Genomic DNA, 243,793 nt, shown 5'->3' with positions numbered 1-243,793 from the left:
GGATGGGGTGCATCCTCACATCTTATGGGAAGCTCTGGAAGAAATTACGGAGGCCCTTGCTGAGATATTTATATCATTTTTGGCCTTGGGTGTAGTTCAGAGGTCTGGAGGGTGGTTGACGTGTAAATATTGAAAAAAGGCAGCAAGAACAATCCAGGAAACTACAGGTCAGTGAGTTTGATGTCAGTGGTCAGAAATTCCTGGAGAGGATTCTGAGAGACAGGGTCTACCAGCATTCAGTGGGTCAGGGACTAACTTGAGATGGTCAATATGTGTGGGAGATGGTGTCTCACAGATCTGATGGAGATTTTTGAAGAGGTGATGCATCGGAATAATAAAGGGATTAGTGGTGGAAGTTGCATCTATGGATTTTGGCAAGGGCTTTGACAAGGTTCCAGTGGCAAGTTAGTCTGGAAGGTTAGATTACTTGGGTTGGAGTAGGCGGCTTGGATTCAAAATGGCCTTGGTGAAGGTGTCTAAGGGCAGTGGTGGAGGGATGTTTTTTTCTGATTGGAAGCTATTCACCAGTGGGGAGTCACAGGTGTCAGTTCAGGGCCCATGGTTTGTAATCTACATTAATGATTAACAGTGTAGTTATCGAGACCAGTAAATTTGCAGATGACACCAACGTTGTGTAGTGGACAGTGAGGAAGGACACCAAAGTTTACCACAGGATCCAGTTTAGTTGGGAAGGTGGCCAAGGAGTGGCAAATGAAACTTAACTTTGATAAGTGTGAGGTATTGCACTTTAGTAAGTCAAACTGGGACATGGTTTGCCAAGATAGGGAGAGCCCTGGAGAGTGATGCAGAGCAGAGAGACCGAGGTGTCCCGAGGCATAATTCCCTGAACATGGCAATGCAGGTCAACAAGGTGGTGAGGAAGGTGTTTGGCATGCTTGCCTTCTTTGGTCAGGGTATTGGAGGACAAATGATACAACTTTACAAGGCATTGATGGGACCACACTGAGCTCTGTGCACAGTTCTGGTCAGCCAGCTAGAGAAAATATATAAATGAATTAGGGAGCAGAGGAGATTCATTAGGATGTTGCTGGGATTCAATGAGGGCATGAATAAAGTAAATGCTTGACATCTTTTCCCCAGGGCACATGAGAGAGGATTGGTTTGATTAGAAAGATTTAGGAGGGACCTGAGGACCAACATTTTCATTCAGAGAATGGTCTGTACCTGGCATGAGATGCCAGAGAAAGTAATAGAAGTAGTTACAACTTTAATGGTCCAATTCTATTGGAGTTCAGAAGGATATGGACCCAGTACAGGCAAATGAGACTTGCTCAGAATGCCAACTTGGCCCGTGTAGATGCATTTGGCTGAACAGCTTGTTTTGTGTTGTATGGGAGTTCCTGAGAGTTGTCAAAACAGCACTCATCTGATCGAGTGGAAGGACTTCTGTCATGCTCTTGGTGTGCCTTGCAGAGGGTGGAAAGGGTTTGGGGGATTCAAGTTGTGAGTCATTCACCACAGGTTACTGAGTGATTGAGCTATTCTGCTGACTGATGCATGTGGCTGGTCTACCGACATTTCGGATCCAGACGCTGGTGGGGTTTAGTGATAGTAACGCTGCTCAATGACAAGGAGAGGCCAGATGGCATGTGCTTCAGATCCTGCTTCCCCTCCATCAAGCTGTTCAGACCAGCAACAGGACTGGCACCTTGCCTCAGAGTGGAGAACTGTCCAAGTACATCCTGTTCACAAAGAGCAGGAGGAGTCAGGTATGGGTTTACAAGTTACAAATGATATTTGTATCAGACAAATTCCTGTCTGTAGGACATGGCAGACTGCAAATGTTGGAATCTGGAGCACAAACAATTTGCTGCAGGAGCTCAGTGGGTCGAGTGGAGTCGGTGGGAGAAAAAGAACAAGATGAAGGTGTGAAGTTTGAGATGAGGAGGAATTTCTTTACCCAGAGGGTGGTGAATCTGTGGAATTCATTGCCACAGAGGGCAGTAGAGGCAGGTTCATTAAATATATTTAAGAGGGAATTAGATATATTTCTTCAATATAAGGGTATTAAAGGTTACGGAGAGAAGGCGGGGACGGGGTACTGAACTTTAAGATCAGCCATGATCTCGTTGAATGGTGGAGCAGGCTCGAAGGGTCGAATGACCTACTCCTGCTCCTATCTTCTAAGTTTAGGGTTGAAAGGTTCAGACCCCAAAAGTTGACTATTCTTTTCCTCCCACTGATGCTGCTTGACCCACTGAGTTCCACCAGCAGACTGTGTATGGCTCCAGCTGCCTGGCCATGGTCAGATTACACAAGTGTTGAGGGAATCAGACCTTTGAAACTGCTCACTGAGAGGTGAGGGGGTTTCGCATCATTTAAGCAAGTACTGAGGCAGGAAGAGGATCGGAAAGGATAAAAGAGGACATTCACATAGTGATTCTCCGAATCCTTGTGTGGGGGTAGTCTTCCAACCCTGCTCTCTTCATGGATCTTCAAACTTGTTTTACACAAACGCACACACATACAGACCCACGGCCACACACACATCCCCTCACACCCACCCCCATCTACAAACCTTCACCTCACACCCACCACCCCACACGCCTCTCGAGTGGCAATGTTATTTCAGACCTCACTCAAACTTCAGCTGGAGAAAACGAGTTCTATATTTAAGATAGCGTGCAGAGGGATGATTAAACTGTAAGCTTTAGTTCTATTATTTAATACACAGCATCAGGGAATTGCCCACATTGTAAGAATTGGTTTGATAATTTATGAGTGTGTTTATTTTTTTCATGGATGATTCTCAATACATAGATGGTTTTCTTACTATCAAACACTGGGGCCAAGAAACATCATGGATCATCAATGCAAAACCTTTGCTGCCAAAAAAAATCCCAAGGTGCTTCACAAAGAGAGAGAAATACCGTCAGTGAATGGGAGCAAATTAAAAATCTAAAATGATCAGATAGGTTTCAAGAAGATGGTTATTGGAGTTAGAGGGGACAGTTCTGAGGATAGACATGAAAAATGTTTGTTGAGGCTGGTGTGACAGACTGCTGAGAAGCCAGAGATGCAGCACTGAGGTGGAGAAGCACATAGGTCAGAGAAGGGAGCTGATGGGAAATCTGCAAGATCAAGATTTATAAAATCAAAAACACAGAGAATATTGATTTCAATGCCTTTAACTTTGGTGAAGTGTTAGATGTAATTCTGACTTTTTTTTTAAAAAATCCCTCAAATTATGCTGTTATTTTTAGAGAAACTGAAGATGCTGTGTACAAAAACTTCACACACCTTTGTGTTGTAAAATATTAAGAGATGCTTCCTTCAATGTAGTTTTACACTATGCTAAGGATACGAGATCAAACTATTGGTTAGAGGTAGGTTTTAAAAAGCAGCTTCAAGAAAGAGGGGAATATGGGGAAAACAACAGCACAATGTTGACAAAAACATTTACTCTGTGTTCAAACACTACTCTAAAAACAGTGCTTAATTTTAAAAACAGCTCAAAATGATGGAGATACTTTCAACAACATTATTTAGAGTACCCCTTCCCCTTCAGCTCCCAAGGATTTATTAAAGGTAGGTACCAAAGCACAGAGACACAAGTGAATGAACTATTGTGCAAGACTTCCAGTTCAAACTATTGGCGATCAAACTCTTCAAAAAGTGGTAACTTCATTAGGAGGCTCCATATTCTGTTCAGATGAGGGAAGAGAGAAGGTTGTGATGTCCGCCTGTGGTTTTGGGATTGTCCAAAGCTGCAAACAAGCATGTGTAGGGTTAGGAAGTGCAGTCTGTCAGTGTCACATGCAACTTGCCCAGAGTTTCTTCAACCAGTGGAACCAGGAGCATCCAGTCCGCAAAGCAAGGAGGTAGTTTCAGAGGCACTTCAAGTTATTCCAGGTCAGACACCATACACAATCTTCCCTTTCCTCTCCTTGATTCCCCAGTGCTTAATAAATCTTGCCCTGCAGATTCCAGCTCTGAGTCATCTCTGGTGGTTTTGTGAGTATGTGTGTAGTGTGTATGAAACCAAGTGATGATCTTCACAACTCACTTGTTCATCTGCCCTCAGTCCCAACAGATTGCAGTTCCTACATGTGTTAGGGAAGAAAGGATGGTTAAGAGGCGGAGGAGGGAACTGGGAAACATGATAAATGTACAGGGTTTCTCCTTTGTAGAAGAGGCCGCGTTGGGAGCACTGAATGGCATACACACAGTTGCAGGAGGTGCAATTGAATTTCTGCTTCACCCAGAAGGGCTATTTAGGTCTTTGGATAGTTTGAAGGGAAGAGGTTAAATGACAGGTACAGCATTGTCTGCAATGGCATGGGCAAGTCCCACTAGGTGGGAAGTAGTTGGTGGGAAGAAATTAGGGAGCAGGCCTTTCGAAGAGGTGAAAGGAGGGGAGGGGAAAATGTGCCTGGGGCCTTGCATCCTCTGACTTGATATTCAATCCATCAACATTCGATTGCTCGCTTTCTTTTAGTTTGTATGAGTACTGGTCATTTTGTTCCTGCTCCCAATGTTCTCCATTTTTCCACATGGTCAAACCATACAACATTACACAGTCCTTACAACATGAGTAGCACTTTGCACTAACAAAGATGCCTGACATGTCATTTCACCTGGAGACATGAGTCTGTAGATGCTGGAATCCAGGGGAGAAGATTAACTGCTGTAAGGACCTCTTACCAGCACTTCTCATCTTTCTCGCACATTTTCTTCCAGCACTCCTTTTCCCCTTTCCTTTGCCGATCTCCAGCTGCCCACGTACCCACACACTCGCCTTCTTCCTCAAGTTTCCCATCTGTTTAACATCCCTTCCTTGTACGGTTCCACCTACAGTGGCATTCTCCACTTACATCCTTGTCTCCCCCTCCTTTATGTCTGCTTGCACCCATCACATTCCTGCCTATGTCTCCTGCTCCCTTACCTAGCCATGACTGTGAATCATCCCTCATCCCTCCTCGGTCCACCCATCACCTCTTGACCCTTCCCTGGTCCACCTATCACCTACTGACCACTCCCCCATTCTTTCAACCTGCCTGCCTTCCCTCTCTTTCCACAGTGTTGAAGCCGAAACATAGACTGTCCATTTCCCTCCACAGATGCAGCCTAACTTGCTGACATTGCTCTGCAAGCTCAGTCAGATGTACTCTGCACCTTTTTCCAGGGATAGCAATAGTAAATATACAGAATACGCAAGGTATATATGCTCTGGAAGGTTAGATCACATGGGATCCAATGTGAGATAGCCGAAAGGATAGAACATTGGCTTCATTGTAGAAAGCAGAGGGTCATGGTGGAAGGTGGTTTTCCGGACTGGAGGCTTGTGACTGGGTTGTGCAACAGGGTTCAGTGCAGAGCCTGTTGCTGTTTGTCATCTCTTATCAATTAGTTAGCTGAAAACATACATGGCATAATTAGCAAGTTTCCAAATAACACTTAAAAGTCTGGTATTTTAGATAGTGAAGACAGTTGCCAAAGATTGAGGCAGGATTTTGATCAGTGGGGCAGGTGGGCAGAGGAATGATTGATGGAATTTAATACAGAGAAATGTGAGGTGTTAAGACCTACACAGTGAATAGTAGGTATCTGGGGAGTGTTGTAGAACAGAGGGATCTGGCAGTATAAGTACATTGTACCTTGAAAATGAAGTCACAGGTAGTTAAGGAGGCTTTTAGTACATTGCCTTCATCAGTCATAGTTTTGATTGTTGAAGTTGAAAGGTCATGTTGCAGTTGTACAAGACACTGGTGAGGGCCTGTATGATGTCCCTATGATGTTCAGTTTTGGTCATTGTGCTGCAGGAAAGATAATATCAAGGTGGAGAGGGTGTGGAGAAGATTTACGAGGATGTTGCCATGACTCAGGGACCAGAGCTATAGGGAGAGGTTGATCACATGAAAACTACAGCAGAGTACAAGCTCTTCAGCCTTGATGTTGCACTGACCCATATATTTATTTTAAAAAGTACTAAACCCACTGTAACCCTCTATTTTTCCTTCCATTCATGTGCCTGTCTACGACTCTTAAATGTCCCTAATGTTTCAACATCCCTGGCAAAGCATTCCAGGTACTCACAGCTCTCTGCATTAAAAAAAAACTTCACTCTGATGTCTCCCCTAAACTTACCTCCCTTCATTTTGTACACGAGCCCCCTGGTGTTTGCTGATCCTGCCCTGGGAAAGAGGTGCAGGCTGTCCTCCATATCTATGTCTCTCATAATCTTGTAGACCTCAATGAAATCTCCTCTCATCCTTCTATGCTCCAAATAGAAAAGTCCCAGCTCTGCTAACCTTGCCTCATAAGACTTATTTTCCAATCCAGGTGACATCCTGGTAAATCTCCTCTGCACCCTCTCCATAGCTTCCACATCCTTCCTATAATGAGGTGACCAGAAAGGAATACAATTCTCTAAGTGTGGTCTAACCAGAGATTTGTAGAGGTGCCATATGACCCCTTTTGAACTCAATCCTCCTAATAATGAATCCCAGCATCCCATAGGCCTTCTTAACTATCCTATCAACCTGTGCAGCGGCCTTGAGGGATATATGGATTTGGACCCCAAGGTCCCTCTGTTCATCCATACTCTTAAGCAACCGACCATTAACCCTGTACTCAGCCTTCTAGGTTGGCCTTCCAAAATGCATCACCTCCCACTTATCTGATAGAACTGCATCTGCCAATTCTCTGCCAAACTCTGCATCCTGTCTATACCCTCTTGTAACCTTCAACAAACCTCTGCTCCGTCCACAACTCCTCCAACCTTCATATCATCCGCAAACTTACTGACTCATCCTTCCTCCCCTTCCTCCAGGTCATTTATAAAAATCACAAAAAGTAGGAGTTCCTAGAACAGATCCTTGTGGCACTCCACTAGTCACTGACCTTCAGGCAGAATACTTTCCTTCCACTACTACTGCAAGCCAATTCTTTTATCCGCATAGCCAAGGTTCCATGGAACCTATGCCTTAGACTTTCTGAATGAGTCTCTCATGGAGGACCTTGTCAAATGCCTTACTAAAATCCATATGAACCACATTTACCACCCTACCCTCATCCATTTCTTTTGTTTCCTCAAAAAAATTCAATTAGGCTCGTGAGGCATGACCTTCCCTTTACAAAGCCATGCTGACTATCCTTGAGTAGACTGTACTTTTCCAAATACTCATAGAACCTATCCTTAAGAATCTTCTCCAATAGTTTGCACACCACTGATATAAGACTCACCAGTCTATAATTCTCAGGATTCTCCCTATTAATTTTTTAAACAAGGGTTACATTTGCCATTCTCCAATCCTCTGGCACCTCCCCTGTTGCCAAAAAGGACTCAAAGATCATAGTAACTGCTCCAGCTCTCTCTTCTCTCACTTCCCACAGCAGCCTGGGGTATATCATGTTCAGCTTCGGGGACTTATCAATCTTGATGCTTTTAAGAAGATCCAACACTTCCTCTTCCTTAATTTACACATTGATCACCACACCTCACCCTGATTAAGGTCCTTGTCTCTTGTGAATGATGAAGCAAAGTATTCATTTAGGTCCTCCCTAACCTCCTCTGCCTCCAGGCACATGTTGCCTCCTTCATCCTTCAGCAGCCACACCTTCTGTTCTTCATATATGCATAGAATGTCTTGGGTTTCTCTTTAATTCTATATGCCAAGGCTTTCTCATGTCCCCTTCAAGCTCTCTTTCTTAAACTCCTTCCTCTACCATTTACTTCTCATGAGCCCTTCCTGTTTCCTGCTTGCTATAGCCAATGAATGCTTCCTTCTTCCTCTTGACTAGCTGCCTCACCTGCTTCATGAACCACGGTTCCCTTTTCCTACCATCTTTTCCCTGTCCCATGTGTTTGTTAGGGACAAACCTACCCTGAACTCAGCACAAGTGGCCCCTAAACTTCCTCCACATTAGTTCTGTGCTTTCACCCTTGTTTCCAATTTATTCTTGCTAGTTCCTGCCTCATCCCATCATAATTAGTCCTTCCCCAATTAAACACTTTCCCATTTTGTCTGCTTTTATCCTTATCTATACCCATGTTAAAGCTTAGGGAGTTGTGGTCACTCTCACCAAAATGTTCACCCAAGGAGAGGTCTGCCATTACCCAGAATTAGATCCAGTATGGCCTCTCCTCTCATCAGTTGGACCACATGTTGTGTCAGGAATACTTCTTGAACATACCAGACAAATTCAGCCCCATCCATCCCTCTTGCAGTCAGGAAGTGCCAGTCAATGTTAGGGAAGTTGAAGTCACCCATAACTACAACCCTATATTTCCCAGACCATTCGAAAATCTGCCTGCTTATCTGCTCCTTGGTGTCCTGAAGGCTATTTGAGGGCCTATAGACTACTCACAGCACACTGATTGCTCCCTTCCTGACTTCCAGGCACAAGGTTTCAGTAGACACCCCTCTGCATCATCATCTCTTTCTATACCCGTGATATTATCCCTGATCAGTAATGCTAGCCCTTCACTCTCTTATCTCCCATCCTGTTCCTTTTAAAACACCTAAACCCTGTTATTGGCATCAGCCAATCTTGACCTTCCTCCAGCCAAGCTTCTGTAATGGCCTCAACATTGTTGTTCCATGTACTGATCCATGCTCTAAGTTCATCCCCTTTATTCCTAATACTCCTAGCATTGAAATAGACATATTTCAACCACTCTAACTGGCTTCCTTTATGTTTTGTCCCCTGCCTATCCTTCTTCACCAACTCAGAACACATAGCATCATGCTTTTGTCCTTCTACCCTAATCTCTGCACTCACATTGTGATTACCACCCCCTTGCCAAACTAGTTTAAACCTTCCCCAACAGCTCCAGAAAACTTGCCTGCCAGGATATTGATCCCTTTCCAGTTCAGGTGCAGCCCATCCTTTTTGTACAGATCAGACCTTCCCCAGAAGAGATCCCAATGATCCACAAATCTGAATCCCTGCTCCTTGCACTAATTCTTCAGCCACGCATTCATCTGCCACAACTTCCTGTTCCTACCCCCCCCCCCCCCACCCCCGGCGTGTTGTACAGGCAGCAATGCCGAGTTTACCATTCTTGAGGTCTTGCTTTTTGACTTCTTTCCAAACTCCCTATATTTCCTCTTCAGGACCTTGTCCCTTCCCCCGTCTATGTCATTGAACCATCATATCTGGCTGTTCCCCCTCCCACTCTTAAACTCGATCAGAGACATCCCTGACCCTGCATCTGGGAGGCAACTTACCACCCAGAACCCTCAATCTTGTTTACAGAACTTCTTAACTGCTTGCCTAACCAACGAGTCCCAATCACCATCACAAGGTTTTAATCCTTGGAGTGCAGGAGGATGATGGGTGATTTCAGAGAGGTGTACAAAATCATGAGGAATAGATTGGATGAACACAGAGTCTTTTGCCCAAAATAGGGGAATCGGTAGCCAGAGGACATAGCTTTCGGGTAAAAGTGGGAGGGGGGGGGGGGTGTATGGAATGAGCGTCCAGAAGAATTGATTGAGGCAGATAGTACAGCAATGTTTAAGAAAGAAGTGGATGGACATATGGATAGAATGAGTTTAGTGGAATATGGGCCAAACACAGGCAGGTGGTATTAGTGTGGGTGGGATATTTTGGTCAGCATGGGCAAGTTGGCCATAGGGTATGTTTCTGTGTTGTATGGCTCTATGGCCCTGTGGTGGTGAGTTTGGGCAGGATGAGATTGATTTGGTTTACATAGGTTGACACCACTTCATGGGCCAAAGGGCCTAGACTATGCTGTAATATTTTGCATTCTAAACATCAGGTCCAAAATATTAAACCATTTCTCCTCTCTGGATGCTGCCTGAGATGTTGAATGTTACCAGAATTTTCTTTATTTTTGCATCAGTTTTCTAATATCTTGATTTATTTTTCCTGATTTTCCTTTTATATACGAGATGAACTTGGCCTATCTAAAAGTTTTCAGCACTCACCTCTGTGGGCTGTGAACGCTGCTCCCCCTGTGTAGATTTGGATACTAGCTGGCCGGTCCTGATCTTGTAGGCACCTCCTGTGGCCTGAATGAATAAAACAAGAATCACAGCTTCAATGTGCAGTTAGCAGGGTCTGAGTTCTGCATCTCACAGAGGATTCTAGAAAATTAATCAGATCCATTTTAACACCTGGTTGTATAAACAATGTTTCAACAGGAATTATGAATTGAAGCAATACTGCACATGTACAGTGAGCTGAAACCAACAATTCTTCAGTTCATAGTCCAGTCAAAGTGTCAGATTAAAAGGATGACTTGGTAGATAAGGCATTGATTTCACCATCCAGTCTGCCCAGGAGGCTGGGATTCCCTCTGGGTACACAATGTTACTTACCAGATGGACCAGACTGTGATTGCTCACTATGTTTCCATCACACAGGCAGGAAACACAGAAGCTCAGCAGTTCAACGTTGGAGCCATCCTCCTTCAATAAGGTGTCTTGACTGCTGCCTTTGCTGGGAATGTGAAAATGCAACGAGCAACTCATCCAGAGCACTCAGAAAGTAAGGGACTGAATTGGAAGGTAAACAGCCCCTGTGGCCTTGCTCACCATCAAGTTGATCAGGCTTAGTCCTGCTTCTCTATAATAACAGTATTCCAGCTGGTGAACTGCTTCCGGGCAGAAGACCTGGCTATTAGGAGTCAGGCTGGAATAATACACATGGCTTGTCATCATTCCCATGTAATGGATTAAAAAACAGTCTGATGAAAACAGCCAACAGGTAGCTGGAGACGACCCTAGAATGTGCAGAGAAAACTATCTTGCCTCCAACACCCTCATCCCAGCCTGAACTTTCAAGTTCTTCCTTCATCAACAACATACGGGAATCCTGGAATCCCTGATTGCACCACATTGAAGATCCCAGTCCACCAGAGTGACTGGTTTAGTGAGAGGTTGACAGCTGCTGGGTAGTGAGTCCTGTAGACCTTTTACTTCACCTTCTTTAGGACAACTGTTAAATACGACCATATTCCTCGGAAGTCCTCTTGCAAGATTCCCTGAAGGTTAAATTGCAGGTAGAGTTGGTGCTAAGGAAGGTTGATGCAATACTAGCATTCATTTCGAGAGAAATGGAATATAGAAGCAGGGATGTAATGTTGGTCAGGCTGGATGTGGAGAATTGTGAGCAATTTTGGGCTCCAAGGAAGGATGTGTTGGCATTGGAGAGGGTCCAGCAGAATGATCCCTGTAAGAGGAGCATTTGATGGCTCTAGGACTGTACTAGCTAGAGTGAAACACAAAAGTCTGCAGATGCTGTGAATGTAGTAAAACACAGAAATGCTGGAGGAACCCAGCAGGTCTCACAGTGTCCATAGGAGATAAAGACCAGCTGAGTTCCTCCAGCAATTCTGTGTTTTTACTGTTCTTGCTAGAGTTTAGAAAAATAAAGAGGGATCTCGCTGAAACCTATCAACTACTGAAAGGCTGGACAGAATGGACATTGAGTGAATATTTGCTATGGTGGGGGAGTCTGGGACCAGAGGGTACAAAAACATCCCTTTAGAACAAAGATGAGGAGGAATTTCTTTCCCTAGAGGGTGGTGAATTTGTGGAAGTCATTGCCACAGATGGCAGTGGAGGCCAAGTCATTGAGTATTTTTAAGATGGGTTCTTGATTAAGCAGGGAATCAAGGATTATGGGGAGAAGGCAAGAGAATGCAGGTGAGAAGCAAAGTAATTTAGTCAGGATGGAATGGTGGGGCAAAATCAATGGGCTGAATGGACTAATTCTGCTCTTATGTTTTCCCAGCTGCCCCGCTCACAAAGCGGACGTCACAGCAGAAGAGTCATGTTCCACCTCAGTTACCACATGGTGTATGGGTGCAGACCCTCACTTGTCACAATGTTGCTCAAATGTCACTCAAAGCTAATGAAATATATTATAATTCTGGGTTTCTTTGTGCACATTTCAGACTCTGTCAGTTATGAAAATAGTGGAGAAGAGACTGTAACGTTACCTTAGGTATTGAGTCCTAAAGTGCAGTTTTACATTTGTCATGGTGTGCCCATTGTAGCATTCCACCTCAGCAGTGGTCTGAACATGGGAGGGCATGGACAAGAGTGTCAGTCGATAACACACGTTTCCAACAAGGTTCCTCAGATCAAGATGCTCCATTCCCTTTTCCAGCTGGTTCGTCTCCCTTCCACAGTCTGTTGGTGGTTCTGATTCATTTTTTCATTGTACAAGTGTTGCTAGATGCAATCTGATCATACACATCCTCTCAGAATGAGCCAAGTCCAACTGGGGTAATAGTGGAGGCTCCCCCACAGGGAGCGCATCTCCCTCTATCTCTCTCTCTCTCCTATCACCTCCTTGCTTCCTATTCCACCCCCACTCTCCCCATCCCCCCAACATCCCACAACCCCCACCCCATCTGTATTCACCATCATCTGCTAAGCCATGCTCCTTCATCTCCCCTCCCTCTCCCAACCATTTATATGGGCATCTGCTCATTCCTTGCTAATCCTGAAGGGTTTCGGCCTAAAGCCTTGATCATCTTTCCCCTTTCATGAACTCTGAATCCCACCAGTATTTTGTGTTGCTCCAATTTTCCAACCACTGCATCCTCTCTTGTTTACAGTCATCACCTCAAGGCAATTTCCTGTTTAACCAATGTCATCTTCACTCCACAACTAAGGTCACACCATACGGTCACTGAGCTTCTCTATGTAGACTGTGTGTTGGGTTTATGTGGGGAGTGTATGTATTGAATGTGTGTGTACATGTGGTGTGTAAGGGTACGGGTATGTGTGTGTATGGGGGTGTGCATGTATGGAGGGTGTGTGTGTGTATGGTAGTGTGTATGTATGGGATCTGTGTGATTGGGTGTATTTGTGTATATATGGTGTGTTTATGTGGATGTGTGCATGTATGGTGTGGGTGTGCAGGGAGTGTGTATGTATATGGTCTGTTTTGTGGGTTGTGTGTATGGTACATGTGTGGACATGTCTGTGTATGTATATATATGATGTGTGCATGCAAATATGTGTGTGTATGGAGTGTGTGTACATGGGGTGTGTGCATGAGAAGTGTGTGTGTGTATATATGGAACATGTGTGGGTGTGTGTGTTTGTGTATGGGGTGTAGTATGATGTGTGGGAGCATGCATGTGTCTGTGTATATAATATATACAGTGTGAGTGTGTTTATGTATGTACTGAATAAAGGTAAAGGTTCCATTGTCATTAAAATGTAACATACATGAAATTCTTGAACGTGGTCTACTGTAAGGAAGACAGTCACCATTCCTTGCTAATCCTGATGAAGATGCACGTATGTATGTGTATATATTTAAACACACACATGTATGGCTTGTGTGTGTATGAGAGACTATCACATGCATCAGGTCTGTCTACACTGCCCTCTAACAAAAGACGTCTACGGTGTGTTTGCTCCCATTCTCCTGGGAAACATGTCTTGTTGAAGGCAGATGTCCTTGGTGAAATTTAGCGTCAATGAACCAGCACAACTTTAAAATGTTAAGGGAAAGAGTGTTTGAAGATCATGACTTCAAATCCCACAAAAAGTTCATAGTCTGCAAGCCAACATTTGTCTCCTGTGTGTCTGTGAATGCCTACTGAAGAAACCATCTACATTGCAGAGATACCACCAATCACATCTCCACAGGTTCACCAGCAGGATAAGTTGCTCAATGTTAGTGTTCTTACTCAAGTTGAGAAATGAGAGTTTGATCACACACAGCCACCTGGCCCACAAGCCTGATGGACTCTTGAAATAAGCTCACTACTCTGAACTCTATCACAGAAAGAGATTTCTGAGAGGCCAGAGAAAGCTCTTGGAGGCAAGTCTCATTGAAAAGTGATTACATCCTCATCGACCCATGGAAATGACTGATCTTGGACCACTCAAAGTTGAAGAGAAGCACCCGGGACCATCTCTGTTGCAGCAGGCAGAGACCAATCACAGTGGAGGGAGAGCCCAACATCCCAAACTACCTTTCTACCCATCCTGTCTGTGGAGCTCATGCTGGCCTCAGAACCCACAGGTCTGAAGTGGTAACAAGACACTTCAATTTAAGCAATTTCTTTAGAAAAAGAAGGCAGGCATGGCCAAGATGTTTTAGTCACTAATCCTTTGCACATTGTTACCCATTCTAACAATAATCAAAAATAACCATATTAAATAAAAATATTGGAAAAAATAAGCAGCAGGACATGAGATGGAGAGATCTGGTCAAAGCAGAAAAGAAAAAAAAGCTGTCCATTTTAAACAAAAGGTATGGTGCAGTTACCTCGTAGCTAAATCTTAGTTTTTCAAGCCTTCTCTTTAACTCCTGTGGGGGCGTTGTAGCAGTGGTATTGATGCGCCCTTGTCCCTGGGAACCATTTGGGTGACAGTGGCCAACATTCAATGGTTCATCCTGTTCAAAAGCTGGGTTAAAATTCGCCTTGCTCTCGAGGTCAGGGAAATGTCTAAGTTACAGAACAGATTGCGAATTCCTCAAACATTAACAAGAACAATCTCTCAGGGGGAAAAAAATTGTATTAAGATTCAAGAAAAAAAAACCTTTGAAGGAAAATATTGGAGAAGGTTTAAAAAAGAAAGCAGGCTTACAGAAAGTGATCGCTCTTGTTTATCACCAATTTGTGGAATATCTTTGGCAGGATGAGGGTCAGGATTGAAGCAAGGAGCAGCAAACCAAAAACAGACAGAGCGGTAGCCAGGGTAACCAGTGGCTCGGACTCGAGCTCGGTGCAGCGCTGACCTCCATACAACCTGTCAGAACCTAGGTGGCATCTGGAATTTAAAGCACATGAGTTATCTGTACAAATTCTTTTGACACAAGATAGGCCCTTGAAAGAAGAATCATGTGGGCACAAGGACCATGTAACTTCTTGCACTGGCATTATGGTTGTGGTCCAGTATTAGAACCGTATTTGTCTCACGAGCAAAATGTGGGTGAGCATTCCATAGGAATACAACATTTCAAAGAGGTTGTCAACACTGGGACATACTTCGAACCTCAGCTTGCCTCAAATGATTGTTCTTAACATCGGTACCTTTCAATTTGCCCTATCACTTTCTGTCAGTGCTAACATTTGTTTACGGCAGCATCCCAAGATTGTGATGTGCCATTAGTTGGCAATGGAGTTCTCTTTAGCCTCAATTTGCAAACTTCACATCTTATGTGGAGTCCCAGGTGAGGCTGGGGGCCTGGGAGCAGGGTTAATTCTGAAAGAGATAAAAAAGGAGAGGGAAAGAGGAAACGATGAAGGAAGATAGAAGATGAGAAAAGATTCCGCAGTCTGAGGTCCCATGAAGGGCTGAATCAGAGAAGATGGCAGTGCTATGATATTAGGCTTTGGCACTCAGCATGCGGGTCTGCAATGGGGAAAATTGAAGAGGTAAGCAGTTCTCCCCTGAATCCTGAGAACAAGAAGAGCCCTCTGTCTGGAATAGAGATCTCTTGGATGGATAGAAGAAATTAAGTAGTGGAATCAAGGAGGAAATTGTGTTTGAGGCATTACAATGAAATCAAGCTGCAGTGATAGTGAAGAGGTGGTTGCTGGAGATTAGCTCTGGCACTAAGGACAGCTTGCTGGGGTAAAGTGAAACAAAGATTCTTACTGGCCTATGTCACCATTAAACCATCCAACTAGAAAACTCGATTTTCTGAGTTCAGGGCAAGTGGTCTGAGATACCCTCAAATAAGCATATGGAGTCATGGAGTTCAACAGCATGGAAATGAAGCCCTTTGGCCCAACTCATCCACGCTGGTCGTTAGCGTGATCCAATTGTCTGCATTTTGAACATATCCTTTTGCTGTCTACGAAACTGATTAAAGGTCTTTGAAATATTATAATGCCCCTACTTCTACCACTTCCTTTGGTGGCTCAGTCCACACACCCACCATTTGTACGGACAAGCTGCACAGGTGAAGAAATAGGCCATCAGCCAAGGAGTTCTACTTGCTTCGAGTCTCTTCCCATTGTATCCCATCTAAATCCAGCAGTATGCATCTCCATTCCATTCTATCTTTCATAAACCATTCAATTAGACCATGCTCCATTAGGAGGTTGGGGAGGGATTCCAAATTCTCACCGCTCTTTGGATAAAGACATTTCTTTTGACATCCTTGTTGGGTTTCCTGATAACTATCTTACACTGATAGCTCCAGGTTCTGTTATTCCACAGAAGTACAAATGTTTCCTGTGGCCAGAGTCTATCAAGTTTAAGAATCTCCACTGGCCACACTCAGCCAAGGAAAGAGAGAGCAATTCTGTTCATCTTTACCAAATATATACTCCGAGTTTTGTGTGTCATCCTCGTAAATCTTGGCTGTATTCTCTTAATATCTTTATATCCTTTTCATACCAATGGAGGTGGGGAAGTATTGAGCTCATTACAAAGTAATAAATCTCTGAGAGAAGATGGTTTCCCATCTGAATTTTATAAAGAATTGAAAGATTTTCTGGTTCCTCCTTTTATGGAAGTATTAAGTCAGGTGGTGGAAACACACATTTTCCCAGAATCTTTTTCTACTGTGATAATAATGGTAATACAAAAAAAGACAGAGACCCTTTAAAGCCATCGTCATATAGACCTATTTCACTATTAAATGTAGATTATAAGATAATTTCAAAAATTTTAACTAATAGATTGATAAAATTTTTACCAAAGTTGATAAATCTGTGGATGATGTAACTAGATTACTTAGTAAAATACATTTAGCACAAAAGAGGGAGATCTAAATATGGCAGTGACTTTGGATGCAGAAAAAATGTTTGATAGATTTGAATGGGACTTTTTGTTTCAGGTGTTTGAAAAATTTGTGATGAGATAGGTATTTGCAAATTGAATTAGGTCCTTATAGAATGAACTTAAGGCTAAAGTTATGCAAATGGGAAGGTTTCAGTACCATTTGCATTTACTAGATCTTGTAGACAAGGATGTCCATTAACATCTGCTTTATTTATTTTAGCAATTGAACCTCTTGCAGAATTGATTCAATCTGATCCTGATATTAAAAGATTTAAAGTAAACACGAGGAATATAAAATTAATTTATTTGTTGATGATGTTTTGATTTACTTGACAGAACTAATAGGTTGGCTACGTAAGTTATATTTAAGATTGAAGGAATATGGGAAAGTATTGGGCTTTAAAGCAAATGGGATAAAAGTGAAATGTTCCCTCTTACTATAGGGTAATATACTCAGTGTTAACAAGATACCCAATTTAAATGGAATAAAATATTTAGGGATACAGGTAGATAATAAATTAGATAATGTATATTACTTAAGAAAATTGGAGAAGATGTGAACAAGTGGAAGATATTGCCAATAACATTATTGGGTAGGGTTAATTGTGTTAAAATGAATATATTTCCTACAGTATAATACTTATTTCAAACACTACCAATAATGATACCAGAAGTTTTTTCTCATGAATTAAATAAATATACAAGAAATTTTCTTTAGAAGGGTAAGATGACGAGAGTTTCTTCAGACAAATTGACATGGAAGTTTGTGTTAGGAGGTTTATAGATACCATATTTAAAAAACAAAAATACTATAAGGCAGTTCAAATGAGGTTTTTTTGTTTCATTTTTGTTGAAGAGGGAGAAAACACAACAAAGATTAAAATAGAAATTGATAAAATAGGAGAATATCAGAAGACATTATATATAAATGGGAATCAAAATTAATATCTGGGGAGAGAGAAGCCACATTTGATTACTATTTGGAATAAAGTAAACAATGAAATTGGAATGAGAAGCATTGTTCTGCCTAAAATGATCTTGATACAAAATCAACTTATTCCATTTTCAATGGATAATCAATTTTTAAACATTTGGTGTCAGAAAGGAATTAGGTATATAGAAGATTGTTATGAAGGAGGAATTTAATGTTATTTGACCAATTAAAAAATAAATATGGGAGACAAATTAACACTCTTTTTTGTTATTATCAATTAAGGGCTTATTTAAGAGATAAATTGGTCTAACAATGTTATTACCAAAATGTGGTGATGTAGAAATGTTGATGCATAATAGATATATAAAGAAATTTATCTCAGCTATGTACACTTTATTGCAGAAGGGGACTTCCAACCAGGGGATACATAGGTTCAGATAGTGAGGGGAGGTGGATCTAAATATTAACATTGATAAACAAAATTGGACAGATTTATGTCAAGATAGTATGACAAATACTATAAATGTTAGATATAGATTAATTCAATATAATTTTTTACATCAATTATATGTCACGCCACAGAAGTTAAATAGATTGAAATCAGACCAGTGTTTTAGATATGGATAGGAGATGGGTACCTTTTTTACATTCTACGTGGTCCTGTCCTAAAGTGAGATCTTTTTGGTTCAACCTGGCAATTTTTTTCAAACAAGTCACAGGAATTATATTTTCACAAAACCCAATGTTATTTTTGTTAGGAAATATTGAAGGGATAATACCAAAATTGAAATGATCTATCATATAAAAAAGAATTTGTAAAGATTGCCTTGGCAGCAGCAATAAAATGTAGAGCAGTGACGTGGAAATCAGACACCCATTTAGTTATGGAGCAATGGAATGCAGAAATCTTGAGAAGATTACTTATAATTTGAGAAATAAATATGATGCATTTTTGAGAAATTGGCACCCGTATTTACAAATTGAGGGAATTAATTTATAGATTTTTCACCTGAGCTTCAAACCTCGTTAACCTCCTTGGAAGTATTAAAAAATACAAATGATTAGAGCTATTGGTGAGGGGTGTCCTCCAGCAACCAGGTTTCTATTCTTGTTTTCTTACTTATCTTTACCTTTTTTTATGCTTTTACCTATTTCAATTCTTTTCTTGGGGTTTTGTTTATGGGGAAGGGGGTAAGGGTTTTATACCATCATGTGTACTGGATTTGATACTAATGTTTGACTATTTTGCATTTGGCTATGATTTCATGTATGGAAAAATTTTTAAATAAAATTTTCAAAAACAAATACAGTGATCAACTCTGCTCCCAGCATAATGATCGTCATCCAACCAGGATTTAGTACAGGTTTAGAGCAACCTCCGTACATTTTTCTCCCTGCCTTTAGAAATAAACCAGAGGGCAGTATGTAAGATCACCTCCTCCTCACTGACCATCAACATAGCAGCACCTCAAGACTCTGCACTTGCTCTTCTGCTCTGTGGCTTCTATACACACAATTTTGTAGCCACTGTGGCTCTAACACAATCTATAAATTAGCCGATGACACCATTGTTTATGTCCAAACAATGGGAAATCATGTCAGAATATCAGATGGAGATCAATGACCTGGTTAGGTAGTGCCAGAACAATCTTGGTCTCAATGACACCAAGACCATCAGGCTTCTTGTGTACTTTAGGAAGGAGGGGCTGATGGACCACACACCTGCCTTTATGGATGGGACAGAAATGGAGAGGGTTAATGTCTTCAAGTTCCTGGCAATCCACATATTAGAGGAAGGCACACCAATACTTGTACTTTCTAAAGAAGTCTGAGGGGATTTGGCATGTCGTTGAATACTCTATCAAACTTCTACAGATGTATTGTGGAAAGTATAGTGACTGATTACATAATGGTTTGGTTTGGAAACTCAAATGCCCAGGAATGCAGAAGGCTGCAGAATGCGGCAAGCTTAACCAAGTCCAACACAGGCACCAATCTATACCAAGACATCTCTATGATGCATGGTCTCAAGAAGGCAGCAAACAACAAAGGATCTCCATCACCCTGGCCACAATTTCTTCTCACTGCTCCCTTCAGGCAAAAGGTACAAAAGTACAGCACCTCCAGGTTCAACAAAAATTTCTTTCTACCAGCTCTTGAACCTCCTTGCACCACCCAAAACCTAATGATAAATTACTCCAGGACCACCAAATTATCTTTTTGCACTATTGAAATGTTTTGTTTTCTTGCACTAACTGCAATTGTTAATATATATGATGTATCCTTGGATATTCATTATCTTTCTGTCTGGGCATACTGTGGTAATTTATATTACTATATTTGCTGTACCTTGCGTCCCTGTTTGTCTGAAGCACACAAGAACTTTGGTGCATTTGTACATTATACTTAGGTACATGACAATATATTCTCATCTCCTCTCACCTCATCTCATTTCAAAGGAGTAACATGCTTGGCAGGCCATCCTGTTACATATCTTTCAGTCATCAGTTGATTTGCATTTGGATATTCCGCTATTTCTCTCATCAACTGGATGGACAACTTAATTTTCCCAACCTCACATTTATCACTGTTGAATCTCAGCAGATGATTATTTGTTCATTTTCAAGGTTATTGAAGTCCTCCTGTCTTTTTTTCAAAAAAAAAAACATCACCTTTGTTGACCTCACCAAAGCCTTCGACACCGTGAGCAGGAAAGGGCTTTGGCAAATACTAGAGCGCATCGGATGTCCCCCAAAGTTCCTCAACATGATTATCCAACTGCACGAAAACCAACAAGGTCGGGTCAGATACAGCAATGAGCTCTCTGAACCCTTCTCCATTAACAATGGCGTGAAGCAAGGCTGTGTTCTCGCACCAACCCTCTTTTCAATCTTCTTCAGCATGATGCTGAACCAAGCCATGAAAGACCCCAACAATGAAGACGCTGTTTACATCCGGTACCGCACGGATGGCAGTCTCTTCAATCTGAGGCGCCTGCAAGCTCACACCAAGACACAAGAGAAACTTGTCCGTGAACTACTCTTTGCAGATGATGCCGCTTTAGTTGCCCATTCAGAGCCAGCTCTTCAGCGCTTGACGTCCTGCTTTGCGGAAACTGCCAAAATGTTTGGCCTGGAAGTCAGCCTGAAGAAAACTGAGGTCCTCCATCAGCCAGCTCCCCACCATGACTACCAGCCCCCCCACATCTCCATCGGGCACACAAAACTCAAAACGGTCAACCAGTTTACCTATCTCGGCTGCACCATTTCATCAGATGCAAGGATCGACAATGAGATAGACAACAGACTCGCCAAGGCAAATAGCGCCTTTGGAAGACTACACAAAAGAGTCTGGAAAAACAACCAACTGAAAAACCTCACAAAGATAAGCGTATACAGAGCCGTTGTCATACCCACACTCCTGTTCGGCTCCGAATCATGGGTCCTCTACCGGCATCACCTACGGCTCCTAGAACGCTTCCACCAGCGTTGTCTCCGCTCCATCCTCAACATCCATTGGAGCGCTTACACCCCAAACGTCGAAGTACTCGAGATGGCAGAGGTCGACAGCATCGAGTCCACGCTGCTGAAGATCCAGCTGCGCTGGATGGGTCACGTCTCCAGAATGGAGGACCATCGCCTTCCCAAGATCGTATTATATGGCGAGCTCTCCACTGGCCACCGTGACAGAGGTGCACCAAAGAAAAGGTACAAGGACTGCCTAAAGAAATCTCTTGGTGCCTGCCACATTGACCACCGCCAGTGGGCTGATAACGCCTCAAACCGTGCATCTTGGCGCCTCACAGTTTGGCGGGCAGCAACCTCCTTTGAAGAAGACCGCAGAGCCCACCTCACTGACAAAAGGCAAAGGAGGAAAAACCCAACACCCAACCCCAACCAACCAATTTTCCCTTGCAACCGCTGCAATCGTGTCTGCCTGTCCCGCATCGGACTTGTCAGCCACAAACGAGCCTGCAGCTGACGTGGACTTTTTACCCCCTCCATAAATCTTCGTCCGCGAAGCCAAGCCAAAGAAAAAAGAAGTCCTCCTGTGGTGGCACAGTTTGTACAGCGGTTAGTACAATTCTATACAGGTTCAAATGTGTCGCTGCCTATAAGGAATTTGTACATTCTCTCTGTGACCTGCGTAGGTTTTCTCCGGGTGCTCCACTTTCCTCCCACCCTCCAAACATATGGGGTGGTTAGGTTAATCGGGCAGCACGGGTTTTATGAACTGAAACAGCCTTCTCCAAAGCTGCATCACTATAATTCAATTTTTTAAAATTAAAAATTAAATTTGTGGGTCTCCTCCTTGACATTGATCCCAAGTTCCTTTTATACACAAATTTAGAAATTGTGTTTTGATTTCAAGGTTCAAATCATTAATGTAAGTGCTTTACAGCACTTTCCCCAGCTCTGCTCCCTGTGGAACACCATTACTAACCTTCCAAAGGTACACAAACCACCCTTTATTCCCACTCTGACACAAAGCCAATGAACAACACATGATGCTCCATTCCCTGATTCCAGGTTCTCTAATATTATGGGGTTGCATATTGGATGCCCTGATAAATTATATCAACCACACTACCGTTATCTATTACCACCCCCAAAAATTCAACAAGGTTGAGAAATCAAGATCTTTCCTTTCTAACTCTATGCTGTCAATTTATGATGAGACTTTACAACTCTAGCCCTCCTCCCTTTCAGCCAGGATTCCATTTACTTGTCATCCCACTTGTTCTAATTCCTTGGGCACTCTGTCCCTCCTCCTAAGTACTAGTGCTACAGTATCTGTTCCCCCGTCCTCTGAAATTTATCCCCTATTTCTCATTAACATGGGGCAATACCTCTGTTAATCCTTCCTTTAATTCTTATAAAATATGCAGACTCATTGTATATTATGTCTTGGTGGTCACCAACCAGATCCCATCAATTTTTGTTAGCTCCCACCCTCCCTGGTGTGGAAAAAAAAATTATGAAGAAAGGATTGATACTGTCACTAACATAATTGGCAGACAACCCGTTTTTATGCAGCACCAATCCGTGGAAGAAAGTTCATGAAGAAAACTGACATTGACACTAACATAGTTTGCCAGCAGCCCATTTTAACGCAGCATCTGTTTAGTGAGATGCTATTTTAGAAGCTAAGTTGTAGCTTTAACCATAGTCAAGGACACTAACAATGGTTATTGATGCATTCTTCTTCATAGTACATAAAACTAAGATTTTAATTTACAAAAATTGTAATAAATGCTATGATGTATTTTTCAACAGGGTTATCCTATAATGTAATCCTATTTTCCATAAAAGCATATTTGATTCTCTGTATAAATATACATGCATGTAGAAGTAGATTTTAGATTCAGTAAACAGTGGAGATGGCCGCCTGCTCTCCATGACATATCATGTGAAATAAAGTCTGTGAAACTATACTCGAGGTCTCAGATGGGTTAACTTCATTGACACCTGGTCTCTCTCTTTCCCCATGCCTCTGTCTCCTTTCCTCCAACTCCCCACCCTTCCTCCTCCTGTCAGAGAGCTAACCTTCTTCGTCTTCTGCCCTGTCCCCCAGCACTTTTCAGCTTCTTTCTACCTTCCCTCGCCTATATATAATCCCTCTATTACCTTTTACAGGTTAGCCTGCACTCCTCCAACTTCCCTTTCCCCACCCCACCATTTGAGTGTCTACATGATTTTTCATACTTCTGAAGAAGGCCTCAGGCCCAAAATCTCAAATGAATTTTACTTTCTATGGATGGTACATGCCCTGCTGAGTTTCTCCAGTGCTTCTATGTTCAGGAACAGAGCAGAATAGATGAGAAAGTCATGGGACCTCCAGAATGATTAAGAAACAAAGATCAACATAAGCACAGATGTGGTAAGTTGAGATGATAGTAGATAGATGTGGAGGGAGAGCAGGAAGCCTGATCTGCCAGTTGGAGATAATGGCTGATTTGACCTTGTCCTCCACTTGGCTGGGTTCAACATCCCTCCACGTCAGTCTCAAACTCACCCCTCAACTCCTTGTGAGATAGAATCAGCTGGTGTTCCACAATTCACTACCATTTAAAGAAGGAATTATTTCTCAACTTTGGGTAGCACATCGCTATTACAGTGCCAGCAACCCGGGTTTGAATTGGTGCTGTCTGTACATTCTCTCCATGTCTGCATGGGTGACCTCCCACATTCCAAAGGTTCACTGGGTTAATTGGTCACATGGGAATAAGTGGGTAGCACAGCCTTGTGGGCTAGGAGAGCCTTGTACTGTGCTAAATTTAAAAAAACCTCTCCTGATAGGTCTAGCCCTTGTTTTAAAGTTGTGTCACCTCATCCAGGACTTCATCATCAGTGGGAAAACATTTCTTCTGCCTATCCTACCAATTCCTTATAATCTCCTGAAAATATCAAACTCTCCCTTCCTTTTCGATAAATTGACAGGATCAATCATGGTTGATGTCACCTTCTCCCTTGTGTAACCAGGAGATCTCAGCTAACTCTAATTGATCTGCGCTGCTCTCCTCCCCATGCACTCTGTACTTGAGCTGCAGAGCCCACAACTAAATACACAATTCCAAATGCAACCTGTCTGAGCTGTTGTGCTCTTGTAAAACCTCCCTCTTGCTGTTACAAAAAATGACCAGCCTTCCAATAGGCTTATTGAATTTGTTTTGGTGTCTGAGCAGTGAGTTGTTGAGATCAATGTGCAAGGATCTCTAAATCTCCTCGCTCTACCATTGTTTCGAGCATTACATTATGTAATTCATACTCAATTCCCTTTTGACCAAAATGGATCACCCTACAATTGCCTGATGTGAAAACTATCCACTAGTAAGGTGCCAATGAAATCTATCGTTGCTTCTTCTCTTTTTATATTCATGTTATTTTTAATTAGCAATAGAATCATAGATAGTCATCATGTCTGTGTTGGGTGCAAGAGAGCTCTATTGTCTAACTTCACCTTCCAGCACAGATCCCTCGCTCTGCAGCTCTATCAACCCCTAGCCCATATCTGTTATTGTGTGGTGATAGGATGTGCCTCTGCACTCCCTTCCAAGAGGGAGATCTAACCTCCCACCACCCTCTGGGATGAAATCTCCCCTCTATTTCTTCTATTATGTACTTAAATCTCAGTTCGTTGAACTCTTCATAAAGTGAAAATAGGCCTTTCCTAATTGCTATGTCTAGGTCCCTCTCTACTTGATACATCTCAGCTTCAACCTCCCAATCTTTCCTTACAGGTAAAATTTCGCTGCTTATCCTATCAATTCCTTATAATCTTCTTGCAATGGACAAACAAATGCTGAATGTCTGCAGTGATTTCAGATTTTCTCCTTCACTATCACATGTGCATCCCTCATAATGGGCATTAGATCAACACATTTCCTATTTCCTAAATCTCTCTCTTTGAATATTTATATTTTCTCCCTTTTCACTATCTATCTTGCCTCTCTCATATAACAGAGATATATTTTCAGAATTTTCCATGGGGTTATGGATTCTCCACAGTAATCTAAGTGATGGTGCAGTAAATTCTGATCACTGACTTGAATTAAATATTCAGATTTACTTTAGCATTTCTAACTTCTTGGGTCTGTAAACCTGCAGGAATCTGTACATTTAAAGCTGAGGAGGAAGTGAATGCAGTATAGGTGCTCAGTGTATCAAAGGGAAGTTCAATGCCTCAACTCAGGGAATGATCTGCCCTTGGTGTTGGTATGTTCCAGTCTTGGTACATTTTGGCTGCTGGGCATTCAGACCAGAATAGACTTGTACTTGATGAATGGACATTGCTGGCAGGGGAAAATGACAAAAAGAAAATTGAGGAACATGCTTCAGCTATTTATAATTCTTCAAAGTGAGTGAGTTACTCAGATATGTTCAGTAGCTATATGGGAATAGGTAGGTTCAAGCAATCCTCATCAGTCATGGATGAGTAGACTTCAGATTGCCGGAGAAACCATTTCTTGTTTCAAGAGTAATCAGAAAGTATTTAACTTATCTTGTGTAAATCTTTTGATTGAATGAAAAGAGACAGTGCAGATGGATATTAGATGACATGAAGTTATATTTTTTTAGGATTGAATGCTCTTAGAACTCGTCCCTATATGTGCATGTCTTTCAATTAAGGCACAAACCTGCAAACAGCTCCCTTCCCTGGATCAATCTCACATTTGCCATTGTTGAGGCAATGGTTTTGTCTGAGGCTGCAGATGCTCTGGCAGGGCAGTCCATCCACACTGATGTATCCGGGGTAGCACACACATTCGGCCTCCTTGGTCACTGTGTTGATTTGACACGTCGAGTGTTCATTGCATGCCTGGAACTTGCACGTATCAGCTTGATCGGCTGAAACAGAATTTTAGATTAGTCAAACTGATTTAAACATTAAATTTGCATATCACTCATTGACCTCTCACAATACCATAGATCTCACAGAACAGTGCCACACAGAATAGGGGCACTAACTCTGATTGGATATATCTCTGAAAATTCCATCAAGTGACCACCCACCTCCAATATCCCCACAGCCATTCTGGTCACCTGACATGTCCAGTTTCATGAAAGGACGAACCTTAAATGAATTAATTATTTTTTTAAAAATAACCTTTGGTTCAATTTATGCCCGAATGGGTTGCCTTTTTTTTGGGTTGTCCTGGTGAATGATTGTAATTTCATTTAGACTCTGTATCAATTTTATAAAGTTGTTGGGAAGTTGAAACTTTATTTACTTTGATTTTGAGATTTGATAATAGCTTGAAATGAGCCCGAGTTCACAATTGAATACATGGCTTCTCTAAAACTATGTTCAATTGGGCTCCTGATTTTCTTTGAGAACTGCTATTAAATTAATTGTTACTTTCACTTTGAAGGTTGAAGTAACTGAGGGCATCAGAGTTCATTTACTTAGTCCCCATCATTTCAGATAGTCATGAAATTCATTAATGATAACATAAGGAAACAGCTGGCTTTACCATTCAATTTCAGGATGCCAATACAGCTAAGTCAACATCCCTTGTTATTCATGTACCTGGCTCCACATCGAGAGAGTATCTGTCGATTTCCAGGTTATTCTTTGGTGCTGCTGCATTACAAAAGTCTTCCAGGACACAATAGACTGCCTGGGTAACGTTGTACGGAACTGACTTGGCAAACTTCATTTTACTGTTCACAATGACACTACCGTTTCGGAAATTCAGAATCTCCAGCTGTCTAAATCCAGTCAGGTTGGTCTGCAGGTATGGAAGCAACTGAAAAGATGAAGGAAAATTGTTACCTTCAAATATTTCCACCCTGCTACATCCACACCCTTTCCCCCTCTCATTTACCTAACTGGGACAGGTGAAGTTGGGTCTCAAGCTTGGATTAGTGCTCACAATTGTCCCTTGGAGATGGTGGTCATGGGCTCAAGGAATAATTCAGTGCCTTGTCTCACAATGCACTGATTTGGAGTTTCTGCCTCATGGGTAAGAAGTTAAATCTGTCATCATGGATGGCTAAATGTATACTCTAGACCAGTAGCTCTCGACTTTTTCTCACCCACAACCCGGGCTATCTATTCCATTACTGACCTCAGACCATGTCTAATCAACTGAGGGACTACTAATAAAGCAGGAGCAAGGCTGAGATTCCTCCCCGACCACTAATATAATTTTGAAATAAAGGAGATGAACTTAAAGCATGGAATATAAATGTGGAATTATGATGATGTGGCCATTACAGAAACTTGACTGACATAAGGACAGGATTGGCTGATGTAGGTACTGGGGTTTAGATGTTTTAAAAGGGATAGGATGGAGGTAAAATTGGGAGGGGGAAAGTATCACAGTTGCAGAAAGGGAGGACATGGTGAAGGGATTATCTACTGAGTCAGTGTGGGTGGAAGTCAGAAATAGGAAGGGAATGATCATTGTACTGGGAATATTCTATTCCCACCCCCCCCCACCCGACAATAAGTAGACAGATTTTAGAATGGTGCAGAAGTTACATGGTTGTTGTTATGGGTGACTTCAGCTTCTCAAATATTGACTGGAACTCTACTACAAGATACATAGATGGGGCAGAATTTGTCAGGTGTGTCCAAGAAGGATTCGTGCCACAGTATGTGGACAAGCTGACTAGAGGAGAGGCCATACTGGATCTGGTACTGGGTAATGAACCTGGTCAGATGACAGGCCTCTCAGTGGGGGAGCAATTCAATGATAGTGACCACAACTCTCTGAGCTTTAGCATAGCTATGGACGAGGATATGAGTAGACAAAAGGGTCAAGTGTTTAATTGGGGAAGAGCTAATTGCAATGGGATTAGGCAGGAACTGGGAGAGGGAACTGGGAGAGTAAACTGGCAACAGATGTTCTCAGAAAAATCACAGAAGTAATGTGCAGGTTATTTGGGGAACACTTGTGTGGGGTTCTTAATAGGTTTGTCTCACTGAGACGAGGAAAAAATGGTAGGATAAGGGAACCATGGTTGATAAACGAGGCACCTAGTTAAGAGGAAGAAGGAAGCATATTAAAGTTACAGGAAGCAAAAGACAGGAATGGCTCATGAGAATTGTATGGTACCCAGGAAGGAACTTAAGAAAGGACTTAGGAGGGCTAGAAGGGGCACGAGAAAGCCATAGAAAGTAGGATTAAGGAAAGCCCTAAGGCATTCTATGCATATGTGAAGAACTTTGGTCAATGAGAGGTCAGTATAGAAGAAGCTTATGTGCTGGAGCATGTTGAGGTTAAGAAAGAGGAAGCACTAGACTTAATGAGATATACTCCAGGTTCCTATGAGGAGTGAAGGAGATGCTGGAGGATTGGAGAATGGCAAATGTGGTCCTCTTGTTTAAATATGCTTAAAAGGAAAATCATGGGAGTTAGAGACCACTAAGTCTTACGTCTATGGTGGGAAAACTATTGGAGAAGATTCTAAGGGATAGGATTTACAAGCATTTAGAGAAGTATAGTCTTCTCAGAGATAGTCAGCATGGTTTTGTGAGGGGTGGGTCATGCTTCAGAAGCCTAATTGAGTTTTTTGAGGAAGTAACGAGATATTGATGAAGGTAGGATGGTAGATATAGTGCATATAGATTTTAGTAAGACATTAGTCAAAGATCCCCATGAGGAAAGTCATGAGGCATGGCATCAGTGTAGATTCAGAAATGACTTGCTTACAGAAAGCAGATGGAAAGTACTCTGTCTGGAGGTCAGTGACTAGTGGAGTTCTGGCACTCCTGCCCTTTGTGATTTTTGTAAATGACATGGACAAAAATTGGAAAAATAGTAAGTTTACAGATGACATGAAAATTGGAGGTGTAGAAGTTTGTCATAGGTTACAACAAGTTATAGGCAGGATGCAGAGTTGGGCAGAGAAATAGCAGATGGAGTTTAATATGGATAAGTGTGAAGTGATGCATTTTGAAAGTCAAACATGGGTAATGTGGAAGAAGATAGGGACCTTGGGGTCCAAATCCATAGTTCTCTCAAGGCTGCCATGCAGGTCGAAAGGGTAGTTAAGAAGTTTATAGTATGCTGGCCTTCATTAATCAGGGGATTGATTCAGGAGTCATGTTGCAGCTCTTTTAAACTCTGGTTTGACAGCACTTGGAATATTGTGTTCATTTCTGGTTGCCTTGCACAGGAAGGAAATAGTAGCTTTGGAGAGGGTGAAGAGGAAATTGACCAGTATGTTGTCTGCATTGGAGAACGTGTCTTATGAAGCAAGGTTAATAGATCTGGGGCTTTCCTTTTTGGATGGAAGAAGGATGAGAGGTGACTTAATCAAGGTCTACGAGATTATGAGAGGCATAGATAATAAGGTAGATAACAGCACCTTTTTCCTGGGGAAGAGTAGCTAACACTGGAGAACATCTGTACAAGGTGAGGGAACAAAAGTTCAAGGGGGCCATCAAGGGTAAATTTTTTTTTATACACACACAGAGTAGTGGGTGCCTTGAATGCATTGCCATGGGTGGTGATGGAGGATGGCACAATAGGGACATTTTAAAGTCTCTTAGACAGGCATGTGGATGCAGGAAAATAGAGGATTTTCGGTGTGAGATGGGTAAGATTTGGTTTGTTGAGTAGGTTTATTTACTGTCAGTTGACACCATGTCATGGGCCGCTGGTCCTGTACTGTGCTGTAACATTCTATGTTCTATGTTTTGTCTTGTTGGGTAAAGGTTTTGAGAATTTCTTTTATTTGTCATTAAATTTGTAACCTTGCCCGTTATATTATTAATACTTGTCTTTGCTACTTCACCACGGGTCACCTATAACAAATTCATGAACCATTGGAACAGGATGTGTGACTTTGTTGGGTTGTTGTATTGTGAATGGGGTTAACCAAGGCAGGCAAGTTAGGGAATGGATGATCAGCTTGCATAGCTCGTCTGTAAACAAGTTGACGACTTGGAAGTTTGGCAAAATTCACTGAGTTTCTGAGAAGTTGTTCATGTTAAATGTAATCAGGATGTAATGAATCATCCAGGACAATAAGCTTGTCCGCAGGTTTACAAAGGATCAATGAAGATCAACCCATGGGAATGATGTGATACAGTAACATTATTTTTCTCCAAGTTTCTACAGCTGAGGTTCATCAGAGAATTGATCAAACACACTGAAAGCTTTAAGCTGTCAATCATTTTTGATTATCAGATTCAATTTGGGTTGCACTCATTGTATTGAAGCCTCACTTATTCCACCTTCCATTCTGTTGTTGAGCCACAATTTAAATAACTTAATTAGATTTAAATTCTCCACATCTGTCTCCCAACCCTTCTTCTTCCCCTCTGTAGAATTCCAGCCTTTAATTCATGAATATTATGTCCTTGATGGGCAATTAATCTTTTGGTTAGGTTTCTTAAACTTGCCAATAATACTGGTATTTTAAAATGACCTTTGCAAAAAAACCCCAGCTTTGACAGATTTATAATCCGTGTAATTTTAAATCAAACCCCTTTGATCTGCCCTTGATTACAATTTACTTACAATGGTTATTTATATTAAAAGACAGCAGCAATAACCACTTTTGTTTTACATATTCTACATTAAATATTATTTTCTAAACTTCCTTCACCTTTCAAAATCGCCCCACCTTTGTACTGTTTTAAAACACAGCTAATTTCACAGGCTCCATTTTAAATTCTGCTGGTGATGCGGAAATCCATCCTGAATAGGGCAGAGGGAGAGCAATAGGCTGCGCACTTGGATCTGAATGATTTCAGATCATCACCCACTGACTCACATGGACAAAGACACAAATTAATGTCCCATACATCTCCCACTGCTATAGTGGAGTGAGGAGTGATGGACAGACAGTGGGGTAGTTGGTACAGGAACATTGTTTGCTTCTCCATGGATTACTGTCCCACTTTGAGCAGGTGCTGAGGCAGCCACAGAGATGTAATAAACACAATTGATGAGCTGAGGCAGGTAAGGCAGAGTGTGAAAAATGGCACGATGAAAAATAAAGAGGGGAAAATTAGGACAGGAACTTCTGACCAAGCCCCTGGTTGTTCAAAGGAAGGGTTTTCATTAGTGGAGTGAAGGGGGAGGGAAGGATCTTAAAAGTGGAGTGAAGGGGAAAGGTGTACCTTTCAATTGTGGAGAGAAGAGGGAAGGAGTGAACTTCAATGGGGGAGTGAAGGAGGGACCTTCAATAGTAGAATGAAGGGGAGGTATGGCCTTAAAAGGTGGAGTGAAAGGAGGAAGGGGGGACCTTCAATGGACGAGTGAACGAGGATGGGGAGATCTTTAATGGCAGAGTGAAGTGGGAAGGCTAAACTTTCAATGGGGGACCTTCAATAGAGGAGTAAAACCAGGGGGGGGGGAGAAGGGGGGGAAAGGGAGAGGAAACAATCAATGGGAGAGTGAAGTGCGAAGGAGAGGCCTTATTGTTGGAGTGAATGAGATATCTTCACTGGGGGAGAGAAGGGGACCTCAATTAAGGGATGAAGTGAGAAGCAAGGATTAAGGATGGAGAGAAGGAGGAAAGATGGACCAATTGTGGAGTGAAGTGGGAAGGACCTTCAACAGGTGAGTGAAGAGTGAAGGATGGACCTTCAATGGCAGGTTAAAGGAGAGGGAATAACCTGTAATGGCAGAAAGAAGTGGTAAGGAGTATTTTCATTTGTCGAGTAAAGGGGGAAGGGGAGACACAAGAACATAAGAAATAGGAGCAAGAATTGGTCATCCGGCCCATTGAACCTGCTCCACCATTCAATTATCTGATAAGAGGCTAATCTCCATCTAATGGCTTTTTCTCCATATCCCTTAATTCCTCTACTTTGTAAAAATCTTTCCAACCTTGTCTTGAATGCATTTACTGAGGTCACCTCCACTGCTTCAATGGGCAGTGAGTTCCACAGATTCACCACCTTCTGGGAAAAGCAGTTCATCCTCATCTCTGTCCTGAATCTACTACCCTGAATCTTGAGGCTATGTCCTCAAGTTCTAGTCTCCCCCACCAATGTAAACAATTTACCAACCTCTTTCTTAATTTTACATTTTTCTATAGGATCCCCTCTCATTCTTCTAAATTCCAATGAGTACAGCTCCAGAGGACCCAATCCCTCCTCATAGGCTAACCCCCTCATCCCTGGAATCAACCTTGTGATCCTTCAAAGCCAGTACATGATTCCTCAAATAAGGAGACCAGAAATGAACACATGACTCCAGATGCAGCCTCACCAGTACTTTGTGCAGTAGCAGCATAACCTCCTTGTTTCTAAACTCAATCCCTTCCAGTAAATTTGTCAAATATGACCTGCTATTACTGAATCCATGCTGCGTCTGCCTGATGGATCCATTTGCACTACAATGTTGCCACAAAACAACAAATTTCATGACTTGTTCATGACAATAAATTCTGATTATCATTGTTTCTTCTTTAATGATAGCTTCAAGAATTTTCCAAACAACAGATGTTGAACTACCATGTCTATATTTCCCTGCCTTTTCCCTACATCCTTTTTAAATAATGGCATGGCATTCATCACCTTCCAATCCACTGGGTCCAGCCCAGAGTCAATGACAGCACAAAGTGGGAAGGAGAGATCTTGAATTGTGGAGTTAAGAGGGGAGGAGTGGCCTTTAATGGTGGAGGAAGGACTGACCAATGGGGAGTGAAGGGGAAGGAAGGACCAATGGTGGAAGGGGGAAAGGATGGACTAATGGGGAAGTGAAAGGGGAAGGATGGACCAATGGGGGAGTGAAGTGGGAAGGATGGATCGATGGGGGAGTGAAGTGGGACGTCTATTGCATGAAATCTCAAGCTGCATTGCTGCCCATTTCATTTTGTCATGGGAGAGTTTGGATCCAGCTGACCCAGGGATCTAATGCTGCAGTAAACAACAGGATAGATTGGAGGCTCTTAGTGCAATGAACCTTCCTTCCAAAGTAACTTGGAGTTTGTTGTATAGAACCTGTTGGCCCTTCAATGTGGAGAGGTCCGCGAGGCAAGAATCTATTGTGCTCCATCACAAGGAACGTGGTCTCTCCATACTGTTTCAGATGATTTAAAAGATGTTGACTTGATATAAACAGAAAGATGATCAATTTTAACTTCTGATGTTGGGTATCAAACAAAGTGAGTTGACTCAATGTTTGCTTTTTATGTGATTTTCAATTTCAATTGTTACCTGTTGGTCAATCCCAGATGTTTGTCTATCCCCAAATGTTTTGCGGTAATGTGATTCCCTCTGTAGCCTGAATGGGGAACAAATGATTCCAAATCATGCAACTCACCAGTTGAAGGAATTGCTGCTCCAGTGTCCTATATTCCGAGGAACTCTTGTTGAAGAGGTCATCAGAAAACATCATATTCGTGACTCTTAAACTGAAGAACACCACCAAATCTTTGGAGGGAGTAGGAGTTAACCTGGAAGTTAAATACTTCAGAGGTGAAGGAGGCGTGGTGGAGGAGATCTCAGACAGACGCCCCTGTGCTGCTCCCATGGGGAGCATGTGCACCGTGCCTGTAGCAGCAAGCTTAATCTCAGCATCCTCCTCTCCTATTTCCCAGTCTGTGGTCCCAGTGTCTGGGTGAGGAAGAGGAGCAGTGGTGTGTCGCATGCCAGAAATGGTGCCAGCCTCCTGGTCAGAGGAGCTGGGGTCAAAATCTGGCTCCACCGATGGAGCTGGTGGATTACCAGGTCGAATGGGCAGTGCCGAGGCAGTGAAGAAGCTGGCTGGCAGTGGTGGTGTGGTGGCAATCCCACCTTCACTGTCAATCTCTTTGGGGCGAGTTGAGGGTGGATGGTGCAGACCTGAACCTTGAGTGATGTTCTCGATGGGTGTTGTGAATGATTTCAGTGGATTGGTCACGTCACTGGGGCCTTCAGGAACATCAGTTCTCTCAGCATCTGTTGGGGAATAAAAGGGGTTGCTGTTTTATATGACATGTACATCATTTTAAGCTTCTTTGTTATTTTAATAATCTTCCGAGGATAGTCAGAGTGTATCTGATAACAACTAGTTTGATTTTTTTGAAAACTATATATTAACAACATGGGCACCTTTTTAAAAAAAGATAAGGCGGCACTGTTAATAGAACAGTCAGAGCTCCAGAGACCCGTGTTTGAATCCAGCACTGTCTGTAAGGAGTTTGTGCATTCTCCCCATGTCTGCGTAGGTTTTCTCCAGGTGCTCCAGTTTCTCAATGGTGTCACCCCTCCTAAACCCACGGACCGAGCACATGAGTGTACCAAGCATAGAAGAAACAGGTGTCTATTACTTGTATGTCCGGGGCGGCAGCAGCGGCAGTGCTGAGCAGGTGGGGGAGGTGGGGGGGGGGGGGGGGGGGGAGGTGGGCTCTGACTGGAATGCATTAAAAGATTCAAAAAGTAAATTGGATTAGAGTTTTAGCCTTGTAGGTATATTGATGCAAGTTGGGTTACAAAAAAATGTTTTGGTTGTTATAACTAGGATATTTTTATAAAACCTAAAACATTTCTGCTGAAACACTGTGCAAAAACTTTATAGATAGTCATTTTGGTGTCATCCCCTCAGATGGTGACACCTGGTGTGATCTGCACCCCTCTCTTGACGGAAGTGCGGTTTCCTCCCACCCTTCAAAAATGTATGGTGGTTGTAGGCTAATTAGGGTAGTTTGGTATTTAAAACCTGGAGATGCAAAACACAAAAGTGCTGGAGAAACTCAGCAGGTCATGTAACATCCATCGAAGTAAAGGATAACCAATATTTTGGGCCTGGTGTTCATCAGGTTTAAGCAAAAATAGGCAGGTGACTAAATTAAAAGGTGGGATGAGGGAGGAAGGGCTAACAGGTAAGAGGTGATAGGTGGATACAGGTGGGAGGGTAGAAGGGAAAGAAGCTGAGAAGTGATAGAAGTAAAGGGTCAAGTGTAGATAGAAAGAAGGTCAGGGATTAGGGAGCTGGAGGAAAGGAGTCAGAGGAATAGGGAAAGAGTGAAACTCAGGGGAGGAGATTAACAGAAATTGGATGTCAATTATAATGCTGTCTGGATTGAAAGTGCCCAGACAAAATATAAAGTGCTGTTCCTCCAATTTGTGACTGGCCTTGGTTTGGAGGTGCATGAGATGCACAGGCACGTTGGTGCGGGAATGGGATGTGGAATTCAGATAGTTGGCCACTGGGAGGTCCTTGCTGTTATAACTGTCAGAGCAAAGGTGCTCAACAAAACATTCTCCCAGTCTGTGACCAGTCACCCCAATGTAAAGGAGATCACATCAGGAACACCAGATGGAGTAGATGACTCCAGCAGATTCACCACCTTTTTGTTCAGATGTCTGCTTGCTTTTGCTCATTCTTGGCCAAGGCCTCGGCCCAAAACCTTGGTTACCCTTTAACTTCCCATGGATGTTGCAAGACCTGCTGAGTTCCTTCAACATTTTTGTGTATTGAGCACAGGAACCTCACTATAAGTGGGGATTGAAGTGACTGCAAGGCTTTTGTACCTATCAGCCCAGCTTCTCCAACTGTTCTTCTCTTGAGGGACTTAAGTCTGAGAACTACTCTATGCTTGTGATATCTTAACTGATATTTAACCCTTTAGACTCTGTGTCCCAGTTTTAAGGGACTGCCAACAAGTGCATATACTCCAGTTCTGATTTTCTGGGACTGATTTTATACCCAACCAGATGGTTCGTATTGTAGGTTACTCAGGGGCCTAGTCTGGACTATATATTATGAAAGGTTAAAAATGGCTGGAGTTAAAGGGTTAAGTCTGACAATGCACCTGTGCTATCACTGAAACCATCGTCAGTAATTATTTAAAAATTAATTTTAATTTGGATAAACAGCATGGTAACTGGCCCTTCTGGCCCATGAGCTCATTTCACCCAAAAATACTCATTGACCAATTAACCTACCAACCCCATCATCTTTGGCATGTGAGACAAAACAGGAGGAAACCTATGCAGATACAGGGAGAACGTACAAACTCCTCACAGACAGCGGCAGATTCAAACCAATGTCACTGGCGCTGTCATATTGTTGCACTAACTGGTATGCTAACCTTGCCACCCATGGGACCAAGTGCTAGTGGCTAGGGGAGCACTTACTGTCTCTTCCCCCCCCTCGCCCTTCCCCTCGCCCTCAGGAAGCTGGTGGTAAGCTTCCTTTTTGGATCGCATTTCACAGAACTCACTTCAATCAGGCATGCAGAGCCCAGCTGTACTGAGGTGAAGGTCTGCCCTTTGGCAACGCTGAGACTGCCCAGGCTGAAGCAAAGCTCTCTCAACAGGTCAGGGCAGAATGGCTTCAGCTGTTACATCAGAACAGCTGTAGCCTCTCAAAACCCCATGCTTTCTGCTCACCCTGGGGCAGGTGCGGTGCGTTGAAGAGGACAAAGGCCCCCCTCCACTGGAGACATCAGCAAGACCTCTCACTACGCTGCTCCCAATTACACAGGCTGGGTGACCAGGATGTTGTGTGCTGACACTAGGTTAGGTCGTCAGCTGCAGCTGATGCCAGCAGCTGCTTGTCCAGGTTGCTCTAATAACGCCTCCCATTCCTGCTACCCAGACGGGCAAAGGCAGCAGGTGTACGGGAACACCAGCCAGCCCTGACTTGGATCGGCACAGGGTCCGAATGGTGGGATTCCATCCTCCACGGCATCTTCCCCAGGAGGAGGCCCGACACCTTCTCGAGGGCATTTAGATTTGCGTGATTCAACACTTTCCTACCCAGTGATGTGCAAATCCCATAGAATGAAAAAACAAACAAACAAAAATTGCTGGGTCAACACCCCAACAGGTCAGCTGGAACGCTCCTCCAATAGAGAGTGGTGGGTACCTGAAATGCATTGCTGGAGGTGGTGGAGGAGGCTGGTATAATAGGGACATTCAAAAGACTGAGATGTCAATGTAATCTTGAAGAAGGCTCACCAGTGGCTATACTTTGTGAGGTGTTTGAGGAGATTCGGAATGTTATCAAAAACTCTCGAAACATCCACAAGTGTTCCGTGGAGAACATTCTGGCTGGTGGCATCACTGTCAGGTACGGAGGTCCCAATGTTCAGGACAAGAAAAAACTCTAGATGGTTGTTAACCTGACCTGCAACATCATTGGCATCAGACTTCACTCCCTTGAGGACATTGAGGGAGGTGTCTTAAAAAAGCAGCCTCTATGCTCAAAGACCCCCACCACCCAGGCCATGCCCTCTTCACTCTGCTACCATTGGGAAAAAGGTGCATGAGCCTGAAGACAAGCACTCAGCGGCACAAGGACTGCTTCTTCCCTGCTGCCACCAGATTCCTAAATGAACAATGAACCAAAGACGCTGCCTAACTTTGATGTTTTGTGCATTATTTCTATATTTTTTGAATGTGTGTTTATATGAATGTTTGCACCATGAGGCTGCTGTAAAACAATGAATTTTGTGACTGGTTCATGACAATAAACTCTGATTCTGATAGCTCCTGGATGTAAGAATAATAAAGTATTATGGGTTTGAGGGAGGAAAGGATTAGATTGTTGTGGAGTAGTTTAGATAGGTCAGAACAACATCATGGGCTGATGGGCCTGTACCACGCTGTAATTTCTACGTTAACTGCATGGGTTTCACTCCACCTTTGCGAAGCTGCTCTACAACCTGCAGAGATTGAGAATCTCCAAATGCCCTGAGATGACCTTCCCTCTGATCAAACTGCTTGCGAGTTGGATGAGGACTGTGGTGCCTGGACTGATTTCTGGAGTGGTGTGACGTGCTAGGTCTGGGTGACATGACCCAAGTGGAATGTGGGTGACAACCCCAAGGAGGAAGGAGCTGTGGGATCCCCATGTCTGAATGTCTGAACTTTGTAATGTTCAGAATCGGGGGCGAGGTCACCTCTCAGGGTAATGCACTTCAGAGATGAGGAGATATTTCTTCATTTGAAATCGGTGCAATTCCCTATCCTGTACTGGGCGTGGCCCTGTGCTAGGGTCTAGTCCTGTATCAGAATGTGGACCTATAATGGGCTGATGGTCAGTGAGTGAATTGATAATGTACATGCATGAGGAATGTAGACATGATAGATTTTGTGAGTGGTTGACTTGCACTAACCTCCCTCCTCTCTGCTGACTGTTGGTGGGGACGTCCACACTGTCATCGTGCTGGGATCATCTTCTTCTGAAGGACCCACCACCCGATTGTCACCAGCAAATGCCTGTGAGGGAGTGATGAGCTGTGCACCCAGTTCCTCCTCCACAGTCCCTCCAGCTACAGTGCTGTCTCCAGCTTCACCCTCACCGGCAGTCGGTTTGAGTGTAGTTCTCACAACCCTGTTGGAATGCTCCACGTTTCCACTGACAGTGGGCTCCAAGCCTTCCTCACCCTCGTGTGGAACAGTGCCTTGTCCGTGTAGCTGCATGGGTTGGGTCTCCTGCCCTTTCACTGACGGCCATGTGTCTTCATCCACATGGAGTGTCTGACTGACAGACCGCATAGTCGGAGACTCTGTGACACTGTCCGCTGCGGAGTTACCCTCACTCCTGTTTGTGTTGCCTGCTTCACCTAGTTCAGGCAGCATAGCAGAATCAGTGATCATCGCAACTTCCTCAGCCATACTGACCTCCTCTGATCCTTCCATGGGATCAGGCTGTGCATCTGCAGAGGACACAGTTCTCCCCACACCCTCATCAACAGCAATGTCCTCGTCCATCTCTTCAAGAAGATGTGTATCAATGTCCTGTACATATCCAGGTCGAACACCGGGAGAATTTGTGCTGCTGACAATTTCCTCATCTATCGGGTCTTTGGTCTCTGCCACGTGTTCGTATTGTGCTGTGGAAGAGGTGGTGTCTAGGCCAAGGAATGTTGGTGTGGCCATTGTTTCCTCCTCATCTGCCACATTATGTCCAGCAGTGACTGATGGGATGGCTGTAAATGCAGCACTGCTGTGTCGCATGCCTTCACTCACCTGTCCCATAGTACCAGTCTCCACCACAGACAACCTGGTCTCTGGCTGGAATGAAAGGTGCTCTGGGACAGTGAAGGGAGGATCTGTCACAAACAGGTCACTTGACAAATCCACAGGGTCATTGCTTCGTACAGGGGGCATTGATGTTGCCTGAAATGGAAAATCTGTTGCAGTTGCATTGATGGGTCCAACAAGTTTCCCTTCAGGAGTGAAACTGCCTTCAGAATTGTCTTTTGTGGCAAATGTTTTCTAAAATAAATGGGAAACAGATCTAGTTTTAGGAAATACATTATTATTTGACAATTTCCTACTGAAACCTAAACTTCCCCTGGGCTTTACCAATATCCTTGAATGCTTCTTCAACATCCTCCCCCGATCCAACTGCTGTGCACCTGTGAACACATTGAGTGGGAAGGTGGCTGGGCGCAGTGGTTGCTGGTACACTGGTATTCAGTGAGTACAGGCAACCTTGTTCAAAAGCACTCTCAAGTGTCTTCCATTGGGGGGGGGGGGGAGCCTGAAATCAACAGTGCTGTCTATTAACTGGTCCCCCCTCCCTGCTCTGGGCATTTCCATCCTTTCCTCCAGTTTTCCATTTTTCTGACCTTGAAGTGACAGCTCCAGTTCTTCATTGTCCAATGTAGGCTAACAACTTTATATCCCTGTGTGTACCTCACGTGGATGAGTTGGATGTCACGTCTGTAGCTTCTGTCAGGGTTTCCTGCATCTCCCTCCTCACTCTGCATTGCCCTAGCAATGACAAGACTAGTTAATTGGAGCTGGGAGAGAATAGACTGGGGAATGCAATGGAAAATTTCCCATCTGCCCTGACAACTAATTCAGCCCTGGGAGGAACGTGACATTCACAAGGTGATCCTCACTAGATGCAACATAATCAAATTACAGTCAACCATTGATCTCTCTGTTGCAAGATTCAGTACCTGGGCAGGGGCAGAAGAAGCAGAGTTGGGAAGTAGTTCATTGGAATCTTCGGAGTATGGAGAAAGTTCCTTGGTATCTGTGGGATAAAGTAAATATACTGTGTTATAATGCTTAGATGACATCGCTCAGGAGAAGCAAGTCTGGAAACCACATTGATGCAGCCTTGCGTACTGCCAGGATGAGGACACCCATAAATTGGAGGAACACCTTATATTCCTTTTCAGCAGTCTCCAACTGGACAGCATCAATATTGACCTTCCATTTCCTTTAAACCCCTTCCCTGGTCACTCTCTTTCCCTACCCCTCTGTCTCCCTTCCTCCAGCTCCCCACCCCTTTCCCTATCAGAGAGCTACCCTTCTTAGCCCTCTGCCCTCTCCCCATCACTTTTTAGCTTCTACACTCCCACCTATATATTCACCTATAACCTCTTGCCTGTTAGCCTGTAGTCCTCCCCCTGCCCCTTCCTCTCCTCCCCACCTTTTTAAATTCAAGGGCTGGCAGATGATAGGTAGATCTAAATGAGAAGGGAGATGATGGGCAGGTGTGGGAGGGGTGGAGCTGGAAGCTAACTCCAATCAGAAACCTTCCTTTGTTGGCCAAGACAAGGAATACCAGAACAGAGAGGTCATGCTGGAGCTGAGCAAAACACACGTTAGACCACAACTGGAGTGCTCACCCCACTGCCATGGAGGGATTTCCACAGGGAAATTGCAAGGATGTTCCATATAGATGGAGAACTTTGTCCGAGAATAGCCTAGCTACATTTACAGGAATGGTCTCGTTCCCTTAGCAGAGAGATCAACAATAGGGACCAAAGATTAAAGGAAGGAAAACAGAAATCTTAAGGAAATAAAACATGCAAAGAATAGTAGGGGTCTGGAATCATTTACCTGATGTAACTGAGACAGAATCTCATTACAATGACAAGTTCCCCAGAGGAGAACTTAAAGACCATGCCTGGAGAGCTGGGAAGTGGGTTGGGTTCAATTATTTCCTGAAGGATTCCATGGACCAAGTGTCCTTCCAGTGTGCTGTAGATTTCTCAGATTTTAGATATTTAAATATAACCCACAAAGTACACAACTGAAACAATGGTTACCTTTTACTTCCTATAGATGCAGCATTACCTGCTGAGTTTCTCCAGCACATTTGTGTAATACATTTGACCCCAGCATCTGAAAAATTGGGCCAACTTAATCTAAAGTGGATTGGTTGCTTCTCCTCACAATAGATGCAAGGTTAAAAACAATTGTGATGTGGGATGTGTGGTCATGGATATGCTGGAATTAATGGTTGTCAAAGGGGGTGGTCTTATTGATTCCTCGTACTGAGTAAAGCGGTTTCCAGCATGTTATTGAGAATAGGGGGCATACATAGAATTAGATTGCATTCACAGGGGCTTGCTAAATGCTCATGTGCTCAAGAATGCTCCTGTTCTCTGGTGTGCTCTGATTATTTGGGGAGGGTACACTTTTCTCCATTTGGGTACAGTGGTTAGTTCTGTTAATTTACAGGCTGCTGGTCGGACGTGTTGAAGTCTGCTTCTATTCACAACTCCTCAGCAGATGAAGTAGCACATGACTGCACACAGCAAGACCCTATAGCACCATAACCACTCCAACCAGAGAGGTTCCAATCATCTACCCTCAACATTCAATGGAATTATCACCAGCATTACCTTACAGGAATAATAGAGGCACAGCACAGAAACAGGCCCTTTAGCCCTCTAAATCCATACCAACCATCATCCACCCATTTCCTCAAATCAATCCCATTTTATTCTCCTCACATTCCCACAGAATCCCAAGGATTCTCTGCTCACCTACACTCCAGAGGGTCATTTCCAACAGCTATTTGACCTACCAACCACTCACCTTTTGGATGAGAAGTGAAATTGGAGTATCTGGGCTGGGGGTTGGGGTGGGGGTGGTGAGGAATCAATGTGGTCACAGAGAGAAGGTACAAACTCTAGACAGACAGCGTTCAAGGTCAAGATTGAATCTGGTTCATTCTCCTCACCTCTGTCTTCTGTAGGGACTGCTCCCTCCATGACTCCCTCGTGCACTCATCTGGCACCTTCCTTTGTGGCTATAGGAGATGCAACACTTGCACCCACACCTCCTCCCTCACTACAGTCTGGGGCCCCAAATTGGCCTTTCAAGTGAAGCAGCACTTCACTTGTGTGTCCACAGGACTGATTTACTGTATCAGATGCTCCCTTTGTGGCCTCCTCTACATCGGAGAGGCTGGACACAGACTGGAAGATCACTTTGCCGAGCATTTTTACTCATTCTGCAGCAGAGATATGGACCTCCCAGTGGCCAACCATGACAGTTCTGCATCCCACTTCCATACTCATATGCCTATCCATGGCTTCATCTACTATAAATTGGAGGAATATCACTTCATTTTCTGTCTGGGCATTCTCCAGCCAGATGGCATTAACAATGACTTTTCTGGTTTCTACTAACCTGCTCTCCCTTCCACCCACCCCCCTTCCCTATCCCCTCCAACACCTTTCTTCTAGTCAACTAACCACCCCTCCTCCCCTTGCTTGCTGCTGTGCCCTCCCTCCCTTCTCCACCCATCACTGATGTTGGGGCAAGAGCCCTAATGACTTGACCATTGCATTGTGACATTGTTGGAAAGGAATCAACAACAAAGGAATGGGGAGATTCACTGACATCAGGCGATGGAGGGAAAGAAGCTCAGATCAGCCATTCAAGGAGAAAGCAGGCAGGCACTTCACCCATGCACTGGCATATTTACCCCCTCTACCACTGGTGTACAGTGGCTAGTGGGCCTATAAATGCACAGCATTTACTTGCTCAAGTTACTCGCACCACACCACTAAGAAAGACAAAGGTAGCAGGGGCAACGGGAGACCTCCAGGTTCCCTGCCAAGTTCTGCATCATCCTGACTTGGAAGCATATGGTCACCAGTCCAAATCCAGAAACTCCCTCCTCAGCACCAGTGTTTTCACTGGAAGTACTGCAGCAGTTCAAGGTGGCAGCTCACCACCATCTCCTCAAGAGGCAATAATGCTGACTTTGTAATGCCCACATTCTTGTGATATTGTGATATTAAAAGAACGTTGTCAGTTCCTCAGCCTCCATTAATTTTCAATCTGCTCTCTGTTGGGTGCAGCAAATTATCTCAGGCAGAACTCCTTGATTAGTATTGTCCGATTCCTCAGGCTTCCTGGCTGTGTTTTGGAGTGAACCTGAGATATAATGCTATCTAGCATTCCTATTAACTGACCTGCGCTATTTGTTCACATGAGCAGTGAGGCTTGGAACTTTATCTTGGAGACAAGGGGATGAAGCAGGGTAAACATCTGTCACACCATGACAGACGACAGGACTTCAGGTATACTTGGTGCACTTTTGGTCTTACCTCACTATGGATGTTTCTGCTGGGTGGAAGGTTTGTGGGGTGGGGGGGGGGGGGTGGGGTGGTGGAATTTGTGATTGGGAAGTCGGGAAATATATCCAGGTTTGAAGTCATTAACCAGGACTGTTGCTTAAAAAGAGCTCAAAGAATTATCGAGGACCCTTTCCATCCAGCACACAGTATCTCTGACTCACTAACAGTGAGGAATGCAGAGGAACAGAGAAATCTTGGACTAATGGTTCAGCATTCCTTGAAGGTAGATTCCCTTGTCGATAGGGTCACGAAGAAGCTTTTGATATGCTGGCCTTTATAAATCATAGCATAGAATATAGGAGCTGAGAGGTGATATTGGGAATGTTTAAGGCATTGGTGAGGCCAAGTTTGGAGTATTGTGTGCAGTTCTGGTCTCCAAATTATAGGAAGGATATAAATAAGGTTGAGATGGTGCAAATAAGGTTTACAAAAATGTTGCCTGGATTACAGTATCTTGAATATGGAGAAAGAATGAGTAGGCTGGGACTTTATTCATTGGAGCGCAGAAGGTTGAGAGGGGATTTGATGGAGGTATTTAAAATTATGAAGGGAATAGATAGAGTAGATGTGAATAGGCTCTTTTCCCTGAGGGTAGGGAAGATTGGAACAAGGGGTCATATGTTAAGGGTTAGAGGGCAAAACTTTAGGAGTAATAGAAGAGGATGCTTCTTCACTCAGAGAGTGGTGGTCGAGTGGAATGATCTTCTGGAAGAGGTAGTTGCGGCAGGGTCAATTCTGTCATTTAAGAGGAGGTTAGATGAGTACATGGATGTGAGGAAGTTGGAGGGTTATGGGCAAGGGAGTAGGTAGGTGGGACAAGTAGATTTTTCACATAAATCAGTGCAGACTAGAAGGGCCGATATGGCCTGTTTCCGTACTGTAAAATGTTATATGGTTATTTTAGGAAGGAGGTACAGGAGCATCAAAATCAGGACTGCCAGGCTAGGAAATAGATTTTTCCTGTAGGGTGTGAGATTAATTAATCTGTAGCTGAGTAAATTATTCCAAAAATAATTTACTACATGTACTTCTCCGTATACTCCCACACCCCAAGGTCAGAGGCTAATTGGGCATTCAATGGTCCCTTGTGTGTGGGAGAGTGTCAAAACCTGGGGAGAACGAGGAAAATAAAATGGGTCAGCAGAGCCTGTGGATTGAAGCATTTGTCTCTGTACTGTATGTCTCCGAGACTTTTCCCACTGAATGTTGCAGCAGGGTCATGGACTCCTGCTCCTGTTTCTAATGTTCTCATGTAATTAATTGTTGTAAAGTAATCGCTAGCCAAATAACTGGAAATGTGAGTCATAATGCAGGATGGAGATGGAGAACCTGGTTGGGTGATGCCACAACAACAATCTTGCTCTCACCATCAGTAAGGCCAAGGGGCTTATTGTTGACTTTAGGAAGGGGAGGCCAAGGGACCACACATTGATAGGACAGGGGTGGAGAGAGTTAGTATCTTCAAGTTCCGTGGAGTCCAAATTTCAAAAGATCTGGAGCCAACACATCAAGGCAACCGTAAAGAAGGCACACCAACAGCTTCTTCAGGCCCCTTAGACTGCCGAGCCATGCAGAAGATAATAAACATAGCCTGGTCAATTAAAGGCTCTGACCTCCCATCCATTGCAGATATCTATGTGAGGCATTGCCTCAGAAGGCACCCATCACCCTGGTCACAATTTATTCTCACCTACCTTTGGGGAGAGGGTACAGAAGCCTGAACACCAGCACCTCTACATTCAAGACTAGCTTCTTTCTAATGGGCTTCAGAGTCTTGAACCTCTTCTTGCTACACTAATCAAAGACAATTTGCACAATTGCCAGTCACTTTTGTTTTGCATCAGGATGACTGTGAATATTTATATATGATTTATATGTGATTGTCTCTTTTAATTTAATTCACTTACTTGACTCTTACAGTTTTTCTTTACAATTACCTGTTCGGCTGCTACAGGTATGAATTTCAGTGTGCACGTACATTGTAAAATGTGTATGACGAGAAACATCATCATCAATCTCAGACCTATCAGAGGTACACACATCATTAGATATTGATCAGGATAGCCACAAACTATTATAAGAGATCGTGGCAGCCACGAATGGTGACTGACCAGAGCTGAACATCAACTTACCTTCAGCAAACTGAAGTGAATTCGGATCCATTGAAAGCGAGGTGTCATTGAAGAGCGCCATGGCAACCATGTCTTGCAACCTGGTCATCTCCATGGTTGCCAGGAGCTTCTCGGAGATCTCCTCCTGTGGTTCAAACAGCATATCTCCATTCTCCACTTTGTTAGAACCAATGTTGAGGATGGCACTGAGAACGTCACTGGGAGCTGCAGCCCTTCTATCAAAGATTGCGGCAAAGTGAACCAAACGACTGTCCATGCTGAAAGGAAAGGAATTCACAGCTCAAGTGCTTGACATTTCATTACGGAAGAGAGATTGACAGCTTGAGGAGGCATGGTTAATGCAGTGGCTAGTTCAATGCTATTACAGTACCAGCAACCCGGGTTTGAATCTGGTGCTGTCTTTAATGGGTTTGTACGTCTCCCCATGGCTTGTGGGGATTTTCTCCAGGAGCTCTAATTTCCTCCCACCCTCCAAAACATATGGGGTTGGCAGATTAATTGGGTGTAATTGGGCAGCACGTGTTTCATGGGCCGTAAGAGCTTTCTATCCTGTATTGCTAAAATTAACAAACATTTAAATTAAACCTCACTCCGTCTCCCCTACTTTTTTCTCTCTGCCTCTTCCTACCTCTGTCTCTCCCTACCTTCTCTCTCTATACTTTTAATTTCATCTCATCCCCTCTCTCCATCTCCATTCCCCTCTCTCCATCTATATCCCTCTCTCTACCTCTACTTCTCTCTCAACCTCTCTCTCTATACTCGACCCTTCCCTTCTCTCTTTCCCCTTTATCATGCCCTTCCTCCTTTCTCCATCTCTCCTCTACCTCTCTCTTTCTCTTCCTCAAATTTTGCCCTTTGTTCCTGTAAGAACCAAAGACCAAGATCCAAACCAAGGCTTTTAATAACTAAAAGACTGGAGCATACCACAAGTAGGTGGACCAGTCCAGAATGACCTGGTCTGGCTAGGAGCAATCCTTTAAGGCCTGCCAGTAGGTGTGACTACACTCTCAGCCAATCGCAGTCATCCTACACTACCATCTGTACATATGTACATATACACATTGTTGATAGAATCTGTACTATTCACAGTTCCCACCTATTTCATCCTAACCCCAACATCCATCAGTTCTCCTTCCCCCCCCCACCCCCCCCCCCCCCACTGCATCCACCTTCTGCACCTGGTCCTGGAGCTTCCCTTCATCCCCATTCTTAGTTTTTTGACCCTGAATCTTATGGGGAGATTATGAATAATATGGGTTCTTCCAGCTCCTATTGAGTGCTGATTTCCACTCATCAGGAATGTGAGGGGTTGCCCTTCTCAAGTTGAAGTTTATCATCACCTGACTGTACATATGAAACCAAACGAAACAGCGTTTCTCTGATCCACAATGCACACATATACACACAAAACACAGCATGTCATAATAGCATATTTTTTACATTAAGGTGCAATATAAAATAAATACATATAAATAATTTGGGGATGTTTTACTCAGTTACAGGATACTGTTCATCATCCCCATAGCCTATAGGAAGGAACTATTTCCCAGCCTGGAAATTTGATTTTGATGCTCCTGTATCTCTTTCTTGATGGTAGTGGGTCAGAGATACTTTGTGCTGGATAAAAAGGGTCCTCAATAATTCTTTGAGCCCTATTTAAGCAAAGTTCCCAGTGAATGTCATCAATAGAAGAAAGGGTGCCTGCAGTTGTGTAATGGAGGATTAAAACCATGTACTCAGATGCTTTTTGCTTATGTGGAACTGACGACACTGGGTCCACACGCAGGTCACCTTACTTTCAGAACTAGCAGATGTAATTAAACTCAGCCATGGGGACTTATCTGAAGATACACTTTGAAATGGAATTCCACCGTGAGGCCCAGGGAAAGCAGTTGTCAAATACGACACTCTGAAATTGACGTATTGGTCACAACCTGTCTTGCTCAAGAAGTTTTAATGAGTCCTTGTATCTACGAGATAAACCAGGATATCATAGCATCCTGCTCCATAATAATTAATCTTCTAAATTGTAGAATAGTATGCTCAGCTTTGATTTTGACTGACAAATGTTAGAGGGAGTGGGTGCATGATTAATTGTTTTTGGGGTATAAAAGTCTGTGGTCCTGCTGCTGAAGTTTAGACTCTCCGAGGGGTGGGAACACCCCTTGTCAAGAAGGAAGAACAGCCAGAGTCCGAGCAACGTCCCGGTCGGGGGAGGTGGAGAAGCTGCTACCAGCGCCCTGACAACCTACTACAAGTGTGCAGTTGTTGCCTCGCTTCGGCAGTTGGGACCAGTCCAAGCGTTGATAAGTATAGTTGGGAAGGGCTTGCATATTGTAGTGTGAAATCAGCTTTTGAATTAGTAATAAACATTTGTATAAACTGAACTGCTCTCGGTGTGTGTGTCTATTTTCTTTCGGTAGCTAAAACACTGTGACCAATCTAAAATGAACAAAATGAGAGGTATAAGTTTACCCAAGACAATTGGCGCTGCGAGCAGGGTTGGTCTCAAGATGTTTCGCCGAAAGAAAGAGGTGAGCCCTGAGCAGTTCTTGATTCCTGGATGGACTTCCAAAGACGATGGGTTTGGCATGTTGGCCAATACCCTGTCTTTGTTGGGACCACCCATTAGTTGGGATGAGAAGTTAGACTCATCAAGTGCACCTCTGGGAGAGCGGGTTGCCACTCTCCTTCGAGAAAGTAAATTTCCTGATAAAAAGGGAATGCTGACGAATGGTTTTTGGTTGCTGGCCACAGCATTACGCCACTCCGTTCAGCGTGAAGCAGAATTAATTCAAAGAGAAGTAGAATCTCAGTGCAAAAGAAAGCAATTAGAGGAGGAGCTAGAAGTCCTGCGACAATGCTGTTCCATGATGAGCGAGATTGTTCGTACCAGTCAGGACAGAGCCAAAGAATGGGAAGATAAGCATGTCCAAATGATTTGCCGTAATATTAAACTCCGGCAGCAGCTCTGTGCAGATAAGGAAAGGCATGGAGTAGAACCCGATCCATATCGTATTCATGCCATGATAAGGAATGGTGACGATCCTGATGTAATTGAGGATTGGGATGGGAATATCTGGAATGACAATGGTAATAATGCAGATACTCCTCAGCATGTGTCTAACATACTACCCTCTCCATCTGCTGTTCATGCCCGCCCTATAAGGCAGCAGATTTCCCAAACAGACAGAAGGGGGGATGATGTAAGGGTAGAGATGGAAGGGATAGATACCCCGGTTTCCCATGTGGACCCAGGGGAAAATACCCAAACCCCTGCTTATGCTCTATGGCCTACTCCCTCTGTTGGATGGCCTCCACCTCCTCCCCTAGACTGGGTGGAGGACCCTGTGAGCCAAAGTGGGAACAGGGGTCGGAAGGAGTCAATGATCCGTGATTTCTCTGTAAAAGAGCTGGCTGCCATTGGAGATCGATTTAGGCAAAAAGCAGGGGAACATCATCCCCAGCTGCTGAGTCCTCCTGGCCCAGCTGTGCTTTCTGCTCCCACTGCTGCTTCTATCGAGCTGGCTTCTCCTGCTCCAGTTACTCATGATGAGGTAAAACAATGGGTTAAACAGGCTCTTAAAGATAACAATAGCATGTGGTCCTGGAAGCCCCCGAACCCTTCTGAAGCCTGAAGGTGTGGGCAGGATTCCCGTGTCTACTCCATCGAGACACGGCGCACACACGGGGATCCGCGGCCCTACATACCGTTAACAATCCACTGGGGTGGGGGTAATGATCGCCAATACTTGGCTTTGGTCGACACCGGTGCAGAGCACTCGGTGATTCCTGGTAATCCAGACCTCTGGACTGGACCGGCCTTTCGAATAGAGGGGTTGGGAGGAGCGGTCACCCTGGCAAAGGAAATAAAAGTCTGTGCCATGGTGGGTGATAGCCCTTCCCCTGTCTGGTTACATGCCTTGGTGGCTGCTACTGACGAGTGTATCCTGGGTATTAATATGTTGGCCGGTATGGCCCTTAATACTAGCCAAGGGGGATTTGAATTTGGAATTCGAACTATTACAAAAAAACTAGTAGTGGGTCAGGCTAAGTGGGATCCTGTGATGGTGCCAGCCCCCATGAAACCAGTGTGCATTCCACAATATCATCTCCCTGGGGGGCAGGAAGAGATTACTGCCACCATCGATGCTCTGCAAGAAGAAGGGGTAGTGAGGCCCGCAACGTCGCCCTTTAATAGCCCTGTTTGGCCGGTCCAGAAGCCGGACGGCTCCTGGAGAATGACAGTTGATTATCGTTTTTTGAACAAACATGCCCCACCACTTGCTTCAGCAGTTCCGGACATTGTCACTCTTATTGAAAACATTGCTACTGGGAACTCAGGAACATGGTATGCTGTCATTGATCTCGCTAAGGCCTTCTTCAGTATTCTTATAGCTGAGGACTCACAGGATCAGTTCGCCTTTACCTGGAAGGGGCGCCAGTATACCTTCACCCACCTTCCAGTATCGCCTTCCCTCTCAATTCACCATTATATTGATGATGTGGCCTCCTGGAGCCTCTGGCAGAAACAAGAGGGTCGCCGAGTCCCACTAGGATTCTGGTCACGTACCATGCCTGAGGCTGCCACTCGTTATTCTGTTTTTGAACAACAGTTACTAGCCTGTTACTGGGCCCTGCTAGAGACTGAAAGAATGACAGGTGATGCAGATGTTCAATTGCGACCTGCACTTCCTATAATGAATTGGGTCCTGGCTAATGATGCTAATCTAAAGATCCGGCGGGCTCAGCAGTCTTCTATTGTTAAATGGAAGTGGTATATTCAGAGTCGTGCGACCAGAGGGCCTGAAGGGGTGGGCCGCATACACGAACAGGTGGCTTACCATCCTAGGTCAGGAACTCAGTTATCGGAGGAGGGGGATGGTGGCTCCAGTCAGTATGCTGAGTTGAAGGCAGTCACTTTACCACTAGATCCCCATGATCACCCTCTTCGCCTGTTTACTGATTCCTGGGCTTTGGCTAATGGACTTGTGGTATGGATGCCTGATTTGCAAAAGAACAACTGGATGATACATGACCGCCCAGTATGGGGCAAAGAGTTGTGGCAGCTGTTGTGGGATGCTTCCCACCATCGTGAGATAACCGTTTATCACGTTGATGCCCATACCAATATGGCGACTAACATGGCTCAACATAATGCAGTAGCAGATCAGCTTGCCACTATCAGCTGTGCTGATACCGTCCCCCTGGCTCGATGGGCACATGAACAGAGTGGTCATTTGGGGGAGAAGGGATCAGCTATGTGGTCCCGTACACATGCTTTATCCATCCATAAGGATGATGTCCGCATGGTCATATGTACATGCCCAGAATGTCAGCTTGTGAAGTTCCATACCGTTCCACCTGGTCCGCATGGCCGAATAAAACGGGGTGCTCACTCAGCTGCGATCTGGCAAATTGATTACATAGGCCCCATGCTAGACTGCATGGGTAAATATTACGTCCTAGTAATGGTTGACACCTTTTCGGGCCTGGTTTTTACTTTTCCCACCAAGACGGCTGACCAAGCTAGCACTATCCAAGGACAAAACCATTTGATTTATCGTTATGATGTTCCAGAGGAGATTCACTCTGATAATGGCTCGCACTTCTCCGGGAAAGCAATCTGTGATTGGGCAAATGACAACGGTATTTTATGGGTCCACCATATTCCTTATTACCCGCAGGCTGCCGGGTTAGTTGAACAAATGAACGGCTTACTGAAGGAACAAATTCATTTGTTATCATCACTGGGGACCCTGAAGGGGTGGTGCCATGTGCTGCAGCAGGCAGTCGACAATTTGAATCATCGCCCTTTAAAAGGAGGTACACCTTTCCACCAACTTCTTCACGCTCCTGAATTACAGCCTATTCCAGAGGAAAAACAGTCATTGCCCCCCATCCCCGAACTAGAGAATGTTGGACAAAAGGTATGGGTGGCACCACCAGGTCATGGCCCTCCTGTAAAAGGGGAAATAGTGACACCTGCCCAGGGTAACACTCGGTGGGTAGCTATTGAGGGACAGGATGATTTAGTCTGTTTAAACACTGAACGCTTATGGTATCGTGAGTGACATGTGTCAGGCTTCTTTGTTCCAGGTTCTCCATTTTACACTCCTGGTGATCTGGCTTAACAGCTGCTTTGATGCCAGCAATTGGATTTGTAATGTCGAGGACGTTCCAAGGGAGTTCCCCGTGGGAAACACGGTCCGATGCATTACACCAAGGAAGTCCTCGGTCACCAGCCTCAAGTGCAGCTTATATAAATATGTTATTGTTCAGCATGTTTCAAAATCTGTTCGTGAGCTCCAGTATCTGGGTATTGTGGCCAACAAGGATAATTTGAGCCTTGGTTGGAATCCTTTCTCATGGCTAACTGCTACATTTGGGGGAGTGGGCCACACTATCCTCCGTTGGTTGCTCGCGTCATTGCTTATCTTTGTAATTGTTGTTTTGATTTCTCTTTTTTCGCTCCCTCTGTACTCAAATACTGGTTAGGCCTCGCAAATGACAGATTGTGACCAAGGGGTGGAATGTAATGGAGGATTAAAACCATGTACTCAGATGCTTTTTGCTTATGTGGAACTGACGACACTGGGTCCACACGCAGGTCACCTTACTTTCAGAACTAGCAGATGTAATTAAACTCAGCCATGGGGACTTATCTGAAGATACACTTTGAAATGGAATTCCACCGTGAGGCCCAGGGAAAGCAGTTGTCAAATACGACACTCTGAAATTGACGTATTGGTCACAACCTGTCTTGCTCAAGAAGTTTTAATGAGTCCTTGTATCTACGAGATAAACCAGGATATCATAGCATCCTGCTCCATAATAATTAATCTTCTAAATTGTAGAATAGTATGCTCAGCTTTGATTTTGACTGACAAATGTTAGAGGGAGTGGGTGCATGATTAATTGTTTTTGGGGTATAAAAGTCTGTGGTCCTGCTGCTGAAGTTTAGACTCTCCGAGGGGTGGGAACACCCCTTGTCAAGAAGGAAGAACAGCCAGAGTCCGAGCAACGTCCCGGTCGGGGGAGGTGGAGAAGCTGCTACCAGCGCCCTGACAACCTACTACAAGTGTGCAGTTGTTGCCTCGCTTCGGCAGTTGGGACCAGTCCAAGCGTTGATAAGTATAGTTGGGAAGGGCTTGCATATTGTAGTGTGAAATCAGCTTTTGAATTAGTAATAAACATTTGTATAAACTGAACTGCTCTCGGTGTGTGTGTCTATTTTCTTTCGGTAGCTAAAACACTGTGACCAATCTAAAATGAACAAAATGAGAGGTATAAGTTTACCCAAAACAAGTTGTCTCTCATCATGGAACTGATGATGTATCATTGAGAGATACATCTCAGAAACTGGCTATTTAGCGCCATAACAGTAGCACTGCTGCAGCTGTAGTCATGGACCTGGGAGGAGTGGAGAGCATCTTTCAGCACTCCTCTGCCCTTTGTCCTATTGCCCAGTCATTACACTGATGTGCCCCTCTCAGGTTTAAGCAGCCTGTAAAATAGGGCAGGCTGTATTTTTTTTTATAAAACATCAACAAGCCCACAGAGGTCCATGCCCAAGATAGTGGTGCATGCTTGGCAGCCCAGTCCATGAGGGTTGTGGGCTTAGGGGAAACAGGGTTCTAGTGTCAGCAGTGACAAAGAGAAGACTGAGATAAGGAGACCCTTGCAGTGGACCAGCAAGGGGCTTGGTGGTTACAGGACTCACTCCAGGCTGTAGGTTGCTGGACACTGGCAGATGGGAACCAGGCATCAGGATTAGGTTTTGTGAGGGTGAGCTGGAGGGCCTCAGGCATTAACAGATTCAATTTGGAACTATGGGGTGGGAAGAGTGACTTAGATGCTTGGAGCTCAGTTCATTGGTGGACCAGACAGGAGGCCATGTGGCTGCAGAGGTTACTGGAGCACAGGAGGCAGTGGGGGAAGTGGTGGAATCTACGAACACCATTAATTTTGCATTAATACTGTTATATCCTCCACACATTTCCATCAACCCCGCCAGATTCTACTACTCACTTTCATGCTAGGAGCCAATTAGCCTCCTATCCTACACATCTTCGATATGTGGGAGATAGCCGGAGGTCAGGATTGAACTCAGAACATTGACACTGTGAGGCTGTGCCATAGCCTAGAGAACCTTCAGGAGGGAAGTGGGAGAAGCCATTATGTCCACATTGTCTATTACTACTGCAACAAGAACAATTCTTTGGTCTACCTGAATCCTACCACTCGAACTCCTTTGAATCCTGGGAGGATTTCAAACAGACTCTGCATCTGAAAAGGAAATAATACTTTGTGAACTTTCAAGAGATAACTTTGGTCTTGTGACTGGGTCAAAGGTTGTTGGTTCAAGGCCCTCCCCAGAGACTTGAGTACAAGGATCATTGAGTAATTGTGCAGTGTTTCTTGGGTGAAAATGTCATCTTTAGGATGAGCCATTGAAATCAGACCCTTTCTACTCACTCAATGAGCACATGGAAATTCTGTAAAGAGATGGGGGATCTCAGACAGTTGTAGAGTTATTCAGTGCTGCCTGCAAGGAATTTTACAATATCCCTTGTCTGGATGGGTCTCCTCTGGGTGCTCCAGTTTTTTCCCACCTTCCAAAAACGTATGGGGTTTGTAGGTTAATTGGTGTATTTGGATGCCACAGGCTCATCGGAGTGAAGTGCCTGTAACAGGGCTGTATCTCTAAACTTAAATCAGGCATAGAATTTGGCCCTTTGGCCCTTCACATCATGCTCACCCTTTTCCCATTAACACCAATCCCATTTTTCCATGTTAGAATGGTATTTTTCTTTTTTTTTTGAAAATTTTATTTTTCATTTGCATCAATAACAAACATAACATACTTATCCATAATCATACAAAGTCATAAAATTATGCAAAATGATATATAATTTTATATTTTCTCCCCCCTCCCTCCCCAAAAAAGTTGGAAAAAAAGAAAAACATTCTACCTGAATTTATCATATATCATTCAAGTTCAAATTTACAAATATTATCTTGAACCTCTAAGTTAGCTAGGGTGAGTTGGAATGGGAATGGTGGACACTGTGGATGAATTTTTACCAGTGAAATCCATATAGGGTTTCCAAATCTTATAAAATTTTTCTGGTTGATTCTGCAAATTATACATTATTTTCTCTAATGGTATACAATTTTGTAATTCCACTTGCCATCTATTCAACCTGACATTATTATCTAATTTCTATGTTACCGCCATACATTTCTTTGCTATTGCTACACTTAAAATGTCCTCTGACAGATATCTAACTTCAAATTACATATATATCACCTAATAAAAGTATTCTTGGATCTTTTGGTACTTGTATCTTCATAATTTGTCCCATCATCTTCCGAAAATTTTCCAACTTTTTCACATTCCCATACTGCATGTAAGAAAGTTTCTACATCTTTATTACATCTAAAACATTGATCAGAACAATTTGAATTAAGTCCATGTAACTTATGTAGATTATAATATAACTGATGTAAAAAATTGAATTGTACCTTTTGATATGACATTAATTGTATTAGTTCCACTCTCATAGCATAATTTTGACCATACATCTCCTTGAATTTGTATATTTAAATCTCTTTCCCATCTCAATTTGGATTTAAATAGGTATTTTTTCTGCACTCTTGCAATTTTATATACATGTCAGTAATAAATCTTTTAATAAACATATCAGTTATTAAATATTTAAATTGACTTTGTTCAAGTAATCTAAAATTCAATCCTAACTTTCTTTTTAAATATGATTTAAGTTGATAACAAGAAAAAATAGTATTTCTTGGTATATTGTACTTGTCTTTCAATGGCTCAAAGGTAAAAAAAAACTCAAAAAACAATTCTTTATCCTTTTTATTCCACAGTTATGCTAAATATCAAAAAATGAATTATTTACTGTAAAATGAATAAGAGGGTTTAGCTTTAATAACATTTTGGCTATTTGATAATTCTTAATTCCTCTTTCCATATGGATTTCATTCCATACTTTAAGTATATGTTTCAAAATTGGTGTCTCTAATTTCCCTTTTAACAGTTCTTCATGTCATTTATGCAAAATATGTTCAGAATTATTTTCTCCTATTTTACTCATTTCAATCTGTACCTACGCTGTCTTTTCACCAGTCTGGTAATAGGAAGACAAGAATCTAAATTGAGCTGCTTTATAATAATTTTTAAAATTAAGCAATCTTAGTCCCCTGATCATATTTCCAGGACAGTACTTTTCGATGACTTTCCTATTCATGTCTGTCCCAATGGCTCTTAAACATTAAATGCTCCTTCACAGGTATGTTCTAGATAACTTGAGTATTGTGTTCAGTTCTGATCACCTCATTACAGGAAGGATGTTGATGCTTTGGAGATAGTGCATAGGAGATGTACAAGGATGTTGCCTGGATTGGAGAACTTGTTTTATAACGCAAGGTTGACGGATCTTTGGAGCAACAGACAATGAGAGGTGACTTAATAGAGGTATGTAAGATTATGAGCAGATTAGATAGGATGGACAGCCAGCACCCTTTTCCTGGAATGATAGTAGCAAATACCAGAAAACATCTGTTTAAGGTGAGTGGAGGAAAGTTATTGGAGATGTCAGAGGTGAGTTTTTTTTTTACTCAGAGAGTAGTTGGCGCCTTGAATGCATTGCTGGGATGGTGGTGAAGGCTGGTGCAACAGGAATATGCCGATGGGTATGCGGATGTAAGACAAATAGAGGGTTATGGGTGTGAGGGAGGAAAAAAACTAGATTGTTGTGGAATAGGTTTCTACAGACCATTCCAACACTGTGGGCCAAAGGGCCCCTACTGTTTTATTTTCTGTGTTCCATAACCGTTCCCCTAAAATCCCCTTTAAAACTTCCACTTCTGGCTTGTTTAACTCTAGATATGCTATAGAGGATTCAAATGTTAATTTCCAAAAGACATGGGGCTCATTTATGGACTATTATCATAATCTTGAGATTTAAGGTTATTCTGGAATTTTGGCACCATGTTGTCCCTCTCCAGGTTGGTGTCACTTGATTAACACTTTCAACCTTGCTTAGAGGAAGGGGTTTGGAAATTATTCTTTTTGGGGTTTTTTTTGGTGTTAAACCATTTCATCAGATGCAGGGATCGACAATGAGATAGACAACAGACTCGCCAAGGCAAATAGCGCCTTTGAAAGACTACACAAAAGAGTCTGGAAAAACAACCAACTGAAAAACCTCACAAAGATAAGCGTATACAGAGCCGTTGTCATACCCACACTCCTGTTCGGCTCCGAATCATGGGTCCTCTACCGGCATTACCTATGGCTCCTAGAACGCTTCCACCAGCGTTGTCTCCGCTCCATCCTCAACATCCATTGGAGCGCTTTCATCCCTAACGTCGAAGTACTCGAGATGGCAGAGGTCGACAGCATCGAGTCCACGCTGCTGAAGATCCAGCTGTGCTGGGTGGGTCACGTCTCCAGAATGGAGGACCATCGCCTTCCCAAGATCGTGTTATATGGCGAGCTCTCCACTGGCCACCGTGACAGAGGTGCACCAAAGAAAAGGTACAAGGACTGCCTAAAGAAATCTCTTGGTGCCTGCCACATTGACCACCGCCAGTGGGCTGATATTGCCTCAAACCGTGCATCTTGGCGCCTCACAGTTTGGCGGGCAGCAACCTCCTTTGAAGAAGACCGCAGAGCCCACCTCACTGACAAAAGGCAAAGGAGGAAAAACCCAACACCCAACCCCAACCAACCAATTTTCCCCTGCAGCCGCTGCAACCGTGTCTGCCTGTCCCGCATCGGACTTGTCAGCCACAAACGAGCCTGCAGCTGACGTGGACTTTTACCCCCTCCATAAATCTTCGTCCGCGAAGCCAAGCCAAAGAAGAAGAAAATCTTATTTTATTGTTATGATTGTGTTCTGGATTCTTATGAGAATATTGTATAAATTTTAATTTTTTTTTTTCAAAATTTTGTAGCACCTTATATAATTGTTCTGTTCAATTGTTTAAAATATGTTTATTGATGTTTTACAATATAAACAGAAAAGGAAAAATCCCACCTCTAAACTATGCCCTAATTGCCAGTAGGTTGCCATACCTAACATGGGAAAAAATGGAGTATCTTCTCTATCTCTGCCTCTAATAATCTTACATGTTGGCATCAGGTCACCTCCAGTCTCCTTCACTCCAGGGAAATCAAGTCCATACCATCCAATCTCTCCCCATGACTGAAGTCCTCCAATCCAGGCAACCTCCTGGTGGGTAAATGTGAAACCAAATAAAACATTCCTTGTTGAAGGATGAAAGCCTGAAATGTTGGTTCTGTAATTTTGCTACATAAAGTACACTGTTTGACCATCTGAATTTCTCCAACCTTGTGTTTTTACTATACCCTCCTGGTAGGTCTCCTTTGTACTCTCTCCATCACAATCACATCCTTCCTAGAGGGTTAAACCAGAAAGTCTGCAGTGTAATACATAAAAGTGTTGGAGAACCTCAGCAGGTCACACAACATCTATGGGAGGTAAAGGGCAACTGTCATTTTGGGCCTGGGCCTTTTGTCAAGATGGTACCCAGAATTACACACAATCTCCCTAACATTCTGTCCAATATTGATCCCTCGGTGCCCATCATGGGAAAAGATTATCTCTTTATTTCTCACAATGACACTAGATAATCAGAGAGTTGGAGTAGCTCCTCAGCCAGTCCTGCCCTTCACTATAATCACAACTGACCTGTTCCAGGCATCTCAGCTCCCTGATCTTTCAGATATTTATCCACATCCTCTTTAATAACCCACAATTCTCCTGGGTAGAGATTTCCAGAGTGTAATGTGCGTCGAAAGAACTAAAGACTTGTTGATCTAAACCAAGGCTTTTATTAATTAAGACTGGAGCATATCACAAGTAGGTCGACCAGTCCAGAATGACCTGGTCTGGCTAGGAGCAATCCTTTGAGACCGGCCAGTAGGTGTGGCTACACTCTCAGCCAATCGCAGTCATCCTACACTACCATCTGTACATATGTACATATAGACATTGGTGATAGAATCTGTACTATCACACAGAGATTCACCACATTCTATGCACCTTAGATTTAAATGACTGTTTCCTCATCTCAAACATTTGACTGAGATGCTCTCACTAGTGGAAATATCTCCAGACATACCCTATCATTTTGTGAACTCCAGTGGTGGCTGGTGAGGGAGCCTGCAACACATGAAATGCACCCTTAATAACAACAATAGTGTAACAGAGATCTATAGGACGTTCATTGCTTTAGAACCTAGGTTTACAGACTGCGTGAAATATGCATGGTCACCCCGAGATTCTGCCTGTTGGGTTATTTGCACTGCCTCTAAAATCTGATAAAATTGGGAGTTATCCCCCCTTCTAATATTTAAATCTCCCAGAGGGTGGGAGAAAGGTAAGGAGAAATCCAGAAAACATTTGTGATCGTTTATTTCAGTGAATGAATGAATCCCAGTTGGGTGAATCCAGGATAAGAGGGCACGGTCTTAGAATTAGAAGGTACCCATTTAAAACTGAAGTGAGGAGAATTTCTTTAGCCAGAAGGTCATGGATTTGTGGAATTCGTTGCCACATATAGCCATGGAGGCCTGATTATTTGGGGAGTTTAAGGAGAAATTGATAGGTATCTAATTAGTCAAGGTATCAAGGGATATGGGGAAAAGGCAAGACATTGGAACTAGAAATGAGAACAGTTTAGCTCAGGCTGCATTTACAGAGAAGACTTGATGGGCCAAATGGCCTAATTCTGTTCCTTTATCTTGTGATCTTGTGTACCAGGTTGAAAAACAAGAAGTTTATATTTTGTCAGAAAGCCAGACATTCCAGCAGATGTTTGCACTGTACTTGCCTGAATCTCTAACAGCCGGGAAATACCCTGGTACTCCAGTGAGTTGGGGTCACTGAGGTCTGTGCTATAGTTAGCACTGGTGATTTTAACGCTGAACTTCACAACTTGTTCTGATGGTTGCTCTGGGATGATGTTAGTTACGTGCACATCCTGTAACACAAAGAAAGGGATGTTATCTTCATTCACATTGAATGGGTTGCTCACAAAACACAGCTGCACTTAATCAAATGACTATATTAGTGCCTGTAATAAATCACTTCGTTTATGTTTTTTTTCACAGCCACAGCATTCTAGGAAATTATTCCCAATTTCGCAGAATGCAGTCTGAGTATAAAGATCAGAAGGGATTAAGGACTCATTCCCGTTCTGACATTCTACTTCCTCGACTAGTCATTTTCATGGATTGCCTGCAGTCTGAAATGAACTACAGGTGATCCGTGAACAACTGGCTAAGGAGTAGGATGTCCACCCTCCTTAAGTACTGCACTTCAGGTATTCCGTCTAAACTCGCAGTGTGATTATGGATATTTGGAATTTTAGTCATTCCTGTATGAACAGCCTTTCCGGGAAGATAGGGAGACACTTCAGAATGGAAAAAACCATGAAAGTTCTATGTAATAAAACATGCTTGTTTCTTTGCAGAATGCCTACAAGTTCACCTAAACCAGATCAAAGAATGTTAAAGCAGCCAAACAGTTTACAGCAAATTTCAAATATTAACTATTGGTGATTCTAAAAGACCAGTTCCTCTTAATGTACCTTCAAGCAAATGTGCCAGGAGTGAAGCATCTGATTGGTTAGAGGATCCATTCTGATTGATGCAATTTAATCAAATATCCTTAACCATAGAATGCTACAGTACAGAAAACAGGACATTCAGTCCTTCTAGTCAGTTTTGAAATATTATTCCGCTAGTCCCATTGACCTGCATCCAGTCCATAACCCTCCAAACCTCTCCCATCCACGTATCTATCCAATTAATTCTTAAAACTTAAGATTAAGCCCACATTTACCATGACAGATGGCAGCTTGCTCTGCATTTTCACCACTCTCTGAGTGAAGAAGTTCCCCCTAATGTTCCCCTTCACCCTAAAGCCATGTCCTCTTGTATTTATCTCTCCTAATCCAAGTGGAAAGAGCCTACTCACATTTATTCTGTCTATTCCCCTCACAATTTTGCAAACTTCTATCAAATCTCCTCTCATTCTTCTATGCTCCAAGGAATAAAGTCCTAACCTGTTTAATCTTTTCCCTGTAACTCATCTCCTGAAGACCTGGCAACATCCTAGTAAATCTTTTCTGCAATCTTTCAATCTTACTGACATCCTTCCAGTAGTTAGGCGAACAGACTGCACACAATACTTCATATTTGGCGTCACCGATGTCTTATACAACCTCACCATAGCATCCAAACTCCTATATTCAATACTTTGATTTACAAAGGTCAAGATGGCAAAAGCTTTCTTTACAATCCTGTCTACCTGTGACACCACTTTAAGAAAATTATGTATCTGTATTCCCAGATCCTTTTGTTCCTCCGCACTCCTCAGTGCCCTATCATTTACATGCATGTCCTACCTTGGTTTATCCTTCCAAAATACAACACTTCACACTTGTCTGCATTAATTTCCATTGCCATTTTTCAGCCCATTTTTCCAGCTGGTCTAGATCCCTCTGCAAGCTTTGAAAGCCTTCCTCGCTGTTCACAATGCTTCCAATTTTAGTGTAATCTGCAAACTTGCTAATCCAATTTACCACATTATTATCCAGATCATTGATATGGACACAAACCACAATGGTCCCAGCACTGATCCCTGAGGCACACCACTAATCATGGGTCTTCAGTTTGAGAAGCAATCTTCCACTACCACTCTCTGTGGTCTCCCATTCAGCCACTTTCAAATCCATTTTACAACATCTCCATGGATATCTAATGTTTGAACCTTCTGAACAAACTTCCAATATGGGACTTTTTCAAAGGCCTTACTAAAGTCCATATAGACAACATTCACAGTCTTTCCTTCACCTACCTTCTTGGTAACTTCGTTGAAAAACTATAAGATTTGTTAAACATGACCTACCATGCACAAATCCATGCTGACTATCTTTAATCAGCAATTGGCTGTTCTAATACTTGTATATCTGATCTCACAGAACACCCTCCAATAATTTACCTGCTACTGATGTCAGGCTCACTGGCCTGTAATTTCCTGGTTTACTTTTGGAGCCTTTTTTAAACAATGGAGCAATATGAGCTACTCTCCAATCCACCTGTGGCGAAGGACATTTTAAATATTTCTATCAGGGTCCCTGCAATTTCTACGCTAGTCTCCCTCAAGGTCCATGGAAATATCATGTCAGGCCCAGGGAAATTTATCTACCTTTATTTATTGTAAGGCAAAAAGCACATTGAGGGCCGAAGGGCCTGAACTCTGCTGTATTGTTCTATGTTCTAAGTCATGAGTATGACAGCAAATGCTGTTCAGATAATGTCTGAACAAGTGGATCCAGTTACCCAGTTAATCTATTACTTCTCAACCTGGAATCATTTAAAAAAGGCAACAGCCTTTCTTCAATCTCTATATGTTCCATGCCACTACTGCTTGTTTCCCTTCCTTCCTTATACACTATGCAATTTCCTGAATAAATACTGATGCAAAAAAACTGTTCAAGATCTCCCCCTTCTTATGAGGCTCCTCTCATAGACAGCCTCTTTGAACTTCTAGGGTATCAATTTTTCCCTTACTATCCTTTTACCCTTAACATACTGTAGAAACCCTTCGGGGTTTACCTTCATGTCATCTGCCAAAGCAATCTCATGCCTTCTTTTTGCCTTACTTATTTCCTTCTTAAGTACTTTCTTACATTTTCTGTACTCTTCTAGTACCTAATTTGTTTCTTGTTGTCTATAATTGTTGCCCACCTCTCTTCTTAACCAGATCCCTAATATCCCTTGAAAACCAAGGTTCCCTTTGCCTGTTAATTTTGCCTTTAATCCTGTCAGGAATATGCAAAATCTGCACTCTCAAAATTTTGCCTTTGTAGGCCTTCCACTTACTGAACACATCCTTGCCAGAAAACAACTTATCCCAATCCTTTCCCATTTCCACAAAATTAGTCTTTCTCCAATTTAGAACCTCAACTTGAAGACCAGATCTATCCCTGTCCATAAGTAACTTGAAATTAATGACATTATGGTCACTGTTTGCCTACATATACTTCTATCACCTGACTTGTCTGGTTCCCTAATAGGAGATAAGAACTGCATTCTCTCTTGTTGGTACCTCTATATATTGATTTCAAAAACTTTACTGAACACATTTAACCTGCCGATCCAACTGATCTTATTGAACTGGTGAAAAATAATTTTTTAAAACTACAATATAACCTTTATGCTAATGGAACCAGCAGTCATAGCTCTACATCACTGATTATAAAACATAAGTTCAAATCCCACCACAGGATTTGGAGTTTACATTCAAATAATAAATCTGGAACTCTGAAAAAAAAGCTGGTCTTGTTGGTGGAATAAGGAAACTACTGAATCATTGTAAAAACATAATTGGTTCACCTTTATAGCAGGAGATCTATCCTCCTTCCCCAGGCTGGGCAAAATGTAGCTCCAGACCCATTGTAGCGACTACTTTCCATTAGAGTCACTTGGATGCTAAAAGAATCCTAATTTTTATGTTTAAAAATAATAATTACCATCATAAAGAAAAAAACAAAGTACATAGTAATATATAATTGGGTAAAATCCAAAAAAAATAAAAGTAAATTATCAAAACTTTCTGTCTCTTGTAAAAGACAGATGATGGTAATCGGTCTGTTCAGAAAGCCAATTTTAGTCTTGATCTGAACTTGACATACAAGTCCCCTTTTGTCCTGAATGGTATCAACAATCTTCCCCAGATTGTCTCCTATTCAGCATTAACCAGTTCTTCAACTATGAGACCACTGTTTTTTTTGAGTCTCAAGATTTCTTGTCTCCTTTTGTGATAGATTTCTTTGATGGATGGTATCTGATTCAGATTAAGCAAGAACATCGCTTGCTTGTTTTCTCTTTCTTCCAAGATACAGAAGCAGTCTTTTAAGTCTGAGCATCCATGCTGTTGCCTTTTTCAAATGATTCCAGGTTGAGAAGTAATAGATTAAGTGGGTAACTGGATCCACTTGTTCAGACATTATCTGAACAGCATTTGCTGTCATACTCATGATTTAGAACATAGAACATAGTTCAGGCCCTTCGGCCCTCGATGTTGCATCAACCCATATATTCTTTCTTTAAAAAAAGTGTACTAAACCTTCCCTATCCCATAACCCTCCATTTTTATTTTATCCATGTGCCTGTCTATGAGTCTCCAATGTTTCAGCCTCTGCCACCATCCCTGGCAATGCATTTCCAGGCATCCACTATTTTCCGTGTAAAAAAAAATGTACCCCTGATATTTTCCCTAAACTTCCCTCCCTTAACTTTGTACATATATCCTCTGGTGTTTACTATTCCTTTCCTGGGAAACAGGTGCTGGCTGTCCACCCTATCTATGCCTCTCATAACCTTGTAGACCTCTAACAAGTCTCCTCGCATCCTTCTACACTCCAAAGAGAAAACTCCCTGCTCCGCTAACCTTGCCTCATAGACTTGTTTCCCAATCCAGACAACATCCTGGTAAATCTCCTCTGCACCCTCTTCATAGCTTCCACATCCTTCCTATAATGAGGTGACTAGAATGGAACACAATGCTTTAAGTGTGGTCTTACCAGAGATTTGTAGATTTGCAACATGACCTCTCTACTCCTGAATTCAGTCCCCCTATTAATGAAGCCCAGCATCCCATAGGCCCTCTTAACTATCCTATCAACTTGTGCAGTGACCTTGAGGGATGTAGAATTTGAACCCCAAGGTCCCTCTGTTCATCCACACTCTTAAGTAACTAACCATTAACCCTGTACTCAGCCTTCTGATTTGTCCTTCCAAAATGCATCACCTCACATTTCTCTGGATTGAAATCCACTTGCCACTTTTCTGCCCAACTCTGCATTATGTCTATTTTCTCTCGTAACCTTTGACAACCTTCAGCTCTATCCACAACTCTTTGTGTCAACCGCAAACTTACTGACCCATCCTTCAATCTATTCATCCAGATCATTTATAAAATCACAAAGAGTAGTGGGGGGGGGGGGGGGTCCCAGAACAGATCCCTGCACCACTAAACTAGTCACCAACCTCCAGGTAGAATTCTTTCCTTCCACCACTATTCTCTGTTATCTTCTTACAAGCCAATTTTTTATCCATACAGCTAATTTTCCACTGATACCATGCCTAATGACTTTCTGAATGAGTCTCTCATGTCAAATTCCTTGCTAAAATCCATGTAGACCACATCTACTGCCCTATCCTCATCAATTACTTTTGTTACCTCCTCAAAAAACCTAATTAGACTCATGAGGCATGACTTTCCCTTCACAAAACCATGCTGACTATCCTTGAGTGGACTGTACTTCTCCAAATGCTCATAGATCCTATCCTTAAGAATCCTCTCCATAAGTTTTCACATCTAGCATCGTGCTTTTGTCCTTCTACCCTAATCTCTGCACTCACATTCTGATTCCCATCCTCTGCCAAACTAGTTTAAAGCCTTCCCAACAGCTCTAGCAAACCAGCCCAATATGATATTGATCCCCCTCCAGTTCAGGTGCAGCCTGTCCTTTCTGTACAGGTCAGACCTTCCACAGAAGAGATCCACAAATCTGAATCCCTGCCCCCACTCTTCAGCCACGCATTCATTTGCCACAATATCCTGTTCCTACCTTCTCTGGTGCATGGCACAGGCAGCAATCCTGAGATTACCACCCTTGAGGTTCTGCTTTTTAACTTCTTTCCTAACTCCCTATGTTCCCTCTTCAAGAGCTCATCCCTTCTCCTATCTATGTCATTGGTCCCAACATGGGCCACGACATCTGGCTGTTCACCCTCCCCCTCCAGAATGCTACGATCAGAGACATCCCTGAACCTGGAAGGCAACATCCCATCCTGGAGCCTCAATCTTGTTCACAGAACCTCCTACCTATGTCTAACCAAAGAGTCCCTACTCACCACCACTCTCCTCTTCTCCCCCCTCCTCTTCTGAGCTGGGTGTGGGGGGTAGCCTCTGTGCCAGAGAAGTGACCACCACAACTTGTCCCTGGTAGATTGTCTAACAATAGTTTCTAAAACAGTGTACTTGCTGATGGGGATGGCCACAGGGTTGCTCTGCTCTTTCCATCTCTTCTCATTCCCTCTCCTGATAGTCATTTCAGGGTCTTCTCGTAAGATTTCCTCTAATTTATCAGAATTTTGAAGCCACTCTGCCTGCGCCTGTAGAAGATACCGAGGTCCAGACACCTTCAGAAAAGACTAGATTTTCAAACCTCGGGAAGCCAGGTTTGCTGGATTGTTAACTGTGTTGACCTTTCTCCACTGTATTGGATGTGAAGACGTTATCAATTTAAGCGACTCTGTTAGCCATGAAAGTTCTAAACCTTGTGGTTTTATTTTTTGATGTATTTGAGTACAAAGGGGCCATCAGTCCAAAATATGGAGCATTTTAGTTCCATCTCCAACTCTCTTTTCAACATTGTGTCCATACTGCTCACCATAGAAGCAGCCATCAATTCCTTTCGAGGGATAGTGACTGGGTTTAATGGAGCCACTCTGGCCTTGCCCATTGCAAATTCACCATATACTTGATCCTGGTTAACATGTAGTAACAGGTAACTAACAGTTCTGTAACCGTCTTCACATGTATCAACAAAATGATGCAGTTGAACAGATGTCACTGTTCCAAAGTTCGTGGGTTTGAAGCATCTGTCAACCTTGAAGTCTTCCAGCTTATGAAGATCCTGAATCCAACATGTCCATTCCTGTACAATGGAGTCTGGTATCTTATCATCCCAATCACTCCTTTTACTTCACAAATCTTGAAGGATCTTATTGGCAGTCTGGACTACTGGTGCCAATATTCCTAGGGGATCATGTATCGGACTTATTGTTGAAAGAATTCCACTTGTTGTGAGAGGTTGGTCCTTCAAAATAATTTTGAACTTAAAAATGTCACACCGAACACCCTATTGCACACCAAACACCCTCTCCACATGAAAGCTGTCATGGTCCAAGTCTAGATTTTTCATTTCTTTTGCCCTTCCTGTTTTAGGTATGGCAGCCAACACATGACGACTGTCACTTATCCATTTGATTAGTAGAAAGCCTCCCTTGAAGCAAGTCATGATAAAGAGCTATTGCAACTTTTTCTGAAGATGCAGAAGTGAAACAGTCATCTTCATAGAAATTATTCATGATGCTTATAGCTTGAGAGCTAAACTGATCCATATTTTCCTCAACACACTTTCTAAGGACAAAGTTTGCACAACTTGGAGATGAAGTTGCTCCAAATAGATGCACTGTCATTCTGTATTCTACCATGTTCTAACTGTAATCTCTATCCGGCCACCAGAGGAATCATAACAAGTCACGATAATTCATTTGGTGCTTTCATCTGGTGGAACATTGCTTCAGTGTCTGCAGTGATGACAACAGGTTCTTTACAGAATCTGTCATCAACATACTGGTCAAATCTGGACCTTGTAAGTGCTTAGTATTTAGTGATATTCCCTGTCACAGTCAAACACCACTCAGTTTTTTTCTTTTGTGGATGCAAAACCCCATAGTGTGGTAAATACATTTTTTTTGCCATCTCTACGTTCTGAGATGTCATCTGCTACTTTCTCTGCATAACCTTTAAATATGATGTCAGACATGCAGTTAGTGTAATCTGAATGAAAGAAAGATTCTTTCTTGAATCTTCTCTTTAAATTTAGTGTACATTATTCGACAACGCTTCTATTTATCAGACATGCAAAATTCCCTTTTCTTTAAAGGTAATACAAGATCATTAACTAGCTTGGCAGATTTGTTGGTCTTCCTTTGAAGGTTCTTGGACTTTCCTGAGGTACTCAGGAAAGTCAGTCTTGAACTGTTGCTCCCACAGCTCTTCATGTTTACCAATTGATATCTTGTAGTCGACTGATCCTGAACCTCATTTCTTCCTCCTAATGGTCCATTAATTGTCCAACCAACATAGTTTTGACAGCGTAAGGTGCACCTCCCATACTCATTATATCTAGTGGTTCCAGAGCTTTTGGTACATATGAACCAATAAGCAACTCTATCTCAGAGTTGATTTTGCATAAATGAACATTTTACAAATGCGTCCTCAGTTCAATGTTATTTTGATGTGGGATGTTTCCTTTATGGACAGGCATAGTTTTCAGAGTGTATATGCCTGGGAGGTCACAAAAACCGTTACTATCCAGCTTAGTGCCGTCTAAGCCCAAAACAATGCTAGTTTCAATGATTTTAACTTTACCTAAAGTTCTCAATAGAATTTTTGACCTTCTTCCTTGAAGATTAATCTTATTCATTAGCCCCATAGTGAAAATGACACAGTGCTACTTAGGTCAAGAAATGTACAAGTATGCACTATTGCACTCCCTTCCTTGGCCTTGACTTGCATAGGTACCATCAAAAGTTTCCAGCCCCAGTAAGACCATTTGTCTGTACCAAGGCTACAGCACCTTTTTGAGCTGCTTCTTTTGTTGCTGTTTGTTCCTTTTCTGTATTCTTCTTTTCCTAGAAGATGTGTAGCATTTTGAGATGCTACACATGTTGCAGCCGAGTTGCTTTTTGTAGTTTTTGCTGATGTGCCCTTTACACGGACAACCAAAGCGTACTCCATTTTCCTTCAGAAAATTGATTTTCTCACTATGCGTCTTCTTTTCCAACTGTACACACATTTCCAAAGCATGTATATCTTTACAGAACAAACATTTCTTCACAGCAGGAAAACTCTCCTTTTCCTTGATCCTTATCTGCAACTATAACAGTGGCAGCAAATACTGTATACTTTTTTTCAATTTTGGACGAGGTTGTGATTTGGACCTCATGACATCTTTCCTCTCTGTCTGAGTGTCTTTGATATTTCCATACACTGGATCTGAAACACTGTCCACTTGCCCTTCAATGAAATCCACCAAATCTTAAGTAACATTTGATCATATTTTTTTTCTGGTATTCAACAACGAAACTTCTCCATATTTCTCTCATCTGGTTGGGTAATTTATATAAAATGATTCACATATTAGTAGACATGTTAAGCCCTTGTAGATAGTTGACCTCAGCCATGGCATTGCAACATCCTCTTAGAAAGATGTTGTAAGCTTGTACATGTAGAACTTTTGTGTCATCCTGTTTGATTGAGGACTAAGAAAGAACCTTCTGTATATAAGATGTAGCAATTTTATGCTTGTGGCCAAAATGCTTCTTTAGTAAAGATTTAGCCCTCTCGATTCCTTCATTCGGGGGAAACTCCTTACAAGTTCTTCTGGTTGTGGCTTGTGAACTGTTGCAAACAATATAGACAATTCTCCAAGTTTTGGCTCTTACTCTCAATACTACGTTCAAAGTGTTCATGAAGGCTTGGAACTGAAGTGGGTCACCATTAAAAACTTGAATCTCTCTCGGGTAGAGAAGAGAGAGAATGTAACTGGATTAACGATGCAGCCATTTCATCTTGCTTTCTCGTGCCTGAGTGTATGTTGCTTTGTTCACCCGGATTTCTGAAACCCGACTGGAGCATCAAGTAATCTGTAGTGAGAGATTGGATTTGGCTCACATTTCTGTCTGCTGTGGATATTGTTGGGGTTTGAGGACTGGCATCACTGTGCCTTAACATAGTTTGTTCAGGTACATGCACATCTTGTAGCTGTGGCAGAAAAGGTTCTGCCTTAGTATTAATTTTTTTCTTCCTGTTGTGCTTCCTAAAAACATGACTCCATAACATTAGACGTTTTAGATAAATTACTTCGAACATCAAATCCCTTTGAGGATGTTAGTATCTTAATTTTATCCTTAGCAACAGCAAAGTTTTTTTTCCATCTCCATTTCCTCTCTTTTCCTCTTTAGCTGCTCCTCCTGCAGCTCCCATCTCTGTTCCTCTTCCCTCCGAAGCTGCTCCCTTTTCCTCCTTAGCTGCTCCTCCAGCTCTTCTAAGGCAAATTTATTTTGAAGCAATTCTTGTTCTGCAAAAAGAGTCGCAATGCCAGCCTGAACCTTTATACGTGCAGATGCAGTACTCGAAGTACTGGAAACACTGGAATTTGCTCTAGAAGAATTTTATTTGCTTCTCCTGCTTCCAGCATTTGATGCACTATCTTCTGGTCATACTTCATCCTGTATGCCAAATGTTGCCTTAATATCTGACTTTATCTCCATTTTGAACTTCCCATCCCCCACATCATCATCTTGTGACACGCCTTCAGAAATTTCCAAGTGGCTCTCAGCAACCAAACCCTTCTCTGCTTCTCTTGTTTGTTTCAGTCTTGTAAAGAGAACAGTGCTGCTGTTGCAATTCTTCTCTAAGTTCTGTGACCTTCATCTTCTCGATCCATTGCTCCTCAGAGGCAACAGCTTCAGCAGCAGTTGCCATTTCATCCTTATTCATCTAGCCGACTGCTGTTCTCAGGCACCAACCAAAACTAAAAACAGTTCTCAAAGGACAAGGGGCAGCAACTCTAAACTGTGTTCAAACTTGCAATAAAAACATAGCAGGAATCCTTATGTAAGGTTTACAGCTTCCGATGGCCTTGATGCTGCTGTTGACAATCATGCTTCCATGCATTCAAAATGGTCTAAACAAAGCCCAATCGATCCAACCAAAATTCCAAATCCAAATTTCAACTTTCTATTGATTTAAATTGTAGTGATTACTTTCCATTATAGTTGCTTGGATGCTCAAAGCTTGTTGTTATCTTTGACTCATTCAAACAAATTCATACTAGAGTTGAGTTTTCAGTAAGTTTAGTAAATGCTATTAAACATTGTTAACGTTATTATAAGTTGTTAAACGTTGTTACAAATTGTTAAAAACTCCATAGAAAATGTTGGAAATAGCTTTTACAATGATTTATCAAATGTAATATCCAGCCAGATAAAACATATAAAATGTTATGTTTCTCACCTTAACAAGAACTTTAGTTTCGTTCACAATGTCATTTGAGATCTTGATACTAGGAGTTGATGATGCTGATGGCAAGAAGATCTCTGAAAATAAAGTTAGTTTTAAGAAGTAAGTTCATGGGATGATTTAATGAGAACCCTCGGTGGCAACATCAAGGGAGCAACTTTTTGAATGAATGAATGAACAAGGGTTTATTGTCATGTACACGAGTACAATATATTTATGAAATGAAAGTCTTGCTTGCTGCATCTCCCCAGTTAAACACACATTACTACACATTAAAAATTAAATATCACTACAATGAAGATAAAAAAATAAAATAAAGAAAATAAAGTAAAATTAATAATACATATTAAATTAATAATACTTTTCTTTCTTTGTTTACATTTCTCTCTTCTGTATCTTTTCTTGAGTAGTTTTTGCACTACTGATAAGCAGGAAGAAGAATCTCAGGGTTGCATATGATGTCATGTATGTATTCTGAAAATAATTCTGAACTTTGAACAAATCATTGTTGTTTAGTTTCAATCTACCAGACAACAGTTACTACCTCCTCTTCTCCCTACTCCTCTCCTTCATCAGAAATCTGCATGAGTCCTGATAGAAACATAGAAATAGGTGTAGGAGTAGGCCAGTTGGTCCTTCAAGCCTACACTGCCATTCATTTTGGTCATGGCTGATCATCTTCTAAGTACCCAGTACCTGCCTTCTCCCGATACCCCCTAATTCGCTTAGTCACGCGGGCCAAATATAACTCCTTCTTAAGTATAGATAAGGAACTGGCTTCAACTACTTCTTGTGGCAAAGAATTCCACAGAATTACCACTCTCTGAGCGAAAATTATTTTTCTCATCTGAATCCTAACAGACTTCCCCCTTATCCTTAAACTGTGACCCCCCTGGTTCTGGTTTTCCCCAACATCGGGAACAACTTTCCTGCATCTAGCCTGTCCAATCCCTTAAGAATTTTGCACATTTCTATAAGATCCCCCTCAATCTTCTAAATTCCAGCGAGTATAAGTAAAATTATTTTTCTCATCGGAGTCCTAACAGACTTCCCCCTTATCCTTAAACTGTGACCCCCGGTTCTGGTTTTCCCCAACATCGGGAACAATCTTCCTGCATCTAGCCTATCTAATCCCTTAAGAATTTTATACATTTCTATAAGATCCCCCCTCAATCTTTTAAATTCCAGCAAGTATAAGTCTTGTCGATCCAGCCTTTCTTCATATGCAAGTCCTGCCATCCCTGGTATCAATCTAGTGAACCTTCGTTGCACTCCCTCTATGGCAAGGACACCTTGCCTCAGACAAGGAGACCAAAACTGTACACAATACTCCAGGTGTAGTCTCACCAAGGCCCTGTACAACTGCAGTAGAATCTCTCTGCTTCTGTACTCGAATCCTCTTGCTATGAATACCAACATACCATTCACTTTCCTCACTGCCTATGCCATTTGCATGCCCACTTTCAATGACTGCTGCACAGTGACACCCAGGTCTCATTGCATTGCTCCTTTTCCTAATTGGACACCATTTAGATAATGATCTTCTCTCCAGTTCTTGCCTCTAAAGTGGATAACCTCACATTTATCCACAGTATATTGTATCTGCCATGCATTGGCCCACTCACCTAACTTGTCCAAGTCACCCTGCATCCTCTTAGCATCCTCTACTCAGCTAACCCTGCCACCCAGCTTGGTGTCATCTGCAAACTTGGAGATACTGCTTTCTATTCCCTCATCTAAGTCATTGATATATATTGTAAATAACTGGGGTCCTAGCACTGAGCCTTGCGGTTCCCCACTAGTCACTGTCTGCCATTCTGAAAAGAACCCATTTATTCCTACTCTTTGCTTCCTGTCTGTCAACCAATTCTTTATCCACCTCAATACCATACCTCCTATACTGTGTGCTTTAAGTTTGTACACTAATCTCCTGTGCAAGACCTTATCAAAAGCCTTCTGAAAGTCCAGATCTATCACTTCCACTGGTTCTCCCTTATCCATTCTACTAGTTACATCCTCAAAAAATTCTATAAGATTTGTCAGTCATGATTTTCTCAACCCGAAATATTGACAACTTATTTCCCTCCATAGATGCTGCTTGACCCGCAGAGTTTCTCCAGCAGCTGATCTTTTGTTCCAGATTCCAGCAACTGCAGAGCCTCTCCTGTCACTTTCTTCCAGTCTGGTTTTGTGTGTTCACAGAAGGCTGATGAGACTAATTTGGGAAGTGTATATTTTAACAGCTTCTATTGGTAAGAGCCTACATATAATTATTAAAACCTCTTTCCTTGTTGAATTACCTGGATCAAATTCTACTTCCCCTCAGGAGGTTCTGACCTAAAATTTTGACCAAACATGGAATCACTGCCAACATTTTTATCCTTGATGAAATGAATCAGTGAGCAGTTGTATACCCAGTCTACCATTGAGTGCAGGCAGAGCTTCTGGATTCAGAGCTGCACTTCCACAGATGACCTGCTGGCATTGGGGCTCTGTTATCATGGGCTAGTATTAAATGAGCAATATAATCACAAAGGGAGACTCATCTAAACCTAGAAAGAGACTTTCCACTTTGCTTGCTCCTATATTTCAAGTTCAAGTTGATCATCATTGATATACAACCAAATATAACAGCATTTCTCTGGACCACAGTCCACAGTCATTCACATAAAGATATAATTTGCAATAAATATATAAAAATATTTTGGAGTAATTTACTCAGTTACAGGATACCATTCATCAATCTCATTGCTTATGCAAAGAAGCTATTTCCCAGCCTGGCAGTCCTGATTTTGATGCTCCTGTATCTTTACCTTGATGGTAGTGAGGCAAAGATACTATGTGGTGAATGGAAAGGGTCCTTAATAATTCTTTGAGCCCCATTTAAGCAATGCTCCTGGTGAATGTTGTCAATGGAGGAAAGGAGGAAAGCCAGTGATCTTCTTGGCTGTTTTGATGATTCTATATAGTTCTAAACTTCTCGAGTTTGTTTCCTATACCTTGTATATTTTTCAAATGGCTCTGAAACACTTCACACTTATGTATGTCTTATTAGTTTACATTTACCTCCCATGCCACTTTCCCTCTTTTATATCTCTCACAGTTTTATCAGTCACTTGAATGAACCCCTCCTTGGTAAAAGATGCCCCTCCAATGTTTAACTGTACTTTTCTCTACATCCCACTTACCGAAACACAGAATCCTGCCCCTTTCTTTTTATGAAGTATGCACTTAATTATAGGTTGGCTTGCCTGGATAGCATGCAAACAAAACTTTCTATAGAACTCTGATACACATAATAATAAACAATTCAATTTATGCAATTCACTTGGGTTATGACAAAGTACCAGCTGTGAAAAAGCATGGCTTTGGAAGATAAGGCATCTAGTTTATGCCTTTCTGCTGGCTGAAGTTCAGCCCTATGTTTTGCAGAAGTCATGTCACAGATTAGATATCAAAGACCGAAGTGAAATCGTACCTGTAGTTGGCACAGAGATCGTAGTAGGTTGATTATCCACTGGGATACTTTCTCGGCAAAGAGAAAAAGAAGCATATATAATCATTTATCATTAAATTTATTCAATTTACGGGCTCATTAGAGGAGAGAGGAAATATGCATCAAACTTATTAACAATACAAACATAACCAATCCTGTCTGTACTCATGCACAGAATGAGAGGCTGGTGGGACTCCATTGGTCAGGCAGCATCCAAGGATAGAAATGGCCATCCAACAGTTCAGGCTGGGACTCCTTATAGAAATGAAGCAGAAAGGAATGAAATCAAGGGAGGGGGTAAGAAACTGGGGAATGGCCAAGAAGTGATGGGATATTGGACAGAAGCTGGTAAGTCGGGTAGAGGGAGAGACCACTGGGAGTGGTAAAACTACATAAAGAAGGGGTGGAAACAGTGGAACAAGATAGAGGGGAGGTTACCTCAAACTTGAAAAATCAATATTCATGCCATTAGGTTTAAGACTGTCCAGGAGGAATATAATGTGTTGTTCCTCAAGTTTAGGTTTGGCTTCACCTGGCAATGATGAGGCTGAGGACAGCCATGTGAATGGTGAGGGGAATTAGAATATTTGGCAACCAGGAGTTTCAGCTTGGTGATTGGTGAAGCTGTCAATCAATCAAGATAAGACCTTAGTTAATATTATGTTCACTTCCGATACCTCCTCACTGGAAAGATGTGGATGCTATAGAGAGGGTGCAGAAGAGATTTACAAGGATGTTGCCTAGATTGGAGAGCATGCCTTATGAGGATAGGTTGAGTGAACTTGGTCTTTTCTTCTTGGAGTGACAAAGGATGTGGGGTGGCCTGATGGAGTTGTACAAGATGATGAGAGGCATTGATTGTGCAGATGGCCAGTAGTTTTTTCTCAGGGCTGAAATGGCTAACATGAACATAGACATCACAGCAAAGTATAGGCCCTTCAGCCCACGATGCTGTGGCAAACTATATAAACATACTCAATAAATGAAATTTTCCCTACCTCATAACCCTTTATTTTTCTTACATCCATGTGCCTGTCTAAGAGTCTTTTAAATGTACCTGTTGTACCAGCCTCCACCCACACCCCTGACAATGCATTGCTGGCATGCACTACTCTGTGTGTAAAAAAAAACTTACCCTTTGCATCTCCCCTAAACTTTCTTCCATTCACATTATGTTTGCTTCTCTTGCCCTGGGAAAAAATGTGCTGGTTGTCTCCCCTATCTATGACTCTTATAATCTTGTGGACCTCTATTAACTCACCTCTTATAGTTTTAAGGTTCTTGGGTGTAGATACAGGGGGCTGGGGGGCGGGGGGAGTGGTGAGAGACAGGTTTTTCCACGCAAAGAGTGGTGGGTGCATGGAATGCACTGCTGACATTGTGGTGGAGACAGATACAATGGGATCTTTTAAGAAACTATTAGGTAGATACATGGAACTAGAAAATTGGAGGGTTATACAGTAGGGCAATTCTTGGCAGTTATTATAGTAGATGACTGTGGGCTGAAGGGCTTGGACTGTGCTGTAGATTTCTATATTCTATGTTCAATCTGCGTTTAATTTTAACTAACCCACATCTCTACCATGGTCTTCTGCTTTCATTTCTTCTTTCTGACCTTCCCTCCTTCCCAATGGTCTCTCCCTCTACCTACCTCTCTTTACCCATTATCCTATCACCTCTTAGCTCCTCCCAGCTTCTCCCTTCCCCATTGATGCACTTGATTTCACCCCTTCTTACATTAATATCCATAAAGGGTCTTGACCTGAAATACTGATTGACCATTTCTACCCAAGTTTGTTTCTTGACTCACTTTCCATTGTTTACTCATTTCCAGCATTTGTAGTTTTTGTGTTTCTCTTCTGTGTTGTTCTGCTCTGTTCATGCTAAAATCCAGAAACAATACCTGTTTGCCCTCCTCAGGAATTTACATGTCTTCTCTCTATATTCATTGAACATTACCAGTTTTAATGTGCGGGACTACATTTGCTAAAGAAGGCCTGGTGATTTAGTTAAACAGGAAAGTCTGCAAACTCTGGGAATTATAGTGCAATGCACAAAAGGGCTGAAGAAACTCAGCAGGTTATACAATGTCTATTGGAAGCAAAGAGATATAACCAAGGTTTTGGGCCTGAAACCTTTGTCAAGGTATGAACCATAATAAAAAGGTGTCTGCCTGCTTTTTGCATATACCTTGACAAAAAGCTCAGGTCCGGAACATTGGTTATATCCCTTTGCTTCCTATAGACTCTGTTGACCTGTTGAGTTTCTCCGGCACTTTAGTGTATTGCACTAGTGGTTTAGTACAGCTTTTCAATATGTTTGGCTACTTTTCAACATGTGAATCACAGTGTTCATGCACTAACACATTGTAAGGTGCTCTGAGGTGAAATCATTACCTTGGTTGAAGATCGCCACCTTGTAAACCGAGTTTCTGGAAACAAAATAAAACAGGTATTTTCCTTAATTTAAAAAAAATGTAGGACTGATAATAGAAAGAATTTTCAAAACATTTCAAATGTTTATGTTTCAATTATTTGCATTTCATGGTAGCTGAATATAAAGACTTTTTAACTTTGTATATTGAACCCCAAGATATAACAAACTATGTCTAAGTTCAAGTTCATTGCTTCTTTGAATGAGGTAATTCCTTACCCTTTGAATCACGGTGAGATGTTCCTGGGAGTTACTGAAATTCTGGCCAATCTGGAATAGGTAGTGAGACTTCTCCTGACACAGATTGACCCATTGATGGTATTCCTTGTGGTTGGGAATTCTGTCCAAGAAAATCCGGAATGCTTCCCACACGGCTTCCTGACAAACTAAAAAGGGACAAGGTGTCAGTCCAAATAAGCCTACATCTCTGTAGCAAGCATTTCAGATCTGGAATGAATTGTGGCATGTGATCACTGATACCAGCACTCCTGTCCTAGTTGGACCTTTCTTTCCTTCAACTCACTCTCAACAAATGCATACCATGACAGTTAAATGATAAAAATGCTTAAACGTCTTATATTTAATCAGCAATGCATGTCCTAAATCCTCCACAAGCTCTTGTTCAACAAATTAGAGATGACATTTAAATATAAAGAACAAATACAGTGATTCCTGCACCAAAAGTAACAAAATTAGACTCATTGAAACCAAATACTAAAAATGAAAGATTACAAAACATTTATTGTTTATAGCAGCTATGATACAGAGCATATATTCTGCCTCATCCAGTCTATTTGTATACATACCTTATCTGAGCTGTAGTCCCAACCTTATGGACATATCATGTTCTCATTTTTTAATTTAACATAACATTCTTTAATCTCCTATATACCTAAAGTAGTATTCAGAGAATGCGTTCCTGTTCCAATAATTAAGTGTAGCAGTGAACTCTACAGTCTCAGAATTCCTAAAGTAAAATGCCCTTCCTCTCGGTCCTAATTCTAGAATACCCATGCCAGGTTTTTCATTGATATTAGCTTGACATTTAACACCATCATACCAGCAATATTTGTAATCAAACCAGAGAATCTGGGAGTCTGTTCCTCCCCCTGCTTCTGAATTCTCGATTTCCTCATCAGCACACCCCAATCATTGGAATAATCAACTTCACCTCCTCTTCGCTGACCATCAACACAATAAGTCGCCTGCTCTATTCTCACCACATACACAATTGTGTAGCCAAGTTAGGCTCCTATGCAATCTATAAATCTGCAGAAAATACTATCATTTTTGGCTGAAGATATCAGGATATAGGATGGAGATAGAGAATATGGTTGGCTGGTGTCAGAACAACAATCTAGCTCTCACCATCACTAAGATCAAGGTTATTAATGTGGACTTGAGGAAGGAGAGGCTGAAGGACCATACCCCTGTCCACATTTACAGGACGGAGGTGAAGAGGGTTAGAACCCTCCACATTTCTCATGATCTCTCCTGGAGCCAACTGTGAAGAAGTCAGACAAACACTTCTACTTTCTGAGAAGATTTGGCATGTTGCCAGATACTCTATCAAATATTTATAGGTGCACTGTATGCATCACAACCAGGTTTGGAAACTTGAGCACCTAGGAATGCAGAAGGCTGGAGTAAGTGGCACACCTTGCCATGTCTACCAAGGGCACTTACCTCCTGTTCATTGAAGACATCTTTGTGAAGTGCTAATTCAAGAATGCAGAAATCATAAAGGAACCCCATCACCCTGTTCACAATCTCTTCTTACTGTTCCTTTCAGGCAGAAGGTACAGAACCCTGAAGTCCTGTATCAAGAACAGTTTCTTACAACCGGTATCAGGCTCTTAAATCTCCAGATATTACCTTAATCCTAACCATAAACTACTCCAGGACTACCAAAATGTCTGTCTTCTGCATTGAAGTACCACTTCTGTTTGCACTAACAGTAACTGAATATTTATTTCTTTATGCTTTTATATTTATTATCACTTTTCTGTGGCATGGCATACTATGGTAATTTAATTTCTATTATTGTTTTTTGCGTATCTGATGTTTTTGTAGCTGTAGCAAGTAAGTATTTCAGTTTATCTGCACATTGTATTTATGAATATGACAATAAACATTCATATTCATGTTTATACTCAATCCTTTTACATGTAAACTTAGACCACATTTTTAAATAAATGGTAAATTGTTTATATTCACCACAAACATCAAATGTACTGTCATTTTATTTAAGACAAACATTACCTCCTGTTCATTGAAGACATCTTTGTGAAGTGCTAATTCAAGAATGCAGAAATCATATCATTCAAAATACAATTTATTTGGAACCCAGTATGAATTGATTAAAAGATTTCTATTGTTCATGTTAATAGAAGCTTTTCATGAGATTGAGTCAAACATTTGGCATAAATATAAGACTTTGCAAACATCTCACTACATTCAACAGAGAGAAAATGGTACACCAATATAATTGTTTTGCAATACTGTACTTAGTTGTGGAGAAGGAATGCAAATAAAATTGGTCTTGGAAAGCAAAAGATTACATTGGTAAATCCCTCTACTCATTGGGACAGTGTTAGCATGCTCAGCCTAGAGGCAGGCTATTACTCAGAGAATCCAATGATTAACTCTGCAGATGCAAAATGTAAACATTCCATCTAATTTCTGTCTTAATTCTCTTACACAAAAACTTATAACATATTATTTTGTAAAATTGTCTATTTTCACCATAAACATCCTGATGTCTAGGACTAAGGGCCAAGGGTCTAGACCACACGTCAAACTCTGACCCGCGGGCCAAATTTGGCCTGCGATATAATATTTGGCCCGCAAGATCATATCAAAAATGTATTAGAGGTGGCCCGCTGGCCGCTGCGCCAGTATAGCGCATGCACAGTAACCGCTGTGTCCCAGGGTGAGAGAGAGAGAGAAAAATCCTGGTCCTTGAAAAGTAGTGGTGGGTGGTTTTATAAACACGCTGTCGTGTCCTCCCGCCCACCCCCCCACCGCAGCGCGGCCTGGCCGGTGTCAGGGGAAGCCAAGGCCGCTTCCCAGCGCCTGGAACCCCAGTAGCACAGCATTTCTTGGAGCTGCAGATGGAGTCGGGACGCCAGAGGGAAGATTGGGGCTCCCTGCCGGGCGATGGGGGCGCTGGCCGCCCGCCGCCCTGCGCCTTCCCACCGGACCAGCGGCGGGTGCACGGAGTACACGTGGAGAGCGAGGCTGGTCGGGCAGGTAGGTTGGAACCCCCCGCCAATCTCGGGAGTGGCATGGGCTGGATCGGGATTAGCTGCGCTCACCTGCTCCTCCACCGCTGACCGGGATCCCAGCGCAGTCCTGAGCGCGGAGACTGCCCTGGAAAGGTCCTGGGACACCGGCACTGAAAGAAGAGCAGGGTCCGTAGAACATTACAGATCAGAAACAGGCCCTTCGGCCCTTTGACTCTACCTCGTGAAAACCCAACACTGGAGAAACTCAGCGGGTTAAACCGTATCCTTTATCCAGCAGAGAGGTACCTGACAATGTTTGGCCCTTGATCCCCCTCATCAATGTATGAGCGAAAGTCTGTGGTTCTCGTAAAAACACCAGAAGGGAGAAACTCAGCAGGTCAAAGGGGGTCCGGGAGAAACTCAGCAGGTCAAAGGGGGATTCGGGAGAAACTCAGCAGGTCAAAGAGGGGTCTGGGAGAAACTCAGCAGGTCAAGGGAGGTCCGGGAGAAACTCAGCAGGTCAAGGGAGGTCCGGGAGAAACTCAGCAGGTCAAGGGGGGTCCGGCAGAAACTCAGCAGGTCAAGGGGGTCCCGGCAGAAACTCAGGGGGGCCTGACCTCGCCAGAACCGTTGCCCACTCCCCCTCCCTGCCGCAGGCCGACCCGTGACTCACGGTGATGGGGCCACTGATCCGCCGAGATGCCGCCCTGCAGCGAGAGCCGATGCCCCCGCAGTGTCGTTGTCCAACCTGATCGCCCGCAAACCCCGCCCTCCCGCACACAGGCCTGAGTAAGTGTTATGAACTTTAATCTCAGGATAAAACGATCTTCCAATAGTTTTATGTCACAGTGATAAATATATTCCTGGTTAAAAATGGTCCTGCACCTGGATACAAGCTCATTAGGCATAAAACTTGAAAAGTGTGTAAATCAAAGGATATCTGTACCATTGGAAAAAGGGTATGGCAAATAAACCTGCTAGAGTTCATGCCCACAATCAGTCACCCATTTGATTGTTTCAGGAATCATGTTATTCTCCCACATTCTCAATTGCCCTCAGATTTTACTATTCGACAGCACACTAGCAACATTTGACAAGTCCTCTATAGAGAAATATTATTTATTGAATATTTTATTTCTCATTTGTTAATGCTTCTGGAAAGAGTTTATCCAAAACTATTATTAAACATTTATTTTAATAAGAAAAAGTTTAACATTACATATGTTGAAAGAAGAGAAAACATGCAGATGTTGTTGAAAATTTTCAATAAATATTTAGTTCGGACCTCGACTTAGTCCAAGTTTTTAATTTTGGCCCTCAGTTAATTTGAGTTTGACACCCCTGGTCTAGACTAATCAAATTCAAGTGTTCAGCCTGTTGAAGCATTTTTAAAAAAATCAATATTTCTCCAAATGTATTGCTTCTGATTCCTCTGGCCCAGAGTTATGCATCACAGAAAGAGGCCCTTCAGTCCACATTACATATAGCAACCCTTGAACCTGATTTTACTAACTCCATTTATGTCCATTATGCTCAGTCTTCTGTGCCTTGCTGATTCAGTGCCTATCTAAGTACTTGTTAAATCTGAGAACCTCTGCTTCCACCACCTCTGCAGATAATGTGTTCCAAATTCCACCCATCCTCTGTGCAAAACATTGCCCCTCAGATCCCCTCTAAACCTTCTACCTTTCACTTAAACAATCCCCCTGTCTAAGAGACCCCCACAAGGAAACCAATATTTATCATTTACCCCATCTCTGCCTCATCATTTTATACACTTCTATCAGGTCTCCCCTCAGTCACCTTTGCTCAGGGAGAAAAAGCCCAGTATTTCTTATCTCTCCCGACCAATTCAAGCAACATCCTGATGAACCTTCTCTGCACTCTCTATAGGGTGGTGACCAGAGCTGCATACAATATGCTAGGTGAGGTCTAACTAATATTTTATAAAGTTGTCACTTAAGATCCCAGCTTTATGTTCTATTGTCCAACCGACTTAGACAAGCATCCTGTTAGCCTTCTTCACAATTAACTTGTACTCCAAGATCGCTCTGTTTCTCAATACTCACAAAGTAATGAAATGCATTACTTACCATTTTTCAGGATTAAGTTCCATCTGCATACACTCTGCCCAACTTTCTAAGTCATGTTGTAGATCTGCCATTCTCAATTGTTTTTTACTTTGGCTATGACACTCTTAGGACACTGCTGAAAGTTTATGGGCCCCCTTCTCTATGAAGTAGTCAAGTTTTGATTTCTTCCATACTTTTCTCCTACTGACTACATTAAAAAAACATAAAACATATGTGTGGAATGAGAGGTGAAAGAAAAACCAGCCTTTTACTTAAATGTGCTGTGGCCTTTGGGGACCACCATTAATATTGGCTGCTGTAGACTTAGACAACCTTCCTCACAAGTCTAATTATGGATTTAGCTTATTTACATATTTCATCTTCTTAAATGAGTAGACCTATGGCACTGGACAACAAAGATTTTTCTTCCTGAGCACTTTTGGATGTATTTTATGGATTTTGGGCAGCTAATCATGAAGATCACCTTAAAAATTTCCTATCTCTTTATTTTAATACATTTCAGACATATAGAACAGAAAAATTTGGGGAGTGAACTAAACAAAGATATTATGCATTAGGAGAGAAAGCTTATAAAGTCTTAGCTTGGCAGTTAAAAACAGAGCAAGCATTTAGAATAATTAATGCTGTTAGGAAATCAAAGACAATTATTTGTAATTCTCTATAAGTTAATGATTCATTTAAGGAATTTTATTCTGATTTATATTCTGATTTCTACTAGAAATGAAGTGAAGATTGATAACTTTTTTTTAATCTCAGATAAATTTGTCTAATTTGACATATCAAGATCAAATAAAATTAGATGCTCCTTTTACTGCAAGAGAAGTTATAGAAGTGTATAGTTCATTACCAAATGGTAAGTCACCAGGAGAAGATGGTTTTCTGTCAGAGTTTTATAAGAAGTTTAAGGATCTCTTAATTCCTCCTTTTATTGGAGGTATTAAAACAAGCAAGAGAATCACATTCTTTACAAGAATCATTTTCAACTGCAATAATATAGTTATACTAAAGAAATATAAAGATTTGTTGAACCTGGTTTCTTATTGTCCAATTTCTTAATTGAATGTGGATTATAACATTGTTGCAAAAATTTTAGTAAATAGATTAAGTATTTAATTTAATTCATATGGATCAAACAGGATTTATTAAAATTGGTACGCTGCTGATAATATTGCAGAGTTAATTAGTTTAATTCATTTTGTTCAAAAAAGAGTTGATTTGAGTGCAACAGTATCTTTGGACACAGAAAAAGCTTTTGATAGATTTTAAAAAATTGTTTAAAGTGTTGGAGAAATTTGGTTTTGGTTTTACATTTATAAATTGGGGTAAAACATATAAAAATCCTTTAGCGAAAGTGATTACTAATTGACAAATATCTGCTTCTTTTGATTATTTAGGTTGAGTCGTCAAGGATGTCCCTTATCACCAGCTTTGTTTATTTTACCTGGTCTTATTAAACAAGATTCTAAGATTAAAGGAATAAAGGTTAATCATGAAGAATAAGAATTTAAAGTTAGTTTATTTGCTAATGATATTTTGGTTTATTTGATATAAATTCTCCCAATTACATGGCAGGTTGGAAGAATATGGGGAAATCTCTGGATATAAAATTAATTGGGAGAAAAATGAGATTATGTCTTTAGTTAAGAGTGATTATATTAATTGTAAAAATGATTATTAAATTTCGGTGGCCTTATGCTGGTATTAAATATTTAGGTATTCAAGTTGATAAGGATTTAAAATTATTTGCCTTTGTTTAATAAAATTATTGAAGATTTAAAGAAGTGAAATACCCCATCAATTTTGTTAGTTGGTAGGCTAAATCATGTTAAAATGAATATTTTTCATAGAATTCAGTATTTATTTCAGTCGATCCCTATTCCAATTCCTCAAAATTTTTTAAGGATTTAAATGTGGCTGTTGGAAGTTTTTGTGGAAAGATAAAATATTGAGCATTTCTATGAAACAATTGACTTGGAAATTTGAAATAGGGGGCTTACAACTCCCTCATTTTAAGAATTATTATAAATCAGCTCAATTGAATTTATAAATGTATTGTTTAATTTAGATAAAATTCCTGCTTGGGTTGGTATAGAGCTCAATAAGATATGAGAAATGGATTTGCTGGATTTAAATTCTAAATTGTTAGTTAGAAATAGGGAATCACCTATTTTGAAACATTTAGTTGAATTGTGGAATAGTATTAATAATAAAATGGGTATGAAAGGTTTAATAGCTCAAAAATGCCTCTGTCAAAATAAACATATTCCATTTTCAATTGATAGTTTTTGAAGATTTGGAGACAGAGAGGCATAAAGAAGATTGAGGATTTTTTTGAGAATGAGAAATTTATAATGTTTGAATGAATGAAGGTCAAATTTAATGTACCTAGTAATACTATATTTTGTTATTATCAGGTTAAATATTTTTTGTCTCATAAAATAGGTTAGAGCTTGATATTACCCAGTTAAAGAAAACTAGAAGTACTGATTTGTAATAGAAATGTAAATAAATTTATTTCTGTAATGGATAAATTACTTCAAAGGAAAGCCCCTAAAATTGGGGTCCAAAAATTGAGATTGAGATGGGAAGCAGGTTTAAATACACAAATAAATGAGAAAGAATGGATGGAATTATGTAGGAATAATATGACCAAAATTGTAAATGTAGATATAGGTTAGTCCAATAAAATTTTATACATCAATTATTTTTGACTCCACAAAAATTCATTAGATTAAATTCAGCTATTTCAGATTTATATTTTAGGTGTAGATGTAAGATTGGAACTTTTTTGCATTCTACTTGGCAATCCCCTAAATTGAGCCATTTTTGGTTGTAGGTGGGTAACTTTTTGGAAAGAATTATGGGGTCAAATTCCCACAAAATCCAATGTTATTTTTATTGGGTAATGTAAAGGTTATAAGACCCAAGTTAAAATTAAATATGTATCAGATTGAATTTGCGTTAATTGCTTTAGCAGTTTCTAGGAAATGTTTTGCAATATCATGGAAGTCAGAAATAGATTTAGGCATGGAACAATGAATGGCATGCAGAATTATGTAGTTGTATACCATTAGAGAAGATTATTTATAGTCTGTGAGATAAATATCATCTGTTCTGGAAAATATGGTGTCCTTATTTACAAAAAGTGGATATGTATATTTAAAGCTCTCTGAAGACCCCACTTCTTGGTAACCTCCAATCAGAATTTATGTTATAAATGTTTATCCTTTTGGTATTCTCCATTTCTTTTCTTTATTTTCTTTTCCAAATTATTTTCTCTATTTCTTTTATCTTCCACAAGGGTTTTGGTAGGGGTAAGGGATGGAGGTGGGAGGAAGGTGGAGATTTCAGCTCGATGTAATTTTCATATATATATAATTTTTGAACTTGTGATGTAACTCATATTGTGGTTTAAAATTAATATATAAAATATTCAAAAAAATTCCAATCACATACCATTTTTTAAATATAATCTGTTTTTGTGATTTCCTGTCATATTTTACGCCCACTTCAAGCACACAAAACCATGAAGTGCAATGTAATTGAAAATCCATTTTGTGCACTCGCACTTGGACTTCATCCCTGCTGATCTTGGTGCGGTGATGATCATGGTGAAAGGTGTCACCGTGATATTGCGACCATAGAAAAGTGGTAGCATGGGAAATGGAATACATCAATGCTGGCTGCCTATCATTGGACACTGACACAAAAGGCATCAGGCACTGAGTACAAATGATAATCAGCAGGAAAACATATTTAGCTCACTTGAACGAATGCAATGCGCCAGCACTCGGTCATTTCTCCTTGGAGCAATGGAGGATGAGAGATGACCTGATAGAAGTGTATAAGATGATGAGAGGCATGATCATGTAGATAGTCAGAGGCTTTTTCTCAGGGATGAAATGGTTGCCATAGGAGGACACGGGTTTAAGGTGCTGGAGAGTAGGTACAGAAGAAATGTCAGAGAGTGATGAGTGGGTGGAATGGGCTGCTGGCAACAGCGGTGGAGGCAGACATGATAAAATCTTTTAAGAGACTTTTTGATAGGTGCATGGAGCTTAGAACAATAGCCTAGTAATTTCTAAGATAGGGACATGTTCAGTACAACTTTGTGGGCTGAAGGTCCTGTATTGTGCTGTAGGTTTTCTATCTTTCGACCATTATGTGATTAAACATGCTGAATTCAATAAAAGTTATTTTAATGTTTCTCCAACTTCCTATGTGATACAGCAAAGCTGAAACTATATTTTTGTTCAGCTTGAACAGCTTGTTCAGCTTTTTGGGAAGCAAACCTTTTTAAAAAAAAAAATGTTGCCAGTGTAATCTTGATGCTAGGGGGTGGGGTGGTGGAATTGGTGGGGGGGGGGGCGGTGGTGGAGAACTAGTTGGTTGTTGTTTATTCATTTCAATTCATTTAATTTGGAGACACAGCAAGGCAACAGGCCCTTCTGGTCCACAAGCCCACGCCACCTATCCGACAAATTTACCAGTCCATCTTTGGAACACGGGAGGAACTGGAGCACCCAGAGCAAGCCTATGCAGGTCATGGGAGAATTTACAAACTCCTTACAGACAGGGTGAATTTGAACCTTGATCACAGGCACTGTGCTAACCACAATGGTAATGTAGATTAAACAAGAAAGTCTGCATATGTTGAGGTCTAGTGCTGGAGGAACTCAGCAGATCACGTAGCTTCCATAGGAAGTAAAGAGTTTCCAATGTTTCAGACCCGAGGCCTTCATCAGGAGTGCCAAAAATCAGGCAGACATCTGAATAAAAAGGTGGGGGAAGAGCACAGGCTAATAGGTGAGAGGTCATGGGTGGATACAGGTGGGAGGGTACAAGAGAAAGAAACTGAGAAGTGATAGGGCTAAGAAGGGTAGTTCTCTGATAGGGGAAGGAAGAAAAGGGGGTTTGGAGTTGTAAGAAAGAAGACAAAAGGGGAAAGGAAGAGAGGGGAGGGAGTTAATGGAAATTGAAGAATCCACTATTAATGCTATCTAGTTAGAGATGGGTGAGACAGAATTTAAGGAGTTGTTTCTCCAATTTGTGGATGGCCTCAATGTAACAGTGCATGAGGCCATGGATAGACTTGCAAGTTTGGCAATGGTGTGTGGAATTGAAATCACTGGCCATTGGGAGTTCCTCGTTATTGCAAAGGACATAGCGCAGGTGCTCAATGAAATGATCTCCCAGTCTGCATCCAGTTTTCCTGATGTAGCAGGAAGCACTAGATGCAGAAAAACCCCTGCTGATTCACAGGTGAAGAGTTGCTTCACTTGGAAGGACTGTTTGGGGTCCTGAATAGAGGAGAAGGAAGAAGTGCAAATGTAGCCCGTCATGAGGTTACAGGGGCAAGTAGCAAGGGGATGATTGGTGGGAAGGGATGAATGGACAAGGGAGTCATGGAGGGAGCAGTTGCTATGGAAAGCAGAGGGGGAAGGGGGAAATGTATCTAGTCGTGGGATCTCTTTGAACATGGTCAATATTGTGGAGAATAACATGTTGGATGCAGAGGCTGGTGAGGGGAATCCTGCATTTGTAATGTTTCCAGGGGGGTGGGGGAAGAAGGTGCCAGGGAGATGTGCAGGAAATGGAGGAGTTGCAGGTAAGGGCTGAGTTAATGGCAGTAGAGGGGAAGCCACGATTTCTGAATTAATGTATAAAAGAGTATAAATCAAGAAATTAGAGGCTCACAAAGTGAGAGTGATGCTTTTATGATGGGAAACTTTATAGGCAACACAAAAATAGTGTGGGGTGTATGAGGTGATTTTGTTGAGGGACTAATATGGTAAAAGCTATATCAGATGTTGTATTGTGTAATTTGAAGGTCTGGTTGTTAAGGGGCCTAGATAGAGTTTTATATAAAGATTGAAAGTGCTTTAATTCAACATGACATCAGGGTTTTAAATCTGAACGAACCAAACCATGAAGTTATGAGGCATGACTTTGGAATCAATACACAGTTTCCCTTTAAGGCAAACAAACCCATCCAGAAAATGGTAGAGCTGTATAAAAAAAAGATTTAGTAACTCCAAGGACTGGGAGCATTTCGGAATTCATCAAAGGGAAGGTGGAAATAGAAAGTTAGTTGGCAAAGAGCATTGAAACTAATTTCATGTGCTTTTATAGATGTATGAAATATTAGTGAAGCTGAATGGAGGTCTCTTAAAGACTGTTACAGGAAGAATTCTGCCAGGGAATAAGGAAGTGGCTGAGAAATTGAACAAATATTTTGTATGTCTTCATGTAAGACCTAGAAAACTCCCAGAAACAACAGAGAGCTGTGGGCCTTGATTGGCCAATTCAAAGAAATTATCATTGGGAAATGAAAAATAAATATCAAGAAATTAGTGCTTCTGAATGGTCCACAGGACCTGAACATTTGGATACAAGGTTCTTGAAAGAGGTGGTTATAGAGATAGTGAATGTCCTTCCAAAATTCAAGATTCTAGTACAGGTTCCAGAGATTGGAAGGATGGAATTGGTCAGGGAAGAGATGGAGTCAGGGCTAGAGGGGTTGGAGTTGACAGGGGAGGGAAAGCACTGGCAATACAAAGCAGGCCAGGCAGCATCTATGGAAAGAGAAACAGAGTTAACATCACAGGTCAAAGACCCTTCCTCAGCTTGAAGGAGCCTCCCACCATTGCTTGCAGAACCTCCCTCCCTTTGCGCATATACACACTTACTTTCCTATTATCCCAACAACGGCTCACGCCCCAAACTTTGGTTACCCTTTATTTCCTTGGGATGCTGCGTGACCTCACGTTGGTGTGTTGCAATATCTTTCACCTTGTAATTTCTCCTCCCATAAAATCTCCCTCTCCACAACCTCTTTCCTCCAGAGAACTCTCTCCCAGACTCTCATCCCTTATTTGTTCCTTGAAACCTCCCTCTCTTGTAACTTCTCCCCTAAAACAACAATTTCTCCTCCAATAATCTCCTTGCAACCCTCCCAATAATATCCCTGATGTTCATCTGTCATCTGTCCCCCACAATCTCCTTTTCACTGCAATTTCCCCTGTAATTTTGGTGATCTTGTATGGAAGAGGAGAAGAGGGTTGGGAAGATCAGCCATGATCATATTGAATGGGGCAAGATTCAGGTTACTGCAGTGGTTTTTTTTTTGTTCTTGTCTGTTCCCTTCGAATCTTACCTCCATCCCCAATAGTTCTCACCCCATGTAACATCTCCTCTGAAATTTCCTTCCTGCAATGTTACTCTGACACCTTCTCCCCAGCAATCTCCCTAAAATCCCTGAAAATTCTACAAATGCAGCCCTGAGATTTAGGTTAGGTATGGTTACATGGTTAGGTAGCAGTGAGGGCAATGCAATTACAGCACCAGGAACCCAGGTTCAAATCTGCCACTGTAAGGATATTTGTATGTTCTACCCATGAACTGCATAGGTTTCCTCCAGGTGATCAAGTTTGCTTCCATGTTTCAAACACGTATGGGGTTGATAGGTTAATTGGTCACATGCGTGTATTTGGTGCAGCGCAGGCTTGTGAGATGGAAGGGCCTGTTATTATGCTGCATCTATAAATTATATACAAAATTATCACATGCCTGCAATGTCTCCTTCCCACAGTCTCTCCATCATCCTTCCTTCACGTATTTGACTTAAGCTGTAATTTCTTCCTCCATTTTCACATTCATTACCCCATGACCTTTCTCCTGATGACACCCCCCCTCGCTGCATCTCCTGTTCCTTCCTCTCTCCCTTATCACTCACTCTCTTCCTCATCACAACATGCCCCACCTGCTCTGCCTCCCTCCCTGTCCCACTCCCTCCCTCCCTCTGACCCTCTGTACACTGCTGGATTAAGGTATTGCGGGGCTTGTAGCATATATTTTAATGGGGCCATAAATAGTGCCGGCTGGAGCATGCGCAGAGAGGGGCAGGTGTGACGGCAGTGTGACTGAGCGGCCCCCACCCCGAGTGATTTTCTGACGCTGACCCTGCATGTTCTTTTTGGTAAGTGTGAAATAGTCTTAATGATTCTTAACAAAATGATGATAGCTTTCTCAGATCACTATATATTTAGTGATTACCAGTGGAGTATTTAGGGAACATAGCGCCTATGGCAAACTCTGAAATTGTAATCCCACCTCCCCTGATAAAACTTACTTACACATTTTGTTAAAACAAAACTTACGGCGGCAGCGGCAGCTGGCTCAATGGTCATCTTCGTTAACCATAATTCCCACACAGCTGAGACTACTCTGCATTTCCCATTGCTATCTGCAGCATACAGCTCGCCCGACATGTAAACAAATGGAACCAACCAGCTGACTGAGGGACTGAGGTGAGGATTAATTTTTGTTCTGCTAAGGCATGTTTATGTTTACATTTTCATTTTCATCTTTGTGCAGTGGCTATGAGATACCGATTAAAGGTGATAATTGGCTAAAATCACTAACCTTAAATTTAAGATGTGATTTTAGCCAATTATCACCTTTAATCAGATTATTAATACAGACAATCAGTGTTGTATATCATAGGCATTGCACAAAGATGAAAATGAAAATGTTTCTCATAATTCATAATATATAAACACACGGTGGGGGGGGCAGTGGGGAAGGCTTGAAAATCTGGGGACAATAGCATATGCCTCTGTGATCCGTCCTATTCCTTCCCAATACAGTCCCTTTTCCATTCTGCTCCCTCCCTGCCTCCATTCCTACCACAGACCTCTGTTATTTGATGGATGAGAGTCACTCTTTACCTCAGCCCCCCAGCTTTTACTTTTGTATCGGGGATGAGGTTCTGGCAAGGTCAGATCTGGCAGAGCTCCTGGCCTTGTTCTGTTCCAGCCCTGTGGCTGCTGATGGAGGCTCCTTCTCCCTGCACAGCTGATTCACACACAGTGAGGGAACAGGGGCTGTGCCAGCATTGCTAACCACATTACTGCAGGTATATTCCCAGGCTGCAAGACTGCCATTGCCCTTCGCAACAATGTCTGGACAGAACTGCAGCACCCATTTTATTTTGCCATCAGTAAATGAGCAGCAATTATTGTTTGGGGTTCAGAGAACCATTTCTTGCCTCTGATTAGTGCTTAATACTTTACCAATACCACGTTGTGAGGTACTTAACAATGAGCTCAGCCTTCTTATCCCCTGAATGCAATAATACTGACATTAATATTCAGTTTGGAGACTTGAAAATCCTTTCTGCCCTATTGGCACTGTACGAGTTCATACTGCTTTGAAGAGCAACACATTGATCTCTGCGGCTTTCAGTTGTTTCCGTGATATTAATTATGGATAAAATTTGTTCATTTCTCTCTTCCATCAAATACAAGAACTGACCCTACCAAGCTGAGAATGTCTTTATGTCATTGCCGAGTCTCCCACTATCAGAGCATGGGGAAGTGTGATTAATGTCTAATTCTAGATTAAAAGAATTGCCAACTGCAACCATTCTATCAAAATATTAATGTGAATAAAGGCAGATAACTTAAAATGAACATATTAAATTGACACAGCACAACATAATGGTCCATATTATCACAACCAGCTCAAGAAACACAGTCATGCACAAGCATGCTTTAAAACAGGAGAATTACTTGTGCATTCAGTAGATACCTGATTTGGTTGCCACACTATAGTAGTGGGAGAGGGTGCAGAGGTAATTCACCAGGATATTGCCTTGGATGGGGCATTTCAGTAAGGAGGACTGGAGAGGTTTGATCGGTTTTCCCTGGTGTACAGGAGGTTAGGAGGGACATAGATGATGTACGTTAAAGTCCCTAGCATCCAGCACCTCTATGGATTGGTAGATGCCAGATATGTGAATTTTCCAATTGCTTGAGACTGTATGCTGCGTGATTGGTAAACTAATGGCAAGGCATGCCATTATTAAACTTTTCTATTTATTTATTTTCCACAATTCTTTTGCTGGTTGCTTGAACTCTGGATAACAGGGGTTTTATTGTATATAAAATTCTGAGAGGTATAGATTAGGTAGGCAGCAAAATACTTTCTTCCAATAGAGATGGATAAAACAAGAGAATATTGATCGGGGTAAGGGGGAAGAAACTTAAAGGGGATCTGATGTGGATGTAGCAGCAGTTGAAAGCTGTTATTTAACACAAGGAATCCATGAGCAGAAAGCCACCTCCCTTGCTGCTGACTGCTGGGGGGTATACTTCCTAAGCAAGCTCCAAACTGGATAGGCTGAGAATCTTTTCCCTGGCATGCAGGAAGCAGATGCATGATGTATGGAAAAAGTGAATGCTCAGTCTTTTCATCAGGGTAGGTGATTCTAAAACCAGAGGGTGTAAGTTTAAGGTGAGAAGGGAGGGACCTGCCAGAGGTAAATGTAGAAGTGGGCATAATTTTGATATTCAAAGGACATTTAGACAGATTTATTGATGGGAAGGGCTTAAAAAGATATGAACCAAATGCAGGCAAATGGGACCATCTCAGAATGCAAACTAGGTCAGAATGGATGAGTTGAGCTGAAAGGCCATGCTTTATGACTCAAAGATTCTATAAAAACAGAAAGTGTTGCTTTTCACAGTTTTTCCCTCAGGATAGGAGATTCTAAATCAAGGATTTAAAGTGAAAGGTAGGGGGAAGATATCATCAGGAACTCAAGGGCAACTTTTTCACATGGAGGCTATCATGTATCCCGTTGCCAGCAGAAGTGGAGGAGATGGGTGCAATTGCCACATTGACAGGACATTTGGACAAGTACACAGATAGGAAAGAGTTAAAAAGATACGCGCTAAATGAAGGCAAATGAAACAAATTTGAATGGGCATATTGGGATCGGCCCGTGTGACTCTGGGACTCGTTCCATGTTCCTAGTAAAGTGAAGCACAAATCTTTTCTGATCACTTGATCAGAGAGAAAACAGCCTCATTGAATCAGGTTTACTAAGTCTCTGGTTTCCCATTTCCCTGGTGCACAGATAAGCAGGTTGTACCCCACACCACCACATGACCCCTCTAATCAATAATGTTGCCGGGCTGAAAGTGGATGGGGCTTCAGAGTGCACCAGGCATTGGTTTCTGACAGACACTGGCTGCACAATCTCGGTTCTAGTCCAGCTTCACCACACCTGCATCTGCTCAACTGGGGTAAATGGGAGGCAAATAAAATTTGCTACAAACTCTTGAGTTAGAACTATATTTTGTGCAACCATAGACATCATCTATAATGAGCATGCAGCCACAGTTACAGCCTCCTCGTTGGACGACATGGAAGTAAAGACTGGGAAATGATTGGGAGGGCAGCCCATTTGTTGTTACCTTTTCTGAGGTCCAGTTCCCCCTCCCTCCCAACCCATTGTAACCCATTTTCTCTCCCTTCCTTCTCACTGCTTCCTCTCCCCACCCAATGGGACCAGGTTCCCCTCCCTCCCCACTCACCAGCCTCCAATTCCTGTGCTCCCTCCCTACTCAATGATATTGTCCCTGTGCTCCCTCCCTCTCACTGGGACCATGGTTACAGATGTACTATAACATCAAATAACTTCTATAAGTCAACTTAATGGTTGTGGTATCTGAATAGAAATGACATACAATAGTCCATTAGTCTCGCTCTACCAAAGTCCCATGCATTCAACTTGGAATATCAAGAGAGGGGAGCAGTGGAAATGCATATACAGTGGACATCTCGACCATAGTGAAGACAGCAGGAATGGCATTCTGAGATTTATGATGATTTACAGAGATCCGACATAGGAAAATAAATACACTGAGTTTGATATGTTTCAATTGAGATTGAGTGGAACAGAAAGTAAAGCAGTGTTGGTAGCTTGATTCAAGAATAATACATTTTTCAACATATTTTACTAGAGTCATTGAGTCATACAGCAAGGAATAGGTCTTTCAGCCCAAATCATCCATGCTGACCAAGATGGCATTCTGGGCAAGTCCCATTTGCTTGCATTCTAAGCCTTTCCTATATAACTCTGTCCAAATATCTTTCACATAGACAGGAATAGGTCTGGTGAAAACAGAGAGCCTTTTGCCCAGGGTAGGGGAATTGGTAACCAGAAGATATAGGTTTAAAAGGGGGGAGAGATTCAACAGAAACCAGAGGGATAATTTTTTTTAAAATAAAAGACTGAGGGTGATGGGTGTATGTGGTTGAGGCAGGTACTACTTCTATGTTTCAGAAAAAATATTGGACAAATACACGGATAGGATGAATTTAGGGGGATATGTGCCAAATGCAGGCAGGTGTGGTAAGTATTTGGTAGACATTTTGGCCAATGTAGGTAAGTTGGGATGAAAGACCTGTTTCCACACTCCATGGCTCTATGATACTCGCACCTCTTGGGCATTTCTTATTCCAAGTTCATTTGAGATTATAGAGCCCATTAATATCCTTCAGAAAAATTGTACCAAAACATTTTATTGTTCCAGTTGATAAAGTGCGATTGCTAGGGACTAGGCTAACTGGATAGCATGATTGTCTTGACTCTAACACCACAGGGAGATAAGCTTTCTTACTCCATCTAGCAATTCTGTAGTGTAGTTTAGTGAGAGCCCTAAAGACTGTCGAAAATTGTTGTATTTTGTTCCTTTTCTGCATTCTATGTTGAAATGTCTTGCATACAATTGAGCAACAATCAGAACAAAACAACTAGAGTTCCTGTTTCTTAAGTTAGTGTCTCAGAGCTGGAAACTCCTTACCTTGGAATGTAGATTTCCTTTGGACCTAAGTCACCCAACATCAAACTAGCTTCAATCACTGTGTGCCTTTTACCTTTTAACTTGTAATATGCCAGGTGACTGGCCACAATCTGCTTCATTGACTCCGTGCTGCAAACCTTCACTCCATTTGGGAAGAGGATTTCCCGCTTTGCCCTCTGCTTGGACAAGGTCACTATTCTTCCAATCACTGAGGAATGTTGTCTCATTTCAGGAGCTTTCTCCAAACGAGGGGACTCAGCTTGACCAGAATGACTGTCCTCCTCCCAACTAGTTTTGACTGCAGTACCATCTGGAAACACAAAATAAAACAAATTGCCTAATTATTGCAAATTATTTTTATCACACGTATCAATTTACTTCAACTTAATAAGGTTGAATCAAATTAATCAGTGAGGATATGAGCCATTTAACACATCAGAGGACTCCAAAACCAAGCAGCAATAGAAATTCACTATGACAATGGTTACTTAAACAAAAGTTGTTTTTAATTTTCTTCAAACATAATAACAAGATCAATCTTTAAATTATTACTATTAACTTAACCTAATTTAACCCCCTTCTAATTCTAAGCTCCTGTGTATGCAATGTGCATATGTTCAGGAAAGTTCTCTGTTTCACTGTCCAATCATTCACTTCTCACTTCTCCAAGTTCACCGTTATCAGGAAATTCCTACATTGTGCACAGAATTTAATATTTATGAATCTTCAACAGGCTCTGGTGCTTAAAGTTAAATGGTTACCTCTCAGGAGGTTTCAGAGAAAAATTTGTTGCTCGTGGAACATACAAACTAATTTCCTCCAATCAGTCACTTCAGTGTCTTGCCGAAGAAATTTGACCCATCTTAGGTTTTCCAAATGATAACCTCATCTTCAAGGTCACCACAGAGTTCCCATGGTTTCCATTATGTCATGAGAAACACTGTAGCCAGCCATTTCCTCTTGTAAGGTCTACAAGGGTTTTGAACAGGCTGAACTCAGAATACCATCTTCAAAATGGGATTTTCAACAAGCCTGCCAGCTTGCCATGTTGCAGCCTCAACTTCTACTGTAAAACTGACTTATCTCTCTTTCCAAAAGAGAAATCACCTGTTTGTTTTCCCTCTCTCTGCTTGTTAAACCCATATGACTTCTTACAGGGCTCCAAACCCAATCTTTGAAAGTTCTTATTAGTATCTCTGATACTTATTGCCCATACACAATAGATCAGCATTCTTCATTGCTTCTGCAAAGTCAACCGGAGCCTCAATGTCTAGCTTCAGAAAAGCTCTTGCATTTTAAATGAGATGTCTTTTGTGAAGTGTTACTCTGTTACTAACCCCCCACAGTCTATCTCTTTTAAAGACATATTTTACCCATAACAATATCTATTTGTCTATTTACAAAACTTTCCACTAGATTTAAATATTCATAAACCTCTTCACTTTTCTCTCCTCCCTTTTGTAATATTATGTCATTATAATTAAGACAATGCATGTGTCCTATGCATGTTTATTGATAATTAGATGACAATGTAGTTAGCATGGTTAGCATTTTTCCTGATGACACCAACACTGGTAGTAGAATGGACAGGGAAGAAGATTACCCAAGATTACAACAGGATCTAGATGAACTGACAAAATGGCCCATGGAATGGCAGTGCGAAGTGTTGAATTTTGATAGGATAAACACTGTGAATGTTGAGGGCCTGGGGATTGTTGTAGAACAAAGGGACTTAGACGCACAGGTACATAGTTCCACAAAAGTGGCAAGTCCAGTTGATATTGTGGTGAAGAAGGCATTGACACATTTGTCTTCATCATTCAGGGCATTGTGCGCAGGAGTAGGGATGTTTTGTTACAGTTGTACAGAACATTGGTAAGAACACTCTTAGAGTATTGTGCACAATTTTGGTCTCTCAGTTACAGGAAGGACATTATTAAAGAGGCCTTCATGAGTTTCTTACATTTGTCATTTATTCTGAGTTATTAGCATGCATATGCTTAATGGTCTCCATTTCAAATTATAATCAGTAATGTTTAATATCTTTATAAAATGTATGCAAGTAGTAATTTTGGAAAGAAAAACAAGAGTTGCTAAAACATACATTTACATTAATTTTCCCTTGCACATGGTGATTGTTTATTCTCTATTAGATGTTGGCTGTAATAAATTTTGCATTGTTGGAAATTCTGAATAAAGTTGTTAATATTTGATCCAATTTACAGAAAATAAATTTTGTTTTGAACTCTTTCTGAATATGGGGATATTTTCTGATTGATATGTAAGCCTCATTTGTTCATCAAAGCTTCAGACCAACTGCCCATTACATTATTTTCTCTATGCAATCCTGGAGTTGGTAATTATTCAGAAATATTTTGTATTATATATCTAGGTTTGTATGCTATTATTATGTACTGTGTGTGAAATGTATTTTGTGTGTGTGTACATATACGAGTGCACCATGGTCCGGAGGAACTGTTTTGTCTGATTGTATGTGTACAGTTAGATGATAGTAAACTTGAACTTGTATACCAGTTAGACTAAAGTTTCTCAGTTAGTTATAAAAATTGTTCCTACAGTGGAATTCTTCTGATCCCTTTTGAAGGTGTTAAAATTATAGAAAATTCCCAGAAAGATTATACAATTTCTTCCTTGCTCTAAGTAATTGGTACACAGGGCATTTATTTTAACAGTTTGTACAGTCATAGCCCACACTGCACATTTTCATGCAAAATCAAAGCGTGTGCCATAAGCAATGGATGACAATGAAGTCAATTAGTGTTCCACAGAACTATGGAGCTACATAACACAAAAACAGTTCCATCAGCCCACTTAGGCCATTCTGGCCATCTGGTACCCCTTTATATAAACCCTATACTTGTCTCCCCAAATTTATGTCAGCCTTCCCAGGTACAACCATACACTTGGGGGAATTTACAGTAGCCAATTAATCTACATATCTTTGAGAAGTGGGAGAAAATCAGAGTACCTAGAAAAAACCTTTAGCCTTTGGAGTATTGTTCCCAATTCCGGTCACCCAGCTATAGGAAAGACATCATTAAGCAGAGAAGGTTGGGCTTGAATTATAAGAGAAAGCTGGCTAGGCTGGGACCTTTCTCCCTAGAATGTAGGAGGCTGAGGGATGACATCATAGAGGTTGACAAGGTCATGAAAGGTATATTTTAGTAACAGGCCATTTTGACCCACGTGCCTGTACCGCCCAATTTACTCCCAATTAATCTACAACCCTGCTACATTTTGAAGAGTTTGAAGAAACTGGAGCCCCCAGGACACAGGGAGAATGTACCAACTCCTTAAAGACAGCGCGGGATTCAAACCCCATTCCCGATTGCTGGCACTGTTGTGCTAACTGCTGCACAAACTGTGCTGACCCAGATGAGGTACAAAGTCTTTTTTTGAGGGCAGGGGAATCTAAAACAAGAGGGCATAGATTTATGATGAGGGAAAAGATTTAGATGTGCCCTGTTAGTGTATGGAATGAGCTGCCAGAGAAAGTGCTGGAGGCCATTTGAAATACTTTGACATTCAGGCAAGTGTTGTAAGGTAAAACATCATGAGATGGGAATGTGCAGGGCTGTAACAAGATGTGAATGCATCCTTGTACTTACAAGATAAGAGAGACATTGATGGATTGAGAGGCAGGAAGCTAGCAGGGAAAGGATAGCAACAGTTTTAGTCATTGGACAAGTAATGATATGATGATGTTCTAAGCACATATCCAAGGGTATAAAAAATCACCATTTTGCTGATAACGGCAGAATGCATTCTCCGACTAACATGGTTAGTCGCAAGTGTTACAATCCGGTAATAAAGAACAAAGAACCCTGATTTCGACTCAGTCTGGTGTTTGTCTCACTCATTCATGAACAAAGCAGACCTAACAGTGTATGGATAGGAAAGGTTTAGAGGGATATGGGCTAAAGCAGTGGTTCTCAACCTTTTTCTTTCCACTTTATATAGTCAGGATAATGTGAACTATTTTGTAACTGTGTAAGAATACGCCCTTCTCACTGTAGTAACTGTAGTGCACCACTATGGAGCATATGTATATGTATTTGTGAGTGTGTGAACAGTTACCCGAGATGGTGGAAGGCATCAGTAAAGTCTCTTTGGTTATTTGAATCTTGCATCTCTAAGTTATTTAAAAAGCCTTGCAAGTAACACAGAGACATAACACTCACACACCGCCTTAAGAATTCCCTATGCTATTGGTGTTCTGTGAATTGTAAGGGTTTGCTTAAGGTGGTATGTGGGTGGAAAGAAAAAGTTTGAAAACTACTATTTTAATCACCCCTAATTGACTCGTTATGTGCATGGTTCCATAACTCCAAAGGAAATGGGCTAATGACAATTTTTCACAAGTAAAATATTTCAGTAACAATTGGGTCTAGAGCAGTGGTTCTCAACCTTTTTCTTTCCACTCACAAACCACCTTAAGCAATCCCTTACTAATCACAGAGCACAGATGGCAGAGGGAGAACTTAAAGTGGTATGTGAGTGGAAAGAAAAAGGTTGAGAACCACTGGGCTAAAGACAGGCAAATGAAAGTGGCTTGGGTAGATTACCTGATTAGTATGTAGAAGTTGGGCCGAAGGGCCTGTTTCCATGCTGTAAAACTATGAAGCTGGAAAGGGTGCAGAAATGAATCACATGACTGTTACCAGTACTGGTGGGCTTGAACCTGAAGGATAGACTGGCACTCTTCTCCCTGGAGTGTTGGAGGCTGAGGGCGGATGGTGTGGGGGTTCATAAAGGTTTATAAAATCATGAAGGCCACAGATAAAGCAAATAGTTATATACTTTTTTTTTAATACAGTATCCAAATCTAAAACGAGAGGGCATTAATCTAAGGTGAGAGGGGAAAGAGTTAAAGAGGACCTAAGGGCCACCTTCTTTCCACAGAAGGTGGTGAGTTTATGGAACGAGCTGCCAGAAAAAGTGGTCGAAGTGGGTACAACAGCAACATGGATTGGAAAGGTTAAAGGGATATGGGCCAGATGCCTGAAAATGGGACGTTTAGTTGGTGGCAGAGACAGTGTCAGAACAAATCTAAATGGGGGCATTAGGGTAAACACAGGGGAGGGGGGAGGGGGCATACAAACTGCCGTTTGTGTATCAGTTTTGTGTGCCATTCCTGCCGTTCACGTTCGGGTGAGGGCACAGTAACTCATTTGGTGGGGAATAACCCGTGAATGCCCCCCCCCCCCACCCCATGACACCGATCCTGGTTGGTGGGCCAAAGAATCTGCTTCCATGCTGGAGAACAATATGATTTCATGACATCTCAGGGACGGAGAGTGGGAAAGAGTTTGCTTTGTAAGTTTATATCTTGAATCCATTTTTCATCTACCTGTCACACAACACATCACATACAAAACTTCCACATGTTCAGATGAAATTATTGTGATTAGTTTATAAAATGTTTGTAATATATTATTGATAAAATATGAACAAATTGTTAAGTATCAAACAGAAATCATCAGCCATCTGAAAATCAGGCCAACTAATTTTACAAGGGCTGCCACTCAGAAACCTGTCAGCACAATAAGTAACTCAGATATCTCCTTCTGAAATTCTATCCATGTGGAGATGAATGTACGCAAATAAATATTATACTGAAAATAAAAATAACAGCAAGATGCCTGAAACCAGGTGGGCAGAGGTGGAGTGAGCCTCTATTTGTTACAATCACCGTAAGACCATAAGATGTCGGAGCAGAATTAGGCCATTTGGCCTATTGAGTCTGCTCTGTAATTCAAATCATGGCTGATGTATTTTTCCATTTAACCCTATTTTCCTACCTTTTTCCCATAACCTTTGTCCCTGAATCTAATCAAGAACCCATCAAAGTCCTCTTTAAATATACCTAATGACTTGACATCTACAATCATCTGTGGCAAAGAATTCTACAGATTCACCACCCTCCAGCTGAAGAAACTTTTCCTTATTTCTGTTCTAAAGAAAGTCCTTCTATTCTGAGGCTATGCCCTGTGGCCTTAGACTCTCCTGCTAAAGGAAACATCTCCACATTCACTCTATCCAATCCAATCAATATTCAATAGGTTTTAATGAGCTTCCCCCTCACCCTTCTAAACTCCAGTGAGTATAGGTGCAGAGTCAATAAACAGTCCTCATACGGCAACCATCTTGTATCTGGGATCTTTCCTGGACCAAAGAAGTCATAATCATATGAAGGGAATACAATGCACATGCCGTAACATTTATACCAGAAGATTAATGAATACCATGTTTTAATTTTTATATTAACATAGCATACAAAAATATTGATCATTGTATAGATCGTGAAAATTACAGATTTGGAGAAGTCATTATCCATGATATTAACCTGGTATTTGATGCTTTGATCTGCAACAGGTTCACTCACTTCATTAAATAGAAATTTTTGTCCCAGCTGTTGTCTCATAAAAAAGGGGACTAGTGTAAGAAGAAAAAAATTATAGAATTGAATTCTTTTAATAATTGGGCAGAGATTTTATTGGTTTGGACAGAAGTTATGCTTTAATGTGTTAAAGGGCCCTAGTAATGACAAGTCCCTTCACCAATCTTTCATTCACTGTTCTCTGAGGCAGCTCCTCGATCAATCCCTTCTGTTTAGTTATTGCTATGTGGTGACTGTCAGATCACAGGTCAAATAATTCATCAGAACCAAGGGCTGACCAACCACAATCACACTGAATGGTGGGACAGGCTTGAAGGGCCATTGGCTTGCTCCTGGCCCTGTTTTCTTGCCCTTTGTAAGCATCACCTTGGCACAGCACCACACTCACACAGCCCACAGGAGCTGTGGAAGCTCAGTTTGTGAGGATATTCAATATATAGAGGTACCAACAAGAAAGGATGCAGTACTTGACCTCCTATTAGAGAACAAGGCAGGTCAGGTGACAGATATAGGTGAACATTTTGAGTCCCAGTGACCATAATGTCATTAGCTTCAAGTTATTTATGGAAAAGGATAAGTCTGGTCTTCATGTTGAGATTTTAAATTGGAGGAAGGGAAAATTTGTGGAAATGAGAAAGGATTTAGGAGGAGTGGATTGAGATATGTGGATTTAACCATATAACCATTTACGGAGCGGAATCAGGCCACGTTGGCCTTTCGAGTCCACACCGGTTCACTAGAACAACTCCACTAGCTCAAACCTCCCCCTCACCCCCATGTACACATCCAACCTTCTCTTAAGTGACAGAAGGGACCCTGATGCATTATCTCATTTGGAAGATCATTACATTCTACCACCACTCGCTGAGTGAAAAAGCCACCTCTAATATTTCTCCTAAAGTGTTGCCCCCTTACCCTTAACTCATGGCCTCTTGTTCCATCCTCCCCTGCCCTCAGGGGAAAGAGTCCGTTTATGTCTAGTCTTTTTAAATACTTCTATCAAGTCCCCTCTCAGTTGTCTACATTCCAATGAATAAAGTCCCAGTCTCCTTAATCTCTCCCTGTAATCCAGATGCTGTAAGCCAGGCAACATCCTTGTAAACTTTTTCTGCACCCTCTCCACCTTATCTATAACCTTTCTATAATTTGGAGACCAGAACTGAGCACAGTACTCCAAACCTGGCCTCACCAATGCCTTAAACAGCTGCAGCATCACCTCCCAGCTCCTATACTCTATACTAAGATTTATGAAGACCAGTATACCATATGCCTTCTTAACCACCCTATCTACATGGGAATCCACCTTCAGTAAACTCTATACCATAACCCCCAGGTCCCTTTGCTCCTCTGCATGCCTCAATGCCCTCCCCTTAACTGTATATGTCCTATTCTGGTTATTTTTACCAAAATGCAACATATCACACTTGTCTACATTGAATTCCATCTGCCATCTTTCAGCCCACTCTTCCAAACAAACCAAATCCTTCTGTAATCCAAGAAAATCTACCTCACTATCCATCACTCCCCCTATTTTCATATCATCCGCATATTTGCTTACCCAGTTAACCACACCCTCCTCTAAATCATTAATATAAATGATAAACAACAAGGGGCCCAGCATCGATCCGAGATACCCCGCTTATCACAGGCTTCCAACCTGACATACAGTTGTCCACCACGATTCTCTGCTGTCTATCTCCCAGCCACCTCTGAACCCATGTCACAATCTCCCTACTAATTCCTAGTGGCTGAACCTTCCTTATTAACCTTCCATGCGGAACCTTATCAAAAGCCTTACTAAAATCCAAATAGATCACATCCACCACTCTACCTTCATCCACCTTTTTTGTCACTTTCTCAAAAAACTCAACAAGGTTTGTCAAACATGACTTTCCTTTTACAAACCCATGCTGGGTGCCCCTAATCAATCCCTGCCTATCCAGATAGGCGTGTATGCTATCTTGAAGAATACCCTCCATAAGCTTCCCCACCACTGAAGTCAAACTTACTGGCCGATAATTACTTGGCTACACCTGCTGCCTTTTTTTGAACAATGGAACAACATTTGCAACCCTCCAATCCTGTGGTACCACCCCCTCCTCCAGTGATCTTTGAAAAATCACTGTCAGTGCCCCTATTTGTTCCCTGACCTCCCTTAAAGTCCTGGAAAAAATCCCATCAGGACTAGGAGACTTATCCACCTTAATTGACCCTAGAAGCTCCAAAACTCTCGCTTTACTAATCCCTATCCTTTCCATAACTAAGCTCTTTGCCTCACTTATCTCATATAGCCCAATGTCCCTTTCCCTCATGAATATGGATGAGAAAAAAAATTGTTCAATATTTCTCCCATCTCATACGTTTCCTGACATAGTTCACTGGTCCCATCATCCAGTGGGCCTATTCTATCCTTAACCCTCCTTTTACTGTCACATATCTGTAAAAACTCTTAGGATTCACCTTCGCCTTATTAGCTATGGACTCCTCATACCTTTTTGCCTTTCTAATTTCCCTCTTAAGGTTCTTCCTGCAATCTAAGTAACGACCATACATCTCTTCAATCCCTTGTTTTTTTTTATATTGGTATAGGCCTCCTTCTTGTCCCGAACCAACTTCTTAATTTCACGAGAAAACCACGGCTCCCTCAAACCTTTAGTCTTCACTTTCAGCCTGACTGGAACATAAAGATCCTGCGCTCTCAAAATCTCACTCCTAAATGCCCCCCAAATTTCCTCTACATCCTTTCTGGCAAAAAGATCAGCCCACACAACTCTCTGCAAATCCCTTCTCATTTCTCCAAATCTGGCCTTCCCCCACTCGAAGACCTTCAACCTCGGACCCGACCTATCTCTTTCCATCATTAAGCTAAAGCTAATGGACCCATGATCACTGGAACCGAAGTTCTCTCCAACGCTTACCTCCATCACCTGCCCTATTGCATTCCCAAACAACAGATCTAACACCGCTCCCCCTCTAGTTGGCATCTCAACATATTGCTGCAAAAAGCAATCCTGAACACAATGCATAAATACTAAGCCATCCCTTTTACTGACTGCGCTTCCCAATTTATGTTCGGAAAATTGAAATCCCCAACCAACATCACCCTATTTCTCCTGCACATCTCACCTATTTCCTTGCACATTTGCTCTTCTAGTTCCCTTTCCCCATTTGGGGGCCTATAATATACCCCCATAATAGTAATCTCACCCTTCTTATTTTTCAGCTCTACCCACACTGCCTCCCTTGACGAGCCCTCCAGTCTACCTTGCTTCAGCACTGCTGTAATATCCTCCCTGACAAGTACTGCCACACCTCCCCCACTTAATCCATCAACTCTATCACATCTAAAGCAGCAAAATCCTGGACCATTCAACTGTCAGTCACAACCTTCCTTCAACCACGTCTCACTAATGGCCATAGCATCTTAATATCACATGTCAATACACACCTTTAGCTCATCTAGCTTCCTTACTATGCTCCTCGCATTAAAATAAATACATCTCAGGGATCTCCTGCATATCTTCTGGATATCCTCCTCTCTTCCATTCTCATTTTATGTTGTGTTAGGAAAGTAGATGGGCTTCAAGGGTAAAAATTTGAGAGTGCAGAGTTTGCATATTCCTGTTAGGATTAAAGGCAAAGTTACTAGGCATAGGGAACCCTGGTTTTTGAGGGATATTGGTGATCTGGTTAAGAAAGAGGGAGATGTATAGTAAGTATAGACAACAAGGAGCATATGAGGTACTAGAGGATTGGAGGATAGCTCACATTGTCCCGTTGTTTAAAAAAAGGCTCCAAAAATAAACCAGGTAATTATAGGCCAGTGAGCCTGACATCAGAAGTAGGTTAATTATTAGAAAGAGTTCTGAGAGATAGGATATAAAGGTATTTGGACAGTCATTGGCTGATTAAGGACAGTCAGTATGGCATTGTGCATAGTAGGCCGTGCTTAAAAAATCTTGTGGAGTTTTCTTTTGAGGAGGTTGCCTCAGGAAGGTGGATGAAGGAAAGACTGTGGATGTTGCCTACATGGACTTTAGTAAAGCTTTTGACAAGGTCCCACATGGGAAGTTAGTTCAGAAGGGTTATGTCACTAGATATTCAAGGAGAGGATATAAACTGGATTCAAAATTGACTGTGTCAGAGAAGGCAGAGGGTGATAGTAGATGGTTGGTTCTCGGATTGGAGGCCTGTGACCAGTGGTGTGCCTCAGGGATCCATGTTGGGACCATTGTTGTTTGTTGCATGCATCAAGATCTGGATGATAATGTTGTGAATTGGATCAGCAAGTTTGCTGATGACACAAAGATGGGAGGCATTGTGGATGATAAGTAAGGTTATCAAAGCTTGCAGAGGGATCTGGACCAACAAGGATAATGGGCCAGGAAGTGGCAGATGGAGTTTAATGCAGACAAATGTGAGGTGATGCATTTTGGAAGGGCAAACCAATGTAGGAGATATATAGTCAATGATAAGGCACTGAGGTGTGCAGAGGAGCAGAGGGACCTAGGAGTGCAGATACATTGTTCCACGAAGGTGGTGTTGCATGTGGACAGGGTTGTAAAGAAAGCTTTTGGTATCTTAGCTTTTATAAATCAAAGTATTGAGTATAGGAATTCGGATCTTATGTTGAGGTTGTTTAAGATATTGTTGAGGCCAAATTTGGAATATTGTGTTCAGTTCTGGGCACCTAACTACAGGAAGGATATCAATAAGATTGAAAGAGTGCAGAGAAGATTTATTAGGATATTGCCGGGTCTTCAGGAGTTGAGTTACAGGGAAAGATTGGACAGGTTTGGACTTTACTCCTTGGAGTGAAGAAGAATGAGGGGAGAATCGATTGAAGTTTACAAGATTATGATAAATAGAGTGGATGCAAAAAGGCTTTTTCCACTTAGATTGGGGGAGATAAATATGAGAGGTCATAGTTTTAAACTGAAGGGTGAGAGGTATAGAGAGAACATTAGGAGGAAGTTCTTCACTCAAAGAGTGGTGGGAGTGTGGAATGAGCTGCCATCTGATGTGGTGAATGTGAGCTCAAACATGCATTTTAAAAGTAAATTGGATAGAAACATGGATGTGAGAGGACTGAAGGGTTATGGTATGGGAGCAGGTCAGTGGGACTAGGAAAATGATGGTTAGCACAGACTAGAGAGGCTGAACAGCCTGTGCTGTAGTGTTCTATGGTGACTTTGCTGAGCTTTGAGTACAAAAGAGCTAAACCTAGCCCAGGAAAATAGAACTAACAGATTAGCTGTGACTGAATTGAATGGTGGAGCTGATGAAGGAGACCTGCCTTGATTTCTTATACTCTAAATTGATGTTCTTAAAACCTCTCTTTTAAAATTGATCACACTGCTGCCACATCTGCTAGTTGTACTTAGAAGGAAGGGTTAACCACCAAGTAAAACCTCACATGTTGTAACAAGGGTGAAGAATTTCAGACAGCATCTTAATAAATCTTTTCTCCACTCTTTCTACCTTATTGATATCTTTTCTATAGTTATAGGACCAAACTGCACACAATACTCGAAATTTGCTCTCACTAATGTCCAATAGAATTTTAACATAACATCCCAACTCCTATACTCAATATTTTGATTTATGAAGGGCAATATGCCAAAACCTCTCTTTATAACCCTATTCACCTGTGACACTATTTTCAAGGAATTATGTATCTGTATTCCCAGATCCCTCTGTTCTACCACACTCCTCAGTGCCCTGTACCACACTCCTCAGTGCCCTGTACCACACTCCTCAGTGCCCTGTACCACACTCCTCAGTGCCCTGTACCACACTCCTCAGTGCCCTGTACCACACTCCTCAGTGCCCTGTACCACACTCCTCAGTGCCCTGTACCACACTCCTCAGTGCCCTGTACCACACTCCTCAGTGCCCTGTACCACACTCCTCAGTGCCCTGTACCACACTCCTCAGTGCCCTGTACCACACTCCTCAGTGCCCTGTACCACACTCCTCAGTGTCCTGTACTGTATATGTCCTTTCTTGGTTTGTCCTTCTAAAATGCAACTCCTCACACTTATCTGGATTAAATTCCATCTGCTATTTTTCAGCCCATTTTCCAGATCCCTCTGCAAGCTTTGAAAACCACCTTTGCTGTCCACAACATCTCCAATCTTAGTGTCATCTGCAAATTTGCTGATCCAATTTACCACATTATCATCCAGATCATTGATATAGATGACAAACAATAATGGACTGAGAACCTATCCCTGAGGCACACCACCAGTCACAGGCCTCCAGTCTAAGAAGCAAACACCCACCACTACTTTGGTTTCTCCTGTCCAGCCATTGTCAAATTCATTTCATTACTTCATCATGAATACCTAATGTCTGAACCTTCTTGAGGGACCTTACTAAAGTCTATGTAGACAACATCCACTTTCATTAACTTTCTTGGTAAATTCCTTGAAAAACTCTATAAAGTTGGCTAAACGTGCACAAAGCCGTGATGACTCTCCCTAATCAGTCCATGGCTATCCAAATAATTGTATATCCGATCTCTGAGAACACCTTCCAGTAACTTATTTATGACTGATATCATGCTCTCCGGCCTATAATTTCCAGGGTTACTTTTGGAGCCTTTTTTAAACAATAGAACAATGTGAGCTACCCTCCAATCCGATGGTACCACACCTGTGGCTAAGTATAGTTTAAATATTTCTGCCAGAGCCCCTACAATTTCTACACTGGCCCCCATCAAGCTCCGAGAGAACATTTTGTTAGACCCTAGGGATTTTGATTTCACATTTATTGTCAGAGTACTTATATGACATCACATACAACCCTGAGATTCCTTTTTCCTTTGAGTGTGTCAGAATTACCACTAATTGGTTGTGCAAATATAAACTGAACGCAGCATGAACTGTAAACAATCAAAAGAAATGTAAACAGATACCCAATATAAACCGACAGACTGTGCAGTACAGGGAGAACAAAGAAAATCAATAAAATGCACAAGTAAGATTCCTTAAATTAGTCCCAGATTGAGTTTGTTGTTGAGGAGTCTGATGGTGGAGGGGTAGCAGCAGTTCCTGAACCTGATGGTGTGGGTCTTTGATGATTGCTACTGCTCTCTGACATCAGTGTTCCCTGTAGATGTTCTCAGAAGTGGGGAGGGTTTTGCTTGTAATATCCTGGGCTGTGTCCACTACCTTTGGAGGACTTTACGGTCAGGGGTATTGGTGTTCCTATTCCAGGCCGTGATGCACCTGGTTACCACACTTTCCACTACACCTCTGTAGAAGTTTGCCAGGGTTTCTGGTGTCATACTAAACCTCCACAAACTACTGAGGAAGTAGAGGCGATGACTTGCTTTCTTCATGATGCCATTGGTGTGTTGTGTCCAGGAAAGATCCTCTGAGATAGTGACTCCCAAGAACCTAAATGTGTTCACCCTCTCCACCTCTGATCCCCCAACGATCACTGAATTGTATATCTCTGGCTTTCCCTTCCTGAATTCAACAATCAGCTCCTTAGTTTTGGTGACATTGAGTGCAAGGTTGTTGTTGGTGCACCTTTCATCCAAGTCTCCAATCTCCATCCTGTATGCTGATTCATCCCCTTCGTTTATACAACCCACTACCATGGTATTGTCAGCAAATTTGTAGGTGGTGTTATTGTCACACTGAACTACAGAGTCATAGGTGTTAAGTGAGTAGAGCAGGGGGCTAAGAACACAGCCCTGCAGTGCTCTAGTACTGATGGAGATTGTGGAGAAGTTCTTATCAATCTACACTGATTATGCTCTGGAGGTGAGGAAATCCATGATTCAGTTACACAGTTACCCAGGTTTTGGAGTTTGCTGATCAGTCATGAAGGGATTTATCCATCCTTATTTGCTTTAGGGCAGCAAGCACTTCCTCCTCTTTAATCTCTACATGATCTATGACCTCACTGCTTGTTTCCCTCACATCCCACGACACTGTGCCATTTTCCTGAGTGAATATTGATGAAAAAAAAATTTAAGACTCTCCCGTCTCTTTTGGCTCCATTCAAAGCTGACCACTCTGATCTTCAAGGTGATCAATTTTGTCCCTTACTATCCTGTTACGCTTAATGTAAGTGTAGAAATGCTTAGGATTTTCCTTCACATTGTCTGCCAATGCAACCTCATGTCCTCTTTTAGCCTTCCTGATTTCTTTCTTTTCTTGCAATTTTTTTATACTTAAGTATCTAATTTGCTTTATGTTGCCTATACCCATTCTACACCTCTCTTTTCTTCCAAACTAGATCCCCAATATCCCTCAAAAACAAATATTCCTTATGGCTGCTAACTTTGGATTTAATCCTGATAGGAACATACAAACTCTGAATTCTCAAAATTTCCCCTTGAAGGTCTTCCACTTACTACAATTGAGCCCAATCCACGCATTCTAGATCCTTTCTCATTTCCTCAAAATTGGCCTTCCTCCAATTTAGAATCTCACCCCGAGGTCCAGACCCATCCTTCTCCATAATGAACTTGAAACTAATGGCATTATGATCACTGGAATCAAAATGTTCCCCTGGACATACTTCTGTCACCTGTCCTGTTTTGTTCTCTAATAGGAGATCCAGAATTGCACTCTCTCTACTTGTACCTCTTTATATTGATTTAGAAAACTTTCTTGAACACATTTGAGAAACTCCAAGCCATCCAGACCTTTTACAGTATGGGAGTCCCAGTCCATATGTGGAAAGTTAAAATCTCCTACTATCAACATTATGTTTCCTGCAGCTGACTGCCAACTCTTTACAGATTTGCTCCTCCAATTCTCGTTAAGTATTGTACGGTCTATAGTACAACCCCATGAGTGTGGTCATACCTTTCCTGTTCCTCAGCTCCACCCATATGGCCTCAGAAGATGAGTCTTCTGGTCTGTCCTGCTGAAGCACAACTGTAATATTTTCCCTGATGAACAATGCCACTTCTCCTCCTTTCATTTCCCCCCCCCCCCCCCCACCGTTCAATCATGTCTGAAGCAACAGAAGCCCAGAACATTGAGCAGCCAGTCCTGCCCATCCTGCAACTAAGTTTCACTAATGGCCACTATGTCATAATTCCACATGCCAATCCACACTCTAAGCTCATCTGCTTTTCCTACAATACTCCTTACATTGAAATAGATGTACTTGAGAACATTTCCACCATATTCAACCTGTTGACTTCTAACATTGCATGCAATTTTAACATAATCTTTTCCCTCCTCCACTCATCCATCTGCCCTGGCACTCTGGTTCCCCTCCCCCTGCACATCTGCTTTAAACCCACTGAACCAGCACTAGCAAACCTTGCCACAAGGATATTAGTCCCCTCCCAGTTCAGATGCAAACCATACTATCAGAACAGATCTCACCTTCCCTTGAAGAGAGCCCAATGATCCAGAAACCTGAGATCACTACCCTGGAGGTTCTGTCCTTCAACTCCCTGAACTCTCCTTGCAGGACCTCCTCATCCTTCCTACCCATGTCATTGGTTCCTACATGGACCATGACATCTGGCTGCTGACCCTTTCACCTGAGAATGCCATGAAATCGATCTGGACCAGGGAGGCCACATACCATCAGGATACTCAAATCTCTTCCACAGAACTTCTATCTGTCCTCTAACTATGGAATCCCCTATTACTACAGCTCACCTCTTCTCCTCCCTTCCCTTCTTAGCCACTGGACCAGACTCCATGCCAGAGACCTGATCTTCATGGCTTGTCCCTGGTAGGTCATCTCCCCACAGTATCCAAAATGGAATACTTGTTATTGAATGTGTCAGCTTCAGGAGTGACGTGCACTGCCTGAGATGTTCCCTTTTCCTCTCCTGAATATCACCCATCTAACCTCCACCTTCCTCCTAGGAGTGATAGTGTCCCTGTAACTCTTGTCTATCACCCCTCTGCCTCCCGAATGATCTGGAGTTCATCTAATTCCAGCTCCAATTCCTTAACTCGGCTTATCAGGAGCTGCAGCTGGATGCATTTCTCGCAGATGAAGTCACAGGGATACTGCGGGCTTTCTGATGACCCACATTTTGCAAGAGGAGCATTCCCTGCCTTGGCTGCCATTCCCACTGTCTGGATGAACAAAATATATGATGTCTAAAGCCCCTGCTACAGAAGGAATAGGTCAGACCTCCACACCATGACACCCTACACTGTACGTCGCAAACTAACAACTCACAGGCTCAGAATGTAGACAGAACAACAAACAAAAACAGCCCCAATGTCCGTAAATCTATCTTTCAATATCTTGCTATTTTGAAACCTAATTCATTTCATGAAAGCATTTTTCTTTTCAAAAAATTCTTGTTTATTCTTTCATTTTATTTAAAGTCGGGGCAATTATAATGTTCTTGGTGCTAACTCTATACACATGGCAAGGCATCACAGATAAAAGAGCAAACAAGAGCTCTTCTTGTTCTTTAGAGACAGGAGTTGCTCTACTCTCTGAACCATGATTATTTATGTGCAATCAATTCTTGCTAAAATCATTACGGGAACAAATGAAGTCACCCTCAACAAGCAGCAGGATAAATGAATGTTTTTTCTTGCCAAAACATAACTGAAGGCATTGTTTCACTCAATAATGATGTGAGAAGAACAACATTCACAGTCTGGACAAGTGCACAAACTTCATCTAAAATAAAGTCGTGCAAATTTGTTCCCAAGCACGAGGTACTCTGATGAAATATAATGGGCCAGTTATGTTGTATGTTACATTAATATAAATAAAAAACATTGCCACTCATAACAATGGATTATGTTCTGCAGCATTCTGTGTTGGGAATGGTTGTCAGACCATCACCAGCTCATCCTCTCACACAGTCCGAGCTTCACAATGGAATATACAAAAAGGAAGAGTGCCGTCATTTGATAAAATCAAGGCTAATCTATATTGCAAAGAGAAACACAAAGCCTGCAAATGCTGGAATCTTGAGCAAACAAAGAATTGCAGAAGGAACTCAGTGAATTAAGCAGCATCCACGGGAAGAAAGGGTCAGTCTCTATGTTCGGGTCTGGACCCTTTATCGACACTAAAGTAGTCTCAATCAAAACTGATCTATGTCGCAATTCAATTCATCCCATTTATCTCCCTCTGCCATGGTGGACTTTTCTAATAAAATGTGTTTCAGTCCTAGGTTTAACATTTTCCATTGAGCCTGCTTCAGCAATATTGAAGAGATCATATTACATTTCCCTGAAAAATTGCTTGTTGATATTGCTCCTGAACACCTTGACTTTAATATCAAGATTAGGTATTTATTCTGGACTCAGTACCACAGGAAGTAGCTTCAGTATATCCAGCTTGACAAATTCCTTAATCATCTTAAACTTCTCATCCAGGTCACTGCTAAATCCTCAAGCACTCTGGTGAACTCAAGGTGGATTTTGCAAACAGTCTGCGTGACTTAACCCTTTCAGCCAGTCCTCCTGAGGTTCAGTGAAACAAGTTGCAGGGCAAACGATATTTTATTGGACGAATGGAGAGGAGACAGTAATGTAACATGTTTTACAACAACAGCAGGAAAATTCAAATCGCCCATTTGAATCCTATCCTTATATTGTCCTCACTTTTTACCTCCAAGGCTACACTTCAGGTATCTGAGAGGTCATTCGTTTCTACTTCTATATCCTAGTACTACTTCATCATCCATCCACATTAAATGTTAATGCCTAGATATTAGCTTATAGACAGCAGTATCCTTTTAATACCTATTCACTCATGTGCCATACTTTACACTTAGCCATGCAACATTTCATTTGGTATTCGACAAAGTTTCTACCCAATCCAAATCTTATTGCTCATAATTTTGTTGTAACCTTTGTCTCTACTTCTATCCCTATTTTAATGACATTAGTGACATTTACAAATGATGACTTTAGTCCTTGTGGGTTCAAGTACTCAACATTCTCAAAGTTGAGGATTACACCTCACTTAAGTGTTTGTTCTCTGTTTCTTATCATAAGGCCTCATTGATTCAGAACAATTATTTTCCTTGAATTCCCACAAATCTTTGTCTAATCAGATACCCATTATCTGCAACATTGGAATAGGCTTTCTTGTAGCTATATTTTCCTCCTTTAAATCCTGCAGAACTTGAACAAAGTTTCTGAGAAATTTATCTCATGGCTTCTTATGAGATAAATAAGGGGGATGGGACCTGGAGTGATAGGTCAGTGGAAGAAATTCATGGAGTAAAGCCAGATCTATCATTTAGAGAGGCTTTGAGGAAGGAAAAGCAGAATATAGGTTATAAAAGTAGTAAGGGAGAAGGGTTAAAGTGCATGTTCTTGAAAGCAAGAAGCTTCAGGAATAAGGGTAGTGAACTGAGAGCTTGGATATGTACATGGAATTATGATGTAGTGGCCATTACACAGACTTGGCTGGCACCAGGGCAGGAGTGGATTCTGAATATTCCTGGATTTCAGTGTTTTAAAAAGGATGGGGGGGGGGTGGTTGGGGGGAAAAAAAGGGGAGAAGGGGAGGCATTACTTGTCAGGCATACAATTACAGCTGTGGAAAGGGTGGATAATGTAGCAAGATCCTCTTTTGATTCAGTAAGGGTGGAAGTTAGGAAGAGGAATGAGCAGTTACTCTACTGTATACAAGTCCTCTGGTATCAGCAGGGATACTGAGGAGAAGTGTGGGAGGCATATATTGGAAAGGTGCAAAAATAAGAGGGTTGTTATCATGGATGACTTCAACTTCCCCAATATTGATTGGCACCTGCTTTGTGCCATAGATTTAGAAAGGGCAGAGTTTGTAAAGTGAGCCCAGGTGGATTCCTGTCACAGTATGTTGACAGGCTGACTAGGAGAAATGCCATATTAGATCTTCTCCGTGGATTGTCACCTTGTCGTGGTGGAGAAGCTTGTGTGGTCCTGAGGTCCTGAGACTTGAGCTATGCTCTTGACAGGGCCATCCATGGCGGTAAAATCAAGGGTAAGGTCCCCTGACAAAAAACAATCCAACCAAGTCCTCAATGGTGGAACAGGTGGGCGAAGTCACTCTGAACTTTATGGCTGTGAAGATGGATGAAGGCTGCAACAAATCTAACAGTTCCATTCGTCATGGTTTCATTGCCATTGGAATTAGTTTGTTGATTTGTTAAGTATCGTGTGCTTCTTGGAGTGCAACATCAAGTACATGTTAAAGAAATACATGCACAGGCATCTTCATTCTGTGGATTAACAGAACGAGGCCATCATCTTCAATGATGACAGATAGCCACAATGACAAGTATTAGGTAATGAACCAGGTCAGGTCACAGATCTCTCAGTGAGTGAACATTTGACAGACAATGAACACTGCTCCCTAGCCTTTAACATTGTCATGGATAAGGATAGAGTTAGAGAGGACAGGAAAATATTTAATTGAGGAAGAGAAAACTATGAGGCTAGAACTTGCAGGTGTGAATTGGGATGTTATTTTTGCAGGAAATGTACAATGAAGATGCGGTCAATGCTTAGGGATCTCTTGCAGGTTGTTAGGGATAAATTGGTCCCGGTGAGGCAGAGAAAGAATGGTAGGGTAAAGGAACCATGGTTGATAAGAGAAGAAGAAAATCTAGTCAGGTAGAAGGCGGGTGGATACGTGAGGTTTAGGCAGCAAGGATCTTGAGGAATATCGTGTAGAAAGAAAGGAGTTTAAGAGTGAGTTGATGAGAGCAAGAAGGGGACATGAGAAGGCCTTGGTGTGTAGGGTTAAGGAAAACCCCAAGGCATCCTTCACTTATGTGGAGAACAGAAGGATGACAGGAGTGAAGGTAGGAAGATGTGCCTGGAGGTTGTGAAAGTGGGTGTGGTCCTCAAATGAATACTTCTCTTTAGTATTCACCAAGGAGAGGGACCTTGATAACAGTGAGAACAATATGAGTAAGGTAAATGTTTTAGAGCATGTTGATATTAAGAGAGAGGATGTGTTGGAGCAGTTAAAATTCATTAGGATAGATAATTCCCCAGGGCCTGACAGAATATTCCCCAGGGGGCTCCATGAGACATTGCTGAGCCTGTCTAGGAACTTTGTATTCTTGTTATCCTGGGAATGGTACCGGAGGATTGGAGGGTAGCAAATGTTGTCCCCTTGTTCAAAAAAAAAGGTAGTAGGGCAAGTCCAGGTAATTATAGACCAGTGAGCCTTATGTCTGTGATGGAAAAGCTGTTGGAAAGGATCATATAGGATTGATCGGCATTTAGAGATAGGATCTATGAGCATTTAGAGAATCATGGTCTGATCAGGGACAGTCAGTATGGCTTTGTGAAGGGCAGATCATGTCTGACAAGCCTGATAGAGTTCTTTAAGGAGATGACCAGACATATTGATGAGGGTAGAGTAGTGAATGGATCGACATGGATTTTAGTAAGGCATTTGACAAGGTTTCAAATGGTAGGCTTATTCAGAAAATCAGAAGGCATGAGATCCAGGGAAGCTTGTCTGCAGACAGGGTTGTGGTGGAGGGAGTATATTTGGATTGGAGGGTTGTGTCTAGAGGAGTCCCTCAAGGATTGGTCTGGGACCTCTGCTTTTTATGATTTTTATTAATGACTTGGATGAGGGGGGTAGAAGGATGGGTTGGCAAGTTTGCAGATGACACAAAGGTTGGTGATGTGGTGGATAGCGTGGAGGATTGTTGAAGATCGCAGAGGGACATTGTTAGGATGCAGAGCTGGGCTGAGAAGTGGCAGATGGAGTTCAATTTGGAGAAGTGTGAGGTAGTACACCTTGGAAGGACAAATTCCAAGGCAGAGTACAAGTTAATGGCAGGATTCTTGGTAATGTGGAAGAGCAGAGGGAATCTTCGGGTCCATATCCTTGAAAGTTGCCTTACAGGTAGACAGGGTAGGTAAGAAAGCTTGTGGGGTGTCAGCTTTCATAAGTTGAGGAAGTGAGTTTAAAGCTGCAAGGTAATAATGCAGCTCTACAAAACTCTAGTTAGACCATACCAGTTCGGGTTGCCTCATTACAGGAAAGATGTGGAAGCTGATAGAGGTATACAAGATATCAAGAGGAATAGATAGAGTGGACAGCTAGCTCATCCTTCCCAGGGCACTACTGCTCAATACAAGAGGCATGGCTTTAAGGTAATAGTTGGGATGTTCAAGGGTCAGTGGTCAGTGGTGGAGGCAGGTACACTGGTGAAGTTCAAGAGACTAGTATACAAACATCTGGCGGAATTTAAAGTGAAGGGTTATGTGGGAGGCAGGGTCTAAAGATTGGCACAACAATGTGGGCTGAAGGACCTGTACTGTACTGTTGTATGTTCCATATGTTCTTTCGCTGAACTGAGTTACATACCATCTGACCCTTCGCTGTCTCAGGTCTCTCCTGGCTTATTGAGCGATGCAGCCACACTCATATCAAAAGACTTTAGATTGTCTTGGCTTTAATATCAGTGAGTTCATTTTTGCCCTGGAGACTAATTTAGGTTATTGTAACATACTTTATGATTTCACAATCTCTATAAAACACCACCAAAGCTTCAAATGTGCTAAGGAGAGATTATTAACCAGAATTTGGTACAGAACTGAAGGATTTAATAGGACAGGTGAACAAGCACTGATTGAATGGATAGGTTTCAAGAAACACATTAAAAGAGGCAAAGGGGATCAGTGTAGATTTAAGGATTTACTTCCTAGTTACGTCTGTTACATGATGACCTGCCAACCATCATACTCACTGATCAGTAAACAACCAAAGCCAAGTTTGCATCAATTAATGCTGTGCCATTCCACCAGTGCCTCCCATCACACCTTTAACAACCTTATCTTCAGAAGGAATGGGAAACAAAGACAAATGTATCTACCAACCGTTCACACTATACAACACAGCCCTTGGTAAACATTTAAGGCAAAACCCTTCAAGACTTTTTGTGGACCCTCACCAACTTTTGGGAACCACGTCACGGTGATGGCACTTGTCAGTAGGGAAATCTACCACCACCCACAGTGCACTAGCCAAACGATAATCCATGGAGGGGAAGGTGAAACAAATGTGGCACCAAACCTATCATCATAGAGCTACAAACAGGAACATTGACCCATTATATCCATGTCTGCTATCCCATCTTACCCATCTGTACTAATGTGATTTATACATATGTCAATGTATGTGATTCATGAGCTCAAATCGATACTTCATGACATACAGTGTCTGCATCCCCTCAAGCAGTGTGTTTCAGATTCATTCTAAACCTTTAACTCTTTACTCCAAACCTAAGCTACCTCTGTTTCAAATAACTCGACTGCCTCCAATTGGAATCCTGGCTTTGGCAGAACACCACCACGTCCATCACCCCAAGATACCCCCAAGTCACTGGAAGGATTGGTGCACCAACATCTGGGTCCTCTCCCAGACCAACATCTCAGTATCAAGGTTCTCAGTAGATTCCATCATTCTAGTTGATGGGTCATATTGTTCAGATGCCCTCAGTCAGGTTCCATAGGAGACTTTCTGTTCTGAGCCCTGACCCAGGAAGAGATTTTCAGACATTGCTCAGAGGTTCCTTTGGGAAAATGCAACAACCCCCTCTGAAATCTAAGAATCTCTTGTTCCTGGTCATTCAAACCAGCATTCAGGATGACCCTGAAACAAAGTTCCCTGCACTGGAAATACAAGGAAGTCTGATGTAAATAGCAGAAGGAGTTCACCGCCTCTAAACTTCCCAGCCCCTGATCAGGAGGTACTTCTTTCCCCATCTGAAGAAGAATGGGTACTTCCCAAGTTGGGCTCAACAATCAACCCAGGACTCACCAAACGCAAGTGGAAGCAAGTCGTCTTCGATCCTGAGGCTTATCGGAGAAGATGCCATTAATTTCTAGCATTGCTACATGACTGACATTGTCAATCACACTTGCCTAATAATGAATAAATCATTTACAGTTTTATAATTATTGGAACACAATTTACAATCGGAGAAGTCTCTTTTGTTAACCATTCAATGTTTCAGTACTGTACGTCATACTCATAATAAAAGTATACCATTTTAATTCATCAATTATTTCAACATTTTACATAACAGTACTAATGAAACTAATAATAACTCACCTTTGTTCCCATTAATTGGGTGTGTTGCAAAAGCGATGATAAAAAATATGAATCCAATATGCATATGCATGATCAATTGATGGAGTTTTCATAAGATAATCCTTTGGCAAATTTCAGTGGTGAATCTTGTTTCTTGGTAATTCTACTCCTGATCTGAGCTCGAAGAGCTGTGGAATGAAGGACAGCTGTCTCGGGTAGACTGAATCAGAGTGCCTCGAGTCCAAAGCAAAGTGGTGGCTGGAGATTTCTCAGGGGAGAAAAGGGTTGTTGTAGATAGAGAGGTGGGGTAGGATGTCTTTTTTCAAAATCGACTGTTCCAAACTCTGAAAGTCAATGCAGGCAAATAACCACAAACTCACAAGTGCAACAGAGTAATTAAAGTGACAAAGTGAACAAGTGGCAATGCTGATTGTGGAATAATCTTATCCTGGTAGGTCGATGTAATCTGTTTTATGGGTCAGATGGGGCCTTGCTCATCTCATTAGCTGAATTTATAAGAGGCAGCTGTTGGCGCCACAGGTATTTCAACTCCCAGATAGCCTCATATTATTGAACCAGCCGAGCTTCAGGCTGTGCATTTCGGAGCCTGTGACTCTCAGTGAGCTGCAGCCAGTTCCCAGTTCTTCAGATGTGAACTGCTCCTCTTTGATATTTGTGTACTCAAGTGAGATTTATTCACAGCGGCAGCTCAAAGGGATGGTTGCCAGAAAACCACAATAGCTTTCTTCACATTGAGCCACTTGTGAATATATTGGATATATTTGATGCAAGTTGATAAAGTGGGGGAGTTCATTACTCCAGCCTCTTCGCCTTGTGTTCATATAATGCCAATGAGACCTGAATTAATATACAGGAGGAGGAGCAAATCCTCATGATTCTTCAGGTTCCATTGTGTTTTATGGATCAGAATAAGGATAATTTAAATCCTTTAGTTTTATTCAGGTAACTGATATGACCCATGAAAACAGAAAATTTATCTTAATCATCTCTGGACCAAGGAAGAATGAATTGGAGACAATAAAAATATTGGGAATAGTGAGAGAGAAAGAAAGTCTTGCTCAGTTATAGACATTTCGGGAGCTAAGTATTAAAGTATGATGGAAGCAATGAACAACTTTGGAAAGTAGTTGGAAACACAATTGTTTATTTATGCAGAACTTGGTCCCACAAAGGTCAATGTTATAATCAGTAGATAATCGACTTTAGTCAGAATGCTGGGAAGAAATTACAGGAATGCCACCAGATCTTTTACAAGACAGTAGTCCCAGGCAAAAATTGCTACATGGCACATAGGCTTTGTGGATTTGAATATGCAACTTCCTGACTCAAAGATTCCATTGAATTAAAAACACAGTGCTGGAAAAACTCAGCAGGTCAAACAGTGTACTTTATGTAACAAAGATAAAGATACTTAACCAATGTTTCAGGTTTGAGGCCTTCTTCAAGGTGCGACAAAAAGTAGGCAGATGCCCGAACAAAATGGCAGAGGGAATGAGCAGGGGGAGGAGCCCAGTCCCACATGCAGGAGGTAATAGATAAGGGAGGGAGGGAATACCAGCAAACAGAGGGAGGGGGAATGGCTCTGATAATGTAGAGGGAAGGGGTGGAGAAGGGGGAATGGGAAGGGAGGGAGAATGGGGAGTAGGCTAGCCAATGTTAATGCCATCCATTTGGAGAATGTCCAGACCGAAAATTGTGTTGCTCCTCCAATTAATGGGCGGTCTTGGTTTGATAGTACACAAGGCCATGGACTGACATGCAAGTGCAGGAGTGGGGTTCAGAACTGAAATGGTTGGCCACTGCCAGATCCCTGTCACTGATGCAGACAGAGCGAAGGTCCTCAGCAAAGCCATCTCCCTTGAAGTACTGACATCATTCTCAGACACACTCACTTTTATTTCAGGTGCCCTGCAGATGGAGATTGGTTTTTCTTCCATCGCACAGGATCTTTGACATCCCTACCATTGGGAAGGAGGTACAGGAGCCTCAAAATCAAGACTGCCAAATTGTTTCAGTCAGTTTTTGTGTGTGTATGCACCCTGGTCTGATGAAATGTTTTGTCTGGTTGTGTATGTATAGTCAAATGATAATAAACTTGAACTTGGCTGTCATATTTAGCTAATGAGCAAATGCATTGAGGATTCCACAACAGAGAACACAATTTCAATCAAAACCACAGATGTATAGGTTGTGGTAGGTCATGTTTAGCCAATCTTATAGAGTTTTTCATGGAGGTTACCATGAAAGTTGGCAAAGGAAAGGCTGTGGATGTTGTCCATATTAACTTCAATAAGCCATTGACAAGGTCCCGCATGGGAGGTTAGTTAGGAAGGTTCCGATGTTAAGTATTCATGGTGAATTAGTGAACTGGATTTGACAATGTCTGGATGGGAGAAGCCAGGGTTTAGTGGTGGATAATTACTTCTCAGATTGGAGGCCTGTGACTAGTGGTGTGTCTTAGGGATTGATGTTGGAACATTTGTTGATTGTCATCTATATCAATGATCTGGATGATAATGTGGTAAATTGTATCAGCAAGTTTGCAGATGACATAGTAAATGGTGGGGCACTGAGGAGTGAGGTAGAACAAATGGATCTGGGAATACATAATTCCCTGGAAGTGGTGTCAAAGGTGGATGGGGTTGTAAAGAGAGCTTTTGGCATATTGTCCTTCATAAATCAAAGTATTGAGCACAAGAGCTGGGATGTTGTGGTAAACTTGCATAAGACATTTGTGAGGCCAAATTTGGAGAATTACGTCCAGTTTTGGTCATCAAACTACAGGAAAGATATCAATAAGATGGAAAGAGTGCAGAGAAGATTTACTAGGATGCTGCCTGGACTTCAGGAACTGAGCTATAGGGAAAGGTTAACCAGGTTAGGACTTTATTCCTTGGAGTGTAGAACAATGAGAGGAGATTTGATAGACGTATTTAAAATTATGAGGGGGATAAACAGAGTAAATGTAGATAGGCTTTTTTCCACTGACGGTAAGTGAGATGCAAACCACAGAACATGGGTAAGAATGAAGAGGAAAAGTTTAGGGGGAACTTCTTCATACAGAGAGTAGTGAGAGTGTGGGATGAGCTGCCATCTAAGGTGGTGAATGCAGGCTGAATTTTAACATTTAAGAAGAATTTGAACAGGTACATGAATGGGAAAGGTATGGAGGGCTATGGACTGGCTGCAAGTCAGTGGGACTAGGCAAAAATATATGGTTTAACACGGACTAGAAGGGCCTGTTTTTGTGCTGTAATGTTCTGGTTCTATGGAATTGAGTGATCCACTCCCTCTGAAATCCATGTCCGAAGCATTCAAGTCTAGCGATCCTGATTGAAAGAAGAAAAGCAGGTTGGACCTATGAAAGGCCATCAGAAATTCTATGGAGCAGTACCAGGCCAAGTTTGAGTCTCAGACAAACCTCAAAGACACCCAGGATTTTAGCAAGGTAGGCCTGCATAGTACTGTCCCTTTAATGTTATGCCAACCTATATATTCCTACCAAAAATAATACCCTGTATATTTAAACCCTTCCTACTTTGTAACCCTTTTTTCATCCATGTTGTTGTGTAAGAGCCTCTTAAATTCCCCTAATGTTTCAACCTCCACCCCCACTCTGGCAAGGCATTCAGGCACCCACAACTCATTGTGTAAAAAATAAAAGTACCCCTAAATTTTCCTCCCTTCACTTTGTCTAGATGTCCCCTGGTGTTTGCTGTTCCCACCATGAGAAAAAGGATTTACACAGGCAAGTGAGTATAAACAAATACCTCATATATAAAAAGCTCAATATAATACTTTACAAACACACAGAATAGAGAAAGTAATAATGAAAACTAAACAGGTATTATGAATTAGGTGAAAAGCCATATCAGCTCATTACACTGAAAAGTGGCAAAGCAGCAGGTATGGATGGAATCCCCCCAGAAGTCTGGAAGGCTGGCGGCAAAACTCTGCATGCCAAACTGCATGAGTTTTTCAAGCTTTGTTGGGACCAAGGTAAACTGCCTCAGGATCTTCGTGATGCCACCATCATCACCCTGTACAAAAACAAAGGCGAGAAATCAGACTGCTCAAACTACAGGGGAATCACGTTGCTCTCCATTGCAGGCAAAATCTTCGCTAGGATTCTACTAAATAGAATAATACCTAGTGTCGCTGAGAATATTCTCCCAGAATCACAGTGCGGCTTTCGCGCTAACAGAGGAACCACTGACATGGTCTTTGCCCTCAGACAGCTCCAAGAAAAGTGTAGAGAACAAAACAAAGGACTCTACATCACCTTTGTTGACCTCACCAAAGCCTTCGACACCGTGAGCAGGAAAGGGCTTTGGCAAATACTAGAGCGCATCGGATGTCCCCCAAAGTTCCTCAACATGATTATCCAACTGCACGAAAACCAACAAGGTCGGGTCAGATACAGCAATGAGCTCTCTGAACCCTTCTCCATTAACAATGGCGTGAAGCAAGGCTGTGTTCTCGCACCAACCCTCTTTTCAATCTTCTTCAGCATGATGCTGAACCAAGCCATGAAAGACCCCAACAATGAAGACGCTGTTTACATCCGGTACCGCATGGATGGCAGTCTCTTCAATCTGAGGCGCCTGCAAGCTCACACCAAGACACAAGAGAAACTTGTCCGTGAACTACTCTTTGCAGATGATGCCGCTTTAGTTGCCCATTCAGAGCCAGCTCTTCAGCGCTTGACGTCCTGCTTTGCGGAAACTGCCAAAATGTTTGGCCTGGAAGTCAGCCTGAAGAAAACTGAGGTCCTCCATCAGCCAGCTCCCCACCATGACTACCAGCCCCCCCACATCTCCATCGGGCACACAAAACTCAAAACGGTCAACCAGTTTACCTATCTCGGCTGCACCATTTCATCAGATGCAAGGATCGACAATGAGATAGACAACAGACTCGCCAAGGCAAATAGCGCCTTTGGAAGACTACACAAAAGAGTCTGGAAAAACAACCAACTGAAAAACCTCACAAAGATAAGCGTATACAGAGCCGTTGTCATACCCACACTCCTGTTCGGCTCCGAATCATGGGTCCTCTACCGGCACCACCTACGGCTCCTAGAACGCTTCCACCAGCGTTGTCTCCGCTCCATCCTCAACATCCATTGGAGCGCTCACACCCCTAACGTCGAGGTACTCGAGATGGCAGAGGTCGGCAGCATCGAGTCCACGCTGCTGAAGATCCAGCTGCGCTGGATGGGTCACGTCTCCAGAATGGAGGACCATCGCCTTCCCAAGATCGTATTATATGGCGAGCTCTCCACTGGCCACCGTGACAGAGGTGCACCAAAGAAAAGGTACAAGGACTGCCTAAAGAAATCTCTTGGTGCCTGCCACATTGACCACCGCCAGTGGGCTGATAACGCCTCAAACCGTGCATCTTGGCGCCTCACAGTTTGGCGGGCAGCAGCCTCCTTTGAAGAAGACCGCAGAGCCCACCTCACTGACAAAAGGCAAAGGAGGAAAAACCCAACACCCAACCCCAACCAACCAATTTTCCCTTGCAACCGCTGCAATCGTGTCTGCCTGTCCCGCATCGGACTGGTCAGCCACAAACGAGCCTGCAGCTGACGTGGACTTTTTACCCCCTCCATAAATCTTCGTCCGCGAAGCCAAGCCAAAGAAGAGATGCAGGACAAGCATCGAGAATGATTATTGCAATTAAGAATGATTTTGATTTAATTTCTCATAAACCTCAAGAAATGGCAATTTAAAACAATTTTATTTAAAGTTATATCAATCAGAGTCTTTAAAAGATGATAATAAAATAGGTAATTTAAAAAAATCTCCAATTAATTTACATAAATTAAATTTGTATGATCAGAGAGAGTTGGCTGCTCCTTTCACACTAATAGAGATTGTATTCTTTATAAAGTAATAAGTCTCTGGGAGAGGATGGTTTCCTGCCTGAATTTTATAAAGTTTAAGGATTTATTAATTACTCCCATTATTGAAGTATTAAGACAGGCGGCTGAAACACATACCTTACTGGAATCTTTTAAAACAATGATTAAGTAAAAAAAAAGGTCCTTTAAAGCCATTTTCATATAGACCTCTAGCTTTACTAAATGCAGATTATAAAAGTCACAAAAAATATTAGCAAAATACTTACAAAAGTTAATAAATATGGATCAAACTGGATTTGTTTAAAAAAAGTCAGGAGAAAATGTGACTAGATTGATGAGTATAATACATTTGGCACAGAAAAAGAGGAGCTGTAAGTGTAGCAGTGGGTTTAGAGGTGGAGAAAGTATTTGATAGATAAGAATGGGAATTTTTATTTAAAGTAATTGAAAAGTTTGGACTAGGACAAACATTTATTAATTGGATTAAAGCCTTGTATAATGGACCAAAAGCCAAAGTGGTAACAAATGGACAAGTTTCTGATAATTTTCAAGTAACTAGACTTAGTAGACAAGGGAACCCATTGTCTCCAGCTTTATTTTTGTTAGCAATAGAACCATTGGCAGAATTGATTAGGTCTGATTCTGATATTAAAGGTTTTAGAATTGGTAGAAAGGAATACAAGATTAATTTATTTGCAGATGATACAATAATCTATTTGATGGAACTGGAAAGTTATTTTATGCAAATTATATTCAAGATTAAAAGAATATATAATAATATCTGGTTATAAGGTAAATTGAGATAAAAGTGAGATTATGCCTCTTAGTAGGAGTGATTATACACAGTGAAAAAGAGATACCCAATTTAAATGGCCAGTAAATGAAATAAAATATTTAAGGATATGAATAACTTAAATAATATTGTGATGGACTGCACCACTACTTACCTCATGGAAGCTTTGGAGTTGCAGGTCTCTGCGGGCCCAGGAATTCCCTGGAGTTTCTTGGGAACTAATGACTAAGGCTTCTGGGAGCTGTTTCATTTCTGGGAGTCACATGATGCCATTAAACTAGTCAGCTCATGATGTCCCTTGTGTTCTTTGTTGCTTCACCTTTATTTAAAAAAATTGATGAAGATTTTAAAAAATGGATGGAATTACCTTTAACTTTTTTGGGAAGAGTTAATTGCATAAAAATGAATATTTTTTTCCTATTTGACAAACGTTGCCTATATTTATTCCACAATTTTTTTTCAAGAATTGAATAAATATGTAACAAAGTTTCTTTGGAAGGGCAAAATGTCGAGGGCCTTATTTGAAAAATTAACTTAGAAATTTGAATTGGGAGGTTTACAACTTCCAAATTTTAAAAATTATTATAAAGCAACACAAATAAGATTTCTCTTTTCCTTCTTTGAAGGAGAGAAACCAACATGGATTAAAATAGAGATGGATAAAATAGGGGAGATAATGCCTGAAGATTTTTTATATATATATGAGATTAATAACTGGAGATAGGGATACTTCACTGTTGAATCATTTGATGAATATATGGAATAAGGTAATTGAAATGGGAATGAGGAATATGAGATACCCAAACTACCAATGATTCAAAATAGACTTATTCTATTTAAAATGAATAATCAACTTTTTAATATTTAGTCTACAAAAGGAATTAGAAGAATAGTGGATTATTTTGAAGGGAGGTTTAATGCCATTTGATCAACTTAAAAATAAATATGGGATACAAAATACAATATTTTGCTATTATCAAATAAAGGTGTATTTACAAGATAAATTGGCTCCAACAATGTTATTGCTTGAAGGAAGTGAAATAGAAAGTTTGATTTGTAATAAATGTATTAAGAAATTTATTTTAGCTATGTATACATTATTGTAAAAGGGAATATGAAAACAAAGAATCCATATATTTAGACAGAAGTGGGAAACTGATTTAAATATTAGTATTGGGGAGAAGAATTGATTGGAATGGTGTCATGATAGTGTGACAAATATATGTCAGATATAGATTGATGTAAAAGGTTATATTGAACCAATTATATCTTACCCCAAAGGAATTAAATAGACTGAAATCAGATTTATCAGATAAATGTTTTGGGTGTAATCAAGAGTTAGGTTTTTTTTTTACACTCCACATGATCATGTTCAAAATTGAGACTATTTTAGATGGTACTAGGATCACTTTTAGAACTGGTCACTAAAGTTAAATTTCCTCAAGATCCGATCATTTTCTTATTAGGCAATATATCTGGGACAAGGCCAAAACTGAAACTTAATGTTTCAAAAGGAATTTGTGAAAATTGAATTAACAATCACAAGAAAATGTAAAGCAGTGACAAGGAAATCAAATTCTCATTTGGTAATGGATATATGTCATGCTATAATACATAACTGTTGACCCCCTTGATAAAATTACATAATTTAAAAAATAAATATGATGTTGCCTTCAAAATATGGTACCAATATTTTTATATTGTTGGTATTAGTTTATGAAAGGTATCTCCTGAACCTCAGAGAACCTTATCAACTCCTTGGACTCAGTATATAATTAATAATGTAAAGGCAAAAGTTGACTGAATGTATTGAAATTTTAGTCACAAGATGTGTTTCCTTTTTCCTACTTCTCTTTTTGTTTTTAAGGTCTTTGGGGTTATTATTTGGGGGGAGGGGCAGAAGAGATGGAGGGTATGTAATAGCATGTATATTGATTTGAGATGTACAATGGATATTTTTTGTGTATTTGGATATTATTGCATGTATGGAAATTTAAATAAAATATTAAAAAAAAAACAAATCACAGCTTGGTAACGGAATTGCTCGGTTCAAGATCAAGACCACAAGAAATTTTAGAGTTGTGAACATTGCTCAGGCCATTAGGGACACCAACCGCCCCTCCGTCAACTCCGTCCACACCTCCCACTGTCTTAGGAAAGCATGGGGGACACTTTGTGAGGACCCGTGCAACACGGGGGGGGCACTCTGTGGGGACCCGTGGTACGCGGGGGGGCACTCTGTGGGGACCCGTGGTACGCGGGGGGGCACTCTGTGGGGACCCGTGGTACGCGGGGGGGCACTCTGTGGGGACCCGTGGTACGCGGGGGGGCACTCTGTGGGGACCCGTGGTACGCGGGGGGGCACTCTGTGGGGACCCGTGGTACGCGGGGGGGGGCACTCTGTGGGGACCCGTGGTACGCGGGGGGGCACTCTGTGGGGACCCGTGGTACGCGGGGGGGCACTCTGTGGGGACCCGTGGTACGCGGGGGGGGCACTCTGTGGGGACCCGTGGTACGCGGGGGGGGCACTCTGTGGGGACCCGTGGTACGCGGGGGGGCACTCTGTGGGGACCCGTGGTACGCGGGGGGGGCACTCTGTGGGGACCCGTGGTACGCGGGGGGGCACTCTGTGGGGACCCGTGGAACGCGGGGGGGCACTCTGTGGGGACCCGTGGAACGCGGGGGGGGGCACTCTGTGGAGACCCGTGGAACGCGGGGGGGCACTCTGTGGGGACCCGTGGAACGCGGGGTGCACTCTGTTGGGACCCGTGGAACGCGGGGGGGCACTCTGTGGGGACCCGTGGAACGCGGTGGGCACTCTGTGGGGACCCGTGGAACGCGGGGGGCACTCTGTGGGGACCCGTGGAACGCGGGGGGGCACTCTGTGGGGACCCGTGGAACGCGGGGGGGGCACTCTGTGGGGACCCGTGGAACGCGGGGGGGCACTCTGTGGGGACCCGTGGAACGCGGGGGGGCACTCTGTGGGGACCCGTGGAACGCGGGGGGCACACTGTGGGGACCCGTGGAACGCGGGGGGGCACACTGTGGGGACCTGTGGATCGCGGGGGGGGCACTCTGTGGGGACCCGTGGAACACGAGGTGGGTGACACTCTGTGGGGACACAAGGAACACGGGGGGGGTGACACTCTGTGAACACACAAGGAACACGGGGGGACACTCTGTGAGGACACAAGGAACACGGGGGGACACTCTGTGAGGACACAAGGAACACGGGGGGACACTCTGTGAGGACACAAGGAACACGGGGGGACACTCTGTGAGGACACAAGGAACACGGGGAGATGCTCCATGAATGAGTTCACAAGTAACCAAGGGAGGCATTCTGTGTGAGGACACATGGAACACAGGGTCCTTACAAGTATCAGGCCACTCATGGACAGAACAGGGGCACAGCTTCCACCCACCTAATTCCCTGGAGGACCTGGATATGTGGGTCAACATCGCCAGAGTTTTGCCAACTGCTAAAAACACCAAAGGTTATAACTCTTTGTCAATGTTTCTGTTTGATGAAATATTCAAATACAATGAATTAAGTTCCTCCAGCTCTTGTGTGTTTTTACTAACATTAATCAGCCTTTAAACTTTAAGAAAAATGTTAAGAATAAACAAATAGAATAGTTGGGAAACTTAATTTATTTAAAAATAAATTGCCATGCTCCCACCTCTCAATTGTTCTGTTGGGGTGAGGATTGGATGAAAGTGAGCAGGCTGATCTATCAGGCGGCAACAGAGTTGTTACTTGGACCCACAAACCTGCTCCATCATTCAAGAAAATCATGGCCAATCTGACTGTAGCTTCAATTCTCCATTCCTGCTTCCTACTGGTAACCTTTCACCTCCTTGCTTATCAAGTATCTATCTAGCTCTGCCTCAGTCTTATATTCAACGATTCTGTTTCCAGTGAAATAAACCAAAGTGCAAGAGAAACTCAAAAGGTCACACAGCATCTTAACATTGTCTTGTTGGAGACTGCTGAGACAGAAAATAAGGTGTGTTCCTCCAATTTATGAATGGCCTGGATTTGGCAGTACATGAGGCAATGGGTAGACACGCTCAACGTCTTGTGTATTGCAATAGACCCCAGCCTCTGCAGATTTTCTTGTTTAACTCTGTTTCCGCTGCCTTTAGTGGAAGAGAATTTCAAAAGCACATGACACTTTGAGGGGAAAAAAGTTCACCTTGTGGCAGTGCACTCTCTCATGGCGAACCGGCCCCGCGTGTAACCCCACGTGGTGGGGCAGCCATGGGAAGATGACGCTATCAGGGTTTTCTCCCTGCCTCGTCTCCTGCCCAGCGCGTGCCTGGGGCAGCGATTATGATGTCACAATGCACGAGGTAACTGAGCTCATGCTGCCCTTAAAAGGGCACGCGCTGAATTTTAATAAAAAGTCATCAACGACTTTCAATGTGATGGCTGAGTCTTTCTTGGCTGTGTCCAGCACTACATTGGTGACCCCGTTGAGCCCAGGCACCTCTCTGATCTCAAGAACATGGATCCAGCAGAGATCAATGCCATTGCCATCAAACTGCCCCCCTTCTGGACCCATTGCCCGCATACGTGGTTCGGCCAGGTGGAGGTGCAGTTTCAACTGAGGAACGTTTCAGCAGACGCCACGATATTCTACCACATCGTGAGTGTGCTGGACAAAGAAATGGCAGCTAGGGTGGATGATCTAATACACAACCCACCGGCCGAGGGTAAATATCCTGCCCTCGAGAACCTGGTCCTTGGCATTTTTGGGCTCTCCCCTCAGCAGCAAGTCTCCAGGCTCCTGCACCTCGACGAGCTTGGGGACCGCACACCATCGGCCTTAATGGACGAGATCCTGGTGCTGGCAGAGGATCACAAACCTTGCTTCCTATTCCATCAGATCTTCCTTGAGCAGATGCCCGGGGAAATCCTACTACTCCTGGCGGATGAGGACTTCACGGATCCACGCCAAGTCGCAGAGAGAGCAGACACCCTCTGGCGCACCAAGAGGGAGAATGAAGCAGCTGTCAGTCAGGTTGTGCAACTAAGAGCCAGCCGGCCGCAACACTCCCCCAAGCACAAGCCGGAGGAGCACCATTCCACTTGGTGCTTTTACCATCAGTGCTGGGGAGTGCAAGCTCGTAAGTGCCGACAATCATGTGACTTCCAGGTATGAGTATTCGAACATACTCCACGAGTTCCCCACCATCCTTCAACCACGATTCAGCACCACCTTACTCCAGCATGGGGTAGAACAACCATATCTCCATGCAGGGCCCCCTGCTGCATGCCAAGCCCAGATGACTTCTGCCCGAGAAGATGCAGCTGGCAAAGGAGGCGTTTTCCTGGCTGCAGGAGTTGGGGGAATCATCCGTCACTCAGACAGCACCTGGGCATCCCTCCTTCACACAGTCCCCAAATCCTCCGGGGGCTGGAGACCCTCCGGCGATTACTGCTGTTTAAACGACACAACCACACCGGACAGGTACCCAGTTCCACACATTCAAGACTTCTCATCCAATCTCCACGGCGCACAAGTCTTCTCCAAGGTTGATCTGGTGTGGGGGTATCATCAGATCCTGGTCCACCCCGAGGACATTGGCAAGATGGCAATTATCATCCCCTTTGGCCTCTGAATTCCTACATATGCCTTTCAGCCTCAAGAATGCGGCCCAGACTTTTCAGCGCCCCATGGACGCAGTGGGTAGGGACTTGGACTTTGTGTTTATCTACCTGGACAATATCTTTATCGCTCGCCGCAACCTTGAGAAGCACAAGGCCCATCTCCGTACCCTGTTTACCCAACTGGCAGAGTTTGGCCTCATGGTCAACATGGCCATGTGCCAGTTCGGCAAGCAGACGCTGCAGTTCCTGGGGCACACAATTTCGGCAGTAGGTGCTGCCCCGGCACCAGAGAAGGTCGCGGCCGTCCAGTGGTTCCCCAAGCTAACCACCCTCAAAGGCTTGCAGGAGTTCATGGGGATGGTGAATTTTTAATCAACGGTTAATCCCCAGCACCGCCCACAGCATGTGATCGCTGTTTGCATTGATCGCCACTAAGGAGAAAGTCCTGACCTGGACGGAGGAGGCAGAGACTGCTTTTGCCGCAACAAAGTAGGCCCTCACCAACGCAACTCTATTGGTGCACCCACACCCAGAGGCACACACGGCACTCTCGGTGGATGCCTCAACCATGGCGGTAGGGGGTGTACTCAAGCATTGGCTCAATGGACAGTGGCACCTGCTGGCCTTCTTTAGCAAACAGCTGGACCTGCCGGAGCTCAAGTACAGCGCTTTCGACTGGGAGCTCCTGGTGCTCTACCTGGCTATCTGGCATTTTCAATACTTTCTGGAGGGTAGGCCCTTCGTGGTGTCCACGGACCACAAGCCCCTCACACAGGCACTCGCAATGGCCATAGATCCGTAGTCGGCTCGCCAGCAACGTCACCTCTCCTATGTGTCGAAGTTCACCACTGACATCCGGCACAGGGCAGGCAAAGACAATGTCATGGCGGATGCTCTCTCTCATCTGGCGATCAACACTCTCTCCCCCACCCCCGGCCTTAACTACACACAGTTAGCACAGGCCCAGAAGCTGGACAGAGAGACGCAGGTTCTCCAGACCGCCATCTCTGGCCTCGAGCTCTAGGACATTCAATTGCCCAACTGTTCGGACACGCTGCTCTGCGACGTCTCCACCTGGTCGCCGCACCTGGTAGTTCCACCACAGTGGAGGTCGAGGGTTTTCAGCTTAGTCCACAACCTAGCCCACCCCTTGGTGAAGGCTTCAGTGCGAATGGTGGCAGAGCAGTTTGTGTGGCATGGGCTCAAAATGAGGTAGCCGAGATGGTGAGGAACTGCACCAGGTGCCAGGCCTCCAAGGTCCACCGGCATACACAGGCCCCAATCTAGCAATTCGACCCAGCACTGCGGAGATTTCAGCACATCCACGTTGATGTCGTAGGCCCCCTGCCAGTGTTCAGAGAAGCGCACTACCTTCTCACAATAGTCGATCAGACCACGAGATGGCTGGAGGCCGCTCCCATCAAAGAGGCTTTCACAGAGATGTGCGCAGGAACCTAGTCCGTCATTGGATTGCTAGGTTGGAGTCCCAGCGCACATCAACAGTGACAGGAGTGCCCAGTTCACCTCCGCGCTCTAGGCTCAGCTGGCGATCCTCCTGAGGGTTAAACTCCACCACACCACAGCCTACCACTCGCAAGCAAATGGTTTGGTGGAGAGATTTCATCGTCATATGAAATCAGAACAGCACCCAAGGAGGACCTACAGGTGTCTTCTGTGGAACTGGTCTACAGCGCACTGCTCTTGCTGCCCGGTAAGTTCTTTTGCCCGGAGCCCAACATCATGTCTGAGCACGCAAACCTTTTGGCAGATCTCCATAAGAAACTATCCTCACTAACCCTCTCCACCACCGCCCCCCCCCCCCCCCCCCACCCTCACCTCATGGCATCTGGCCGACACGTCATCCCAAAGTGCTGGACTCAGTGGAATTCGTATTTGTTCGGCGCGGTCCACATACTGCACCTTTACAACACCCGTACAAAGGTCCATACAAGGTCCTCCAGCAGTCCGGCAGGACTTTTACTTTGGACATAGGAGGTAAAGACCAACTTTTCACCATGAACCATTTGAAGGTGGCTCACTTAGATCCATCATGGCCGGTGCAGACAGCCATGCCCAAATGCCAGGGCCACTCGCTTAAGTGGTGGGACGCGTAGCCGGTTCTGGAGGGGGTTGTGTGGCGGCGCATTCTCACTTGGCGAACTGGCCCTGCATGCAACATCTCATGGCAAGGCAGCCATGGGAAGATGGCACTGTCAGGGTTTCTCCCTGCCTCAAGTCTCCTGCCTAGCGCATGCCTGGGGCAGTGATTATGATGTCACAAAGCACAAGGTGACTGAGCTCATGCTGCCCTTAAAAGGGCGCGCGCTGAATTTGAATAAAAACAGTCATTAACAACTTTCAATGTGGTGGCTGAGTCTTTCTTGGGTGTGTCCAGGACTACAACCTTATCTTTATTCATCACCTGCACCAACTCATCTTACCTCAGATTCAGGGGCAGATCCCTGGGAATAATTGGCAGATCCTTGTCAGTAATTCAGGGGTTTCTTATCAGTGCTAAACTTCTTGGCACTGAAAGAGAAAATATCTTGCTAGTTCGTTGGGCAGCAACCTCCTTTGAAGAAGACCGCAGAGCCCACCTCACTGACAAAAGACAAAGGAGGATAAACCCAACACCTAACCCCAACCAACCAATTTTCCCTTGCAACCGCTACAACCGTGCCTGCCTGTCCTGCATCGGACTTGTACTGAGCCTGCAGCAGACATGGACATACCCCTCCACAAATCTTCGTCCGCGAAGCCAAGCCAAAGAAAAAGAAGCATTTTCCCCATACGTATCTTTCTCAAAAAAGGCTTGTTTTCCAGGGTCTCTGTACTGGAATTCCCTTACTGAACACTCCTTCCCACTTCTTTTGCTCTCTTTGAGGGGTTTAAAGAACAGTTTATGGAGCACATACTACAGAAGATGGTACAAAGAAAGATGATCATCTCAGATGTTTGAACTCTTGCATTTTCCTGCTGTTGGCGACATTCGTAATGCTTGAAGGTAATTTCTACACCTCTGGTAGGGGGAATGCATAATGTTCCTTAGTATCAGACATAGTATGAATTATGTCAGCTGAGTTTTGGATGATACATTATACTCCATGGCTGACATCTGGACATTTTATTGTGCTAAGTACGCTTGAATTTGAACTCTCTCAGTTCTTGATCCACACCATTCTAAGCATCTCAGAGCAAAGAATTAGGTTGAGACTTTCCAAAGCCGCCAATACCAGGAAACCAATGAAAATATTTATCGGTGTACCTTCTAAAGTTTCACAGCACTTGGGTGATTAAAGAAGATTAAGACCTGAACCACAGATGGTGAGCTGAGCTGCAGTGCTTGAAAATAATTCTGTGCTTGGAGCGAAGATGAATCTATCACCAGTAATTTAAAATCAAAGCAACTACAAATTTGATTTTTTTCTACATTTGTCTCCTTGAAAAAATGATCAAAGGGAATATTGAACGTGTTTCGCATTTTTTTGAAAAGCATGGAGAAAGGGGTTGGAAACATGCGTAGAAACAGGAGGGGAGGAAACAGATGAGCCTTTTGAGACATACAGAAAATCTCGCAAATATGACTGGTCTAATGGTCAACAGACAGCCACTTATTAAAGAGTGTTAGAGAAAGGATTAGAGGATTAAGACAAAAAGTTAATATAAATTGAAAGAAGCTTCTCATAAGAAGAGATGGAGACCACACTCCTGCCACATCAATAGCACTGAAGTGAAGCGAGTAGGAGACATTGGGTGTAAATATTTCCAATGATCTGACCTGGATCAACAACATTGATTCAACAGCCATGAAAGTGCACTCACCCTCAGCTTTCTTAAAAGATCAAGGAACACATTCCCTGCACCCATCAGGCTCCTGAATGAATCCTTCAATGGTGTTCTCATACTACTCTCACTTTGTACTAATTTTCCTTTTTATCGTTGAAATTATACTTTGTGATTGTACTCTTCACTGTCTACCTTACACACTTGTACTTCTGTTGGAACTGACCTATTAGAGTGCTGGTAGAAAATTCGTTCTCACTGTACCAGGCATAATGTAACAAATATACCTAAACTTTGTCCTTGTAATATCTACCCTGCACTTTTAAACTTACTGTAACACTATATCTCCAATTTTGTTTCATACTGCACTACCTGTTGTACTTAAGCATGGGCTGACTTGCCTGGACAGCACAGGAAACAAAGCTATTCACTCTATCTGAGTACATGTGGCAATAAACAATTCAGTTCAATTCCTTGACATTTCATGTACGATTTTTGGCTGTCTTGTGCACATGTTAGGCTTTCTGTGTGTGCAGCCATCAGCTTTTGTCAAGTGGAAATCCTCAACTAACTCCTCTGGAGCAGAATCTGCGAGTGACTTGATCTTCCAGGGAACAGGCTGCTGACCCACTACCTGCCATGGTTGCAGCTTGCAGGCACTGAGTGATCCACCCCATACAGCTCCTGTCCAGTTTAACCCCTTAGTTTTTATTTTCTTTTGACAAAGATGGTTTATTCCGTGATTGCAAGAAAACACATTAATGCCATTTTACAGGACTTCAGTTGCACATTATTTAGAAGTTTAATTAATACCACAGACAACATCCAGTATCCACTCAAGCCTCTGGGATGCCCACTGGTCCTGCACATCCCCTGTTGTTCCTGAAGACACCACACGTTCCTTCTCTAAAAACAGATGGGGACCAACATAACCCTGGAAGATGGGCAAGCAGTCAGCCCAGACCAAATCCTCAACTACCCACTGCCTAGACCCACAAATGGCCAATTTGGCCAGGTCCAAGAGAAAACTGACCAGGAGATCCTCTGAGTGTCCCACCCTCCTTTCCTCTCTGGGTGGCCGAAGATTAGAAGTGTGGGACTGAAATGCAGCCAGAGCCTGAGGAGCAGCCCCTTCAAGTTTTCAAATAGAAGTTGCAACCTCTTACAATCCATGTATACATGGTACACCATATCCACCCAGCCACAGAAAGACAGGCTATCGGATAGTCTGTAAATCAACTTAAAAATTGATTACACGGTACAGCTCTGTGCAACACTTTCCACTCCATTAGCCCTGTAATTTGTGACATGGAATGATATTGGTGCACAGCAAGCAATGAGGAAGTCAGTGAGTCAGATGGTCAAGGTTTCAGGCTGGGACTTTGGGGACATGTCAAATAGTAGAGAGCTGATGGAGGATCAAATTTGCAGGCACATTAGAGGAAGAATAGGCAGGTGGAAATGGACATCTTGCTAAGGTGGGTGCAAAGGTAAAAATCAGAGGAATCACTGAAATACAATTATTTCCAGGTGAATGAGCAGGGAAGAGGAGCATGAAACTCAAAGAGTCCCCCCCCCCCATCTCCACCCTCAGAATGTATGGATGACCAGGGTGGAAATAAAATTGGACTATGCCCAGGGATGAATGACTGTGTGAGTGAGAGGGAGATGAGAGCCACCACAGGAATCCCCTCGTGAGTCACAGTCCATCAGCAAACCTGCCCCTGCTGCATGGCTGGAGGTTCTTCAGGAGACAGGACACCAGAGTTTAGTTTATTGCTGCGGGCACCAAGATATAGTGAAAATCTTAGTTCTGCACATTATCCAAGCATCACAGAAAGATGCCAATATCCCAGGGCTATTTTGGATTTTAAAATTCACAGAAAACATAATAAGAGCAACTAGATAGATTCTGGTCAATTTAGGCTTCTGCTGTTTTAACATCACAGTCAAATCAGATTTGTTCAGCACGGCTGTCACAACACAAGGGGCCACTTGGTTCTCAGCAGGTGAATGAGAATCCAGTACATACAGTCTCTCAGTCACAGTTTTGGTAAAAATGATCTCTGTGGTCATCATAACTATCCTGGTTCCAGTATGCACCTGAGTAGCCGCTGCTCTCCTTGGCCATGTGAAACTCACATGGAAATAATGCAACCAGTTGATGTGTAATATCCTGCTTGAAAGGTAGTGGGAACACATTCAATAATGCCTTACAAACTGTGTTTGAAAGTCAAAACAATCAAAAGTGTTAGAGTTAAAATGTATTTCATGCTAGCCAATTTTGTTTTGTGGCTTTCAAGATATTGTTTACATATTCTTGAGTGTCTCCTAGCAACATCTTTGAGCCAAGGTCTTACGGCTTGTTAGAGAGATTACAAACACGTTAGTTTTAGTTCCTTTGGTTCCTTTGTTCTACCAAGTTTTAGTAACATAACAACATTTTAGCACTGTCTAACAAAATCTAATGACTTGAAAGAATATATAGCAACTGAAAACAAATTTAACACTGTTTAATAAACTCAGGAAAACAACTCAACTTTCATATGGAATTTTTTGATCAAGTCATAGACAACAACAACATTCTGATATCTTCCAATGATTATAAAGGAAAATAGTCACTACAAAAAGAATAGGCCAAGTGGGAGTAGGAACTTTTAAATGAGTTCTTTCAAAGAGCAGAAAAGGGACAATGATCTGACAATGACAATGTATGCCGATCTTATAAAATCATTGGATGGTTGTGGGAGCCCTCATGGACACTACAGCACAGTACTGGAAGAATTCACTGGAGATCTAAAAATGAACTTGAGGGATTGTGGGGAAAAGAAAATCAAGCAAAATATGCTGTGAGCATTAAAGCAATGTCTATGATTATGTAACACAGTCCAGAATACAGCAGATGTATGCACACCATGTACTTCAAGCAAAGAATTCAATGTGAAGGGAACAATTGTTGGAAGCCTTTGGGATGAAGAAAATTGCTGAAGTCTTGATGTGCATTTGGAACAGAGGACTTGTCAGAGGAGATTAATGAGGTGGAGAAGCAGTGAAGAGAATGAAAAGAGACAATCAGATTAAGAGAATATGAGAGGCTTACAAAAACATAAACACCAAACAGGGAGCAGCTGAAAATCCAGAGTTGAAGGCAGACAATTGAAATATGTTCTGCACGTCAATGTTCGTGAGGGAATCTAAACCAATCTACATCACTATTTAAGCTGGAGTGTTGTGATACCACATATGGTCAAGGACATGGAGTGGGCTTTGATGAATGTGACTGAAGTGGAGCCACTTGCACATCTTGAAAATCATGAAGGATATTGAAAAAGGGGTGAAAATGGTTTCCAACAGCAGTTACCTTGGTAGCAACAACAATATGGCCTGTGACTGAAGTGGTTGCAGGTTCTGCAAAGATTCATCATCAAAAAAATCTCACACTGAACCAGCGGAAGGAGAATGTCATCCATTGCAGCCATCTTTGGAGGGCACTGCCTCAAGAAGGGAGCCAACATCAAGAAGTACCCCCATTGTCTTAGTCACAACTGCTTCTCACTGCTACCTTAGGGTAGAAGGTACAGAAACCTGAAGTCCAGTGCATCTAGGTTCAAGAGCCATTTTTATCCAATGGCAATCAGGGTCTTGAGCTTCCCTGTACTACTCTAATCCTAACACTACTCCATGACCAACAAAAAGACCTTTCTGCACTGTTTGATGCACCACTTTGTTTTCTTGCACTAACAGTAACTGTGAATATTTGTTTATATGTCTAACCTTTATTTATTCCCACTTTCCATACTGGGGTAATTTTAGTTTATGTTATGTACCTGTTTGGCTGCAGCAAGTCAGAATTTAGGTGCAATGTGTACGACAATAAACTCATTATCATGCATTAGGACAGGTGATCCAAACTTGGTAAACCAGGAAAATCAAATGCTTCAGTCATTGGCAGCTAACAGCCCCACCACATTAGAGGCCAGATGTTGAAGAGCACAGATATCTGAAGGTTTGAGGAGTAGAGAAGATTATAGCAGCTGGACCACTGGGAGATTTGAGGATAAGGATGTGAAGGGATGAGTACGGCAATATTGCAGAAAAGAACAACAGAAAATGAAAATATAGTCCAGATGGGTCAAATAGGATCACTGGATTACTAGAGATGTCGGATGAAAAGGGAGAAAATCCCATCAATCACAAAACCAATCCTCCATTAATGAGATGAATGTACTGATGACAAAATTGGAGATATACCTTGGAAGACTGCTAAGGAATTAGTTTGATAAAGTTGTGTGAAAGAGCTGTGTGACCAGTGTACATTGTAATGGAAACAAGGATAGTCAAGAACTTTGTAACTGCCATATCCTGTGATCTATCTTTCTACCAGTGATATTGAAAGGTGCATACAAAAAGATGCTGGAAAAACACAGCAGGTCACACTGTATTCATAGAAAGTAAAAAGTAAAGAGCCTGTGTCCTCTGTCAGGTGTGAGGAAAAAAGGTGGAGTATGAAGGAGAAGAGAGGAAGAGTAAAGGAGAAGTGGAATGAGCACAGGCTAGCAGGTAGATACTGGTGAGAGGGTAGAAAGGCAAGAAACTGAGAAGTGAGAGGCCAAAGGGCTAAGAAGAGCAACTTTCTGAAAAGAGAAGGAAGGGAAGGGCATGGGGCACTGGAGGAAAGGATTCAGGGGATTGAGGATATAAAAGAGAGATATCGAGGGGAAGTGGGGGTTAATGGAAATTGAAGTTGATATTGATGCTGTCTTGTTGGAAAATGCTGAGATGGAAGGTATGGTACAGTTCCTCCATTTTGTGGGTGGCCTCAATTTGGCAATGCATTCAAAGTTCAGGGTTTCTTTTATTGTCACGTAATAGTGCAAAATGTAACACCCATCATATTCTGTAGTTTTACTTAAGATTTAATTTGTCATGTAATTAAAAAAGTGTCATTACACAAAAGTGACTTTTGTCTGCTGTAAAGCAGTAAAGCAGGCAGAGTCACCATTGGCAGAAATTTCCTGAAGCACCTATTTTAGTCAGAGAAAGAGAAGCAAAAGAGAGTCCTTTCAGTCATATTGAGTGTCCTTGGATCTGCCTCCAGCACTCCCACAGCCTCTGCAGCTGCCAAGACTCCTGTTCAAACCATTGGCAACTTGAGCTCCAGATCCAAACCTCCAAAACAATCAGGAAATGTTCACCATCCAAAACCCTCAGCACAGTCTCAAATCCTGGTTCCCATGAGTCAGTATCCAGCAGTCTGCAGCCTCTGTGGGTCCTTCAGCCTCTGAACCCCTCATTGGTCCGCTGCCATGGTAATCTTTCCTATAGATCCACCTCCCAGGCTTCTTCTCAAAGCAGGGTGTTCTCTCCATCTCAGGTGCCATGCACTGGTTTGCTGCTCCTCCACAGTCTGAAAAACCTTGTGTGAAATGCTGCCCACCACAGTTGCTGCCATCTTGGGTACAGATCTTTAATGTTGTAGGATTTTAATAAAACTCCATCAGATCCTCCAAAAGGCCATTTAATGTCTGTACAGAGCTGTCAGCATTATGGCCTGGCAGCTGGACCCTGTGGAGCACTCTGCTCACCACTCTACTAGATCCACACCAGTGGCAGTGCCACTGTTACAGCAGTTCTAGCATCACTGCCGTTTTTGTTTATATGTGGCCATGAGCAGACAGGTCAGTGTGGTAATGATTTTGAGGTTGCAAGGACATGTTGGGGTGGCTCAGTAGGGTGATTCCAGGAATAAAAGGGTGATCATATGATGAGCGCTTGACAGTTATTTGCCGGTATTCATTGGAGTTTAGGAGAATGTGGGAAGAATCTCATTGAAACATTTTGAGTAAATGTAGAAAGATTGTTTACCATGGTGGGAGAGTCTAGGACAAGAGGACACAACTTCAGGATTGAAGGATGCCCACTTAGAACAGAAATGAGTAGCAATTTCTTCAGCCAAGTGATAAACTTGTGGAATTTGTTGCCACAGGCAGTTGTGGTGGCCAGGTCATTTAAGGCAGATTGATAGGTTCTTGATTAGCTAGGACATCAAAGGTTATGGGGAGAAGGCAGAGCAGTGGGGCTGAGTGGGAAAATTGATCAACTCATGATTAAATGATGGGGCAAACTCGATGGGCTGAATAGCCTATTTATGTTTCTATGTCTTATGGTCTAAGGTAGGGAGTGTAATGAACAGCAAAGAAGGCTTTCAAAGTTTGCAGCAGGATCTGGACCAGCTGTGAAATGGAGTACAAAATGGCAGATGGAATTTAACGCAGACAAGTGGGCAGTCTTGTACTTTGGAAGGACTAGCCAAAGTTGGACAGACATGGTAAATGGCAGAGCACTGAGGGTGCAGTAGAATAGATGGATCTTGGAAAACAGATGCATTTTCCCGAAAGCAGTAGATAGTAAAATGAGCATTTGGCATGTTGGCCTTCATAATATGAAATAATTGAGTAAAGGAGTTCTGGTGAAGTTATACAAGTCATGGGTGAGGCTACATTTGGGGTATTATGAGCAACTGTGGTCACTTAATTACAGGAAGGATAGAAATAAGATTGAAATAATGCAGAGAAGATTTATAAAGTTGAGGAACTGAGTTTACAGGGAAAGGTTAAACAGATTTTTACTTCATTCCCTGGAGTTTTCGAGAATGAGGGGGAGGTTTGATATAATAAATTATGATGGATATAGATAGTATAGCCACAACCAGGCTTTTTCACTGATATAAGGTGAGACGGGAATGGAAGTGTACTCTGCCAATGGGCCCATACAGGGGTTGGGAACCTCGGATGTGGGTCTATAGGCCACCAGTCCGCTACTGTGCCTGATTAACAAACCCACCACAGCCACGGTCTCCCAGGAGCACCTGAAGTGCTACTTCTGCAGCCAGACAAAACACTCCCATAAACGCTGCCCAGCGAGAGATGGAACGTGCTCCAAGTGCAGGAAAAAGGGAAACTACGCAAGTGAATGCCGATCACAGGCCTCCAGCCCCAGCGTCGCCACATGTGCAGGATGGCAGCTGCCATCTTTGACACTGGCATCTTCCAGGGATGACCACACTGTGATGTGGGGGCAGTCATCTTGGACGCTGCCGGGTGGGCACTGCCATTATGCCCCCAAACTGCGAGTCATTGAGGGTCAGACCACAGACCAACCCTGGCCTCAGTACTATTGGATCAGAACAGCCCTCACCAACTCACCCTCTGCATGATGGACAACTCCATCAATGACCAGATGACTAAATGCCTTTTTGATAGCAGGAGCACAGAGAGCTTTATTCATCCTGATGCTGTCCAATGTTACTCCCTTGAGGCAAAACCGGTCACCTACAAAGTTGCCCTAGCCTCAAAGTCTCAATCCACAGCTACACTACGGTGACATTTACTGTATAGGGCAAGGCATATAGTGACTTAAAGCTCCTCATTATGCCGCAGCTCTGCACACCAGCAATATTGGAGCTACACTTCCACTTAGAGTGCCATTATGCAATATGACAGCTCTCTCCCACCCCTCACAGTCAGCAACCCGCAGTTCCTCAACCGGTCACTCTCCCCCACCCCTCACCCCCTCTCCCTTCCCCGCTGGCCCAAATGACACCTGGTCTCTCTACCATCTGCATCGACCCCCCCCCCACCGACGCTGTTCACCCTCCTCACCCCCAACTGTAAGCCAGTTGACACAAAAAGCAGACAATACAGTGAGGAGGACAGGGAGTTTATAAAGATAGAGGTACAACTCCTGGATGAGGGGATTATTGAGGCCAACACCAGTCACTGGAGTGCATAGGTAATTGTGGTCAAGGGTGGGGGTAAATGCAGAATGGAGATTGATTAATCAAACCATCAATTGCAACATGTAGCTGGATGCGTAACCCTCCCTAATATCACAGGTGCAGTCAACAAAATAGCCCAATATTGTGTGTGTTCTCCACAATAGACCTGAAATCCGCCTACCCTGAGGATCACCAGTACACAGCTTTCAAGGCAGATGGGTGCCTCTACCACATCCTCAGGGTCCCCTTCGGTGTCACCAATGGTGTTTAATCTTCCAAAGGGAGATGGACTGGACGGTAGACAAAAACAACCTGCACGCCACCTTCCCACATCTGGATAATGGCACAATATGCACTGCGACCTGCAAGACCATGACACAAACCTCAAGAAATTCTTCACCATCGCCAAATACCTGAACCTGACCTATAATAAGGATAAGTATGTCTTCCACACTACTTGACTGGCAGTCCTTGAGTGTGTCATAGTTAATGGGGTAATTGGCTCCAACCCCATGTGGCCTCTGCTAGACCTCCCCCTTCCCCACAGCCTCAAGGCCTTGAAAAGTTGCCCGGGTGGTCCTTTATTATGCCTAGCGGATTCCAAATTATGCAGATAAAGCCCGCCCCCTTATCAGGCCCGCCCACTTATCAGGCCCACTTCCTTCTCTGATAAATGAAGCACGGGCAGCCTTCTACCACATAAAGGAGGACATCGCGAAAGCCGCAACGCATGCAGTGGATGAATCTGCCCCTTTCCAGGTGGAGAGCGATGCATCGAATTTCCACCACCCTTAATCAGGCAGGTTGCCACATTGCCTTTTTCTCCCGCACCCTCCAGGGCCCTGAAGTCTGATATTCCTCTAGAGAGAGGGAGGCTCAGGTTATAGTTGAGGCAGAACAGCACTGGAAGCATCACCCGGCCAGCAGACTCTGCTCACAGACTAATGAGGCATGGCATTCATGTTCAACAATAAACAGTGGGGTAAGATAAAGAACGATAACATTTTAAGATGGAGGATTGAGCTTTCCACCCACAATTACAACATCCTATACCAGCCGGGGAAGCTCAACAAGTCTTCAGATGCCCTGTAATAAGGGACACGTGCCAGTACACAGGTGGATTTCCTCAAAGCCCTGCACAATGACCTCTACTACCTTGATGACACAAGATTTTTTTCACTTTATCAAGTCTCAGAATCTGCCATACTCTACTGGGGATGTCAGAGACATGACCAGGGATTACAGGGTCTATGCGGAGTGCAAGCCACACTTCTCTCATCCGGACAGGGAGCATCTGATAAAAGCCAATCCTTTTGAATGCCCGAGCACTGACTTCATGGGCCCCCTTCCCTCCACCAACCACAATACATACTTCCTCATGGTTATCAACGAGTATTCCTGGTTCCACTTTGTCATCCGTGCCCTGACATGACCACCACAGTCAATGGGGCCCTGCACAACCTGTTCATTCTGTTTGGGTACCTGTCGCACATCCAGTGGCCTGGGGGGGGGTGGGGTTGGGTCATTTATGAGAAACAAGCTGCACCAATTCCTGCTGGCCAGGGGTATTGCCACCAGCAGCACCACAAGTTCCCTGGGGGAACAGTCAGGTGTAGGGTGTAGAGAGAGGGAGAGAGGGGGGGAGGGGGGGAGGGGGGGAGGGGGGAGGGGGGAGGGGGGAGGGGGGAGGGGGGAGGGGGGAGGGGGGAGGGGGGAGGGGGGAGGGGGGAGGGGGGAGGGGAGAGGGGAGAGGGGAGAGGGGAGAGGGGGGAGGGGAGAGGGGGAGAGGGGGAGAGGGGGAGAGGGAGAGAGGGGAGAGAGGGGAGAGAGGGGAGAGCGGGGAGAGCGGGGAGGGAGGAGAGAGAGAATGGCACGTTGTGGAAGGCCATCCTCCTTGCCCCAAGTCCAGGAGACTGTGTCTCTCACTAACAGCAGGTTCTTCCAGAGGTGCTCCATGCCACTCAATTTCTCTTATGTACTGCCACTAACACTAATCCTCACTAAAATAGTTATCCTTCCCCAGGAAGTCTACGTCAGGGACCACACTACCCTCCTGGCTGACGTCTCCAGGGCCAGCCCTTTTACAACACACGAGGGGCCAGAAAACTGACCCCCTGGTTGAAAGGGTCCAGCTCCTCCTCGCTGGGGAGGGGGGGTGGGAAGAAGTGGGCAGAGCATACCCACCAATCAGCACCGTCCCCCGCACCTCAGTCACTCTGGCTGAGCTGTCGCACCCTCAGCTGGTCGACTCAGCACTGGGGGTCCAGGACAAGACAGCTGCTCTGGCTGCAACCTAACAACTGGCAATCCGCCGTTCAGTACGGAAGATCAAGCCACGGGACTGGCTTAACCTATAAGACTTTGTACCCCACGCCACTCCACCAGACCATAAAAAACAAGGGGTTAATGTGGTGAACTACTGTATTCCTGATTACCTTGTTCCACCCCATTCTGTGACTGTATCTGTGGCCCCTCCTTCTTTGACTTTGATCCTTCCCCAGAAAGCCCAGGTCACAGAACAGGATGAGGTCCCTGCCCATTGGAAATAAAAGCCTGTAAATCAGCCTCAAGTTATTGACTGCACGTCAGAGCCGCCAGCTGAAGTAGAGAATCTGGGCTAAATTTTAAACATTTAAGAAAAAATTTGGATAGGTATATGGATGGGAAAGGTATAGAGGATCATGGTCTGGATCATTGGGATTAGGCTGAATAATAGTTTGGCACAGACTAGATATGCTGAAGGGATTATTTATGTATTGTAGTTTTCTATGGTTCCAACATCTCTCCATGAGTATACACAACACCAGCAGTACTCAAGAATGTACACTCACTCTCTACTATACTTCCTCTGCATCCATGTCTGATGCGGTTTGGTACTTCACCAAAGATCCTTGTTATCATCTGCAGGTGCACCGTTGGGAGCATTCTGGCTGGTTGCATCACTGCCTGGTATGGAGGCGCCAAATCTCAGGACAATAATAAACTTCAGAGGGTAGTTAACTCCGGCACTAGACTTCACTCCATCGAGGACATCTACATGAGGCGGTGTCTTAAAAAATAAAAAAAAAGCAGCCTCTATCCTAAAGACCCCCACCACCCAAACCATGCCCTCTTTACTCTGCTACCATTGGGGAAAATGGTATGGAGCCTGAAGATGAGCACAAGGACAGCTTCTTCCCTGCTGTCATCATATTCCTGAATAATCAATGAACCAAAGACTCTGCCTTACTTTTCATGTACTATTATGGTTTTTTTTTATCGTAATGGTCATAAGGTGGTTATAATATGTATGCTCGCACCATGAGGCTGCTGCAAAAGTACCGAATTTCATGACTTGTTCTGCCAGCACAGCCAAGTACTGTTCCAACTCTAGCATCAAGTTTACCAACACCACGGCATCAAGTAACAAAGAAATGGAGTACAGAAAAAAAAATGCCAAGTCTGGTAGCTTGTTGCCAAGATAGCAACCGATCAAGATTGGCATTCCTGGCCATCACATCTGTTTTAGGGCATTGCTGTCAAGGTGTTAGCACAACGCCTTGACAGCAATCAGGACAGGGCTTCAAATCTCGCATTGGCTCGAAGGAGTTTGTGCATTCTCCCCATGTTTAAAAAAAATGATTTGCTGAAAGTGCACAATACCTCTGATTTCATAAAGAATCTTCCCCACCCATTCCTCAATAACTTCAAAGGTGCACCATTGAAAACATGCTTGTTGGATTCATCACATTGTGTTACTTGCAGAAGGTACTGAGTCCAACTCAAAGCACAACACAAAGGCCCCTCCCTATCCATGGACTGCATCTACATCTCCTGCTGCCTAGGAAAGGCATCCAACATACTGGATGGCCCACCACACACTGGACACACTCTCTTCTCCTGCCTCCCATCGGGGAGAAGGCAATAAGAGTGTGAAAGTACACACCATCAACACAGGGGTACCTTAAGGCCGCATACTTAGTGCCCTACCCTATTCCACGTAGACTCAAGACTGTGCAGCTAAGTTTGGCTCCAACACAGTCTACAAATTCACTCACAAACCACTGTTGTTGGCCAAATTACTGGAAATGATGCCTCAGAATACAGGATGGAGATTCCGAACCAGTTGAATGGTGCCAGAACAATAATGGATCTCAACATCAGCAAGTCCAAGGAGCTTATTGTTGATTTTAGGAAGGGGATGCCAAGGGACCATACACCTCCCTGCATGGATGGGTTAGTACCTTCGTGTTCCTGGGAGTCCATAGTTCAGAAGAACTCTCCTAAAGTCAACACATTGAGGCAACCATGAAGAAAGCACACCAGGGCTTCTATTTTCCAAGGAGTCTGAGAAGATTTGACATGTCATCAAATACTCTATCAAACTGCAACAGGTGCTGTGGACAGTACACTGACTGGTTGCATCACAGCCTGGTTTAGGAATTCAATTGCCCAGGAACACAGAAGGTAGCAAACATTGCCTGGTCTATCACATCCATTAAATGCATCTATGTGAGGCACTGCTTCAGGAAGGCAGCCAACATTACAAAGGACCCCCGTCATCCTGGTCACAACCTCTTTTCACCGCTTCCTTCAGGCAGAAAGTACATAAGCCTGAAGCCCAGCATCTCCAGGTTCAGGAATAATTTCTTTCCAATAGCTCTCAGACTTTTGATTCCCCCCTTGTTACTCTTGCAACTTCTCCAACACCATATGAGACTATCTGTACCATCACTTTTGTTTGGATGAATAACTGAATATTTTTTTTTGTGTATTTATTGAGTTTTTAATTAAGTATTTAGTCTGTGGTTTTTCAGCTATTTTGTAGCTGTTTTTATTACTAAGTACCTGTTTTGCTGCAATAAAGAAGACTCAGTGCATATAAACAAGTTTCTGACAATAAACTTATTGTCATTATCTTACACAGCTGATCTTATCTGATACATTTATTGGATCTCTTTGAGATAGTGGATTCATAATAATCATTTTATTTCTACGTAACCTTTGCTAACCTCCGGGCTAGAATGCAGAATGTTCCAAACCTGTGATAGGAGTACTCTCATGGAGATATGACTTACTCTGATCAATTAAGTATCCAGAGAGTTTTGAAAGAATGTTGCTATTTGGAGGAATTTGGGTGTTAGTTAGTATAGCAAGCAAAAATATGTTACCCATCCCATCATTAACAAGCGTAAAAAGACTTCCGGGAATTATGCAATGCCTTGGTGAAAATTTACCTGGAATATCATGCATAGGTCTGGTCTCCTTCACTCTGGAAAGAATAGACAGATTGCAACAAAAAAAATTTTTGGTTTGATTCATGGGATGAGGGCTTGATTCAGTGCTCCTATACCCTTGAGATCCCACAAGAATGAAAGGTGAACGCATTGAAAGTGTTAATATTAAAATAGGGCTCGACAGGATGAAGGTAGGAACTATGCTTTTCCTTTATGGGATGACTAAAACTGAGGCTCAGTTTCAAAATAAAGGTCTGGTTCTTCTGGACTGAGATGAGAAATTTCATCACCCCAGAGAGCAGTGATGGATCTTCCAGCCAAAAGTGCCATGGGGGTTCAGTTGAAGAACCACTCCCATTCTGACATGCACTGCTTTGTATCATCTGGGCATTCTCTAACCAGAGACCATCAACTTCTCCAATTTCCATTACCCCTTATCCCTCCATCTCCTTCCCTCCAGCTCAGAGAACCACCCTCTCCCCTCATCAGCTTTTTTACCCCCTCTTCTACCCTCCCACCTGTTAGCCTGTTCTCCTTTCCCTTCCCCCTCATCTCCTCTCCTCTCCAATTCCCCTTCTTATTATTTTGATGCCAGCCTGTTTTTGCTTATATCTGACAAGGGTCCAGGCCTGAGACATTGGTTATCCTTTACTTCCTATGGATGCTTCATAACCTGTTGAGTTTCTTTAGCATATTTGTAATTGCACTCAACCCCAGCATCTACAGGCTCTCATAGAGCAGAAAAATCTAGAGGACAAAACAGACTTTCAGCCTACAGTGTTGTGCTGACCTAATAACAGACTAACAATGCTTATAATTTCCTATTGCAAAACCCTCCATTTTTTTTCCAGTTTCATGTACCTATCTAATGGCCTCTTAAAAGGTCCATTGGTACCTGGCTGCATCACCATTACTGGCAGAACATTCCATGTACCTGAAAAACTTACCTCTTACATTTCGCCTGCATTTAATCCCAAGCATGCTAAAGCTATGGGCCCTCATGTTAGCCATTTCACCCTTAGAAAAAAAAGCCTCTGGCTATCTACATGATCAATCAGGTCACCCCTCATCTTTTGATGCTCCAAGGACATAAAAACCAAGTTCACTCAACTTATCCTCATAAGGCATGCTCTCCAATCCAGGCAGCATCCTTGTAAATCTCCTCCATACACTCTTAATAGCATGCACATTTTTCCTGTAATGAGGTGATCAAAACTGAATAAAATATTCCAAATAGGTCTAAGGTCTTAGTAAAAACAATGCTGAGAATCTCAGCAAGTCAAACCTATGCAAAGATGGAGGTACAGAGCCAACATTTCTGGCTTGAGCCCCTCGTCAAGGTAGGATGCCCTTCAAAGTATAACTAAGGCTGCAACATTGCTTCATGGCTCTTGAACTTGATCCGACAGCTAATAAAGGCCAACTTTCTAACATCTACAATGCTCAGAGTCCTCCTGTGAACATTGTATTCTGCATTCTATTTGACCTCCTGAAATTAACTACTGGGTTTAATTCCATCTGCCACTTCTCAACCCATCATTGTTTGTTTAACCAAATGGCCTTTCCTAATTCTACTGTTTTTATGTTCTTAGTTGACTAAACAATGTTCAACATCAATTAACTGGGTATTGAGCCTTTGCAGATACTTGCTGAAAGCAGACATTGAGTTTTTATATACTTGATCCTGACTGTCACATCTGGTCACGCTGAGATCAGTATCTGGCACAGGAACCAGCATCACAAAGTAGAACAAGTAATGCTGAACAAGATCTGGGTTCAGTCATACTGCAGTACTTCAAGCAGTTTTATAAATCCTGAAACATGCAAGATATAATAGCAATTTCAATGTAGATTAATAAAGATGTCATCAAGGATGAGGGGCATCACTTTTGCGATATTGTGTCTTGAAAGTTTGGACTTTACTAATGGAGATGTAAAGGCAAACAAGTGACCTGACAGAAGACTACAAGCCGAACAATCTTCCTTTTAGCGACACAATGTCCTGGAGGAATTTGGGCAGTACAGGCTTGTGAGCTGGAAGGGCCTGTTACCATGCTGTATGTCCAAATTTAAAAAAAAATTATAAACCCCAGAGGGATGAAGAGCATCAATGGAAGAAAAAGAATGGTCAACATTTCAATCCCAAACTCTTCATCAGGACCAAGGGCAGTTAGCACAGGAGCAGTGTAAAGAGGACATGATGGGAGGGGTGATATAGGGGGCCCACAATGGATTGACCAACCAGGCAAAGGTGGAATGTGCAAGGCACAAAAGTGCTGGAGAAACTCAGGTCATGCAGCATCTACAGGATGACCAATGTTTTGGGGTGGAGTCCTTTATCAAGGTACGAGCAAAAAGCAAGTGCCTGAATGAAATAGTGGTGTGAGAAGGAGAGAAAGGACAGGGAGAGAGGTACAAGCCAAGAGGTGGGAGGTCACATGTGGATATAGGTGGGAGGGCAGAAGAGAAAAACATTGAGAAGTAATCGGAGGTGGCAGTAGCACCCTGATTATAGACAGAAAGAAGGGATGGGGAGCTGGATGGAAGGAGGTGGAGGGTTAGGCTTATATGGATTTATACAAATTTACAAGATCACTTGTCAGTTTATGGTTTCTTTTTATGGTGGAGAAAGTATATGTACTTACCAGATAACTTCAGAAGGGAAGGGGTTAGAATTTGTAGTATAGTATAATTATTTATTTATTTATTCAATTTCAATTCGCCACATGTTGTAATTGTTTAAGTGTTTTACTACTTTTTTTCCCTGTTTCACTGTTTATGGTATTGAGTTTATATAATAGTTTTATTTTTCTTATAAAACTTGTTTCTGTATATGCCTTTTTATATATTACCTTTGATTAATGGCTTCTACTTATGTAGAATTTCTATAAAATCCAATAATATTGAAAAAGGCTCAGGCTTGACATGATGGCTGCCTTTTACTTCCTGCAGATGCACCATAACATACGAGTTTCTCCATCACTTTTGTATATTGCACTACAATCACAGCATCTACAGACTTTCCTGTTTAACTCTAGAGGCAAATGCCAAAGGCACAGAGAGGCAAGATAAACAATAGGGTCAGGTGGGGGAAGATGATTCACAGAGGGTTGCTGGGGTGACGCTAGACAAAAGTTTCTCTTCCTTTGCTGCATCTGCTCTCAAGATTAGGTCTTCAAGCATTGACCCTTGTCAACACTACATGTCAGACCTCAGAAAGAGAAACATCAATCCATCACTAACCTCTGTCTTCTATGGGAAGCCAATTTTCTTTCTAATTTATCACTTCACTGTGGATTTCATGCGAGTTAACCTTCTGCAGCATCTGTACCCTATGGTTTTGTCTACATTTGGCATGGCAATAGTTTGCTGCAGTCCAACCTATCTACACCCTTCATTTTATTGACTTCAATCATAAGATGGAGCAGGTGAATAAATTTAAAAGCCTGGGAGTCACTATCAGAGGACCATTCCTGGACCCAACACAATAATGTCATTGTGAAGAAAGCATGTCAGCATCTCTACTTCCTCAGGTGTTTGTGGAGGTTAGGTATGACATTGGAAACCTTGGCAAACTTCTACAAATGAGTAGTGAAAAATGTGTTGACTGGCTACATCACAGCCTAGTACGAGGTCACCAATACTCCTGAGTGAAAACCCTGCAAAAGGTAGTGGACACAGCCCAGGATATCACAGGCAAAATCCTCCCCACCATCAAGCACATCTGCATTGAACACTACTGTTGGAGAACAGCAGCAATCATCAAGGAACCAAACCACCCAGGACCTGCTCTGTTCACACTGCTGCTTTCAGAGGTATAGATGCAACAATACTCATACCACCAGGTTTGGGAAAAGTTTCTACCCTGTATTGGAGGATTTAAACCACTTTTTAAAAAAAAAACTTTTACAGCCTTTGCTTCTGCAAGGCTGAGAACCTGCTTGTTTTTGGGAGTCAGTGGACGTGGGCTGGGTTACGCCATGGGGCCCGGAGGTGCGGTTATCTGACAAAAGGACATCTGTGTACCAAGAACATTTAATCTTCCTGCTCGTTTTGGTCACAGACTGTCAGAGGCCTAGCTTTGATGCAATATAAAAGTTCCATAGATTCGGGGGAGGTTCCTGAGGATTGGAGAGTGGCTGATGTGGTGCCGATTTTTAAGAAGGGAGGGAGGGAGAAAATGGGAAATTATAGACCGGTCAGCCTGACGTCGGTGGTGGGGAAGATATTGGAGTCTATCATAAAAGGAGTAATAGCAGAACACTTAGTCAGTAATAATAGTATAAGGGCTAGTCAGCATGGATTCCTTAAGGGTAAGTCATGCTTGACTAACCTTCTGGAATTTTTCGGGGATGTGACAAAGAGGGTGGACTTGGGAGAGCCTGTGGATGTGGTGTATTTGGACTTCCAGAAGGCCTTTGATAAGGTACCGCACAGGAGACTAGTGGGCAAGATCAGGGAGCATGGTATTGGAGGTAAGGTGCTGACATGGATAGGAAATTGGTTAAGAAATAGGAAACAAAGGGTTGGGGTAAGCGGGTCTTTTTCAGGATGGCAGGATGTGACGAGTGGAGTGCCGCAGGGATCGGTATTGGGTCCTCAGTTGTTTGTAATTTATGTAAATGATTTGGATGAGGGGATTATTAATAATTTGAGCAAATTTGCAGATGACACGAAACTGGGTGGCGGTGTGGGGTGTGAGGAGGATGTCAGGAAAATGCAGAGGGACTTGGACAGGTTGGGGGAGTGGGCTGCTGAATGGAAGATGACGTTCAATGTAAGCAAATGTGAGGTTATCCATTTTGGGGGCAATAATAGGAAAGCTGAGTATTATTTAAATGGAGACAAGCTAGGGAGTGGGGAGGAGCAAATGGATCTGGGAGTACTTGTTCACCGGTCACTGAAGACTAGCATGCAGGTTCAGAAAGCTGTGAAGAAGGCTAATAGCATGTTGGCTTTCATAAAGAGGGGATTGGAGTATAGGAACAGAGACGCCCTTCTGCAGTTGTACAGGGCCCTGGTGAGACCCCACCTGGAGTATTGTGTCCAGTTCTGGTCTCCAATTTTGAGGAAGACATACTAGCTATAGAGGGTGTGCAGCGCAGATTTACAAGGTTAGTTCCAGGGATGGCAGGGTTGACATATGCTGAAAGGCTAGAAAAACTGGACTTGTATCCGATGGAGTTTAGAAGGATGAGGGGGGACATGACTGAGGTATACAAAATTATCAGGGGGATAGACAGGGTGAAGTCGGATTACTTGTTCCCAATGATGGGGGAGACGAGGACTAGAGGGCATAGTTTAAGAATACAGGGTAGGCCCTTTAGGACGGAGATGAGAAAACATTTTTTTTACCCAGAGAAGTGTGAATCTGTGGAATGCTCTGCCACAGAGGGTGGTAGAGGCAGATTCGCTGATTATGTTCAAAAGAGAGTAGATAAGACTCTAGTGGGCAAAGGAGTTAAGGGTTATGGGGATAAGGCTGGAAAGGGGTACTGATGGTAGTGATCAGCCATGATCTGTAAAATGGCGGTGCTGGCTCGACAGGCCGAAGGGCCTACTCCAGCTCCTATTGTCTATTGTCTATTTATTCAAAGTGATAAGCTATGAGTAAGCAATTTTTGGGTAATATAAGACATGGTCCCGCTGCTGAAGTGGGAGATTCTCGAGAGGTGGCAACATCTCTCAGCAAGAAGAAGAACTTCTAGAGTCCAGCCAATGTCCCGGTCGGGGGAGGTGGAGAAGCTGCTACCGGCGCCCCGACAACCTACTACAAGTGTGCAGTCGTTGCCTCGCTTCGGCAGTTGGGACCAGGCCAGGCATTGATTAGTATAATTGGGAAGGGCTTGCATATTGTAGTTCGATATCAACTTTAGAATTTGTAATAAAGATTTGTATAAACTGAAGTGCTCTCGGCGTGTGTGTCTATTTTCTTTCGGTAGCTCAAACACTGTGACCAATCTAAAACAAACAAAATGAGAGGTACAAGTTTACCCAGGACATGCCCCTCTCCATCAGTCTCCTAAACAACACTCAGATTTATTTAAGACTCTTACTTTGCACATTTACTGTATTATTGAATATTTATTTTTTCTGTATTTGGGCAGTTTAAATTTCTTTGTTGACATTTTTCTTTTGTAAGTGTATCTTTTTCTTGATTACAGTTTACATGACTGATTTTGACTGGCCCTCAGGAAAAAAACAACTCAGGATTGTATGTGATGTCATGTATGTACTTTGACAATAAACTTGAGAGCATCCTAATACTTTCAGCATAAAATGTAGTGACTGAAAAAGAGCTGGAAGAGGTATCTTGTGGGTGAGTTCATTCATTGAGTTTCTCTGTACTTTGTTTTTCTGAATTCACACAAGGTCCCTTCATTTTCCCAGAAGAAGAAAACTTTGTTCATTGCATCAAGATCTCAGAATGTGAAACTCTATCAACATGTCTCTGCATTGTGAAGAGCAACTTCTGATTCCTTTGTCTTGCCAAAGTTTAAAATTCCTGGGACAAATCCAGAAAGGGGCATGTCAGAAAGGGATATGTCCTAGCACTTCCAGACATAGTGTTTTACCACACCAAGTAAACAGAAATCCTGTCCAAGATCTTTCCAATAATTTTTCTATCATGGATGCACGACTTGCTGATAATGTATAATCCCTGCTGCCCTTGAATAAAGAGAGCACATTGCTATCCTCCAGTATTGTGTCACTTCACCTGTAGAAAAGATGGAACTGTGTCCCAGAAATGACTTCCATTGCTTCCCACAACAGCCTGATACAACTCACCGAACCCTGGAGATTTAAAAAGTTTTTTCCCCGCTCCAAGACATCTAACACTGCCTCCTTCATGCTAAAAACATTCTGAATTCCCTTCCTTGAACTCTCCATCTACTATGCCTTATTTCTGAGTCAATTCAGATGATAAACATCATTTAAGACCTCACCGATGTCACATGGCTCCAAGCACAGATTGCTCCTTGGGTATTTCAGGTGATCTACTCTTCCTGATTTCCTCTAGCTCCAAATACATTTAAAATGCCTTTGGATTCTCCTTAATCTTGTCCACCAGTTCATCACTTTGTCTCACCCTCCTAATTTTCTTATGGGTCTCTCTAATTTTTTATTTTTTATTTATAAATTTTACCATTCCTACGATACATTTTTTTGGTTTAAAAGCAAACCCATTGGTCACCCAGGATTTCTTCACCTTTCCAAATTCACATTTCACCCTCATGGAACCACATTGGCACACAACTCTCACCATTTCATGGATGGTGTTCTGCCCACAAGCAGTTATTCCTGATCTAATTTCACCAGATCATAGCCTATGTAATTGATTTTGAACCTCCCCCATTTAGAAACTTTTACTTCCAGTCTATCCTTATCCATAACTAGTTGGAAACTTGCAGACCATAGTCCCAATATGCTCACCATTGACAGTTTCAAATTTCTCAGTCTCACTTCCCAAGCTTAGGAAGTGTATAGTCTCACCTCCACTCCATCGAGAAATTCCCCTGGATGCATTATTACAAATTCCACCCCATTTAAGTCCATTGCACGAAAGCATTCCTGGTCATCTTTGAGGAAGTTAGAAACCCCAAGCTCTTCCATCTCTCTACAATTTTCCCACATCTGCTTTTGACATCCTGCTGAGTGTTGAGGAGATGAGGGGCTGCAATACAAGCCCAGCAAAGTGATCACTCTTTTCTTACTTCTAATTCCATGAATATTGTCACAATATTCTCCCTCATCAGTACTGCAATGCCTCCATCACAGCTGGACCCTCTAGTCCTACTCTTCCTTGACCTAAGTTTCTGAAATTGCAATCGCATTGTATTCCCACATGCTGATAATTGCTTTAAGTTCAGCAGTCTCACTTGTATGCTGTTTAGCCCAACACCACCACATGTTCCTCTCTGCTCTGCCTGCTGAATGTGCTTGTTTAAAAAATTCCTTGCTGGCTTGCTTCAGTTTAGGACTAATCCATAAAAATGTAACTAAAAAATGACTCCAAAAAACTTGGTCAAATAACAGAAACCAGCACCTCTCTTGCTCCCTTACCAAAGGCTGCACAATGTGATAGCCTCACTGTGCAAAACAGAAATAATGTACGAGCAAAATCACAATGTTGGAGAAACTCAGCAGGTTATGGATGCAAGAGTTGGCAGGTTACTTGGCCATTATAAATTACACCTTGTGTAGGTGGGTGGAAGGGACTTGTTAATGGGCTTGTGTGAGCGAATAGGTCACAGGGACAGAAGTGGGAGTGCAGTTGCATCATCATCCACTTACGGGGTTGAATGGCTTCCTTTGTCATAAAGAAATGTCAGAAATCTGAAATAATATTTCCTGTATTGTTATGCTTAGTCTCATTCTCCAAGAGGCCTTGAATGCTCTCTTTAAATATCAGACACTTATCCTCCACTTTTATTTTTTTGTTATTAATTTCCTCGTTATTTTAGTCATCCTTTGCTGGTTTCTATATTTTACTCCATCCTTTGACATCATATGCCTGGTTATTCAATTTAATGCTACCCTCATCTTCCTTTTGACCATCTTTCTCTTACAATGGATATTTCTCCCTAGTATATTTATTGAAAATCACTATTTCTCCTTAAATATCACCTGCCTCTTACTTCCTTTCCCAATCGGTTTTAGAAAATATGTTCATTGGTTTCATATCCTTAACCTTTGAACCCTCTTCCTGGGAGGATTTTGTTTAAATTTATTAATTTAAAATTTAAAAATATTAAATTTAGACATACAGCACAGAAACAGCCCATGCTTCCCAAATACCCCAATTAAACTACAACCCCTGTGAGATCTTAGGCCCATAGAACTACAGAACACAAGAGCACAAACAATCCCTTTGGCCCATTCAATCTCTGCTGAACTATTTTTCTGTCAAGTCCCATTGACCTGCACCTGGACCATAGGCCTCCATACCCTTCTCTTCCATATACCTACCTAAATTTTTCATAAATGTCAAAAATCAAGCCCATAGTGAGCTGGCAACTCATTCTATGCTCTCACCATGAAGAAGTCCTCCCTAATGTTCCCTTTAAAATCTCTCACATTTAACCCAGGTTCTCTAGTTCTTGCCATCTAATCTCAGTGGGAAAAAAAGCCTGCTTGTATTTACTCTTTCTATACCCCTCAATTTTATGTACCTCTATCAAATCTCCCCTCATTCTCTGAAGTTCCAAGGAATAAAGTTTTGACCTACTTAACCTTTCCCAGAAACTCAGCTCCTCAAGTCCCAGGAACTTCATTTCAAATTTTCTCTGCATTCTTTTAATCTTAGACCTTTCCTGTAGTTAGGTGATCATAACTGACAACATTACTCCAAATTTAGCCTCAATGACTTGTACAACTTCACCATAACATCCCAACTCCTATACTTAATACTTTGATTTAGGAGGTAAAACATGCCAAAAATTCTATGACCCTATCTACCCATGGCCCCACTTTCAAGGAATTATGCATCTTTACTGTCAGCTGTACACATGGCCTGGTCTAAAACATTGTTCACTGTTGATCTCCTCCATGCATTATTATTATAATGAGTGGCAGAATTATCTGCAGTGCCCTGACCAACTTCTTCCCTCAAGTATACCAATAAACAGATGGCAACATGAGACTGCAGATGCTGGAAGGTTAAGCAAAAGCAAACTGTGATAGTATATATAAATGTTTTAGGGAGATAAATTGGGAAAGGTTTGTTAGAGTAGGTCACATACAAACACTTCAAAACAGATCTTATTTAAAATACTGGAGCTCATCCCCATGCTAGACATATCAGTTACTCAGACTTTTGCAAGAACTTTGAAGAGTGCTCAAGAGACTTCACTAATGGATTGTTATTTGCAAAAGGCAACAGATGAAAGAGCAGATTGGAGCCACTGCTGTCTGGAGGAGATCTTGCTGTTCTAAGAGGGTCATGTGGTTTTGCAAGGAGGGAGAGAAGAACAGGCGAGAGAGCATGCATGGGATAGAGATCTCTTGTACAATGTTGCAGCCAGATGTAGCTGGGATTGGAACAGGACAAGCTGCCAAGCCAGTTTGAAAGACAGCCTGGTCAAAGCCCTTGTGGTTCAAGCAAGAGGCGAGGACTTTCCCCTTCGAATAAGAGAAACAAAGGAACTCTGTGGTGACCTGAAAGAAAGAGGTCATCATCTGGAGAACCCTGAAGGGGCAAGTTTTGTCAGCAAGACACTGGAGTGGCTGATGGAAGTAGATGAGTTGTGGATGTCCTTGAACAACAAATCTCTCTGAAAACCAACAAGAACTTTCCTGAGTGGTAACCATTTACCTTTCAAGCACCAAAGCCTGGTGAACTTTATAAATGTTAAATTCTGTGCACAGTATAATCGCCTGCAACCAGTGAACTTGGAGGAGTGAAAAGTGAAATTGGACTGAACCAAAGAACTTTTCTGAACTTACACACACATTACATACACGTGCGCTTAGAATTAGAAGGGGGTTAAGTTAGGTTAGTTAAGTTAAAGTGTGATTCTATTTTCAAGTTTAAAGATAATTAAAAGCAAATTTTGTTTAAGTAGTCATTTATCATGGTGAATATCTATTGCTGCTGGGTTTTGGGGTTCTCTGGGTTTGAAACAAAACAGCTGGAGAAACTCAGCCTCTGTGGAGGGATAGCAGACATTTTGGGTCAAGACCCATGCATCAGGATTAAGAGTATAGAGGGAAGATTGCCAGTATGGGAGAGGTGAGGGGAGTGTTTAAGCAGGAGCAGGTATGTGATAGGTGGGCCCAGGTGAGGTGGGGTTGATGGAAAGATGGAGCCAGGTATGAAGGGAAGGGTGGAGGCTGGGAGGTGATTTGTGGAAGCCTCAAAAGGCTGCAGCTGATGGAGAACAAGCCAAAAGGAAGGCGTCTACTTGGACTCAGTCACCTTTAGTGGGCTGAATATGTCATTCAAATGCCCAGTACCAGATCCAAGAGAGGGCCTCAACTCTGACCTCTGATATGGGAAGAAATTACCATGTTGGCAGATCCATGGATTCAGATCTTAAAGAAAAGCATTCCAACTGATTCTTAGCAATATCTGGGCTATGACTATTCAGCAGAAAGTAAGCATTTGAGATGCCTTACAAAAGTTCATATAGACATTATCTACTATCCAGCCTTCATCTATCTCCTTTGTTATTCCCTCAAAAAAAGTAATCAAATTTGTGAGACAGGATTTCCCCCACACAAGGCCATGCTGATTTTCTAAGTACTTACATGCTCCAAACTATCAAGTTATCCTTTCCTGAACTCACTTGCCTCCATGTTACTTCTCTTTGGTGAAACTTTCCATCCTGGGCGGTGCCCTATGGAATCTCCTCTGCATTTGCATCTTCTGAAGTGTTTGGCAACCAAATAAAGTTTAATTAATTTGTTCCATGACCTCCATGCTCTTGGACAGAGACCCACACCAAGGTCCCTGTGCTCCTTAGCTCTTGCAGAGCCTGACCATTGACTGTGCACATTTTATTGGAAATCCTAGAATGCATCAATTTGCACAGATCAGCATTAAATTACTATTGCTGATCAATCCCAGCCTTTCCAGGTGCAGTTTCATTCAGACCCTCAGAATTTTTATTTCAACAACATCCCACCATTCAAGGGTAAGAAGACCATATTAACAGTTATATACAGGCCCCCAAACAGAAGCTGGGAAGTGAATGATGAGATACAGCATGAAATACAGAGGGCATGCCACAGGGATAATATCAAAATAATTATGGGGGATTTCAACATGACAGGGGATTAGGAAAGACAGAAAAATTCTGGAAGCTAGGAGAGAGAGATTGAAGAAAACCTGAGATAGCTGTTTTTTTGAACAGCTTGTTGTGAAGCCCTCTAGGGGATCTGCAGTTCTGGATTGGGTCATGTGCAATGAACCAGAGGTTGTTAGGGAGTTAAAGGTCATAGAACCTCTAGGAATCAGTGATCATAACATGGTTGAATTTAATTTAAAATTTGAAAAGGAAAAAAAATTATTGGATGTATCAATTTTTCAGTGGAATAAATATTAGTGGTATGAGAAAGGAACTGGCTCAAGTAAACTGGGAAAGCAAACTAACTGGAGGATCAGAGCAGGACTGGAAGATGTTTTTGCAAGTAATAAAAGGCATGCAGGATAGATATATTTCAAGGAAAAATAAATTTGTTCAAGTAAAGATGGTACCATTGTGGCTGACAAAAGAGGTGAAGGCTATGATAAAAGCAAAGGAGAGGGCAAACAAGGAAGCTAAAATTAGTGAGAAATCAGAGGACTGGGATTCCTTTCGACAATTACAGAAAGAGACAAAAAAATATCATTCAGAAAGAAAAGATGAGCTATGAAAGGAGATCAGCTAACAATATTAAAAATGATACTATGAGCTTTTTCAAATATATAAGAAAAAGAGAGAGACACGTGTTGACAAAGGACCGATAGAAAAGGATGCTGGGGAAATTGTAATGGGTTATAAAGAGATGGCAGAGGAATTTAATCAATATTTTGTATCTGTCTTCACCATGGAAGAAATTAGTAATATCCCGATCAGACAGTGGCTTCAGGGAGTAGTTAGATTCAGTTACAGTTACTAGACAAATTGTGCAAGGCAAATTAAACAGATTAAAGATTGATAAATCTCCTGGGCTGGATGAGGTACATCCACGAGTTTTGAAAGAGGTGGCTTTGGAGATTGTAGATCCATTGGTGATGATCTTCCAGAAATCGATAGACTCTGGAGAGATTCCAGAGTATTGGCAGGTCGCAAATGTAGTTTCGCTGATTAAGAAAGGTGGGAGACACAAAAAAGGAAACGATAGGCCAGTTAGTCTGACGTCAATGGTTGGGAAGATATTAGAGTTGATCCACAAGGATGAGGTGATGAAATACCTAGAGATGCATGACAGCCTAAGTCAGCATGGTTTTAGTTTTTGTTTTTTAAAAAAAAGGGTAGATCCTGCCTGACCAACCTAATTGAGTTTTTTGAAGAAATCTCAAGTAGGATAGACTAAGGAGAGGCTGTGGATGTTATCTATTTAGATTTTCAAAAGGCTTTCGATAAAGTGCCGCATATTAGGCTACGAAATAAGATGAGGGCCCATGAAATTACAGGGAAGTTATTAAACTAGATAGGGAAGTGACTGATAGACAGGAAGCAAAGGGTTGAAATTAAGGGTTTTTGTTCTGGATGGCTGCCTGCAACTAGTGGTGTTCCGCAGGGGTCAGTATTGGGACCGCTGCTGTTTACAATTTATATTAATGATTTGGATTGTGGTATAAATGGTTTTGTGGCCAAATTTGCAGATGACATCAAGATAGGTGGCATTGTAGGAAGTGTAGTAGAAACTGTAAAGGATATAGACAGATTAGGAGACTGGGCAAAATTATGGCAGATGAGATTCAACATAGAAATGTACAGTTGTACACTTTGGCAGTGGAAACAAACAGGCAGAATATTGTTTGGATGGTATGAAAATTCATACCTCGGATGTGCAAAGGGACCTGGGTGTCCTCGTGCAAGGAAATCTAAAAGTTAATGACCAGGTGAAATTGTCAGTGAAGGAAGCAAATGCTATGTTGGGATTCATTTCAAGAGGAATAGTGTACAAGAGTAAAGATATGTTGATGAGACTATGGGGCACTGGTGAGACCTCATTTGGAGGGTGCAGAGAAGATTTACTAGGATGATTCCCGGAATTCAAGGGCTAACGTATGAGGAGTGTTCGGCTGCTCTTAGGATGCATTCATTAGAGTATAGGAGAATGAGAGGAGATCTCATAGAGGCTTTTCATATTTTGAAAGGTTTAGATAGGGTGGATGCAGGTAAGATGTTTCGCTTGGTGGGTGAATCAAGGACAAGGGGTCATAGTCTGAAAATTAGAGGTTATCTATATAAAAAGATTAGAAAGAACTTTAGCTAGAGGGTCGTGGATCTGTGGAACTTGCTGCCGCACACAGCAATGGAAGCAAGATCACTGGAAGTATTTAAACAAAAAAATTAGACAAGTATCTCATTAGTAAGGGCATCAAGGGATATGGGGAAAAGGTCAGAAATTGGAACTAGTGGCCTGGTTCTGTTCCTTTGTCTTGTGAAATACTGTGTAGGGGCAGTCCTCAGAATGGATCAGCTTTCAGGTCAATGGTCAAATAGACCCGATACTGCACTGTTTCATTTATATGTCTGAAATTCAAGGGGGTACGTGTGCAGGAGTGATTAATTATTTGGCTATAGTCAATCACTAGCCTGGACTTTTCTCCCCCTTTAAAACGACTACCACTTGGACTCTCCATGGACTGTTGCTGGACTCAATGAGGTTTTCTTTGAGCAGCTGCTATGTCTCTACTCTGAAAAATTCCCGACCCCCCCCCCCCCCACCCCCCAAACTGTATCGCCTTCTTTTTGTAGCTATTGGCTTGGAATCAGGAGTCAGGTTTGGATACAGTATGGGGGGGGGGGGGGGGGGGGGAAAGAGAAGAGAAAAAAAAATTCAATATTTAGGGTGGAGAGACCACATGTGGAGTCTGGCTTTTAGGTCCTTTTGTTCTGCACCTTGATTGGATGGAGTGGGCCAAAATACTCCATGGTCATGCTTTTAAGGTTTCACAGGAGCACACAAATCCTTTAGTACATACAATTAGAACTTACAAAATTCCCCTCCTTTTACAGTTAGATGTACTATACAATACCCCTGGATCATAGCAGAGGGCAAGTGCAAAGCTAGGAAAATATGTTAGTCCATTGGGTACACTCTTAAGTTGTGCCACAGAGCTGTCACAGAGTTTACAAAGCTCTCCATGGAGCCAGTGTCTACCAAGCAATCAGTCCAATGTCTGTTTACCTTCACCTCCATCGTAGAGTTATTCAATTGGTGAGGTATTGCCTGATCCAGGATGACTGATGCCAGTGCTCCAGAAGCCCCGTCGCTCCCCATGCTGATGTCGACACTTTCCTCTTGGCCCACAGGCAGATAAGGTGGCATCAATCATGAGGCATGGCAAAATGGCCACCACAGCTTCCTGTGATGCTTCACTTCCAGTGGCAGGTCCCGCCATGAGGGGCAGCAAAATGCTGGTGGCAAACAGCACAGAGAACTGGAGGCCAGTCCTTCAGGACTTGGGCACGGGTCGACGATAATTCAGGTGTTGCACACGCAGTCACCCTTTTTGTGTTCCCTTTAGCCCAGCAGACCTTCATCCAGTGCCCTCGCTTACCACATCCTGTGTTCGTGGGGCATCGGGCGCAGGGGTGCTGTGTCTGTCCACAGAAGTAGCATCCCTGGTTGCATGTGGGCACAGCAGTTGGTGCTGGGGTTGTGAGGGTCACAGCTGCCCCAATGACCTGGTCCTCTGAAAAAGGCACCATTTTCACCTGTGAGGTGGTCAGATCCCAGTGGGGCCTTCGAGCGTTTTTCCAGCTCCAGGGTGCTGGCCAAGTCTTTCTTCCCCAACTCTAGCAGTCATTTCCTCACGTACCTGGACCTCACTCCTGCAAGGAGGGTGTCCTGGATTTGTTTCTCCTCTCACCTGGGCCATGGCCACTTTTTAGTGGAATTTTTCTGGTCAGGGCCCCACAGTTCAAGGGCAACTCACCCAGATGCTGCCAATGTTGAGAATCTGTACCTTGCGAGCATATCATTCTGGGGCCTCACATAGTGGGCCTTCAAGCCTTCTATGGCTGACACGTAGACAGCACAGTCTCTGATGACAGCCTTCAGGTTTTTGAGGCTAACTCTAGAGAGAAGTGCCAATCTCTGGAAACCAGAGTTGAAGATGTCTTGTGTGGCTGTCAGGTAGGACTGGAAGCACTCCAGCCAGTGGGCAAATTCCTTCGGGGCCTCTGGGTTCAGAGGGTCAACCTGAAGCATGCCTGGCTTCCATTCCATTTCAAATTAAGCTATTAAAATTGTAATGTTACTGATTGCACTCAATAAGTGAGGAGTACAAACATGCTTTTAATAGCTTACAATCAATGGCCAGAAGACACAATAGTCCTCAGGTGAATCTGAGGCAAGGCAGGAAAAAAAAAATCAGGGTATATAATGTGGTAGGTGAGGGTGGAGCCAGCAATCTGAACAACACACAAACAGTAAATTTCAGTTCACTGCAATGTGCATTGGCAAGGACATCAAGAGGCAGCATCACAAGAAAACAGCCTCTATCCTCAATGACCCCCACCATCCAGTCCATGCCCTCTTCTCATTGCTGCCATCAGGACGGCGATACAGGAGTCTGAACACTCGAGAACAAAGAAAGCTTCTTCCCCTCTGCCATCAGATTCCTGAATGAACAATGAACCACAGACTTCTCTTTTTTTTCCACTAATATTTATTTTTTGAAATGTAATTTATAGCAATTTTGCACCAGGAATACTGCTGCAAAACCAAGCATTTCATAGCACTTTTGGACAGTACTGCTGGTGTGGCAGTTAGTGCAACACCTTTAGAGCACCAGCTATCAGGACTGGAACTGGGTTAAAATCCTACACTAACTAAGGAGTTTAAGACATTTTCTCTTCCACCGCCCCCCCCCCCCCACCGCACATACTCAGGGTCAAGTTGGCCTGTTACAGTGCTGTCTTGTCTAATTTAATTCAATTCGTGACTACAAATTCCCCATGCCTACTTCGCAAAGATTCACTTGAAATATCAGGTGACTTATTTGCCATTGCCAAACTATTCAGTAGGAATCCATTGCACAGAATGAGCATCTTTGAGAGGCTTGAACCCTGAGTGGAGCTCAGCAGGTGGCCCATAAATTACCACCTGCTGAGCTCCACTGTCCACAATTTCATTTGTTTCATGCTCTAAACAAATCACTGTGCTCCCTCTCGAAGTATAGATGCAAAGCACCAACATGTGTATTCCATTGGAACATGCTGCACAAGTTCTGCATGAGGGGTCTGCTAGTTGATCAGCCAAACTGGAACTTAATGTTGCTGAACTGGAAGAGCTCTTCCAGTCAGTATCTGTACAAGAACAAACCTGAAAGTACTTCAGAGAAGACTGCCTACTAATGATCAAATCACAGAAACCTAGGGCCATTCTCCAGAGAAACATGGGTTTGGAAATATCAGTGTGGCTAGAAAGCATTGGTGTTTCATCCATGGTTTTTCTGTAACAGAGTTTCCCACCCATATATTAAAAAATCAATGCCTGTGTATCATTTGTACAACCTTGAAATACACTGGTTTGCACACCATTTAGAGCTACAGAACACTACAGCACAGAACCAGGCCCCTTCAGCCCTTCCAGTCTGTGCCATACCATTTTTTTGCCTAGTCCTACTGACCTGCACCCAGTCCATAACCCTCCACATTGCCCCCATCCATGCACCTGTCCAAATTCCTCTTAAATGTCAAAATTAAGCAGGCATTCACCTCTTCAGCTGGTAACTCATTCCACACTCCAACCAGTGTGAAGAAGGTCCCCCTCATGCTCCCCCTAAACCTATGTCTTCTGGTTTGTATTTTACCTACCCTCTGGATTGACATTTACTGTCAATCCCCTCAATTTTATACCTATATTAAATCTCCCTCATTCTTCTACATTCCAGGGAATAAAGTCCTAACCTGTTTAACTTTTCCCTGTAACTCTGTTCCTAGTAAATTTTCTCTGCAGTCTTTCAACCTTATTGATATCTTTCCTGTAGTTACGTGACCAAAATTGCACAACATTTCAAATCTGGCCTCACCAATGTCTTATTTAGCTTTACCATAGCATCCTAACTCCAATACTCAATACTTTAGCATATTGGCCTTCATAAATCAAAGGTCTCTTTACAATCCTATTCACCTGTGATGCCACTTTCAGGGAATTATCTATCTGTATTCCCAGATGCTTCTATTCTACCACACTTCTCAGTGCCTTAACATTTATCGTGCCTGTCCTTTCTTGGTTTGTCCTTCCAAAATTCAACACATACTTGTCTGGATTAAACTCCATCGGCCATTTTTCAGCTTTTTTCCAGCTGGTCCGGATCCTTCTGCAAGCATTGAAGACTTTCTTAGCTGTTCACATTGTTTCCAACATTAGTGTCATCTCCAAATTTGCTGATTCAATTTCCACATCATTAATATAGATGACAAACAACAATGGTCCCAGCATCGATCCTTGAAGCATACAGGCTTGCAGTCTGTGAAGCAATTATCCACTACTACTCTCTCAGTTCTTTTGTCCACCCATTGTCAAATCCAGTTCACTACTTCATCATAAATACCTAGCATCTGAATCTTCCTGACTAACTTGCCATGTGGGACCTTGTCAAAGGCCTCACTAAAGTCCATTAGACAACAACCACAGCTCTTCTCCTCAAAAACCTCTACAAGGTTGGTTAAACATGACCTACCCCACAAAAGCCATGGTGATTATCTCTAATCAGTTCCTGGCTATCCAAGTAATTAAATATACCATTTCTTAGAACTCCTTCCAATAATTTTTCTACTACTGATCTCAGGCACCGCAGCCTACAATTTCCAGGGCTATTTTGGAGCTATAACAAAACCCCAGAAGATTGAGCTATCTTCAGGTAAGATAGCTGAAGTATCCTTGTGGCTAAGGATACTTTAAATATTTCTGCCAGAGCCCCTGCAATTTCTATATTAACCTCTCACAAGAATCGAGGGAATATCTTGTCAGGTCCTGGGGATTTATCCATTCTTATTTGTTTTAAGGCTGTAAGCACATACTCCTCTAATCTGTATAGGTTCCATGACCTCGCTGCTTGTTTTTTCTTACTTCCCATGACTGTGCCCAGTTTTGTCCCTTACAATCCTTTTGCTCTTAATATTCCCGTAGAAATCCTTGGGATTTTCCTTCACATTGTCTGCCAAAACAACCTCGTCTTTTAGCCTTCCTAATTTCTTTGAGGTTTTTGCTCTTTTCATTTGCTCTATATTGCCAACACATGCCTTCTTCTAAACCAGTTCCCCAATACTACTCAAAAACCAAGGTTCCCTATGCCTGTTAACCTTTCCTTAGATCCTGAAAGGCACATACAAACTTCATACTCTCAAAATTTTACCTTTGAAGGTTCTTCACTTACCTCGCCCGAAAACAACTCTTCCCAATCCATGCATTCTAGACCCTCATTTTCTCAAAATTTGGCCTTGCTCCAATTTAGAATCTCAACCAGACATTCTTTTCCATAATGAACTTGAAACTAATGGTATTACGATCATTGGACCCAAGATGTTCTCCTACACATACTTCGGTCACCTGTTCTATTTCCTAAAAGGAGATCCATTATTGTACTCTTTAGTTGGTACCTCTAGATACTGATTTAGAAAGCTTTCCTGAACACATTTGACAGACTCGAAGCCATCTTGCCATTTTATAGATTGGGAGCCCCAGCCATCATAGAAAATTAAGATATCCTAACATTACATTTCCTGCAACTGTCTGCTAGCTCTCTACAGCTTTTATCTTAAAATTCTCATTGACTATTAGGCTGTCTATAATATAACCCCATGAGTGTTGTCATGCCTTTCCCAGTCCTCAGCTCCACCAACATAGTCTCATTCGAACCCTCTGATTCATCCTACCTGAACACAGTTATGATACTTTCCCTGATGAGCAATGCCACTCCTCCCCTTTCATCGCCCATTCTATAGCCTCTAAAGCCTCTTCTGCAACCAAGTTTCACTAATGGTCACAATGCCATAATTCTATGTGCCAATTCATGCTCTAAGCTCACCTGCCTTGCCTACAATACTCCTTGCGTTGAAATATATGGACTCTAGAATATTTTCACCACATGCAACCCATTGACTTCTAACATTACATGCAATTTTCACATCTTCCCTCCTCTATCTGCTCTGGCACTCTGGTTCCCATCCTCTTGCAAATCTACTTTAAACCCACCAGAGAAGCACTAGCAAATCTTCCCATAAGGATATTAGTCCCCTTAGTTCAGATGCAAACCATCCCTTCAGAACAGGTCCTATCTTTCCTGGAAGAGAGCCCAATGATCCAGAACCCTGAAGCCCTCCCTCCTTCATCATGTCTTTAGCCACATGTTAAGCTGCATTATCCTCCTATTTCTAACCTCACCAGCATGTAGAACAAGTAGCAATCCCCAGATCACAACCCTGAAGGTCCAATCCTTCATCTCAGCACCTAACTCTGAACTCTTACAGGACCTTCTCACCATTCCTATTCACATAATTGGTACTAACATGAAACAATTATCTGGCTGCTCACCATCCCTCCTGATAATGCTGTGAACGTAATCTAAGTTATCTCAGACCTTGATACCAGGGAGGAAACATACCATTTGGGATAGTCATTCTCTTCCTTAGATACTGTCCCCCCAACTTTGGAATCTCCCATCACTGCAGCTTGCCTTTTCTCCTCCCTTCCCTGCTTAGCTACAGGACCAGTCTCCATGCCAGAGACCTGATCACCATGACTTGTCCCTGGTGGGCCATCTCTCAACAGTGTCCAAAATTGTATACTTAAGGGGAATGGCCACAGGGGTACCCTGCACTGCCTGTTCACTTTCCCTCACTTGACTGCCACCCATCTACACTTGTCCTGACTCCAGGAGTGATGGTGTCCCTATAATTGCTGTCTATCACCTCCTTTGCCTCCCAAATGATCCAGAGTTCATCCAGCTCCAATTCTTTTAATTTAGTTTGTCAGGAGTTGCAGCTGGATGCACTTCTTTCAGATGAAGTAATCTGGGATACTGCTGGCTTCCGTGATGACCCACATTCTGCAAGAGGAGCATTCCCCTGCCTTGGCTGCCAGTCCCTCTGTTAATGACTAGAGAAAAAAAATATCTAAAACCTGACCTTGCCTGTGCCTACCTGCTGAATCCTGTTACTTGAAAAGGGGCCCTGTTTTACTTCAACTCCTACTATCCCTCACCTCTTACCTGTTCTCACTGAAGTCTGTTGAGCCAAAGCCTTACCACTCTGACTCAGCCCAATAACAACTGCAATCTTGATGACCATACTCTTAAAACAGAATAGTATAAAATTAGTCCCTTAAGCCCAGTGAGTGTGATAGCCAGCAAACACTCCTTTATACTACTCCCATGCTAATCCCATTTTATTACCCCGTAACTCCACCCCATCAATCTTACAGCTCACCCATACATCTCTGGGTATTTACAATGGCCAGTTTGCCTGAGCCACTTGCCTTTGGGATGTAGGAGGAGACAGAGCACCCAATGGGAACCCACACAGCCACAGAGAGAAGGTACAAACTCTACACAGGTTAAGATGGAATGCAATACACAAGAGTTGGAGAAACTCAGCTGGTCATGCAACAATCATAAGAGGTAAAGTATAACCAATGTTTCAAGCCTGGGCCCTTCATCAGGTGTCAGCAAAAAAGGTGGGGAGGAGGGGAAGGGGCATATGCTAATAGATAAGAGGTCATCAGTGGATATCAGAGAGAGTAGAAGGAAGCTGAGAAGCAAAGGGTGAAAGTGCAGAGGGCTGAGTGTAGCTCTCTGATAGAAGAAAAGGAAGGAGTTAGAGCTAGAGGAAAGGAGACAGGGATGGGATATGTGAAAGATTCAGGGGAGGGGTTCAATAGAAATTAAAGGTGATTTTAATGCTGTCTGGTTATAGAGCACAAGGTGCTCCTCTAATTTGCAGGTAGCCTCGGTTTTGCAGTGCATGACTTGGTTAGACATCAGCACTGCAATGAGGTGTGGAATTGAAGTGGTTGCCCATTAGGAGGTCTTTGCTGTTGCAGTGAGCAGAGTGAAGGCTTTTCCAGGTTAGGGCAGAAGCTGGATCTCTGCAGCAGTGAAGTCGTAGCTTTATCAACTGCATGATGGTCCCATCCAATAGTTCCTCATTTAATCAATGAGGGGAACTGCTGCATCTGACTGTGCAGATAATGGGATGGACATTGAAACACAAGCCCTGCTTCACTCTCCACTGATCAACCTGACCAGCTGTGTTTCTTATTTCTTCCAAGTTTATTATCATCTGACTGTACATATACAACCTATCAAAACAGCTTTACTCCAGATCATGGCACTCTCACTCAAATAAATCTATATAAATATTTTGGAATAATTCACTTGGATATAGGTAACCATTCATCAGTCTCACAGCCTGCAACAAGAAGGTATTTCCCAGCCAGGCATTTATGGTTTTGATGCTCTTGTGCCTCTTTCTTGAAGGAGGTGGGTCAAACATACTGTGACCTAGATGGAAAGGGTCCTCAATTGCATCCTGGATTTTCTCACCTCCAGATCACAATCAGTGAGGATTGGCAAGAACATCTCCAACAGTACTGGAGCACCACAAAGGTGACTTCTTCACCCTCATCTCTACTCACTTTTCATCCAAGACTGTATGGATTGGAAAGACAATAACACCATCTACTAATCTGCAGACAATACCATGGTAGTGGGTTGTATAAAAAGGCAATGAGTCAGCATACAAGATGGAAATTGAAAACTTTGATTAATCATGTACTAACAACAACTTTGCACTCAATATCACCAAAACCAAGGAGCAGATTGTGAATTTTAAGGGAAAACCAGGAGGTGTACAATGCAGTGATCATTGCTGGAGAGGGGGAGGAAATTTAAATTCCAAAGAATCACCATCTCAGAGGACCTCCCTTGACCCAACACACCAATGTCATTTTGAAGAAAGCACATCAGCAGCTCCATTTCCTCAGTAGTTTGCAAACATTTGGTATGACATCGAAATAAAAAAACCTTGTGTTATGATCCCAAAGGACCCCAAAATCCAGCAGCAATAGATATTCACCATGACAAATGGTTACTTAAACAAAAGTGGTTTTTAATTATCTTTAAACATGAAAACAGAATCAAACTTTAACTTATCTCTATTAACTACCCAACTTAACCCCCTTCTAATTCTTAGCACACGTGTATGTAAATTTCAGAAAAGTTCTTTGGTTCACAGTTCAATCTCACTATTCATTCTTCCAAGTTCTCTGGTTGCAGGCAATTCTTATACTGTGCACAGAATTTAACATGTATAAAGCTCAAAAGATAAATGTTTACCACTCAGGAAGGTTCTTTTTAGGTTTGCAGAGAGAGTTGTTCCAGGATTTCCACAACTGAGGTACCAGCATTAGTAATCCTCAATCTCTTGCTGATGAAACTTGCCCCATCCAGGTTCTCCAGATGAAAACCTCTTACTTTCAGGCTACCACATAGTTCCTTTCTGTTCCCCTTTTTCCAAGAGAAACACCTGACAGATCCCTCCCCCTCCCCCTTTGTGAAATGTGCATAGCATTCTCCATGGTTTCTGTTAAGTCATTGCATATGAATTCTTCAGTTTAATAAGATCAGTTTTAAAATGTTTATCTCCCAAAAACATTCCCAAATATTACATCACACGTGGCAAACTTCTACACAAGTGTAGTGGGAAGTGTGCTGACCAGCTGCATCACGGCTTCGTATGGAGACTCCAATACCTCGGAGCAGAAAGCCCTGCAAAAGGCCATGGACACAGCCCATGACATCACAGGCAAAACTCTCCCCACCATTGAGGGATTCTAGATGGAACATTGCTGTTGGAGAGCAGGAGCAATCAACAAGGATCCATACGACTTAGGACATACTGTTCTCATGGTTGCCATCAGGAAAGAGGTATACCTTGTGGATGCCACAATACTCAGACCACCAGTTTCAGTACCATCAAATTCAATCATTTAAGGACTCTTACTTTGCATTTGATTTATTACTGAATATTTAACTTTGTTCTGTATTTTAGAGTTTATTAACATTTCTTTTTTGTTTAGAATTCCACCTTTTTTGTACATGTATTGTTTTTGAGTGCAGTTTGTTGTATTACCAATAAGTAGAAATTCTGTCTGGTCTGCAGGAGAATATGTGATGTCATGTACTCTGACAATAAATCTGAACTTTGAATTAATTCTTGTGATGATGCATCGGTCATACCAGGAGAGATTGAACAGGCAAGACTGAAAACATCCCAACCATACTAAAATTCCATAGGAGCACAATTTATAGTGTGGACCATTGAGCCTCACCGCTCTACCTTCCCTGTCCATCTCATCCCAACCAGGAAAAGTCAAGAGAAGAAAACAACCTGAGCACTGGCTTCTGTGACAAACCCATAAACCCCTGATATAGGTTTCATATCATTGTTGTGAGTGTCTTCAATATTGTGTAGAGTTGTGGTTAGTCAAGTATTAAATGCTGAGGGTATGGGGAGGGAAGAAAACCTTGCATAGAATTAATAATTGTAGTCAATGCTGATACTGTTAACATTGACACTGATAATGTTGATAACTGAGTTCAAGTTTGGAAAAATCATAAAAATATTCAAATAAAGACTGAAAACATCATGATAAACAACTTCAGTTGAAACACGGACTTTTTAAAAAAAAACTACACAGGGCTCCAGAGGTGAATACAAGGAAGATGTTCCCCTTGGTGAGGAACCTGGATCGAGAGGTTAGACTCAAATAAAAGGGTAGGTCTTTTTACAACTGAGGTAACAAGAAATGTCTTCACTCATAGGGTGGTGGGACTTGAGGGCTATGGAAGCCTACAAATTAACTGCACTCAGAAAGGAAGTTGTGGTTCTCATCAGAACAGCAAAGGCTAGCACAGACCTATTAGTTTTCAAAATCATTTACAATTTGTAGGAGCAGATGGAGAAACCTTGCTGTGGAACACAACTTAGGAACTAAAGGGAGCAAATTTAGATGGATCGGCAAAAGAACCAAGGGAACGTTACTGAACAGTGAGGTATAGTGACATGGAAGGGCTGTCTAAAAGTTGACAGTAGGACATTGGAGAAATTCTTGGAAAATATTTGCAGGGACACAACAAGAGAACTGAGGATGAGACTAATTTCAGAGTCAATGCCAGGAATCTGTACTAAATTATTCCATGATGCCAGTCCTCTCTGATTGCCATCCCCAACCATTCTTTTATATCCATAGTTTTGCCATTCCAACCAGTTATGTTTACTGTGCAAACCAAATCTCCTAGCCAAATGGAAATGATCAAAGAACTAGGAGCAAGCAATACACCAACAGCCAGAATCTCTTCCACACCTTTCCTGTAGTCTGAAAAATCTAACTTCAATGTTTTACATTTTGTTAAATATATATTTGAACAGTACCTCCTCCAGCATTCTTAACTCAAATTGAATTTGCTGAGGCTTTCTCTCTCATGCCCTTGGAGTCATCAAAAAGAGCCATGTTAGACCAAGGGCCCACTCTAGAAATTGAATTGGAGCTAATTCCCACATTAATATCTAATTAGTCATGGGCAAAATTCAACTTAACTAAAGACTTCTGCTAAATTGCTTTTCAGGTGAAAGTAGTTTGAACATGGCGATAATTTAAATAGGCACCTTGTTCAACACTCATTTTCAAATTCAATGACCATTGAGCGATTCATTTGACATTTTCTTATTATTCTGTTTCTTACTATCAAGCACGAACATCCACCTTGGATCTCTCTGAAGTTAAGTGAATTTTAATCCATTGGGTAAAATTATCTTTCAAGTTGCCTTTACATCACTGCCACAGGGTGCAAAAATGACAGAGTCTAACCTTCAGTTAATACTGTACATTGACAAGTTTAAATTCAATACCAGGTTTAAGTGTTTGTCTTTTAGTGAAATTGCACATCGATTTATGTGCTCTCAGTGGCACCCAGTTTTGGTCTAGAATTGATGAATTTTCAAGCTGAATTTAATGCACTGCTGAGGCGATGAGCTTTTTGTCACACACTAACACAACCTGCCACATGTTGTCAAATGTCACAATGCTCTCCTCTGTCTGCTCATCTCCAGCACAACATCTTCCTCACACCTCCCTTGTCTTAAAATTAAGTGAGTGATTAGTCATGGGTATTGATAAAGTAATAAAATAACATGTCAGCCCACTACAATAATTCGAGTCATGTTGCCTTTATGGTTTGAGGCACTGAACAGGTTTGCTTCAGGAATTAAAATTCTGAAATGAAGAACCCCTGTAGGGGGTTAAAAAAAATCATTGGAGTCCTTTGCAGGCTGGAAAGAATTTTAATCTCATTCCTGGCTGATCAACGAAAGTGTTGGAACTAAAATGCTGGAACAATGTTTTTCCAAAATTTATTTAAAAAAATTGGTCAAAGAAAGGCATTCATTGGTAGCTTTCTATCTTTTGTAGACAAACAGGTGTCAACAATTCAAATGTTAATATGGTTTGTTCATCATTCTAAAGGATGATACTTCAGTTAATAGAGGTTGTTTGCATTAAGATTTTGTAAAATAACTCATTTGCAAAAAGGAAAAATGCTGGCCTGGAAATTCTATAATGTGGCTCAGTCTGTGTGAAGTTTGATAGCTGCCAATTGACAAGGTGCATGTATATATTAAGCACACAAGTAATAAAAGGTACCTATCCCTCAAGCTGAATTTGGGGAATTAGGAAATAAGTTAAAAAGTAGGATCTCAAAGGTAGTAATCTCAGGATTTCTACCAGTGCCATATGGAGTACTCGAGATGGCAGAGGTCGACAGCATCGAGTCCACGCTGCTGAAGATCCAGCTGCGCTGGATGGGTCACGTCTCCAGAATGGAGGACCATCGCCTTCCCAAGATCCTGTTATATGGCGAGCTCTCCACTGGCCACCGTGACAGAGGTGCACCAAAGAAAAGGTACAAGGACTGCCTAAAGAAATCTCTTGGTGCCTGCCACATTGACCACCGCCAGTGGGCTGATATCGCCTCAAACCGTGCATCTTGGCGCCTCACAGTTTGGCGGGCAGCAACCTCCTTTGAAGAAGACCGCAGAGCCCACCTCACGAACAAAAGGCAAAGGAGGAAAAACCCAACACCCAACCCCAACCAACCAATTTTCCCTTGCAACCGCTGCAATCGTGTCTGCCTGTCCCGCATCGGACTTGTCAGCCACAAACGAGCCTGCAGCTGACGTGGACTTTTTACCCCCTCCATAAATCTTCGTCCGCGAAGCCAAGCCAAAGAAAGAAATATGGAGTTGAACAAAAAGTCTATTGATGCTGGGGTCAAGTGCAATAAAATTTGATCAATCAATACACAAGTTAAAATCCTCCATGTTAATTCATTCTTATGTGCTTTGGTTGTTTGAAATACAGAACATGAAAATCTACAGTACAATATAGGCCTTTTGGCCCAATAACCTAATAACCAATGCTAACAACGGCCCAGAATTTCCCCTGATGGAGAAACTCAGCAGATGACACTATGGATGCTGCATGACCTGCTGAGTTCATCTAACATGTTTGTGCATTACCAGTGGAACATGCTGGTCTGAGAAAAGCAGGATAGTTAGGATGAATACATGGCTTGAGTGATGGTGTAGGAGGGAGGGATTCAGTCTCTAGTCATTGGAATCAATTCTGGGTGAGGTGGGACCAGTACCATTTGGACAGTCTACTACTGGCAGGACCAGTACCATTTGGACAGTCTACTACTGGCAGGACCAGGCTCAGTGCCCTGCAGGAAATGTTGACTAGTGCTGTTAGGGAGGGTTTAAACTAATGGGACGGGGGGGGGGGGGGGGTGGAATGTGGATGGATGGAGAGAAGTAAACAGGAGACAGAAACAAAGTTGAATGAGAAAAGTAAAGGTGGAGGACAGAAAAACAAAATGTAATTGTGATGGGCCTAGAGGACCCCAAAACCCAGTAGCAATAGAAATTCACCGACAAATGGTTACTTAAAAGTTACTTTTAATTTTCTTTAAAGATAAAAACAGGATCAAACCATCTTATTACTATTAACTTAACCCCCTCCTAATTTTAAGCGCATGTATATGTAATGGGTGTGCAAGTTCAGAAGAATTATTTGATTCAGTCCAATCTCACTCCTCCAAGTTCACCAGTATCAGGCAATTATACTGTGCACAGAATTCAATATTTATGAATTGTCACCAAGCTCCTGTGCTTGAAAGGTAAATGTTTACAGCTCAGGAAGGTTCTTGTCAGTTTTCAGAGAGAGATTTGCTGTTCGTTGGACATAAACTGATTCCTTTCAAGCAGCCACTTCAGTGTCTTGCTGAAGAAACTTGCCCTATCAGAGTTTTCCAGATGATAACCTCTTTCTTTCAGGTCACCAGAGTTCATTTTCTGTTTCCCTTATTTCAAATGAAACATGATACAGCCAGCCATCTTCTCTTGTATGGACCACAAGGGCTTTACACAGGCTGAACTCCAAACTCACAACCAATCATCAAAAAGGGGTTTCAAACAAGCTTCTAAAAGCCACTGCAGAAAACCAGTAGATCCAACTCTCCCCACCACAAGACCTTCCTAAAACAACACTCCTCCAAGACAGCTTGCTGACTCCTAAAATCAATTCATGAGGGATCTTATGGGCCCTTCCATTTGCACCTCATTGTGAAACTCTCCAGCACAGGAGATTTGTAGGGACCACCTTATCTATAACTCTTGCATTTTAAAATTAGATCTGTTTTGAAGTGTTTGTATCTGTTTGTGACCTAACTAAAACCCCACAATCTTCAAAAACATATCTATACATCTGTCACACAAGAAACAAAAAGGCCACATTGGAACTAGTGTGCAAAAGGTCAATAAGTGGAAGGGCATTTTATCTGAATATCTGTAGCATTTGAGAAAAAGTTACTGAGCTTGTAACACAAATTAGTCCAAATGAGTACGAATTAGTGATCATTGCAGAAACATGGTTGCAGGTTGGAGATAATTTGAAAAAATAGGCAGAAGGTGGGTTGTGCTCATAGTTAAAGATGAGATCACAGCAAAAAATGGGGGTTAGGGTCTAAGAATTAAGAAGCAAAATCTTGATTCGATCTGGATTAGGAATGGCAAGGGGAAAAGTCACTGGTGGGAGTAGTCTACTGTGCACCAAATAATGTTATGATTGCATAAAATAAAATGAAAGGTATATGCAGTAGGGAAATTCTGGGCAGTTATTAGCTTTGGTTATTAGGTCAGCACAAAATAGTAGACCAGATGGCTTGTACTGTGTGGTAGATTTCTATATTCTATAGAACTGATGCACACAAGAAGGATTGGCATGGAGGATTTTAATTTCTAAATTGATTAAATAAAGTCAGTCAAACTAAGAACAGTACAGGCCCTTCAATCATCAATGTTGTGCCAAATCATAAATTCCTTTTAAAAAGTACTAAACCCACCCTACCCTGTAACCCTCTTTTTTCTTTTATCCATGTCAAAGAGTCTCTTAAATGCCCCTATTGTTTCAGCCTCCTCCACTATCCCTGGCAAGGTATTCCAACTCTGCATAAAAATTTATCCCTGATGTCTCCCCTAAATTTCCCTCCTTCACTTTGTCCTCTGGGGTTTGCTATTCCTGCCCTGGGAAAGAGGTGCTGACTGTCCACCTTATCTATGCCTCTCAATTATGTAGACCTCTATCAAGTCTCCTCTCATCCTCCTTTACCCCAAAGTGAAAAATCCCAGTTTTATTAACCTTGCCTCAAGACTAGTTTTCCAATCCAGGCCACATCTTGGTAAATCTCGTCTGTACCCTCTACATAGCTTCCACATCCTTCCTATAAATGAGGTGACAAGAACTGAACACAATACTCTAAGTGTGGTCTCATCAAAGACTGGTAGAGTTGCCACATGACCTCACTACTCCTGAATTCAATCCTCTTTTTAATGAAGCTCAGCATCCCATAGGCTTTTTTAACTACCCTATCAACCTGTACGGCAACCTTGAGAGATTTGCATCCCAAAGGTTCTTTGTTCATCGACACTCTTAAGTTACCAAACATTAACCCTGTACTCCGCCTTCTGGTTTGTCCTTTCAAATCTGGATTGAATGCCATCTGCCACTTTTCTGTCTAACTCTGCATCCTGTCTATATCCTCTTGTAACCTTCTACAACCTTTAGCTCCATCCACAACTCTTGGGACCTTGTCAAATGCACAATATCTACCACATCTACCTTTTCTCTAACTTTCCACAGCAACCTGAGGTTTATCTTGATGTTTTAAAAAAAAAAAATCCAACACTTCCACTTTCTTAATCTCCACATTGCCCAGCACACAGGCCTATGATATTGCAGCCTCACCCTGATCAAGGTCCTTTTTACTTGTGGATAGTGAAGCAAAGTATTAATTTAGGATCTCCCCAACCTCCTCCACCTCACATTGCCTCCTTTAGCTGCCCCACCTTCATTCTCATCATCCTTCTGATCTTCACATACATATATTACACCTTGGGGTTCTCCTTAATCCTACATGCCAAGGCCTTCTCATGCCCCCTTCAAGCTCTCCCAAGTGCTTTCTTAAGCTCCTTCCTGGCCACCACATTTCTCATGAGCCCTTCCTTCTTCCTCTTAACTAGTTGCCTCACCCGTTTCATCAGCCAGCCACAATTCCCTTTTCCTACCATCTTTTCCTTGTCCAGTTGACAAGCCTATCCTGAACCCAGCACAAGTCATCCTCCACATTACTTCTGCACTTTTCCCCTGGAACCTTTGTATCGAATTTAGTCACTAGTTCCTGCCTCATCCCTTCATAATTACCCTTTCCCCAGTTAAGCGCTTTCCCATTTTGTCTGTTTATCCTTTTCCAAGCTTATGTTGAAGCCAAGGGAGTTGTGGTCACTCTCTCCAAAATGCTCCCCCTCTAGAGGTCCACCACCACCTGATCAGGTTCATTAACCAGAACTAGATCTAGTATGACCTCTCCTCACATCAGCCAGGTCACGTACTGCAGCAGGAATCCTTCCTGAACACACCTGAAACTCAGCCTAATCTATCCCGCTTGCAGTCAGTGGGTACCAATCGGAATTGGGGAAGTTGAAATCACCCATAACTACAACCCTACATTTCCTACACCATTCCAAAAACTGCCTGCTTATCTGCTCCTTAGTGTCCTAAGGGACATTTGGGGGCCTATAGACTACTCCCAGCACAGTGATGGCTCCCTTCCTAACTTCCACCCACACTGACTCAGTGAACACTCCCTCTGCAGCATCCTCTCTTTCTATAGCCACAATACTGTCCTTGATCAGTAATACTACTCCTCCCTCCTCCTTTTCTACCTCCCATCCTATTCCTTTTAAAGCACCTAAACCCCAATTCCTGCATCAGCCAATCCTACCCATCCTCCAGCCAAGTTTCAGTAACATACTGATCCTTGCTCAAAGTTCATAACCTTTATTCCTCATACTCCTAGCATTGAAATAGACACATTTCAACCCCTTTAACTGGCTGCCTTTATGCTTTTCCCCCTGTCTGTCCTTCCTCACCAACCAACTCAGAACATAGAGGATTATGCTTTTTGCCTTTCTACCATATCTCTGTACTCACATTCTGATTCTCACCTGCCCCTGCCCAACTGGTCTGACTGCATTAACTCTTCCTAACTAAATTCAAAGATCCTACCTTATTGGAATCAACCTATTCCTCTGGAGCTTTATGAACCAAAGCTCTAGGTCCCATTCCTTCACTAAGCCACTAGCCACTTTGCTTGAGCTACACCTCTTTTTAATTGTCATTGTCCCTGACCTTAATTACCCCTCCCACCAATTTCTATTCTATTTAACCCTTAATTTGCTTTTTAAAGGCATTCACCTCCAGCTGGATTCTGACTGTCCCAGCTCTTTAGAGTCCCATGCTCCTTGTAATCGATTCGAGAAACCTTGAGTAGAGTTCATAGAATGCATCTGTGATGGTTTTCTTGAACATGTTACTGCTCCTCTGTAAAGAGAAAGATAAAACTAATTATCTCATAGTTAGGAGTGATCACAGTCTGGCTGAATATTTAATACAGGTGGAGGGTGACAAAGTAAAATCCAAAACCAGTATCTTGTGCTCAACAAGAGACAATACAATGGGATGAGGGAGGAGCTGGCTAGCATAGACGCAGGCTGATGTACCATCAATAATCACAAAAGGCTGATATTGTGATATCAGGCTTTTACTAACTAATAACGGAAACCACCATCAACCTCAATGACTGACTGAAGCAAAGAGAAAGGGGAACATGCAAGGGGCTATGGGTAGGATCAGTCTCAGGAGGCGTGTCCAGCCGGCAGCAGCCAATCATGGCACAACATGGTTTCCCACAGTCACCCCTCCTTTTTAAGAAAAGTCCTGAGGGTGGGAATAAAAGAAAAGGTGAAACAATTATACATATATACATTATACAGGTTAATTCTATCAGGGGGTCTCCTCTGCCGCAGTGGGTGACATGGCAGTGGTTGGGGAGCTACTGAAGTATCCTGAGCGGCTTGTGAGGTGAATCTGTTAACCTTTAGTCAAGGGGTGGGGACAGGTGGGGTGGTGGAGGAGTGAAAAGCTGGTGCATCGTTGGCAACAACAGTGGCCTGGGTGAGAGGGTGGTTAGCTGCAAGTTCCGGGACCCCTAAGGTTGAAGTGAGAGGGGTTGTCTGTTGAAAGTCAATGGTGATCGGGGAAGGCCCCGATGGATCAAGGTCCTAGATCGAGACCGTGTCTTTGCACCTGTCAGGGAAAGCAACGTAGGCATACTGGGGTTTCATTTGGAGAGGGCGGACCATCTCAACCAGCTGGTCAGTCTTAGGTTGCCTGATGTGCCTCAATAGCAGGACTGGTCCTGGGGAGGTAAACCAGGTGGGCAGTGTAGTCCCTGATGCAGACTTCCAGGAAAAACAAACATCCATTCATGAGGAGTATTGTTGGGAGCCGTAGATAAAAGTGATCGGATGAAGTGAAGGGTATCTGGGAGGACTTCCTGCCATTGAAATCAATGTTGAGACGCTCAAAGGGGCACATAGCCTTAATCAGATGTGCTTTGTCCGGCCAGAAGAATTGGGGTTTGCATTCGGCACAGACCTGACAGTTTTTAGTTATAGTCTGGACTTCCTCAACAGAGTATGGTAAATTTTCAAGATTTGATAAAATAGAAAAACTGAGTAACTCCGGGGCACCAAAGGTCATTGTGGAGTGCCTGCGGTCTGTTCATTTGAATACTAGCACAAGTTCCTCAGGAAAGAGCGTCCTGGGGCTCTTTAAGTTTGCCAGGCCAATAGAGAATGTCATAATGGTAAGTAAACAGTTCGATTCTCCACCTGAGGATCTTATCATTCTTGATTTTTCCCCTTTGCTTATTATTAAACATGAATGCTACTGCTCGCTGATCAGTGAAGAGGGTGAACCGTTTCCCTGGAAGATAGTGCCTCCAGTGGTTTACAGGCTCAACAATGGCTTGGGCCTCCTTCTCGACAGAGGAATGGCGAATTTCAGGGCTTTGGAGGGTTCATGAGAAAAAGGCGACAGTCTTCCCGTTTGGTTGAGTGTGGCAGCCAAGGCAAAGTCAAACGCATCACTCTCCCCTTGGAATGGTGTGGACTTGTCTATAGCATGTGGTTGTAATGTGATGTCATCTCTGATACTGTTGAAGGCTGCTTGGGCTTCTGCTGATAGCGGAAATGTGGTAGCTTTGACCAGTTAGGCGAATCTTGTCCGCATAGTTGGGGATCTATTGAGCGTAGTATGAGAATAACCTGAGGCATCTCTTCAGAGTTTTGAGGGTATGTGGAAGAGTTAGCTCCATCAGCAGATGTATGCAGTCTGGGTCTAGGCCAATAATGCTGTTCTCAACTGTGCAGCAGTGTATGACTAGCTGTGCTGTCTGGAACACACATTTATCCTCGTTATAAGTGAGGTTCATGCATTTTGCTGCTCAGAGGAATTTGTTGAAGTTTGCATCATAATCCTGCAGGTTGTGGCCGCATTATCTAGATATGGGAAGGCGGCCTGTAGATCATAGTGGTCCATCATGCAGTCCATCTCCCGCTGGAAGACGGAGACCCCATTTGTGACATTGAAAGCCACCTAGAGGAAGTGGTAGAGACGGCCATTCACCTTGAACACCATATAATGGTGGTCCTCTGGGTGGATCGGGAGCTGGTGATACACCGACTTAAGGTGAATCATAGAGAAGACCCGATGGTCTATGACCATCCTATTCATAACCCCATTCTTCACCACGACCACCTGGGCTCTACAAGGGCTATTACTGGCTCCGATGATGTCCTCTCCCAATAACCGCTGAACCTCCATCTTAATTAATGCTCTGTCAGCTGCACAGTACCGTCTACTCCTGGCTTGCAATCAGGAGTGAGGTTGGCAAAGAGTAGAGAGGAGTTGACTTTGAGGATTGAGAGACTACATGTCACCTGCAGGGGGCTGTCTGTGAACTGTTCATTGCAGACGGTAAGGGGGAGGAGCCCATCGAAGCACAGAGTGACTTTCTGAAGTTTGCACTGGAAATCCAACTCCAGTAGCAAGGAGACACAGAGTTGTGCCATGACGATCAGTCTAAAGTGTTTGAAAACTATGCCTCCAACAGTGAAGGTCACTACACAGGACCCCAGGGTGGTTGCTGTGTATAATTTGGATGTGAGTGATATCCTGTGCTTGAAGGGTCATACTTTAAGGGACAGATGTTTAGTGGTATCTGTACCGACAATAACCACACTAGCAATGTGAGTATAAGACAGCTTTAATAAACTAATATGTACACTAAGAGGTCTTGTCTCTCTGCAAGACAAACCTGGAAGGGTACACTGTAGCTCTGGACTGCTTTATATACGAGGTCACCGGGATGACCCCTGGTGACTTAGTGGTGTAATTACATATCACCACATTCACCCCACCTTAAAAAAATTGTTATTCCCCCTGCCCCCCCTCCAACCCCCGTCCTCCTTCCCTTGTTTGTAAGTTCATAAGTCCAAATTTTTTCGTGGCTTCCATGGCCTTCTGGATCTTGGTAGTGGTATAAGGGTGGGGAGTGCGGTCTTCCTTTCGGCCTTTCTTGGTGGAGGTGTGGGAGTGGGAAGTACTAGATGGCCATGTGGACTTGTGGGCTGGGGATCCTCTTGTATGGGATTAGGTCCTGCCATCAAGTCTAGGGTGGTGATAATTTGTGGGGCGGGCATACCTAGGGTCCTGATTTCCGGGGTGGGTGGCATAGTCCTCTGGGGTGACTCGATGGATGACTGTTCTAGTGACTGCTGCTGCGCTCCTTGTTGATCCGTAGACATCAGTGTTTCCTCCACGTTGTTCACACATCCGGCCTGCGCAAGATCCCTGGTGGCCACCGAGTCTTCTCTTCCATCTGGGAATGTGACGAAGGCATACTGAGGGTTCACGTGCCTCAACTCCACTTGATCCACCAGCGGGTCCGCTTTGTGGGGTCTGCAGTGCTTCCAGAGGAGAACAGGTCCCGGTGTCATCATCCATTTAGTCAGCACTGTGCCCGTCATGGCTTTCCTTATGAAAGAAAAGATATGGTCATGTGGGGTCATGTTGGTGGCAGTACACAACAAAGAACGTATAGAGTGTAGGGCTTCTGGCAACACTTCTTGCCATCTAGTAACAGGTAGGTCTTTTGCTTTTAAAGTCAAGAGGACCGTTTTCCAGATAGTGGCATTTTCCCTTTCAACTTGTCCATTCCCCCTGGGATTGTAACTTGTAGTGCGGCTGGTAGCAATCCCTCTCTCATGCAGGTACTGCTGTACTTCTGTGCTCATGACTGCAGCACCTCTGTCTGTGTATATGTAGTTCGGGTACCCAAATATGCTGAAGATGGGTTGGAGGCATTTTATAACAGTGGGTGCTGATACATCAGAACACAGGATTGCGAAGGGGAAACGGGAATATTCATCTATTACATCTAGGAAATAGACATTTCTATTATTGGATGGGAGCGGACCTTTAAAATCGAGGCTGAGGCACTCAAAAGGTTTGGTAGCTTTTATCAGGGTGGCTTTGTCTGTCCGGTAAAATTGCAGTTTGCATTCCATACAGATGGGGCAGCTCTTGTTCACTGACCTCAATTCCTCTACCAAAAATGAGAGGTTTTGGGTTTTAATGAAGTGAAACAGTCTAGCGGCCCTCGAGTGGCCCAACTCATTGTGCAAGCTCTGCAAATGGGACATGTGGTTAAGGATGGCATAAGTGCCTCTGGACAGCATGTCCGGGGCTCGTTGAGTCTCCTGGGGCGGTATAGAATGTTATAGTTAAATGTAGACAATTCTATACGCCAGCGCAGGATTTTGTCATTCTTAATTCTCCCCCTGTTCTGGTTATTGAACATAAAAGCCACAGACCGTTGGTCCATGATGAGGGTGAAGTGTTTACACTCCAGATAATGTCGCCACTGCCTTACTGCTTCCACAAAGGCTAGGGCCTCCTTCTCTACTGATGAGTGTCTTACCTCTGACCCCTGTAGGGTTCGTGAGAAAAAGGCCACCAGTCATTCATCTTGGTTTAGGGTGGCTGCTAGAGCCACATCGGATGCATCTGTTTCTACTTGAAACGGGATCGACTCATCTATGGACCGCATGGTAGCTTTAGCGATATGGTCCCTAATGTCCCTGAATGCTCTGGTGGCTGCTGGACACAGTGGGAAAACTGAGGCTTTTATAAGTGGGCGGTGTGATAGTACAGTTTCTATCACCAATGTGCATATGTACACATGGTAGTGTAGAATGACTATGATTAGCTGAGAGTGTAGCCACACCTACTGGCAGGTCTTAAAGAATTGTTCCTAGCCAGACCAGGTCATTCTGGACTGGTTGACCTACTTGTGATATGCTCCAGTCTTTTAGTTAATAAAAGCCTTGGTTTGGATCAACAAGTCTTTGGTTCTTTCGACGCGCATTACAGGCGGGCCCTGTCGGTGTAGTTGGGGACCCATTGGGCATAGTAAGTGGACAGTCCCAAACACTTTTTTAATGCTTTCAGCATGTGTGGCACTGGGAGGTCTAGGAGAGGGCGCATACAGGCTGGGTCTGGGCTGATTTCTTCATTTGGCAACTTCCTGGTGCTAAAGACGCATTTGTCCCTGTTGTATGTTAGGTTCCTTTCCTCGGCTGCCTGGAAGAAGCATTTTAAATTCGTGTCATGATTCTCCTGAGTGTGGCCACATATTGTCACGTTGTCTAAGTAAGGGAACACCGCTTTCAGTTGGAACTCATCTACTATTTGGTCTATTTCTCTCTGAAACAGGGACACTCCATTGGTGACACCGAAGGGGAGTCGCAGAAATTGATGCAGCCTGACGTCTGCCTCAAATGCCATGTTAATGTGACCGCTATTTCTAATGGGCAGTTGGTGGTATGCTGCCTTCAAGTCTATGGTGGAGAACACCTTATACAGTTTTTCTCCTGACTTTACTACAACCACCTGGGCTCTCCAGGAGCTGGTGCTCTGCTCTATGATGCCCTCCTGTAGTAGCCTGCGGACCTCTGTCCAAATGAAGGCTCTGTCCCTCGGGCTGTACCTCCTGCTCTTTGTGGCTATTGGTGTGCATTCTGGGGGTCAGGTGTGTGAACAGCAGAGGGGGTTCTATGTTCACGACAGATATGCTGCAGTGTTGTTTCTTTGTAAGGCGTAGTGGGGGGGGTGAGGCCCGTTGTGCACTATTGTAATGCTTTCTAACTGGCATTGAAAATCTAACCCCAATAGTACCAGGGCACAGAGGTGAGGGAGTACTAGTGTGAGAGATGGGAAAATTGATCTAAAATTATGAACATGGAAGAAACTAAAGTTCATCAGTAAAATGGCTGTAACCAGTTCAAACAGGATAAGCTTGGGGCTTAGGATGCAGGAAAGCAGAGTCAGCACGATTAACATAAGAATCTTCTAGTCTTTGTGACAAGACCATAGCACTAAGATAAGGAATGGTAAGGTACAATAGAATGTAGGAAGTTGAGGTAGTCTGGATCAGATAAGGGTCTCCTAGCCCTGGACAGAAGTACCAAGTCATACATTTCTAATTAGCTAACCATACACAGATTTATACATATGAAATTAGCCAACCCTAGATAGAATGAGTCAACTCTGCATATCAAGAGACTGTAGCCCAGAGAATCAGGAAGGTGTGAATAAGGACAATGACATGATGGGGCACCCACAGGATACCCCCTGGTCCTCCAAGTGTACTGAAACTGCACGTAGGCAGGAAGGATTACCTATGCCAAACCCATCCAGGGGGGGCAGAAGAATGTAAGGGGGAGGGCATTCTGATACTGAAATTGACTGTATAAAAGTTGGGTGAGCCCCAGTATGTGTGTGTATTCCCAGGGTAAGGGGAAGCACCCAACTTTGCATTGTTGTAGTAATAAATGTTCTTTGTTCTCAATTTTTGTCTCGAGCAATTTCTTTAAAGGTACTTTAATTTCTAACACTAGCAATTTGAACCCTTCGTATTTTGTGCCCTGGATTTCTAGAGTAACCCTGCAAAGCTGTTTTACATCAGCTACAAGGCTGCTGGTTGCTAACAGGATCCGGTGCTCACTCGGGCGTGTGGGGAGGGCAAGGTGGTTGACTAACCCCTGGTCAATAAAACTTTCAGTGCTTCCACTATCTATTAAGCAATTTACCCTCACATTAATTTTGATGCACACAGTGGCATCAGATAAATTGTGTGGACTCGCCTGATTCATGCATAGGGAAGCAAGTCTGGCGTGTCCTTCCATCCACTAGTACTCGGCGTCATATTTTCATCTCCTGAAGACTGTGTCCTCTGCTCTGTAGCATTTGTCTAAGATGGCCGGCTGCACATGGCATTCTTCTTCTTCTGTGTGTCTGTGGAGAAAGAAGAGCTTTCCCACCTCTCATTAGCATGAGAATGGGCCTTGGGGGTTCTACAGACTTTTGCATAATACTCACGTTTTCCACAGTTGGAACAGACATTTTCTCTGACACGGCAGAGGGCTCTGGGGTGCTTTCTTTGTCCACAGAAAAAGCACTTGGGACCCTCAAGGTGTACTGCTGCTGCTGTGAATTCCTGTGAGGCAGCATACTTTTCTTCTTGTGGGGCCAGAGAGTCCAGCAGTATGACGTTTGTCCCAGCCCCAGGGTCCTGTGAATACTCCTCCAATTCTTTCCTGGCATCTAGCCCTACCATTCCTTTATCCAGCAGTCGATGTCTCATCTCAGTGGACTGTATGCCCGCAACAATTCTGTCCTTAATAAGGTCCTCGGCATACTCCTGAGCTGATACTGCTTTAAAGTTGCAGCCTCTCGCCAGGTCTTTCAGAGAGAGTATAAAGTCTCTGGCAGACTCCCCTACTTGTTGTGACCTGGTCATGAGCCTGTACCGTGTTGGAATCTAGGGGTTAAAACAGTATGAAATAAATGATAAATTAATAAGTGTATATTTACTGCATGGAATCTAGGGGTTAAAACAGTAAGAAATAAATGATTAATCAATAAGTTCATTTGTACTGCATGAGTCAGGGAAAGAGGAATGTGGCTAAGTGGCTGTCACAGCATGGAGCAAAGTTGGCTGAACAAAATTGGCTGCTCCCAAGATACAGGGAGAGGATATGCATAAAACGATTTAGGAGGAATGCTCAACTGAAGGAGGTGGGAAGTAGCACAGGAGACACAGGCCAGATCAGAACAAAGAATGGCCCGCAAGAATCAAAGGGAATGGAAAACCAGTCTAGGAGGAAGATTAAGGCAGGAGGAGGTGTTAAAGAGAACAGCAGAAATTGGCAGGACAAGAACAGAATGGTGATTAGAGATATCTGGGGATGAATTAATTTCTGATCAACACAATGGGATAGTCTGGCCAGGAGGATTAACATGGGAGTGCTACACCCCAGATATCTGCAAAACAGGAGATGACTTGTGATAACCCTTATGCAAAAAGATCTAGCAAAGGAAGACAACTTTTGTTCTGTATGATAATGAAATCTAGCAAAGGAAGCCAACTTTTGTTCTGTATGATAAGGTTGACCTATATAAACTGAACCAACTGGACAATAGGGGTCAGTCTTGGGGAGTAGCTCACTGTGCAAGTGACCTATGAACTAATGAGTGACCCAGAGCTCTGTTAAGTTTTATTCTTGTGCTGTGCTGTGCTGTGTGGTGTAATAAATTGACTGTTGAACCGAATACCTTCTCCTATCACTTCATTCAAAGAACGCGCTGGACTCAGACTACACTTAGACTAAATTAAGAGTAAGTTAAAGCCAGAGTCCAACAATTTGGTGACCCCGACGTGATGAAGATGGAGAAGTGACGGAAGAAAAAGATACGAAACACCGGTCGATTGTGGTGTGGTGATAACAACAAGTGACCATCCTACAAAGGGAGGTAAGCAGACGCCTGTTTTAACGAAGTTCTGCTATTGGCAAAGATAAATTGTGTGTTGTCACTACTCTGCAAAAGACCTAGTTAAAGACAAGAATAAAACAAAGGGGGTTGGAGTCCTCCTAATAGAAAGGGGGTTGGAGTCCTCCTAGTATAAGAGGGTTGAGAAAGAGGGGGTTGGAGTCCTCCTAGTAGAAAGGGGGTTGGAGTCCTCCTAGGATAAGAGGGTTGAGAAAGAGGGGGTTGGAGTCCTCCTAGGATAAGAGGGTTGAGAAAGAGGGGGTTGGAGTCCTCCTAGTAGAAAGGGGGTTGGAGTCCTCCTAGGATAAGAGGGTTGAGAAAGAGGGGGTTGGAGTCCTCCTAGGATAAGAGGGTTGAGAAAGAGGGGGTTGGAGTCCTCCTAGTAGAAAGGGGGTTGGAGTCCTCCTAGTATAAGAGGGTTGAGAAAGAGGGGGTTGGAGTCCTCCTAGTAGAAAGGGGGTTGGAGTCCTCCTAGGATAAGAGGGTTGAGAAAGAGGGGGTTGGAGTCCTCCTAGTAGAAAGGGGGTTGGAGTCCTCCTAGTAGAACGGGGTTGGAGTCCCCTCGTAGCGATCTCGAGAGATAGCTTTAGACACTTGGCCAATTAGTATAAGGTGTATGGTGATGGTTATTTGCTCCTATAGTGTATAATAAGTATCCGTATAAGGTGTATTGTGTTATAGGTATTTGTTTTTATAGTGTGTAATAAGTATTTGCTTAAGAATCATGTACCATAGTAGGGTATAGTAAGTATCCGTATAAGGTTATAAGGGGTATGGTGATGGTTATTTGCTCCTATAGTGTATAATAAGTATCCGTATAAGGTGTATTGTGTTATAGTTATTTGTTTCTATAGTGTGGAATAAGTATTTGTTTAAGAATCGTGTACCATAATAGTAATAAGTATCTGTATAAGGTGTTCGGCATTTAACTGTTTTTTCATGCACGCTGGTATTGTTGCTGTGTATATCACTGTGTTACTCTCGATGTTTTAAGTACTTCTGGAAAAGGGGCAGCAGAGGTTACAGATTGTACTGTTTTACAGGGTAGAGAGGGCATAGAGGCAAGGTATTTAGAATACGGAGCAGGGAAACACAGTGGGGATAGGCAGTCACACAGTGAGGCACCTGTGTACACAGACTAACCGCAAAACAAACAATGTACATTTCACACAAAGGGGGAAACTAACAAGCTAACCGCAAAACAAACAGACACTTCACACAACCACGAGACACATAATCCCCCAGCTGGCTCTCTCTCTCTGATCATCCCTGAAGGGGAACACCTGTTTTCAGGGAGCTGCTGGTCATCTAGTGGTTATAATAACGTGGGAAGGGACGAAGTATATTGCAGGGTGTCAAAATCACGAAGTCTAAAGAGTTAAAGATCAGAACGGAGATGGAAGGAGTAATTAGGGATGTAGGGCAAGAGCTCGGGGGAGACAGAGGGGTTCCCCTATCTGTACACCGACAGTGGGAGAAAACAAGGGATCAATTACTGGGAGGAGTACCGAAGGGAGAGGAGGTACAGGCTATGGCACGGTACGAACAGATATGGAGAGAGCTGCAGGATCAGGGGAAGGTGCCACTAGGGTTTGAAAAAATCCGACTGGTACGGTACTTAGGAGAAGCAGAGAGGGAAGCAGCCAAGGAGGTGCAGGAACATGAGGCAAAAGGACAAGGAGCTATGTGGAATAAACGAAGGTTTAAACAACTGAGCGAAGTGAAGGAACAGAGAAGGGCAGATTTACACATTATAACATTGGCTTGCATGGCTGTGGATGCGAACCTTCAACATGATATTAAACAGGGATCCCAGAACACTAAGGAGAATACGGGGGAGGTGAAGCCGTCAGCCCCGTTATATCCAGAGTTACCGGAGACATTGCCACCACCTTATCCTATTCCCCAAATGCCAGCGATGCAGATAAGTGAGGGAATAGTGAATGTCACTGAGTTAACAGGTCCAGAACTACATGAGGCGAAGGAGAGACTGAAGAGAGTTGCACAGGGGAGAGTGGAGGAAACAAAAGAGTGGGTGCACGAAGTACAGAACGATAGATGTGCAGTAAGGAAAAATAGTAGGGGCTTGGGAAGTACAGATGAGAAAGAGCTGGGACAAGAGGAGAATAGGAAGGGAAATGACCCCGCGAGTGTCAGATGGGAACGGGAGAGAGAGCAGGACGAGGATACTGATCTAGCTAGTGTGAGTGTGGAGAATGAAGAGGAGGAACAGCCAGTCACGATCAGGGGAAGCATGATCACACATAGAAGACAGAGTCAGGATGACCCTCGTTCCCCTTTGGGATATGCGTTGCGGGACAGGGAGGAAGTACGGCTTCCAGAAAGGTATAGACAGATGCCGCTAATTTATAAGGGTCCGCAAATTGGGGATAGGTATCAACCCTTCTCATTCACTGACATGAATTGTATTGTGGATAAAATGCCACCTCCGACTGAGGGAGGTGGAGCGTGGATGGGAAAGTTCTGCCAATATACGATGGGACATAAGATAGCCATAGGGGATTGGAGAGCATTATTGGGTAAACAGCTTGGGCTGTGGGAGATACAGCAGGTAGAAATAGTTGCAGGAATCACTAGTTGCCTCGATGCCGAACCATTTGCCAACCATGCTACGGCAATAGGAGGGGCTATGAGAGATAAGTTCCCCGTTTCCCCCGGTGTCATGCAGTCCCTGACCTTTTCCATAAAGGAGGATGAGGAGATCTCGACTTTTTTGAGTCAGTGTAGGGAGAGTTGGACTAATAAGGCAGGAGTACACCCAGCCACAGATCCCTTGCAGACTACACTCTTTAGGGCTGCAGTAACGAGTGGACTGCCAGCTGTAGTTAGGGAGACATTAGAGAATAACCCTGATATTCCTGGCTGCTCGAGTGAGCAATGGGAAAAACATTTGACCCATCACATGAAACGTTACAGGGCTAAGCAAAAGGAGGACAAACATACTATGGAGTCGGCACAAGTGCAACTCCTTAAGCTTCAATTGGAAGAGGCTAGAAAAAAGGCAAACGAGGCAAAAAAGATTTCCTCAAAGGGTGCAGACCAGATGATTCAGCAGCCAACGCAGCCACCACAAGGGAATAATATGAGTTGGCACCCGGCCCCATATTGGGCACCGGGTCCCACCTATGTGGCCAGAATGGGGGGTCCAATGGGGGGATTCCGAGTAAGAGGGAGAGGTCGGGGTGCTCCACGAATGCAGCCAGCCGCATGCTTTGTATGCGGTCAGCCAGGACACTGGAAGAGAGACTGCCCCCTGGCTTGGGATCCTCGGGACACTCCACGAATGCAGCCAGCCGTATGCTTTGTATGCGGTCAGCCAGGACACTGGAAGAGAGACTGCCCCCTGGCTTGGGATCCTAGGGACACTGGGGGAAGGGGATATGGACCACCACAAAATGAGCATTGGGTCCAGTCCCAGAGATCGTCAGTGCCACCCCCGGTACATCAGGCACCCCATGCGGCTTTAGCTCCAAAGAGACAATTCCCTTTGCTGACAGAGGAGGAGCAATATTGCCCACAGTGACGGAGCCCGAGCACCCACGAGCAGGCTAGGTTGGCAGACCCTTTCCTGCAGATTAAAGTTATGGACATGGAAGTATCCTTTTTAGTGGATACGGGAGCCAGATTTTCTACACTGACTGGCACTGAATTTCAAGATAAAACATCATCCTCTAGCGTCCAGCTGATAGGGTTCTCGGGTACACCAGAAAATCTGCCGTTTTCTACACCACTAGTCACTTCTGTGGCAGGACAGACTTTTACACATCAATACATTTTGTCAGCCAGGTGCCCTACCAATCTTTTGGGCAGAGACCTGTTGGTCAAGTGCGGAGCATCGATCCTTTGTGGACCCAGCGGAATAGAGATTACCTTTCCAAATGGATATTCTATGAACTGTTCAGTAACTACACTGCATTCCAGTTCTCAGATGTTGTTGGCGGCAGCTGGAGGATCCGCGTCTGAGGGACAATGGGCTGACATTTACTGGGGGCTGCTGCAACCTGAGGACCCACAGAAGGGAGGGCTGCTAAAGCTTTATAATCAATGGAAGCCGTGGATCCAGACGTTACACCCGTATACCCCTCCCTCGGACCCTCCCCATATGACCCTCTTTTACGATAGGGATGGGGATGAAATGTATCAGCATGCCTTTTATGAAGAGGTAGAGGGCAGGCAATGGGAAATTAATTCGGACTACATAGTGGTAGGAAAGGAGGGAGTGGCCGCTGCGGTGGCACTGACATCTGAACAGCTGGAATGGTATGAGATGGCAGGTGAGGCCATTCCTCATGTCACCCTTGCAATTGGCACTACTCATCAGGCAAAAGATTTGGGACCGATGTGTCGGAACTTGAAGTCCCTAAGGGACTGGTCTGACACCCAAATACCGACAGTGCAGTTCTCCTCATCTGGTCAGGCATACAGAATTTGGTCCATTACATATGATCAAGTCCTCCTTGAGCATAGACAGATTGAACGATTTCATGGTAGAGAGAAGATGGATCACCCCGACTCAGCCCCTATGCTAGATTCTCTCCCTGAGAACCTGTGGTCAGTGGGACCAGCAGATGTGGGTTTTTGTCAGCAGGTTGATCCCATAACCTTCGAACTGTCAGATTACACCCTTATTTGGCAGATGCAATACTACATCATCCAAAACCAAAGACAGTAAAGGAGATGCTTTTGTTTTTGGGTTTGTCAGGTTATAGTAGGCAGTTTATCCCATCGTATGGTGAATTGACACATCCACTGCGAACTTTGGTGAATGAGCAGGGGATGAGGAATCTGGGAGCTACACTGGATTGGACTGCACAGGCTGAGATGAGTTTTATTCTATTGAAGCAAGCTCTTACAACAGCTACAGATTTGGCGATTCCAAATTATAACTACCTTTCTTTTTGGATGTTTCTGAAAAAGCACACACAATTGATGGTGTTCTTTTTCAGAAAAAAAGGGGGTGGAAGATGTGTGCTCATGTATGGGAGTATCACACTAGACCCAACGGAAGACAGACACCCACCATGTACAAGACATGCAGCAGGAGTAGCAAAGATTCTACAAAAGGTGGCACACATAGTAATGGGACATGGCCTGACAGTATTAACAACACATAGTATTGTAGCATTTGTGAGCTCCACAGCATTTACAATGACTTCGTTAAGGCAGACGAGACTAGAAAAGATCCTGAATGCTCCAAATGTTACGTTTACCCATGAAGGCATTAACATGGCAGAAAATAGTGGAGAGGATGAACCAAACAATAAAAAGTAAGATCAGGAAAGTACAGGCACGGACCAAACTAAATTGGGTGGATGCGTTGCCTCTGGCATTAATGTCAATAAGGAGTTCGGTAAGTTCTGTGACAGGATTCACTCCATATGAACTACGAACGGGGCACCAGTTCCCGGGACCGGGAGCCAGAAGTCAGACTACGAAGAATGGGGTAAGTTCAATGGGATGCAAGCTGTATTATGATAAACTAACGGCTCTGGTGTCAGATTTTTCACAACAGGTCACAAGTCCCAACAGAGAAGGGGAAACACCGATACCTTCAGTCGCGGAGTGGATTCTGCTAAAGGTCATCAAGAGAAAGTGGTCGGAGCCCAGGTGGACAGGACCCTACAGAGTGGTGGAGAGGACGTCCCACGCGGTTCGACTACAAGGAAAAGGCGAGACGTGGTATCATTGGAGTCAGTGTGCAGCAACGGACCCACCGACACGGACACTGGAACAGATTCGAACGGAGGTGACTGAGAACCTGTGAAGCAACCACGGACTAAGAACACTTAAAGTCCTTTTTTTAAAGAGACTATTGGACTACAGTGACTGTGTATCAGTGGTTGACGGCATAATCAAGTTATTGGCATCAAAACAACGAAAAAAGCTGGGATGAATACTATGTGGGGACTATGGGTACTGGTATTCCGAGCCCTTGAAGGGGCTGGGGTAGAAAACCACTGTACAAAGTGTGTGCACTCGGCCTGGGGGTCGCACAACGAAAAAGAACAGTACTTTACTGATTGGACTAACTTTCCTGAACACTGTGTGGGGGCTCACACAGGACGTAAGTGTGTGCATAATGGACAAGTATATGATGTTAAATTCAATAAGGGCTCTTTACTATCTAATAAATTAACTGGTGATTGGTCTCATTTTCATGAGACCAAAAGGGGGACTGTTGGAATCTAGGGGTTAAAACAGTATGAAATAAATGATAAATTAATAAGTGTATATTTACTGCATGGAATCTAGGGGTTAAAACAGTAAGAAATAAATGATTAATCAATAAGTTCATTTGTACTGCATGAGTCAGGGAAAGAGGAATGTGGCTAAGTGGCTGTCACAGCATGGAGCAAAGTTGGCTGAACAAAATTGGCTGCTCCCAAGATACAGGGAGAGGATATGCATAAAACGATTTAGGAGGAATGCTCAACTGAAGGAGGTGGGAAGTAGCACAGGAGACACAGGCCAGATCAGAACAAAGAATGGCCCGCAAGAATCAAAGGGAATGGAAAACCAGTCTAGGAGGAAGATTAAGGCAGGAGGAGGTGTTAAAGAGAACAGCAGAAATTGGCAGGACAAGAACAGAATGGTGATTAGAGATATCTGGGGATGAATTAATTTCTGATCAACACAATGGGATAGTCTGGCCAGGAGGATTAACATGGGAGTGCTACACCCCAGATATCTGCAAAACAGGAGATGACTTGTGATAACCCTTATGCAAAAAGATCTAGCAAAGGAAGACAACTTTTGTTCTGTATGATAATGAAATCTAGCAAAGGAAGCCAACTTTTGTTCTGTATGATAAGGTTGACCTATATAAACTGAACCAACTGGACAATAGGGGTCAGTCTTGGGGAGTAGCTCACTGTGCAAGTGACCTATGAACTAATGAGTGACCCAGAGCTCTGTTAAGTTTTATTCTTGTGCTGTGCTGTGCTGTGTGGTGTAATAAATTGACTGTTGAACCGAATACCTTCTCCTATCACTTCATTCAAAGAACGCGCTGGACTCAGACTACACTTAGACTAAATTAAGAGTAAGTTAAAGCCAGAGTCCAACAACCGGGAGTGGAGTTCGCTATGCCCCTTACTGTAATGCCTCTATAAAATGCTCATTGCCACTTGGTAGTGTAGAGCTTGTCGAAAGAACCAAAGACTTGTTGATCCAAACTAAGGCAAAAGACAGGAGCTCTTCACAGGTGGCTGACCAGTCCGGAATGATCCGACCTGGCTAGGGACACAACCCTTTAAGGCCCAGACAGTAGGCGTGGCTAAGCTCTCAGCCAATCGCTGTAAGCACAGTCATTACACTCTAGATACTGTAACTATATACATTGGTGATAGGTCTGTACTATCACAGGTAGGACCTGGCATCCTGAATAAGGGAGTAAGGGTGGTCTCCCAGCTGCACTAACAGCAGCATTAATCCAATGCCTCAGCACCCTCCACGTAATTCAGAAAGCATCTCTGCCAGCAGCCGAAGTGTGTGCCGGCTCCGGGATTTCTAGGGTCGAACTCGAGCTCCAGCCTGTCTGGTCGCAGCACATAGCTAAGCCACAGTCTCTGGTCCCTTAGGTAATGTGGAGGCACCCCAGGGGTCATTCCCGGTCTCCACGTGGTCCCTGGGTCTAGTTATAGCAAGGCCAGACCCTGAGGTACTGGGAGCTGCTGGTAGAGCCTCTGTGGGGCTTGTGTCAGCTGGAGGAGTCACCTGAGTGCTTGGGGCTGTTGGCTGAGTCTATTGGCTTTGGGACGTTTGCAGCGGGCTTAGGGGGGATCCCAGCGGTAGCATCAGGTCTCCGTGGTACTGGGGAAACTGCTGCAAGGTGAGTGATGGTAGAGGTGGCTGCTTTTCCTGGCTCTGGAGTGGTCGGGAATTCTGCACATACGTGGTGACTGGGAGCACGACTTGTGGCGATCCTTCCACCCGCGCTTGTAATGGCCCCTTTCTGATCGGATCGGAGTTTAGGGTCGGCGGCGCCTGTACCGGCGAGCCCATGGGCAGGCAGGGCTCTTGGCCGTTTCTTACCTGTCCTATCGTACTTCTGTGGTCTTCCCTGCATTTCACCATGATTCCAGTACAGCGGTCCCTCGCCATCTCTGTCCTCAGATGCACGTGCGTGCTGGTCGTCCCCAGATTCCATTCCTCAGGAAGAGTCTCCAGGTGGTCGGGAATGCGCATTGGAGCAGAAGCAGCTTCCATCCTAGAAGTTATATTAGTTTATTAAATTGTACTGACAATAACCACACCAGCAGTGCAAGTATAAGACAGCTTTAATAAACTAATATATATACTAAGAGGTTTTGTCTCTCTGCAAGACGAACCTGGAAGTCTAGACTGTAGCTCTGGACTGCTTTATATACAAGGTCACTGGGATGACCCCTGGTGACCTAGTGGTGTAATTACATATCACCACTGTATCAGGGTGGATAAAACTTTCTAGTTGATATCATTACCATTTATCTAGATGTCCATCATTGTCCTGGCGAGTTAGTGCAGGGCCTCCTGGTTCAGAGTGATGGTGGCCAGTATAGATAGATTGTCCAAGTCTGATGGGTGCTCCCATGTCCAAGATGGCTGCCCTCAGCCCCAAGATGGCCAGCCTCAGTTCCACAAAGTATCGTATGCAAGGGAAGATGGCATTTGGTGTGCAGTCCAAATGGCAGCCTGGTAGAGTGCAGGGAAGATGGCACTGATTGTGCTGCCCAGAATGGCAACTGTCCATATGCAGCACTGCTAGACCTCACGGATGGTTTAACTGGCAAACTTTGGCGTAATGCCCTTTTTTCTGGCACCTGGAGCACACTGGATCCTTGACAGGGCAGTGTTTCCTCAGATGCTGACCCTGCATGCAAAAGTCGCACTTGGATGTTGACCCTGCCTGCAATAGCGGCCAAGGTCAGATCACTAGAGTATTGGGACAGTGTAGGGATCCAGTCATTCATGGGCAGGATGATAAAGAGTCCTAGGATAGCAGTGCCTGTGGCGACCAAGTGGAAGAGTAGTCATCTGAGTTCTGGAGAGCCAGCTCCAGAGTCTCTATAAGTTCAACCGCCCTTTGCAGATTGAGAACTTTTTGTTCCAATAGCCATTGTCATACGAACCTGGAGCAGATACCTACATGCCTCTGATGAGGTCATTGCGTTCTGGGCAGCCAACGTGGCCTTACAGCCACATCCCGTACACAGGATCTGGAGGGCTCACAGATACTCAGCACTCGACTCACCAGGTCACTGTTTTCTGGTGGCCAAGAGATGCCTGGTTAACCTTCCTGCGATACTGGGCCTTGAGGGTCTCCTTAGCTGCTTGGTAGGAGCTGGTGTCACTGATCAATGGGAACACTTGGGGCCTGACACACAAGAGTAGTAGTCTCAAATGGTTCGTATCTGTGGTGATAGCATCCATGGCTGCAGCCAAGAAGTTTTCGAAGCAGCATTACCAAGTTTGAACATGTTTGGGGCGTCCGGTGACCAAAGTAGGGGGCGGGGGGGGGGGGGGGGGGGAAAGAGTCAATTTTGGGCTTCTCAGGTTTCAGGTACTGTTCCATGCTTTGTAGTTGAAAAAATTAGTTAATAAAATTTATGTCCTGTGGTGGTGTGAGCAGTGAGAGAAACACAACGACCAAGTTGAGGATCGTTAACAACTGCTTTTTTTCAAATTCAGCATGCCCCTTTAAGGGCAGCCTGAGCTCAGTCACCTGGTGCATTGTGACATCATAATCACTGCCCAGGGTGGGCTGAAAGGGATGCTGGAGTCAGAGAGAAACCTCTGACGACGCCATTTCCCCATGGCTGCTCCGCCATGTGGCAATACAAGTGGTGCGAGTTCGCCATGAGGATGTGCGCCGCTACACAACCCCCCCCAGAAATGGCTACGCGTCCTGTCACTTTGGTGGCCGGCCCTGGCGCTTGAGCGCAGCCGTCTGCACTGGCTGTGATGTCCAGATGGGCTGCCTTCAGGCAGTCCACCGTAAAAAGTTCCTCCCTCCCCCCCAATGTCTAAGGTGTAGGTTCCTCCGGTTCAGTGCAAGACTTTGTATGGCCCCTCATACAGTCGCTGCAGCAGTGCACCCTGCGGCCCCCTTTGCACGAAAACGAACTGAGCCGAACTGAGTTCTTTGAGGAGGTGGATTAGCCAGGTGCTGTGGCGTGTTGGGGGTGGGGGAGCCAGAGAGCCCAGTCTTCTGCGGAGGTCCACCAGCGTTTGCGTCATTGGCCGCAGTGTTAGGGTCTGAGCCGAAAAACTCACCCGGTAGGGAAAGCGGTGTGCCGTACACCATCTCCACCCCTAAGGCTTGTAGGTCCTCCTTGGGTGCCGTCCTAATCCCAAGGAGGACCATGGGTGGCTCGTCCGCCCAATTTGGTCCAGAGAGCCTGGCCATGAGTGATGCCTGTGGAACCTCTCCACCAACTTGTTGGAGTGTGGGTGGTATGCCATGGTGTGGTGGAGCTTCACCCCCAGGAGTTTCGCCATCTGGGTCCACAGGGCGGATGTGAACTGCGTGCCCCTGTTGCTGGTGATGTACGCCAAGATTCCGAATCGGGCGATCCACTGGTTGACCAGAGTCCTGGCGTACATCTCTGCAGAGGCTTCCTTGATCGAGATAGCCTCCGACCACCGTGAGGAGGTAACAAGCCTCCCTTGACACCAGCAGGGGTCCAACGATATCTACGTGGATGTGTTGGAACCTGCGAGCCGCCGAGTCAAAGTTCTGTAAGGGAACCTGCGTGTGTCAGTGGACTTTGGAGGTCTGGCACCTGGTGCAGATTCTGGCGAGCTCCGCCACCTCTCTCTTGAGCCCATGCCACACGAACTGCTCTGTGACCATACGGACCGTCATCTTCACCGCTGGGTGAATGAGGTCATGGACTAGACTGAAGACCCTCGGTCTCCAGTGCGGCGGAACTTCCAGACGCAGCGTACCTTTTGACACATTGCAGAGCAGTGTGTCTGGGCTGCTGTGGAACTGGATGTCTTCAAGTTTGAGGCCCGAGATAGTGGTCTGCAAGGCCTGCATCTACGCATCATTCCTCTGGGCCTGGGCCAGTTGAGCGTAATCTAGGCCAGGGGCGAGAGTGTTGATGGCAGGTCTTCAGGGTGCATCCGCCACCACGTTATCCTTACCAGGCCTGTGTCGGATGTCGGTCGTGAATTCTGACATGTACGAGAGGTGGCACTATTGTCTGGCGGACCATGGATCCTTGGCTATCGCTAGTTCCTGGGTGAGGGGCTTGTGGTCCGTGAAGACTGTGAATGGCCTGCCCTCAAGGAAGTAGTGAAAGTGGCGGATGGCCAAGTACAGTGTCAGGAGCTCCCAGTCAAAGGTGTTATATTTGAGTTCTGGTGGGTGCAGCTGCTTGCTGAAAAAGGCCAGTGAGCACCAGGGTCCATCAAACCACTGTTCCAGGACCCCCTCCCCACCCCCAACTGCTGTAGCTGAGGTGTCCACAGAGAGCTCTGAGTGCACCTCTGGCCGTGGGTGCACTAGTAGTGTCATATTGGGTAGGGTCTCCTTCACCATGACGAAAGCTTTATTTGCCACTTCCAGACAGGATAGAGTCTTTTCTTTGGTGGCCATCAGCATAAACAATGGGCACACGGTGCGAGCAGCTCTGGGGATGAAACGATGGTAAAAGTTCACCATCCCCACGAATCCTGAAGTCTTTTTTGGGTGGGGGGTTTGGGGAAAAGTTGGACGACCGCCACCTTCTCCAGCACTGGTGTGGCCCCGGCCGTTGATATGGTGTCCCCCAAGAACTGGAGGGTCTCCTTGCCGAACTGGCATTTGGCCGCATTGACCATGAGGCCGAAATCCGCCAGGCGAGCAGAGGGTGTGGAGGTGGGCCTTGTGTTCGACATGGCTGCAACTGGCAATGAGTGTATCACCCAAGTAATTGAACACAAAGTCCAAATCCCTCCCTAACGTATTCATGAGGCGCTGGAATGTTTGGGCCATGTTCTTTAGGCCGAAGAGCATACGCAGGAACTCAAAGAGGCTGAAAGGGGTGATAATAGCCATCTTACCCATGTCGTCTGGATGCACCGGGATTTGATGGTATCCCTGCATGAGGTCAACCTTGGAGGAGATCTGTGTGCTGTGGAGGTTGGCGGAGAAATCCTGTATGTGGGGCACTGGGTACCTGTCAGGGATGGTTGCATCGTTCAACCGCCGGTAATCTCTGTATGGTCTCCAGCCCCGAGACGATTTTGGGACCATATAGAGTGGTGATGCCCAGTTACTGTCTGAGTCCTGGACGATTTCGAGTTTTTGGAGTCTGGAGAACTCCTCCTTTGCTTGCTGGAGCTTCTCATGTGGCAGCTGTCTGGGCCTAGCATGCAGTGGGGGGCCTTGAGTAGCGATGTGGTAGAAGACCCATGCTGGGGCACCGTGACATTGAAACATGGCTCTAGGATGGCGGGGAACTCACTGAGGATGTCGGCGAATTCATCTCTGGCAGCAGCTTGGCGAAAATTTCGGGCCTGCTGTGTCTGCTGTGTCCAGTCATGTGGAGTGGAACGTTTGGGCGTTGACCCTTCACTTGCCCTTCATGTCGACCAGGAGACCGTGAGCCCTCAGGAAGTCGGCCGCCAACAGCGTAGTGCCCATGGAGGCTAGGACAAACCTCCAGTGGAATTTCTCCCTCCCTATCTGGATCTGTGCCCTGCAGGTTCCATAGATGGTGGAGCCATTGGCCACCCACAGTGTTGAACCGTGAGATCGTGGGCGAGTCTCTAATGTGGTGGGGGGGGGGGGGGGAAGGATGGTCAGCTTGGCCCCTGTGTCCAGCAGGAATTGGCAGCTGGTGGACCCTGTCCGTCACATAAAGGAGGCTGTTTGTGCGGCCAGCTGTCGCAGCCATTAATGGCGGGTGGCCTGGTCATTTCCCTGAAACCCGCAGGGTTGGTGGCACTTATGGGCTTGTGCTCCCCAGCGCTGGTGTTAGAAGCACCAGGGCGACTGGCCCTCCTCTGACTTGGTTGGGGGAAGGTGGCGGTCTGCTAGTTCCCGGACGTGTCACCAAGTTGAGGGCTGCCTCGTTTTCCCTCTTCGTGAGCCAGAGGGTGTCCGCACAGGTTGCTGCCTTTCTCGGGTCTGAGACGTCCTCGTCCATAAGGTGCAGCCGAATGTCCTCTGGCATTTGCTCTAGGAATATTTGGCGGAAGAAGAAACAAGGCTTGTGGTCTTCCACCAGGACCAGCATCTTGTCTCTCGTCCATCAGCGCCAAAGGACTACGGTGCCCAAGCCTATCCAGGTGTAGGAGCCTGGAAGCCCATTGCTGGGGGGGCTGAGCCCAAAAGTTCCCAGCAGGAGATCTTTAAGGGCGGTGTACTTGCCCACAGCTGGGGGGTGGTGGATGATGTCGTCCACCCTCGCCACCGTATCTTGGTCCTGAGCACTCACAACGTGATAAAACATCATGGCGTCTGTGGAGATGTTGCAGAGTTGAAACTGTGCTTCCGCCTCCCTGAACCACATTCTCAATCAGTGGGTTCAAAAGTGGGGTAAGCTTGACGGAGATAGCGTTAAACTCTGCCGAATCCATGGTGTTCAGAAGTCCAGAAATTTGTCTTGGCTCGTCGGGGTCACCACTGTGGCGATGTGAGCAGTGAGAGAAACACAGCCACCACGTTGAGAGTTGTTAACACAGTTTTTATTCAAATTCAGCACGCCCCTATAAGGGCAGCATGAGCTCAGTCACCTGGTGCATTGTGACATCATAATTGCTGCCCAGGGTGTGCGTTGGAAGGGATGCTGGAGTCAGAGAGAAACCTCTGATGACATCATTTCCCCATGGCTGCCCTGCCATATGGCAATACAAGTGGGGCTGGTTCATCATGAGGATGTGAGCCGCCACAGTACAATCAATAATCACAAAAGGCTGGTATTGTGAAACTATCAGGCTTTTATTAACTAATGATAGGATCTACCATCAACCTCAATGACTGATCGAAGCAAAGAGAAAGGGGACAATGGAAGCGGCTCTGGGCAGGATCAGTTTCAGGAGGTGTGTCCAGCCGGCAGCAGCCAATCATGGAACAACAGTGGTTTACTACACAGGCTATATGTTGGGATAGTTGAGGAACAGTGAAGCACTTTCAAAGAATATTTCACAGTGTTCAACAAAAGTATATTTCAGTTAAAAACAAGGATATGAACAGTCAAATGTGGATAATTCTGGAAATAATGGAAGGCATCAAACAAAAAGTGCCCAAGAGTAGTGGGAAACCACAAGATTTGGAAAACTTTAAAAAAGCAGCAAAAGAAACAAGAAAACGATAAAGTAAAAAAGATAGCTTGTGGAAGTAAATTAGCACAGAATATAAAAATGGATAATATAACTTGTTTTATAAAGCAGAAAAGTGTGGCTGAAGTAAACATAGGTCCCTTGGATGATGAGAAGGGGGAATTAATAATGAGTAGTATAGAAATGGCCATGGCCCTGACAAGTAGTTGTGTTCGGCTTCAAAGTGGAAAGCACGGGTAACATGCCAAAGAGAGATGTTAAGGAGGCAACTGGAGGGGAGGACCTCTATACAATCGCCATCACCAAAGAGGTGGTGTTGTGATGTTAGGTATATTCATGGGCCTTTAGGCAGATAAGTCCCTTGATCCTGAAGGATTGCATCCCAATGGACTGAAAGAAATGGTGGAAGTTATGGCAGACTCCTTTGTGATAATTTGCCAAAATTCTCTGGACTCTGGGAAGGTTCTGGCAAATTGGAAGAGAGAAAATGTGGCTACACTGTTTAGAAAAGGATGTTGGCGAAAGGCAGCTAACTATAAGAGAGTTAGGTTAATGTCTATAGAAGGAAAAATGCTTGAAGCCATCATTAAGGAAGAAAAAGCAAGACATCTGGTTAGAAATCATTCCATCAGCAGACACATCATGGATTCAGGAAGGACAGGTCCTAAAAAAAAGAAACAAAGAAAAGGAAGAGAAATTGGAGAATGCCAAGAAAATAAAACATTTATACAATAAAGTCTATTGGAGGTTACCAAGAAGTGAGGTCTTCGCAGAGTCAATCAATCATGCTTAATGGCAATTTTTGAGGATATACTGAGTGCAATGAATAAACGGGAACAGGTGGTTGTGGTATACTTAGACTACCGGAAGGCATTCGACAAGGTGCTATAGGGATCTGTGTTGGGCCTGCAAATGTTCACAATAAAGATAAATGATTTGGAGGAGGGGACTGAATAGTGTATCTATGTTTTGTGGTGGACACTAAGTTGAGTGGAAAAGCAAACTGTGCAGAGAGTGCAGAGGGTCTGTAGAGAGCTATAGATAGGTTAAGAGAGTGGGCAATGTTGATAAATATGAGGTCATTGAATTTGAAATGACTATTACAAATAGATTGGACTATTACATAAATGGTGAAAAACTGCAGCATGCTGTGAGGCAGAGAGAGCTGGGAGTATGGACATGAATAATAAGTGATTTTACAGGTACAGGAGGAAACAAGGAAATAAATAGGCTGTTGGCCTTCATTTCCAGAGGAATGAATTTAAAAGCAGGGAGATGCAACTCAACAGAGTATTGGTGAGGTCAGATCTGAAGTGTGCAGCTCAATTCTCCTGACTTGAGAAAGGATGCACTGGAGATAGTGCAGAACGATTCAGGAAATGAATGGGGTTAGCTTATGAGCAGTCAAAGAATTGCTGGAGGAACTCAAAGGGTCAGCATGGGTAGAAATAGTCAAACCTTCAGGATACTTTATTAAGAATTCTGAGCTTAATGAGCATTGACTGACTAGCCTGGGATGATACTCATTGTTCAGAGGTCAGTACCACTGGGCAGTAGTTATTGAGGCCTATTACTGTTGCCCTCTTTGGTGCCAGGATGATGGTGGCTGTCTTGAAACCCTCAGGGCAATGAACTGCTGCAATTGCATGTTGAAGATCTCAGTAAGGACTTTTGTCAGTTGGTCAGCATATTCCTTCAGTACCCAACCAAGTATGTTGTCTGGTCCTGCTGCCTTGTGTGGGTTCACCCTGGATAGGAGTCTCCTCATCTTGGCTGTAGTTATGCAAGGGGCCTATTCTTTAGAGGGGAAAAGGAATTTTCTTTGGTATCAGCCTATTCTTCTTGTCGAACCATGCATAGATGTTCAATCTTTCTGGAAGAGAGATGTTGTTATCATTGACTTGCAAGGTGGTGTCGTGATCTGTTACTGTTTTGATCTCTTGCCACATGCCTCATGTCTCTGGTGTTGCCTATGGATCCTCTATGCATACCCATGCTTTGTCTTCCAGATTGCACAGAAGAGTTAAGCCCTGGATGATCTTAGTGCCATCTTGTCTCCTGAAGGCTGCACCCTGAACTCTAAAATGTGTATGGACCTCTGTGTCCAACCATGGTTTCTTGTTAACCCTGGTTATGTTGTGTTTGATCTCTGTGACATCCCAGATCCATTTTTTGATGTTGCCAGTCACTGAGTTTGTGTAAATCTCAATGTTTACACTGCCCTGAAACAGTTCCAATCGTGCCCTCAAAGCAGTCCTGTAGCGCTGCTGTGGCCTCCTCCTCCCAATCATGTTCTGATCTCTCTGCGAACTCAGCTGTTGGAAAAATATCATTTAGCTGGAAAGGCTGCAGAAAAGGTTTACATGAATGTTCTCAGGACTGATATATTTGAAAGCAGGAAAGGCTGGGACTCTTCCTTGCAATATAGGAGGTCAAGAGGGGTCTGAATCATTGGTTACTCTTTACTTCTTGTGGATGCTGCATGACCTGCTGAGTTTCTCCAGCATGTTTGTGTATTGCATTCAACCCCAGCATCTGCAGATTTCCTTCATAACTCACAGTTGCAGTTGATGACTCAGCTTGGGAAGATTCAGCAAAAACTGAGTAGCTTCCTGCTGCTGGCTGGGGTAATACTTCTTTTTCTCTCCTGTATTTGACCATTTATGCAGATTTGAAGTTCTCCTATCCTTACCTAGAATTTTGGGTAATTAGTCATTCACCCCACAACCAATCATCACACTGCATGACAATTCAAGAGGACATGGGTTGAGGTGCCTGAGACACTCTGAACAAATGAATAGTGTCACTCTGAGTTGCACAATGTTTTAAATCATGGTTTCTTTTGCTTTATAAACTGATCCACCCTAGCTCCCTCTTGTCCACTCTCAGCTCACGCCTATTTTTCTTCTGTATATTAAAAGTCATAACTCCTGCTTTTTTTGCCTTTAATATAGGTGAGTTTTCTTCCCTGATGACACTAAACTTTGTTGGCTACTTTTTTTTTAGTTCAATGTGCCTAATAACACTGGACAACAAATATTTTGCTTCCTGAACACTTTTGAGTGTATTTTACGGATTTTGAGCTGCTGATCATGAAAATCACCTTAAAATTTTCCTATTGCATGCAGTTTCTGAGATATAATATATTTATGTGTTTTCCTGTATTATTTTAAGTCTGCTTCAAATATTCAAAACCATGAAGTGCAATGTGTCATTGAAAATTCATTTTCTGCATTCACATTTGGACTTTTTCCCTGCTGATCTTGGTGCAGTCGGTAGGTACTTTCAAGCTGCCTTGTAAAATGGGGTTAAACAGGACAATTTGCTCGGTTAGCACCCCACTCAAGGCAACTTGAAAGGATCCGACCCGGTCAGCGTGTTTCTAAATCAACCGGGTCTCTGCCCTACCTTGGAGGTAGTCAGAGAACCCAGTTAAACTTACCTAGGTCTCATCCACTGGCAGCTTGAAAATGAAAATGGTCAACCTGATTATTTCGGTGACATCAATGCTTGCGTGCATGCATCACAGGGCAGAATGTTGGTACCAAGTTCAAATGCAAAGGAGGAGCTCAGCAGTTCAGGTGAGGAAAAGGGATATGATAACGTGGTTTAAACGTGCTTCCCAGGAAGAGTAAGGTTAAAATCCTTTACTTCATTTCATCTGGTGAGTGCTCACCATGTTATTGTGGGGGCGGGATCCCCGTTGTGATAGTACAGATGTATCACCAATGTATATAGTGTATATAGTTACAGTATCTAGACTGTGCTTACAGCGATTGGCTGAGAGCTAAGCCATGCCTACTGTCTGGGCCTTAAAGGGTTGTGTCCCTAGCCAGGTCGGATCATTCCAGACTGGTCGGCCACCTGTGAAGAGCTCCTGTCTTTTGCTAATAAAAGCCTTGGTTTGGATCAACAAGTCTTTGATTCTTTTAATGAGCTCTACACCCGTTAAATTATTGGGTTGGTGATTTAATGGGTGATCCCTCTGCGTTAAAAGGTGCTGGGAGCACCTTCGACCCATTAAACGCGCCAGGTGTGGCAGTTTAAAAGCGCCTAGTGATGAACATGGTGGAAGGTTTCATCAGGAGATTGCGACCATGGAAAATGCAGTATCAGGACAACTGGAATCCACCAATGCTGGCTGACTATTGTTGGGCACTGACACGAGAGGCATCAGGTGTGAATACAAATGAAAATCGGGCAAAACATTTTTAGGTCAGTTGAACTAACACAATATGTCAGGATCATTAAGCAGTTAAACATGCTAAATTCAGTAAAAGTTAATTTAATGTTTCTTCAACTTCCTACATGATACAACAAATTATCTTTGTGTTCAGCTTGAGGTTGTCTATCATAATCACCCATTTTTTTGCAGGAAGCAAACCTTTTGAAAAAATTTGTTGTCCAAGTGTAATGCCTTTTGCTTTTACATTGACTAACAAAGAAACTTAAGATGAGAAAAAGGGTGAAGGCCCTACTCTTAAAGCAGGGTCCTACAAGGAATAGCATCCAAGAATGGCAGTCAGCAATTAAAAAGGAACACCTGCCAAGAACAAGGAGGCAAACAGAAGGTTTGACAATACTGTGATATGTGAGGCTGTTTGTTGTTCTGAGCCTACAGAGCACTGCCAAATTTTTACCTTTGTTGGGTCATTTTCAGTCCTCTGCAGGTGGCCTGAATCCATACACATATGCTAGTTCAGCTGGTTGATACCCAGACAGGATCAAGCTTTGGGGTAAGGGTGCATGTAGTTGAAAAAAACTATTGTGGAAGAGAAGATCAAGGCAGTATGGTTAAAATAGCAGATAGCCCAATGCTATTTCAGTGCCAGTGACCCAGGTTTGAATCTGGCACTGTCTACAAGAAGTTTGTAAGTTCTCCTTATGTCCATGTGGGTTTTCTCTGTGTGCTCCAGATTCCTCCCACATTCCTAAGATGCATGGGTTAGTAGGTTAATTGACCACATGGGCATATTTGGACAGTGTGGGCTCAGGGGCAGAAAGGGTCTGTTCCTGCTGTGCACTGTGTGACAGGATGCTGCCATAAAACCAAAGTGAGGTCCATCAGAAACTTTGTAGCACTGCATTGAAGGAGAGCTGAAAAGTTCTGCCAATTTTCTTGCAGACTATCGAGTCACTCTCTGTGGCAACTTGCCCTGTTCAAAGCAGATGCCATGCTTCCAACATGTCAACATCATAAGATTACAAACTTATTTCCCTCTTTACAGTTGGTCTCCCAACTTGCTGAACAGCATTTTGTTTTTTCATCTCAGAAGTATTTCTTGCCTCTGAAGTGTAAGAGGGCATACTTAGATTGAAATGTGCAATATAAATGCAAGTCTTTCTCTCAAGCCTCATGAAACATCGCAAGAGATCAGGGTTAATCTCCAGGGCAAGGTTAAGATTCCTTTATTTCCTTTTTGGAATTAATGATTGATCTGACAGATTGGGATCTGAAAATAAAGTGGAAATTTTGCTTTATTTGTTGCTGGTGTGAAGTATTCTCTTGTGAAGTATTCCCAAAGCCTGCTCTTGATACAATGAACTTCCAGGGGAGTTGCATGGATAGAATTCATGAATGATTAGTTCTTTATGACTTTTAGTGGTTAAACTAAAAACACTTCAGGTTTCACTCAAACCTGAATGTTACTGTTACAGCAGAGCATCGGCAAAATCTATCTCATTCGTGTGTGGTGGCAGGTTTACTTGTTTTTTTAAATTTTTCACACTATGAACCATACTGACCAAAATACACACAAACATTTCCCTCTTGAATATACACAGTGTCATTTTCTCCCCTTTTTTCCCCCTCCCTTCCCTCCCTCCTTCACCCCCCTCCCCACTCACTCAACGTTCAACATATATGATACATTAAACCCATTAAACAATGTCATCACACAATGAAAATAAACAAGAAATTTGTGCCTTCTACATTTACATACTGGGTCAGTCATTTCGTCTTCTTCTCCTTCTGTCATTTTAGGCGGTGGAGGTCCATGGTAGGACTTCTCTGTTGTGTTCCATGTACGGTTCCCAAATTTGTTCGAATACTGTGATGTTATTTCTTAAATTATATGTTATTTTTTCCAATGGAATACATTTATTCATTTCTATGTACCATTGCTGTATTCTCAGGCTATTTTCTAATTTCCAGGTTGACATAATACATTTTTTTGCTACAGCTAAGGCTATCATAATAAATCTTTTTTGTGCTCCATCCAAATCGAGTCCAAATTCTTTACTTCTTATATTACTTAGAAGAAAGATCTCTGGATTTTTTGGTATGTTGCTTTTTGTGATTTTATTTCATACCTGGTTTAGATCTTCCCAAAATTTTTCCACTTTACTTGTTGAAGAAACAGCTTCACTGTGAGATACAAAGAGCAGTAAAATCTGTGGTATCTGGCATCTATGGGGGTTTATTAGATGCTGGATAAGTGAAATTTCCCATTACTTGAGATTGCATGTTACATGATTTGCAAACTAATGGTGAGGTGCGCCAATTTTAGACCTGTATTTTTACCTATTTATTTTACACAATTTTTTTTTGCTGATTGATTGAGACTGGCAGCTGCTTGAATTCATGATAACAGGGGTTTTACTGTACTGATATAGCTCTTTCAAGCTGCCATGGTGATATGAATGCTGCTGTACCAGGAAGAATGAACACAAAAGATCAATTGCCAAATGTTTTTTACCTGTACTTTTCTCTATTCTCTACATATTTTTATGCTTTTCTGAGCACCCAGCACTGTTTAACTTATTGAATACTACTTTCTACTCTGTTGCAATGCACAAAAGTGCTGGCCAAACTGAGCAGGCCATGCAGTGTCCATAGGAAGTAAAGGATAAGCAACGTTTAGGGCCTGCGTGAATTTTGTGTATTGCACTTGACCCCAGCATCTGCAGACTTTCTTGTTTAACTCTCTACGCTATTGCCTTATATACTTGTTTATTTATTTGTTTTATTGGTCTACCTGCTGTACAGTTGACTCGTCTGGATAGCAGGCAAAAGAAAGCTTTTCAGTGTATCTTCCTACACATTCAATTCAATGTAGGACACAAGAACACTGTTGATATTACAACGTGTCCTGCAGAGTATGTGGGCATGCCGGGCAGGGAAATATTTTTAAATATTGGAATGATCAATAAAGAATGAGTAACTTCACAGCATGAGATAAACCACATCAACTTCAAAAACACAACAAAACAGACACAGGGGAGTTAACTCTGCTTCACTATTCAATACAATCATGGCTGAATTGGCCCAGGTTTCATCTCCTCCCTCTGTCAGTTCCCCGAAGTCCTCTTTTGAAGTCTCTCACAAATTTATCCATTATTTTTGAAATAATCCTAATGATCCAGGCTCAACAACTCTCCAGGGCAAACAATTCCACAGATTCATCACCCACCAAGAGAAGGATTTTCTTCTTCTAATAAAGCACCCTAATCTTGTAACTATGACCACTTGTTCCAGTGCTTTTTACAACCCCAGCTTGGTCCAAAACACACGCAGCCAACAAATTGCTTCACTTGTAACTCCAATTGTAATGCAAGAGATACAGCTCCAATTTGTGCAAAGCAAGCTCTCACAGCCAACAATGTGCTTTCTCATGTTTTCCAATGGTGACTGAGGGAGGAATACTAACTAAACTGTAAGAAGGAACCTTGATTTACCAACCCAACTATGAGGCGTTCTGAGGAATTCACTGAAGTGTCAGCCAGGATTTTGCCCTCAATATCTAATATATTATAATCTGACTATACAGATACAACCAAATGAAACAACACATGCACAGACACAATGCACAACACATAATCACATATATACATATATAATTTAAAAGAAACATATGTAAATACAATATTTCAGAATTATTTACTCAGTTACAGGATACTGTTCATGAATCTCACAGCCTATGGGAAGAAGCTACTTCCCAACCAGGCAGTCCTGCTGTTGATGCTCATGCACCTCCTTTATTCAAGGTAGTAGGTCAAGCATACTGTGTGCCCAATGCAAAGGGTGCCCTGTCATTCTTTAAACAAAGGATGCCCTGTCATTCTTTGAACAAAGGTGCCCTGTTATTCTTTGAACAAAGGGTGTCCTGTCAATCATTAAACAAAGGATGCCCTGTTATTCTTTGAACAAAGGGTGCCCTGTCATTCTTTGAACAAAGGGTGCCCTGTCATTCTTTGAACAAAAGGTGCCCTGTCTTCTATAAACAAAGGTGCTCTGTCATTCTTTAAATAAAGGGTGCCCTGTCTTCTATAAACAAAGGTGCCCTGTCATTCTTTGAACAAAAGGTGCCCTGTCATTCTATAAACAAAGGTGCTCTATCATTCTTTAAAGGTGCCCTGTCATTCTTTAAACAAAGGTGCCCTGTCATTCTTTAAAGGTTCCCTGTCATTCTTTAAACAAAGGTGCCCTGTCAATCTATAAACAAAGGTGCCCTTCATTCTTTGAACAAAGGGTGTCCTGTCAATCTATAAACAAAGGTGCCCTTCATTCTTTAAACAAAGGTGCCCTTCATTCTTTGAACAAAGGTGCCCTGTCATTCTTTGAACAAAGGGTGTCCTGTCAATCTATAAACAAAGGTGCCCTATCATTCTTTAAACAAAGGTGCCCTTCATTCTTTAAACAAAGGTGCCCTTTCATTCTTTGAACAAAGGTGCCCTTCATTCTTTGAACAAAGGGTGTCCTGTCAATCTATAAACAAAGGTGCCCTGTCATTCTTTAAACAAAGGTGCCCTTCATTCTTTGAACAAAGGTGCCCTTCATTCTTTGAACAAAGGTGCCCTTCATTCTTTGAACAAAGGGTGTCCTGTCAATCTATAAACAAAGGTGCCCTTCATTCTTTGAACAAAGGGTGTCCTGTCAATCTATAAACAAAGGTGCCCTGTCATTCTTTAAACAAAGGTGCCCTTCATTCTTTGAACAAAGGTGCCCTTCATTCTTTGAACAAAGGGTGTCCTGTCAATCTATAAACAAAGGTGCCCTTCATTCTTTGAACAAAGGTGCCCTGTCATTCTATAAACAAAGGTGCCCTGTCATTCTTTAAACAAAGGTGCCCTGTCATTCTTTAAACAAAGGTGCCCTTCATTCTTTGAACAAAGGTGCCCTTCATTCTTTGAACAAAGGGTGTCCTGTCAATCTATAAACAAAGGTGCCCTGTCAATCTATAAAAGATTGAGACTCCAAGATAGTATGTGGACTTCTAGGTGCCAGGGTCCAGCATTTATAGAATTGAGTCCATAGCATTCTTAAGAGGAGGGGTGAGCAGCCAAATGTTGTGGTCAATGAAGGGACCAATGACATGGGTAGGAGTGTGATGAGATCCTGCAAAGTGCTAAGTTAAAGGACAGGACTTCCAGGATTGTGATCTTAGGATTGCTACCCATGCCACATGCTAGCGAGGTTAGAAATAGGATGACATTATGTGGCCAAAAAAAATGGTACAAGAGGCAATGATACTTTTGTATCATTGGGCTTTCTTCCAGGAAAGGTGGGACATGTACACAACTGGAGGGGGACTAATATCCTCATGGGAAGGTTTGCTCGTGCTGCTCCAGGAGGTTTGAACACAAGATGCAGGGGGATGGGAACCAGAGTACCAGAGCAGAAAGTGGAGTGCTTCTGGAAAAAAGGTTATTGAGCCTGCAGACAAAGACAGGAATCAAAAGTTTGTGAGTGGTGGGAATATTCTGAGTTTCATCTATTTTAATGCATGGAGTATTGTAAGAAAGATGGACTAGTTTAGAGCATAATTCAGCAGGTAGAATTATGGTTTGGGGCAATTAGTGAGACGGTTGCAGGAGGGGCAGGACTGGCAGCTAAATGTTCCTGGGGTTCCATTCTTTTAGATGCAATGGGGGGGGGAGGGTGATGATAAGGAGAGGGGTTGGTGTTGCTAGTCAGGTAAGATGTCACGGCAGTGTTCAGACAGGGAAGAGAGGACTTATCTACTGAGGTTATATGGATTAAACTGAGGAAGAGGAAAAGGATGACTACATTAATGGGATTGTCTAAAAACCCACCCTATAGTCAGAGGGAATTGGAGAATATCTGCAATGAGAGGGCAGACAGTTGCAGTGATAGTATGTGATTTTAACTTTCCACATATTGACACATAATAGAAAAGGGCTGGATGGGTTATATTTTGTCAAATGTGACCAGAGAAGTTTCCTAAATCAATTTGTAAAGGTCCCAAAGAGAGAGAATGCGATGCTAGATCTTGTATTCAGGAATAAGACAGGGCAGGTGACGGAAGTGAACACTTTGGGGCCAGGGATCATAATATCATTCATTCCAAGATAATTATGGAAAAGAATAGGTCTGGTCCTCAGGTTGAGTTTCTAAATTGGTGAAAGGCTCATTTTGATTGAATCAGAAAGTATATGGCAAATGTGGATTTGGACAGGTTGTTTTTTGGCAAAGGTGTACTTGGTGAGTGGAAGACCTTCAAAGGTAGAATTTTGAGAGTAGAGAGTGTGCATGTTCCTGCCAGAATTTAAGGCAAGGTTAACAGGCACAGGGAGCTTTGGTTTTCAAGAGATATTGAGGCTCTAGATAAGAGAAATGAGACACACATCAGGCATAGGCAGCAAAGAAGAAACAAGATACTTGAGGAGTAGAAGAAATGCAAAAAAAAACCATGTAAGAAGGAAATCAGGAGGTCTAAAAGAAGGCATGAGGTGGCCCTGGCAGACAAAGTGAAAGAAATCCAAAGGATTTCTGCAGATATATTAAAAGCATAAAAATAGCAAACCAGAAGTACAGCCAACTAAAGGACCAGGTTTACCATGGTGCTATCATGTATGGCCGATAGGACAAAGTTAAGACCCTTGGTAATCTTCAAACGCAAAATTAAACCTGAAATGAAATTCCTTGCAAGTATTTTTGTACATTTTCATGATGAAAATGGTGTAAAACTATGGATAGACAATGTGTGGCCAGACAGCCAGGAGGTTTACGCAAAGAATGAAGTTTGCTGGTCTGGGATATGTTTCATAGCTACTTAACTGAGAAGACTAAAAGTATATTAGTACTACGTAATACTTATATGACAATTATCCCGGGTGGTTTGACGTCTATATTGCAACCTCTCAATGTCTGCTTGAACAAGCCATTCAAAGACCATATGCACGAGGAATGGAATACATGGATGTCAAGTGCAGAAAAGTCATTTACAAAAGGCGGGGCAATATGTGCTGCATCACTTGATATGGTGTGTAACTTCATGCTCAAGGCACAGGACAAAGTTAAAGTAGAGGCTGCGATAAAATTTAAAAAAAGTGCAGTATCTCTTGTGCAATTGATGGCACGGAAGATGATTTATTGTGGGACACTGATGATGAAGCTGTAAACCACCTCATCTGGTACAGACTGGGGCCCATATAATGACTGTTTAAACAATGCGAATATGGATGTTCTTGCCACAAACTTTACCTCAGACGATGATAGTGAGAGTGATTTTGAAGGGTTCCAAATGTGTTGTTGTTTTCAGACAATGATAGCAAATTTGAAGGGTGCTAATTGTGTTGTTGTTTTTAATAAGAATCTCGTGATAATCTGTCACAGTTGGGTTTTTCAGGGTCGACTTATTCGCCGGACCAGCACAGATTGGATTTTGAGCTGAATTTAAGGTCTCAAAAGTATACCCGATGTATAAGTTGACCCCCATTTTTTGAGAGTTTTTTTGGGTTTAACGACTCGACTTATATGCTGAAATATATGGTATATACTTTGATATTGGAGAATTTACTATGTATATTTATGGGAAAAAAATCAAAATTAAATATTTTAAAAAAGATTACAGAGGAGAAGGTGCTTGTTATCTTTAGGCTAAAAAGGGTGGATAAATCCCCAGGACATCACAAGATATTCCCTTGGATCTTGAGGGAGGCTCGTGCAAAAATTGGAAGGGCCCCCAGCAGAGATATTTAAACTGTCCTTAGCTATGGTGAGGTGCCAAAGGATTGGAAGAAAGATAATGTGGTTCCATTGTTTAAGAAAAGCTCGATGAGTAGTCTGGGAAATTACAGGCCGGTGATCTTGATGTTAGTAGTGGTAAGTTATTGGAAGGTATTCTAAAAGAGTAAATATATAAATATTTGGATAGCCAGGAACTGATTAGGGATGGTCAACATGTCTTTGTGTGTGCTACATCACGTTTAACCAATCTTATGGAATTTCTTGAGAAATTTAACAGGAAAGTTGCTGAAAGATGTTGTCTGCATGGAGTTTAGTAAGGCATGGGGGGTTGGTAAAGAAAGTTCAGTCACTCAGTATTCAGGATGAGATAGTAAATTGGATTAGACATTGGCTTGATGGGAGAACTCAAGAGTGGTTATAGATGACTACCTCTCTGACTGGAGGCCTGTAACTAGTGGTTGTGTCTCAGTGATCAGTTGTTGTTTGCCATCTATATCAATAACCAGATTTCATGGTCCACTTTGGTAGCAATGAAATAGAGAAGAAAAGGGATGAGATCCTGCAGTTGGAATATAGGGAGTTAGGAAAGAGCTAAAAAGCAGGATCTCAAGATTGCTGCCTATGCCATGCACCAGCGAGGGTAAGAATTGAAAGTTATGGCAGACGAATGCTCGGCTGAAGAGTAGGTTCAGGGGCGCAGGCATTCAGATTTGTGGATCATTGGGATTGCTTCTGGGGAAGGTCTGACCTATATACAGAGGACGGGCTGCACTTGAATGGGAGAGGGACTAACATTCTGGCAGGCAGGTTTGCTAGAGCTGTTGGAGAGGGTTTAAACTAGTTTGACAGGGGGGTGGGAAACAGAGTGGGAGGGCAGAGAATAGAACACATGGTGGAAAGGTTGATGCAATGTGTTGTGAGTTTGTGATGAAGAACAGGCAGTGGAGGGAGCATATATGTAATTAGTTGGAGGAGTTGAAATCTGTCTATTTCATTGCAAGTGTTAGGAATTTGAGAGGTGAACTTAGATCGTAGATCAGTATGTTAAATTATGATTTTGTGGCCATTACAAAGACTTGGTTGACACAAGGACAAAATTGGCTGATGCAGGTATTGGGAGTAGCGTAGAGGCCCCCAAATAACCTATGTCACACTGATGAGCAGATAGGTAGGCAGATTTTGGAATGGTGCAGAAATAACAGGATTGTTGTTATGGGAGAATTCAACTTCCTAAATATTGTCTAGCACCTTCTTACTACAAGAGGGATAGATGGGACAGAATTTGCCAAGTGTGCCCAACAAGGATTCCTGACACAGTAGGAGAGCATTTTGGTGAATTACCACAACTCCCTGAACTTTAGCATAGCTACAGACAAGGATGGTAAAGTGTTTAATTGGGGAAGGGCTAATTTTGATGGGATGAGGCCAGAACTAAGGAGAGTAAATTAGGAACAGATGTTCTTGGGAAAAAGCATAGAAATAAAGCATAGGGAACAATTGCGCAGGGTTCTGGATAGGTTTGTCTTACTGTGACGAGGAAAAGATGGTAGGATAAGGGAACCATGATGGACAAAAGAGGTGAGGCACCTAGTTAAGAGGAAGGAGGAAGCATATAGAAAGTTTAGGAAGTAAAAGACAGGAAGGACTCATGAGAATTGAATGATAGCCAGGAAGGAACTTAAGATAGGACTTGGGAGGGCTGAAAGTGGGTATGAGAAGGCCTTGGCAAGTAGGATTAATTAAAACCCTGAGGTATTCTAGACATATGTGAGGAACAGAAGAATGGTGGGAGTGAAGGTAGGGCTTTAGGATAAAGGAGGCAACATGTACCTGGAGGCAGAGGGATATAGGAGAGGTCTCATATGAATAGTTTGCTTCAGTGTTCACCAGAGAGGGGGGACTATGGTCAATGTGAGGTCTGTCTGTCCCGCATCGGACTTGTCAGCCACAAACGAGCCTGCAGCTGACGTGGACATTAATCTTCGTCCGCGAAGCCAAGCCAAAGATATAACAACCTTATGTGCTCGAACATGTTGAGGTTAAGAAAGAGGAAATGCTGGAACCAGATGAAATATACCCCAGGTTACTACAGGAAGCAAGGAATGAGATTTCTAGGGCTTTGGCAATGATTTTTCTGTCCTCCCTGGCCACTGGGAGGTACCAGAGGATTGGAGAATGGCAAATGTGGTCCCTTTGTTTAACAAAGCTAGTAAGGAGAATTCTGGTAATTATAGACCAGTGAGTCTTATGTCAGTGGTGGGCAAACTAGTGAAGCAGAATCTTGGGGACAAGATTTACAAGCATTTAGAGAAGCATAGTCTTCTCAGGGCTTGTTAGTGTGGCTTTGTGAGGGGTAGGTCATGCTCAAAAGGCTAATGGAATTGTTTGAGGAAGTAGCAAAAAGATTGACGAATGTAGGGGAGCAGTAAATCACAAAATTCTGTGGACACCATGGTTGAAGTAAAAACACAAAATGCTGGAGAAGCTCAGCAGGTCAAACAGTGACCTTTATGTTGCAAAGGTAGAAATACATAACTGACATGTCAGGCTTGAGCCCTTTACCACCTAAATTAACGAAAGGAGAAGGAAATGAGAAGAATTGACTCAGTGGAATTTCTTGTTTATTTTTATTGAATGACAACATTGTTTGACTGGTTTAATGTATCTTAGATTTTGTACTTTAAATGGATGGGGGGGAGGTAGGGAGGGTGGGATGGGAGGAGGGAGGGGGGAGAAAATGACACTGTATATATTTGAAAAGGAAAATGTATGTATCATGGTCAATGTGGTTTATGGTGTGAAAAATAAAAAATTTAAAAAAAATGTATGAGAAAATGACGGCAAGTGTCCGAACAAAAGGGTAGGAGGGGGGAGGGGCCTGGCAAGGCAGGAGATGATAAGTGGAGAAAGGAGGGAGGGGACAGCAGCAACAAGGGGGAGGGGGGATGGTAGGGTTGTGTGGGTGAAAGAACTGGAAGGACAGGAGAAGGGAGGAGGGGGAAGAAAAGGCGAGCAGGTTTAATGGAAAGCAGTAAAGTCAGTGTTCATGCCATGTGGCTGGAGGGTGCCCAGCCGGAAAATAAGGTGTTGTTCCTCCAGTCTGTGGGTGATCAGGGTGGGACAGTACACAAGGTCATAGACAGACACGTAAATGTGGGAGGTAAAACACAGGATTCTGTTGACATCGTGGTTAAGTGAAAAAACACACAAATGCCGGAGAAACTCAGCAGGTCAAACAGTGTCTTTACGTAGCATCAGTAAAGATACAGAACCAATGTTTCAGACTAGAGCCCTTCATTAAGGTGTGGGGAACATGAGATGTTCAAACAAAGTGGGGAGGGTGGAGGGGGGAAAGGGGATAGGGGGAAGAGGGGAAAAGGGGGGGAGGGGGAAAGGGGTGAAGGGGGAAAGGGGGATCCAGAAAATGGAAAATGTTATCAGAGATGGACCAGGTGAGTTTGAGGTCTGGGTGGAAATTGGCAGTGAAATTGATGAAATTTACAAGCTCAATTTGGGTACGTGAGGACGTCCCAATGTAGTTGTCGATGTACCAGAGGAAGAGTAGGCTTGTAGCATGATTTGCTCCACAAAACCCACAAACAGGCAGGCATAGCTGGGACCCATGTGGATACCCATGGCTACTCCTTTAATCTGGTGGTAGCGGGATAAGTTAAATGAAAAATTGTTAAGGGTGCGGACAAGTTCTGGCAGGCGCCAAAGGGTGATGGTGGAAGGTGAGTGTTCAGGTCTGAGGTCCAGGTAAAAACAAAGTGCTTTAAGGCCTTCATGTGAGGAATGGAGGTGTAAAGGGATTGGACATCCATCATGAAGATGAGGTGGTCTGGTTTGTGGAATCTGAAGTCTTAGAGAAGGAGGAGGGTGTGTGAGGTGTCGCGGATGTAGGTGGGGAGGGATTGAACTAGGGGAGAAAAGATGGAGTCAAGGTAGGATGAAACTAGTTCTGTGTGGCAAGAGCAAGCAGAGACAATAGGTCTGCCCTAGATTTATGTATCTTGGGTAGAAGGTAGAAACGGGTAGCTTGAGGTCGGTGGCTGTGGGGCGGGGGGGGGGGGGGGGGAGGTGCCCAGAGTCGATGAGGTGTTGGAGACAGTAGCTTGTGATGGTGGGGTCCTGTGGGAGGGGTTGATAGGAGGAGGTGTCTGAGAGGCGTCGACAGGCCTCAGGAAGGTAGAGGTTAGTGCGCCAGACTACAGCAGCACCACCCTTGTCTGCGGGTTTGATAGTGAGGTTAGAGTTGTTACGGAGAGTGGAGGGTGAGGAGATAAGTTCTGAGGAGATGAGTTTGGAGTAGGAGAGGGGGGTAATGAAGTTGAGGTGGTTGATGTCCGGCAGCAGTTGAAGATAAAAAGGTCCAGAGCAGACAGCTGGCTAGGAGGAGGAAGAGGTCTTGAAGGGGGAAGAAAGGGTCTTGGGAGTGGGGTGGGTGTTGGAGAGTTGAAGTCAAAATAGTGGGCCTGGAGGTGGAGGCAAAGGAAGAAGAGATCAGCATCACAGCCTTTGTTTGGTGTGGACAGAGGGGGACAAAGGTGAGACCTCTGCTAAGGATGGAGCACTCCACCCCCGAGAGGGGAAAGCCAGAGGGGGTAGTAAAAACCAGGCAAGGGTCAGAGTGGGAGTCGGTGTGGTGAAGGATGTTGGGGGGAGGGGGGGAGGAGGAGGGTTGGAGAGGCCTGAGGAAAAGGTAAGTGTGGGAGGTTGGAGGGGGGAGGAGTGGGGGGGATTGGCAGGGGGAGAACTCAGAATTGAAATGTTTGGCTACTGGGAGGTTGCTGTGGTTGCGAACAGAGGAGGTGCTGAGCAAAGCGATCTCCCAGTTTGCGATTGGTCTCTCCGATGTAGAGAATGCCACAAAGGATGCACCGGATGCAGAAAATAAGTCCTCTGGATGTACAAGTTAACTGTTTCTTCATGTGAAAGGCCCCGGACAGTGGTGAGGGAGGAGGTGTTGCACCTCCTGGGGAGGGACACAGGAGAAGGTGGCAAGTGTGCGATGGGTAGGGAGGGAAGAGTGCATGAGGGAATCGTGGAGGGTGTGGCCTCTGCAGAAGGCTGAGAGAGGAGGAGCGGGAAAGATGTGTCTAGTGGTGGGATCCTGTACTAAGTGCCGGAAATTCCGGTGGATAAAGTGTTGAATGCGGAGGTTGGTGTTGTGGTAGGTCAGAATGAGGGGGATTCTATCTTTGTTGCATCTGAGGCAGAGGGGGCCAGGACAGATGAGTGGGAAATAGAGGAGATTTGGGTGAGGGCTAAGTTGATAGTGGTGAGGGGAAGCCACATTTGTGGAAGAAGGCAGACATTTCAGAAGCTCTGAGCTGGAAGACTTCATCTTGGGAACAGATACAGCAGAAACTGAGAAATTGAGAGAAAGGGATGGAATCCTTGCAGGGGACAGGGTGTGAAGAAGTATAGTTCAGGTAGTTGTGGGAGTTGGAGGGTTTGTAGTACATGTTGGTGGAAAACTTGTTTCCCAAGATGGAGACGGAGAGATCCAGGAAGGGGAGAGTGTTATCAGAGATGGACCAGGTGAGTTTAGATCAGGGTGGAAGTTGGACGTGAAGTGGATGAAGCTGACAAGTTCATCGCAGGTGCAAGAGGCAGCTCCAATGTAGTCGTTTATATATCAGAGGAAGGTAGGGGAGTAGATATGGTGTGTATAAAATTTAGTAAGGCATTTGACAAGGTACCCCATGGTGGACTCATTCAGAAAGTCATAAGACATGGATGTGTGGTTTCAGAATTTGCTTGCCTGCAGAAAGCAGATGGTAGTAGTAGATGGAACATATTCTGCTTGGAGGTCAGTGATTAGTGGATTTCCACAGGGATCTGTTCTGGGAACTCTGCTCTTGGTGATTTTTATAAATGACCTGGACAAAGAAGTAGAGGGACGTGAAGGTTGGAGTTGTTGTATATAGTGTAAAAGCATGTCGTAGGTTAAAACAGATTATAGACAGGATGCAGAGTTGGGCAGAAAAGTGGCAGCTGGAATCAATCGAGTTAATGGTGAAGTGATATATTTTGGAAGGTCAAAGTTGAAGGCAGAGTACTTGATTGATGGCATGGTTCTTAAAGGTGTAGTAGATCAGAAGGACCTTGGGGACCAAATCAAGGTTGTCAGGCAGGTTGATGGGGTAGTTAAGAAGGCTTATGATATGCTGGCCTTCATTCATTGGGGGATTGAATTTTTGAGTCATGAGGCAATGTTACAGCTCTATAAAACTCTGGTTAGACCATACTTGGAATATTGTGTTCACTTTTGGCCGCCTCATTACAGGATAGATGTTGAAGCTATGGAAAGGGCACAGAGGAAATTTACCAGGATGTTGCCTGGATTGGAGAAAGCGTCATGAGGCAAGGTTAAGAGAGGTAGGATTTTCTCTTTGGAGCAATGAAGGATGAAAACTGACTTAATAGAGTTCTACAAGATTGTGGGAGGCACAGAGAACATCTGTGCAAAGTGAGGGGAGGAAAATTCAGGGGAGACATTTGGGAAAGGTTTATACATAGAGAGTGGTGGGTGTCTGGAATGGTGGTGGTGGATGCAGGTACAATAGGGACATTTAAAAGACTCTTCAACAGACAATGAATGCAAGAATGACACAGGATTATATTTGTGAATTAGAGAATGTTTAGTTTGTTGAGTAGGTTTATATGGGTCAGCACAACATTGTTGGCCAAAAGGCCTGTACTGTGCTATAATGTTGTATTTTCTATATTCTATGATTAAATGGTAAATTGAATCAGCATGTTTGAAATGGGACAAAGATTGTGGTGTAATGGACAACAAGGAAGGCTTTCAAAGCTTGCGGTGTGATCTGGGCCTGCTGGAAAAAAGGGTGAAAAATAGATGGAATTTAATATGTACAAGTTTCAGGATTCCACTTTGGGAGCACGAACCAGGGTAAGACTTACATGGTAAATGGTAGGGAATTGAGGAATGCAGTAGAACAGAGGGATCTGGGAATACAGATGCACAATCCCTAGAAGTGGTGTCACAGTGAGGGTTATAAAGAAAACTTTTGACATATTGACTAACATAAATCAACATATGAGGTACAGGAGTTAGGATGTTATGTTGAAGCTATACAAGACATTGATGAGGCCAAGTTCAAAGTATTGTGTGCAGTTTTGATCACCCACCTGCAGAAAAGATGTCAATAAGCTTGAAAGAGTGCTGAGAAAACTTACAAGGACGTTGATGGAAACTGAAGAGCTGAGTCATAGGGAAAGGTTAAACAGGTCAGGACTTTGTTACCTGGAGTGTCAGAGAATGAGGGCAGATTTGATAGAGATATACAAGGTTGTAGAGTAAATGCAAACAGGCTCTTCTATTGAGGTTGAGGAAATCAGTTAAGGCTGAACTCTGAAATGTTTAAGGGAGACATGAAGGGGAACTTCTTCACTCAGAGAGTGATGGAATGAACTACCAGCGGAGGTGCTGGATATGGGCTCAATTTCAACATTTAAGAGAAGATTAGATAGGTACACAGATGGTAGTGGTATGGGGATATGGTCACGGGGCAGGTCAATGGGATTAGGTAGAATAAATAGATCAGCATGGACTAGATGGGCCAAAGGGCCTGTTTCTCTGCTGTAGTATTCTATGGTTTTATGGATCTTTGAAAGAATTATTCCCATACCTTTGATTTAAAGATAGTCTCTTTCTTTTTGTTATCAGACACTTGAATGGACATCCCATTAATGTAAGAGAATCCCACTCCACTATTCAATTGTACTTTTCTCTATTACACTTTACCTTGCACTTTTGTCTTATGTATCGCTGTGACCTGCACTTTCATTTTATCGTAACACAATGCTTTATACTTGCACCAACTGCTGTACTATGTTAGAGGTTAACAAAGCTTTTCACTGTATCTCAGTTCATGTGACAATAAACAATTCACTTCAACAATACACATTTATCTTTCAAGTCTCCCCCACTGAATATGCTTGCACTACCCTTTTTGGTAATGGATTTCAAATCTCTCCCTTTGGTGATTTTTTTACCACTTATCTTTCATCTGCCTTTTGAAATAGTCTCACTGTAGTTACTCTTATCAAAACCTTTCAGAATTTTGAATATCTTTTATCTTCCTCAACCTCCCCTTTTGGAGAACAATTGCAGTTTCTTCAATCTTTTGTCTATTAACTCCTTTGTAGCAACTCTGAGGACTTTATATCTTACTTCAGTAATGGTACTTAAAATTAGATGCAGCACAGTAGCAGTGACCCAAGCAGTGAATTATAAAATGTTAGCATCGCTCCCTTGCTTTTGTATTCAATCTTTCTACATTTTAAGCCCAAGATTTCAAATAATCTTTTTCCTATTAAATTTCTCATTATTGACCCCAATCTTGAAATATATACACCCATCAATCCTCAGGTTCTTCCTTACAATGGTGATAATATGTAACAATGAAACAGGAAATGCAAAAATAAAACAATTATATTGCATGTGGCAAACCACTGTTTGTATATTTATCTGTCTGGGCATGCCCATTGGCTGACTGTATGTCTGGCTCCTCCCATTGAATAAAGGTGACTGTTCCACAGCTTTCTCCCCCCCCACCCCCCCTCCCACAGTTCAGGATAATTGATCAGCATGGATGTGGCTCCATTCTATTGTGAATAAAAGCCTATCAGTTTTACATAATTTCCAGTCTTTTGGAGTTATTGATGGTGCATCAATTTTATTCACAATAAATTTTGACAATGGACCAGATCCTGAAGCCAGAGAAGTTGGAAATCGACCCTCAATCACCCAAAGCCTCCACCAACTTAGAACTCTGGCTGCATTGTTTTGAAGCGTTCCTGCAGGCATCACCTGACATCATCCAATCAGAGAACGACAATTTGCAGGTACTACACTCCCGGGTCAGGCCCCTCAATGATCAGGGAGGCTGAGTCCTACCTGGAGGTGATGGACATCCTGAAAGGCCAGTACCTGAAGAAGGTAAACGAGGTCTACGCAATGCATCTCCTGTCCACCTGAAAATAGCGACCCAGGGAATCAAGCGGCAAGTACCTCTGGGCACTGTGGGAGCAAGGTGAGTTCAATTTGCGGAGGGCAGTTGAACTGGCAGGCACACTGGAGATGGCCCTCCAGAATACAGAAGCCTACTTGGCCAACGACATGGCCAACTCATAGTTGCCTGTGCACCACCATCTTTGGAGGCACCACCACTGCCACGCACCGCCAGTGATCTGATCACAGCCATGGTACTCTGTGAGCACCTAACAATGCTATCGCCACATCCAGCCAACAACTTGACCATGGCCACTGTACTCCATGAACATCTGAAGTGCTACTTCTGCAGCCTGAGAAAGCACCCAAGGAAACACTGCCTGGTGAAAGACACCGTCTACTCCATCTGCGGGAAGAAAGGGAACTATGCAAAAGTATGCAAGTCCAAGCCACCTCAATCCAGCAGTGCCACATGTGGACCATGGGGGCCACAATCTTTGACGACACCATCTTCAAGACCCAGCAGTGCTGCATATGAGCCGTGAGGGTGCCATCTTGGACACCGCCATCTTTGAGACCCACCAGAACCATGTCCGAGCTCTGGGGGTTGCCATTTTGGATGCCACCATCTTGCAACCGCACACATGGACTCTCCATTGCAGTTACAGGCAGCACCCTGACACTGGATCAAAGTACTCCCCACCAGTTCACCAGATCGATAATGGGCATCCAGGTAAATGGCCACATAATGAGCTGTCAATTCAATAGTAGGAGCACAGTACCTGGACACGATACATCGCTTCTCTCTCATGGTTAAGCCAGTGAGCCATAAAGTCTCCTTGGCCTCAAAGTCCCATGCTAATGTCCGCGGATACTGCATAATGACCCTGCCCATCCGGGGCACTGTCTAGAAAGACTTTATACTCCTAGTGATGTCACAGCTTTGTGCTGCCGTGCTACTGGGACTGGACTTTCAATGCCACCTTAAAAGCATGATGATGGAGTATGATGGACCCCACCACCACCCACTGTCAGTAACCAGCAGTTCTTAAATCACCCACAGTGCTCCACCAGTGAAAACCCCTGGGCTTCTTCCCCACCGTTCCCTGCTAAGATGGCCCCTAGTGCACAACCTGCAGACTCTCAATTCTCAAGATCACCCCTCCACCACTGTTTGCTAACCTCACCACCAAATGTAAACCCATTGCCATCAAAAGTAGGTGAATCAGTGCCAGGAACAGGGCCTTCATGATGTCGGATGTACAATGGCTTCTCAATGAGGGGATCATTGAAGCCAGCACCAACTCCTTGGAGAGCCCAAATGGTGGTGGCAAGGAATGGGGAGAAAAACAGGATAGTCATTCACTACAGTCAGACCATTAACATGCAGTTGGACACATACCCTCCTCCCTGCATATCCGATAAGGTCAACCAAATCACGCAATATCAGGTTTTCTCTACCATCGACCTAAAGCCAGCATACCACCAGCTCCCCATCTGCCTGGAGTACTGTCAATATCCTGGTTTTCAAGCAGATGGCCACCTCTACCATTTCCTGCGGGTTCCCTTCAGTCTCAGTCTTCCAACGGGAGATGGACCAAATGGTAGACCAGTATGAGCTGCAGGCCACATTCCCGTATCTGGACAACATTACTGTTTGCGGCCATGACCTACAGGATTATGACGCCAACCTCCAAAAATTTCTCCAGACCTCCAACTTCAGGGGAACGTCACGTGATGACGTTGGGGCAGGATGGAAGATCTGGCTCCTCCAAGAAAATGTTTAAAAAAGACCCGAAAATCAAAGTATTTACTCTAAATAATAATAAGGAAGAAAAGGGAACTACCGAGGAATGTGAAAAAATACCACTCAAAAAGGACAGAGAAGTAGAAAAACAAAGATGGAAAAGAATTACAGCTGGAAGAAAAAGAAGGGCCTACCTTGCAGACAAGACCGGGGGGCTGGAGTGGGCCCAGCTCTCCATCCAAAATAAGCTCCCTGATCTGCGGGCAAGAGCAGGGACACCCTGACAAACTGGTAGAAGGAATGGCGTGAATGCACATGCATGAGTCGCGCATGCATGAACTTCGGCAAAAGGGAGTCCTGGCTGAATGGCTCATAAAATCAGTGAGACAGGACCCGGCATCAACCGGGAGAACGGCAACGATACAAATTATTAAGGAAACTAAAGGATATATGGAGGAAGAGGAAGAAGAAAGACAAGAAGAACTGGAAGAGAATATTATACAGGGAGAAGATGGAGAAGAACAGGCAAATCTGGAAGAGCTGTTGGAAGAGGAAGAGGAAGGGGTTAAGCTGAAACTTCTATCAGCTAGAGCTATTAAAGATCCTTTAACTATAATAATGGAAGAAGTTGGTAAGTGTATTGGGAAGGATTATGGCTGTCATGTGACAGCACTGCCCCCCCCCCCCCCACCTAGTCGGAGGACACACCAGCTGCCAATCAAGGTTTGGTTCCGCTCCACCCATTAATGCACATCTTGCTGTTGGCCCCCAGTAAACGATGTGGGTTTGTCCCTCAGCACTATAAAGGTGTCATGTGCTGTTTGTTCTCTCTCTTTGCCAGCTTGGGACCACCCTGCTTTACTCCAGGCCTAGAAATGTGGAAGGGAGCTGGAGAAACTTGGTAAGATGTGTACTGTTAAAAGGGTTGGGGGTGTTTAATTATTATCCTTTGTAGCATAGAGCCATGCCTGCACTGAGTCAAGGGTGGTGGGGCATTGTAGTGAGTTTTCCCTATCAGTTTGTGTGTGTGTGTGTTCTGCATCAGTTACCATTTTCTCACACTTGCCTTCTGTAAATAAAAATCCTTCCCAACATCCAAACTGTGTTCAGAGTCCTTGCCTTTGAGAGCTACCAAGCCTGTTTCTGTACTCGCAACAGGAAGGAAAGATATTAAATGGTTTAAGGTTAAAATAGAAACCAAAATGGATGGGAAGATAGGTAAAATATATGGACTGATTAAAGAAGTTCAAATACAATATAATGCAGTAGATGAAAATACTGGAACAAGAGAACTGACATTTTCAAGATAGACTGGATGACCTCTCTGAAACATATGAGGATGTTAAAGAGAAAAATGAAAAAAAAACTTGCAAAAGTGAACTATTTAGAAAATTATAGCTGCAGAAACAATGTCAAGGATTGGTATTAAAGAAGGAAAGGAGGGGGAAGATGTGATTAAGTTTATGCAGGGATGGATGCTTCAGATTTTTGGACATGAACATTTTAAAGATGGTATCAAGATTGAACGTGCCCATAGGGCTTTACGATCCAAACCCCCTCCGTAATAGAATCCAAGGCCTATAATAGTGAAATTTCTTTGATAGCAAGTACGTGAAAAAGTTTTGGAGTTAGTGGCAAAATGAGCCAAAGAGAGAATATAGAAGGCTGTAAAATCTTCATTTATCCTGATATTAGTTTGGAATTATTGAAAAAATGTAAAAGTTTTAATCCAATTAAGAATATTCTGTGGAAGAGAAATTATGCTTTTACACTACGTTATCCAGCTACTTTGAAGGCATTTCTATAAAGTCAACAAAATTGGACTTTCTGGAATCCATGAGAATTTGTGGAAAAACTACTAGATTTACATCAAGAAGTTGGCAAGAATGGCATTTGAATTGAAAGTTGTATTGTGGGGTTAGCTATAGATGGCTAGTTTGATTTTTCTTTTACAGATGGACTTAATGGAGAAACTGGTTGCGACTGAGTCATCGGCATTTATGTGTTTTTGTTTCACATCCCAGACAATAGAGGGGGGTAGCAGTGTCAAGAGAATATTTAGCAGTGCTTTTTGGGGGAGGGTGTCCTTTGTCCATTCTTTTTCTTTTCTACTTTCTATATTTATGCATGATAAATGTTAATAAAATTCGATTTAAATTTAGGATTATGGATTTGGTGAGAAGTCAGGAATTGACATATAATTTGTTAAAGGTCCTTTTGTGGAATAGTTTACAAGATAATAATGGATAGTAATTTAAAATTTATTAGTTTTAATGTGAATGGGCTTCATCACCCTATAAAAAGAAAGTGAGTTTTAGCATACCTTAAAAAATTAAAAGTAGATATAGCTTTTGTACAGGAAACCCATCTGACTGAAGAAGAACACCAGAAACCTAAAGAGGGATTGGGTAGGTACAGTTGTAGTTTCACATTTTAATACCAAGGCTAGAGGGATTGGTATTCTGATACATAAAAATTTACCTGTATTGATTTTAAAAAGTTATTCTAGACTCATTTGGTAGGTTTGTTTATTAATTGTCAAATTTTCTCAGAAAAATGGACACTGATGAATATCTATGCCCCTAACCTTGAGGATCGTAAGTTTATATAAGAGACACTGATGAATATCTTTGCCCCTAACCTTGATGATCGTAAGTTTATACAAGAGACACTGATGAATATCTACTCCCCTAACCTTGATGATTATAAGTTTATACAAGACACTGATGAATATCTACGCCCCTAACCTTGATGATCGTAAGTTTATACAAGATAATTTTCTTCAATTGGGTGAGACAAATGATAATATTTTGGTGGGGGGGGGGGATTTTTTAAACAGACTGCCAAACTCCTTAACCACACATACAAGATAAATGTATATTTCACACAACTTCCTTGCTATCCTTGGCTGCGTCGTGGAGAATGGAGTCATTGGCCCTGACCCCGATCACATGCATCCGTTTTTGGAACTCCCCCTTCCCCACAGCTTCAAAGCCCTGAAAAGTTGACTGGGCTTCATTTCCTACCATGTCCAGTGGGACCCCAATTATGTGGACAAGGCCTGCCTCCTTTCCCCTGCCACCAGAGGCCCATGCAACTTTAGGCCACATCAAGGCAGACATTGCCAAAGATACAGCACATGCTGTGGACGAATGCATTCCATTCCAGGTGGAGAGCGATGAACCTGATTTCACCCTGGCTGCCACACTTAACCAGGTGGGCAGACCCTCCAGGGCTCTGAAATTCGACACTCCTCTGTCAAAAAGGAGGCCCAAGCCATTGAGGAGACTGTACAGCCTGGAGACACTACCTACCCAGCAAATGATTTACCTTGCTGGCCTACCAATGTGCAGTTGCTTTCATGTTCAATAACTAGCAGCAAGGTAAAATCAAAAATGACAAGATACTAAGATGGAGAATTGAACTTTCCACCTACAATTATGATATCTTGTACCAGCCTGGGAAAGGCAATGAGCCCCCCGATGCTCTATCTCACAGAACGTGTGCCAATGCTCAATTAGACAGATTGCAAACCCTCCACAATGACCTCTGCCACCCTGGAGCCACCAGGTTCTTCCATTTTATCAAAGCCCACAATCTGCCTCAAGGAGATCAGGACTATGACCAGAAACTGGCAGGTCTGCATGGAATGTGAACCGCACTTCTATTGACCAAGTACAGCTGATAAAGGCCATCCACCCCTTTGAATGCTTGAACATCGATTTCAAGGAACTCCTCCCCTCCTCTGACCACAATGTGTACTTCCTCAACATCATCGACGAATACTCACATTTTCCATTCGCCATCCCCTGCCTGAACATGACAGCTGGGCAAGGTCGTACACAGCCTCTTCACTCTGTTTGGGTGAACAAGGTGACTTTGAGTAATGAGCTGCACCAGTACTTGCTGACCAGAGGCACTGCCATGAGCAGAACCACCAGCTGAGGGAATGGGCAGGTGGAAAGGGAGAACGTCCTACTAGTCCTGCGGTCTAGAGGCCTTTCAGTCTCCCACTGGCAAGATATCCTCCCTGAGGCACTCCACTCTATCAGATCTGCAACGTGAACCACGCTGTTGGTCTGGCTGATGTCTCCAGGGCCAATCCTACTCCGGAAGCACGCAAGGTGCCATAGGTCCGGCTCACTGGTCAAATGGGTCCTCCTCATCCATGCCATTCCCCAATATACCTATGTGGCATATCCTTATGGGCACGAGGGGACACAGTCTCTGTTAGGGCCCTGGTGCCCTCAGGGATTCCGGAGACCATTACCGATCACCCCATATCCCCCTCACCTATCATCACCCACAATGCACCAGCCCATGGCATCTTTCCCTAGCCCCAAAGGATGGCATGCCAGGCTCATCACCACACATCCACCCAACCAACACCAACAACTGTATACAGGCACCTCCCAGACCGTCCAGGACCCCATTGCTGCCATGTAACCACAGCTGGCACTATGACAGTCACATAGGAAGATCAGACCACCCGAAACACTTAATTTATGATAACATCGGATGCACTTCACCCTTCGAACTCTTTCAAAAATGAGGTGAATGTGGTAAACCACTGTATGTATATTTATCGGCCTGGGCACATCCATTGGCTGCCTGTGGCTCCTCCCACTGACTCCAGAATAAAGGTGACGGTTCCACAGCCCCCTCCTTAGTTCAGGGCAGTCAACCAACATGGACGCCACTCCATTCTATTGTGAATAAAGCCTATCAGTTTTACATAACTTCTAGTCTTTTGGAGTTATTGATGGTGCATCATTGCATCACAGTAGAACACCTACAATAGTGGTTTCAAGAATACCCGATGAAGGACCCAGGCCTCAAAACATTAGTTCCCTATAGATGCTGCACAATCTGCTGAGTTTCTCCAGCACTTTTGTGTATTGCGATCAACCCCAGCATCTGCAGACTTTCTCGTTTAACTTCATCCCCAATCCACTACTCCTATCTCACTGCTCGATGTTGCTGAAATTCTTATCACTGCTCCCATCACCGTGGGGATTATTATTCTTTTTTAAAATTAAAAAATTTTTTTTAGACATTCAGCACCAAAATACCCATAAATTGGAGGAACAACACCTCATTTTCCTTCTGGACACTCTCCAATCGGATGGCATTAACATCGACTTCTCTGGTTTCTGTTAGCTTGCTTCCCATTCTCTCTCAGAGATAACCAAAGCATGTAAAAATAATAATAATAATAATAATAATAACAATTACAGCACGGAAACAGGCCATTAGGCCCTTCTAGTCCGCACCGAACCAAACACCCCTTTCTAATCCCACCTCCCTGCACAATGCCCATAACCCTCCATCTTCCTCTCATCCATATACCTGTCCAACCTTTTCTTAAATAATACAATTGACTCCGCCGCCACTATTTCTCCCGGAAGATCATTCCACACAGCTACCACTCTCTGAGTAAAGAAGTTCCCCCTCATGTTACCTCTAAACCTCTGCCCCTTAATTCTTAACTCATGTCCTCTTGTTTTAATCTTTCCTCCTCTTAACGGAAATAGTCTATCCACATCCACTCTGTCTATCCCTTTCATAATCTTAAATACTTCTATCAAATCCCCTCTCAACCTTCTACGCTCCAAAGAATAAAGACCCAATCTGTCCAATCTCTCCCCATACTCCAGATGCTTAAACCCAGGCAACATTCTGGTAAACCTTCTCTGCACTCTCTCCACTCTGTTTATATCCTTCCTATAATTAGGCGACCAGAACTGCACACAGAACTCCAAATTAGGCCGCACCAACGTCTTATACAATCTCAACATCACCTCCCAACTCCTATATTCCATGCAATGATTGATAAAGGCCAGCATACTAAAAGCCTTCTTCACCACCCTATTCACGTGAGTTTCTACCTTCAGGGAACGATGTACCGTCACTCCTAAATCTTTCTGCTCTTCTGTATTCCTCAATGCTCTCCCATTTACCACATATGTCCTATTCTGATTCCTCTTACCAAAATGAAGCACCTCACACTTATCAGCATTAAATTCCATCTGCCATTTTTCAGCCCACTTTTCTAAGCAGCCCAAATCCCTCTGCAATCCTAGAAAACCTTCTTCATTATCCACTATTCCACCTATCTTAGTATCGTCTGCATATTTACTAATCCAATTCACCACCCCATCATCTAGATCATTAATGTATATAACGAACAACAATGGGCCCAATACAGATCCTTGAGGCACACCACTGGTCACCGACCTCCAACCTGACAGACAATTATCCACTACCACTCTCTGGCCTCTCCCTTTCAGCCAATGTTCAATCCATTTGACTATCTCAAAATTTATACCTAAAGACTGCACCTTCCTAACTAACCTTCCATGTGGTACCTTATCGAAGGCCTTACTGAAGTCCATATAGACAACATCCACTGCGCTACCCTCATCCACATTCCTAGTCACCTCTTCAAAAAATTCAATCAGATTGGTCAAACATGACCTTCCTCCCACAAATCCATGTTGAGTACTCCTGATCAGACCCTGTCTATCCAGATGTTTATAAGTACTATCTCTAAGAATTTTCTCCATTAATTTACCTACCACAGACGTCAAACTTACAGGCCGATAGTTGCCAGGCTTCCTCCTTGAACCCTTTTTAAATAACGGAACCACATGCGCAATGCGCCAATCCTCCGGCACTATCCCCATATCTAATGACATTCGAAAAATTACCGCCAGAGCCTCTGCTATTTCCTCCTTCACTTCTCTCAATGTCCTGGGAAATGGAACGGTAGTTGTCATGGAGACTTTAACTTCCATGTAGATTGGGAAAATCAAGTTGGTCGAGGGAGTCTGGAGGATGACTTTCTTGAACAGCATGTTAAGGAACCATCAAGGGAAAATGCTATTTTCTATCTAGTATTGTGCAAATGAGATAGGTAAAATTAACAATCTAGTAGTTGGGGGACTGTAGAGCATGTCGAAAGAATCAAAGGCTTGTTGATCCAAACCAAGGCTTTTATTAACTAGAAGACTGGAGAGTATCACATGTAGGATGACCAGTCCAGAATGATCTGGTCTGGCAAGGAGCAACCCTTTAAGATCTGCCAGTAGGCGTGGCTATGCTCTCAGCCAATCACAATCACCCTACAGTATACATATACACATTGGTGATAGAATCTGTACTATCACAGGGACCCTCTTGGAAAAAGCGATCACAGTATGATTGAATTTCTCATACAGATGGAGGGTGCAATAGTTAGATCTAAAACTAGTGATTTATACTTGAACAGGGGAGACTACAACAGGACGAGGAAGGAATTAGTCAGTGTGGACGTTGAGGACTTTCAAAGAGATTTTTCACAGTGCTCAACAAGAATATATTCCCAAGTTTGGTAACTGCAAACCACCTGGTTTGTACCACTTTGTTAATTTATCTAACGCTATCCTCAGTTTCCCCCCTTTCCATAAGAATTTCCTTATTATTCTCTTTGGTTCATTGAAGAATTTCTCTGTTATGGGAATTGGTAACGATTGAAATAAGTATTGTATCCTTGGGAAGACATTCATTTTAATGCAATTTACCCTCCCTATCAATGTTAGTGGTAATTCTTTCCAATGTTCTAAGTAATTTCTTTATTAACGGCTGATAATTTAGTTTGTACAGGTGGCTTAATTATTATCTAATCTAATACTGTTAGGTCTGCATTGTTCATGAATGAGTGAGACAAACACCAGACTGAGTCGAAATCAGGGTTCTTTGTTCTTTATTACCGGATTGTAACACTTGCGACTAACAAAGTTAGTCGGAGAATGCATTCTGCCGTTATCAGCAAAATGGTGATTTTTTATACCCTTGGATATGTGCTTAGAACATCATCATATCATTACTTGTCCAATGACTAAAACTGTTGCTATCCTTTCCCTGCTAGCTTCCTGCCTCTCAATCCATCAATGTCTCTCTTATCTTGTAAGTACAAGGATGCATTTACATCTTGTTACAGCCCTGTACATTCCCATCTCATGATGTTTTACCTAACAGGAGTACAAGGACACCTCCCCTTCTTGTTACTGCCCTGTACAGGGTAACTCCCTACACATTCCCATCTCATGATGTTTTACCTTACAATACCTAGGTATTGGATTGCTTGTGTTTGTCATTTAAAGGGTGATTCTTTTTTAAAATTCTGTATAATCTGCATTACTCATTGGCATTGCTTCACTTTTATTTGCGTTGATCTTGTACCCCAATATTTCTCCATATTCCTTCAATTTCTTATGTAGTTCTTTTATTGATATTTCTGGTTCTGTTAATTATACTATGATGTCATCTGCAAATAAACTGATTTTATACTCCTTCTCCTTTATTTTTATCCATTTTATTTTATTTTCTGTTCTTATTAGTTCTGCCAATGGTTCTATTGCTGAAGCGAACAGTGAGGGAGATAGTGGACATCCCTGCCTAGATGACCTACTTAATTTAAATTGATTTGATACATATCCATTTACTGTCACCTTCGCCAATGGTCCATTATATAATGCTTTAATCCAATTAATATATTTTTCTGGTAGGTTGAACCTCTGTAATACTTTGAATAAATAATTCCATTCTACCTTGTCAAAGGCTTTTTCTGCGTCTAAAGCATCAGCCACTGTTGGCATCTTATTTCCTTGAACTGCATGAATTAAATTAATAAATTTACAGACATTATCTGCTGTTCGTCTCTTCTTAATAAATCTAGTTTGATCTTGTCTTACTAATTTTGGTACACAGTTGGCCAATCTGTTTGCTAATAATTTTGCTATTATCTTATAATCTAGATTAAGTAGAGCTATTGGTCTATATGATGCTGGTGCTAGTGGATCCTTCCCTGTCTTTGGTATTACTGTAATCATTGCTGTCTAACATGAATCTGGCAAGTTTTGTTTCTTCTATTTGGTTCATTACTTCCAGGAGAGGAGGAATTAATAACTCTTTCAATTTTGGCAGTTCAATTTTAGCTAAAAACTCTTCTATTTTGTCTTCTTTCCCCTCGTTCTCAGTTTGGTATAACTGTTCATAAATTATTATAGAGCAGAACAATTAAGGTATTTATCAGATTTTTATCAGACAATGTGATGACATTGTTTAATGGGTTTATTGTATTGTATATGTTGAATGTTTATTGGTTTTGGAGAGGGGTGGGAAGGGGGGAGGGAAGGTAGTGGGAAAAAAGGGGAGAAAATGCCACTGTGTATATTTAAGAGGGAAATGTTTGTATGTATTTTGGTTGATATGGTTCAGTGTCAAAAATAAAAAAATGTCAAAAAAAAACAAGAATATATTCCCTTTATAAATAAGGGCTGTAAGAGAGGGAAGAGTCAGCCTTGGTTTTCTAAGGAACTAAAGGAAAGCATAAAATTAAAAGCTCGTGTACAAAGTTGCCAAGAGTAGTGGGAAACTGAAGGATTTGGAAAACTTCAAAAGGCAACAAAGGACAACTAAATGGGAAATAAAGAAAGGTAAGAAGGATTATGAAGATAAATTAGCACAGGATATAAAAACAGATAGCAAAATATTTTTATACAACAAAAGGGTGACTAGAGACAACATGGGTCCCTTGGAAGATGAGAAAGGGAGATTAATATTGAGTAATGAGGAAATGGCCGAGGCATTGAACAGATATTTTGTGTCAGTCTTCACAGTGTAAGGCATGTCCAGCATACCAAAGAATAGTATGCGAAGGGAGGTGAGGGCCTCAATAAAATAATTGTTACAAAAGAGATAGTGATGAGCAAACTAATGGGAATGAAGGCAGACAAATCCCCTGGTCCTGATGGGATGCATCCCATGGTACTGAGGGAAACGCCGGGTGTTATAGTCAATGCGTTGGTAGTCACTTACCAAAATTCTCTGGATTTTGGGCAAGTCCCAGCAGACTGGAAGACAGCAAATGTCATGCCACTTTTTAAAAAGGGGTGTAGGCAGAAGACTGGTAACTATCGGCCAGTTAGTTTAACGTCTGTAGTCGGGGAAAATGCTTGAAGCTGTCATTAAGGATGAAATATTGAGACATTTAGAATGAAGGGGTTCCATCAGTCAGGTGCAGCATGGATTTGTTTGACAAACTTGCTGGAGTTCTTTGAGAATATAATGGGTGCGATAAATAGAGGGGAAGAGGTTGATGTTATATATTTGGAGTTCCAGAAGGTGTCTGACAAAGGCTGCACAAGAGACTTATCAATAAGATATAGATGAATGGAATCAGGGGAAGTATATTGACATGGATTGAGGATTGGCTAACTGACAGAAGGGTGTTTTTTCTAATTGACACAGTGGTAAGTGGGGTGATGCAGGGGTTGGTGCTGGGCCCACAGTTGTTCACCAGTTACATTGGTGATTTGGAAGAGGGGACAGAGTGTAGCGTAGCCAAGTTTGTGGATGATACTAAATGGAGTGGATAAACAAACTGTACAGGGGATGTGGAGAGTTGCTGAAGGATATAGTTGTTAGGTGAGTTGACAAAGGTCTGGCAAAAGGAGTACAATGTTAGTAAATGTGAGGTCATCCACTTTGTTAAGAAAAATAGAGGAGCAGATTATTTAAATGGTGAAAGACTGCAGCGTTCTGTAGTGCAGAAGGACTTAGGAGTGCTTGTGCATGAATTGCAAGAAGTTATTAAGAAGGCAAATGGAATGTTGTCCTTCATCACTCGAGGAATTGAATTCAAGAGCAGCAAGCTGCAACTGTACCTGGAGTACTGTGTCCAATTCTGGCCTCCATACTTGAGGAAGGATATACTGGCCTTGGAGGCAGTCCATAGGAGGTTCACCAGGTTGATCCTGGAGATGAGTGGTTTGGCCTACAAGGAGAGACTATATAGTCTGGGATTATACTCACTTGAATTCAGAAAAATGAGAGGAAATCTTATAGAAACATAAAATGATGAAACGGATAGGTAAGATAGAGGAGGGAAAATTGTTTTCACTGGTAGGTGAGACCAGAACTAGAGGAGACAGTCTCAAAATTCAGGGGAGTAGATTTTAAATGGAGATGAGGAAAATTGTTTTTCCCAGAGAGTACTGAATCGGTTGAGGCTAATTCATTAAACATATTTAAGGTTCAGTTAGATAGATTTTTACATGAAAAAGGAATTAAAGAATATGGGAAAAAGGCAATTGATGGAGTTGAGTCAATGATCAGATCAGCCATGATATTATTGAATGGCAGAGTAGACTTGATGGGCTGGATGGCCTTCTCCTGCTTCTGTTTCTTCTCCAGTCCTCTGGGACCTTACCTGTGGCTAAAGTGAACACAATGATCTCTATCAAAGCCTTGGCAGTGTCCTCTCTTGCCTCTCTCAGAAACCTGGAATAGATCCCATCCAGCCCTGGGGACTTATCCAACTTCTTGATGTCAACATACCTAAGAATTTCAGTGTGATCCTCCGTGAACTCGCTAGAAACATAGAACCAGAGAAGATTATATCACAGACACAGGCTCTTGGCCCTACAAGACTGTTCCAAACTATTTTTCTGCTCAGCCGCATTGACCTGAATCCAGATCATAGCCCTCAATACCCCTCTCATCCATGGTCCTGTCCAAATTCTTCTAAAATGTTAACATTGAGTCTGCATTCACCACTTCAGCTGGCAGTTTGTTCCACAATCCTACTACTCTGTTAAGAAGTTCCCCTTAATATTCCCCCTAAACCTTTCCCCTTTCACCCTTAACCCATGTCCTCTGGTTTGTATCTCACCTACTGTGGTGGTACACCACCGACCTACTGCAGGGGGCAAGCTCTGTACTGGTAGGAGAGTAAGGGGGACAGGACTACACCTCTGGCCAGCTGTCAATCAGTCGACCTGAATGGATCAAGCCCCACCCAGTCGGGTGTCAATCACCCTCCGGAATATAAGCCTGTGCCGGCCTCCGAAGTCTCTCTCAGAGTTACTGCAGCTACAGCCAGCCTGGCGCTGTGGAAGTCTTTGTAGATTAAAGCCTGTTGTACAGTCTTTACCTTGTCTGTGTCTGATTCTGTCTAACAGCACCCCAGTGAAAAAAGCCTCCCTATGTTTATTCTGTTTGTACCCCGCATAATTTTATATAAAATTCTCTGCACTTTTCTTGGAGCTGTCTGAGGGCAAAGACCATGTCAGTAGTTCCTCTGTTTGCGCGAAAGCCGCACTGTGATTCTGGGAGAATATTCTCGGCGACACTAGGTATTATTCTATTTAGGAGAATCCTAGTGAGGATTTTGCCTGAAATGGAGAGCAGCGTGATTCCCCTGTAGTTTAAGCAGTTCAATCTGAGGCGCCTGCAAGCTCACACCAAGACACAAGAGAAATTTGTCCGTGAACTACTCTTTGCAGATGTTGCCGCTTTAGTTGCCCATTCAGAGCCGGCTCTTCAGCGCTTGACGTCGTATTTTGCGGAAACTGCCAAAATGTTTGGCCTGGAAGTCAGCCTGAAGAAAACTGAGGTCCTCCATCAGCCAGCTCCCCACCATGACTACCAGCCCCCCCACATCTCCATCGGGCACACAAAGCTCAAAACGGTCAACCAGTTTACCTATCTCGGCTGCACCATTTCATCAGATGCAAGGATCGACAACGAGATAGACAACAGACTCACCAAGGCAAATAGCGCCTTTGGAAGACTACACAAAAGAGTCTGGAAAAACAACCAACTGAAAAACCTCACAAAGATAAGAATATACAGAGCTGTTGTCATACCCACACTCCTGTTCGGCTCTGAATCATGGGTCCTCTACTGGCATCACCTACGGCTCCTAGAATGCTTCCACCAGCGTTGTCTCCGCTCCATCCTCAACATTCATTGGAGCGCCTTCATCCCTAACATCGATGTACTCGAGATGGCAGAAGCCGACAGCATCAAGTCCACGCTGCTGAAGATCCAGCTGCGCTGGGTGGATCACATCTCCAGAATGGAGGACCATCGCCTTCCCAAGATCATGTTATATGGTGAGCTCTCCACTGGCCACCGTGACAGAGGTGCACCAAAGAAAAGGTACAAGGACTGCCTAAAGAAATCTCTTGGTGCCTGCCACATTGACCATCGCCAGTGGGCTGATATCGCCTCAAACTGTGCATCTTGGCGCCTCACAGTTCGGCGGGCAGCAACCTCCTTTGAAGAAGACCGCAGAGCCCACCTCACTGACAAAAGACAAAGGAGGAAAAACCCAACACCCAACCCCAGCCAACCAATTTTCCCCTGCAACCGCTGCAACCATGTCTGCCTGTCCTGCATCGGACTTGTCAGCCACAAACGAGCCTGCAGCTGACGTGGACATTTACCCCCTCCATAAATCTTCGTCCGCGAAGCCAAGCCAAAGAAAAGAAAGATAATTAAGTTCCAGAAATCTGGATAATATCCTAGTAAAAGTTCTCTGCATTCTTTCTATCTTATTGATCTCTTTCCTGTAGTTAGGTGGCCAAAACTGCGTACAATTCTCCAAATTTGGCCTCACCAAAGATTTTACAACTTTACCCCACCAACTCCTACACTCAATAATTTGATTTATGAAGGCCAATATGCCAAAAGTAATTTTTACAATCCTATCTACTGGTGACACCACTTTCAGGGAATTATATATCTATATTCCCTGATCCCTCTGTTCTATTGCACTCCTCAGTGCCCCACCATTTACTGTGTATGCCCTTTCATGGTTTGTCCTTCCAAAATGCTACACCTTACACTTTTTGCATTAAATTCCATGTGCCATTTTTCAGCCATTTTTTCCAGCTGGTCCAGTTCCCTCTGCAAGTTTTGAAAGCCTTCCTCACTGTCCACAAACCTCTAATCTTTGTGTTATCAGCAGATGCAATTTATCATCTAGATCATTGATATAGATGACAAACAACAATGGTTCCAGTTCTGATCCCTGAGGCACACAATTATTCACAGGCCTCCAGCCTGAGAAGCAATTATCCACCACCTCTCTGGCTTCTCCAATATAGCCAATGTTGAATCCATTTTACTACCTCACAATGAATACAGAGCTTCTCAACTTTCCTGACTAACCTGCCATGTGGGACCTTGTCAAAGGCCTTACTAAAGTTTATGTAGACAAACATCCACAGCCTATCCTTCATCAACATTTCTGGTAATCTCAAAAAACTCTATCAGATTGGATAAACTTCTGTTAAGTAAAAGACAGCAGCAAACAAACTTAACAATAATATAACATCATATCTAATTTATCTACACTTATCTAAACTTATCCACACTTAACCCCCAACTAGGCGTAAATATACGTGCGTGCGTGTGGAATGTCTTTGCCACTACGGTTTAGGGCTAATTCTGGGAAGGCAGTTCAAAGTTTAATCTCAGAAAATCCAATCTTGACAAGTAGGTTTTAAATCGATGCGACACACAGGCTTCAGATGGGTGCAAAGAAGTTCACGAAGTAGGCGGGAGAGATCAGGTTGACAGACTATTTATTAACTCATGAAATCCTTGTTGAGTTGCTTCCAGAGAATTTAGCTATGGTGGGGTTCAACAATTCCCTTCAGAAGTGACCTTTCCTTTGCCACGATGGACTCAACAAGTCCCATTTTTTGGTCACAGAGTAGTATTCGCATTCCCCTGTAACACGGAGAAATCAGACAAATTACCTATTACCACACAAGGCCACTTTCAGCTCAGTATCCTTTCAAAGGATGCTTCTCCAAGCGCTGGCTCCTTAAAATGGCCACTACTCATTCCCCTACAACATGGGGAAATCGGGCAGATTGTCTATAACCCCACGAGGCCATTTCAGTACTGTATTACTTCCAAGAGTTTTGTTCCACAGCACTGCCTCCTTAAAATGGCCCCTGAGCAAACTGTGTACTGTGTCTTGAATCTGTTGGTCACATGATCTCTGCACTTGGGTTTTCCAGGGCCCCTTCCTATCTCTTCAGATGTATCTAATTTAGGAACATGCTGTCCTCACCCCATCGGTCAGCTCACAGTCAAACTCCAAAGCTGTAGGGTATTATTAAATTTGTTCTCTTAAAGTGACAGTCCAAAACAAATGAAAAATTGAACATAAAATGGGAGCACATAATACATGCATAAATTTAGGGTTCATTATCGCTAATCAGCCCCAGATATCTAAATACTTGTATATCCTATCTCTTGGTCCATCTTTCAGTAATTTACCGACTACTGACATCAGGATCACCGGCCTATAATTTCCAGGGTTACTTTCAGAGCCTTTTTTTAAACAACAGAACAACGTGATCTATCCTCCAATCCTCCAGCACCTCATCTGTGGCAAAGGACATTTTAAATATTTCTGCCAGAGCCCCTGCAATTTCTACACTGGACTCCATCCTCCATGTCTTTCTCCCTGGTTAACGCCAATGCAATGTACCTTTTTAATACCTCACCAACAGAACTAGCAGACTTAAAGAATTATTAAGGACACTTACCATCCATCTTTGACTTATCATCAGGAAGGAGGTACAGGTGCATCAAAATCAGGAATGCCAGGCTGGAAAATAACTTCTTCCTGCAGGCTGTGAGATTAATGAACAAGATCCTGAAACCAAGTAAATTATTGCATAATATTTATATATTTATTTTACATTATATGTGATTATTATATGCTGTGTATGGTGTATATATGAATGTGCACTATAGTCCGGAGAAAGGCCATTTTCATTTATTTCTATACATACATTCAATTGAGAATGAACATGAACTTGAACATGGAGCTTATCTCTTTCAAAGATTGTGGTTGGGAACACTGAGATAAACAACGAGTGACCAATGTACTACCACCAGACAAGTGGCCACATTGTTGTTATAATGTAGGAAAAAATAAAGGCCATGTTTCACAGAAAGTTGCATGAACAGCAGGATTCAAGATTCCTTTAGTCATGTAATAAAACAGATGTAATATTACATAAAATTAACTCTAGTCTACTGTAAGGCAGAAAGATTTTCCATCAGCAGAAATTGTTCAGCACCCCTTAGAGCACACATGTCAAACTCTGGCCCGATTATAATTATATTTGGCCCGCAAGATCATTTCAAAAATGTATTAGAGGTGCCCCGCTGGCCGCCACACCAGTATAGCACATGCACAGTAATACCACAAATCCCAGAATGCATTGGCGTCAGCCTGCTAATCGCCCCCACCTCCTCTGTTTACGTTGCAGGATCTCACTGTGGACTCTGGTTTTGGGGCCTGGCTGGTGTCAGGGGAAACCAAGGCCGCTTTCCAGCGCCCGGAACCGGAGGCCTTGGGCCTGACCTCGCCAGCACCGTTGCCCACTCCCCCTCCCTGCCGCAGGCCGACCCCCGACTCACGGTGACGGGGCTGCTGATCCGCCGAGATGCCGCCCTGCAGCGAGAGCCGATGCCCCCGCACTGTCGTTGTCCAACCCGATCGCCCGCAAACCCCGCCGTCCTGCACACAGGCCTGAGTAAGGATTATGAACTTTAATCTCAGGATAAAACGATCTTCCAATAGTTTCATGTCACAGTGATAAATATATTCCTGGTTAAAAATGGTCCTGCACCTGGATACAAGCTCATTAGGCATAAAACTTGAAAAGTGTGTCAATCAAAGGATATCTGTACCAATGGAAAAAGGGCATGGCAAATAACCCTGCTAGAGTTCATGCCCACAATCAGTCACCCATTTAATTGTTTCAGGAATCATGTTATTCTCCCACATTCTCAATAGCCCTCAGATTTTACTATTCGACAGCACACTAGCAACATTTGACAAATCCTCTATAGAGAAATATTATTTATTGAATATTTTATTTCTCATTTGCTAATGCTTCTGGAAAGAGTTTATCCAAAACTATTATTAAACATTTATTTTAACAAGAAGTTTAACATTACATATGTTGAAAGAAGAGAGAACATGCAGATGTTGTTGAAAATTTTCAATAAATATTTAGTTCGGCCCTCGACTTAGTCCAAGTTTTTAATTTTGGCCCTCCGTGAATTTGAGTTTAACACCCCTGCCTTAGAGTCTCACACAGAGTCAGTGAGTGTCCATGGATTCACCTCCAACCCTCCCACAGCCACACAGAAGCCCATGAGTAAACCAGCTGCAGTTTTGTAACAGTGCAGTTGCTTTGTGGTCATTGCTAATGACTACATTTTGAAAGTTCACAGATGCAGTGATGTGATCTGACCTTGAATCTCCAGGTTGTCGCTACTAATATGATAATGCAACCATTGTATCACAAGGGAACCACATACAAGGAACAGCAGGGTACCAATGAGGGGCAACACATCTTCAGAATGAGGCTTGAATCCACACCTTCAGACTCAGAGGGAGCTGTTGAAACAACATTGACATGTGGGTGAGTGAGCAGTACCCTAACGTCAGTCCAGCCCAATTAAATTCCATCAGAACAGCTGGCCTTTATGATAACCTATGGAAATCATGCTGCCTCGATTTCATATTGTTCACAATGAGCCCAAAATTTGTTTTAAATGAACTGGGCATCAACTAGTGTCATTGGGTCATACAGGCCTCTCACCTCAACTTGCCTAACTCTCCAAATTGTCCCACCCACATTAGTCCTACCTGCCTGCATTTGACCTATATCTGACAAAACACATCCATATTTTTCTTACACAATGCAGTAGTACCTGCCTTAACCAGAAATTGAGGAACTATTTCCCATATGAAAACAGCTTCATGAACGGGAGCCAGCTGTAACCATGACTCAAGCCTGACTCTGCTCTGCTCCATGGGGGTAATTTTGGTGTCATCGTTAACACCCTACACAAGCATGGACTGTCACCTTGACACTTGACACTCATCACCCAGACAGAAATAAGCCCCTGATCTATTCAGAGTATTTATCATTTATTTTGCTCATTTGCTCTTTAATGGGGAAAATGACTGAATGTTTTCTCACATTCCAGTTTCAGTAGCTTCTGATTTTATGCAATATAACTTTTGTTTGTCTCCAAAACCATATTGAATCAGCAATTTACTTTCTACAGTGTGTGCCAAAATGCAGATCAGTTTTGGTCCACTTTTGGCTAAAGGGTCGAAATTCAAATTCCTTTGTTGGTGGTACTTAAGCTCTTAAACATATGCATTTTTTCTCCTGTTTTTTAAGATTTGAGACTTTTTATTTACCCCTTTAGCATTTCAGATGATTGTACTGCAATTACTTGTTTTTGTTATATACTTTATTTAAAATTTTGCCCCATTTAAACATCTTGCACTGAGGTGCCAAACAATATTCGAGAAGTTGAAGTCACCCTTGAAAACAATCTTGTTATTTTGAACCTTTTCATAATCTGTTGATTTATCTGTTCCTCAGTGGTCTAGTGGCTCCTTGGTGGAGGAGGGGGGTGGGGTGGGGTGCGATGGTGGTATAGAATACTCCCAATTAAAAGATCACTGCCTTCCTGTTTCTAATGTTATGGACCATGAACTGACCTTTTGGACTGTGGACTGTCATCATAAAGGATGGAATTCTGCTGGAAACTCTTGAGTGTCTTGTGCAGTTGGGTTATGCTGTGCAGAGAGAGAGAAGAGAACATTCAGAATGGCAGTTGGAGCAGCAGAACTGCAGTTGGAGTGGCAGAGACCAGCTGGAGAGTTGTGTGAAAGGCCCATGCCCCGTAAATTAATAAAGGGTTAAAAACCACAATTTGAGAACCAAGGGAAGTCATTTTAGGAAGGCATAAAGGAGGATTTGTAAGCTTACAGCAACTCAACATCAGTCATTTAACCTGGGCATTGAACTTTGAGATTGAATTCTGTGGACTGCATTTTTTGGACTGATTTATTTGGGGTTTTGGGGATTTTTCTTTTTTGGGCACAGTGTAATGGTCTGGGTTTTTCACATACACACTGTTTATAAATATATCTGTATATTTGCTATAGATACTTCTAGTGGGGTTAATTGTGTTAAGACATTATATTGTTAATAGACATTAATAAATAGTTAAAATTTAACCTTTTTGAATGCATCTTCTGTTGTTGCTGGTTTGAGGTGTACACCAAATTTACCGACACCAACTCAGTAGACAATCCCTCCACCATATCCTCCCTTTCTGCTGCAGTGATATTAGCCCTGATTAGCAATACCACTCCCCTACTCCCTCCCTTCTTTTACCCAATACCTTTTGAAACATCTAAACTGGAAAATCAAGCAGCCAATGCTGCCCTTGCAACAGCCAAGAGATGGCATACATTACACTTGATGTGTGACCATACACAGTGTTTCGTGCAAGACCATCAGAATCATTGATCTACACTGTGCACGTTGCTCTCTTCAACTCTCTTTGTTAACTCCTCAAAAATCTAATCATTCATCAGACACAACCTTCTTTCAATAAATCCATGTTGATGGGTCCTAATTAGTGTTTATATTGCCTCTTAGATCAGATGGCAGTAAATTTCATGTCACTGAAGTTGAACGAACTGACCTGCAATTCTTTATTTTCCCCTTCCTTCACTTTGAAACAAGAGCAGAACATGAACAACCCTTCCCACTACCAGCCTCCTTTGTCTGGCACCATTCCTGTGGCTCGGGAAGGTTGAATCGAATTGTTTATTGCTCTGTTGAAGGAATGAAGAGTTTTGCTTTGCATAATATCCAGGCAAGTTAATCCATAATAAAGTAGAGTAGCTACTGTAATAATGAAACAAAACTGCAGGTTAGTGTTAAAGTAAGTCAAAGAGTGTTACTTAGATAGACTACAAGGGACAGAGAAGAGTACAGTTAAAACAGTGCAATGGTGTCATAGTGACAGGCATAAAAAACAGGAAAATAAATTGATGTCTTGGGCTAATTGTTTTAATTTGTTCCTTCTCATCGGTGCTCCAGGGCTTCCCCCTCATGTTACTGAATAAGATGGAGATTGATTACTACGGCTCTGATTTCTGTCAGACAGATTGAGCTGCATCCACACTAATCAAGCTAACACATGCAGAATCAATGCTGGGGGAA

General features: G+C 43.1%; 3 protein-coding genes and 2 long non-coding RNA genes across 24 annotated transcripts; 2 read left to right on the top strand and 3 right to left on the bottom strand.

Moving 5' to 3' along the window:
* Positions 1 to 3,524: 3,524 nt before the first annotated feature.
* LOC138760861 (interphotoreceptor matrix proteoglycan 1-like) lies at positions 3,525 to 178,529 on the bottom strand. 20 transcript variants are annotated; one of them, XM_069932080.1, is made up of 22 exons: positions 178,410 to 178,529; positions 124,632 to 124,796; positions 117,819 to 118,141; positions 94,431 to 94,667; positions 76,604 to 76,770; positions 76,348 to 76,382; positions 73,934 to 73,980; positions 70,450 to 70,532; positions 59,396 to 59,545; positions 53,739 to 53,797; positions 45,509 to 45,765; positions 45,284 to 45,399; positions 45,071 to 45,170; positions 39,948 to 40,024; positions 38,151 to 39,255; positions 33,368 to 33,984; positions 26,665 to 26,884; positions 25,772 to 25,982; positions 14,553 to 14,735; positions 14,230 to 14,410; positions 9,918 to 10,001; positions 3,525 to 3,728 (listed from the first exon to the last, which is right to left on the bottom strand). In XM_069932080.1, the coding sequence occupies exons 3-22, from the start codon at positions 117,886 to 117,888 to the stop codon at positions 3,630 to 3,632; spliced, it is 4,098 nt and encodes a 1,365-aa protein (XP_069788181.1). In that variant the 5' UTR covers positions 117,889 to 118,141; positions 124,632 to 124,796; positions 178,410 to 178,529; the 3' UTR covers positions 3,525 to 3,629. The 20 variants fall into 20 exon arrangements, with proteins under 20 accessions (XP_069788181.1, XP_069788174.1, XP_069788177.1 ...); XM_069932073.1 differs by lacking the exon at positions 45,071 to 45,170 and adding an exon at positions 39,612 to 39,756 and having other exon boundaries at positions 45,314 to 45,399; XM_069932076.1 differs by lacking the exons at positions 45,071 to 45,170; positions 178,410 to 178,529 and adding exons at positions 39,612 to 39,756; positions 172,451 to 172,615 and having other exon boundaries at positions 45,314 to 45,399.
* Positions 178,530 to 181,533: 3,004 nt separating this feature from the next.
* On the bottom strand, positions 181,534 to 182,797 carry LOC138760864 (uncharacterized). The gene has a single exon (XM_069932096.1). It carries the CDS (start codon positions 182,795 to 182,797, stop codon positions 181,544 to 181,546), a length of 1,254 nt encoding a protein of 417 aa, XP_069788197.1. The 3' UTR covers positions 181,534 to 181,543.
* A 3,139-nt stretch (positions 182,798 to 185,936) lies between these two features.
* LOC138760865 (uncharacterized) lies at positions 185,937 to 193,947 on the top strand. The gene is made up of 2 exons (XR_011355917.1): positions 185,937 to 186,932; positions 192,470 to 193,947. It is a non-coding gene; the product is annotated as an uncharacterized lncRNA (long non-coding RNA).
* On the top strand, positions 186,930 to 193,947 carry LOC138760863 (uncharacterized). Its single transcript, XM_069932095.1, has 2 exons — positions 186,930 to 187,711; positions 187,773 to 193,947. The coding sequence occupies exon 2, from the start codon at positions 188,347 to 188,349 to the stop codon at positions 190,492 to 190,494; it is 2,148 nt and encodes a 715-aa protein (XP_069788196.1). The 5' UTR covers positions 186,930 to 187,711; positions 187,773 to 188,346; the 3' UTR covers positions 190,495 to 193,947.
* Positions 193,948 to 238,326: 44,379 nt separating this feature from the next.
* LOC138759902 (uncharacterized) lies at positions 238,327 to 242,231 on the bottom strand. Its single transcript, XR_011355209.1, has 4 exons — positions 242,122 to 242,231; positions 241,007 to 241,152; positions 239,282 to 239,368; positions 238,327 to 238,451 (listed from the first exon to the last, which is right to left on the bottom strand). It is a non-coding gene; the product is annotated as an uncharacterized lncRNA (long non-coding RNA).
* Positions 242,232 to 243,793: the final 1,562 nt, after the last annotated feature.

The sequence above is a fragment of the Narcine bancroftii genome, chromosome 4 (assembly GCF_036971445.1).
Source record: "Narcine bancroftii isolate sNarBan1 chromosome 4, sNarBan1.hap1, whole genome shotgun sequence".
Lineage (NCBI taxonomy): Eukaryota > Metazoa > Chordata > Chondrichthyes > Torpediniformes > Narcinidae > Narcine > Narcine bancroftii.
Note: the sequence above shows the minus strand (reverse complement) of the source record. Positions and strands in the feature narration are given on the sequence as shown.

What these genes read in the sequence shown, in the direction of transcription:
- LOC138760861 (XM_069932073.1), bottom strand. Translation starts at nt 117,888, where the DNA reads ATGCATATGCATATTGGATTCATATTTTTTATCATCGCTTTTGCAACA. An exon ending in CCCGGCTGTTAGAGATTCAG is followed by an intron (nt 53,798 to 59,395) that starts GCAAGTACAGTG and finishes TTTCCTTTTCAG; the next exon opens with ATGCAGAGTCTGTTTGAAAT. An exon ending in GTTCGAGTGGTAGGATTCAG is followed by an intron (nt 45,766 to 53,738) that starts GTAGACCAAAGA and finishes CTTTCCTTTCAG; the next exon opens with CATGGACAGTCGTTTGGTTC.
- LOC138760864 (XM_069932096.1), bottom strand. Translation starts at nt 182,797, where the DNA reads ATGCTGTCCAGAGGCACTTATGCCATCCTTAACCACATGTCCCATTTG.
- LOC138760863 (XM_069932095.1), top strand. Translation starts at nt 188,347, where the DNA reads ATGGAAGGAGTAATTAGGGATGTAGGGCAAGAGCTCGGGGGAGACAGA.